General features: G+C 43.5%; 2 protein-coding genes across 2 annotated transcripts; both read right to left on the bottom strand.

Moving 5' to 3' along the window:
• Nucleotides 1–17,030: 17,030 nt before the first annotated feature.
• LOC149454895 (uncharacterized) lies at nt 17,031–91,303 on the bottom strand. Its single transcript, XM_089687055.1, has 18 exons — nt 91,234–91,303; nt 79,157–79,324; nt 73,311–73,617; nt 63,627–63,754; nt 56,937–56,986; nt 51,636–51,797; nt 51,472–51,557; nt 46,517–46,640; nt 44,504–44,589; nt 43,754–43,793; nt 42,239–42,318; nt 41,746–41,785; nt 38,282–38,352; nt 37,030–37,069; nt 35,705–35,742; nt 25,246–25,273; nt 22,811–22,978; nt 17,031–22,717 (listed from the first exon to the last, which is right to left on the bottom strand). The coding sequence occupies exons 2-18, from the start codon at nt 79,297–79,299 to the stop codon at nt 22,332–22,334; spliced, it is 1,977 nt and encodes a 658-aa protein (XP_089543181.1). The 5' UTR covers nt 79,300–79,324; nt 91,234–91,303; the 3' UTR covers nt 17,031–22,331.
• Nucleotides 91,304–114,729: 23,426 nt separating this feature from the next.
• Nucleotides 114,730–262,655, bottom strand: NFATC4 (nuclear factor of activated T cells 4). The gene is made up of 10 exons (XM_089687054.1): nt 262,171–262,655; nt 167,442–168,534; nt 152,924–153,086; nt 146,051–146,250; nt 143,060–143,232; nt 130,574–130,714; nt 127,293–127,348; nt 124,164–124,290; nt 119,016–120,182; nt 114,730–117,600 (listed from the first exon to the last, which is right to left on the bottom strand). Exons 1-10 carry the CDS (start codon nt 262,271–262,273, stop codon nt 117,545–117,547), a joined length of 3,279 nt encoding a protein of 1,092 aa, XP_089543180.1. The 5' UTR covers nt 262,274–262,655; the 3' UTR covers nt 114,730–117,544.
• Between the last annotated feature and the right edge of the window lie 25,703 nt (nt 262,656–288,358).

Genomic DNA, 288,358 nt, shown 5'->3' with positions numbered 1-288,358 from the left:
ACATAGGTGGTTTTTATAGTACTTTATTTTGGCCTCCCTCTCAGCAGGTGTGAAAAAGGCCACCATTTTTGAACGGTAGCGAGGGTCCAACAAGGTGGACAGCCAAAAGTCATCCCTCTGTCTGATGGTTATTATTCGGCTGTCGCTACGCAAGCAACCGAGCATGCTATGGGCCATTTGTGCCAAGGAATGCGAGGGACTCCCTGCCTCCATCTCCACAGCATACTGCCATGGTGCGTATGGGTCCTCTGTCTCCTCCTCCTCCTCTACCAGATGCTCCTGCTCCTCCACTCCTGTCCGCTGAGTGGAAAAACCACCCATTTCACTCAATAATTCCTGAGCACCAATGTCCTCCTCTACCTCCTCCTCTTCTTCCTGTCCTGCCCCCACAGGGGTCATGTGGCATTGAGATCTGTGCGCCACGTCTACCGCACCCTGACCAGCCATTGTTAACAGCATTTGTTCCAGGACGTGCAACAGAGGAATGACGTCGTTCATCCCATAGTCCTGCCGACTCACGAATAGCGTGGCCTCCTCAAAGGGCCTGAGCAAGCGGCAGGTGTCACGCATGAGCTGCCAATGGCTGACATCTAAGTTACACAGGGGAGTACCTTTATCCGCTTGTAACATCAGGAAATCTGTGATGGCCTTTCGCTGTTCGTAAAGGCGGTCTAACATATGTAGGGTTGAATTCCACCTTGTTGCAATATCACAGCATGAGGAGTCGGTACGGGGGCCCATGGCAGATTACGGGCCTGGCAGCAGCAATGGGAGGCCCGTAATCTGCCAGCACCCTATGACAAAAAATGGAACACACCAGCAGTGTGAGGAGACCTGAAAGTGGCACATGGCAGAGTGTGGCGATGGAGACAGCAGCAATGGGAGGCCGTACAGGGACCCATGAGAGACTCTGGACCTGGCAGCAGCATGAGGAGGCGGTACTGGGGCCCATGGCAGATTACAGGCCTGGCAGCAGCAATGGGAGGCCCGTAATCTGCCAGCACCCTATGACAAAAAATGGAACACACCAGCAGTGTGAGGAGACCTGAAAGTGGCACATGGCAGAGTGTGGCGATGGAGACAGCAGCAATGGGAGGCCGTACAGGGACCCATGAGAGACTCTGGACCTGGAAGCAGCATGAGGAGGCGGTACTGGGGCCCATGGCAGATTACAGGCCTGGCAGCAGCAATGGGAGGCCCGTAATCTGCCAGCACCCTATGACAAAAAATGGAACACACCAGCAGTGTGAGGAGACCTGAAAGTGGCACATGGCAGAGTGTGGCGATGGAGACAGCAGCAATGGGAGGCCGTACAGGGACCCATGAGACACTCTGGACCTGGCAGCAGCATGAAGAGGCGGTACAGGGGCTCATGGCAGATTACAGGCCTGGCAGCAGCAATGGGAGGCCCGTAATCTGCCAGCACCCTATGACAAAAAATGGAACACACCAGCAGTGTGAGGAGACCTGAAAGTGGCACATGGCAGAGTGTGGCGATGGAGACAGCAGCAATGGGAGGCCGTACAGGGACCCATGAGACACTCTGGACCTGGCAGCAGCATGAAGAGGCGGTACAGGGGCCCATGGCAGATTACAGGCCTGGCAGCAGCAATGGGAGGCCCGTAATCTGCCAGCACCCTATGACAACAAATGGAACACACCAGCAGTGTGAGGAGACCTGAAAGTGGCACATGGCAGAGTGTGGCGATGGAGACAGCAGCAATGGGAGGCCGTACAGGGACCCATGAGAGACTCTGGACCTGGCAGCAGCATGAGGAGGCGGTACTGGGGCCCATGGCAGATTACGGGCCTGGCAGCAGCAATGGGAGGCCCGTAATCTGCCAGCACCCTATGACAAAAAATGGAACACACCACCACTGTGAGGAGACATGAAAGTGGCACATGGCAGAGTGTGGCGATGGAGACAGCAGCAATGGGAGGCCGTACAGGGACCCATGAGAGACTCTGGACCTGGCAGCAGCATGAGGAGGCGGTACGGGGGCCCATGGCAGATTACGGGCCTGGCAGCAGCAATGGGAGGCCCGTAATCTGCCAGCACCCTATGACAAAAAATGGAACACACCAGCAGTGTGAGGAGACCTGAAAGTGGCACATGGCAGAGTGTGGCGATGGAGACAGCAGCAATGGGAGGCCGTACAGGGACCCATGAGAGACTCTGGACCTGGCAGCAGCATGAGGAGGTGGTACTGGGGCCCATGGCAGATTACGGGCCTGGCAGGAGCAATGGGAGGCCCGTAATCTGCCAGCACCCTATGACAAAAAATGGAACACACCAGCAGTGTGAGGAGACCTGAAAGTGGCACATGGCAGAGTGTGGCGATGGAGACAGCAGCAATGGGAGGCCGTACAGGGACCCATGAGACACTCTGGACCTGGCAGCAGCATGAAGAGGCGGTACGGGGGCCCATGACAGATTACGGGTCTGGCAGCAGCAATGGGAGGCCCGTAATCTGCCAGCACCCTATGACAAAAAATGGAACACACCAGCAGTGTGAGGAGACCTGAAAGTGGCACATGGCAGAGTGTGGCGATGGAGACAGCAGCAATGGGAGGCCGTACAGGGACCCATGAGAGACTCTGGACCTGGCAGCAGCATGAGGAGGCGGTACTGGGGCCCATGGCAGATTACGGGCCTGGCAGCAGCAATGGGAGGCCCGTAATCTGCCAGCACCCTATGACAAAAAATGGAACACACCAGCAGTGTGAGGAGACCTGAAAGTGGCACATGTTTGGGGCATGATTCATGGCGGATTTAGTCAGTTGTGTCAGGAACTGGTGGTTTGAAATCCAGACTAATCCACGCCTGATTCATTTTCACAAACGTGAGTCTCTCCACACTTTGGGTGGACAGTCGTATCCTCCGCGGAGTTACAATACCTCCTGCCGCACTAAACACGCGCTCCGATGCCACGCTACTGGCCGGGCATGACAGCCTTTCAAGGGCAAATTCAGCTAGTTGGGGCCAAAGGTCAAGTTTCGTTGCCCAGTAGTCAAGGGGATTGTCTACCTCGGTTGGCAGGGTGCTGTCCAAGTAGGCCCAAGCCTGTTGTTTGAGGTCCTGCTCCAGGTCCACCTGATGCTGCTGCTGCTGCGGCTGGTTAGTAGTTTCCTCACTGCGCTGGTGAAGAAAGCTACTCATCATCGACTGCAGACTGAGGCAGCCGCTGCTGGTGGAGCTGCCACTGCTCCTACCACCCCACCCCTCCCCTGCTGCCATGGCAGCGGAACGCGAGCGCACAGGGCCCACAGTGTCTGAGGATGGACGTTGGCGCAGAAAGGCAGAGACCAACTGACTACATAGGTGGTTTTTATAGTACGTTATTTTGGCCTCCCTCTCAGCAGGTGTGAAAAAGGCCACCATTTTTGAACGGTAGCGAGGGTCCAACAAGGTGGACAGCCAAAAGTCATCCCTCTGTCTGATGGTTATTATTCGGCTGTCGCTACGCAAGCAACCGAGCATGCTATGGACAATTTGTGCCAAGGAATGCGAGGGACTCCCTGCCTCCATCTCCACAGCATACTGCCACGGTGCGTCTGGGTCCTCTGTCTCCTCCTCCTCCTCCTCTACCAGATGCTCCTGCTCCTCCACTCCTGTCCGCTGAGTGGAAAAACCACCCATTTCACTCAATAATTCCTGAGCACAAATGTCCTCCTCTACCTCCTCCTCTTCTTCCTGTCCTGCCCCCACAGGGGTCATGTGGCGTTGAGATCTGTGCGCCACGTCTACCGCACCCTGACCAGCCATTGTTAACAGCATTTGTTCCAGGACGTGCAACAGAGGAATGACGTCGTTCATCCCATAGTCCTGCCGACTCACGAATAGCGTGGCCTCCTCAAAGGGCCTGAGCAAGCGGCAGGTGTCACGCATGAGCTGCCAATGGCTGACATCGAAGTTACACAGGGGAGTACCTTTATCCGCTTGTAACATCAGGAAATCGGTGATGGCCTTTTGCTGTTCGTAAAGGCGGTCTAACATGTGTAGGGTTGAATTCCACCTTGTTGCAACGTCGCAGATCAGGCGATGCTGTGGAATTCCGTTCTGCCGCTGCAGCTCAAGGAGGGTGTGCTTTGCGGTGTAGGAATGGCTGAAATGCATGCAAAGTTTACGTGACATTTTAAGGATGTCTTGCAGTGGGATGGTGGATTTTAGGAACCGCTTGACAACCAGATTGAACACGTGAGCCATGCATGGCGCATGGCACAACCTTCCTTGACGCAGAGCAGACACCATGTTCTTTCCGTTGTCGGTCAATATGGTTCCGATTTTCAGTTTGCGCGGAGACAGCCATCTGTCGATTTCTCTGTTCATTACACTCAGAAGTTCCTCCCCTGTGTGACTACGTTTGCCAAGGCATACCAGGTGCAGCACAGCGTGACACCGTTGCTCCCTGCACATGTGATATGCCGGTCGGGTAATGGGACTTGGCACGGGGGTGGCGGCTGAGGACACGAAGGAAGAAGAGGTGGTAGAGGCGGACATCTTTTGTGGACCAAGGACGTGCAAACGTGGAGGCAAAAGCGGCGTGACCTGTCCAAGTTGCTGGTGCGGCTGTGCCGGCACCACGTTCACCCAGTGGGCCGTAAATGACATGTACTGTCCCTGACCGTAGTTACAGCTCCACACGTCGGCGCTGCCGTGCACTTTGGCAGAGACCGACATGCTCAAAGACTGGCCCATCATCTCTTCTACATGTGAATGCAGGGCTGGCACTGCCTTTTTGGCGAAGAAATGCCGGTTTGGCACTCTCCACCGCGGTGCGGCACAAGTCATCATTTCTCGGAAAGGTGCTTAGTCCACCACTTGGAAAGGGAGGGACTGCAGCACCAGCGTCTTGGACAGGAGGACGTTCAGCTTTTGCACCGTCGGGTGCGTGCTCGCAAACTGTTGTCTCTTGGAAACGGATTCCAAGAAAGACTGCTGACGGAATCCGTGAAGAGGAGTAGCAGGAGAAGGAGCATCTGAACGAGCGGAAGTTGCCAACGAGCAACAACTCCCCTCAGCAGAGGTGTTGGAGCCTTGACTGGCTGATAGAGGGCGATTGACGTCGGGTGACGGAGCAAGTAACGGAGCGGGTGATGGAGCGGGGGCTGGGGCAGGCAGAACCGCCGTATCTTTATCACGGTTTTCCCAGGCCACCGAATGGCGACGCTGCATATGCTGACGCAACGCTGTAGTTCCAACATGGGCCCCCTGGCCACGCTTGACTTTCTGGCCACATAGTCGACATACGGCTACGTTTACTTCCTCGGGCGGCTTGATGAAAAATTGCCACACCGCCGAGTAGGAAACTTTGCCCCCAATACTCCTCACTGGCTGACTGCTACTTCCTCCGTGCACACCGGCACCACTACTGGCCGTGGTGGTAGGCTGCAGTGGAGCTGGTGCTCTACTCCGTGGCCATTTGCCTCCACTGACACTGCTGCGACCCTGCTGCCTCCTGGGCAACCCACCGACTGTTTTGCTCGCTGCCAAGCTGCCACCCTCTTCTCCTGATGATGCGGAAGCAATAGCCTGATGACGACGAGGCTGCCAAGTGCGATCAGCCTCATCATCATCAATTAGGGTCTCCGCCTCACTACTAGCCCCCTCGGCTGCGTGTGGGTCAGGAGACAGACCTGTCTCTAGACCGGCTACCGAGCCACTCTCCTCGCCAGTACTTCTTCGCCTGGCTGCTGAAGAGGCGGATGTCTCCCCCGTTCCTGACCGCCCTCTGTTAGCTCTTCCTCACTGTACAGTGGGGCTGAGCCCACAGCATGCGATACTTCGCTTGGTGAGGGAACACCAAAGGACAGGGGCAGGTAGTGGACACGTGATTTCAGTGGGCTTGCTCCCGGGCCATGCCAACTAACGGTTGTGTCTGACGTACCCACCGACCGTTGGCTGTAGGTGTCAGAGGTGACCTGGGAAGAGGAAGACGACCGAGCCAACCAATCGATGACGGCAGGGTTGTCGGTGGAGACACGACCGCTGGATGACACCAGGAGCACTGGCCTCTGGCTGCGACTAGTGCTGCCTCGACCCCTTCCTCTGCTGCCACGTCTGCTTGCTCCTAAAACATTGCCTCCTCTGCCACTCCTCTGCATGTTGTCTGACATACTCTTTAATTCAACGATTCTGTGTCCCTGAGTAACAATTCTGTGTCCCTGAGTAACAATTCTGTGTCTGTCCCTGAGTAACAATTCTGTGTCCCTGAGTAACAATTCTGTGTCCCTCAGTAACAATTCTGTGTCCCTCAGTAACAATTCTGTGTCCCTGAGTAACAATTCTGTGTCTGTCCCTGAGTAACAATTCTGTGTCTGTCCCTGAGTAACAATTCTGTGTCCCTCAGTAACAATTCTGTGTCCCTCAGTAACAATTCTGTGTCTGTCCCTGAGTAACAATTCTGTGTCTGTCCCTGAGTAACAATTCTGTGTCCCTCAGTAACAATTCTGTGTCCCTCAGTAACAATTCTGTGTCTGTCCCTGAGTAACAATTCTGTGTCTGTCCCTGAGTAACAATTCTGTGTCTGTCCCTGAGTAACAATTCTGTGTCTGTCCCTGAGTAACAATTCTGTGTCCCTCAGTAACAATTCTGTGTCCCTCAGTAACAATTCTGTGGCCCTGAGTAACAATTCTGTGTCCCTCAGTAACAATTCTGTGTCCCTCAGTAACAATTCTGTGTCTGTCCCTGAGTAACAATTCTGTGTCTGTCCCTGAGTAACAATTCTGTGTCTGTCCCTGAGTAACAATTCTGTGTCTTTCCCTGAGTAACAATTCTGTGTCCCTCAGTAACAATTCTGTGTCCCTCAGTAACAATTCTGTGCCTGTCCCTGAGTAACAATTCTGTGTCTGTCCCTGAGTAACAATTCTGTGTCTGTCCCTGAGTAACAATTCTGTGTCCCTCAGTAACAATTCTGTGGCCCTCAGTAACAATTCTGTGTCCCTCAGTAACAATTCTGTGTCTGTCCCTGAGTAACAATTCTGTGGCCCTAAGTAACGGTTCTGTGGCCCTAAGTAACGTTTCTGTGTCCCTAAGTAACGGTTCTGTGGCCCTAAGTAACGTTTCTGTGGCCCTAAGTAACGGTTCTGTGTCTCTAAGTAACGATTCTGTGGCCCTAAGTAACGGTTCTGTGGCCCTAAGTAACGTTTCTGTGGCCCTAAGTAACGTTTCTGTGTCCCTAAGTAACGTTTCTGTGGCCCTAAGTAACGGTTCTGTGTCCCTAAGTAACGTTTCTGTGGCCCTAAGTAACGGTTCTGTGTCCCTAAGTAACGATTCTGTGGCCCTAAGTAACGGTTCTGTGTCCCTAAGTAACGTTTCTGTGGCCCTAAGTAACGGTTCTGTGTCCCTAAGTAACGATTCTGTGGCCCTAAGTAACGGTTCTGTGGCCCTAAGTAACGTTTCTGTGTCCCTAAGTAACGTTTCTGTGTCCCTAAGTAACGTTTCTGTGTCCCTAACTCTCTCCCTCAATACAGCCAGGTCTGCCTCTCTTGAATGACTGGAGGCAAATGGAGAATTCTAAAATGGCCGCAATTTATAGCTCGACCATTACACAGTGCTGGCTGGCTGGCTGCTGATTGGCTAATGCGATCACATGTCATGAATGAATGCATTATGGGTCAGCGCGCCTTGTCTGCGCGCTTTCCCAGAGATCCCCGCTCCGTCGCCGCACATGTCGCCGCCATTTTTGGAAAAATTTCGATTCGCGCATCCGAAGTCTGCTAATTTTCCTAATATTCGAAACGAATTCCACTTCGCCAAGTTCGATTCGCTCATCTCTAGTGACCACCTCATATAAGCAACAGTACTTGAAAGATGAAAAATACCCTTGAATGTTGAAAGAGGGAGATATTTTTTTCCCAATGCTTTAATTGTATATTTTAATTAGCCATCTGTGTATTTCTAACAAATTTTGTTTCCTTTTACATATTATAAAATATTATAAATGATATAATGATATTATAAATAATAAAAAGGAAAAAACACAGGTTTTTACCTTCATGCATTCTATGCGTGAAGTTAAACACCTGCTGCCTGCAGCTCCCCCCTCATCACCCCCCCCCCCAGTTCCCTCTTATACTTTCCTGAGTCTGATCTCAATCCAGCAGTGTGCACAATTGTCTCTCACTGCTGTCAATCACAGCCAGTAAAGAAGGAGCTGAGGCGAGCTGAGCTCTGTGTCCACAATAGGAAGTGGCTTCCTATGGTGGCACACTAAGAAGAGGAGGAGTCAGGAGCCCCAGCGTGGGTATCACGTACCTGGTGATGGAGGCCAATGGAGAGAGGGCTTCCCTTGCGGCTAAGTTCCGGACTCTCCTGAGAGTGGGACAACGGGAGTCAGGCCCAAAGTTGCACAGTGAAAAAGGAACTGAGGCGAGCTGAGCTCTGTGTCCACAATAGGAAGTGGCTTTCTATGGTGGCACACCAAGAAGAGGAGGAGTCAGGAGCCCCAGCGTGGGTATCACGTATCTGGTGATGGAGGCCAATGGAGAGAGGGCTTCCCTTGCGGCTAAGTTCCGGACTCCCCTGAGAGTGGGACAGCGGGAGTCAGGCCCAAAGTTGCACAGGTCGCCTGTAGGAGTGCTGGTTGATGGTCCACTCAGAAGCACAGCTGGTGCACGGGGATAGGTCTGCAGACTGGAGGCGCCTGTGCATGGTATGCAAGCCTTCCGGGATTTGGATGTTTGCGGGTAAGTCAGTCTGAGCCAAGGTCAGGTACCGGGTGGGAAACAGAACAGACATGGTCAGGTGGCATAGCCAAGGTCATACACGGAGGAGCGAGAGAAAGAGTATCCTTTAGCCAAGCTGAGATCAGATCAGGGGGTCAGTAGAGCAGACAGGTCCAAGTACAAACTGGGTCGGAATCAGGAAGTCACAGGTAACAGGAAACAGGAAGCAGGAACAAACCACAGGGAGCTAGAGATCATCCAGCAACCAGAGGAAGTGATGAGCCTCCGTATAAAGGCCGTCTGGCACCAGACTGAGGCTGATGTGTCCTTCTGCGGCCATGTAGAGTATTAGCAGAAACGCCAGAACTTCTGCTGTGGACAGGACCCTGACAGTGGGACCCAAGAAGAGGAGGATCAGGGATGCTCCATGCAAAACATTTGCACAGAGCAGGTAAATATGACATGCTTGTTATTTTAAAAAACATTAAGGTTTACAATAATACCCAATATGTTTTTAAAACTCTTAATTGTATATTTTGATGTGACCTCTTTTTTTGCACTTTGTCTGTTTAGGACTGTAACAGAGATAGTGAATCTGGTCATGGCTTTTGGAACGCAGGCAGTGAATCTGGCCAGAGATTTAACTTTGTTCCTATAACCCCCCTTGCATACAGGTCTTTGTCCCTGAATACATAGAGCCTTAAACACAGGTACCACTTGGTACAGCATTGAGCCCAGTCCAACCACTGCATGCCATAGACTTTGACAGTTTGCCTGCAGCGGGACTGGACACTGCACCTGTCCCAGGCACACTAAAACTCCAGGAAGGACATACTGCTTCTAGATGGTCCTGTCTGCAAAAGGCCTAATAACCAAATGTGATAAATCATCGCTTTACGCTTTGCTTCAGGCTGATATATGCAACTTGACAATTTTACTGCATTTACCACCCAACCCAAGTTTTTCTCTCACAAAAGGTTTTTTGAGAAATACCAGAACAAAGTATAGAGGATCATTAGTATTTTAACAATTTGCAGATCAGAATGTTTGACAGGTAAACTAAAGATGGCATTTAGTAATGTGGTAGAAGTGGCCCCCGTGGAAGCAGCACCTCAGGCATTCAAATGGATTTAGAGATCTATCAAAAACTGGAGGATATGAGTAAGATATCTAGGGTTGCCATATATTGGGAATTATTTTCATGAGTGTCAGTCAAAATTGTTATAATTTTTTTGTTGATCATGATACTATTAAATCTATTTTTGACTGATTTGAAGCTTTGGGAATCTTCAGCTACAAAACATGTAGTAGGAGTGCTTGTTCTGTACAGGACAGAGTAGGGATACGTTTGCAGAGCAGTGCTTCACAGGGGCTTTTGTGAAGATTTGTGTGAAGACGGTAATAAATCCATGTGCAAACTCTCCATGCTACTTGGCAATACCACCAGAACTTTGCCATTTTACTAGGAGGGGCAACTGAGGAAACATTGGGGGTTGTGTAGGTTGGAATGAATCTAGCTAATTGGGCTGGGGTATAGTCGCAACTATATAGGACTTTGTAAGAGCTTTCCATGATTAGGACATCTCTGGAGCATTTAGCAGTAATTTGATCATACAGTATGCCCTACATAGTCAATCCGTTGGGATCTGGTTCTCTATTTATTGAATGCAAAGCAAGAATTATTTTTTTTCCATGTAAAGGTGTTTTGGATTATTTTTCCATAAGGGATTCAAAAACATATCATAATGTGGCTGTGGATGTGTACTGTTCATACCAGGCCTTGAATTAAACCATGAACTACGTGATTTTATGCAGGTTAAAGCACAAGATGCTTGTAGGAATGATTATCTTTAAGGACTAGGTGGGAATTTCTGCAGAACAGGAGAGTGCCAGCCTGACCATTAAAAAGAAGGGGGACATAGTGGTAATTAGGCCATGGGTGGACGTATGTTTGCATCTGGGTTGTTACTGTCTAATGCCTAGCACCATATTTGTTTTAACAGGTGCAAATGTTTGTATTTCTGCTTTTCTATAAAACTGCAATAAAAGCAATTTACCAAAAAAAAAGTGCGTGTGTGTGTGTGTTCAGTCTCTCCAATCTAAGCATTGATAGTGTGATCTTTGTAACTTACAATTGTGATGAGATAGCGATAACTTCAACCTCAGTTGGATACCACAGTCTGTGACTCAATCGATAAGACATCTTGTAGATCTTGTGAAGTTTATTCCATAAACTGAGAGAATCTTACAACAATGAACATTCGATAGGTCAAAAGATCATAATGTTTCCTGCTCCATGACATGAGGCTAGAGCTGCAATGCATTTCTGGGAAAGGGGGAGGGCTATCTATACAGCATTAACTAAACCAAAGAAAGGGAGGAGCAGAAACAAAATATAGAAACACTTAAAGGCATATGACAGTCAATATGACAGTCATGTGAAACATGACACTCCCCGTCGAAATTTATGATTTCTATTATAATAAACTTTAGTTCAAGTCCAATATCAATAATGAAGATTCTTTCCAGGAACATCTGCAAAACAAGAAGGAAAGGAAGAACAAAGGAAAACAATGCAAACATTTAGCATAATACTTGCAGATGTTGGTCTCAAAAGTCCAGGCTGAGACATGGAAATCCATATTCAGAGGGGAAGGCAGCAACATGCACATTCCTTCTTACCTCCCTTTAATTCAGGTTGATGACTTGTCTTCCTCTTTGGGCAAAAGAAGTACTACAGTAGTTCCTTTATAGGCCTGAAGTAGAGGTGTGCAGAACCTTCTTTCATGGTGGATATAGCCAAGATATGTCCCAAAATGCAGTAGTAGGTACTGCACGACTGCCACAGTCAGCAGGGTTGAGGCTTGTGGGAACATAGTGCCATTGTTCAGGCGTAGAGAAGACATGAATCTCTCTTCTGGTAGTATTCTTTAAGGATGCTTGGGTGTAAGAGCGTGGTATCTGGAGTTGTTCTAATGCTTTTAGAGACTATTTCCAGGATTCCCACCTTTGTTGTTTCTCCTTGGGCAAGGGGATATCCCAGTCTGAGCTTTCAGAAGTAAGTTGTCTCAGCAGTATCTTACCCTGAATGGTGAGAGGTGTAATGAAACCTAAGGGATCATAAATGCTTTTCACTGTAGACAATACTCCTCGCTTTGTGAAGGGCTTGTCACAGGCTGTTGCTCGAAACGTGAATGTGTCTTGTTTAACAATTCCAAAGCAATCCAAGACTGCGTTGTGTAACAGAAAGGTCAAATCCTAGTTGGAATGTCTCCACACTGACAGCCTGGTCATCAGAAGGAAAGGCTATTATGACCTTGTTGCTGTTAGAAATGATTTTGTGAAGTCTGAGGTTTGCAGTGGCAAGCATGTTCTGGGTTCTAGTAAGAAGGTCAATAGCTTCTTCTTCATTGGGCAGAGATTTGAGTCTGTCGTCTACATAGAAATTCCTTTTGATGAACTGTCTTGCATCAGATCCAAATTCTTTCTCGCCCTCTTGAGCTGTTTTCCTCAGTCGATAAATTGCTACTGCAGGGGAAGGACTGTTACCAAAAGCATGTACCTTCATTCGATAGTCTATGACTTCATCATTGACATCATTATTGTGGTACCATCGGAACCTGAGGACGTTTCTGTAATCTTCGTGGACGATGAAACAGTGGAACATCTTCTGAATGTCAGCCATAACAGCAATTGCCTCTTGTCTGAAGCAAAGTAAAACTCCTATGAGATTGTGTCAAGGTCCTACCTTTCCTCAGACCTTGTGCTGTTCCATGTGCTGGCATCCATCTTAGGTGTCTGCAAAGTATTGTGGGATCCTTTATGCTTTCAGCCCTCTGCGGCTCCTCCCCCAGGAGGTGGCGGCTTATCACATATAATTCTGCTGTTTGTGGCTGTCCATTGCATTCGTGTCCTGTCTTTTGCACAACAACAAGCTCCTGTTTAGCTACTCATTGCTTTCCTGGATACCGACTTGGCTTAGGCTAAGACTACTCCTGGCTTCTGACCCCGGCTCTGGCGACCATTCTTCCTGGCTCCTGATCCCGGCTCTGGCGACAATTCTTCCTGGCTCCTGATCCCAGCTCTGGCGACGATTCTTCCTGGCTCCTGATCCTGGCTCTGGCGACGATTCTTCCTGGCTCTTGCCCCCGGCTTTGGCTACGATTTCCGCTGTTGGACTTGCATAGACTCTTGTCTTATTTTTATATTAATAAACCTACCTTTAATTGCACCTCCTTGTGTGTCTGGCTCCTCGCTCCCTGACAGATTGTTGTTCTGATTAGGCCCAGTGAGAAGATTGTCATTGAGGGAGACGCTTTCATGACGAGCACTTGAGTCAAAGACCACCCTAATTTGATCAGGCTTGCGAGGATGGTAGACACCAAAGCATGGTAAGTACCAACATTCTTCTTCCATAAGAGGGGGTGCAGGCTCAGCATGATCTCTCTCAAACACCTTCTGCATAAAGTCCACAAAGTGTTTTTTCATCTCAGGCTTCTGGTTCAAACTACGATTTAAAGAAACAAGCCGAGATTCTGCATGTACCCTGTTGGTTGGTAGTCTCTTTCTTTTGGTACGAAATGGTAGAGGTGATACCCAACTGTTGGAATCATCTTGGTAGAACTCTACTCATGGTTTTCAAGAATTCTTTGTCTTCTATGGTAGCTGCCAACTCATTGTCTTTAGTGGTTACCTCGAACAATGTTTTGCTGATGTTGTCATCCCAGAGATTAAGAGCTTTCTTAATGTCTTGTATGATGTGCCGTTCTGCACCTTTTTTCAAACAGTCTTTCTCTCACAATATATTTATGTGGTCATTGTGCAGAACAAGTTGTTCGTCCATTTGACAGGAAATGTGTTTTAAAGGAAGAGACTGAGTAGGACCTCCTGTCCTTGTCTAGGCAGACATTTCCTAGGATGACCCATCCTAGATCCAGACGCTGAGCATATGGTGCATTGTGTGGAACGTTGATTTGATGACGAACTTTGTGCACCCTTAGGATGTCTCGACCAAGTAACAGCAGGATATCGGCACTTTCATCGAGGGCTGGTATTTGGTTGGATATGTGCTTTAAGTGAAAATGGTGAAAAGCAGCTTCAGGAGTAGGGATCTCCTCTTTGATGCTTGGAATCTGGTTGCACTCAGTGATAATAGGCAAAGATATTTCCACATTGTCATTCAGAGGAGCAACTACAAGACCACTGGCTCTCCTACCTAAGACTTCCGTAGTGCCGGAACAAGTGCTTAGAGTATAAGGCAGAGCATCTCCAGTTATGTTCAAAAAACTGTGTTCTTGCAAGAGATCTGTTACTCTGATCATCCAGAATAGTATACAGTCTTATGGCCTTTTCAGGTTGACCTTTGGGGTATACACGGACTAAGCATATCTTTGCACAGGATTTGTCGCAGAATCCTTCTCCACAGACCTCTGTACATGAGGAGAACACTGGGGTGGTAGGTGCTGCTTGATCTGGGTGCTCCCCACCTTACTTTGCCTTAGGAAGATTGTGAGCGTAGTAGAGTTGTGCGAATATTAAGAGCTTGCACATGGTCATCACTGTCACACTCTATACGTTTGATGATCGCTTTACTGTCCTTGCAAAGTGTTCTGTGGAGGCACAGCAAACCCCAAATTTCCTCAAAAGTTCCTTATGTTCTTGGAGGGTTTTCTTTCTGAAGCTGATACATTTCTTAAGTGGATGTGGTTTGTTATGTATTGGACACTGGCGATTTGGGTCCTCAATTCTCTTGTTTTGATCAGTCTTTTCAAGAACTGTAGCAGGTGTAGGTAGAACATTAGTCCTTTTCACTAACGCTGGACCTCTATGGTCTTTGTGCGACATAAGTGTGTTCGTAGGTCTTGGAGAGAGTGTACTAAGAAGGTTACAGTCCCCATATGAGAAACTTGGGTCATTCTTAGTGTCTGCAATTCTTTGGATGAACTCACAGAAGTAGGAAAAGGGAGAAACGGCAACTCTATGTTCTACCTTATACTTTGATCCAAGCGCTGCCCATCTTTCTTGAATTCCATATGGTAGCTTGAGAACAATAGATTTGATGCCATGAGAGGTGTCAAGGTAACTGAGACCAGATAAGTTGATGTCAGCCTTAGCAAGTTGAAGCTCTAATAGAACATCGCTGAATTCTTGAAACGTTAGATTGTCGCTAGCAGAAATCCTTGGGAAGCTTTGCAACCTTTTGAATAAAGCATCTTCAATGGCCTCTGGGCTGCCAAAGGTATGTTCAAGTCTGCCCCAAGCAGCATTAAGGCCTGCAGCAGGGTTGTCAATATGAACTGCTTTGAGCCTACTGATGCGTTCAGTAGACTGGGGACCTAGCCATCTGTTAAGCAGATCTAATTCCTCTGTGGCACTGATGTCTAGTTCACTCATTGTGGCCTTAAAAGTGGGTTTCCAGCCTCTGTAATTTTCAGGCTTTTCATCAAACTTGGTGAGGCCTGTCTTAACAAGCTCTCTGCGGAGCATGTATTTAGCAAACTGTGACATGTCCGTGTTTTCATATTTTGAGTGCATGACTGCACGTGGAACAGAGTTGGTTGTGACGGTTGGTGGACTTACGTGGAGTGACTTGGGAACAGATGTTGCTGCTAAGGCATTCAATGCCGGAGTTGGCTTAAAGTCCATTGGCATGTTAGTTTGTAGAGTAGTGCGTTTTCTAGAAGGTATTCTGTTGGTGCCAAAGTATGATGGACGGTCTATTAAATACACACCAGTGTCTGTGGCTAGCTGAGATGCTGCAGTCTGATGTATTAGAGGATATAAGGGCAAATCATCTTGAGGTACAGTAGGTGCAGAGAAGAGACTTTGATTGAGTACTTTGGCTGCTGTGACAGGGAGTCGACGTTCTGGAGAGGTGTGTGAAGAATCTGAGACATAAGATACAACTGAGTGTCTGGAACTGTTGTCTCTTTCGTTTTCACTAGCGGCTTGTTCTAAGACCCTTAATCTTGCCATGGCTGTGGCATGCTCACATTGTTTTTCCAAACCTTCAATTTCTGCCTTTTGACGCGTGGCTTCAGCTTCTTTTTCTGCTTTCTGATGTGCGGTCTGAGCCTCCATTTCTGCTTTATCTGCGGCCTAGGCCTCCATTTCTGCTTTCTGATGTGCGGCCTGAGCCTCCATTTCTGCGTTCTTATGTGCGGCCTGAGCCTCCATTTCTGTGTTCTTATGTGCGGCCTGAGCCTCCATTTCTGCGATCTTATATGAGGCCTGAGCCTCTATTTCTGCTTTCTTTTGGCGAAAGCTGCCTGAATTTTAGAAGCTTCAGCATCAGCACGGGCTTTTATTAGTTGTTGATTGAGTGTAGAAGACCTTGATTGTAGGGATTTTGAAGATCTTGAGGAGCGTCTAGTAGATGCAGAGCGATATGATCTGGATTCATGGAGTTGTGTTATTCTCACTTCTGCCTTTGTCTTTGTTCGCACCACTAAATTGCCTCTTTCAAGATTGAGATCCTCAAAACTCATTAATTCTTCCAATGACCTTTGAGTGTTATACCGCTTTAACAGAACAATATATTTAACACACAATCTTTGATAATTCTCATAAGCAACTTTCAATTGCTGGATAGTGCCCTCTAGTTGTATTGGCTCATGAGATTGTTGGGAGAGAGCAGGCATGCATTTAACAGTATTAGACCATAAGTCATTAATATTAAATAGCAATTCTTCCTTGTAAGCATTAAGATTTTCTTGCACTTTCCAGGTTGGATTTCTTAATCATTTTTCTCTTTTATCTAAATCCTGCTCTGGATGAAGCTCTGATTGTGGTTGTGTATTAGTTTCCCCAGACTGCATATTACTTTCCTGAAACATCATGTTAGCAAGGAGAGGAGTTGATAGAAAGTTTACAGAGAAATGTATCACTTTTTCTGTGACTGAGTTCAGGTTTCCTAGGCAATGATTGCAGGAAGGTTTTCTTTTTCTTTCTTATAAGTTCACAGGCAAGCTATGTGGCAATGCATACAGATACAGTGAATAAACTTGCAGTTGTAAAACATTCACATCAATAATTTGTCCTGACACTGATGAGTGTTATGCTGGGATATACTTGGAGACATGTACAGATTTGTGTAGAGGTGACTGCACTGTCTATAGCTGTTATATCCAGTAACCATGTAACATCTCACTGTGTATTCTAGCTAGCAAGGATTCTTATGAAGACATTTCACTGATCCTTTGACTTGCAGGATCCTTTGAAGCATTCCACTGATCTTTTGACTGTTCTGTCTCTCCAATCTAAGCATTGATAGTGTGATCTCTGTAACTTACAATTGTGATGAGATAGCGATAACTTCAACCTCAGCTGGATACCACAGTCAGTGACTCAATCGATAAGACATCTTGTAGATCTTGTGAAGTTTATTCCATACACTGAGAGAATCTTACAACAATGAACATTCAATAGGTCAAAAGATCATAATGTTTCCTGCTCCACGACATGAGGCTAGAGCTGCAATGCATTTCTAGGAAAGGGGGAGGGCTATCTATACAGCATTAACTAAACCAGAGGAAAGGGAGGAGCAGAAACAAAATATAGAAACACTTAAAGGCATATGACAGTCAATATGAAACATGACAGTGTGTGTGTGTGTGGGGGGGGGCTGAGATAGGGGAAGGGATGGGGAAAAAGAGACTGGAGACGAAAGGAGGAAACAGTGAATGCAGGATGATGTGGTGTGCTGCTCTGGTGGGTGCAAATAAGGCCTGGTCAGCAGTGAATGCAAAAACATATTATTGTTATTATTATTATTATACAGGAACTATAAAGAGCTAACAGTTTGCACAGCACTTTACAAAATAAAGAGCAAAAGTACAGCTACAATAAATTTCAATACAGGAAAGATAGGGGCACCCTGCTTGTGAGAGCTTACAATCTAAAGGGAAGGGCAAGTGATACAAAGGGAATTAGTTGTCAGGGATGAGCTCATGGAGAAAGTAAAAGTGCAGTTTTTAGGTGAAGGCATAGTGGGCTTCCTTGAAGAAACTTCTTTTTAGAAACCTTCTTTTTCAGATAGGCGTGTTCTTGTCACACTATCATATTGTTTAGTAGGCTTCCTTGAAGAAATTACTTTTTAAAGATCGCCTAAAGGCAGACATATTGGGGTAGTAAGTTTCAGAACAAGAGTTAGCCTCTGAAAAAGTCCTGGAGGTAATGTAAAAGTTGTAAGCAGGTAGTAGTACCCCTTTTAAAGAGACCACTGCCCTTATGCTAGTGGGTCGAGTACTGTGCCCTCTATATTCTGGCATGGGTAGAGCCCTGAGTAGAAGACTGATGAGAACTGACTACCTCCGATTTACAGCATGTAGGTCTGAAGCCTGAGGAGCAGTATCCCTTCCACGTGAGGACACATTGCTGGTGGACTCAGAGCATTTGGGAAGATGGATGGACTTTAGGAGTTCGTATTGGTGGCACTGGGGTATTCTGCACTGTGCTTGAGAAAAGGTGAAGATGTGAAGCTGTTGTGCCAAGTTTGCTCATGTTCTTCAGTAAATAATTGAAAAGCATCCTGTGTAGACATTCTTTATTACAGAAGGTGGGCATTGGTCCTGAGAAATGTGAGTGCTGCGAGAAAGTTGGGACTCGAGCCTTGAGTAGGTGGAACACAAAATGGTGGACTTTCTCCTAAAGACAGGTGTATGCGTATCCTATCTGAAGAAGAAATGGGGCAGAACCCTTGGCTAGCTTAGGGGAAACAGCAGCTAATCTGGGTCCCTTACAGAGGTTGTGGAAGGGGTAAAAAGGATGGTTTAGGTGCAGGGGTGGACTGACCATTCGAACACTCGGGCACTGCCTGAGGGCCCAGGGTCAGTAGGGGGCCCCATGAGATGCCCCTGGTACCTTTCATTGGCTTTTTCATAGGCTTTTTTGGGTGTTGATGAGGACACAGGGGCCCCATGATCCCCTATTGCCCGGGCGCCCCTGTTTAGGTGACATTTTAAGATGAGGTTGGTGACGTAGCTTGGGGCAGAGATGTGAATGGTTTTTTATAATATTGTTAGCATTTTGAATTTTATTAGTTGAGTGATTGGAAGCCAGTGGAGTGACTGGCAGAAAGTAGCATTGGCCTCTAAACTGCAGGTAGGGTGAATAATTCTGGAAGCAACATTCATGACAGAACAAAGGCTAATAGCCTTTGTAAATGTAGGTTAACAAGGAGTAAGTTGCCAGTGAAGTGAGAGATAACAAGGGAGAGAATTAGAAGCATTCTGGTGTTATTTGTAAAAAAAGGATACATTTTGGAAATGTTGAGGAGGTTAAGCAGGAAAGATTTGGACAGTGATTGGATGTGGGACTGAAAGGAGAGGTCAAGATTACACCTAGCACCCTGGCTGTTGATGGGGACCGGGGTAGGAATATTATGAGCTCAGTTTTGGACATATTGAGTTTGAGGAAGTGGTCTGACATCCATGCTGATATGTCAGTAAGTAAATTATTGATGCATGAGGAGACAGAAGGGGTGATGTTAGGAGTAGAGAGTTAGATTTGGGTGCATAGAGATGGTATTGGAAGCAGTGGGAAGGTTTACTGACCCAGGGAGGTGGTGCAATGGAGACTATACGGGACATGAGGATTGCGTTTTTGGGGACCCCTATGGGAAGAGGAAGAGGAGAGCAGGAGATAGGAGTTGTAGGTAACAATGAATGCCTGCTGAAATAGGAGAACCATAAAATAGCAACATCAGTCCAAGTCAGTGCAGTTTCATTAGGAGGAGTGGGTGATCAACTGCATCAAGGCAGCAGAAAGGTCTAAGCCTATGAATATTGAGTAGTGACCATTGGTTTTACCAATAGGTAATTTCAGTTTCTATGGAGTGTTGCAGATGAAAGCCAGAATGAAAGGAGTCAAGAAGGTCATTATCAGCGAGGTGGTGGCTCATACGATTTTAGACTAGGCTTTCTGGAATTTTGGAGGTAAATGGGAGCAAGTAGATGGGAAATAAGTTGTTCAGGAAGTGATTTTAAAGTATGGGCATGACCAGTGCATGTTTTAGAGAGGTGTAAAAGATGCTGGTAGAGAGGGAGAGATTAGAGATGTAAGAGAGTGTAGAATAGAGCAAGAAACTGACCTAAGTAGTTGTGAGGGAATGGGGACCAGGGGGTGGTTAGGTGGGTGTCGTACAAAAGTATAGCTACTCCTCAATGGTAAAAGGGTCAAAAGACAAAAGTAGTGAATGTTTAACCGGCAGCTTATGGATTGAGGACTGCATGGGCTTCCCTACCCTTTGTTTTTGTACTTTGTAAACTGTCCACAGAGTGGGCTGGAACGGCTGTATGTGTGATTGATCCCCCCTGCTGGTATACTGTTGGAGTGGTTATGTGTAAACAGAGCAGAAGTGACAGATGCAGCTGCGGGTTGTGAGTTTCTGCCCACTTTATCCCCCTCACTCCTGCTCCCCCTCCCTCCTGGCAGCAGCAAGACTAATCATCAGCAAGGGGGAGAAGACTTGGACTTTCTGCAATGGACACTGGGGGATGTAGTCCCCAAGGGGCGATGTACATTACAAATGGATGGACTCTGAACCATAATACCTATGATTCATTGCACACTGAGGAGGGGAGTCCAGAACTTTTACTGTGCAAATCTGCAGAGATCAGGGCAGACCAGCCTGGAGAACAGGACAGTGCAGACCTATTGCTGGAGTCTGTACACTGCGTCAGAGAGGACACAGCATGTACAGGGTTTGAGTGCTTTTGCTGTGTCCATGGTAGTCTGAGGACTGTGCTGCAGAGAGCTGAGAGATTGAGTCGTATCAGGACCTGATTGTGAGACTTCTGGGACAACTGATTGCCAAGTGTACTGGATCTTTGCTGCAGTATATCTGGAGTGGTGAGTGGAACTACCTAGTTTACCTACTTGCTGCCCACAATTAATGCTAACTGAGGCCGCCCTTACTTAACAGCCCACCAGCCACCCCTCAGTGGCTGTGCAGTGTACAGCTTTAAAGAGACAGATACATATGCATCACCTTACAGAAGGGCCCCAACAACAATGGGCTAACATTGATAATTAGGCACCAGGTACTTTATACACCACCAGGAGTACACCTTTGCCAGAAATGCATACACCCACCCATTATTGGAGCTGTATGCATAGAGTGCACCCAGAAATATTGTTTGAGTAGCTATTGCTAAGAATTACAGTGAGGCTTCCTTTTATGCCATTCATGCTTTCATGGTTAATGCTATTCTTACTGATACTGTGTGGATTAGTGGAACGGGGCTTAGCCTTATTGTTGTGTAAGTTAATGGCCATAGGGGAGGCTATCCCACCGGTCAGGTAATCTAATATATTCTGTTGTTATATACATTGTATTCACTTACCTTTCCATCATGCACTCATCTTATTGATTTTCAAGTTGCCTGTGACCTATTTTCGGTGTACTGTTGTAGAGTGGTAATCTACTAATGCTTAAGTTACACAGGTGTGAGTGTCCTTCAGTCTATAACCAGGTGTGTCAGTGGGGACAGAGCCATTTAAGGAGTCATGGCAGAACAGAGGACCCATCAAACTAAATGGCTACTGAGGGTGATAGCATTACAAATGTAATGTTAGACCTGTTATGTTAGGTGTGGGAGATATCTGGATAGCGGAAACTTCTTCCCGAATTGCGTCAGTCTTGTGTGAATAATTGGCGATCTCTTGGGTAGTTAATAAGTTAGTAGGTAGAGATGGTGATGGATGAAGCAGAATGTTAAGGGTTGAAAAAAAATCTGATGATGACTGAATGAGAGGGTGTTAATGAGTGTGATGATCTGGTCTGTTTGGCAGCGCAAGCACAGAAACTGTATTTTTGCAGGGCAGATTTAGATGGGGTAAAGTCTGGCAGGGATTAGGTTTAGATTTATGCCACAGTTGCTTAAAAGCACGACTATGTCTTTTCAGACTTCTGGTGTCTTCTGTTTGCCAAGACTGTAGTGGCCAGGGCCAAATTCAGTGTGAGGTGACAGTGGCAACTGTCACAGAGGACAAAACGAGCTGTTGTTGAGGGAAGTGACAAGATCATGGCAGAAAAGGGGTGAGACGTCATTGTAAAGGTAGTCTGTTGTGTTGAGTACAAAAGAGAAGGTTTAAAGTGTCAAAGCCACATTTCAGCAAAATAAATGAGATGAAGACAAAGGTATGGATACTCATCAATATGAATGTGTTTGAAAACTTTGCACCTGTAGTTGACAGAGTTATTGAGAACTGTGGCTGGTGAAGACGGGGTTCTTGGGGGTGTAAGTAGTGGAGGAGTTGAGGATGGTATAGCTGCTTTTCTGGGAGGAGAATGATGAGATGAGGTTACTGTGGAAGGTTTTTCAAAACCTATTTCTTGGAAGCACTTATGCATATCCACAGGTAAGAATGTTTGAAACTGGCAATCCCAGTGGTTAAAAAAACTGTTTCAATGGAAAGCCCCATCGGTATTTAATGTTAAGCAGTACAAATTGTAGGTATGGTTTCAGATTTCTACACTTAATTCTGGAACGGCTATATCCACAAGCTGTAAACTGAAGTTCTGCAAGATAAGGTTCTGTTTTCATGGGGTGTCTGGAGTAAGCAGACTTTGGTGCGGTAGCCAACCTTTTTTTTTTTTTATCCAGATATGCACCACGTTTTTCACAGACTTTAACAAGCATTTCTATAGTTAATGCCAGGAATTATTGCTTAGAGTTGTTCTGTTCTCCTGAAGAGCTGCTTGAAATTATATTATCCTTTCCTTGTAATGAATTGCTCACAGTGATATCCTGTGTAGTTGCTCTTTCTAGTGGTTGATAAGTTTGTCTTTCAGTCTCTTGTGTAGGCTGAGCTGCATCAGAAAAAGCTTCTCCTTCCTTTGTAGGGAGACGCACTTGTGAAGAGAGGGATGGTTGTGAGCTATGCACACTTTTTGTTGGTGTGAGAGAGCTTATACGTGCAGTTTGGCCAGGTTGTGGAGTGATAGGTTTAGTGTCTGATCTATATTGACTTGAGCCCCTAACAAACATTGTATTGTTGTCTCCAATTTGTATTGCACCCGTGTTGTCACTGATTTGAATATTCACAGCTGAAATGACATGTATAAAGTTTATCATTTACTTTATTTTTTGAACATGGCTGCAGTATAAAATATTGAAAATTTTTATTTATAAATGCTTACTCTGAGGTGGTGCATGGTAACTGGTAGGACTGTACCAGCGAGTATTCTGAGTCCTTGGGTTATCAAATCTTTGATGATGAAGTCCAGTCACCCCATAAGACATTTGATTATTATCACCAATTTGACATGGTCCCTCATTGTTAGTAAGTGATATATTTTTAGTATTAGCTGAAATGAGAAAAGCATAATGCATTTATTTACTTTTTCAATATGTCATTGAAGATTTATTTGGTCTTAAGAAACAATGCCACAATGTTCTTATTTTCTAATTTACATTTCAATGTATTCTTTTCCTTTCACTCCATTATAATCCTGACTAGATTACCCAAAGAGAGACATTTTGTCTAGCATGTATAGGTTCTTATTATGCAATCTGAACTGCTTTATGGGTATTGATTTGTTTAGTCTCCTCAGTGTGTTTTATGTAGAAGATATCTGTTCGAAACCTAAACAAAACATTCCCAAAAAGAAGAAATAGGTTTGTGGCTTGCCCTGTAGGTTTTGCTGCCTCCTTTACAGTGTTACAAAATGCTTCTTCTCACAATGCAAGTCTATGATTTGGCCAACTCTTTTAAAACAAGGCACTTGCTATGCAGCTGATACCTTAACAGTCCATAAAACTGAAATTTATTCTGCCTATATTTCACCTTCACTTTTTTCAATGCCCCTCACCAACATGCTCGTGAAAAATTTAAATAAACCCTGTTTTCATTATTTAATACATATACTTTATTTTAATCCCAGTGTGGTTTATGTGCTTCTTGATGCAATGCAGGCAGATCATGGATGGTGGGAGTGGCTGGCAGAGTGCTGTACATAACTTCCTAAAAACTGCACAACATTCTGTCTCAGTAGCTTCCATGATTGCAAGAACTGAAATCCAATGAATGAAAGGGGTGGGCCAGGGACAGTAAGGCTGATGAGGAAAGGGCTCGATTATGTCAGATGTCCTCCAGCCAGGAAACGATGTAGGCTCTGCCTGAACTGCTATAGATTCTAATACACACTGTGAGCAGCCTTTTTTGCCTGTGTTGCTGTTCCAGCAAACTGAAATCTGCTTGGCTATTATACTGTAGCTAGTGAGTGAAATTATTGATTACATCAATGTGTATATGGTCATTAAACTCTAACCTGCATTGATAGCCAAACATTTTATAGATCATACCCCAGTTACTCATCCTAAGACCTCTTTCAGATGGGGCGGACCCACCAGTGGATCCGTTTGCTCAGCATGGGATCTCTCCGCTGATCCCCGCTGAGCAAGCAGATGACAGGTCTGTGACTGCTCCACTGCTGCAGAATAAACACAGACACGGCATGCTTTTTCCTATAGGGTGGTCTGATGGAAACAGACTGCCTGTCTGGTTCCACCCAACTGACATCCAATCCAATCTGCCAGATTGGATGGCGTATCTGATCAGATGCCGGTGGATGTCAGCGGACCATAGAGGTCTATGGATGGTCCAATGTGAAAGGGGCCTAAATGTGATTTATATTGGAAGAATCCAATAAATTACCTTTAAAAAATTGGATAAGAACAGCTAGTTGAAGTCCATAGAGGTACAGAGGTTTGCATCTTTGTATTAGAAAAGGAGGCAGCTTTAGTTTTTCTTTTTGTGAATTATGCAGTCTGGTGACCTGATATAAAAGTAGCTAAAGACATTAGATTATTGTCATGTTATGCTTTCTTAAAGAAGTAGTAAAGTGTTTTTTTTTATTTTATTATATGGGCCCTCTAGTGGGTTATTCCGTAACGTGCTAGTATGCACCACGTTAGCGCATTATGGTGTTCTTAGTTGTTAAAATGTGCCCCCCAATGCTGTGCTGTCACAATTCCCGTCGGTCCCAGGTGCTTCAATAAGCGCTCGGTCTTCTATTTGGCTTCCGGCTGTTCAGCTGTTTGAATGGCTGCAATTATGTCACTCCTACACATGCTCACAGGACTCACATCATTGCGATACAGATCAGATGCTGTACATGTCTGCTGAACTGTACATGCACAGCTCAGTGTACATGACACCTGACAGGTGGGAGGAAGTATTTATGACAGAAGAGACATGGTCTCTTTTATCCTAAAGAGACAGGGTCTCTTTTATCCTAAAAACCCTGCCTATCAACAAATTTTAAAAAAGGACTTTAATACCACTATAAAGAGTATACTGCTTCAAATTTCCTTTAGTGCTGGCCACATACAGTATATGATTGACTAGTGAGGATCAAAGTTCAGATAGCCAGATCCTCCCTGATGTGGCTAGCATGGCAACAAATCCTGTTGCCATATATTCTTCACTTGCACATATTACCTCTCTTTTACTCTTTATGTATTACGTTTTTCAATTCTGACAACACTGTTATTATAGCATTATGTTACATTATCATTTGAGTATAGGTCCAAATTGATGCAGCTGTTTGATTTATGCGATCAAAGCACTTGCCTGTTGGAGGTGGTAAAGGGACATTAAACTGGAAAAATGAAAAAAGATAAAACAAATTAATTGACAGCCCATTGTCTGACCTCATGAGTAAATGTTATTTTAGTTGCTTAACAATTTATAATTTCAGAAAAGATGCGAGCACTGGACAAATAAAATATCACATCCATTTCTACCTGGTCTTTAGGGAATTGTTTTAATAACATGCTGGAGCCTATGCAAGCTTAATATGTTTATAATAACATTAGTAGGAGAGTTATGTCTGATGAATTTATATGCTGTGGATATAGAGTATGCCTAGTTTTGAACAAAGAAGGGAATTTACACTATGACATTTTTATCAGCAGGAATCTTTAACTGTTACAGCTCAAGTTTATTTTGTAACAATTGCAATGGCATTGTTTCTATTGTTACATTGTTTTTCTTTTTACATAGGCACTATGTCTTCCTGCTCTCTCATCTTTACCACCAAGTAGTGTTAAGCCCTAGTTCACACTGACGCAATGAGGAATTTGCAGCGGTTTCTGTGCGAATTCCGCACTGCATCAGAATCGCACCCAATTCATGCGAACGGCTGCAGGTGTGCATGTTAAGTTAACAACACCCTGAAAGCGGTCTGCAAAACGTGGTGCAATGTGCAGAATCGGATTGCATAGGTGTTAATACCCATGTGATCCGATTCTAGTGCGGACCAAAAAAAGGGTCCTGCACATTTTTAGTGCGGGCGCAGTGCAAATAGAGCCATACACAATGTATGGCTCCAATCGCACCGCACATAAATCGCACATGATTTGCACAGGAATGCAGTGCAGTTCCTGTGCAAATCACATGCGATGTACCGCACCTCATGTATGTGAACCCAGGCTAAACCCTCAACATTTTTTAGTGTAAAGTAATACTAAAGCCTTGTTTTAAAAAAAAATACAAAAAACAAACATGTTATACTTACCTGCTCTGTGCAGTGGTCTTGCACAGAGCAACCTCAATCCTCTGCAGAGAAGTTCTTTTATCTTCATGGACAGAATGCATGATGGCAAAAAAGCCTTTAGAACCACTTTAACACATTGAGCACAACATAAATATTCCCCAGTAACTAATTTGTGAAAAATCTTACCCCAGCACTTAGTTTACAACTTTTAAAGCTGCCAGCTCCTGCTGTCTTAGTGCTACCTCCCTGAACTTCCAGTCTTTACAGGAATGTTGTCAACAGTGTACATAGGCAGAGCCACACTCTGAGTGAAGTTCGCCGTACTGAGTTCACTTTGACTTGCAGCTTGTGTTTGCAGCTGGAGCCAGTCGCTTTGCTTATCTATGCGAATACCTCCTTAGTGTCGGGCATGACACATGGCAATGTGAGTGTACCTATGACGGTTTTTAATAATCCAAAATAGATAGTCCTACATTTTCTGTTTTTTGACATGTTGGCAAATGGTCTGGAACTGTGAGACCCTTGCAAGCCCTTTAATGAAGAGAATGGATTTATGAACCCATCGTTGGCTGTTAAAGATTGCATAGTCCTCTAACAGGATTGCATTGTGTATGATACATTTTAAAGGAATTAATTTTAACTTTGTATTTTATGTTGTGTTGAAAGAGGTGAGCCATTTACTTGAAGAGCTGAGGAACACTGGGTGCTTTGACACCACACCTTTATGCAAAGAGAATTTTTGTACAAATTGATTTCACTATATATTGTTTGCACATATTGCACTTGATTGTGGGCAATAAGCACTTTGTTTTTGTTTATTTGGATTTAGGAATACTTATTATGCCCACATTGTTTGTGAACTGAGCTGCACAATATTTTGAAAGTGAATATTTTGTTGATACATTTTGTATAGTATTATTTTAACAGTTTTTCTTGTTTTAGGTAGTTTACCGCTTGTTATTTTGAGTGCGGTCATACACATATTTGTTTCAGTGGACAGTGCAGTCCCCATCAGTTTGTTAGCTTGGAGAGGGGAGGAAGGTCAGGGGAGTGCTTTGCCATCTTAGGCTATGAGGCTGTGTTTCCTTTGATGCACACAGTGTAAAGAGACATAACTAGTCCCTGCATGCAATAAATAGGATGCTACAAAGAAAAGCAGCCAGCCTGAACAGGAAACCTGGGGCAGCGGTGGTGCCAACTCACAATATCACAGGAGCATTGGCAAGGATTAAAAGATAAAGAAGCTGCATACTAACTAAATGCTCATATCAGAGGCTGAAAGTGCTTAAAAAACTGAGTGTTTAATATCACTTTAATCTTCATGTGGTGTTACAGTCTTTCTGAGTTTTTGATCATGCTTATAACACTTAAAGTGGAAGTTCAGCCAAAACCTAACTAAGGCTAAACCTACTCCAACCCCGATTCTAAGGCTATCCTATCTAACTAAAACAAATGAAAGTGTTAAACTGCTAGCATAAATCAATACATGTAAATATACAAACAAAAACGTGACTGATTGTTCCAAAAAGATAATGAAACAAAAAATAAATGCAATTCTTGAAAAAAATCCAAATAAGTGAAAAATCTTCCTGCTCGTGATTGCACCCAAAATCCCAGTGCTGTAAATCTTCAATACTTGTGAATCACCACAGTGAATATAGACTTCCAGGTGGACTCTGACCTGTGTCCACATGCAGGTCCATGCAAAAAGGTGAAACAAAGCATCTCCCCTACAGGGGCGGACTGACCATTTGGAAACTCAGGCACTGCCCGAGGGCCTGGGGTCAGTAGGGGGCCCCATGAGATGCCCCTGGTACCTTTTTTCATAGGCATTTTTGAGTTTGGGCAAGGACACAGGGGCCCCAGGATCCCCTATTGCCCGGGGGCCCCATGAGTTGTCAGTCCGCCCCTGCTCCCCTATTAGTGGGGGTAACACATAACTTGCTCCTCTGTGGACAATCTTCCCCTTATGAATCACCACTGGACCTTCACAAATGGCACCCGATTTCAGTACAGCCAACTCTGTGGATAAAGCTCAACAACCACAAAGTAGACCATAGTGCAGCAGGCTTCTTTAAAAGGCCTATAGTATTAAAACATATGAATTCACATGATAACAATATTAAAAACGTATGAAACAGCGGTCAGAATCAAACAATGTAGAGCAAGACCCTGCCTGTCGGAAAGATGTAGGAGCGCTAACGTCTAGCTCTGATGAAGTCACTTGGCATGTGACGATACACGTGAGGGAGAAGTCAGGTGACGTCAGCGCTCCTACATCGTTCCGACAGGCAGGGTCTTGCTCTCCATTGTTTGATTCTGACCGCTGTTTCATGCGTTTTTAACACTATTATCATGTGAGTTCATATGCTTTAATAAATATATGCCTTTTGAAGAAGCCTACTGCACTTTGTGGTTGTTGAGCTTTATCCACAGAGTTGGCTGTACTGAAATCGGGTGCCATTTGTGAAGGTGCAGTGGTGATTCATAAGGGGAAGAGTGCACAGAGGAGCAAGTTATGTGTTACCCCACTAATAGGGGACATGCTTTGTTTGACCTGTGTCCACATACAGGTCCATGCAAGAAGGTGAGAGTCCACCTAAAAGTCTATGTTCACTGTGGTGATTCACATTTACAGCCCTGGGATTTTGGATGAAAATCACCAGCAGAAAGATTTTTCACTTATTTGGATTTTTTTGAAGAATTACATTTATTTTTTGTTTCATCATCTCTTTGGGACTATCAGTCACGTTTTTGTTTGTATATTTACATGTATTGATTTATGCTAGCAGCGCGACACTTTCATTTGTTTTAGTTTGTTTTTTATGTTTACACACATAACACGTGTTTGCTGCAGCTCATCTATTATTATTTTCATTATTTGGCAGCGCACAATTTTCTTTTGCCTTTATTATTCTATCTAACTGTTTAAAGAGGAGATCTGTATACATGCCTATTCTGAAGCAGCTCTGGTGTGGTCCAAGGATCAGCTGTCATCGGTGGCTTCTGTGTAAAGGAGGAGCAGCAAAGGATGCCCCATAGTATGTCTAATCACTGTCAACGATCTTTCCTGTACACAGAAGCCACTGCTGGAGACCGGATTGGAGTGGCTTCAGAATACGTAAGTATACAGGTCTTTAGATGGAATAGCCTTAGAACGGGGGTGGGAGCAGGTGTAGCCTGAATTTCCACTTTAATGATATCAGCTCTCACTTGGAAGGCCTCATACATTCAACATTGTTTCATCTTACTTTGTAAGCACTAGCCTGAAGCACACTGGATTCTGAAAGTATTTATAAAGCTTTAACAAGCTTCAAGCAAATTTCCTGAAATCCTAAAGTGGAAGTCCATACTCTAACTGAGCTTAAAATGGATCCCACCCCTCTCTGATCTCCAATTCTAAATACCCTGAAGAATGAAGATACTTGAAAGATGCTTATACCTACCCATTCTCAGGCGCTCCAGTCCGGTCATTTGATCAGCTCCCAGCAACCAGCTTCAGGGGAGAAGAGGGACAGCTGACAACGGATGCCTCATAGTAAGCTTATGAGTGACATCACTGCCCAGGAATTTCCATCCATTGTTGGTAATCTCTCCTCTTCCCTGAAGCCAGCCTCTGGAGAGATGACATAAGTGGACCAGAGATACTGTAAGTATAAGCATCTGCTTTTTATAGGGTAGTTAGAAAAGGAGTTAGAAGGTGGGTGGGAGCTGCTTTGACTTCGTTAGAGCCTTGATTTCCACATTAAAGTGGTTCCAAAGGCTGAAAACCTTCAGTGTGCAGCTCCCCTCTAATACTTACCTGTGCCCGATCCCTATCCAGTGGCTGAGAGACAGTCATTGGTTCCTGCTGCTGTCAATCACAGTCAGTGAGGAGGGAGTGGGGGCAGTGCCAAGCCATGTTCTGTGTGTCTTATAGACACACCGAGGAAGCTTGTGAGCGAGCGTTCACGAGTGCCCCCAGAGTAAGCAGCAACATTTGGTAGGTCCCAATTAAGATCTGTATTCTACACAGAATAGAGCTAATTGCAACTTGTTAAATGCTTTGTATACACTTACTGAATATGATGCCCTTCAGACTAGTGTTTACAAGCTAATATTAAACTATATATATACACTATGTATGGGGTCTACCTACCTCACTCAGTGCCCACGTGTGTTCTCTCTCATACTACCCATTCTGGCCCTCTCTCTCTCATTTGCAATGGACTGTTAAGGCTACTTTTTGATTATCCCGTAAATCATTCTTAAATATTTTCTTATGATGCTCAATCTTATGCTAAAGAACTTATGAGAGTTTTTTTTACTCAAGCTTTTCTAACCTACTGCCAGATGTGCAGAGTGTAGATCTCTCATTTTTATGATTGCTTGCCTCAACCAAAATGAAGTGGGCCTGAAGAAGGAAGCATAACTTTTCCAGTGCTGGACCTTTCAGCTATGTGTTCACTATGTACTATAAATTCTACATTAAACATCTGAAATCATACAGGCTTCTGTCCTGTTGCTGCTATCCAGAGTTCTTGAACACAAGCACTCTAATTAAGGCTCACAAAGTACAAGTAAATACACATAGTTTTTAGTAAATACACCATTTAGATTTGTCCAGTTTTCCCATTACCTTGCATAAAAGCAGATTAAATCATATTTTCCAGCATCAGTGATTCCCTCTTTATAATATAACAGCTCCAGAACATGTAAAGGATAGTCTGCCTTCCTGATTTGTATGTACCTTTTTTAAATCAGTAGAGTTGATTTACTAAAGAAAATAGGTTGTTCACTTTACAAGGGAATTTTCCCTTTACTCAGTGATAAATAATCAATAACAATAATTAATAAACTTTATTTTATATAGTGCCTTTAAAGCGGCGGTAAAAAAAAAGAAAAAAAAACGGGTCCCTCCACAGGGTAAAGTCATAATGTAGTAGTATGCTTTGTATACTAGCACATTATGACAGACCTGCCTGTGAAACAAATCCCTCCAGCGGCGCCCTGTCACTGCTGACAGGGAATCTATCTTCACCTGATCTTCTTCCAGGTTCTCTGGATAAAGCCACTTGCATGGCACAGCCGTGATGACATCACTCCCGCAGATGGGCGCAGGAGTCACTGTTTACAGCACAGGGCATGCTGTTCCTTCTCGGCATATGCGCCAGTGACGTCACTGGTGACTACACAGGTAAATATCTCCTAAACCAGGGCTTGAAAAAGCCACTCGCCTGTTCACCAAATGCGAGGAGAATTTCCTCTGTGGCGAGCGGCGAGCAGCGAGCACAGACGAAGCATGGAGCGACTGCACCTATGCTCCAAGCCTCATTTGAAGCCAAGTTCCATTTTCCGGCTTCTGCAGCACTGCCACTGAGGGGACAGGTGCAGGAGAGGTCCGCTTTGCTTCGCTGAGAGGAGACACCCTCTCCATCGCCGACTCGGAGGGACTAGGAGTAAGTACTGTATACAACTTGTCATATCACTATAATGGAGTACAGGGGAGCTGGGATATACATTACTGTATACATGTCATATCACTATAATGGAGTACAGGGGAGCTGGGATATACATTACTGTATACATGTCATATCACTATAATGCAGTACAGGGGAGCTGGGATATACATTACTGTATACATGTCATATCACTATAATGGAGTACAGGGGAGCTGGGATATACATTACTGTATATATGTTATATCACTATAATGGAGTACAGGGAAGCTGGGATATACATTACTGTATACATGTCGTATCACTATAATGGAGTACAGGGGAGCTGGGAATTACATTACTGTGTACATGTCATATCACTATAATGGAGTACAGGGGAGCTGGGAATTACATTACTGTATACATGTCATATCACTATAGTGGAGTACAGGGGAGCTGGGATATACATTACTGTATACATGTCATATCACTATAATGGAGTACAGGGGAGCTGGGAATTACATTACTGTATACATGTCATATCACTATAGTGGAGTACAGGGGAGCTGGGATATACATTACTGTATACATGTCATATCACTATAATGGAGTACAGGGGAGCTGGGAATTACATTACTGTATACATGTCATATCACTATAGTGGAGTACAGGGGAGCTGGGATATACATTACTGTATACATGTCATATCACTATAATGGAGTACAGGGGAGCTGGGATATACATTACTGTATACATGTCATATCACTATAATGGAGTACAGGGGAGCTGGGATATACAGTCATGGCCGAAATTGTTGGCACCCTTGATATTTCTCCAGGAAATCATGTATTTCTCACGAAACGTATTGCATTAACACATGTTTTGCTATACACATGTTTATTCCCTTTGTGTGTATTGGGACAAAACAAAAAAAGGGAGGAAAGAAAGCAAATTCGACATAATGTCACACAAACCTCCAAAAATGGGCTGGACAAAAGTATTGGCACCCTTTCACAACTGCGGATAAATAAGAATGTTACAAGCATGTGATGCTCCTGTAAACTCACCTGGGGCAAGTAACAGGTGTGGGCAATATAGAAATCACACCTGAAAGCAGATAAAAAGGAGAGACGTTCACTTAACCTTTGCATTGTGTGTCTGTCTGTGCCACACTAAGCATGGACAACAGAAAGAGGAGACGAGAACTGTCTGAGGACCTGAGAACCAAAATTGTGGCAAAATATCAACAATCTCAAGGTTACAAGTCCATCTCCAGAGAACTAGATTTGCCTTTGTCCACAGTGCGCAACATTATCAAGAAGTTTGCAACCCATGGCACTGTAGCTAATCTCCCTGGTCGTGGACGGATGAGGAAAATTGATGAAAGATTGCAACGCAGAATAGTCCGGATGGTGGATAAGCAGCCCCAAACATGTTCCAAAGACATTCAAGCTGTCCTGCAGGCTCAGGGAGCATCAGTGTCAGCGCGAACTATCCGTCGACATTTAAATGAAATGAAACGCTATGGCAGGAGACCCAGGAGGACCCCACTGCTGACACAGAGACATAAAAAAGCAAGACTACAGTTTGCCAAAATGTACTTGAGTAAGCCAAAAGCCTTCTGGGAAAACGTCTTGTGGACAGATGAGACCAAGATAGAGCTTTTCGGTAAAGCACATCATTCTACTGTTTACCGAAAACGGAATGAGGCCTACAAAGAACAAAACACAGTACCTACGGTAAAATATGGTGGAGGTTCAATGATGTTTTGGGGTTGTTTTGCTGCCTCTGGCACTGGGTGCCTTGACTGTGTGCAAGGCATCATGAAATCTGAGGATTACCAAAGGATTTTGGGTCGCACTGTAGGGCCCAGTGTCAGAAAGCTGGGTTTGCGTCCAAGATCCTGGGTCTTCCAGCAGGACAATGACCCCAAACATACGTCAAAAAGCACTCAGAAATGGATGGCAAAGAAGCGCTGGAGAGTTCTGAAGTGGCCAGCAATGAGCCCAGATCTAAATCCCATTGAACACCTGTGGAGAGATCTTAAAATTGCTGTTGGGAAAAGGTGTCCTTCCAATAAGAGAGACCTGGAGCTGTTTGCAAAGGAAGAGTGGTCCAAAATTCCGGGTGAGAGGTGTCAGAAGCTTATTGATGGTTATAGGAAGCGACTGATTTCAGTTATGTTTTCCAAAGGGTGTGCAACCAAATATTAAGTTAAGGGTGCCAATACTTTTGTCCAGCCCATTTTTGGGGTTTTGTGTGACATTATGTCATATTTGCTTTTCTGCCTCTGTTTTATATTTGTTCCAATACATACAAAGGGAATAAACATGTGTATAGCAAAACATGTGTTAATGCAATACCTTTTTTGTGTGAAATACTTGATTTTCAGGAAAAATATCAAGGGTGCCAACAATTTCGGCCATGACTGTACATTACTGTATACATGTCATATCACTATAATGGAGTACAGGGGAGCTGGGATATACATTACTGTATACATGTCATATCACTATAATGGAGTACAGGGGAGCTGGGATATACATTACTGTATACATGTCATATCACTATAATGGAGTACAGGGGAGCTGGGATATACATTACTGTATACAGTTTTATATTTTGGACCCTTTATTCTAAAGAAAAATGTAATTTCATAAGATTTAAGGGGGCGTGGTTGGGGGCAGGGTTGGGGGCGGACCAGGGCTGGGGTTTGGGGTGGGCTGGGGTGGGGTTGGGGGCGGACCTGAGCAAGATTGGGTGGGGCAACTGGTGGAGAGTAAGTTTTGTGACCGGCTAGTAGGTCTGGACTCGAAATTTTAACCAGTCCAAAACGATGCAAGTTTAGGAGATATTTACAATACCTACAAGTAAGCCTTATTATAGGCTTACCTGTAGGTACAAAGCAAAAAAGGGAGTTTACTGCCACATTAAAGGTAGCTTTTCAAAGCACTTTACAAAGACAAGAGAAACAAAAAAATAAATACACAGGATAAAACAAAAGAAAAAAGGAACAATTACGTGAAAGCTGGTCTAAAGAAAAATGTTTTCAGATTTGATTTGAAAGAATTTAGAGAAGATGACTCTCTGATGTTCTTTAAAAGTGAATTCCAGAGTTTTGGGGCATAGGAGGAGAAGGCTCTGTCTCCCATCGAGTGTAGGTGAGGAGGGGGGGCACACAGAAGACCAGAATTTGAGCAGTGGAGGTTATGGGAAAAGTAGATTGATAAAAGTTCAGACTGATAATGTGATACCAAGCCAAGATCTTAAAATCTATACGAAACCTGACAGGTAGCCAGTGCAAGGACTCCAGGATAGGGGTAATATGGTCACTTGTACCAGACAAAGTCAGGATTCTGGCTGCAGAATTTTGTACATATTGTAGTTGATTAATAGTGGATTTAGGTACACCAGCGAGTAGATCATTGCAGTAGTCAAGTTGGGAGAACACAAACGTCAACCTTTCCACTACAGTGCAGCATAGGACGCAGCCGAGCAATGTTTCTCAAGTAGAAAAAAGATGTTCTGACAACATTTTGTACATGTGGATCAAAAGTGAAACTAGAATCAACTAACACCCCTAGATTTTTCAATCTAAACTGAAGCTCAAGTACAGTGCCATCGATAGATAGGCTATCAGGACTGGCCTTACATAATTGATTGGGGGTGCCAATAAGCATGACTTCAATCTTGTCACAGTTTAATTGAAGGAAATTGTGGGTCATCCATGCTTTATACCACAAATGAGGTGATATAATGATATATCACGAATGAGGTGAAGCTCTGCTGACTTCTATAATCCAATCATATACAAATAAAAAACTGCTTTTTTCATATTTATTTTCCTTGCATGTGATTGGGTATTCCCTGCAAAGTGAGTTTTCACCACATTCACTAAGCTAAATAAAAATTCCTTTGTGAAGCAAACAGCTTATTTGCCTTTAGTAAATCAACATCATTAAGCCGAGTCATACATTGAATTGTTAACCTACAATTTACTGCATTTGGGCTATAAAACCTTCTAACTTGTTCTGATTTGAATATTCCTATTTGTAGGGGTCAGTAGTATCTTTATTACCTGTGTTACAATCAGAAAAACAAATTACCACTAACTTACGTTTTCAGGAAAAGCAATAGGCCACGAATATTGAAAACCTGCAACCAAACAAGAGCCCATAGAAAAAAGATCGTTAAGCACATTTTATAATGGAAGCGCTAAGATATAAAGAAAATAACGTACATATGTTTCATGATTTGTGTACAGTGTGTTTTATCAAGTAACATGCAGGTTCACAAAAACATTACATTTTTAGTGCAGCCCCCAATCTGTAGTTTCTGTGATTGGTCTGTGAAACAGATAACCTGACATGGAAATGGAGGTCAATAAGTTTACTTCCCGTTTAAATTCTTTTACTTAGGTGGGGGTTGGTGGAAAGACCTCCTTCACTCTGCTGGGCACTACTGCATCTGAGGTTTGTTTAGCAAATTTTACAGAGGGAGGGGGTAATTTATGTTGTAGGTGATTTTAGCTCAGGGAGTAGATGTTTGTATTGGCAGTTTTGCTCGTGGGTGGGAGACATGCATTAGTTACTCCTGACCTTTGCACTGTGTGCTACATACTACTGACCTCTGAACTCTATGTTACTAGATCCTGACTCCTGCATTACTTACTACTGACCTCTGAACTCTGCCTTACATACTACTGCTCTCTGAACTCTACGTTACTTACGATTGAATCCCTAAACCTCTTTCTTACTTTTTAATGGGGCCTTGCTATGTTATCTCAATAAAAAAAAACACATTGCCCCCCGGAACTAAGGGGTGGGTTCAATATACAGGCTAAAGTAACTTTTATGTTTAACTAAATTTTAATAGGCAGCCCAATTTGGAAAAGTAAAAATGCAACTCGTCCATATTAAAAGTTCATCTTTTTATAAAAAAAAATAAAATAAACCTAAATAAAGATTTGACAAAATAATGAATTAATGAATTTCACTAAGTCTATCTACACATTAAATTTGTCTCATTTATTTCTGAGCTCTAATATCTGAAAACAATTGCCATAAAGCCTTTAGAGACTTGTGTATAAAAAATTTTGTTAACAAACGATCTTTTTGCTTATAGCAACTACTTTGTTTTATGTTGTACACAGAATTGACAGATGTGGATTGGTTGCTATAGGGAGCAAAATTATTTTTAGCATATTTTTCATACTCAATCATCTTAGTAGCCCTGTCTTAGAAATGGGGTCACTCACAGTGGGAGAATTTTGACATGTGTACCCTAAACAGATTACTGACGCTCCTCTCAGTGAGAAATGAGACTGTGGTGAAGGTATGTGGTTAACCACAGCGGTGGGACATCCCCTTAGGATCCCCTGACTCCAAGAAGTATGGTTAGTTATGTCCAAAATGCAAGAGAAGTGTGAAAATATAAAAATACCTTGTGGGACAAATGATACTGGAAATCTGGGACGTGGGTACTGCAAGATAAATATATATAAAATCAGTTTAATTCATACAAATAAAAGTAAATTGCTTTCAAAACAATTTCTATAGCATTCAAAACTTGTTAATACAAAAGTATTGTAAACTACCCATATTTATAAATTTACAGTGGAAGAAATGCCCAACACTAACTATTCTTAAAATTATTTCCCCCCCTTTCATCCTGCATATTCTGTACAAAAAAGATCTGTGTACCTATTTTTAGCCTGGTCCAATCACATGATCCAGTAGCTCTGGCTTCCCGTGTCAGAGAACGGCTGCTCCAGGGGAGAGGAGGGAGAGCCAACAACGGCTGGGCCATGGGAACCTATGGGTGATGTCACAGCTCCCGGAAATCACAGCACTTGTCGAGTGCTCTCTTACACAAGAGAGCCAGAGTGCCAGGATCACATGACCAGACAATATTTAAAAAAGGTAAATACACAGATCTATGTAGGAGAAGGGGGGATGTTTTCAAGTATAATTAGTGTTAGGATTTTCTTCCCCTTTAAGCCAGAATGCAGAGGAAGGCCATGACAGTTAGGCCTCTTTCACAAGGGTGGACCGATCTGGCCTGGCTGTCAGTTTTTTCAGACCCTCTGTTATCCTCTACGTAGCAGCAGATGTAAACGGTTTACACTTGCCTACATCCGATCTGATCCTATCTGCTAAAAACAGACGTATGGGGATCTGTTCCTCATCTGTCTAACTGATCAGATTGGATGGCAGTTCAGCCACCCATAATGGACAATGACTGTGTCTGTGTCCGCTTTGCACAAGCGGCCATCTGCTTGGTCAGTGGAGATTAGCGGAGAGAGTCCCCGCTGAGCAAGCAGACGCCTGACTGAGTCTGCTCCATGTGGAAGGGGCCTAACTAGTTAGGTACAGCCCAAATTTTGTTAGAATGACATGTGGATTTTTGGCAAAAGCAAAGTATAATGTGTACATAAATTTAAAAGATATAGGTAAGAAGTCAGTGCTTATCTGTGGTAAGATAAGTATATACAAATAGAAGTGTAATTATAGGCCATATCTTTCTATTGCTGCCAGTAGCCTGCTGAAAAAAGTTGGTAAAGCCAAGATATGAGGAAATTTTGAGTAAATCAAGCATGTTGGGGCTGTTCTTTATCTAAGGTCTAGTATATGCCAGTAATGTCAAATTCAGTGTATACATTTGTTGCAGGTATTTTTATTTATTTCTAAATTACCCATTGGGATACTCCAGGTGGGTATGCTGGACTGGACCTTATAAACTGTCCTTGAGGGCTTTCTGCATTCCCTGTGAAGGAAAAACAGTTGGAGACATGGATTTTAAAGTTGAAAATAAAACATTAGTCTGTGTTGCAAGGCTAACAGAGTTTTTCAGAATTAAATGTACATCAGCTTCTATTGAGTCTTGACGAGAAACTAACCTGCCTATGTTACACCCCAAGTACAATTGTAGTATAAATGTGATACCTTCGTGAACATGTGTATAAAAAGAACTTCAAATGCACCAAATAAACAGAACAGTGGGAAGATGCTGAGTGTCTGTTCCCTCCTGCAGTAGTAAGTTGCCTATCTAAAAAATTTCTAGAACAGTCATGTTTTAAGGCCAATCACCCCACAGAAATGTTTTTTATTAAAATGACCCTGCTACCACAAGGTCACATTTAATCAACAGCCCTGCCTATAAAAGAAGCAGGGATATACCTACCTTTCTGGCAGCTTCTGCACTTCTGGGCGTATAAATTTGCTCTACTACTGGTCGCTGTGGTTCCTCCTCCTGTGGCATGTAAGTCACTACAGGACAAACAAACCCAGAAAAGGAAGCACAGCGGCCAACAGAGGGAGTGGAAAAGTGACAGCTTTTCGAAACACAGGCCCCCACAAAGGCATATAAATCCACAAGTTTTTTTTACAGATAAGTTAATGCGTAAAAGTGACCTTGGTAACAGGGTCACTTGAAATATCTATTACTGGTAACAGGGTCATATCTATTAGTCATATTGCAATTTCTTGCCCAAACTATTGTAGGGCTAAGAAGCAGAATTTCATGTCTCATTTCCTTCCTTCTCTGACTGGATTCGACTAGGATCCAATCAGAATGGAGTGGCATAATTTCCTACTATTACACACAGTTCTGCCAGGGCTGGTGCTTCCACTAGGCAAACTAGGCAGCCTCCTAGGGCACACTGCCACCTAGCGGTGCCTTAGTGCAGCACTGGCTGGCACTCGCTCTCTGTGTGGTCTATGGACCTCTTGTATGAATTCTTCATTTCTTTGCAGAGTCCCCCCCTCCTCATACACAGGGAATGATGGTATCTTTACTACTTTGATTATTTAGTACCTTCTTCTACACAGCTGTAGCCAATCAATAGGCGGGGTTGTGCTCTGGTTGCAGGGTTAACCCTATGTGAGTAGGATGAGCAGGGCCTGATGTGTATAGGAGAGGGAGAGGGAAGCAGTGTAGTGCTGGGAGGCCGCCTGTCCTCCCTGAGATCTGCAGCTTGGACTTCACACCCCTGGAGTCAGAGGTGAGCCGAGCCTAGGAGGATGGCAGGTCATGGAGGTGATGGGAAGAGGAGGGGGTGGACAATGGTCAGGGAGAGAGGAGCAAATGCTGATTGATTGTATGGAAGGCCGCCATGTCATGAATGATCCTTCAGCTGAGGGCGGAGCAGCAGAAGGGAGGAAGAAAGGACAGAGGAAGATGACGGGTGTCTGGGACCAGTGTAGCAGCTGAGCTGCTTCTCCTTCCAGTGTTCCTCTCAGACTCAGTACCTTTGTCAGGGATCTCCACGATCCCCACAGCGATGGTCCCGGCGCAGGCGCAGTGCGCCGCCCTGTGCAGGGACACGGGCACTAGGTCCGGGCCGGCCGCGGCGTTCGAGTTCGCGCATGCGCAGTAGAAGCCGCGGCCACCCACTGGGCACCAATGGCAGCGGAGGGCGGGATATTTAAATGGCCCTGAGCTGTCATTCAGTGCCTTCTGGTCTTACCTGCATCCTGTATCCTGCGAACCTGTACCCTGTAAGTTTTTGACCCGGATTGTACCTGACCTTGCTATATTCTCCTGTCCTGACCCTTGCTTTGCCTGACCTCTCTCCTGGATGCCCCCTATTGGATCTGACCTGCCGTTGCTGACCTGGCGTGTGACCCGACTATTCTCTGCCCGCTGCCTTGTACCATACCGTCCTCTCTGTTACCGACCCGGCCTGTCTGACCTTGCTCATCCATCCATCCATCCCTCGCAGTGGGCTCTTCAGACCTCCTCATATCAGACTCTTTCCCGTGGGAGCCCTCGGCGTATACCACTACCACTGACGGACATACCCAGTAGTCACGACCTGGTCTCGGGGTGCTCCAAGTCCATCCCCACCATCAGGGGCCCTGGTGAAAAAGCACTCTGGGACTTAGATTCCGTGCGCTGGGAACGTCTATTCAGTGGAGTGCTAGTGGTACCGCCGGGCGGTCCCTTACAGCCTTACTGTAAGCCAACTGGTGGCTGCTGATCACTGTGAAGTTTTGTAACTCTGTCTCTTTTTTTTTTTAGTTTGTTTCTCTGTCAGATTGATTATATTGGATATATTTTGTCTTTAATATTGGTGCTGGGGGCATCTTATGGCACTTATTTTTGCAAATTCAAAGAAATTTAGCAGTTTCATGTTTTGTTGATTTATTATTTTCTACTATTTATTTATTTAGTCTGGTGGAGGGCACACATAAAAAAATAAAAGTATGAAGCACTATAGGTGGAGGCACCCAGTAGTAATATCTGAAGTGAAAACTGGTCTTATTGCACAAGGAAGATTAGAAGTGGACATTATTACTTATTATTCCACTTTTTAGTATTCTGTATGTTTAAATGCAAGAATTTTTAAAGGTTTTTTTGTATATAATAGTTTTTTTGGCATGATTGTATATATTTTGGATGCTGTAGGAGTAAAAAAACCCTAGTATGTAATGGTTAAAATTTGGCTTTACGTGCAGTTACCTGGAATAACCATTGACAATTATTTTGTACTTGTCCTAATACAAATACACTCTCCATTCTGCTGGAGGAGGGGAAAGCCAGCCATAGATGGGCAGACTGAATGTACCCAAGTTGATTGATGGATCAGCTTGGGTACAACCAGCCTGCTGGATTTTAAATGAGATTATTGCTAGCAGCTATTATAGCAGCTAGCAGTAATCACTGTGCTGTCCAAGAGGGGGTTATTACCCCCACCCCTGGCTCTGCAGGAGGGTTTCCCACATTAACACTGACTGACCCGTGGTTGCAGGAAAGAAAATCACTTTGTCTATGGCCAGCATAAGTCTTTTGTTTTCTTTTATGTAATCCATCCAGCACCTTTGCCTTATGACATTTTCAAGTGTCTTCTATCAGCACTGAGCTCAGGTAGGAGATAGGAGAGCTTCACAGCCTGATACTTTTGCTCTGACAAGGAAATGGTACAAGTAATTATTAAAAATTAAATATTCTCTGAAGGGTAATCCTACAGTAGTATACCAATTCAAGAGTGAGGATTAAATTACTACAAATGAAAATTGGAGATTGATTCTTTTCTATAGATTGTAAAAATCAGAAAGACGTGAAATCTAACATACGTAATATCTGATATTTAGGTTGAGACTTCAATAAAATGTACAGAATACACATACAGTATATATATGAAAGATGAAAGATTACCTGTCCTGTAAACTGAAGAATTTGGTCTATGACTAAATCCCTGGAATGAAAAAAAGAAACAGGATCTATTATTGGAGCTCAGAAATAATTACTGCAATATATAAAAATCCCCACTCATCCCAAACTCATACTGTTACTGCTGTCCCCCTAGGCTGAAAATGCCTAGTATAGCTATAGTCTGATATAAAGGCTATGCTTTTCCATAACAGCAGGTAGTAAAGATTTTGTTTTCTTACTGATTTTAAGTTATAGGATAGAATCAAGTGTACAGTCTAGTGCATACAGACATCAGCAGGAACTGGACAACTTTTGGTCAGTGTGTACTGCTGACTGTTCAACAGAAGCCGGTCCAATGACCTGCTTCTGTTAAATGGTCATGCTGGAAAACCAGCATTTGATCAAGGTTTACAGCCAATGGCTGCTGTTTGAACATAAAAATCTGTGTGTGTATACCCAGCTTTACTCTGCCCTGAATATATGACTGTCCTCTTACCCCTTGCCCTGGTTGGCGTACTTGGTTGGGGTTAAGTGGTCCTCTCTGCTGGATCTGAGGATTTCTTTGAATCTCAGCTCCTGTGGAAGAAAAACCAGGACAATGCACTGAAGAACTCAAAGTTAAAGAGAACAATCTCAACTTCTAAGGGCTCTTACAGTGGTGCCCTGAGCCCATGCAATGTAAATTCTGGCATATTTCCCCACCCAGGAAGCCCCCCATGTGCTACATGCACCCCCATGGACAGGATTGGTTGTTTGCAGCCACATACAGGTACACACTGATACAATTGTAAACACTCAGATGTATTCCAAGAATAGAAAATGGTGCTTACACGAGTACCAGCGTGTACCCAAGTACAGTCGTGCACAGACATTCATGTCTGTGAGCGGCTGTACACAACTTAGAATTTATGTTGCACTGGCTAAAGGTGCCCCTGTGCAAGGGCCCTAATTATAACGGGGCATAACTCATATCAGTTACATTTTTGATGGTCGCTGAGTGCCATACTGATGTAACACTGAAATTATATATCCCTTGGTGTTTAAAGACCTGTAAGTTTTATATAATAATGTTTAGGACATTCAAAAACACCCATATTGTTAAAACCTTTTTCTTATCTATTGAGGATAAGGTGGAGAGTGTGACATCACTGCCCCTGCCTCTCCACCTTGACCAATCAGAGAACACTTTGCATTCATTTAGAAAATGTAAAGCATTCTCTGAATGGTGCCAAGCAGTCAACCTCCTGTATCAATTAAGCAGAGGTGCGGCCATTCGGAATGGGACCCAGAAGCAAGTGAAGATGACTGCAGTAGCGGTGTCTGTTTCAATGATTTTCAGCTTCCAGGGGTTTCAGCCAGATATGGTATATACATAGTCACATTGGTCCAAGCTGGACCAATGTAGCTATATATCAAATACCCATGCCTTTAATAATTACCAAAACCCATACTGAATAGAATAGGGACATGAAAGAAATATGGAGGGCTGCTGCTGGTGGGATCTTCTTATGAAAACCTAATTGAATTGCTGCCACTCTGACCCTCTGGCTGATTTTTGAGTCAATGACTTGGAGCAAGTATGCAGATCAGGAGTTTTGACATTCCTGTCAATGACTCGAAGTATTGAATGCAGAACTATATTTTTAGAAGAAACGTAGAAATAGCTGTCCCCATATTTCTTTCATGACAGGTTCCACTTTAAAGTTTAAAAAAGCCTTAAAATATGGAATATGGAATTCTGGCATTTGGTCTTGTAACGATTTATGTTACAGTTTCAATGTCATTACTAAGTACAAGGCCTCACGTATAAAATCTGAGTTGCAGCTGCTATTTTTGCAGTTGAGGTTGGAGAACACTAGAGGGTCAGTTCACTAAACATTATGTATGCAGTAGTTTCACTTCTGGGTATTATTAGCTAATTTTATGACAAAGTTCCTTTATGTACACTGGTATTTTTAGCTGCAGAATGAATCAGTGCACTGCTGCAGATAGACAAGATATTAAGGGTTACCTGTCATGTAATTTGGAGTACTTGGTCCATGATTAATGACCTAAATTTAAAAAATAAAGTATTAATCAAGCTACATAATTATACAAGATAATAAAATATTTTTTAAAGGTCTTAGATACAGTAACTAAAGGTATCTACTGTATCTACTATTGTTATCTGGGTAAAGTGAAATAGGAAGGGTTAAAATCACTGTAATGTTTTTTTGCTTTGCTGACTGTGTATCATTGAGGACACTTCCCTTTACTTCTCGTCACAAAGACACAACAGGAAGTTACAGGAAACCTCCTAAAGTGAGGGTAATTCCCCTTAGACACCTGTCCCCATTGGAAGATTTCCCAACTCTAAAATGATGAATTTCCCCTTACTTTCTTTCTTGGTGATCGCAGTACAAATAGAGGGACAAATTTCCCCAAAGGGGACGCTGATGCTAATAGATACTTGTCAGAGGATCTAATCTTTCCCCACTCACTAAACTACACTAAAGATCATTACACTTATGGCATCTATAATAGCAGGAATTCATTGATTGTTCTAAGTGCATTTGTACATAGATAGAAAGATTGTGCAGCAAGTGTTCATACCTTAGAGCTCAAACACAGATAGTTCGCCACCGGTGGCCTCAAGAGACATAAGTAGCCCTAGATGGTTTAACTATTTAGCTTCGAATGAACACTATACTAATAATTTTAAGTATAGCAACCCCTTCCTGACCTATCACATACTATGCCAGAGATATGGTTTTTCACATACATTTGTCCTTGGCTGTATTGCTGATTGTAAATGCTGCCCGGAACCTCTTTGAAGACTGCTGCCAGGGTTTCTTGGAGGTACAGCCTCTAAAAGTGAAAATTATTTTAAAATATTGCCATAATCAAAAAGGGTCCAGGTAAATTACAGTATAGTACTGTACTTGTATATGGTTTGTGAGTATATATATCTCTATCTATCTATCTATCTATCTATCTATCTATCTATCTATCTATCTATCTATCTATCTATCTCAGGGATCCAGGTATGACCAGAAATGTGTGGACTGACACAGGGAAGTAGCAGGCTTCAGGAACACAGGCGTAGTCAGGGCTGGAGAGGTGGAATGGTCAGGCAGGCCGTAAGGTACTGTCAGGCACCGCCCGGCGGGATCTCTAGTGACCCACAGAATGGGATTCCCCAGGCCGCGGAGTCTAAGCTCCAGTCTGCCTTTTCACCAGAGCCCCTGATGGTGGGGATGGACTTGGCGCAGGACTGAGACCAGGTCGCGGCCCCTGAGTGCACCCAACTGTGGTAGAGGGGTCCGCCGAGGGTATGTACCGGGGGAAAGCCTGATGTGAAGGGGATGGCAGGTTCGGACAGTAGTGACTGGATCTGTGCGGGATGGATGGATGACAGTATGGAGTGTAGCGTAATCAGACAAGCCGGGTCGGTAACGGTGGAGGCAGATCAGTACAGAGCAGCAGGCAAAGAGTAAACGGGTCACGAGCCAAGGTACAGCAACAGGAGGTCAAACAGCATAGGAGTAGGCAGAAGAATAGTCAGGGATGAGCCAGGAGTCAGAGCAGAAGATGGTCAACAGGAATCAGGATCAGGCAGGGTCGGCAACAAGGTAACTTCTCTCAGGAACAGATGCACAGGGAACAAGATACAGGGGCTCATGGGAAACAATACACCAAGGCACTGATCACAGGCCTGGTCCTGCTTAAATACACCTCCTGCAATCAGCCTCAGGTGATGGCCTGATTGCAGGAGTGAGATTCTGGCTGCTGAGAGCACCCGCTGGCCAGCCTTGGTACTGCAGCCCACAAGGCAGGTGAGTCCCACCACCATTGGCGAGTCCATTCCTGACAGTACCCCCCCTCAAGGAGCGGCCTCAGGATGCTCCAAACAGTCCGTAATGGCCCAAATGTTCCATCGCCTGGGTCCGGCAACTGGCTGGACATCCCACTGCCGAAGTCAAGCGATTGGCTTGGTCTCCTGCTGATAGGCCTATCTTTTTGCAGGAGACCTCAGGAAGGCAGGTTGCTGGACACAGGATTTCCAGAAGCAGGCTGGGCATCAGGGACCGGTACGTCAGGCTGGGAAGCAGGCAGAGGCACGTCAGGCTGGGCAGCAGGCACCGGGCCATCAGGCTGGGCAGTGGGCACCGGGCCATCAGGCTGGGCAGCGGGCCTTCAGGCGAGGCAGCGGGCACAGGACCATCAAGCGAGGCAGCGGTAACGGTGGAGGCAGATCAGTACAGAGCAGCAGGCAAAGAGTAAACAGGTCACAAGCCAAGGTACAGCAACAGGAGGTCAAACAGCATAGGAGTAGGCAGAAGAATAGTCAGGGACGAGCCAGGAGTCAGAGCAGGAGATGGTCAACAGGAATCAGGATCAGGCAGGGTCGGCAACCAGGTAACTTCTCTCAGGACCAGATGCACAGGGAACAAGCTCCAGGGGCTCATGGGCAACAATACACCAAGGCACTGATCACAGGCCTGGTCCTGCTTAAATACACCTCCTGCAATCAGCCTCAGGTGATGGCCTGATTGCAGTAGTGAGATTCTGGCTGCTGAGAGCACCCGCTGGCCAGCCTTGGTACTGCAGCCCACAAGGCAGGTGAGTCCCAGCACCATTGGTGAGTCCATTCCTGACAATATATATATATATATATATATATATATATATATATATAAATAATCATCTGCAATTCAGAATAAAACCAGACAGCACAAAATAACAATCTAAAAAAGAAGGTCTTTTAAATGTACTTTTCATATCACCTTCTTACCCAGCTTGGCAGATGGATGCTCTCTAATGCTGACAGTCTGCATTGACCTAATCAGGTCTGACATATCTTTGGTGTTTGGTGCACTTGCACTTTGTTGGACATCTGTTGTGCTGACAGGAGAATCCTTATATCAAGACATTAAAAACTTTTATCAGTGAACTCTCTCATGATTGTCATTTAATGCTACTGCAAATATATACAACTGAGCAGAGTATGTAACCCAAATAAACATCAGTGCATATACACAAAATTCTCTTATAGTTTTTTTTATTGCAAGCTTTTCTTCAGATGCTTTTCAAACTACAAAAAATTGTAGAAAAATCTTAAGCCTATTTTTTTTTTAAATGATTTTTACTTCCGATAGCAGGGAGATTCAGAAGGTAAAGGTAGGCATAGCCTCCTACAAATAGAGAGAAGCATCAAGGGATCATAATTGAAATAAAAGGGACAGAAAAAAAAATCACTGTTTCCTCTCTCCTCCAATCTCGAAAGGGGCCTCGTTGTAATAACGATGCAGTGTATGTAAAGATGTCCTGATAGTAAAAATAAGCCTAATGATCAGAGTTATTACTTGTATGTGGAAGTGCATTTGAATTCCTCACAATAAAACCATTTTTGGGTCTGCTTGGAGCTTCTGCCTTTGAGGAACGCAGTTAGGTCTTCCATTTCTTGGATGTCGTTCACCCTGGCAAACCATTGTTTTAAGATCGGGGGGGCTAGTATGTTTCCAAGAGCTCAGGATGCATGCCTTTGCAGCATTCAGTAGGTGAATTACTAGTGATTTCCTATATCTCTTCTGGGACATAGAAGTGAGATGGGATAATACTGTTTCTGGTTTATCATGTTAGCTGAAGCCTGTTACCTGCTGAATAATTTCTAGGACCGATTGACAAAAGGGGCGCAACCCAGGGCAATCCTAGAATAGATGCATGAGAGAGCCTGGGTGTTTGCCACAGTACCAGCATAACGGGTTACTGTGTGGGAAAAGTTTGGCACAGATGATAGGTGTCCTGTACCATCTGATTACTAATTTGTAGGACATCTCTTGATATTTTTACAAATTACTGCTTTGTGAGCAAAGAATAGAATCTTAGTTTTTTGTTCTGTCAAGGTAAGTCGAAGGTCCTTTTCCTAATTTTCAAAAAATTTTGGGTCCTCAGTAGCATGTGCATTCACTAGAAGTTTGTAGGAGAGAGGGAGTGGTACATCTCCCCCGTGACCCGACAGATGTCTTCAAATGATGTCAGGTTTTGTAGAAAATGTGTAGGTTTAGGGAGAAAATTAAGAAAATGTGACAGCTGCTGAAGATGCCAGGGGCTTAACTCTGGCACTGTATGGAGCATTGCAAGTTCAGAGAAATTACCCCAAGTGTTGTTCTTGATGAACTGCGATGCCCTCCAGCCCACCAGGATCTGAAAATGTGATCAGATTTTCATGGAGCAAATGCAGGGATCCTTAATAGGAGTCATAGGGGACAGATAACTACAAATCCCCAGAAGGGAGAGGCCCCTGTCAGTCTCTCGTAATGTCAAGCCAATCAGCGGGTGTTTGTGTAAGAAGGCAGGTATCAACTGACCCGCCCATGGAAGACCCTCCAGTGGTACCAGTTAGTAGCTTTGTTCTAATGACACCTAGAGTTTGATTTTGCTGTGTCTACATCAATTAATAACCCCAGACATATGTACAGCCATATAATAATAGGCAGGATCAGGGAGTCCAATCCCACCTATGACCTTTGGTCAATTCAGGATGTCCTTACTGATATGTGGTGCTTGGCCCCGCCATATGAAATGGAAAAATTGCAATCTAATGGTTTATAAAAAGGAGTGAGGTATGTGAATAGGTAGCATTTGAAGTAGATTACACCACCCAAACCACAAAAGAGCAAGTGTGTTCCATCTAGCCAGGTTCTTCTTTCTGGAGGTCAGGAATGGGAAAAAGTTTAGTTTAAAGATTGTGGTCGGGTTGGCTGAGATATTCGTACAAAAGTATCTTATGGATTGGGGAGCCCATTGAAAAGGAAAACTGGGGCAAAGGGACTGCATACTATGCAAACCTAAAGATACATTTAGGGCCTCTGACTTTTGGCGATTAACTTTGAAGTTAGACAAGGAGCGATAGGTCTTGAGCTCACAGTGATGGTAATGAAACACAGGGTTAGTAACATAAAAAAGTAAATCATCCGTATAAGCTGCAAGCTTGTGGTGGTTGTCCTGGGCATGTACATCGGAAATGTCTGGATATGTTGTAAAAGAAGGTTCTAATGTAAGGACAAAAATCAGAAGTGACAATGGGCAGCCTTGCCTGGTTCCATTCCAATGTCAAACATCTCGAGTTCTCGAGTCTTTAGTCCACTGGTATGTACAGTAGCTGAGGGCTTATCATATAAGGCCTTAATCCAAGAGACCATGTGTTCAGAAATTCCAACCTGAGCCAAGGTTAGCAGTGTCCAATCAACCCTATCCAAAGCTTTTTTCTGCATCCGTAGACAGCAGAAGGAAGGAAGGGGGGGCATTTTGACTTTGAAAAGGACATTAATGGTTTGGAGCGCATGATCCCTGGCTTCTCTGGTAGTTATAAAGCTGCTGAAGAACTGGGCTAAATCTATTGGTCAATATCTTCGTATAGAGCTTTAGGTCACAATTCAACAGGGAGATATGCCTGTAACTGGCACATTGGAGGGGATCCTTGTTCGGTTTAGGCATTACAGAAATTTGTTCTCTGTACAAATCAAGTGGAAAAGGGTGACTATCTAGAATTGCATTAAAAGCTTCCACAAAGTGTGGTGAAAGTTGAGAAGGAAAGTTCTTGTAATACAAGATTGTCAGGCTATCCGGTCCCAGTGCCTTATTGTTCGGGGAGGATGAAGCGGCCTTCAGGAGTTTTTCTTCTTATAGGGTCAGCTACAGAGTCACGTTCTTTGTACATGGGGGTAGGTAGATACGCCAGAGTGAGGTAGGAATAGATTTCAGCAACTTTGTGATCTAATTAGGCACCCTGTATTAGGGGGTTTAGGTTGTACAGGGTCTTGTAATAGGTTCAAAAGGTGTCTGCAATCTCCACAGAGGTGTGGACTTTCGAGCCACTGCTAGATGTAATTGCAGGGACAAAGGTTTGGGCTCTACGCATCCTAATAGCGTGTGCAAAGGCCCTCCTGCATTTATCACCATATTCATAAAAAAGTTATGGTTATGCATCAGGAGTCGCTTTGTTTTAAATAAGAAGAGGGAACAAAGCCATTCCTGAAGTTCAGAAATTTCTGTGTTTAGCTGTGTAGACGACATAGCTCCCTTGTGGCGTAGTTGGTAGAAATTATGGATTCGGTCACTTGTGATCGCTATCGTTTGAGCCAATAGCCACGTTTTCTCAGTATGCCTTATATAAAATATTTATGGGAGGCTAAAAGTAAATGTAGGTTGGGTACCGAGTCTTTGTTAAGTTCAAAGAAGTTCTGTGACTCCTTGACTAGGTCAGAGTAGACTTCGAGGTCTTGGAGTAACGTCTGATTGAAGATCTCAATTTAGGAGGTAACAAAGAAGGTTGTAAATGCACAAAGACTGCGTGTGGTCTGAGAGGGTGATCAAGCTGTCTTTTGTTGTTTTACAACAAAGAATACCTAATGCTGTATAATATATAAAAGCAATGTTTTATAGAAACACAATTGTAGCCCTGGAAAGTACAGGGATTCAAAATGGCAGAAAAAAAAGGACAATTATTTAATATAATAAAATATGTTCATCTATACCACTATCAAGATTCCAAGGCCACACACCTATCGTGTTGGCTGCCAAGGAAAAAAAAGGCATTGGAGTATATTTTAGTGTTCTGTCAAGTAGCTCAGGCCGAGAGGCAACAGAAGAAAGGAAGACTATATTATCTATCAGCATTGACTGATGCTTTGTTGTATATTCATTCAGACATGCAGTAAAGAAAAAAGAACACTTGAGTCTCTTGTCTGTATTAAAGGAAGAAGTATAAAATTATAAATGAAAACAAACTTATATATTCTCCTCCATGCTGCAGCATCAGCATGATGCTGCAGCTGTTCCACAAAGGCTCCAAGACTGTGAACTGAGTGATCACATTACCTTCGATCAGTCAGCTCTTGGTTTGCATAGGGCAGAGAACAGTGACTATCAGTCACCGCTCTCCACTCTGCTACTCCAGCACTCACTGAAGGACCAGACTGGGGAGGAAGTGGATGAGGTTGGATCCGACTGGAAACCCAAACTTTTGTCAGGATCCAACAATAGCTGTCTCTGGATCACAGAAGAACAATATTAAATAGCCTCCTGTGACTCTAAAGAGAAGGTTTGGCCATACTTCTCTTTGAAAGGAAAACTTTATTGTGCCATTACCTAGTTTCATAAAAAAGAGGATATACTGGGCTCCTTGCAATTGCTGGCTGCTGCAGCCCCATGAAAGAGCTTTATTTTTGGGTAAGGTGCTTATAGACACACTCACCCTACCTTCCACAATGCAATGCTTTGAGCCAAAGCAACCAACCACAAGACAAACACATTGTTACATGAAGAAGAAGGGGGAGCACAGACACTAATCTTCAGATTTCAAGTATATAGTTGTCTGCAAAGGGTTTTCAGGGGGTTGCAGCAGCAGATGAAGAGGATGTGCAGTGCTAGCATGGTAGGAATAAGCACAGTGCTACTCATTTGTAGGCTGTAGGCATAATATAGGGCCACTTTTCAGCCATTTGACTCTGTGTATGTGAGTCTTGAATCAACATATAAGACAAATTGAACATTTCTGCATAATAAAAAAAAATATTATCTCACATACACACATTAAAAGAATATTGCATCCTATTATAGATATAAGCTGCTGTGTGCACCTTACTCACAAATTGAAACTTGAATCATTCCACTCTAACACAACATTGGGAAGTATTTTGATTTTTCAGTGACAGCTTTGCTTAACCTGGCCATCATGTTACTCACTATCAAGTTTTGTACAGCTTGTACTGCGAGTTTAATCTCCTTATCTTCGTACGCAGATATAAATGTTTCCCATTGGTCACAGCATTCTGTAGAAAGATAACCTTGTTACTCATCCTCTAACTCAGGCATGACTTCTTTCTTGAATAAAAAGGATCTTTACTTGCCTTGAAAAGAAGGTCTTTTTTGCTTGTCTTTATCCCAGCAATGCACAGTAAATGCAATGGCTTTTTTTAGATTCTTCACAGAGTTTATGTTCTTCTCCAAAGACTCAAAATTAGGACGCTGACCATCACATACAGCCATTCTTATCAATGAAGAACACTGAACTGCCAAAATGAAGTAAAACAAGTAAGTGAATATTTTAATTTACCATTGAGCCTTATTCAGTGCTCAGTGAATTGTACTTCACAGGACACAGAAGAGTTAATTCCTAAACTATTAGGTTATGCTCCATCTCCAGGCGATTGGACGCTAGAAAATGGCAAAGCTTGACACTGTACAGCATAACCTTCTCCTACTCCCAGTATTGCCTTATTTTTTGCCAGTGTCCGTAGGTGATGGACCTGTCACTGTCTGCTGAGAGAGCCTTTTCTGCTTTGATGCAGGAAGTTCTTCTTAAACTGACTTTCTCTGTTGAGCCTATTGAGCATAGGTTCTCTAAAGCAGTGCCAGTTGTCCAGATAGGATCTTATGAATGTTTATACCCCAGAAGGAAAGTACCTGTAAAGCCTGTGACCTGTAAGTTTAAGTGGCATGGAATTCTGCACATGGCACTCATTTTTGCAGACAGTTGAATCTGTGAGATAGCTGATGGAGTGCTTTATAGGTCCAGTGTGGTGTACCGCAGTGGCAGAGCTCAGTCCATTGAGACCCTATTGCTTATGCCTATCCTGGAGAAGGTGAAGATTAAGCCTGTTTTTGGCTGTGCTCGAGTAAACTCTCACTGGATACTTGTACCTACAAGTAAGCTTATAATAAAGCTTACCTGTAGGTACAATGTATATGTCCTTAACATGAACCGTTTAGGAGGTATTCAGTGTACCTGCAGCCGGTGACATCACTGGCGCCTGTGCTATGAAGGAACGGCTTTCCTCTGCCGTTCCTTCAGACATCTGTGCCGAGGCTCCTGTACATGCTCAGGAGTGACATAATCATGGCTGGGCCAATCAAGGAGCCAGAGCCCGCGAATCCGGGAAAGAAGACCGGGTGAAGATGGAGGCCCTGTCAGCTTTGACAGCTCGCTGCTGGAGGGCTTCGTTCTAAGGTAAGTCCTTCATAATGTGCTATTATGCGATGAAGGAAACGTTAATGGAATGCGGGTTTCTGGCATCACGTTCTGGTATGAACAAGCCTATCACGTACCTGGTGATGGAGGCCAATGGAGAGAGGGCTAAGTTCCGGACTCCCCTGAGAGTGGGACAGCGGGAGTCAGGCCCAAAGTTGCACAGGTCGCCTTTAGGAGTGCTGGTTGGTGGTCCACTCAGGAGCACAGCTGGTGCACGGGGATAGGTCTGCAGACTGGAGGCGCCTGTGCGTGGTATGCCAGCCTTCCGGGATTTGGATGTTTGCTGGTTAGTCAGTTTGAGCCAAGGTCAGGTACCGGGTGGGAAACAGAACAGACGTGGTCAGGTGGGATAGCCGAGGTCATACACAGAGGAGCGAGAGAGAGAGTATCCTTTAGCCAAGCCGAGGTCAGATCAGGGGGTCAGTAGAGCAGACAGGTCCAAGTACAAGCCGGGTCAGAATCAGGAAGCCACAAGCAACAGGAACAAACCTCAGGGAGCTAGAGATCATCCAGCAACCAGAGGAAGTGATAAGCCTCCTTATAAAGGCCGTCTGGCACCAGACTGAGGCTGATGTGTCCTTCTGCGGCCATGTAGAGTATTGGCAGAAATGCCAGAACTTCTCCTGTGGACAGGACCCTGACAAAGCCCTTAATGGCTATTATTATTATTATTCAGAATTTATATAGTGCCAACAGTTTGCTCTGTGCTTTACAATATAAAGGAGACAATACAGCAACGATACAATTTAATACAAGAGGGCTAGGCGGGTCCTGCTCCTGGGAGTTTTCAACCTAATAGGGAGGGGCTGGTGGAACAAAAGGTAATAACTGTGAGGGATGAAATGATGGGAGAAATAGAAGATTTGGTTATTAGCTAAAGGCAGGCTAGGCTTTCCTGAAGAGACAGGTTTTCACCAGTTGCCTAAAAGTGGACAGAGTAGGAGATAGTCGGGCAGATTGGGATAGAGAGTTCCAGAGGATGAGAGAGGCTCTGGAGAAGTTCTGAAGAGGAGAGAGGAGGAAACAAGGGGGCTAGAGAGCAGGAGGTCTTGGGAGGAGTAGAGAGGATGGTATGGGTGATAATTGGAGACAAGATTGGTGATGTAATTTGGGGCAGACTTATAAATGGCTTTATACATTATTGTTAATGTGTTGAATTTTTTTGTTGGGCAATGGGAAACAAGTGGAGGGATTGGCACAAAAGGGTGGTGGACACGGAACAGTTGGTAAGGTGGATGAGTCTGGCAGCAGCATTCATGATAAACTGAAGAGGTCATAGCCTGCGAGTAGGTAGGCCAATGAGAAGGGAGTTACAATAGTCAAGGCAAGAGATAACAAGGGAGTGAATACATTTCTTAGTGGTTTCAGTGGTTATAAGGGGCATATTTTGGATATGTTATGGAGGTGAAGTCTACAAGATTTAGACGGTGATTGAATTTGGAGCTGAAAGGACATGTCAGAGTCCAGGATTACACCTAGTACCCTGGCTGCGGAGAGGGATGGTTGTATTATTGATCTTGATGGAGAAGTCAGGACTGGAGGGAATATTATGACCAGTTTTAGAAAGACTGAGTTTGAGGAAGTGGTGTGACATCCATGCTGATACGTTAGTTAGTACGTTAGTAATGCAAGAGGAGACTGAAGGGGTGAGGTGAGAAGTAGAAAGATAGATTTGTGTGTCATCAGGATAGAGATGGTACTGGAAGCCATGGAAGTTTATCAAGTGACCAAGGGAGGAGGCGTAGACAGTGGCATCACTAGGGTTGGTGTCACAGGACAGACAACAGGACAGCAGCAGGACAACAGGAGAAAAGAGGGAGGTGGATTTTGGCTAAGCACATTGCGTATTCTACGCAATATGCGTAGTCCAGATTTTGTTTCTTCCTCCTCCCTCCAGGCTCCTCTGGGCCAGGTCTACTGTATAGCCTACCCCAGAGCCTTGCAGTGAAGATGGAGAAGAGAAGCAGGGCTCTGAGCAGGCTAGTAATTTATTTTTAATGGTCACTTCTCCCCCCTAGCTAGCTTTCCACAGTGCTCTGTCCTGCCGCTGCGGAGTGACAGCAGGACAGAGCAGTAGACACTGGGCAGGCTAGCGCATCGGGCTCTCTCCTGTCTAGCCTGCCACATTGCACTGCAGAGCACTGGACGAGCTAGTTTTGGGACAGCCCCTTTATATCACACACATATATATATATATATATACATATAACACACACGCACGTTTATATATATATATATATATATATATATATGCTTTAAACAGGGGAGATCTGCAAAATTATCTCTGTTCTCAGAAAGCCCAGGTCGCCCTCACTTTGCGGGGGGGGGAGGGGGGGAGGTCTAATCACACACTGACCTGCTGCAATGGTGCCGGTTTCTCCCCGGGGCAGAGCACAGGCACACAGGGCAAGGGGTAAAGCCTCGCTGTGTGCAAAGCCATGCAGCTGCCAAAGCCAAAGAAAAGCACAGATCTGTCAAAGGGTCACATAGGGCTCACTCCAGCTCCCGACTGGATGGTAGAAATAGCTGAGCTGTGCCTAGCAGAGCCGAATGTGAGAGGTGAGAGCTGTGCCTGCGTCTGGTAGGACAGAAGAGGGAAGCTGGGCTTGTTTCCTGTAATGCAGCCTCCAAAGGTAAAGGTCTGCGGACATGAGGCCCCACGGTGCTCTATGGCCAGTGCGGGCCTAGTGTCACACCTTTGGCGGGAGTCCGCACCCACTGCACCCCCATAGCGATGCCACTGGGTGTAGATGAAGAAGAGAAGTGGTCCGAGGACAGAACCTTGGGAAACCCCTACAGAAAGAGAAACGGGAGAGGAGGAGACAGAGTTTTAGGTAACACTGAAGGAGCGCTGTGATAGGTAGGAGGAGAACCAGGAGAGAGCAGAGTCTTGAAGACCAAAAGATTGGGGTTTTTTTGAGAAGGAGGGGATGGTCAACAGTATCAAAGGCCGCAGAGAGGTCTAGTAGTAAGAGTATGGAGTAGTGGTCATTGATTTTAGCAGTTAATAAATCATTATTGAGTTTTAGTAAGGCAGTTTCAGTGTTTCAGTGGAGTGTAGTAAGTGAAAGCCAGACTGTAAGGGGTCAAGAAGGTTGTTGTCAGTCAAGTAGGAGCTCAAACGATTGTAGACTAAGCGTTCTAAGAGTTTAGAGGTAAATGGGAGAAGGGAGATGGGTCTTAAGTTGTACACGTTACTGGGGTCCAAGGAGGGCTTTTTAAGTATGAGGGTGATCAGTGTATGTTTTAGAGAGGAGGGGAAGTTGCCAGTAGAGAGGGAGAGATTAAAGATGTGAGTGAGGGAGCATAGGATAGAAAAAGAGGGTGACCATAGTAGTTGTGAGGGAACAGGATGCAGAGGACAGGTGGTAAGGCAGGCTGCTGAGAAAACTTTAGTGACCTCTTTGGTAGTAGCAATGTCAAAAGAGGCAAGTGTTGGGGTGGTTTTGTATAGGGTATGCTAAATGGGATAGATACAGTATCTGCAGTGGGGATGCTGCCACTAGTTTCATCAATCTTTTTTTTTTTAAGTGATTGGTAATATCGTGATCAGTGAGTGAGTTACTGGGTGGAGGTGGTGGTGGAGAAAGTAGAGTTAAAAGTAGAGAAGAGACTTGATGAGGACTGGATGACAAGGTATTAATAAGAGTGACAAAGTAGGCTTGTTTGGGAGCATGAAGGGAGGAATTGTATGTTAAGAAGGCAGATTTATATGTAGGGATTTGGATTTACGCCACAATCACTCCAGAACACAGCTATGTCTCTTAAGATTTCTGGTGTCATCATTCTGCCAAGGTTGTAATGGTCAGGGTCGGATACTTCGTGTAGTTAGAGGAGCAAGTGAGTCCACCAGTGCGGATGAAAGTGAACTGTTGTAGACAGAAGTGGCCAGGGCAGGGCGGGGGATGCAATTCTGTCATAGAGGTGGTCAGTTGCAGAGTAGAAAAGAGAAGGATTAAAGTGGCGAAGGTTATTGAAAATGTGTCTAACTTAGTTATTTTACTATAGATGGCTCTATTCTGTATCTTAAATTTATTGAAGTTAACCAATTTAAACAGCTGAATGTGAGATACAGTATATCACTCTGCGCTTGTAACTGAATCCATGCTATAAATCAAACATTTTACCTAGCAGACCACAAGATATAAAGTAATGCTTGTACACATGTGCATGATCTTACCTTGATAAGGGTCATCACCTTTAAGTACTACAGCTGATAAGATGGCAAAACTAAAAGAAAGAAATAAGTGATTAATATGAGTGATTTTAAGGCTTCATATTTTTTTAATTAAAATACCAAGCATGTCATACTTACCTGCTCTGTGCAATGGTTTTGCATCTGGCAGCACTAGCCCTCCTCTTCTCGGGTCCCCCACTGGGACTCCTAGCTCTTCCTCTTCATCCAGTTCCTCCATAGGAAGCTGCCTCCTATGGGGGTAATGTTGTGGGCTTGCACCCAACCCCCTCTGCCTGAATCCATAGACACAGACATTGGGGCATGGCCCCACCCCCCACTCCCTCATCAAACAATTTGACTGACAGTTGCTATAGATCTGCCCTGTGAGGAGGGACACAGCCTGGAGAGTTGCTGCTCTCATGCACAGCACTGGATTGTCATGGGGCTCAGGAAAGTATAACGGGGCACTGAGGGGGATCCAAGTAACAGAAGGTTCTTTACCTGAATGCATAGTACGCATTAAGGTAAAATAAAAACCTTAAAGGATAAGTTCACTTTTTTTTTCTAAATTCCAGCTCCTCTATGTACCAATTTAGCATTAATGTACTTCTTTTGTAGAAATTGAAAAGTTTTCCATGTTTTCTACCCACGTTTATGTCAGTGTCCAGATGGCTGTCTAAAAATCTTCTCCTTTATTTCTGCCTTATTTCCTGCAGAGACTTTAGGTCATTACACAGGAAGCAGTTGATCATTTGAACCCATTATCACACACCCTGCATCCTCTACCCTCCTACCTCCCACCCACTTCCAGGCGCATGAATATTAAATGAAAAGCAACACTGTTCAACAGGTAAAAAGTTTTGGGCATAAAATTAGCTAATCTTACATAATTTTGGGGTGCTGAAAACGAAAATGACCCTAAAAAATGTTGATTGGCTCTAGTTTCCATGATATATTCACCCATCTAATGACGTAAGCCATTCAAAATTATGATGCAACTTCAGCTGCATATTGCGCAATTGATACTGGTGACCAATAGAAAATTGCATGTATACTGAGATGATGCAATATTAGCCTTTAATTGCATCACTTCACTGCATAAAAGCTGCAGTATCTGTAGCTGATTGTAGTTTGACAGCGTCTTTACATTTCGTTTTATGCTTATATAGGCTACTCAGTAATGCCTCGAACTTGTGTGAATAAAGCAGATAATTTCTGCTATATCTGCGGTGAAATAACTTTTATCTCACAAAAAAGGAGGATAACAGGAATGATTAAGAAAGCCTACAACTTGTATTTTGGCTGCAAAATAGGAGACCAGGACAAGAGCTGGGCACCACATATATGCTGCAATTCTTGTGGGACGGCACTGGAGCAATGGTTGAATGGAAAAAAGGCATCTATGCCTTTCGCTGTGCCAATGATTTGGAGAGAGCCAACAGATCATGTTAGTAATTGTTACTTTTGTATGGTGCCTCCAACAAAAGGGCTAAATAAGAAGAAAAAGTTATCTGTGCACTATCCAAATATTCCATTGGCAATACGTCCAGTTACTCATGGAGAGGGGCTACCAATTCCTAAAGCACCAGAATCCTTCGTGGTTGAGTCAAGTGAGGAAGAACCTGAAGCGTGTAGTCATCAACCGTCAACCTCACATGACCCAGACTTTCTTCCATCCACACCCACTGAACCACACCTCATTACACAAGTGGAATTGAGCGATCTTATCAGAGACCTGGATCTTCCAAAGAACAAGGCAGAGCTTTTGGGGTCAAGACTACAACAGTGGAATCTCCTAGCAAGTGATGTTCGTACGTCTTTCTACCGTCATCGTCAGAAAGATCTGATCCCATTCTTCGTCCAGGAAGATGATATTGCTGTATGTAACAATGTTCATGGTTTAATCTCAGCCATCGGCGTATGCTATGATCCCGATGAGTGGAGGCTGTTCATTGATGCTTCAAAGGCGAGTCTTAAAGCTGTTTTGCTCCATAATGGCAATCAGCTGCCGTCAGTTCCAGTTGCTTACGCAGTTTCAATGAAAGAAACGTATGAAAACTTGAAAGAGCTTTTAAGGTGCATCAACTATGATGAACATCAATGGTCGATTTGTGGTGACCTGAAGGTGATTGCTATCCTACTTGGACTTCAAGGTGGATATACTAAGTACTGCTGCTTCCTCTGTGAGTGGGACAGTCGTGCGAGAGAAATGCACTATGCCAAAAGAGACTGGCCATTACGCCAGTCATTGCAGCCTGGAGAAAAAAATGTTAACTATCCAGCACTTGTAGACAGCAATAAGATCTTATTACCTCCATTACACATCAAGTTGGGATTAATGAAAAACTTTGTTAAGGCAATGGACAAGAATAAAGCAGGTTTCAAGTACCTGATTAGCAAATTTCCAGCACTTAGTGCTGCAAAAATAAATGAAGGAGTCTTTGTTGGGCCACAGATTCGTAAACTTATTCATGATGATGAGTTTCTTTCTCTGTTGCGTGGAAAGGAAAAGGCTACCTGGACAGCATTTGTATCAGTGACATCAAATTTTCTTGGAAACAATAAAACACCAGACTACAAGAAAGTGGTAGAAAAACTCATCCAGACTTACAGAAATCTGGGTTGCAACATGTCTCTAAAAATTCATTTTCTACATTCGCATCTGGATTTTTTCCCACCAAACTGTGGAGCAGTGAGTGATGAACACGGAGAGCGCTTCCATCAAGACATTGCAGCTATGGAAAGAAGATATCAAGGTAAATGGAGCCCATCAATGCTTGCTGACTATTGCTAGACAGTTGTAAGAGATAGCCCTTTCCTCGAATACAAGAGAAAAGCCAAGAGAAGCAAAACCGACACAAACTGAAGACAAAACTAGTGAGAATCCTAAGTATTAAAATGATTCAACTTAGCTTATGGCTATAATTTTTCTTGGTAATCCTATGCAATATATTATGCCATTTAGGCTTTGTTATGTAGTCAATATCACTTGCTTTATATTTGTGGAAAGACATCTATCTATATAATTATTGTGCATTATGTAGTCATTACGCCTATAGTAGAAAACTTTCCGTTTACAGAAAAACTAGAGCCAATTGACAAATTTCATTGTTATATTTGAACTCAGAATGTGAAATTCATTAAGAAATGGATCCTTTTGTTTCCAAAACTGGCAAAAAATAAAAATTTGTTAAACAGTGCAATCAATCAGTGATCACTGTTCTCACTAAATACACAGTCATTGATTTTTATTTTTCTACCTTAACTTACATCTTGCATAGATCATTCATTTGGCATAGTGTGCTGAGTGATCTGACAACAGTCTATGTGTATAGTAGCTGTAGTAGTGAAAACAGGAGGATTGTGTTCTGGGTTCTGTAAAGTTCACCATACACTATACAATCCCCCGTATATTTACCATCAACTATGTAGTGCAAGGGCCTGCCTGACTGGATATAGAGTGATTGGGTAGATAAGTGGGTCCTCCTATTCCAGCAGTCACTAAATGGCAGACCGCAGTCCGCGAATGGCCCCAGCAACGCTGACTGCCAGCCCGCCAGCCTGCAATGACAGATCCGCCGCTGAGCAGGGCAGTCGTCATGGCAACTTGACATCATGTGTGCGCCCTGCCCTTTTCAGCTCGCTGTCTCTCCAGCTCCCTGCCTGTACACAAGCATCCTGGCAAGCTCCTGTCTGCTGATGGTAGGGTGTAGTCTTACAGGGGCACCCTGATGGGCACATTGAATGTTAAGGGGCAATCTGATGGGCACAACATAGAGTGTGGCCATCAGAGTGCCCCTTAACATAACATGTGCCCATCAGCATGCCCTTTATTTTATGTTAAGGGGCACTTTTATGGGCACATTTTATGTTAAGGGACACGCTGATGGGCACATATTATGTTAAGGGACACTCTGACAGGCCCATTTTATGTTAAAGGGCACTCTGATGGGCACAGCATAGAATGTGTCCTTTAGAGTGCCCCTTAACATAAAATGCATCCTTTGGAGTGCCTCCTAATATAAATGTGCCCATCAGAGTGCCCCGTATTTTATGTTAAGGGGCACTCTGATGGGCACATTTTATGTTAAGGGGCACTCTGATGGGCACATTTTATGTTAAGCTGCACTCTGATGGGCACAACATAGAATGTGCCCATCAGAGTGTCCCTTAACATAAAATGTACCCATCAGAGTACCCCTTAACATAAAATGTATCCATCAGAGTGCCCCTTAACATAAAATGTATCCATCAGAGTGCCCCTTAACATAAAATGTATCCATCAGAGTGCCCCTTAGCATAAAATGTATCCATCAGAGTGCCCCTTAACATAAAATGTATCCATCAGAGTGCCCCTTAACATAAAATGTATCCATCAGAGTGTCTCTTAACATAAAATGTATCCATCAGAGTGCCCCTTAACATAAAATGTATCCATCAGAGTGCCCCTTAACATAAAATGTATCCATCAGAGTGCCCCTTAACATAAAATGTATCCATCAGAGTGTCTCTTAACATAAAATGTATCCATCAGAGTGCCCCTTAACATAAAATGTATCCATCAGAGTGCCCCTTAACATAAAATGTATCCATCAGAGTTCCCCTTAACATAAAATGTGCCCATCAGAGTGCCCCTTAACATAAAATGTATCCATCAGAGTGCCCCTTAACATAAAATGTATCCATCAGAGTGCCCCTTAACATAAAATGTGCCCATCAGCATGCCCCTATTTTTTGTTATGTGCTTTCAGGTGAGTGTTTAGGGAGGGGGAATGCAGAGAATGCATTAAAGTAAAACAAAAAAAAAACCTCCTGCTTTTAGAAACACTTTAAATTTGAAAGATGAACACTATGGGAAGTATTTATCATTGACTTAACAAGAAATTAACCCAACATTCACTTTCCACATCCACTGTATTTATGACAGTGGCTTTTCTTTTTATAGGGTGAATTCAAACTTCAAAGAGAGCTGCCACAGTGGTTTTTCGCTGCAACAGGTCTGTTGCTGGCTGTGCTAGGGGGCAGTGTGGTGCATGATTCAGTGCATTACACGGCTCCCCTTCTTTTTTTTAATTAGTAGAAGCTTTATTTGAAGTGTACAAAATGTACAATTCATTCACTGCCTGACATTGCAGTGTGATTCGTGTCGGTGCAGTGCGATAAAATGCAGCATGTCTGTATTTTAGTGCAGATTTTACTGCAGCATGCTGCAGTACAGTGCTGCATTGTGTTGCAGTGTGAATGGGACACATAGGAAACAACTGATCCCTGTATGTCCCTGTGGTGACACACGTTTTGCCATGCAGTAAAACGTCTTTCACCACATGTAATGTAAATTGGCTCAAAAACAAGATTCGCCCAAGAACAAATTTCATCAAACAAGATTCACTCAACATGTGCTCTTCAACGTGAAGGTGCTTTAAGGTAAATATTGGTCGTATTTATCAAACGAATGTAGATTTATTCTAAAATTCACTGAACATTCACCAATTTTTTTTTTACCTTGTACAATGTTCAAACTTTTCCCTGGTTTGGATTGGGAAACTGTTTTTTTAAAAACATGTTCAGCATTACCATAAATATGCATAGTACCCTCCTTCAGACCGAACAACCCAGACATGCAGGGTGGTATCTCCATAGCAAGGGAGCGTGCAATCCCCCCAAAGCATGTTGACACTGGGCTCTGCGGCAAGCCTGGTGCCCAGGAAAGGGTGCCAGCAAGGGATGTAGGAACCTCTAAGGTTGCCTTGGATTACTATTATTATTATTATACAGTATTCATATAGTGCCAAAAGGTTTGCTCAGCGCTGTATATTATAGTGGGGGACAGTACATGAGACAATACAGTAACAATACAATACACGAGGGGTTCGAGGGCCCTGCTCTTTCGAGTTTACAATCTAGGAGGTTTACAGAAGAAAAGGACAGAAGGGGGACATCAGCCACAGCCATTGTGACTTCACTATTGCTAAGTAACTCACCTGGAACAGGCACACAGTAAGTGAAGTCAGATCTCCTGATATGCATGCCTGCTCTAGGTCAAAGCTTTCAAGTATTGATATATTGGATCAGATTGACAGCTAGAGCAGTCCACGCACTAGCTAAAGAAGAGGCTATCCATGCAAGCCTCCATATATCTCTCATCAAATCCCAAAATAGACCAATGCTGATAAAAATAATGCAGTTGACTCCCAATATTTTGCTAGTACCTGTTTATGAACACATTACACCACTGCAATTCGTTTTATCACATGCCCAAAGGAGCCTAGCATACTTTGTATGCCAGGACGCCCCTTTGGTCCCAATCCACACCTTTTATTGCTCCTTACTTATTTCAGTTTAAATTACATTTTAAACTTTAGTACTGACAATAAAGAAGTTTAGTTTTGAGCAAGAAATATCAGAATGTGCTGTTTTTTTGGATTTGTCTGTCCAATATTGACATGACACATACATACAGCTGAAAAATCAGGAATGGCTGACCTCCAATTTGCATACCTTTTCAGGCCAATGGCTCATTCATTAGGCAGTGATTGCAGGATCAAGTCTAGAGACCATTTAGAGCAAATCAGAAATGTCAGCTCCCATACATCTATTACCACAGGTTTACGTTGAAGTAAATTACCCTGCATATGGGGCAGATTTCTTAGGTTTTTTTTTTTTTTTAGTGAACAAAATTAGAACTTTCAGTACCTGTAAACATCAGAGGCCTCACTTGGGCTGTATCCTTCTTGAAATGCTTCAGGAGGCATGTATTCTATAGTTCCCCCATTTGCCTCAATGGAGCTATTTGTATATTTGGACAAACCAAAATCTGTAATCTGAAAGGAAAGACCTGAATTTTTAAAGGCAATTGTTTTAACAATAGCAATTTTGAGTACAGTCCTATAGTCACCAATACCCCAAGCTTAAAAATGACTTTTTGTGCCAGCAGGAATGAACTATTAAATCTTTCAGCGTTGGCTATGTACAGTTCTAATAGCAAACTGTTTAGAAAGCATGTTATCTAACATTGCCTACAGCATATTGTGTACATATCTATAATGTCTCTGATGGGGGCAAAAAAATCTCACTGAGCTAAATAGTTTAACATATCTGGTAATAACGTAACAAGTCATTTGCTTTCTATTGCACCTTGCTAAATTGGCCTGTCTCCTTGATACTCCTGACAAATGCTGAAGGCTGGGCCTGTGAAAGAATTTTAGAAAGAGTGGAGGCAGGTTAGAAAATCTTAAAAGCTTCTAATACTGTCTGTATCCTTGCTAAGGATATATTCTCTTCACATTATGTTCTGTTTGATGCCTGTTACTTGGACAGGAAGTAAGAGGAAAGTGGAGACAAAGACAGCAATTAAAAACAGAGGATCCAAACCTTTACTCCTGTAGATCAAGGAGTAAAGCTATTCCTAACCTCCCTAGCTGCTTGTATTGTTAAGTAATCCATTCACAAAGATCCTCAAAGATTACAAGATACTCTAAAGTCAGGTTTCAGCCATTTTTCCACAAAAGACACCTACTCTGTCTTTACATTAAAAGTCTAGTAGGCTGTCAAAATAACTGAGATTTCAGTATCTGTGCAGTGGACGTTATAGATGAATGTATCTACAATGCCTATAGCTATAAATGTGAATAAGGGCTTGTTTTAAGGTGCTTTTGCTGGTTTTTTAGAATATTTAATCCTTTAGTGTGCAAAGTCTAGGTATAGGTTCACTTTAAAATGAACAGTAAACTCAGATTTGATATAAATACTATCACTTTCAGTGATATACTTACAAAAATCATATTTATAAAACATAGCAATGTACTTTATACGAGGGGCGTTCGAGTCAAAATGGGACTTTTCGTTTTACAGGTTTAAAAAAGGATGCTAGCATGGCAGTACTACATGCGGTAGTAAGTAGCAAGTGTGTCCTATTACTGATAGGCAGCGCACATGTCGCAGGCCAGTCTACAGTCCAATAATCAAGATGGCAGACACCAGTGTTAGTGTGTGCATGAAACAGCGCGTGGTGATAAAGTTTCTTGTGAACGAATGCGTAAAGATCACGGATATCTACAGAAGACTTCAAACACAGTACAGTGATGAGATGCTCAGCCACAGTAAGACATGTGAATGGTGTAAACATTTCAAAGATGGCTGTCTGTCCATCCTTGACTAACCTGGTCGTGGTGGTTCCCAGCCCACAGCAGTCATTCCTGTGAACATTCCGTGATTACAACACCTGATCCTGGATAATCGATGCATAACCTGCCATGAAATTGCACAAGAGACAAATCTTTCTGTGGTAACAGTGAACACAATGATGAGGAAGTGAAGCAGGCTGTCCTAGGATGGTTCAGGCGTACTGAAAAATCTTTCTATGCTGAAGCTTTCCAAGCATTAGTTAAACGCTGGGATAAGTGTATAATTGTAGCAGGGGAGTATGTAGAAAAATAAATGCAGTTTCTACTGCTTGAAATGTGTTCTTTTATTATATAAACTCCAAAATCCTGGTTTGACTTGAACGCCGCTCGTAGTTTTGCTTAGCACTTTGCCAGCTGCAACACTCTACGTAAACCTGATGGAGTGTTCGTAAAATAAATGGGGCTTGTAAGAAAAAAAAAGCTGGGTTGAGAATCTGGTCACATGACTGGAACTCCTCCAACCATGGAACTCTCTCTGCCTCATGAGAGAATATATACGGTATATAAAAAAAGATTTTCGGAAGCATTGGTGGCAAAAGAACGACCGTTTTTTTCGTTTTTCGGCCGCAAATTTGTCCGAAAACAAACCGTCTATGGCCGGCATTAGGTCTTATGAGAGCATTTCATGTCTGCACTTTTTGTTTAAATGGAGAATAACTCCCTAAATATTTTATGCAAATCCTATGAGGATCCTTTTACACAACTACTCAGCATATCTCAAGGCGTGGTAACTCACCATGTGTTGTGGAGCTCTGCACAAGCAAAAAATGCTGCGGGTCCTTTGTGGCATGTTAGGTAGCCTATTCAAATGCCTTAAAGCGGAGCTCTACCCAAAAGGGGACGTTCCGCTTTAAGGACTGCTCCCCCGTTCCCCATTAAGGATTGGCACCTTTGGGGGGAGGGGGGATCTGGTACCCGAATTTGACAGGTACCCGCTCCCACTTCTGGTCCGATCGCCTAGGCCAGTGGTGGGCAACCTTTTTTTTCAACTGAGCCAAATCTCGCCAAAACCACGATTGAAATTTATTTTGAGAGCCACATTTTTAAAACTGAAAATACATCTCCCATATAGTAATTCATCCCCCATAGTAATTCATCCCCCATAGTAATTCATCCCCCATATAGTAATTCATCCCCCATAGTAATTCATCCCCCATATAGTAATTCATCCCCCATAGTAATTCATCCCCCATATAGTAATTCAACCCCCATAGTAATTCATCCCCCATATAGTAATTCATCCCCCATATAGTAATTCATCCCCCATAGTAATTCATCCCCCATATAGTAATTCATCCCCCATATAGTAATTCATCCCCCATATAGTAATTCATCCCCCATAGTAATTCATCCCCCATATAGTAATTCATCCCCCCATAGTAATTCATCCCCCATAGTAATTCATCCCCCATATAGTAATTCATCCCCCATAGTAATTCATCCCCCATATAGTAATTAATCCCCCATATAGTAATTCATCCCCCATATAGTAATTCATCCCCCATGTAGTAATTCATCCCCCATATAGCAAGTCATCCCCCATATAGAAATTCATCCCCCATAGCAATTCATCCCCCATAGTAATTCATCCCCCATAGTAATTCATCCCCCATATAGTAATTCATCCCCCATAGTAATTCATCCCCCATATAGTAATTCATCCCCCATATAGTAATTCATCCCCCATATAGTAATTCATCCCCCCTATAGTAATTCATCCCCCCTATAGTAATTCATTCCCCATATTAATTCATCCCCCATATAGTAATTCATCCCCCCTATAGTAATTCATCCCCCCTATAGTAATTAATTCCCCATATTAATTCATCCCCCATATAGTAATTCATCCCCCATATAGTAATTCGTCCCCCCTATAGTAATTCATTCCCCATATTAATTAATTCCCCATATAGTAATTCATCCCCCATATAGTAATTCATCCCCCATAGTAATTCATCCCCTATAGTAATTCATCCCCCATATAGTAATTCATCCCCCATAGTAATTCATCCCCCATATAGTAATTCATCCCCCATAGTAATTCATCCCCCATATAGTAATTCATCCCCCATAGTAATTCATCCCCCATATAGTAATTCATCCCCCCTATAGTAATTCATCCCCCATATAGTAATTCATCCCCCATATAGTAATTCATCCCCCATAGTAATTCATCCCCCATATAGTAATTAATCCCCCATATAGTAATTCATCCCCCATAGTAATTCATCCCCCATAGTAATTCATCCCCCCTATAGTAATTCATCCCCCATAGCAGTGGTGGGCAACCTTTTTTTTCAATTGAGCCAAATCTCGCCAAAACCACGATTGAAATTTATTTTGAGAGCCACATTTTTAAAACTGAAAATACATCTCCCATATAGTAATTCATCCCCCATAGTAATTCATCCCCCATAGTAATTCATCCCCCATATAGTAATTCATCCCCCATATAGTAATTCATCCCCCATAGTAATTCATCCCCCATATAGTAATTCATCCCCCATAGTAATTCATCCCCCATATAGTAATTCATCCCCCATATAGTAATTCATCCCCCATAGTAATTTATCCCCCATATAGTAATTCATCCCCCATATAGTAATTCATCCCCCATAGTAATTCATCCCCCATATAGTAATTCATCCCCCCCTAGTAATTCATCCCCCATATAGTAATTCATCCCCCATATAGTAATTCAGCCCCCATAGTAATTCATCCCCCATATAGTAATTCATCCCCCATATAGTAATTAATCCCCCATATAGTAATTCATCCCCCATAGTAATTCATCCCCCATAGTAATTCATCCCCCATAGTAATTAATCCCCCATATAGCAAGTCACCCCCCATAGCAATTCATCCCCCATAGTAATTCATCCCCCATAGTAATTCATCCCCCATATAGTAATTCATCCCCCCTATAGTAATTCATCCCCCATAGTAATTCATCCCCCATATAGTAATTCATCCCCCATAGTAATTCATCCCCCATAGTAATTCATCCCCCATATAGTAATTCATCCCCCATATAGTAATTCATCCCCCATAGTAATTCATCCCCCATATAGTAATTCATCCCCCATAGTAATTCATCCCCCATATAGTAATTCATCCCCCATATAGTAATTCATCCCCCATAGTAATTTATCCCCCATATAGTAATTCATCCCCCATATAGTAATTCATCCCCCATAGTAATTCATCCCCCATATAGTAATTCATCCCCCCCTAGTAATTCATCCCCCATATAGTAATTCATCCCCCATATAGTAATTCAGCCCCCATAGTAATTCATCCCCCATATAGTAATTCATCCCCCATATAGTAATTAATCCCCCATATAGTAATTCATCCCCCATAGTAATTCATCCCCCATAGTAATTCATCCCCCATAGTAATTAATCCCCCATATAGCAAGTCACCCCCCATAGCAATTCATCCCCCATAGTAATTCATCCCCCATAGTAATTCATCCCCCATATAGTAATTCATCCCCCCTATAGTAATTCATCCCCCATAGTAATTCATCCCCCATATAGTAATTCATCCCCCATATAGTAATTCATCCCCCCTATAGTAATTCATCCCCCCTATAGTAATTCATTCCTCATATTAATTCATCCCCCCTATAGTAATTCATCCCCCCTATAGTAATTCATTCCCCATATTAATTCATCCCCCATATAGTAATTCATCCCCCATATAGTAATTCATCCCCCCTATAGTAATTCATTCCCCATATTAATTCATTCCCCATATAGTAATTAATCCCCCATATAGTAATTCATCCCCCATAGTAATTCATCCCCCATATAGTAATTCATCCCCCATAGTAATTCATCCCCCATAGTAATTCATCCCCCATATAGTAATTCATTCCCCATATAGTAATTCATCCCCCCTATAGTAATTCATCCCCCTATAGTAATTCATCCCCCATAGTAATTCATCCCCCATAGTAATTCATCCCCCATATAGTAATTCATCCCCCATAGTAATTCATCCCCCATAGTAATTCATCCCCCATATAGTAATTCATCCCCCATAGTAATTCATCCCCCATATAGTAATTCATCCCCCATATAGTAATTCATCCCCCATAGTAATTCATCCCCCATAGTAATTCATCCCCCATATAGTAATTCATCCCCCATAGTAATTCATCCCCCATATAGTAATTCATCCCCTATATAGTAATTCATCCCCCATAGTAATTCATCCCCCATAGTAATTCATCCCCCATATAGTAATTCATCCCCCATATAGTAATTCATCCCCGATAGTAATTCATCCCCCATATAGTAATTCATCCCCCATATAGTAATTAATCCCCCATATAGTAATTCATCCCCCATAGTAATTCATCCCCCATATAGCAAGTCATCCCCCATATAGCAATTCATCCCCCATAGCAATTCATCCCCCATAGTAATTTATCCCCCATAGTAATTCATCCCCCATAGTAATTCATCCCCCATATAGTAATTCATCCCCCATATAGTAATTCATCCCCCATATAGTAATTTATCCCCCATAGTAATTAATCCCCCATATAGTAATTCATCCCCCATAGTAATTCATCCCCCATATAGTAATTCATCCCCCCTATAGTAATTCATCCCCCCTATAGTAATTCATTCCTCATATTAATTCATCCCCCATATAGTAATTCATCCCCCCTATAGTAATTCATCCCCCCCTATAGTAATTCATTCCCCATATTAATTCATTCCCCATATAGTAATTAATCCCCCATATAGTAATTCATCCCCCATAGTAATTCATCCCCCATATAGTAATTCATCCCCCATAGTAATTCATCCCCCATAGTAAATCATCCCCCATATAGTAATTCATCCCCCATATAGTAATTCATCCCCCATAGTAATTCATTCCCCATATAGTAATTCATCCCCCCTATAGTAATTCATCCCCCATATAGTAATTCATCCCCCATAGTAATTCATCCCCCATATAGTAATTCATCCCCCATATAGTAATTCATCCCCCATAGTAATTCATTCCCCATATAGTAATTCATCCCCCCTATAGTAATTCATCCCCCATAGTAATTCATCCCCCATATAGTAATTCATCCCCCATAGTAATTCATCCCTCATAGTAATTCATCCCCCCTATAGTAATTCATCCCCCATATAGTAATTCATCCCCCATAGTAATTCATTCCCCATATAGTAATTCATTCCCCATATAGTAATTCATCCCCCATAGTAATTCATTCCCCATATAGTAATTCATCCCCCATATAGTAATTCATTCCCCATATAGTAATTCATCCCCCATATAGTAAGTCCCCCCTGTGTCAATTCACTTACCTTTGCTCCGCGCGTTCCTCTCGCCGTGTTCCCGCGCCGTTCTGGTCTTCAGGGCGGACTGTGAGAGGAGAGGAGTTCGTCACGCTGCCCCGCCTACATCCTGGCTGCCACGCCTACATCCTGACAGCTGCAGAGTCCTGACTTTTTGGGCGGCCGCCCGAGAGGAGGGAGGGGAGCGGGCGCCCGGCACACAGAAGAGCCGCATTTAAGTTTGTAAAGAGCCGCATGTGGCTCGCGAGCCGCGGCTTGCCGACCACTGGCCTAGGCAATCGAAAGCGGAAGGTGTCCTCCCTCCCTCCCTGTAGTCTTTTTGGACATGTGACAGGTCCCAGAAGACTACAGAAACATTCATGAAGCGCAGTGCTACTCGCGCATGTGCAGTGGGCACCCGGCTGTGAAGCCACAAGCTGTCACAGCTGGATGCCCACACTGAAGATGTTGGCCTCCTGGAATGCAGGGTGGCTGGAGAAACGGGCAGTACCAAGGGACAGGTGAGTGGCTGTTTTTTAAAAGTCAGCAGGTACAGTTTTTGTAGCTGCTGACTTTTATTTTTTGACAGGGCGAGTGGAACTCCGCTTTAACATAACACACATTATTGCATGTGTTATGTGCACTGAAAGTTACTTGTTCAAGAAAATACGCCCATATGTGAGTGCCTGAAAAACAAGTAACGGTGTTTACACACGTATACGCACATACAGCATATTTGGTAAATCACTCCAGTGGCCAGAATCACACAGAAGCTGGGGCATCTGTTTGCCATTAATACAACTGTATTTTATACTGTACGCCCATACACCTGCAAATACATCTGTGTGCATGAGCTCTTATGCAGGCACTAGGTGACACCACTGATTGGCACCAAACTATAGTTACCCAAATCTTGTTTTGAGCTACTGCATGATTCATAAGCTCTGTGCTCCTCTTGATCTTAAAGTGGAACTTCACTCTCTCAATCAGCATGGACTGTTTTTAATCCTCATGCTGCTAACATTAGTAAATAGATAGGAAAGTATATTATATTTACTAATTTAAATTTTTTTCACATTTATTCTGTTACTTCCTGGTTTCCTGCCTGGGGAAATGATGTCATACATCCCAGCAGTCTTTAGGAGGGGAGGGATCTCAGCTCAGCCATTCCCTGGGCTAAGGGCAGATGGATTCCAGGAAGTAAATGCTACATTGATTATCTGCCCTTGCTCAAGATGGCCACTGCCAGAAATGCTAGGGGGTGTGTTCCAAAATAATATTTCAGCAAAATAAAGCATGACATGGAGACATGGATGGATGGGGGAGTTTACTTTGAATATTACCAAAGAATTAAATTTCTTTTTTGGTTTGTGCTGCTCAGATGCAGTTCAGTTCCATTTTAAATAATACATACTGTATACAGTACTGTGTCTGAAGAGATCTTTATTCTTGAAAAAGTATCTGTTGAAAACCAAACTTTTTATTGTGAACATACACAGTAATATTTGCCTAAATAATGACAACCTCACTATGAATAAGGGATATTATTTTTATTATTATTGATATGGTCCCAGCAGGAGCTAAGACACACAACATGTTTAAAATACTTTTAAAACTACTAAACTACTAAACTGACTTGTGTAAATGATAGATATTAAATTTAGTTGTACATTTATGTACCGTATTTTTCGCTCCATAAGACGCACTTTTTTCCCCCAAAAAAAGGGGGGAAAATGTCAGTGCGTCTTATGGAGCGAATATAAAGCGGCCGGTCCGGTATTTCTGCCGCCACCATGTCAGAATACGGGACGGCCGCTCAGCTGTTGTCTCCTGCAGGACCTTACCTGTTCCTCGCTCCAGCGCTGCAGTCTTCCCGCGCTGGCTTCTGTGACAGCCGGGTGCCCACTGCGCATGTGCTGCGCTTCGTGAATGATCCGGTGTCTCCTGGGACACATGAAAGGTCCCAGAAGGCGCCGGGCCATTCACAAAGCGCAGCGCTTCTCGCGCATGCGCAGTGGGCACCCGGCTGTCATAGAAGTAGGCGTGGGAAGAAGAGGGAAAGACAACTCCGCGGAAGTGGGAGCGGGTACCTGTCAAATTCAGGTACCCGCTCCCCCTCCCTCCCCAAAGGTCAGCAGTCTCTGGTCATCCCCTGCACTGTCTGCAGTCTCTGGTCATCCCCTGTACTGTGTCCGCAGTCTCTGGTCATCCCCTGCACTGTCTGCAGTCTCTGGTCATCCCCTGCACTGTATGCAGTCTCTGGTCATCCCCTGCACTGTCTGCAGTCTCTGGTCATTCCCTGCACTGTCTGCAGTCTCTGGTCATCTGTACTCTGCCCCTGGTATTTTCCCTGTACTATGTCCGCAGTCTCTGATCATCTCCTGTACTGTGTCCGCAGTCTCTGATCATCTCCTGTACTGTGTCCGCAGTCTCTGGTCATCTCCTGTACTGTGTCCGCAGTCTCTGGTCATCTCCTGTACTGTATCTGCAGTCTCTGGTCATCTCCTGTACTATGTCCGTAGTCTCTGACTGTCTCCTCTAGTTTGTCTGCAGTCTCTGACCATCCCTGTACTGTGTCCGCAGTCTCTGGTCATCTCCTGTACTGTGTCCGCAGTCTCTGGTCATCCCCTGTACTATGTCTGCAGTCCATTGGTTCAGAATATTTTTTTTTCTTGTTTTTCGCCTCTAAAACCTAGGTGCGTCTTATGGAGCAAAAAATACGGTAATTGTGTTTTATTTTATTTACACATATCTAAGTAACTACTGTATATACAGTATGTACAGTAAACTATACCAGGACACCCACAAAGGCTATTGTATGCTACAACAATCATGATCAGTTCTAATGCTGTGATAACTGCTACTTAACAAAAGATGAATCTCACCCGTATATGGAGTGCATCATTTAATAGAACATTTCTTGGCTTGAGGTCCAGGTGTAATAGAGGAGGGGAAAGGCAATGCAGCCAGTTCATACCTAATGCCACTTCATGGAGAAAGCGATATTTTAAGGCCCATGGAATCTCTTTACCGGTCTCTATTAGTGCCCCTAAGCAGCCACACTCCACCCACTCCATTACAATACAAGGAGGCGCTTCCATTATCCCATGCAATTGGATTACGTAGTAGTTTTCTGAGGCATGTTTTATCTTCCCAGCCTCAGCAAGTAGCTCCTGAAGATGTGGTGTATTCCTGTAAAAGGGTAATAGTAGAGCATAATTAAATACAAACCCCACTAAACACTCTGGGATCTAATTATAAAGCAGCAAATGTGACATTCACCAAACATTATTTGGTTGAGAAACAGCGCTGAACGCTGGATATTGGCCTGGGCAGGAAGGGGGGATAAGTGCCCTGTAGGCTAGTGGTTAAATTGAATGGGCTGTTTTACAAGGTGAGGGTTTACATATTCTTTATACAGTGCACTATATAGACGAATATATTTTGTTTTTGTGTTGCTGGACTGCATATTAGACACAAGCAACTTACAAGGTTAAATGGTAATTTGTTACATTTTAAAGATCATATTTAAATTAGTATTCTGTTCAGATTCAATAACTTAACTAATTTAATTTTGTTCTCAGTATTTACTATCTATATTATCTGTTATATTCATGTTTTTTTCCAACGAACAGGGATACATAAATCTGCTTGCTTTTGCTCTTTTGACAATCTAGCAAAGCCAAACCAGTGATCTGCTTTGATCCAGTACCCAATTCCTTTTAGTATCCTACATTCATTCAGATGAGCATGAGTCCTGTGTCCTAATATGGACTCTACTAAAGTCTAAATAAGGGAACCTACATTGTGATGACATGATGCACACATAAGGTGTTCTGCCTCCAGCAGGGATATTTTTAGGTCCTCTTACTGCAATATTAAATTTGGCCACTAGATGGAGCTGGTAACACATTTACTGTTCTACAGAAATTGGAAACTGTTTACATAGGAGCTAAAAGTTCCCATAATTCTGAGAGAAAGGAAAGAGATGCTTCTTGGAGGCTCAGACTCCCTCTTAGAAACTGTGAAGAGAAGGAACCAGCCATCAGAGCACATGTATGGACTAAGGCTTGCATCTCTTTGCATCCCCTAAAGGGAGCAGCGCTGGTGAGGATGATTTATCTCCATCTATACCCTAACTATTCATTGTGTTTCCTGTACTTTCTTGCATTGATTGTATGTATTTCTCATCTGTTTTTTCTTAATAGTTTCATCCCAACCTGTTTTGTTAACAAAGCTTCCAGATTATATTCAGCCTGGCTTATTGCAGAACAAGAGGGTTTAGCTGCATGTCAAGTTAAACACAAGGAAACGTGTAGTAAGTACAGAACATAAGGGCATGAACTGTGTTAAAATAATACTTGATTGCAACAAAGACCAGCAGTCAGCATGTTGTATAATTTAGTGCATAATTGTTCAAATTACTTTATTACTTTACACATCAGGGTAAAATGAGAATGAGCGTTGAGTGTCTAATCACCAAAAACCGCCTTCACTGAGAATCTGGGTTTAGGTGAACGAATTCATTCATCATTCCCAATAGATTGTCATTGTGCATTTCAATTAGAAGATACAATATTCTAGTTAAGGCAATCCTCAAACTATTTTTTCTTTGTTTAAAAAATAATGTAATCAGATTAATACTGTAGTGATCTGTGCAGCTTACTTAGATTGACCACTGGTTTCTCAGTTTATTATACAAGTTGACCTGCATTTCCACATTTCTGTATAATACTGGTATCGGTAAGAGGCTTCAAACTTAACATCCACTCCCTGAGTATCTCCATTACAGATAATGCTGTCAAGGAAAGCTATTCTAAGGACACGAATACATTTGTGCAATTGTAAATCTACCTTCTGTGCATAAGCTGTATGGTGTATGAACCCTAAGCTCAATGATGGAAAAATCTTTATTCTATATAGGCATACTTCTAATATATTCACATTTAAACAGGTCATACCAAAAGTAGGTCTTGACTATTTGGATGCACAACCTCAGCTAGAAGCCGATGAATGTGTATGTAAAAATATAGATGCATTTGCAAATATGGGTGAATGAGGTAAAATAAAACCCTGACTCAGAAAGAAAAATTGGCTAGTTATAAAATCATATGAAAGGAAAAATGCTATATACACACTGCTAAAAAAAATAAAGGAACACTTTTCAATCAGAGTATAGCATCAAGTCAATTAAACTCCTGGGATATTGATCTGGTCAGTTAAGTAAGAAGGGGTTGTTAACCACTTCCCGACCGGCCGTTGCATATAAACGGCCGGACGGTGGCAGTGCAGGGTCGGGTGGCCGTTTATAAACGGCCTCCCTGCACCCTGCTTGTGCGCGCTCCCTGGGAGCGCGCAGCACCGCGATCTGGTGCCCGCTGTGTCCTCCGGACACAGTGAAACACCGATCGTCGGATGGGACCTCTGTACGAGGTCCCAATCATGGGATCACTGATTGGCCAATCAGTGATCACATGCAAAGTAGTAAGCAAGATGACATCATTGCTTACTAAGTGTGAAATCTGTGAATGATCACAGAGGTCACATGGTACAAGCCTATTCACAACAGGCTTGTACCATGTGACAAGCTGTGACCAATCACAGCTCACTCAGTACTTCTCAATGAGTTTTTGGTTATAAACTAATTTGGATTTTTTTTTTTTTTACTAAAAAGATAACGGAATAAATTTTGGCAAAGATTTATAAGGAAATGTTATTTATTTGCAAAATTTTATAAAAAAAACACTTTTTTTCAAAATTTTTTTACATTTTCATTTACATAGCAAAAAAAATAAAAATCCCAGCGGTGAATAAATACCACCAAAATAAAGCGTTATCTGTCTCAAAAAAATGGTAAAAAATTCATTTGGGTACAGTGTTGCATGACCGCGCAATTGTCATTCAGAGTGTGATAGCGCTGAAAGCTGAAAATTGCCCTGGTCAGGAAGGGGGTAAAAGTGTCCGGTCTGGAAGTGGTTAATCAGTTTCAGCTGCTTTGGTGTTAATTAAATTAACAACAGGTGCACTAGATGGGCAACAATGAGATGATCCCCAAAACAGGAATGGTTTTACAGGTGGAGGCCAATGACATTTTTTTCCCTACTCATCTTTTCTGACTGTTTTTCACTAGTTTTGAATTTGGCTAGGGTCAGTGTCACTACTGGTAGCATGAGGTGATACCTGGACCCTACAGAGGTTACACAGGCAGTCCAACTCCTCCAGGATGGCACATCAATACGTGCCATTGCCAGAAGGTTTGCTGTGTTTCCCAGCACAGTCTCAAGAACATGGAGGAGATTCCAGGAGACAGGCAGTTACTCTAGGAGAGCTGGACAGGGCTGTAGAAGGTCCTTAACCCATCAGCAGGACCAGTATCTGCTCCTTTGTGCAAGGAGGAACAGGATGAGCACTGCCAGAGCCCTACAAAATTACCACTAGTAGGCCACTGGTGTGAATGTCTCTGACCAAACAGTCAGAAACGGACTTCATGAGGGTGACCTAAGGGCCCTCTAATGGGCCCTGTGCTCACTGCCCGGCACCATAAAGCACGATTGGCATTTGCCATTGAACACCAGAATTGGCAGGTCCACCACTGGCGCCCTGTGCTTTTCACAGATGAGAGCAGGTTCACCCTGAGCACATGTGACAGACATGAAAGGGTCTGGAGAAGCCATGGAGAATGTTATGCTGCCTGTAACATTGTTAAGTATGACCGTTTTGGTGGTGGGTCAGTGATGGTCTGGGGAGGCATATCCATGGAGCAATGCACAGACCTCTACAGGCTAGACAATGGCACCCTGACTGCCATAAGGTATCAGGATGAAATTCTTGGACCCATTGTCAGAACCTATGCTGGTGCAGTGGGTCCTGAGTTCCTCCTGGTGCACGACAATGCCCGGCCTCATGTGGTGAGAGTATACAGGCAGTTCCTGGAGGATGAAGGAAATGATGCCATTGAATGGCCCCCACGCTCACCTGATCTAAATCCAATAGAACACCTCTGGTATATCATGTTTCGGTCCATATGACACCACCAGGTTGCACCTTAGACTGTCCAGGAGCTCAGTGATGCCCTGGTCCAGATCTGGCAGGAAATACCCCAGGACACCATCCGTCATCTCATTAGGAGCATGCCCGGACGTTGTCAGGCATGCATACAAGCACGTGGGGGCCATACAAACTACTGAGTACCATTTTGAGTTGCTGCAATAAAATTGCAGCAAAATGGACTAGCCTGCTGCATCATTTTTTCACTTTGATTTTTGGGGTGTCATTGAATTCAGTCCTCTGTAGGTTGATCATTTTCATTTCCATCAAACAATGGGATATCCTTACATTCCTAACACATTGCCCAGTCCATATCAGTATAGATATCCAACATAATATTTTTCCCCATTGAGACCTGATGTGTTTTCAAAGTGCTCCTTTAATTTTTTTGAGCAGTGTGTATATATATATATATATATATATCCAAACATAACGTTTAAAAGCTGGGGTTCCCATTTAACTGCATAAATACAACTAAATATATAGAACAAACTATCTGGTTTCCTTGCTAACTTCTAATCTGTTTAACTAAAAGTACCATTCTATCGTTGTATAATATCTTAGAACACTTTCATAAAAATAAACATATGATTTTGTAATGTGCATCAACCGAATGAAGCATCCTTTAATAATTGGATCATATTGCACTTGGGTCCCTATGGTAAATGTTGAACTACAAAGGTAACATCATACAAAGTCTTGAAAGACGTGTCATATGTTCTTTGGAACATTATAGCAATTTACAAGTTCTGGTAAACTTATTTCATTATTATTTTTATAGTCACTGAAGGTACTAGAGCAGTCAGTATGAGGGATGTATACGTATTGTCTGGCAAACATCCAGCTGACATCATTTGTGTATCAATATATATAGATGAGGAACACCTGTCACTTTATATTATTAGATTTAAATGTTAATCTATTGGTTCCAAGTGCAATTTGATCCCATTATTACCGGATCCTTTATAGGACTGATGGCTATTACAGGATCACATGTTTATGATAAGAGTTGGTCGAATCTATAACAATATACTGGTCCTTGCTTACTTTAGAAGAAAGAAAGTTTGCAGTGATCCAACATGGAATGCTTTATCATTTTGGATGTATCCGTGAAGCTAAATGGGAACTGTATTTTCAAAATTTAATAATGTTTTTAAAAATTAAAATTTGTCTTTATTTATATTCAGCAAATTTTATTTCATACAATTTTGTAACTAGCAACCCATTGAGTCTGGTAGATTGTTTGAAATTGCTAGATATGCAGCAGTCTGGAATAGAAAGCTTTTTTTTAAATTGTTTGTTGGTCATTTGGTAGATTGGATTTTAGAGGAACTTCATACTGCTGATCCTAAATAAAATATAAGAATCCAGCGTTATCCTCTTACTTTCTCCGTTCTACTCCCGTGCTGACATATTGAAATGAGATCTGGCACATGTGCAGACATTCTGTGGGTCTCTGCCATGTCCCATAGACCTAGCAAAGACCCACAGCATGTCTGCACATGTGCGGAATCCGGTACATTGCTTCCTGGAATGTGTGATGTAGGAATTCCATGAAGCAGTGGTGGCCAGATACATCACCCTCACCTAGGTAAGTACTGTAGACTTGAACATGAAAAAAAGGTAAAAAATGAAAATAACCAGCCTGCCAATAAATTGCACTGACCTCATAGGTGATACTTACTCCTTAAGTTTTTTCACTGCTACAGGTATCTTGAGTTCCTTGTACTTTGTTTTGAAAACATCTCCAAAGTGCCCTGTACCAATCAGTTTCCATTCTGAACATGGTCCAAGTGACTCAGGGGTCACAACTTTAATGTTACTCATCTCTCACAGATTCACTCCATTATATCTAAAAAGCAAAAAGCATAATGTGATCTGCACATTTGAAAGAACATAAATATATTCTCTGCATAGTTAGAAAAGTGTACCAAAGGGTTAGTGAGTTTTATAAATACAATTAATCATCTGATGAGTGTCTATAAATTAGAAAGTGTAAAGTGATCAGCAAACTGACCATTTGCCAATTTACAAATATACCCCTATATATAGAATTTAAGATTATCATGTGGCATCACAGTGGTGACAATAACACAAATTATCCTGTACGTGGAGCAAACTATATTATAGCTTGCAAGATCTATGCATAGCAGACTTCTCTTTTGTGTTTTCTTAAGCTAAATTCACATCTCAGCATTTTTTAAGTGGTATATTTACAGTGTGATGCAGTGAAGCTACATTTTACATACATTAGTACTCATCCATATGGATGATGTGGTTTGCTGGAAACTGCACCAAAGATACATATTTTTTACACACTGCCTTAAAATACATATACTGTATATGTGAACACAGCCTACAGCCACATCCAAATGTTTGCATTTTAAAAATGCATGTGTTTTCTACCAGACTCACCAGAATTTGAACAGCCTAGTTGGATGACACATCATTGGCAACAAAGATTCTCCTCAGTGCAACCCACTCATAAGTACAGACTCATGGCCTAGAACAGTAGTCTCCAAACTGTGGCCCGGGGGCCGGATGTGGCCCTTTGCTTGCTTATATGTGGCCCTTGGGGCATTATTTCCCCCCACTGTCACAACAAAGGGGCATAGTTCCTGCCACTGACAATGGGACACTATTCCTACCATTGATACCAATGATGGGGCACTATTCCTCCCACTGACACCAATGATGAGACACTATTCCTCCCAATATCAATGACTGGGCATGATTCCTCCAATTGATACCAATGATGGGGGACTATTACTCCACCTAATACCAATGATGGGGCATTGTTTATTCATGCTGATGCCAGGACATTGACTTCTCCCACTGGCCACAGTCTGGCCCCCCTAAAGTTTGAAGGACAGTAGACAGGCCCTTTGCTTAGAAAGTTTGGAGACCCCTGGTCTAGAATTAGCTGATAATACCCCATACTACTGCATATTGTGAAATTCTCTCTCTCATGACCCATATTTTTTGCTGTGATCAATATACATATTTTAACAATGCTTTTTTGACCATACACCCATTGCTTCTATTCATCCTTGGATATTGGTAAACTCTGCTGCATAGTGCTCAACAGTAGACCAAACATATTCCACACAGAGTACTTATAAACCATGATATTTAGTTAATCTAATGCTTTATTAATGTACAGAGCAAAAAGCAGCATCAAATTAAAGCGCAAAATTCTCCATTAAAAAAGTGCCTTCCAAAACACCAACTGTGCATTTTCAAAAGGTTTCAATTTTTTATGGAGGTTTTTCTACTTAGCTTGTTATTACTTATTTGCTCTGCACTTTATTAAATGTTTTGTGGCCTGTCCTCATGGTTTATAAGTCCTTTGTGTAGATGATTTTTGCTGTACTGAGGCAGTCTTTGCCTAGTCATGCCATTAAGCCCCATACACACGATGAGAATCAGACAAATGATCATCCATTTTTTTTTGCATGCTAGTCTCATACCGATAATGAAAAGATTACTAAACTTACGAAAATTCTAGCAGAACAGGAGAAAAATTTGGAAGTGGTGCCATGTAATGTATTTAGGGATGCACCAATACCGATTTTTGATGGGCGAGTACCGATGCTTTCGATCAAGTACTTGCCGATTACAATTACCGATACTTTGCGGTGCAATCTGCGTTAATGGATTTCTGTCCAAATCAAATGCAGTTTCCCCACTGCTCCTGTGTGAACCCTGGCTCGTCATAGCAGAAGTTCACACAGGATCAGGCTAGATGGCATCTGATTGGTTCGCACAGTCCATGTGACGGTGCTGGGGGTTAGTGGCATTAGTGCCAAGGGGTGATAGGGGATGGCATTGGTGCCAAGTTAATGAAGCATTGGTGTCAAATGGGGGGAGGAGGCAATGTTCTAATTTCTAATGTGAGGGAGAGGGGGGGCATTGAGGATTAGTGGAGGGAGAGGAGGAACATCAGGGATAAGTGGGAAAAGAGGGGGACATTGGGGATAAGTGGTAGAAGAGGGGGACATTGGAGATAAGTTTGGGAAGAGGGGGCATTATGGATAAGTGGGGGGAGATGGGGAACATTAGGGATACGTGGGCAGAAAGAAGGGACATTGGGGATTAGTGGAGGGAGAGGAGGAACATTGGGGATAAGTGGGGGAGAAGGGGACATTTGGGATAAGTGAGGGGGAAAGGGGGACATTTGGAATAAATGGGGGGGGGCGACATTGGGGATAAGTGGGAGAGGAAGGTGGACATTGGGGATAAGTGAGAGGGAGGACATTGGAGGATTAGTGAAGGGAGTGGAGGAACATTGGGGATAAGTGGAGGAGAGGGGGACATTTTAGATAAGTGTGGGTGGGGGGGGAGGGGGACATTGGGAATTAGTGGAGGAAGAGGAAGAACATTGCGGATTAGTGGTAAACCTGCTTAATATATTGATACAGGTTAGCATAAATGGCAGTTTAATCACTTGCTGATCACTATATAACCAAATGATGGCTACAGCATGGTCATCCAGTTCTGGGAGGGCGTCATATAACGTCCTCTCAGAACTGCGCCCCCTTTTGTGCCTTCTGCGAGCGCACCCGGCACTCTGTGATTGCTGTGTCCTATGGGCACAGCTGATCACATGTCACTGTAAAGGACCAATCACAGTGGTCCTTTATCACGTGATCAGCTGTGTCCAATCACAGCTGATCACGATGTAAACACACTTGCGGCTAATCAGCAACACTTTCCTCATGTTGTCACAGTGTGAGTAAAGTACTGCTGATAGCTGGCAGATGTGAAAAGAAACATCTACACTGATAATCAGGGCACTGATTCAGTACAGCCCCAACAGTTTCCATCAATCCAGACAATTAATGGCAATCAGTACCCATCAGTGCTGCAAATAAGTGCCCAGCAGTGCTGACAGTCAGTGCTCATCAGTGCTGACAGTCAGTGCAACCTATCAGTGTCCTTCAGTGCTGCCTATTAGTACCGATCATTGCCGCCTATCAGTGCAGCCTCATCAGTGCCTCCTCCTCAATGCCCACCAGTGCACCTCGTCAGTGCAGCCTATCAGTGCCCATTAGTACTGCCTATCAGTGAAGTCTCATCAGTGCCCATCAGTGCAGCCTCTCAGTTCCCATCAGTGCTGCCTATCAGGGCCCATCAGTGCAGCCTCATCAACGCACATCAGTGAAGTGAAATTTCCTGTTTGCAAAATTTTATAACAAAAACTAATAAAAACTTTTTTTTTTTCAAAATGTATGTTCTTTTTTTGTTTTAGCAAAAAATAAAATACCCAGTGGTGATTAAATACCACCAAAAGAAAGATCTATTTTGTGTGGAAAAAATGATAAAAATTTCACATGCATACAGTGTTGCATGCTCGCGCAATTGTCATTCAAAATGCATCAGCGCTTAGAGCTGAAAATTGACTTGGACAGGATGGGGTAAAAGTGCCCAGTAGGCAAGAGGTTACAAGGGATTGAACACACAGCAGGCAAGTTAGGACACAGGCTACTAAACAGCGTGAAAACTATACTCAAGTAGAAAAGATAGAAATGTGGTTCTATATTAGCCAGAATCAATATATCTATTAGCAAGTGAGCAATAAACAATGTATACGAACTCGAAATGCAGCGAGAATGATTATAACTCTACATTGGTTTTTGAGTGTACTTGAATGAACAAGGGTATGGTACCTCTTTAACTAGGAAATGGGCTAGGGCTCTGGTTAGGGGCAGTCCTTAGTCCTAAATCTTCACCAGCTAAAATGTTGGAGCTCATTGGTGCGCTTTAATGCAGTCAATGAAGCTTGCGGGCAATATTAAAGTTACGGTGTAGCAGACTAGGTAGTTCCTAATGGCTCAGTCCTTAGGGGAGGTAGTAGATAATGGCCTACAGGCTCTCTCACCAGTCCCAATGAAACTGCAGCAATGATCCCCCTGGCTGGACTTTCACTCACTCTGGGTTACCCAGACAACTCCGGTCCGTAGTGCAGCACATTTGTACCCTCACAGTGCTCAGTCTCTTACTCTGGTGGTGCCGGGGAAGCATGACTCTCTCTCCGCTTTCTGGTGCAAAGATTGGCAGAGCAAAGGAGACTTCAGTGGCTATCTGAAGGCGTCCCCCTCACCACAGACTTCAGCCTCCTCTCTCTGGGTAACACACTTTCAGCCAGCTTCTTTCCCAGGCTTCAGGTTCTCTCCTGTCTTGTTTCAGTAGGGCATGCTGGGGGCTGTAGTTTGCTCCCTAGGGCTCCAATGGGGCCGCTAGTCCTTGGGACTACATGTCCCATGATGATGCTCCCCTCTGCCTCTCTGGTTGGTCCCTGCAGCCAGTTGGGGGACAGAGTGGGTAGTGATCCTGTCAATGTGGTGCTAGTAGAAGAGAGGAAAGAGCATTCAGCTGCTCCCACACTGTCCTCCCCTGTAGTCTCCACTGTCCTCTCTGTGGTGGCAGCGTCACAAGCGGGAAAGGGGAAAGGAGAGCCTGCATCCACCCACAATACTCCCCACTGGTGACAGGAGAATGGGGGGAGTGTCCGCTGTCACTGACATGCCATGTGGGGGGGTCAGGCTCGGCAGCACCCGCTACACATGTATGGTTATTTTATGCAGATTGGACCAATGTAACTATGTATATCAAATAGGGAAAAGAAACAGTGAGCGCTAGTCCTGAAAGCGGCTAAGCACTCTAAGCAACCGATATATACTTAAAATAGAATAACATAAAAATAGTGCAGCGCTATGAGTAGTGATAGTAAAACAGATATGAGTCCACTTAAAGTCTTAGTCAATAGAACGTGTCCAGTGACAAGTAAGGATTCAAAGTTGGTGATCCGTGTGGAAACGGCTGAAAAACGCACTCACCAGAAAAAAGACACATAAACGCAATGTGCATCTAGAGCTCATGGATCCTCAATCCAGAAGGGAATAAAGCTGGTCCGGTTACAGGAAAAATGGATCCCTCCTCTATGGATGCAGCAACAGATCCTCCTCTTCCCAGTTAGGTGTAGGATTCCAAGCTCAGGGTTCTGCAAACAAAAAGCTCCTCTGTGATCGGAGATCGGACAGCTCTGGGTGATCCGGGAACAGTCAGTCTAGGCGGAGGGCACAGGCAGTGTGCTGTCAGTGAGCGGACAGGGCTGAATCAGGAAATGCACAGTGATGAAGGAGGCGCACCGCACACAGATCAGTGATGAAGAAGGCACACCGCACACAGATCGGTGATGAAGGGGGCGCACCGCACACAGATCGGTGATGAAGGGGGCGCACCGCACACAGATCGGTGATGAAGGGGGCGCACCGCACACAGATCAGTGATGAAGGAGGCGCACCGCACACGGATCAGTGATGAGGGGGCGCACCGCACACGGATCAGTACCTACTATGTATATACCATACCTGATCGATTCCCCTGGAAGCTTGAAATCACTAAAGTAGAAACTGCTACTTCAGTGATCTCCACATGCTTTCGAGTCTTGTACCATGAAAATGATTTGCATTTTTGGAAGGAATGCAAATTGTTCTCCGACTGGACAGAAGGTGGAGAGTGAGAATTCACCATTCTGCCTCTCCACCTTGTCCGGTCAGAGAACACTTTGCATTCATTCAGGACTGCAGGACTTCTCTAGGACTTCCCCCATCCTCTGGAACTCCCTCTCCCAATCCATCAGACTGTCACCTACCCTCCTCACCTTCAGGCGCACCCTGAAAACCCTCCTCTTCATAGAAGCCTACCCCAACCTCACCTAACACCTGACCTCACCTAACAACTAACCTCCTCCACTTCTCCCACCACTCCATCCCCCACAGCCATTTCCTCCTGTACCACCTTCCCCTCCTTCCTAGATTGTAAGCTCGAAAGAGCAGGGCCCTCGAGCCCCTCGTGTATTGTATTGTTACTGTCTTGTCTCATGTTCTGTCCCCCTTGCTACTGTACAGCGCTGAGCATATCCTTTGGCGCTATATAAATACTGTATAATAATAATAATAATAGCAATTCAGACGATGCAAAGCATTCTCTCAATGGCGCCTGGTTGAGTGTCCAACCTCCTGTGTTCACTAAGCAGCAGGCTGGCCACTCAGCATAGGACCTCTAAGCAAGCAGATCGCTGGAGTACGGGGTGTCAACTTCCATGATTTCCAGCTTCCACAGGGATCAGTCAGATATGGTATATACTCTACATAGTTACATTGGTCCAAGCTGGACCAGTGTAACTAAAAATATACTATACCTGGAATTCCTCTTTAAGAAGGATTTGAGGATTCCTTCCCTTGTATAACTTCTGACTAGGCACGACAACTTCTCTTCACCAAAGGATGGGCACAGGTGCACTGGGGTCACTCAGTGCCACAGAATGCTCAGGGGTCACTGAAATCAAGGGGTGTACGGGGGTCATTGACTGACACAGGATGCTCATGAGTCATTGGAATCAAGGCATGCAGTTGAGTCACCAGCTGATACAGAATGCTCAGGGGACACTGAAGACATGGAGCACACAGGGGTGCACTGGGTCAGCAGAAGATACAGGATACTCATGGATCACTGCACTCTAGGGGCAGTGTGATCACTGGAGGGGCAGTACAGTGACCACTAGAGGACACATAGTACTGGAGACAGGCATGGAGAACAAGTGAGGTTACTGCGGCAGGGGACACTTGAGTAGGGACACATTGCATGAACGCCAGGCCAAGCATTGCTTTGCAATTTAAGCAACAATACGGAGAGCTGTCTCCTGATTGGAGTGCTGCCGTTCAAAATATGACAGGTGGCTGATGTCAAGACAGCTTCTGGTACTTATAATAGCTGTATAGAGAAAATATACACAAAAACGTTCATACACTCCAGCGCTCAGACTGTAATAAATCCAAAGGTATCATAGCTTGTAATGGTTCGCCTGATGCAGCATTCCTCAGACTGGTAAAACTCCATGGAAACTGTAAAAACACACAGGAGGGCGCAAACGCCTAGTGCAATACCACCACCACTGTTTATTGAATCAAAAAGACAAAAACATACAAACGTAAAATGGAACAGGCATATCAAATCACAACTGCAGCTGTATGGTGATATCATCTGGCCATGTCTGCCATAGTTGGTAAACTAAAACGTTTCGGGGGAATTGCCCCTTCTTCAGAGCTTCTTTTTGTTTGTGAGTGTGTTTTTCTCTTTTAGATGCAATAAACAGTGGTGGTGGTAATGCACTAGGCGTTTACGCCCTCCTGTGTGTTTTTACAATAAAAAAAGCAACACACTTATATTAATTATTTTTAAAGCAAAGCACAACTGCATTAGTTGGTGTTTTTTTTTCCACCTTCCTGGAGTTCAACTTGAATGTTCATAGCTACTGGCCTTTTAGAGCCTATTCACACCTTTGTGTGCGTTACCACATTTTCTAATCCTTACCTCTATTATTTTTTTTATATATATATATATTTTTTTTTTTTCTTTTTTTTTTTTTGTAAGGAGAGGGTACCTTTTTCTGGCAGGAACCTGCTCCCACTTCCATGGGTTCCTGACCTCAATGCCCTCCATGGGTCCCAGAAGACTGTGGGTCCATTCACAAAGCGCAACGTGACTCATGTATGTGCAGTGAGGAGCCAGCTATGGAGCCTTAGGAAGTCACAGCTGACTTCCCACATCCAAGATGGAAGCATCAGGGACCCAGAGAACACAAAGAACCAGCCTGAGTGAGGACACTGCTGGATCCCTGGACTGGTAAGTGTGTGTTTAATAAAAGATTCTCTTTAAAAAATGTTGAGTTATTGTTTACAAAAATCAATTTTGTTACCTCACTCTGGTAAACTTCAGGCAGATATAAGAGACACAAATGTAGTTCTGTACTTGCTAACAGATCCTAAGGAGGAACTTTCCCCCCCCCCCTTATTAGCCTCTTAGCTGGTGTTATGTACAATTCACATACTCAACCTGCCAGCGAATCCAGCGTTGTCCTGTTATGATCTGCTGCACCACTGCCTCACTCCTTGTCCTGTGCCATCATATTCATTTCTGACGTTCAGGGGCCGGCTGCCTCTTCCTGGTTCAAGTAGTCCAACCCCATGAGGACACACTGCTGAGTCCATCCTCCTCTGACCACAGTGAATGGAACATGAAGCATAAACAAGTCACATGTCCCATAAGGTTACAAAGTGGAGGAAACACCAAAAGTGAATATGGTGGCTAGGAGGTGGGGCAGTCCAAAAACAAAAGAAAATTCAGATGGGGGGAGAACAATGAAGCCCAGTGCATCCAGTAGGTGAAGATCTGCTTTCAGTGTATTTTTTTACATACAAGCAGTGTAGGTACCTGGCTTTGATTTGGTAAGTACCTGGAGCTACCAGAGGAGGAAGAAACAGTGGAAGGAGCCATTTGGCTGTGGTGAAGTGAAATGAGAATGCTGATAGCAGGAGACGGCAGAATGACAGAGGAAGAAGCTCATCAGTTTTCTGCTTTTCCTTTTGCTGTCACATACTGGGAGCGGGGAGTACACCTGTAAGCATTACCAAACTGCAGCAAAGAAAAATTACGTCTCCTTTACTGCCAGATAAGGTTAGGTTGTGTAGCAGAGATGTGTAAATCTCAGCACTGCATGGACAAAAAAAAGCAAATCTTAGCCGGTTTAACAGTGAGCATTGTGTTCTCCTGGCAGGGAAGGCTTCCAACCAGCAGAACACAAGAGCGCTGTGGGAGGGATTCCCCACAGTCAGTATTGAAGTAATTTTCTTTCTTTACAGAAAACTGTATAATGTATGGCCTGATTAGGGGTGCATGCACACGGGCATAAATAAAATTGCGTTTTCATCAGTTTAGTACGTCTTTTTTTTTTTTTTGTTAACAGAACTATCGTTCTATTGTTTTCTATGGGCTCATGCCCTTGGTGCATAGAGATCAGTAAAACTGTGCTCAGTTCACATCCGTAAAATCTGAAGAGAAAAATTTGCACCTAAAGTCAGTTATTTAGAAGTATACGCAAAAGGGTATGCAGGTATACACGTAAATGAAATCTTAAAAAACATGCACATGTTACATGGCTGTACATGTGAGACTTTATGGACCATACTTGTGTGTTTTTTACACAAGATCTTTCTGCCAGCAATGATCAGTAATTTTATTATAGCCATGTGATGAATTGGAATCTCTGCTGGTTGAGCAGGAACCAGCCGAGATTCGAACCATGTATGGGCAGGCTGAATGTTCTCAAGTTGATCAATCGATCAACTTGTGTACAACCAGCCTGCTGGATTTAACATGCGATTATGGCTAGCGACTGTTACAGCCACTAGCAATAATCACTGTCTTCTCCCAGCAGGGGCAGCTTTCCCTGCAGGGAGAACACAATGGCTTGGCAGGAGGGATTCCCCCATCAGCACAGTCATTGTTTATAGAACGATTTTCTTTCCTGCAACCACTGTATATGGCCTGCCTTAACCATAGGTTCACACCTAAGCATTTCTGCCCCGTTTTGCAGAAACGCAGTACATTCTATTTAACATGATTTCCTATGGGACAGGTTGACATCTCCGCATTTTCACCCGTTGCATTTTTTGGAAAGGGTCAGGGACTTTTTTGAACGCAAAACGTTGCGTTTTTGGTTCTATAGACTTCAATGGGAACGCTGCGGAAAAGCATGTATTGCGTTTTTGCTGCAATTTTTGCTGTGCTTTGCGCTTTAAATCTGCCTAGCAATAAGAAAATAGTAAAAAAAATTAAATTCTGCAAAACGCATCAAAAATGCTGCAAAAACGCAAGTGCAAAAACGCAATGCAGAAACATCTCAAACGCTACCTGCATAGGTGTGAACCTAGACTAAAGTATACGTTCAGCTTTCGTAACATGTTACATGGTACACCCATATTCAGGGTATAACATGTAACACGTTAGGAATAGACCTGCCCCCGCTCCCCCGCTTTGAAAGCTAGTGGGGAATCTTGTCCTCCTGCTAGCTGTCAAAATTTAAAAAAATTAAAAAACTCCTCTGAGGATGAGAAACTACAAGCCCCAACAGCCTTAGTGACTGTCGGCCTGTAGTCCTGAATGAACTATCACAGCACTGTGGAGCACTGTGGTAGTTCATTGAGTCTTCCTGTCAGTATATCTGCTTGCCTGTACATCCCGTACAAGCAAGCAAATATACAGACAGGTCTGCAGGAGACCTGCATGGCACCAGCGATCTACTGATCACTGGTGCAATGCTATTCAGGCTCATTCAAACAAAAATAATAAATGCACATTTTTTTACCTGCAAAAAAAAGCAGGCCATTAGACGGTTCGAATCTCTGTTGGTTCAACAGGAACCGGCCGAGATTCCAACCATGTATGGGCTGGCTGAATGTACTCAAGTTGATTGATCAATGAAATTGGGTACAACCAGCCTGCCAGATTTAACATGCGATTATCGCTAGCGGCTGTTACACTGGTACAATGCTTTTCAGGCTCCTGCCACCAGAAATAATAAATGCACATTTTTTTACCTGCAAATAAAAATGTGCATTTAATATTCTTTTTAGCAAAAGATGAGCTTATCCTTAAAGCGGAGTTCCACTCTGTAAAAAAATAAAAGTCAGTAGCTATAAAAACTGTAGCTGCTGACTTTTAAAAAATAACCACTCACCTGTCCCACGATCCCGCGGTGCCCCCGCCGCAGCCCGTTTCACCGGCCATCCTGGTGCCTACATCTTCAGTGTGAGCACCTGGCTGTGATAGCTTGCGGCTTCAAAGACGGGTGCCCACTGCACATGCGCAAGTAGCGTTGTGCTTCCTGAATGCCCCCTGTAGTCTTCTGGGACCTGTCACGTGTCCCACAGGACGAAAGGAAGGGTGGGTAGGAGGACAACTTCCGCTTCCGATTGCCTATGCGATCGCAGCGGAAGTGGGAGCGGGTACCTGTCGATTTTGGGTACCCGCTTCCTGCCCCGCTCCCCAAAGGTGCCAATCCTTAATGGGGAGCTAGGCACCAATCTTTAAAGCGGAACTTCCTTTTGGGTGGAACTCTGCTTTAAGCCTGGGTTCACATATATGTGGTGCGGTATGTCACATGTGATTGGCACAGAAACCGCACTGCATTCCTGTGCAAATCACATGCGACTTTTTGTATGGCTCTAATCGCGCCACACCCATAGGTGCAGGACCCTTTTTTGGGTCCACACTAGAATCGGATCACATACGTATTCACACCTATACGATCTGATTCTGCACATACGCGGTTTGTGGACCGCTTTTAGGGTGTTGGTAACTTAACATACACACCCGCAGCGGTTCGCATGAACGGGTTGCGATTCTGATGCAGTGTGGAATTCGCACAGAAAACGCTGCAAATTCCGCACCGCATCAGTGTGAACCAGGGCTTAAACAACTCTTATAGGTGTGTTTAATCTGTGTATTTAGCTGTTCGCTTGGAGCTTTACCACAAACTGCAATCTAGGGGGTGGGTTTCTGTTCTATGGCCAGTGTTTGAATACCTACTGCCCCTTATGGGAATAAAAAGCATATGTACAATATATTAACACTGTTCCGAGTTATATTTTGAAGTACGATTGTTAGCACTGACAGTTATCACGTATGGGTGGCTATCTTTCCTTACCGACAGACCAAGGTACAGTCACGGTGACATGCTGACTAACAGGAAGTAATGTATCTCAGAGTTTCTTTCATTTAGTTTTGTCCCCCATAGCTGAGCTTCACAGATCTTAAAAGTTAGAAAGTCATGACTCCTATCTCCCCAATGATCTTTAGATCCCCTCCCCCCACCCCCACCGCTCAGGTATAGTGGTATTAGTGGGGATCACTCACCTAGTCGCCTGTATGACACATATGTATGAACTGGACAGGGACGTCTTACTACAGTGATGCAATCATTTCTCCTCCTAAAAGGCTGGCACTGTGTAAGGGGAAGTCTTACCCCAGCTTGTGAATATGCAGAAGAGTCAGCTGCTTATTTTCATAGTCACTAGTTACAATATGTACAAAATTGCCTTGAGGGGAACACAGAAACAAACCCGATACTGACACCCAATTGTCAGGGCGGTGCACTGCCTACCTACGGCAGGTAAACGCTTTGTGCATTTCTGTTGTTAGATGTGTTACTGAAACTTAAATACATAAATGAAATAAATAAATGGACAACCCTAACAAGAAAATATTTATTTTACTTTCTCTTCATCAAAGGATTTAAAAAAAAAATGTTTTACTTCCTAGAAGGTGGGCTTGATGAATTGCTTTCCTTTACCTTGCAAACAATGCTTGCTGACTTGTGTGTTTGTTTTTGCATTCTTTCAAATGCACCAGAATGCATTCAGGAAGTTTCAAAAGACCCCAGGTACAAGTGTCAGCAAGTGAAAGCATGCTCAGTGAGAAAGGGATGAAATACTGACTTTGTAAACTGCATGTATACTGTTGTAAACATTAACCACTTCTCAACTTCATGCATGCAATGTACAGTACCTTGAAAAAGTATTCATACCCCTTGAAATGTTCCACATTTTGTCATCTTACAACCAAAAACGTAAATGTATTTTATTGGGATTTTATGTGATAGACCAACACAAAGTGGCACATAATTGTGAAGTGGAAGGAAAATGATTAAAGCGGAGTTCCAGCTGAAAAAAAAAATAAAAGTCAGCAGCTACAACAACTGTAGCTGCTGACATTTAAAATACAGTCATTATTATTATTATTATACAGGATTTATATAGCGTCAACAGTTTGCTCAGCGCTTTACAATGTAATACAGCCACTTAGGGCTCATGTACACAGGACATTTGGAAAACTCTTCTGAACGATGGAAACTGACTACTGGAAAACTTAGGTTAAAAAACGCCAGTTTAGCCGCGTTAGCATACTGCGTTTATGTGCATTTGCGTTTAGAAGAGTTTTTAAAAGATATTATTATACAGGATTTATATAGCGCCAACAGTTTGCTCAGCGCTTTACAATATTACGGGAGACAATACAGCAACAATACAGTTTAATACAAGAGGGATTTGAGGGCCCTGCTCCTTGGAGCTTACAATTTAGGAGGGAGGGGCTAGTGGTACAAAAGGTAGTAACTGTGGGGATGGACTGGTTGGAAGAGTAGAAGATTCCATTATTAGCTGAGGGCAGGATAGGCTTCCCTGAAGATATAGGTTTTCAGAGTTCGCCTAAAAGTGAGCAGAGTAGGCAATAGTCTGATAAATTGGGGTAGAGAGTTCCAGAGGATGGGGAAGCTCTGGAGAAGTCCTGGAGACAAGCATGGGAGGAGGAGACAAGGGAGCTAGAGAGCAGGAGGTCATGCGAGGAGCGGAGAGTATGGTTTGGGTGATATTTAGAGACAAGATCGGTGATGTAATTTGGGGCAGAGTTATAAATAGTTTTATACGTTATTGGTAGTGTTTTGAATTTTATTTGTTGGGCAACAGGAAGCCAGTGGAGGGATTGGCAGAGAGGGGTGGCAGATACAGAACGGTTTGTAAGGTGGATGAGTCTGGCAGCAGCATTCATGATAGACTGAAGAGGGGATAGCCTGCGATGAGGTAGGCCAATGAGGAGGGAGTTACAATAGTCAAGGCGAGATATAACAAGGGAGTGAATAAGTTGCTTAGTGGTTTCCGAGGACATTAACAGGTGTATCTTAGAGATGTTGCGGAGGTGAAGTCTACAAAATTTGGACAGCGATTGGATTTGGGGCTGAAAGGACAGATGGGAGTCTAGGATTACACCTAGTACCCTGGCATGAGGGGAAGGAACGGATGATTGTGTTATTGATCTTGATGGAGAAGTCAGGGGAGGGGGCATGGGCTGGGGGGAATACTAAGAGCTCAGTTTTGGAAAAATTGAGTTTGAGGAATTGGAGTGATATCCATGCCGATATGTCACTTAGTAGGTTAGTAATGCGAGTGGAGACTGAAGGGGTGAGGTGAGGGATAGAAAGATAGATTTGTGTGTCATCAGTTTATCAAGGGAGAAGGTGTAGATGGAGAAGAGAAGGGGTCCAAGGACAGAACCTTGAGGGACCCTTACAGAAAGAGGGAGTGAAGAGAAGGAGGAAGCGTTATAGGTAACACTGAAGGAGTACTGCGATAGGTAGGAGGAGAACCAGGAGAGAGCAGAGTCTCTGAGGCCAAGAGAGTGGAGTTTTTTGAGGAGGAGGGGATGGTCGACCGTATCAAAAGCTGCAGAGAGGTCAAGTAGTAAGAGTACGGAGTAGTGGCCATTGGTTTTAGCAGTTAGTAGATCATTAGTGAGTTTTAGTAGGGCTGTTTCAGTGGAGTGTAGAGAGCGAAAGCCAGACTGTAAAGGGTCAAGAAGGTTGTTGTCGGTGAGGTGGGAGCTCAGGCGATTGTAAACTAAGCGTTCTAGGAATTTAGAGGTAAATGGCAGCAGGGAGATGGGTCTTAAGTTGTTCAGGTTGGTGGGGTCCAGGGAGGGCTTGTTAAGTATGGAAGTGATGTGTGCACGCTTTAGAGGGGAGGGGAAGGCACCAGTATAGAGGGAAAGATTGAAGATGTGAGTGAGGGAGCATAGGATGAAAGAAGAGGGTGACCGTAGTAGTTGTGAGGGGACAGGATCCAGGGGGCAGGTAGTGAGACGGGCTTCTGAAAAAACCTTAGTGACCTCTTCGGTAGTAGTGAGGTCAAAAGAGGAAAGTGTTGAGGGAGGTTTAGTATAAGGTATGCTAAGTGGGATGGATGTCTGTGCAGTGGCGATGCCCCTACGAATTGTGTCAATCTTGTTTTTGAAATGATTTGCAATCTCATGAGCAGTGAGTGAGGTACTGGGTGGAGGTAGAGAAAGTAGAGAGTTAAAAGTAGAGAAGAGAGGATGAGGACTGGATGAGAAGGTATTAATAAGAGTGACAAAGTAGGCTTGTTTGGCAGCATGAAGGGAGGAATTGTATGTTAAAGCAGATTTATATCGGGTGAAAGCTTGGTGGGATTTGGTTTTACGCCACAATCGCTCCAGCACACGACTATGTCGTTTAAGATTTCTAGTGTGGTCAGTCTGCCAAGGTCGTAATGGTCGGGGCCTGATGTTTCGTGTTGTTAGAGGAGCAAGCCAGTCTAATGCAGATGAAAGCGAACTGTTGTAGACAGCATTGGCCAGGTCAGGGCAGGACAGGGGAGAGATTCTGTCATAGAGTTGGTCAGTTGCAGAGTGGAAAGGAGCAGGGTTCAAGTTGTGAAGGTTTCTGCGGGTAATTGTTTGCTGCTTGGAGGGATAGGTGTTTGAAGACGAGGAGACTGTGAAGGTGATGAGATTGTGATCAGAGAGAGGAAAGGGAGTGTTTGTGAGGTTGTAGGGAGTGCAAAGATGGGAGAAAAAAAGGTCTAATGTATTCCCATCAGAGTGAGTGGAGGACTGTATACACCGTGCTAATGCAAAAGATGAAGTTATGTTGAAGAGACCTTCCCAAATGCCCAGAATGCACTGAAAAATAGTAAAGAATTAACCATTTTAGACATTTTGGGAGAAATAGAGAGAGCAGAAGTTACAATGACCTGCCTTTTCTGGTTGTATTCACATGGACAGCATATGGACATGGAACAGTTAAAAACCGTAAACACAAATGCTTATAAACGTGGTTAACTATGTTTACAAGCGTTTACACGCATTTATAAGCACTTGGCGTTTGAAACGCTGGTAAAAATCTACTCCTGAACGCAAGTTTGGTACATTCAAAATAACGACTGTAAACTCAACTGCCTGTAAATGACTGTAAACGACTATGTGTACATGGACACATAGGAAAACATTAGGGAGAGTTCAGGGGCTGCTAAAAAAACACTCAACAGCTCCTGAACAACAGTTTAGGAGCTGCAGTGTACATGAGTCCTTACCTGTCCCTCGGTCTAGCGGTGTCCTCACCACCGCTGGTTTCATCGGCCGTCTTCTCTCCTTTGCGCTGGCATCTTCAGTGTGGGCATCCAGCTGTGAAGCCGCAAGCTGTCACAGCCGGATGCCAACACTGAGGGTGCCCACTGCACATGCGTGAGAAGTGCTGCGCTTTGTGAATGGCCCCGTAGTCTTCTGGGAAATGTCACGTGTCCCAGAAGACTACGGGGAAGGGGGGGGTGGAGGACAACTTCTGCTTCCGATCACCTAGGCGATTGCAGCGGAAGTGGGAGCGGGTACCTGTCAAATTTGGGTACCCTCTCCCCAAAGGTGCCAATCCTTAATGGGCAGCGGGGGACAAAGGCTTAAAGCGGAATGTACCCTTTTGGGTGCTCCACTTTAATGATTTTCAAAATGTTTTACAAATAACTATCTGAGAAGTGTAGCGTGCATTGTGCCACTTTGTGTTGGTCTATCACATCACATCCCAATAAAATACATGTACTATTTAGTTGTAACATGTAAAATGTTGAAAATTTGATGGGGTATGAATATTTTTTCAAGGCACTGTATATACAAGTCCACAAGTCATAATTTTAAAGTACCTAGTGCCTACATAGCAAATTGGTAAATAAAAAGCGCGTGTAAAAGTGCTCAGTATCCAAAACATTTTTTCAGAAAGCAATAGCAGAAAACTGTAAAAATCTTCTGCTTTAAATTTTATATGCTGTATATTGCTCCAAGTCTTGTTCCAAACACCAAGTGATCACCTCCACCTTATAATGTGCATTTTTTGCTAGAAATAATTTTAAGCCCCCCAAACAAATATATATTTTCTGAAAGGAAAGACCCATGAGAATAAAATAGTCATTTTGTTTATGTTGCAGGATATCTGTACAGCTTTTTTTGTTTATATTTATATTAGCGTTGCACCAATACTAAGCATTTACGTACAAATGCTCCAATACCTGAAACCCTTTGCGGTACGATTTCAGCCCATACAAAATGAATAGACTCAAATCGCACTCCAAGGAAATCACATGTAACTTGAACTGAAGTCGCACTACTTCAACTGAAGTAGCGGTGTGATTCCTGTCCGAATTGCAAACGGTTTCCCTGCACGTGCGTTGGGATTTGCAGTAAGTATTAATTTTGTATGGCTCAGATCGCACTGTTAATTGAACTACACTGCATGTGATTCAGACAGGAATAACATTGCATTCCTGTTCAAATGCAAATGTATCAGTAATGAGTATCGGCAAGCACTTGAGCACAAGTATCAGTACTGGTACTCGCTGATAAAAGAAACAATATATTTAATTCATATTTTCTTAGAAAAATACAATGAAATGAATTGTAGTGCAAATAAACACAATGTAATGCCCAATTTTTGGTAAAATGTAAACAATAGGTTGCGTTGAGTAGATAGATACCAAACATGTCAAGCCTTAACATTGGGAGTGCCCATGAAATTGAAAAAAACAATGGTACCCAAAATTCTCTATAGGTTACACTTTAGAAGCATTTACAGGTTATCAGTTCAGAGTTAAAGTGGCTCTAAAGGCAGGTTTTGCACCTTAATGCGTTCTCTGAATTAAGGTAAAAAACCTTCTGCATGCAGCTCCTCACCTTTCCCCAGCAATCCATAGTACTTAAAGTGGTTCTAAAGACTTAAGGTTTTTCACCTTACTGCATTCTGGTGAAAAACCTCCTGTGCTGCAGCTCCCCCCCAGCCCCGCCCCACCCTGCCTGTTTTTTTTAACCTGAGCTCGATCCGATCTAGCGATGTGCACGAGAGCAGTGGCTCTAGCTGCTTTCTCCCTCCTCATTTGGTGGATTGATAGCAGCAGGAGCCATTGGCTCCCGCTGCTGTCGATCAAATGCTGTGACTTGGGAGTGGAGGGTGGACACAGACAGGGCAGCTCAGGTGTGAGCCCGCACGGGTGCCTTCATGGAAAGTGGCTTTCCATGGGGGCACAAGCCAAAGAGGAGGGGCCAGGAGTGCTGCAGGGGAACCCAAAAGAGGAGGATTGGTGCTGCTCTGTGCAAAAGCATTGCACAGAGCAGAGAAGTATAGACATGTTTGTTACTTTAATTTAAAAAAAATGGTTGTCCTCCTTGCCCTCATTGCTCCCAAGCTTTGATCCTGTTCATGCCGTACTGCTGAGCCAGCTCAAGCCCAGCCTAAAGGCTGGCCCCCTTAGACCTAGGGGACCCCCTCCAGGCCACCAACAGTCCCCTCAGCACTTCCATCTTCCATATTTTTGGGTTGGTCCACCACTCTACCAGGGCCCAAACCTGGGATTAGTTATACACCCATAAACATGCAGATTAGATCTCCACCTCTTCCGCTCACTGGCTTCTGGAATGTTCCAGTAGTCCTCCAGAACCAGGTGGCAATAGAGTCCCAACCTGTTAAGCCATCCAGCTTGATCTGCAGTAACCCAACCTTAATCACAGACTCACGCAGTTACCATGAGTCATACACAATAGATTTGCGTACACTATTCTAGTAGCACACTAAAGGGTGCTACACTCACCCTCCCTACAAGGGGAAAAGGGTATGAACTTGGAAGGGGGATATGTACATATAAATAATCAATATAAAAAATAGATAGGTGTACACAAACAGTGTGTAGACACTCTTACTACAGGTTCCAGTAGCCAGCAAAGTTGTTAAACCAGGAACATATACACAGCCTAACCGCAGCAACTGAATGCATTTAGGCATGTAGACGTGGTGAAGACAACTTGCTGGAGTTCAAACTGAGCATCACAATGGGGAAAAAAGGGGATTAAAGTTACTTTCAACGTGGCATGGTTATAGGTGCCAGATGGGCTGGTCTGAGTATTTTAAAAACTGCTGATCTACTGAGATTTTCACACACAACCATCTCTAGGCAAATCTAGACTCATCAGATCAGATTTTTCCAGTGTTCTATTGTCCAATTTTGGTGAGGCTGTTCAAATTGTAGCCTCCATTTCCTGTTCTTAGCTGACAGGAGTGGCACCTGGTGTCGTCTTCTGCTGCTGTAGCCTATCTGCTTTAAGGTTCGATGTGTTGTGCATTCAGAGATGGTATTCTGCATACCTTGGTTGTAACAAGTGGTTATTTGAGTTACTGTTGCCTTTCTTTCATCTCAAACCAATCTGCCCATTCCCCTCTGACCTCTGACATCAACAAGTCATTTTCATTCACACAACTGATGCCCACAGGATATTTTCTCTTTTTCGGACCATTCTCTTGAAACCCTAGAAATGGTTGTGCGTGAAAATCTGCATTTTTTTAAATACTCAGACCAGCCCATCTGGCACCAGCAACCATGCCACATTCAAAGTCACCTAAATCCCTTTTCTTCCCAATTCTGTTAGGTTTGAACTTCAGCACGTCATCTTCACCACGTTTAGATGCTTAAATGCAATGAGTTGCTGCCATGTGATTGTCTGATTAGCAATTTGTGTTATCAAGCCATTGTACAGATGACTGGTGAGTGTATATACTGTAAATATAAATATACATCCTAAGCTCCCTTCAGCTAGCAAAGTTGTTAGGGCTGAAACATATCTAAAGGCAATTTATAAATCATAAATGTGCACATTTTTCAAATGCAGTACCTCCCCCTAAACCAAAGCCCTTCCAGCAAACTGTAAAAAAATTCACAAAGTCCCATATTTAAAAAGAAGGACAGTCGTCCATGAGGAACTTGCAGAAAGACAAGAGGAAACACAACACAACGTTGCTGGGCGCAACGGCCATGTAGGTTGCTATAGGAATATCCTGAACCCAAAATGTAGCACTACCCTCTTGAGAGCCACTGTGTTTCTAGGTACCATAAGCTCTGCAAAGCCAGGCAACACACACTTTCCACACTTGTATCCACAGTCAGTGAACAGTCCATGAGCTTGTTTTTTTATTAGGGGAAAATAACAGATCCTGAACTGTTATTTCCCTTGAAAGCCGTCAGTCTTTGCAGATCAGTAGCAACAGCCCCTTACAGGTGAGGGACTCATGTTCCACATTAAAATCAGCTTAACTTGTAAACTACATACAGAGATGTCTCTTCTCCCCTGTAGAACTGCTCCCAGCTCCACAGCCTGCAGACATTACCAGCCCTTCTGGCTGCTCTGAAGATCTCCCAGGACAAAGATAAAGGATTAAGCACAGTACTCTCCTTTGAAAGCTTGCTACATGTGACAGTCTCCCCCCTTTTGAATCCTTGGGTGTGCTTACTCTGTCCTCCTTGCTCCCACTGTTCCCAGGCCTTGCCATACTGCTGAATGGACCCTCCTGAGCCAGCCCAAGCCCAGCCTAGAGGCTGGCCCCCTAGACCTGGGAACCCTTTCCCAGGCCACCGACTGTCTCCTCAGCACTCTATCTTCCACCCGACTCCCCTAGCCGGCCTGACTCTCCCATATTTATGGGTTGCTCCACAACTCTACCAGGACCTTCAAACCTGGGATTGGTTAAACTCCCATAAACATGCAGATTAGGTCTCCACCTCTTTTGTCAACTGGCTTCTGGAATGTTCCAATGGTGCTCCCGAACCAGGTGGAGGCGATAGAGTCCCAACCTGTTAAGCCATCCAGCTTGACCTGCAGTAACCCAACCTTAATCACAGACTCACACAGTTATCATGAGTCATACACAATAGATTTGCCTACACTATTCTAGCAACACACTAGAGGGTGCTGCATAAGCTTCTGTGGGAGTGTCAAAAAATATGGTTTGTATTGTCATTACAAAGTTGATGTTACCATAGATTTCCTTTAACCCTTTTGCTGCCAGGCCCTGCACTCTACTTTTAAACTTAGGTGGCCAAACCATTTTTTGCAATTTTTCCATTGTTTTTTTATTTATCCCTACAGCTTTTGGAGTATGTAAAAGACCCCACCAAACCATACATTTTCTGAAAGCATAGGACCAGTAGAATAAAATGCATATGCTACTGATTTTTGTAGGCTCTGTGATATTTGCTAAAATGTATATCAAAACAATAATTTTGCTAAAAATACACTAAAATCATTATTTGTAGACACAAACACAGCAAAACTTACAAAATTATTGATAAATGCCTACTAAATATAAAAGCTGAAACAGTTTTGAGTTAATAAATAACAGATATTTGTAAATTTTAAATTGCGCCTTGTTGTGAAATGGTGAAAACTGATGGTGCGCAAAACTGTAAATAAAAACAATGTACTCTAACTATCTGGGGTTATAATTTTATAAAAGACCCCCAAAATTATGCATATGTTGAAAACACATGACCTGTAGAATAAAAAAAGCACTACTGATGGCCCCACAACAGTTGTGTAAATGTTTGTCAAATCACTGTTTTCACTAAAAATACACTAAAATCATTAATAGCAAACAAAAACATAACAACATCAATGAGACGGAACCCCTGTGCATCCCCGTGCAGGTAAACATGGCCTCAAAGGGGCGTACGCTGTAGTAAGCCCTGTGCGAACAAGGCCTTGATATGTTTTTTTAATTTAAATTAAAAAAAAATTTAACAATGTTATTGTTAATATTTTATACTTTTTTCTACAGGGGGGCGAGGGGGATGCCCCCTCTCGCTTGTTCCTCTGCAGAGTCTCTGTGTTCAGCAGAGTCTGCTGAACATCTCTGCTATAAGCTCATAGTCACTGAAGTGACCACAAGCTTCGAGCAGAAGGAGGAAAGTCAGGTCTGTACGTTAGTGTTGTAGGTCAGTACACCGTACAGATCTGGCAGTGAAAGGGTTAAAGCACCAGTCAGGTTTTTTATTGTTGTCTCTACCCCCATCGAGATGATTTCCCTGCACTTACCTTCCTCAAAGACACAAGAGGAAGTAAGTGCAAATCTCTCCAAAATTATGGGAAATCCCTCTCACTTTTATTCACAGTGACAATGGGCTTCAGAAGAAGCAGTGACATTAGGTCTCCTAACTGTGGACACTGACTGCAATGAAAACCTGCCAGTTTTTTTTAACTCTTCCACATGACCAAAACATTTTTTGGCTGCTGTCATCCATTATAAATGTTAAAAATGAAATGTTATCTCTACAAGCATGAAAATGTCTACACTTACTTTTACCTCTCTGATTTAGTTTCTCTTTGTTACTGGGGCTTGACTGTAATGTCTGTGTTAAGTCCTGCTGAATGTCCATTCAACTTTCCAGTATGAACAATTCAGTGAACATTAAGGGCGCTCTTATTGGACAAGCAGGTGGAAACCTGGCAGAGTCTTAAGCGACCCAAACAAAAAAATACATTTGGCCAAAAATGTCTCCATACAAATGAAAATGTACCGCTCCTACTCGTGTCTATGCACTCACAGGCAGGGGTTGGGTCAGAGGTAATAGAATTTTTGTACTCATCATAAAATTTTCTTGGAGTCTATTCAGGGGCACAGGAAGTCATACACTGTAAAGGTATACTACTGCCTACAGGGGAGTTAGACACTGGCAAACATAAAACTGTAGGCAAGCCCATGAAAACCCTCACCACTACCATCATGTCTCAGTTTTTCTACAAAGCAGTACCAAGAGCATGATTATAAATCTAGAGAGGCTGTGTGATGTGTACCCTTCAATGAACTCCAATTTGCTGTGAGTACAAAAATACTATTTTCTTTCTCATCAATTGAGGGACACAGGAAATCTTGCTTCTCCAGGATGTCCAAAACAGTCCAACTGAAGGGTGGACAAAACAGAAAACAAACACAAGCCCAAGAAGACAACATAAACATTAGGGGTTTCCTGCAGAGCCACCTGAACTTGAAGCTGGTTTAAGATGAGAACTGCTCCTGATGAGTATCCACCTTGTAGAACTAAGAGAATGGGTGAAAAGAGGACCAGATGACAGCCTTCCAAATCTTGAAAACAGTTGCCCAATGCCAAAAAGTCCTCATGAATCAAGTAGAGTGTACCTTGACAATAACAAAGAACTTAATCCTTAAGACCATAAGCTTGGATAGTGGTATGCCCAAGCTACCTAGAAATGACAGGGTCTCGCCAGGATCACAAAAAAGAAATCAGGCTTCTTAAAGGAAGAGGTGGCTGAGAGATATACTCTCATGGTTTGAGCCAGATCCAGAAAATGGAATGAAATTTCCATGGAGTGAACTGGAGGAGGACAGAAGAACATAAGAATCATCTACTGGCTAGGTTAAAAGCAAAGTCTACTTTGAGTAAGAAAGCAGTCCTAGGTCTTAACACCACTTTTCCCATGTACAGTATATATATACAACCGAAAAAGCTCTTACAGGATAAGGCTGTTAGTTCTGACCCTCACCTTGCAGAGGTGATGACTACAAGGAAAACCACCTTGTGAGTGAGTGTAGATAGAGAGAGGGATGTCTCTGAGTGTTCAATTTGAGGTTTTAAAAGTGCAGAGAGACCCAGCTTTAGATCCACAGGGGAATGCACAGGGGGTAAGAGGCCAACATTCTCTGGAACAAAATAGCAATACAGAAACCTGACTGTGGATAGTGCTTGGAGTCAAAAACTGGTTCAAAACTAAGCTGTGAGGAGAGGATTTGATCAAAGAAGAATTACCTAGGGTGGAAGCCATGAAAATCACACAAATTGAAGTATGCCTCCCACATCTGATTATAGATTTATTTTGAGGAATTACTGATTCTAGGATGTCTCTGTTGCCCAGGAAGGCAAATTGGTCCCTAAAGACAGAAGATCCAATCTAGTAGAGCACACGGGGTGTCTGCTAGCAGACAAACCAGCTTGGAGTACCACATCAGCCAAGCCAATCTGGAGCAGCGGGGATCACTGGAATACCCTCTATCTCAATCCTGCAAAGCATAAAAGAAAGAAGTTTCTAAAGAGGAAGAGCATAGATCAGGCTGTACTGATCCTAGTGAGCCACCAGAGCATCCATTGCTTCTCCTGGAGGATACTTGTACCTAGAGAGTCCTGCTTAATGTCTGTTGTTGTTTGTTGTTGAATCTGGAGGCCAGCAGGTCCACTTGCAGTGACCCCCACCGGTTGTGACATAGGTCTTGGAATATCTCCTGTTATAGGGACAATTACCCTGGGTCCCGATGCTGCTAGATGAAGATGTCTGTTTTCCAGTTGTCCACATATGGGATGTGAATGGCAGACAAGGCTGGAATGTGAAGTTCTACCCTGGACAAAAGCTGTTCTACTTCTCTTGCTGTGGCAAGACTACTGCTTCCTTCCTGATTGTTAATGTATGCAACTGTCATGGCTTTGTTCAACTGAATCTAGATCAGATGACTCTCTAGGATGGTCCATTGCTGCGAACATAGCCACACTGTTGATGAGGAGAGTATTCCATCAACCAAGTCCCCTGCACTGACAGGGTGCTGAGGATGTCTGTCCAGCCCAAGAGGCTGGCATCCATATTTTAGAACTTTCAGAAGACAGGAAAAAAATGCTTCCCTGATTCCAGAGCCAGATTTCTGAGCCACCAATCCAGGGACAACATGGTTTTCTGTACCAAACAAACTGGTCCTGGGACTGGACTGACTTGTCCAATAATGACAGAATGTTGAGTTAAAAGGGTCTGGGTTAAAACTAACCAATTGGAATCCCTTGAAGGAGACTACAATCAGACCCAGGACACTAATGCAAAAAGTCAGAAATATGAACCAAGGATGGGAGAGTTTGAAGTTTCTCCCAAGGGAGAACACTTTGACCTGAGCTGTGTCTAGGGCTAGACATACTACAGTGAGTTGATTCCGGCAACTATTTCTGAATGTTCAGAATTCACCCAAACATTTGTATTGATAAGACAAAGTCACATTGTCTGACAGAGCCTGTGGCGACTGTTCCCTCATCAGGAGGTTGTCTAAATATCCCACAGTCAGCATGCCACAAGCAGGGCTAGTATTAGGGACCAGCACCTTGATAAACACCTACTGTAGATGCAGACCAGAGGCCAACTGACAGGGCCATGAACTAAAAGCAGGAGCCCCACAGCAAAGAGCAGGGAATTCTGATACACTGGGAAGATGGGGAGATGATATCCAGAGAATCCAGAATGTCTCCTTAATGAAGGGAAGTGATGACAAACCCTACGGAATCCTTGCAAAATTTCTGAGCTCAAACAAAAACATTCAGTGCTTTAAGATCCTAGATGTGGTGGATTACTCCTTTAGATTTGGTTACTGTGAACAGGTTGGAATAGAACCCCCTGAAACTGTTATGTTACAGGAACTGGGGCAATGACACTCTGATCCAGAAGGCTTGATTTGCACCACTGAATTGCACAGCAATATATTTTAGGCATGTTGGTGCACTGCAATGCCATTCACTCTGAGCTGGGGCAATAACTCCTTGATCCAGAAGACCTGATGCATACAGTTGCATTGCAATTCATGCATGTTGGTGGGCTGCAGTGTCATTCACTTTGAATGGCACCCTAACACAGCTTTTCAAATGTTTCAGGTCCTTTGTCAAGTTTATGTAGTGCTACTCCCATATTAGCTTCAGGAATACTGTCCAGGTCTTCTCCAAAAGCTTTGCACCGCAGCCAGGCACATAGGCTCATTCACACATTTCTTCAATGACCAGTCTACGGGTGTTCTTGTTGTTTCTATTTTTGGAAAACTTGGATAGGGGTGGGGAAATTATGTGGGATACTCCAAAAACAAGAACTACAGTACAGTTGAGGACTTTAGGTATTCTTTCAGATAAGCTATGATGAAGTCCATGCTTGAAACAAACGGTAGACTTCAGCTCTAATGCAGCAGTAGTAGTAGTAAACCAGAGCAGAGTCCCTTTAGGTAGGAGATTAAAGTGTTACTAAACCCACAACAGTAAAATCAGTCTGCATATGCAGTAAAGCATGCTTGTTATACTCACTGTGGAACCTAAGGGGCTAGTCCTCTGCATTGTGTAAAAACACAGTTTGATCCTGACTTCTCTGATCCTCCTCTTCTTTCAGTGTCCCCCTCTTATCTCCTGTTAAGACATATCGTGTGGAGTCACTCTGCACATACTGAATTTGGTGTGCATTGCTAGAGAGGTTTTTTTTTTCTTGGGAGAACTGATAGAAGTCACAAGGCTGCTCTAACTGCTGATGAGAAAAGGTATTTAGCAGTTTATATTTACTAAAATTAATTGCATTTCCATGTTCTGTGTACTGTGGGAGACCAGATAGAGTGAATACAGGGTCCTGGATTTAGTAACACTTTAAGTGGACAAAGCTCTTCAGAACACCAGCCAGTCTCCCCTTTAGCTAGACCAGGGGTGGACTGACAACTCATGGAGCCCCAGGGCAATAGGGGATCATGGGGTCCCTGTGTCCTTGCCCAAACTCAAAAAAGCCTATGAAAAAGGTACCAGGGGCATTTCATGGGGTCCCCTACTGACCCCGGGCCCTCGGGCAGTGGCTGAGTTTACAAATGGTCAGTCTGCCCCTGAGCTAGACCCACAGCTGACTCCCTAGCACCAGAGGAGTTTAAGTAGCACACAGTCTCTAAGACCCTTTAGAGGTGTCTCTAAGACCCTTTAGAGGTGTCTCTACTCACAAGGGCCAAGAACAGCTGGCTGTCTTCCTCTGTGATAGAAGACCAGATCTTCAGTAGACGGCCCCTCAGTCATCTTTTGCAGGACCCGCGTCTCAGCATTCAAGCCCTCAGGTCGTCCACCCAAGGCCTCCGGCAGTAGATCCAACAGCATTGCCTGGGAGGGCAGCATGCCCTCTCCAGGATTGAACAATCCTATGCAAGAAAGACCCAGAACTCAGTGTGTTCACTCAATATATACAGTTATCCACCTCTCTCTCTGGGATAGGCCAGGGCTGTATCAATTAGTGATGTTCGAGTCGAACATAAGTTTGATTTGAACATTGGCCTTTTGTGCGTTCTGCGAACACACGAACGGTAAGGGCGTTCATGCACTGCGCTCTGACAGTGCATTGTGATTGGCCAAAGCAATGCACCTGACCGCAGGTTAGCAGAAATGCTCTGGCCAATCACAGCACACTTTGTTTACATCTGACCGGCAAATGCCAGATAGCGGTGAGTGCTCGGTGGGTGCGGATGGGTTGGCGTCCGTCGGTTTCTTAAAAATTTTGTTGAGTTGGCGTAGTCGACTAATTTTTTTTTGCTTTTTTTTAAATAAAAGACTTGTCAAAAACTATTGTGATTTTATTCACATTTTACACTTTTTTGGTGAATGGGTATGGGTACTATGTACCCAATACTCATTCACAAGGAAGGGGGGGACCCCCTTATTAAAGTCATCCCTTAAAGACCCCCACAACCACAGCCCAGGGTTGTGGGGAAGAGGCCCTTGTCCCAATCAACATGGGGACAAGGTGCTTTGGGGGGGCATGTTGCCTGGTACGGTTTGGGCGGGAGTTGCTTGTTTGTAACCCCTTTCCTGGCCTGCCAGGCCTGTGCTTGGATCAAGGGTCTGGTAGGAATTTAGGAGGGACCACACGCTTCCCCTCCCCCATTTTATGGGGGTGGGGTTCCCCTTAAACGTCCTACCAGGTCTAAAGGACCTGGTATGGCTTTTAGGGTGAACCCCACGCACTTAAAAAAAAAAAATTACTGTGGGGTCCCTCCTAACCTTTCTGCCAGACCTAAAGGGACTGGTATGGATTGCTGTGTTTTAAAGATAAAAATTTAATTAAAAAAAAATGTCAGTCCTGCTGCAGCAGGTTCTACACATTGTACAAATATGCAACTTTGCAGGTAGTTTAAGGGAATCCCCAGGAATGATATTTAAAACAGTACTTTTTGATTTTGTTTTTCACTGATTCATGTCCCACAGGGTAGTACCCGAGACCCCATACCCATTTTATGTCCAATAACTTGGATATAAGCCTTTAAAATGGGCCCTTTTGAATTTACAAATTCGAGTCCCATAGACTTACATTATGTTCGATGTTAGCTGTCGAACTTTCATTAGGTTTGAATGTTCAACTGCAAACCGAACAGTGGGGTGTTCGGCCCATCACTAGTATCAATATTCATAATGCCATCTGCAGTTTGACAACTAAATTCACGTATCAAAATACACACTTAATCTTAACTATCTAAACTTAGCACCTATCTAGAAGGGTGCTACATCCACCCCTGCCAAAATTAGGTCATGTTCTCACTGGCCTGAGCCAATGGCTCCTACTAAAAATTTACAAAAATAAGGCAGAGTATCCCACTAACTTGGAGAGGGAAAATGGAAAGTTAACAAATGAAAAGTGACATGTGCCATTCCACATACTGGTGACATACAATAAATTAGCAGTATATATGTACAGTGGGGATCGAAAGTTTGGTCACCCCAGCTAAAAATTTGTATTAATGTGCATAAAGAAGCCAAGGAAAGATGGAAAAATCTCCAAAAGGCATCAAATTACAGATTAGACATTCTTATAATATGTCAACAAAAGTTAGATTTTATTTCCATCATTTACACTTTCAAAATAACAGAAAACAAAAAAATGGTGTCTGCAAAAGTTTTGGCACCCTTCAGAGTTAATATCTTGTACTGCCCCCTTTGGCAAGTATTACAGCTTGTAAATGCTTTTTGTAGCCAGCCAAGAGTCTTTCAATTCTTGTTTGAGGTATCTTTGCCCATTCTTCCTTACAAAAGTCTTCCAGTTCTTTGAGATTTCTGGGCTGTCTGTCACGCACTGCTCTTTTAAGGTCTATCCATAGATTTTCAATTATGTTGAGGTCAGGAGATTGTGAAGGCCATGGCAAAACCTTCAGTTTACGCCTCTTGATGTAATCCCCCGTGGTTTTCGAGGTGTGTTTAGGATCATTATCCATTTGTAGAAGCTATACTCTCTTTAACTTCAGCTTTTTCACAGATGGCATCAAGTTACCATCCAAAATTTGCTGAAATTTTATTGAATCCATTTTTCCTTCTACTCGTGAGATGTTCCCTGTGCCACTGGATGCAACACAACCCCAAAGCATGATTGCTCCAACTCCATGCTTAACAGTTGGACAGAGGTTCTTTTCATTAAATTCTGTGCCCCTTCTTCTCCAAACGTACCTTTGCTCATTCCGGCCAAAAAGTTCAATTTTAACCTCATCGGTCCACAGAACTTGTTTCCGAAATGCATCAGGCTTGTCTATATGTTCATTTGCAAAGTTCAAACGATGATTTTTGTGGTGAGGACGTAGAAGAGGTTTTCTTCTGATGACTCTTCCATGAAGACCATATTTGTACAAGTATCTCTTTATAGTAGAATAGTGTACCACAACTCCAGTGTCTGCCAGATCTTTCTGGAGGGATCGTGCAGTCAAACGTGGGTTTTGAATTGTTTTTCTCACAATCCTGCGAGCTGTTCTGTCTGATATTTTTCTTGGTCTTCCAGATCTTGCTTTAACTTCCACTGTTCCTGATGACTGCCATTTCTTAATTACATTCCAAACAGAGGATATTGACATCTGAAAACGCTTTGCCATCTTCTTATAGCCTTCTCCAGCTTTGTGAGCATCAACTATTTTCAGTTTCAGTTTTCTAGACAACTGCTTAGAAAAACCCATGGTGCTGATTGTTGGGGCAAGGTCAGATGAGTCTGGGCATTTAAAACCTTTGAGATTGACATCACCTGGTCTTCCCAGATGATGATTGAGAACAATCCATGACACTGGCAGGTCTCAGCTTGGCAAAAAGGGCAGTGCATGCTATAAATTCTGCAGGGTGCCCAAACTTTTGCAGACGCCATTTTTTTGTTTTCTGTTATTTTGAAAGTGTAAATGATGGAAATAAAATCTAACTTTTGTTGACATATTATAAGAATGTCTAATCTGTAATTTGATGCCTTTTGGAGATTTTTCCATCTTTCCTTGGCTTCTTTATGCACATTAATACAAATTTTTAGCTGGGGTGCCCAAACTTTCGATCCCCACTGTATATATATCTTTGTATTATATTTACACATATATCACTGGTAGAGCCCTACCTACCTGAGTGCTCTTCCTGCCAAAAATAAGTTAATTGGTGGAGTAACCAAACAAATGTACTTGTTTCCTAACTAATCCCCATCATTAACTATACACACAAATATTTACAGTGGTAGGTTAGTACTGGAGATGAAGTTCAACAGTCTTCGCCTAGAAGAAAGCAGGATTAGTACATCCTATCAGACAAATATGTACAATCTATCTAGCAGAGTAGAGGTTGAAGCACTATCCCCACAGGGATACCCCATCAAAAAGTTCACAATATCATTATATCATAACATGTGGCTTATACCCAGGGTGGTTGTCATCCGAAGCCCTAGCAGTTCAGCTAACTGAACACGCCCACACCAGGGCAACAGAGGTGGTGTAGATGGATCCCCAAATTTTTTTCTAGCAGTAGGATTGGGGATCTGGGCAATCTTTCCATCAGGACCCCAGATGTTGATGGATCACTACTGGTCTCTGCGACCTGCCTTTACATCCAGAACCTTGTCCATGTGTATGGAACTTCCCTAAACTCCAGTTTCTATTAATGGCTTGGAACTGATGCCACATATGGGTGTATGTTTGGTTCTTGGGCATGAACATAATGTCTTAAACTTCATTTTCACACCAGGAGACCCATTTTGCCTCAATTTCTTCCATGACTGTCCCATGGGACATAGGACAAGTCATACCCATACGCCAGAGCCACCTGCCATTGGACTATCCACTGGAAGCATGAAAATTTCGTCAGCTCATCCCTGTCTTCTTTCTCCAGAGGAACGAAGGGGCTTTTCACTTTTTTTTTTGAGGTGGCTGTAGGTCTTATTTTGTGCCCATGCTCAGACCGTAGTACATTGAGGGAATAGATCAAGCCTCTTCTTCACATAGGCCTCGCTTAACCCGAGACTCTTGGCACACTATCCTAACTGAGCAGCATGCTCCCTCTTGTCACTGTCTGGGCCAGAACCCTCTCCTTCCTCGGCCTCACAGTCCCAGTCAGTCTCTGCCACTGACCCCCAGTCCTCTATCCCCTCCCCTATGGACCTGTGGGTATTAGTATTCTACCGAGGGGCTTAGGGTCATATGACCGCCGTGATTGGCTGTCACTGTAATCACATGATCGGAAAGGTCCCGATCACAAGGAGAGATCGGGACCTTTCCATGGGACGCCGACACATGTGCTGGGAGTGCACAGGGTGCGCTCTCTCAGTGCGTTTGTTTACAAATGGTACGCAAATATGCGGCCGCTCGGCATCAAGGCCCAGCCGCTGAGAGACTGCATATTTGCGTACGTTCGGCGTGCAAAGTTTAATGACTGGTTGTTATCTTATTTAAGCAGGGGTCAATCTAAAATTGTATCATTCCAACTAACATGTAACAACTGTGTAGGTGTCTTTTATTGAAGGGCTGCAACTTTCTGGGGGGGGGGGGTTGTGGTAATATAAGGGAACAATAACTGCTGCACCAGTCAGCAATATGGAAAACAGAATTAGGAACAGCACACCTCTCTTCACTGCAGGAAACTAGCAGCAATTTGGCACAGATTGACATGCCAAGCTGGAGGCTGACACACTGCTGATTGCTGTATGTTCTTATGTTTACTCCTGCTGTCTCTATACCCATTGTCTCCATTTTCTGTGTCTTTTACAGCAGATCAGTATAGCTCTGTGCTAGCCATCAAAGAGTTAGGAGTTATTATGACACTGCATATTCACTTGGTAGACCAAAAAAAGCAAACTTTTAAAACTTCCAGTCTATTCAGTTATTTCAGCTTTTCACATACAGGCAGGTTGCTATGGGAAGACTGTGTTAAAATGCACTAAATTGTATTACTGCATAGCCTAAGCTAAAATCCAAATAGCTTTATTTAATTTTGTAAAAAAATTATGTATGTCATTAGAATTACAATAAATGTTAAAAAAAAAAACATAAGGCTTAAGAAAAAATATGTATTTACCACTTAAACAATATGTGCTGCAGCACTGAAAGTGACAGTAAAACTGTTTTTTTTTTAAATAACAAACATGGCTATACTGACCTGCTCTGTGCACTGGTTTTGCACAGAGCAGCCCCGATCCTCTTTTTTTGGGGTCCCTTCCGGCGCTCCTGGCTCCTTCCCGTCGAGCAGTGCCCCCAGGGATAGCCACTCGCATTGGGGGCACCGCTGCATGCTCGTCCCTGAGCCACTGCTGTATGCCTCAATAAAACACATAGCTCTGTGGCTCGGCCCTGCCCCCCCCCCCCCCCACTCTCTTTCATTGGCTCACTGGCTGTCTCAGCCAATGAGGAGGAAAAATCCCCAGACAACAGAGGCTGTCGAGAATGTCGCAGGATCAGAGGGGGCTCAGGTAAGGATTGGGGGGGGGGGGGGGCGCTACGCACAGAAGATTTTTACCTTCATGTATAAAATACATGAAGGTAAAAAACCTTGAGCCTTTACAACCACTTTAATGTTTTTCCTTTGCTTCCATGCAAAGTCTCACAAAAACTTGTCGATCCTACAGCTTGTGATGGTGTGACAACTGCTGCCCTGCTTCTGAGTTAAAGTGGTTGTAGAGGCTGGTAAAAAATCTTCAGTATGCAGCTCCCCCTGCAGGCCCCCAATATTTACCTGAACCCAATCTTGATCCAGTGATGTGCACTAGAGCAGTGGCTCTCCTAGGTCTCTCTCACCTCATTGGCTGAGACACAGCAGCAGGAGCCATTGGCTCCCACTGCTGTCAATCACAGCCATTGAAGAGGGAGGAGGGGGCAGTACTGAGCCACGCTCTTTGTGTTCCATAGACAGAGCTGGTTCAAGAGCTAGTACATATGAGTGCCCCCAGAGCAAGCTGCTTGCTCTGGGGGCACTCGGCAAGGGGGAGGGACCAGAAGCACTGGAAGGGGACCCAAGAAGAGGAACCATTGCACAGAGCAGGTAACTATGATGTGTTTATTATTTTAAAGAAAGAAAATGAGGCTTTAGAACCATTTTAAAATCAGAGTTGCCCCTCTCATATAGGCCATGTCTGTTTTATTACCACAGTGGGATGAAACACATTGTATTGGGTGTGGCTGTCAGCTTGCAGCTTGCCCTCTGCTTTCTGGATTGACAGCACTGCCTCTGTTGCCAAAACCATTCCACTGTGAGCTACAGGCTCTGGGATGGGGAGTTTTTGAGGCACAAATGACAGAGAATTTCGTTCAGTTCAGGAAGTTGAATGAAATTTTTTGTTTCTTTGTGAAACTTGTCCATCACATAATGAGTGGATTTAAGCTGGCTGCACACTGATTGAAATTCATTGATCGGCTTATTAAGAACTGGCTCAGTGTGTGGCTTCAGAGCTAAAGAAAAGGTACTTGAAGAGGATGAGTAAGTACACGGAGGGCAGAGATGTTTCAAATTGATGCATGTGATTATAGATGCATGCTGCTGGGAGTGAGCCCACGCCATGTTGGTGTCTGTTCATCTCAGTGCAGTTATATGGCTTGTCTTGTCTGCATCTTTAGAACTATCCACATAGTACCTAAATGTTGGACCAATGCCACCAGTGATATAGGTTCTACATCTTTGGAACCACTGAGTTAAGCACTAAAAAGTATTACATTACAGCTCCAGCTATTGCTGTAAATTCTCATTGAGGGTTATTTACTAAAACTGGAGAGTGCAAAATCTGGTAAAGTTTTGCATAGAAACTTTCAGGTTTTATTTTCTAAGTGAGCCAGTTTTAGTAAATCTGTAATGATTGTAATGATTTTCAAAGTAGTGCAACAGGATAAATGAGACTTGATGGCTGCGGAGAGCAGAGCCAGGAACTTTTGCTGGGATGTGCTGCCAGTGGAGTCCTTGGGTAACATAGGAAGCTAGAGGGTAATTTGCTCATTTACTCATCTGTTATGCATGCACCACATTTGTGCATTTTAACATTTGTGCATGTTAACAGAAGACATAATGCATGTTAACACACTGCACACATGTAAATGAATCCTTAAAGAAGGGACCACTTTCAAATTACCTAGGGCCCCATCACCCTGTTGGAGTGTAGTAGCACACATATTGCTGAAACAAACTGTAACATACAACAAACACAAACAAAGGGGAGCAAAGGCCTGGTGCATTACCTCACATAAATGTTGTTAAATATCAAATAATACTACATGCATACTCACAAAATGCAACAAACAAAAAAGCAGAGGAAGCCTGAGACGGTTATACTCTGAGGAAGGGGGTCTATCCCTCGAAATCTTTTAACTTACGCGTCTGAGTGATGCCTGGGTTCTGGTGATACACGTCTTCAGCCAGACTACTTTGCGAGTTGGCTTTTTTTACATCACTTTTGTGCTAGATGCATTTTATGAGTATTTTATTTATTACAATTTATTTGAGGTAGTGCACCAGACCTCTGCACCCCCTTGTGTGTTTGTTGTTTATTATTAAGATTCCCCTATCAGAAAAGGGCTGCATTGGTGGAGCATACAAGCTTGTGAATGGTGGAGCATACAAGCTTGGGATGGGAATGAATATTGGGATGTCCCTGTACTGATGTTATACTGGCTGTCACAACATCTTAGCTCTATGGTGTCATGACTGTACATGCATGGTAACACTCACTCATATGATGTGGTGCCATTCATTCATAAAGGCAACCCAAAATACCTTGGCAATGCACCACAGTGCATGCTGACCCATTACTGGACATTCTGGTGAAACAAAATGGTAAACTTCTGATTTTTAGAGTGGTCTGTGTGTTGCTTGCCAGTTCAAATACATATTCCTCCCTAATGCAAAGCATATTATTGCAAGGCCTAACACACACAAATGCAATCCATCATACTGCAACAGTGTGAATGGGACTTATTTGAATCTGTATGGTCCACTGCCGCTTGTTAACGCACATTGTGTTAAGGCAGCCCGTTCATTTGAAGGGGCTGCCCATGCTTCTCAATAAACTAATTAACAGACATTCTGCATTTTTACCAACATTGCAGCACAGCAAAACAAACAGTATGTGAGTTGAGATTTTCTGCCGTGCATTTGCAGCTACTATTAATTAGAATACCATTGACAATGAATGGCACCGCAACACACCGAACATAGAGGTGTGCATTGATGCATGTTACAAAAATAGCATAGGTGACAATGGATATCAAATAAACTGCATGATAGTGTATGACATGTAAAGTTAAAAGTAGTAGTTGGATAAGTAGGGGAAAAGAAGGAAAGAGTAATGTAATTTGTGGATCAAGTCATACTTCCATAGACAAAGCCAACAGGTGTCATTAATTGGCTGCTGTAAAGTGACACCATATTATGTGCAATATCCCTGAATGCTGATAACTCCCTAGATTGCTGAGCAACCCAATTAATTTTTTTTTAGAATATCTAAATACACAGAGTATAACTGTTTTTTTAATATAGGTGTTTTAGTTACAATGTGAATAATTTAATGCAAGGCATAACTGGAATTTCCTTTTTTAAAATCTTGCACTAAATCCCAAATAGGGTTGCAATTTGCAATATTGAACTTTGCATGGGTTTATATAGGTACATAATTCCAACCATTAAATTCTCTCAGAAAAGGTAAAAACATACAAAAATCAATAAAAGACAATACACAAAGGATCAATCTCTTTAATAGACTGATAGCAAAGTACAAACTTACCAATTGCCAGACTGGCATATATAAAAATAATAGATACATAAATATAGATAAATCTTTTGTTGGGGCAGAGATACAGAAGACCTATCTGTAAAACTGAGTGCTACACTTGGAAAGGCACTTGTGGTCATATGCATTACACAAGGGAGAATGGAAGTAGTAGCACAGTGCTGTAATTCCCTGAAGGCCACTATAGGTAAACCTTTGTATCCCAGATACCACTTTTGGCATTTTTTGGTCTCGACAAAGCAAAATTAAACACAAGGTAGTGTTGTTGTTGGCTCTCTTTTTTTCACTTAGTTTACTTTATTTGTACTTGTTTTTTATAAGGATGCTGCATCCATTTCTCCATAAAATTTTAGGAAATCTAGAACTATTTCTATAAAAAAAAAAGAATTGTCTCCATGGTTTTTAATACCCCTTATTGCCATGATTAAACACAAAGGTTAGATTTTCTGTTCTTGTGTGTGACCATTCTTCCTAATCAGCATGTAATAATGCAATGGCAGTTTTACCGGTTTAATCCATAACAAGGTTGCTGTCAATCAGCATGACATTGTATGGTGGAAGGGATAAACCTAGACATGGATGGGGTGGTTTACATAAGGAGTTTGGTATTTACACGTAAGAGATTGTGTGAATATTGACTTGAATCATGCCACCCATACATGGATCAAAATTTGACTGGTTCAGCGAGGACTGGCCATCCATGTATGGGCAGGGTGTTGATCTACCAATCAACGTCTGTACAACCACCCTGTTAGACAATTTCCAATCGGTCAGCGCTGCCAACTATAGCTGGCAGCGCTGACCAGTATATTCACAAGGCAGGGATGTCTCCCCACTGTCAGAATACAAAGACTCAGCAGGGAGGATTCCCCTGTCCACCTCGAATGCGTGGATGGGGGAATCGAGTTATTTTTTTCATTCAACTCAAGAGAAAAAAAAACAATCATCTATGGGCTGCCTTATCCAATCAGGTGAAAGCAAATTTCCATTTACTTTGAATACCTAATCATGTTCAAATAAAATTAGAAAATGGGAAATTGCTTTTCACATGATTGGATAATTGAAGTGAATATTTAATAAGTTTTGTGGAGATCCTCAACTCCTTTAGTAAATTAGCCTTATTATGTGCAAGGACCTACATTTTACCTGACTTTATTAATTATAATGGAATTTTTTTTAACACCCTTATGATGCTTCCCCAGTTTTTGTGTGTTTCCTCTGGATGCTCCAGTTTCCACCCAAACTCCTACTATACTTCATTAGTATATGATTGAATGAGCCCAGTCTATATTTTCCACTCCACCCTGGCATTTCCCAGGATTCAAAAGGGTGAAGAATAGGCACCGAGCTACCAACCTAATCCTGGAAAACACTGATAGCTGCTGTATAAAACAGTACAATGGCTACCTAAAGTGCTTCAGTAGCACAGGAAAGACAAGTCTTGTATAAGTGTATTTTATTGCTGAAGCTATAAAAAATAGCTTAAATGCAATTCTTCTCTTAATGTGGGTATTACAAAGACAAATGGGGGGTTTTCAAGGGTTTCAAATTGGGTGAGACTGCACCGTATATCCCAGTCTCCCGTGTTATGATGAATAACAAATCTAAACAAAGAATAAGCCACCTAAAGACTGTAAAATGCAATCTAAACTAACGAGAACAACACTGGCCCTTTGCAACTGTTACCTGAGAAAAATAATCTGAAATCCAACAATGTGGGTGTGCATAGAAAAGACAGAGAACAGTAAGCCTTTTCATGTCGTCTTATAGGGCCAGCAACTGACCTGTTCTTTGAGTTCCCTGCTGATGGAGCATTGGTCTTCCATAAGGACAGATAACATATGGATTTATGTACAATTGTTAATGGTTATCAACAATGAAGTCACTGTAGTTTGGCTGTAATTCTTCTCTCTCCAATTGCTGATGGGTTTTCTACCAATTAAAAGAGAGGAAGCATTGCAGAAAGCAGTTGATAGAATAAATATTTAATGCACACAAAGACCATGTTGGCCAACATGCTGATGTGTATGGCCTGTTGGATGACCATGCATTAGAATAACAAGGACTTGATAAAAAATACCATTTCTGTGCTCCATGTCAACACAAGTATGGTCAGATGTAAGCTTATGTTGCCAGTGTGTAATAGAAAAATAAAAGTAAGAACATGCTGCTACTACAAACAGAACAATTCTTTCTGCATGCATCTACATGAAAAAGGCCATTGCATAACTAGTTCAGATATTGTGATCTATTCGATTTGACATAGGCATGGAGGTTTTTATGGTTCGGATCCTATGATGATTGGGAGAAAGAGACAGATATTAAAACTTTTGTCAGATCTTAAAATCTGTTACCACTGTGACTTATAATTGGCAAATCTTGATTTCATATAGAAAGACTGGAAAGTAACGTCAAAGCCATGTTTTAAAATGTTAATAGTATTGGAGAGTGGAGGTTCATTGCAGGTACCCTTTTTATATACAAAGACTGTTTGACAGTCACATCATATCAATCACATGAACAAATATAATGCTTTATGCTACAGAAAAGCTGAAAATGTAAGATTCCAAAATAAGGTAGAAAATGTAACATATCCTGCTGGTGAACATCTACTCTCAGTAGCTTGCCTATACTTCTGAAAAATGTAGATGTTTCGCTGCTCCACAATTATCCAAAGCTTGCTCTGGATGAATTTGCTGCTGAAATGAGTCTTTTTTTCTGGGATGGTTAAAGACGGCTGTTATTCTTGATTAGATGCCATGTTTTAATTCTGACGCGGCTCTGGAAAACGGTGTAGGTCTTGACCTATGAATTCACTTACTGCAGTGGAAAGAAAGAAACAAAGTTGCAACATGTAAGTAATTTCTTTTGGCATAGATTACACATACTTGGGTAGCTCTGTCCTCACTGACGCACAGATATACAAAACACTTTATACGGATACATATTCCTGGATTCTAAAAATCTACGTTAGATAATGTGATGATCATACAGTATTTAAAATGAGCAGTGTTCATATTGGCATGGCAGATGCAACTTGTTTTAAATTGATATATTAAATATAGGAAATATATTAAATAAACAGCATATTTAAGTTGAAATTTAATTTCTCTATTAGAATATAAAGGAGAATTAATTTTATAGTTCTGTCCCAATCTCTACAGATTGTATACCTGGCAATATTAAAAGTTCACTTGTGTCTAAACTAAAAGGTCAGCTATAACCCACCCACATTTAATTACACGATTGAATTGGACCTGAACTCAAAAAGCAAACATTAGCTATCTTATAAGGAAAATCTAGAGATTTAAATTTTGCATAAGCAGTACCTTGAAAAAATTGCCCTTTTCCTAAAAAAATAACAGTGCACTTCCTGGAAAGTAAGTTTGCTTAGGCACCCCTGTTCTGTAGCCTCATAGCTACACATCTGCAGTGTAATGTCATCTAAGGTACTGTGCCTTTTACTCACTGACTCTAGCTATTATCAGTAGATTTGGAGTGAGATTTGGTAATATCACTACTGTGGTGTTTACTGTTCTTGCTGGAGAGGAAGTTGTATCTGAGGACCTGCAGTGCAAATATTTTCCTGCCTTTACTTCATTCATTTCATAAATCTGTGCTTCTTCTTTCATCTTTTCTACTGTTTCTTTATCATAGCCCCACTAGTCATCAGTTCACTAGTCATCAGGAGGCAGTACTGACATAAGGAAGCAAGCCCCTGCCTTGCCAAGATAGCCACCTCCACCTTCAATGTAAGTATTCGGGGACATCTGCAGGGCGATCAAAGCAACACAAAAATACCCTTTTAGGTTACACATTAACAGACCTTTAATACTAACATTCTCTAGCAATCGTTACAAAAGTCAAGCAGTGTATTACTAAACTATCAATTGTAGCAATTCACAGACCATTGTAGTTGGTTTTGGATCATGCAGTTTGTGCTAATGCACTGGCCAAAATGTAATTGGTATTTAGATCATAATTAGAAAAACACATTAAAAAATATTTTCTAGTCTATTGGATGTATATTGTTTAGTAGTTTTATGCTTAAGCTTAGCCTCTGGGTCCTACGATAAACAGATATCAAACTGCTGTGTTTCAAAAGGTCTTTGCTGCAGTCATTGGATTATCTAAAATAACTAATTTATTTAGACACTTAAAACCTTGTTTAAAACTATTCATATTTTTTTAATGCTGCATTATATACACCAGTGCATATTTTAAGTTAATTGTACCTTCTTCCAGTGTGATCCCCTGGATTGGAATAGAATGGAAAGGGCTTTCAAACCCTTGGCTTTCCTTTCCTAAATCTCTTCCCTCGTTACTGGAAGATTTAACATATTCTTCAGAATGTTCCTGGTAACAAGTATCTTTCTCAGTCTGATTTGATGACATGCCCAATGAAACGTCAGATAATCCTTTTTGACTAGGAACTGCAGCACTAGGAATGAGTGGGGAAGAAGGTGAAGATAAAGGAGCAGGATGTGTAGAAGGGCAAAGGTTGGTAAGTTGACTGGTGCAGTTGGTCAAGCTTTGGTAAGGAGCAGAAAATGCTTGTTGCACATTATTCTCTTTGGGGACAGCCAAACTGGAAGCTTGCACAGAAAAGTCTGAATGATTTACAGACAAATCTTCTGTTTTTGAGTTTAGTGCTTGTGTTGGATTGATAGCATGACTGGAGATTGTGTTTGCAGTAAAATGTTGATTGGTATTGCATGGTTCTCCTATGCCCACTTCTGGAGATGTGGAAGATAGTTTAGCCTGCATTGTCTCTAAGGACCTACTTTCACCTAATGTGGTGTACGTGGGAGGAGCACAGGCTGGGTATGACTGATAATCTGGGACAAAATTATGTACATTTGTTTCAAAATCTAGACTTGGTAAAACAGGGGAGGAAGGATAGTTCTGATGTGGACCTGTACCTCTCTCCTCCATTTTACTTGGTGAATTTAAATGGGAGAGCAAGGATCCACTAAATGTAGTTGAACATGAAGACTGGGAAGAGCAGGGCTGTGGTGACCAGGGGACTGGACTTGGAGGGAGAGGAGAGCTGGTGTTTGATTGAAAGGGCAAAGTTAATGAAACATCACTATTGTTCTCTTGATAGGGGATGGGGGATTTAAACTCAGGAGCTACTGGGGGATTAAAGTAGCATCCCAAGAAGGAACTACTTCCAATACCGCAATCTGGAGTACCTGGGAATATTTTTTCCTGGTGTGAAGAAGTATAATACGGAGACACCTCCATGGGAGTTTCAGGTAAGTTTGGTGGTAGATGGGGGGCAAATGTTGCAGACAAATCCATCTGCGTTGGATCTAATGGGATATGACAAGGAGGAGGGAGAGAGGCAGAGGGAAACCTATGTAAGGCTATCTCAGGAAGAGGTTCCTCTTTAAATATGACTGCAAAGAAGAAGCATTAAGAGGAAAACAAAAAGTAGATAGAAAAAAAAGGAAAATATTTAAGAGAAAAAGTTATAATCAAATACAATAAAAAAAACTAAAAATGTATGTACAAAAATTAGGTTCTATACATTTTAAATAACAATAATTTATTATGCACATATGTTCTTCTGTCATGGTATTCCTATGCCATCTCCATTTCTTTGCTGAAGTATACAGTTACTACATGAATACCATCTTAAAGTGGTTTTAAAGGTTTTTTTAGAACTTACCTGCTATTTTCTTTGCTACTGAACAGAGCGGCCCCGAAACTCCTCTTCTGGGGTCCACCCCTGGTACTCCAGGCTCCTCCTCTTCTTTGAGTGCCCCCATAGCAAGCCGCTTGTGCAAGCTTGATTTTGAGCTGGGCTGTGTGTGTCTATTGATACACATCACATGGCTTGGCCCCACCCCAGCTCCCTCCTCAATGAATTTGACTGATAGCCGCAGAAGCAAATGGCTCCTGTTGCCAGTCAGTCCCTCAGTGAAGAGAGAGAGAGGAAAGCAGACTGCAGCTGGGCACAGTCTAGGAGTGAGGTAAATGTTTAGAAAGATACAGGGAAACAGCAAGTCCTAAAACATTTTTTAACTTAATGCAGTGAATTCATTAAGGTAAAAAACATTTTAGCTTTAGAACCATTTTAAGGCTCCATGCACACTAGCATAAGCTCAAAAAATGCTAGAAAAAAAGCTGGATGAAAAACCCTGATAAAAAAGTTTTTGTGCTGGCTTGTAGTAGGATTTTAGTAGCATTTAGGAGCATTAGAGTTTTATTAGTGTTTTTACAGTACATGTAGAAAAAACGCTAAAAAAAAGGTCTTAGAAGCGTTTTAGGAGCATTCAGAGTTTTTTCTGCAAAAAAATGGTCCCAAATACTCTACAAAAACATTTTTTTCCCTTTTTTGCCTAAAGTAGTGTACATGGACACATAGGATAACACTATTTAGCTTCTAGGCGCAAAAAAAAAGAATGCTAATAACAGCTTCTAGGAGCTTAAAAAATGCTAGTGTGCATGTTCTATGTACATAAAAGTGCTCCTGCTGATATTTATTCAAATAATATTTAGGATCTATGCTGTGTTATAACATTACACACAATTTTATCTACAGTTTATGTGTAGTATATAATAACACATTGCACATATGGTATGCTTAAATGGAAACCTGTAGATGACGTAGAAGTTGCCACTGCTGGACTTATAAAAATGCTAGCTGCCTGGTTGCTATGCTGATCAGATGGCTTTGTGTCTAAGCATTGCCTGGAGCCAATATGTTGTTTAGGAGTTTTGAATACACTCTGACTTTCAAACTTGCATTATTTTTCATGTCAGACAAAACAGGGACAACCAGGTAACTAGCATTCTCAGAAAGAGGTCAGCAGTGGAAGCTACCATATTTCTCTCGGTAAAGGTTTCCTTTAAAGGACACCAGCAAAGAACCATATAGACTTCTAGTGCTAACCTCTGTCTACTTTCACATTCCTATCCTGTCATAAAGTATCTGGTAGTGTAGCACCCTCCTAGCTAGCTAGGGGGAGCTCTAGTTCAGTTGTTAGGAGGGCTGAGTAGCAGCCTGGGTGTGGTAGCTAGCATGGTCAAATTTGCATCAGAGCTGAGAGGCTCTGTAGACCAGTCCTCTGGGATTTCCCCCTGTTCTAAAACTTTGGAGAAAGATCTAGAAGCAGTGGGTGGATTTGAGGAGTGGCCGGTCTGTACTCTTAGAGGATCCTGGCCAATCTCAACAGGAGGCTTGGCAAGGGGCCAGGACAGCTTTTAAGAGTAACTGAGCCTGCTCAGCTGCAGGGAGTTAAGGTGGAAGATAGACAGAATGTGAGGCTGGAAGCAGGAGCCTATGAGGGGGCCCAAATGGAAAAGGGTTCACCAACAGGTAGAGGACCTTGAAAGGAGGAAAGCTTGGGACTTTACTGGTCCCCTGAGAGAGGACCACCTGTGAGGCAGGCAAGGAGCGGCACATCTAAAAGGCCTGGTAGCAGGCACCAGCAACACAGGAGAAGGACTGAGTGAGTAGAACTGCACCCCCTGGGCCAGAGAGGGGAAGGAGCACTCTGGTGGGAAACCAGATTATCCACCACCCAGGACTGTCTTATTTCTTAAAGTGACAGGCACTGGATCCCCTGTTTGGGGATTCCTCCAGGCAGCCAGAAAGAGGAGCATCTGGGGTATGGGGTAGTACTACAGGAAATGCTGGCTAGCTCTCCACAAAAAGGATTTTTGTGTAAAGAATTGTACATAGTTCAGGAAGTTGTCCTTGGTTTCTCAGTTCTTTTGGGCATACCATACACCCCTTACCGCATCCAAGTTCTAAATCGCCAATAAAACATCAAAACAAGCTCAAGGACTGGTCATTGACTCCCAAATGCAAGTGGATGTCAAAATGTGTGTTGCCTGGCTTTGCAGTGCTATAGGGAGACTCAAAACTTCAGCAACTCCTAAGGGGGTAATGCTACAATAGTATCAAGAAGTTAGATATCAATATGGAATTTTCTTACTTCTTCTTGGTGATAGCTTGGTCAGGGTGGTAATGACACCTTGGTCAATGTGCTGGGAGCATGTAGTGAGCGCATTCTCAGCACACAACCTGCCATGGATGCATATGAATGGTGACTGTTAAAACCCACGTTTCCTGCCAACAAATATACTGCATGAGTTAAGTGGTCTGCAAGAAGTTAAAATGATTTTAGGTGGTGTGCTATGTGCTGAATAGCCTAAGCAACCTGTATAAGTAGATCTCTGTCTGTTGGGTCTATTTAAACAGCAGGGTCACCCACCTCTGTCTTATTAGTTTATAGAACTCAAATGGAATTTTATCAAAATAAAATAAAAAAAGTGAGCAGGAAATGTGAGACTCTTATAAGATAACTCAGCGTGGTCTGCAGACTAAGCATCCTGAACTCATCCTGTATTAACCCCCTTGGCGGTATTCCCGAGTGTAGCTCAGGGCAAAGTTTCAGTACGACAAGTGGTAACCCCGAGCTACACTCGGGCTTACCATACAGCGCTGCTCCGGGATCCCTCGGTCACTTACCTTGTCCTGCGCTCCCGCGATGTCCCTCCTGCAGTGTCCCCTGTAATGCACTCCGACGGATGCCGGCATCTGTCATCTGGGCTCAGTCCCCTGCGAGCGTCGGGATGTACGGGGGGGACGGAACAGCGGGAAATTTGAAAATGACATATTGTGACATTCACTCAATACACTAAAATCACATAGTAAAACATTACTGTATCAAACCATTTCACATACATTTTGGTCTCTAGTGCTTTGTCCTGTGCCCTGCCTGCATTTTTACTGTTCTTTCTACCTGGAAACTGAGAAACGTCCATGGCGTCCAAAAAGCGTCCCTTTACGTCAAAACCGGTTTTACACCAGCTAGAGAACAGCAATAGTAAATTAGAACCACTTGCAGAATTGAGTGATAATGATTCGTGGGGAAATTCGTCACCAGACACTGAAAACGATTTTGCGACTTTGCTCAGTGATGTGCGAACTTGGCGCTATATTTCAAATTTCAGTGTTTTTGGTTTGATTATATTATTGAAATAAATGTATTATTATTATATTATTATTTTTTATGATTATTTATTAAATTATAATTTATAATTTCGTGTTTTAAATTTTAACATACCCGGGATGTTTACTAGACTCTTGTTCGGACAGATTTCAGTGAGTTATTCCTAAAAATGACAGGCCTACAATAAAAAAAATACATATTTCCATGCAAAAAAATGTACCGCTTTGAGCACAGAAATATGGACATAATCAGACTGCTAGGGAGGTTAAATGCCTTTTTGCAAAGTAAAAATATAATACCTATAATCGATAATAACCATGAAAACATGATGTTAAAGATCAGTTTGGAAACATATAAAATAAAATTAAACAAAAGCCACAAAAGTTTCCAACTAATGAATTTTGAGGCACTCACTTGGTAGGTAGCGAAAACTTTGCATAGGGCTTCTTTTCCTGCGTCCATTAGAGATATAGAAGTAGACCTGTAGTGGCCGTGTTATCTCCTTATTACAATACTCTGGGACTTGCACAGAGAGCAGAGACTGGAAAATGGAAAGCAAAATCAATACATGTAATATCCCTTTATCATATGTATAAAAACAATAAACATGCAATTATAAAAGCGTATCTCTGAGCAGTAGTGCTTTTTTAACACTAGCTGGCAGCAGAGGAACACATACCGATCACGGTAGACTTCCTCTGACATCTAAATTAAACCTTTCTGAAAATGCTAGCTGCCTGCCTTCTGTGCTGTCCTTCTGGCTTCTGTGATTTTGTGCCACTGACCCCAAACAAGTATAAAGATCAGAAAGATCAAAAAATGTCCAAGGGTCAGCATTACAAATTGGCTGCTAGCATTAGTAGAAGGTTGTCACCCTCTGTGTTTCTCTCATGACAGGTTCTCTTTATGGGAAATCCTGAATAGCAGATGGACAAAAGACTTTTCCTGTTCAATGGAAGAAAAGGAAAGTACGAATGGAGCAATGTGCAATGGACAATAAGCCACAGCACCTAGTCAGAAAACAATTAAACCAAATCTGTGCTGAAAGAAATATGGAAGCTGCCGTTATTGACCTTAAAATTCTAATTGCTTGGCAGTCATGCCAGATCCCCTGAGCTTAGTACTTTCTGATTCACTGACCTGGAACATACATGCAAAAAGTGATGTCACAACCAAATTATAACCTCTTACCTTATTTGCATGTATTTCCTGGGTCACTGAAGTATTAAAGCTAATGGGTCAACGATATATAGTCAGGCAACTAACATTTTCAGAAGGCAAGATTCACAATATCACTTTCTGTCCTGGTGACAATGGTCACCAGTTCAAATAGACAAGGTAGATGTTCCTGCCCTTGGGTACACTTTAAGGCTCACTGCACAATAGCATGTTTTTAAGATCTTAGAAGCTGTTATTAGCATTTTTTCGGCTCCTAGTAGAACCTAATAGTGTTATCCTATGTGTCCAAGGTAGAACGTCACCAGCACACTGAGGATCACCAACATGGGTCCAAATGTTTTAATGAACAACCACATAGTTACAGCAAGGGAACGTTTCGGAGTCTCGCAGGACTACTTCATCAGGCATGTCACATGCTGTAACTATTTGACCCATATTGGTGATCCTCGGTGTGTTGGTGACGTTCTCTCTTGCTGATTCTGTTCGGTTCCAGCCAATGATCGCTGCAGCACCCACTTATACACACAGACATTTTTAACTCAGGAATGTGTGCGTTTGGATTGTACACTTGAATCCTATGTGTCCATGCACACTACTTTAGGCTATTAGCTTTTTTTGAGGTTTGACGTCTAGGAGCAGAAAATAAAAATTTTGTAGAGTTTTTTGGAACAGAAAAAAAAAATGCTCCCAAATGCTGCTAAACGCTACTAAAATGCTCCTAACAACTTTTTTTCTAGCTTTTTGTACCCTCTACATTTACTGCAAAAATGCTAATAAAACGCTAATGCTCTTAAATGTTTCTGAACTTTACTAAAATGCTACTAAAAAAAGCTATTACCTGCGTATTTTATCCAGCATTTTTTCCAGCGTTTTTTTTAGCTTAAAAAACGCTAGTGTGCATGGATCCTTAGCCTGAATATGGTGCGTTTTTCTTTAAAAGTGGAATTAAACCTCTGCATAAAAAAATTAAAGAATGGCTGCCGAGAGCTTTATGCCATAATATTCTAGTATGCACAACATATTAGCACATTATGGCAGACCTTACCTTCTAAGTGATTGATCTCCTCCAGTCCTGTGGTATCACAGGGGCTTCCATCTTCTCCCGATCTTCCTTTTGGGTTTCGGACTCTCTGTGATGACTTCCCTCCCGCACATGTACATGGCAGTCACATCAGCAGAGTGAGGCCGTAAATGTATACTGCAGTGCACATGGGAGTCTCAGTGTACAAAAACGCTGACAGGCAGGGAGGCTTATGAGAGAGGAGACCAATAGGGTCTATTCTGTCATAGAAATTCTACCTGTCAGCATTTTTTTTTTTAGCTTTAATTCCACATAACCATTTGCTTATCACTGGACAGTAAGCAATGCATTCTAAAGTCTTTGGGGTGGATTTACTAAATGCAACTAGACTGTGCACTTTGCAAGGACAGTTACACTAATTTTCCCCAGAACTTAGTAACGCTCTGCTGATTTCCATCATCCAATCATATGTAAGCAAAAATGCTTTTTCACTTTCCTTGAAGCTCCATGCACACCAGCCTTTTTTTTGGTTTTTAAGTTCAAAAACTGCTGGATAAAAAATGATGGTAATAGCATATTTTAGTAGCGTTTTAGGAGCATTTAGCGTTTTGTTTCTGCTGGAAAAGTGCTCCAAAACACTCTACAAAAATATTTTTTTTTCTGCTCCTAGATGCTGAAGCTCAAAAAATGTTAATGGCCTAAAGAAGTGTGCATGGTCACATAGGGGGTTGATTTACTAAAACTGGAGAGTGCAAAATCTGGTGCAGCTCTGCATAGAATCCAATCATCTTTCAGGTTTTATTGCCAAAGCTTAACTGAACAAGCTGAATTTAGAAGCTGATTGGCTACCATGCACAGCTGCACCAGATTCTGAATGCTCCAGTTTTGGTAAATCTACCCCATAGGATAACTCTAGCTTCTAGGAGTAGAGATAAAAATGCTAATAACAGCTTCTAGGAGCTTAAAAAACGCTAGTGTGCATGGAGCCTCAACCTGATTGGGTATTCTTTACAAAGTGCAGCTTTACCACATTTCATTTACTAAGGAACTTGCAAAGTGCACAGTCTATTTGTCTTTAGTAAATCAACTCCTTTGTATCTGTCTGCTTGTTCAGTTATGTGTAAAAACGAATGCGGATCTTACAAATGGTATTCAGATTTTCCCATTTTGGTGTACATTCCAGAAGAGGGGTCAAAGATGTAAAATAAATCTGGCAAATTATGACATATAAGGCAGAAAATGTGGAACCTCCTTACATAAGTCACATTATCAGAAACGTGCTAAGCCCGAGGGTAACTTGAGAAAAAAGAGTTTTATCAAACCTAAAACAGTGCACATTATACCTCATTACTTTTCAATCTGTTTACTTTTGCTTCCTCTTCCCATTGCAGTTTTCCATCTATTGGGAGAAAGGAAACACAGGTTAAGTAATGTCTTGGATATTTTTTTATATCATGCCAACATTTTATGCATGGCTTTGTTGAGAGAATGTTCACTATTCATGTCAGTACATGTTCACATTGGGGCTTACAGTGTTATATCTTGCATATAATCACATATTCGCTTTCATGAAGAAACAATTACCTTACCACCAAGAAGAATTATTAAAGCTTACATTTTTTTTTAACAGCACAAGGGACGGTACATAAATTGAATGCATTGAATGAGAAGTGTCCCTTGCTGGTGGCTGCTTTGTTCACTGAAAACTGAAGTCCTCTGTTTCCCCCCCATACCCTTGCAGCTGCAATCTTCCAGTGCTGAGGGGGTTAATACGAGCTGCTGGACCTGTCACAGGCACTTGTCAGAAGTGCAGATTATTCCCACCCTTACCCTTTTCGCACCTCCTACATTTATAGAAGCTGTACTAAATCTTCCAGTAATTAAAAGACTACTTTGAATGAAGATAGAGCGCTTTTCATTGTGAGAAACTATAGTACAGCCACTATTAATGAAGCAGGGGGGCAAAACACCTTTGATGAGTACCTGTTAAAAGGTCCAGCGGCTCGTATTAACCCTCATAGCATCAGAAAATTACTGCTGCAGGGGATATTGGGGGGTGGGGAGGGGGGATTGAAGGCTTGAATGAATAAATTTATATATATATATATATATATATATATATACACATACACACATACATGCACTCACTGGCCACTTTATTGGGTACACCTGTTCAATTACTTGGTAACACAAATTGTTAATCAGCCAATCACATGGCAGCAACTCAATGCATTTAGGCATCTACACGTAGTCAAGATGACTTGCTGAAGTTCAAACCAAGCATCAGAATGGGGAAGAAAGGGGATAAGTGAATGTATGTATGTATATATATATATATATATATATATATATATATACACACAGCATAAATGAGTACATCTTGACAGATTTGCCAGAAAACCTTTACTTTCCTTTCAGAATCAACATTTTCTATGGGACACTATACTACAAAATACTCCCACAAATGCGAGCCATTCATTGGAAACAAGATTTGTTGATTTGCATACAAAATAAACATTTTCACTTACATTTTAATTCAAGACCATGTTGCAAAAACGAATACACCCCAATGAAAGTCTTAGGAGCAAAGCTAAATTTTAGACAACAAAATCCTAATTAACAAGAATTCAACTACAGGTGAGTCTAATTATTCATTAAACAGGCATCCAGCAGACAGTTGATTATAAAAGGGCGTTACTTAACAAAGAAAACCCCTTCCCATTTCATGCTGTCAGCAAGGGCACCACATGGAAGAGAAATGTCACTGAGAAAGAAAATAATTTCTTTATACAAGAAAGATGAAGGCTACAAGGCTATTAATCAGTCAGAATACTGTAGCAAAAGTGATACAAAAATGTAACAAAGATGGAACTGCAACCATCTCACAGAGACCTCCATGCCTTCCTCGGTAGTTAATACCTCGACAGGAGCATCTTCTGATGAGAAGGGGTGAAGAAAATCGCCATGCAAGTTCACTGCAGTTAGCTAAATAAGTAAAACTCAAACTGGGGTGATTGTTTCCTGTGACACAATATGGCTTACACTGCAGTGGAATGCCATGCATGGGTGTCAACCACGAAGGAAGCCTCTCCTAAAGCTCATGCACAAAAATGCCTGCCTAGAATTTGCCAGGGCCCATGCTGAAAAAGAAGAAGACTACTGGGACTCTGTACTCTGGAGTGATGAGACCAAGATAAATGTTTTTGGAACTGATGGCTTCAAAACTGTATGGTGTTGCACAGGTGAGGAGTACAAAGAAAAATGCATGGTGTCTACAGTGAACATTGATGGTGGCAATGTCCTTCTGTGGGGCTGCATGAGTGCTACTGGTGTTGGGGAGCTGCATTTCATTGACAATATCATAAATTCACAGATGTATGGGTCTATATTGAAAGATATGATGCTGCTATCACTCCATGCCCTTGGTTGTCCTGCACTTTTCCAACATGACTATGATCCAAAACACACATCTAAGACCATTGTTGTATTTCTGAAGAAGAACAGGGTGACAGTTATTCAGTGGCCAAGTACATCTCCTGATCTGAATCCAATCAAACACCTATGGGGAATTATAAAGAGACAAGTTGAGCATCACTCTCCATCCAGCATCCAGGCTCTAAAAGAGGTCGTACCAGATGTTGCAATATGTCGCCAACTTGGTCATTCCATGCCTAGAAGATTTGGTGCTGTCCATACAAATCATGGAGGTCATACAAAATACTAGATGTAGTAGTTTTTGTTGTGGGGTGCATTCATTTTTGCATCAACTAATTTGAGCAAAACTGAAGATTTTGTAATCTAAGTTATATTATTAATCTTACTTTCATGTAATGAGCTAAACAAATGTTCTATAAATCTCAGCTTTGTCAAAATTTTGGAAATTGTTCTTGTGAGATATTGATTAAAATCTTACTTTTCAAAAGGGGTGTACACACACACACACACACACACACATATATATATATATATATATATATATATATATACACACACAGTATATACTAAAGTCTGTGTATACAGAATAATGCAATATATTATGGCATGCTAGTTCTTAGATATGGTATCTGCATTTGTTTTCTTTTCACAGACATTTTTTGTATTTTCACCTGGTGATCCTGTTTTAACACACTTCCTGTCCTGCAGTGACAACATTCATTTACTGTATGTGTGGAGGAGTAGCTTTGTCACCCTATAACAGGACTACATAACAACTCTCCTTATCTCCATAACATGGGTGGGGGGTGCAGTTTTGATTCTCAGAGAGAACTGGAAACAATGTAACTGATCAGACAACCGCATAGTCGAGCATACAGAAAGTTGTGAACTCACAAGATTTCTGGCAGGGTCTAAAGTTCTTTTTTTGCACAGATAATGCTTTTATTGTCATATTTAACAGACCAAAAAGGAACAAATAAAAAAAGTTCATTGCTAGGGTTTACATACACTTTAAAGCCCAACTCTAGCTTCAAGACTTTGGTTTTAACACTAGAACACCCATGTAAACCAGCAAACATGATTGTAGAATCCTGGTTATTTGGATCCAGGGTCCGAGTGCAGGATAGCAGTGGAACTAAAGGTTTCGTTGCTTCTCCCATATTTGGGACAGACTTCATTTATATCTTACCTGGCCCCTTTTCTAAGAAGATCACTTTTGAATCTGAAAGGAAGTTGGAACCACACAGGAGCAACTCCTCCCGTCCATTCACTGAACATGCGCTGAGACTGTAGTTTTCCACTTGAGGGAGCTCTTGAGCTGAACGTTGAGCTGGGTGAAGTGGAGAAAAATGGGTGTGTTTAGAAAGGACTCAATAGAATGTGCTGCTATTTTGGCATCGTTTCTGGTGTAGCATTTTAATCTATATTCTACCTACTTTTTTTTTTCAGCAGTTCAGTTTTTTATCTGAAATCCCCGATTGTCTGTGACTGCACTTTGCTGTGTTTAAATGTGATTTGGTGCAGTGTGTGACTACTGTGTAAAATAGGAAATAGTCTGATTCACAGAAACATTTGGAATCAGTCTACTTTTCTTTTAGGCTACGTTTAGATGTGCAGCAAGATTGCTCCAGTTTTGAAAAGTGATCTGCATTTAGATTGCTTTTCAGAGGCATTTGACAATAAATACAGGGTGGTTATGCCGTGAACCCATTTGCTGTGACATGTGAACACCCCCAATTGCTGCCTTTTCAGTTGGGGGAGGGAGGTAGCCCAAGTCCAAACCAGCCTATATAGCACTTTTCTAGTGGAATAAATGGGAACTTCAGCAAAACCGACCTTGTGTTTTGAATCCTCTCTCAGGACATTTTAGCCGTGGAGTGGCTACAATTCCACAGGTTCTTCAGCCCAAAATCTTGTGCTAGGCATCATTTGATCTCCAAGTCCCCTTTGCAAATATCCCGGGGAATATATGATTTGCTTGCTGTGAACATATGAACATGTGATAGGCCCTGCTGGCTTTGGGGCTTGAGTAGCTGATCATCTGGCAACTTCGCTGTCACTTATAGGACGTACTATAATGGGTATTGTTGTCAACTGTTGATAATATTTTAAGGGAGTCAGTGGAGAATGAAGTGAGGGGAGCCCAATTATGAATTTCCTGGAAGGGGCTTTCCACTTCAGTCCCAAGCCATTTCTGCCACTTTTTGTTTACATTTTCAAACCAGCATTTTTACTAGAAAATGTCTTAGAACCCCCAACTATTATTTTTTTTAAAGCAGAGGCCCTAGAGCATATTTTTTTTTTTTTGGGGGGGGGATACACGTTTTAAAATTTTATTGCAAAAAAACACAATACATAACTCATCTCATGTTTTGTCAAATAAAAAATATGATGTTATACCAAGTAAATAGATACCAAACATGTCACGCTTTAACTGCTTCCCGACTGCCCTATAGCAGAAATACTGCTACAGGGCAGCACTGGAGCGCAACATCACGTATCTATACGTGATTTTGTATTTCTGGGTAGGGGGTGCCCGCAGTCAATCACTGGGTCCGGGACAGTGATTACTCGCCGGCGCCCGGGGATTTCCGAGGATCTACGACGGGAAGGAGAACTGTTTTGTTTACTAACAGCTCTCCTCCGTGTCAGCTTGGGCACACTGCTTTGGATGGCTGTGCATAGCACAGCCATCCAAAGCAGTGTGTTTACAGTGAAGAACACCGCCTAGTAAAACACTCCCAGCACACAGTTAACCCTTTGATTGCCCCTCATGTTAACCGCCTTCCTGCCCAGTGCCATTAGTACAGTGTCAGTGCTTTTTTTTTTTAGCACTGATCACTGTATTTGTGTCACTGGGGATGTGAGTGACACCAAGTCAGTTCCCCCCAGTGTCAGAATGTCCACCGCAGTCCCGCTATAAGTTGCTGATCACCACCATTACTAGTAAAAAAAAAAAAAAATCCCAGTTTATATACCACCATTTGTAAACGCTATAACTTTCATGGAAACTGATTAATTTACATGTATTGGGATTTTTTTTAGCAAAGACATTTAGCAGAATACATTTTGGCGTAAATTTATGATGAAATATGATTTTTTAAATTTTTTTACTGGACATGTATAATAACAAAAAAATTTGTTTTTTTCTCAAAATTGTCGGTCTTTTTTTTCATAGCAAAAAAAATAAAAAATGCACAAGCAATCAAATACCACTGAAAGAAAGCTCAATTTGTGGGAGAAAAAGGACGTAAATTTAATTTGGGTGCAGCGTTGCTTGACCCCTCAATTGTCAGTTAAAGTAACGCTGCGCCGTAACGCAAAAAATGGCCTGGTCAGGAAAGGGGGTAAATCCTCTGGAGGGCAAGTGGTTAAACTTGCGCACACCTGTGTACCTGCGACGGAGTACATTTTACTATCCATAGGCAACACTTTAAAAGTCTTTACAGGGTAGCACTTTAGATTTACAGAGGAGGTCTAGTGTTAGAATTACTGCTCATGACAATCACGGCAAGACCTCACATGTGTGGGATGATCGCTGTTTGTGTGCGGGCGGGACTGACGCGGGTGTTCATCTTGTGAGGGGACGGGGGCACTTTCTCTCTTTTTTTTTTTTTAATTATTTATATTTTTATTTTCTTCTATTTTTACGCTGTCACTTTAATTTTTTTAAAATTTTTTTTTTATTGCTGTCACAAGGAATGTAAACTTCCCGTGAAAGCAATAGACACGTAACAGTATTTTTATGGAGGGAGTGATGTCAGGTCATTGCTTCCGGTTTACAATAAAGGAGAATCGATCAAAGCCGATTCCGGTTTTGTTCGACTGTCCGGCCAGCCGGCAGAAGTGCTGGATGGTCTCTCAGGACTCCTGGTGGAACAGGAGATCCCGAGAGAGCGGCAGGAGGCAGTGGGGGGTATCCCCTGCCACTGCTTATACAAGCAATTGAGCGGCTAGTAGTCGCCCCAATTGTTTGCACAAGAGAGCCAACCACCAGCTGTAAAAAGACAGTACCGGGGTGATGCCTGCAGCTGCCGAAAGTCCAGAAGTGGTTAAATTAACTGTTTGTGTGTCCAGTTAACGGGCCCCAGTATAGGGCATTGAATGTTTATTGTTTAATAGAGTGGAGCAGATTACATTTTGCAGGACTATCTCCAGCCAGGTAATGAGGTGGGCTCTTTCTGACTTGCTGCGGCCTCTAATGCACACTAAGAGAAGCTTAGAATAAGCAATTTTAGTACCGAAAAGGAGCCTGAAGGACTGAAGGGAAGACTTAAGTTCAACTTTAAAATGTTATATTTTGCTGACAGCCACCACAATGCTGCTCTTGACAGTTGGGGCCACAGGAAGGAGATGACTTTTTTCATTTCTCCTTTCTGCTATTTCTGTAAGACTTAGTTTTAATGATTTTTAAAGCAAAATTTCACCCATAACAGTGTGAAAACAATTCATGTTCTTTAACAAAAGAACTTGCATTCCACATTAAAAATTATACTACCAAAATTGTCAACCTCCTAACACTTGACATTTCTTGAATGAAAAATTGAAGGAAACAAGCAAAAAAATGATTGCTGAACAATGGCTGCATCCATTCAGCTGTAGCCGCTTTTCTGTCAAAATGCAATAGTCTCAGCAAGAGATCTGTCCATCTCCACTCTGTAGTGTGGTTGGAGGAATCTGTTAGATTTTTTTCTGTTCAGTCTGTAAAAAAATCTATATGTGTATGTGGGTTAGGTGCACCATGGTGCAGTGCCAGTAATCAAACTGAGGCCCGGAATGCAGAAACTAGTGTATGGAAGAACTTGCAAAACAGTACAGCAGCCCGATGGGGAGGTCATCCGTCCGGGAACTCAAAGTCAATGCAACAGAGAGTCAGCGGTAGTAGGCCTGAACTGAAGACAGCGCTTGCCAAGGGAGGTGGAATGTGGTGTGGCCAAGAGAGAGCTAGCAGAAGTGTATACACAGGCCCTGCTCTTTCCCTACTCCTACAAAATCTCTCCCTACAGCTAGTGCTCTCCCTGACAGGCGGATATGCTTTCCCTATCCTAGACACTTTGCAAAATGTGCACCAAAACCTGGGGGCAGGGATTTAAAAAAAGACTCTGCTTGACCCAAGATGGCCACCAGGGTCACCCGGATGCAACGTTGCCAACCGGAACTCTGCTTCAGGAGACCGAGGAAACTATAGAGAAACCAAGTTTCTCTTGACTTCCTCTCCAGCTGCAGCACTGCTCCTGTTGAGTGCCACCTGTGCCGGCTGCACCTATCTGCACTCCTCCCCCCTTTGACAGATGCTGTACTCTGCTTCAAATAAAACAGAAGAATGTAAAACAGTAAAAATGCAAATATCAATACCAGAAAATGTTAAACAACATAATCAGAATACTTTGCAGGTAATTATCCTCGATTAGACATATTCGGTCGGAGACCCCCACCGTCTTCTGTGGGGGAATAGTAAAAGTCCTCATCTTTTACAGGGGCGTCTGTGCCCTCATAGGATTGTGGGTCAACAGAGCCAGCTGCATTCCCTCCCTCTGGGCAAGAGACTGGAATGTCGGCTGAGTCCTTGGGTTCACCGGAACATGCATCCTGTGGGGCCACAATTTCTGAACTGTCCATAAGTTGAGGGCTGGGGCCAACATCTTCCGGGCTCACAGGGAGCGGGGGCTACAACTCAAGGGGCAGCAGGTACCACTCATCAGGGACTGGCCTGTCAGAGCAATCTACACCCAGCACCCATGATCCAACCAGAATGCTGCTCCAGAGAACCGAGGAAACCATATAGCAGGCATGTCCAAAGTCCGGCCCGCGGGCCATTTACGGCCCGGGGGTCGGTTTAATACGGCCCTCCAACAGCCCTCCCTGCTCTGTGTAATGTGGCCCTACCACGGCCCTCCCTTCTATGGCAGACAGTCTTCTGCTTGAGAGCAGAGGGCAGTGCGCATGCCTGACTGCGGCGCGTTCTCCCTGGTCTGTGTAAATGCGGCTGTCGCACGGCCCTCCCTTCTGTGGCAGACAGTCTTCTGCTTGAGATCAGTGCGCATGGGTGACTGCGCCGCACTGGGAGCGACAGAGGGTGGTGACGTCAGGGCCGGGCTTCCAGCGTGAAGTGTGTTTCTCTTCCCCTCCCGGCTGCCGAGCAGAGACTTCAGCTCCAGCTACCTTTTTCACCCTTCACATTAGTGCAGGTAAGTTTTTTTAAAATTTATTTTCAATACATTGTGAAAACTCAGCTGTTAGTTGATCTTAATGTTATGAAATGAAAAGTATGTAGTTTGCAATTAACTTGGCATAAAATAATTTATTTGCATTTAATTGTAATGGTTCAAAGAATGTTCGGAAAAATGTTCGGCCCTCCACCATGTTTACTTCATCCAATCTGGCCCTCTTTGAAAAAAGTTTGGACACCCCTGCCATATAGAAACCAAGTTTCTCTTGACTTACTCTCCAGCTGCAGTACCGCTTCAGTCGAGCGTCACCCGCAGTGGAGAAAACAGACTGCACCTGCCTACATGTATGGCCAGCTTTACTCTATGCAAAAAGGTTTGGCTTCCGTTTACTTTAAAATCGCTTTAAAAGCGATTTTATTAATTATGTTTTGTAATTACATATACAAACAAGGACAGCCTAGAATCCCTGTAGTTACCTGGTATCCATAGTCAGGACCGCTGATAAGGGGGTACAACCGGGCCTCCTGTAGGGGGCCCAGGCCCCATCACTTAACAGGGGGGGCCTGGCCAGCTGGCAGCTTCATGTTTCAATGACACGTTCCTGTCTGAGGGCCCAGGGCCAGTACAGGGTGCCATGAGAAGCTCCGTCACTGCACCTCTACTTGTTGCAGAACCGATCATACGCCATCAAACTTGCCTGCAAAGCAGTCTCTGTTTGTGGTGCTCTCCTCAGCAGTTCAATTTCCTATTAGTCCTGTTTCCTAGATCGGTGACATGTGATCGGTCCCCCCATCCACCCTGCAGACAGACATCCCCTTACATGAGGACAGGACGGAGACAGCAGAGAGCCTGGTGTCAGGCCACAGAACAAGGAGCACCACCTCTGGGAGAGCCATGCATGACAAGCCCCACCCGTACTCTGCAGCCCGGCCAGCGGCCACTCAACGGCTGCCAGGATCACTGTCCCAGCTCTGCAGCTCTGTTCTCCCATTTATTTTGCTGTGTTCCAGGCTGGGAAGACCTGGAGATGATCCTGTGCGTGGATGGAAGATGAAAGGGGCTATGAAGGTGGCAGATTTTAATATACAGCATTCAGAAGCATCTCAAGATCTTGGCTGCCTGAGCCTGCAGTATAGCAGCCTAGAGCCATAATTGTGAGTAGCATACATACTGACCCCCTCACCCCCTTCTCTCTCACCTTGCACCTCACTCACCCCCCCCCCCCACTCCCCTGACCTCCTCCCCTCACTCTCTCTCTCATCATCCTCTCTCTGCCTCATCTTCCCCCACCTCCCTCTCTCCCTTTATTTTTCACCTCCCCCCAAACCCCTCCCTCTCACCCCTTCTCTCTCTCACCCCCCTTCTCTACTCACCTCATTCCCCCATCCCCCTCTTTCTTCCCCTCTTTCTCACCCCCCTCAGCTCTTCTTTCTCTCACCCCCTCTGTAGGATGTCTTGCTCGCTTCTATGCAGGAGCACCTGCACATCCAGCATGCTCTGTCAGACCTCAGATTAGAGTGGCAGTGCAGAGCTAAGGGAACTCCTAGGTTCCTCCTTGGCTCTAAAGAGTCATATAACACAGCAAAGGGGAACCATCAAAAGCATTTCCCTCACTCTGACAAGCACTGCTGAATCTGAGGTCTACATACTCCTGAACCCTGCACTCTGTGCTCTACATACCCCTGACCCCTACACTCTGTGCATTACATACTTCTGATGTTGGTACATTCTGTCCTGCCAATGGTCATTCATGGCATTCTCTTCTCCCACTAGCCAAAAATTGCAGGATTTTTTTTCCAATGATACCATGGCATATTTTCTACCTACTGACACGGGGACACTTTTAACTCCCACTGAGTTAAAAATGCCGGGGCATATTTTTCTCCCACTCTCTCTTTTTTCTTGCCACTGATATCAGGGTATTTTTTACTTGACTGCTGATCTCCATATACTAATTTGTACATTGCACACTCCTAACCACTACACTGTATATGCTTTGTACTATGATACAGCATGTTCATCCATTAAGTTTGCATGCCTGTGAGACTGTCACCCATAGCACAGTATTTAAGAAGTATGTTTTAAATGTAAGGACTGCTTACAGTATATACTACATGTAGGCTTAGAATTTATTAAACCATGCCCCTTTTGGCCATGCTTAATATTTAGTGCAAAGTTGCCACACACAGCCTTTCTTCCCTTTTTGAAGTTTTGATGCTGGGATTTATTGTCACATTTTTTAGGCCCTACTGTCACTAGCCTTACCCCACTGTGACTAGTTAGCATCCAACATAGACATGACCACAGTCATTCCTCCAGCTGCCCAGCAGCAGAGGTTGTACTATACCTGTACTGTAGGTGGAAACAGATGCTGAGCAGCTGTCTTACATGCAGTAGGTGCACTGTCAGTCTGCAGAGTAGTAAACTATTTCCTGTTTTATACTGCTGATGTGTTCTCTGGAGTGGAGTGACGAATCACGCTTCTCTGTCTGGCAATCCCATGAACATGTCTGGGTTTGGCGACTCCCAGAAGAACAGTACTGGCCTGACTGCATTGTCCCAAGTGTAAAGTTTGGTGGAGGGGGGATTATGGTGTTGGGTTGCTTTTCAGGGGCTGGGCTTGGCCCCTTAGTTCCAGTGAAGGGAACGCTTAAAGCATCAGCATAGCAAGACATTATAGACAATTTCATGCTCCCAACTTTGTGGGAACAGTTTGAGGATGGCCTCTTCCTATTCCAACATGACTGTGCACCAGTGCACAAAGCGAGGTCCATAAAGACATGGATGAGTGAGTTTGGGGTAGAGGAACTTGACTGGCCTGCACAGAATTCTAATCTCAACCTTTGGGATGAATTAGAGCAGAGACTGAGCCAGGCCTTCTCGTTCGACATCAATATAGCACACTCCCAAACCATCCCACTCAGGCATCAACAGCGAGGCTCTTACTTTCCATTCATCATACATCAGCATCAGAGGTTGGTCATCAGCTCTGAGGAAAGGGATTCGTCCCCGAAACGCGTCAGTCATTTTACCGCACTGACAGTGAGAACACCTTGCCTGCCGTAGTGGCCATTGTCATTTTTCTATGCTTTTTAGATACATGCTTCGGCTGTGAGTATGTTTTTATTATTTCACTCCTACAATAAACCTTGGATAATGCACTAGGTGTGTGCGCCACCTGTTTTCTCTGTATCGTTCAACATCAATGCCTGACGTCACAAATGCGCTTCTGAAAGAATGGTCAAACATTCCCATGGACAAACTCCTAAACCTTGCGGACAGCCTTCCCAGAAGAGTTGAGGCTGTTATACTCAATATTGAACACTATGGACTAAGACTGGAATGCCATTAAAGTTCATGTGCGTGTAAAGGCAGGCATTTCTTTGTGAGTGGGCAAACATTCAAAATCAGCAGGAGATCAAATACTTATTTTCTTCATTGTATATACACATACTAGAGTATGTGTATATACAGTGCCTTGAAAAAGTATTCATACCCCTTGAAATTTTCCACATTTTGTCATGTTACAACCAAAAAAACGTAAATGTATTTTATTGGGATTTTATGTGATAGACCAACACAAACTGCCACATAATTGTGCAGTGGAAGGAAAATGATAAATACTTTTCAAACTTTTTTACAAATAAATATTTTAAAAGTGTGGTGTGCATTTCTATTCAGCCCCTTTTACTCTGATACTCCTAACTAAAATCTAGTGGAACCAATTGCCTTCAGAACTCACCTAATTAGTAAAGTCCACCTGTGTGTAATTTAATCTCAGTATAAATACAGCTGTTCTGTGAAGCCCTAAGAGGTTTGTTAGAGAACATTAGTGAACAAACTGCATCATGAAGGCAAAGGTCGGGCAAAGGTCATTAATCAGAGAAGCAGCCAAGAGGCCCATGGTATCTCTGGAGGAGCTGCAGAGATCCACAGCTCAGGTGGGAAAATCTGTCCACAGGACAACTATTAGTCGTGCACAAATCTGGCCTTTATGGAAGAGTGGCAAGGAGAAAGCCATTGTTGAATGAAAGCCATAAGAAGTCCCGTCTGCAGTTTGAAAAAAGCCATGTGGGGGACACAGTAAACATGTGGAAGAAGGTGCTCTGGTCAGATGAGACTAAAATCAAAATGTTTGGCCTAAAAGCAAAACGCTATGTGTGACGGAAAACTGACACTGCACATCACCCTGAACACACCATCCCCACCATGAAGCATGGTTGTAGCAGCATCATGTTGTGGGGATGCTTTTCTTCAGCAGGGACAGGGAAGCTGGTCAGAGTTGATGGGAAGATGGATGGAGCCAGATACAGGGCAATCTTAAAAGAAAACCTGTTAGAGTCTGCAAAAGACTTGAGACTGGGGTGGAGATTCACCTTCCAGCAGGACAATGACCCTAAACATACAACCAGAGCTACAATGGAATGATATCAATCAAAGCATATTCATGTGTTAGAATGGCCCAGTCAAAGTCCAGACCAGGGGCAGACTGACCATTAGAGCACTCGGGCACTGCCCGAGGGCCCAGGGTCAGTAGGGGGCCCCATGAAATGCCCCGGGTACCTTTTATAGGCTTTTTTGGGTGTGCTTTGAGTGTGGTCAAGGACACGGGGGCCCCATGATCCCCTATTGCCCGGGGGCCCCATGAGTTGTCAGTCCTCCCCTGGTCCAGACATAAATCAAATTGAGAATCTGTGGCAAGGCTTGAAAATTGCTGTTCACAGACGCTCTCAATCCAATCTGACAGAGCTTGAGCTATTTTGCAATGAAGAATGGGCAAAAATTTCACTCTCTAGATGTGCAAAGCTGATAGAAAGATAACCAAAATGACTTGCAGCTGTAATTGCAGCGAAAGGTGTTGCTACAAAATATTGACTGAGGGGGGCTGAATACAAATGCACCCCACACTTTTCAGATATTTATTTGTAAAAAATTCTGAAAACCATTTATCATTTTCCTTCCACTTCACAATTATGTGCTATTTCGTGTTGGTCTATCACATAAAATCCCAATAAAATACATTTAGGTTTCTGGTTGTAACATGACAAAATGTGGAAAATTGGGTATGAATACTTTTTCAAGGCAATGTATATATATATATATATATATATATATATATATATATATATTTATATATAAATAAAAGGAAGTCAGCAACTGAAGCCTATTCATTTATTTTAGTATAGATTTCCTATACTTAATGTACTGTCTGGAGGAAGGAAGGGAAAGGGGAGGCGAAATTGAAACCTTTAAACACATCAAGGAGGTGAATAAGGTTCAGGAGGGCAGTATTTTCAATGTAAAACCAAGAACAAGAGCAGGGGGATATGACCTCTAACTGGAGGAAAGTTCAAAACTAATCTTAGAAAGTATTATTTTACTGAAAGGGTAGTTGATGCTTGGAAAAGACTTCCAGGAAAGGTGATGTGTCAGTCAACAGTAAGTTGATTCAGACATGCTTGTGACAAACACAGATCAATACTGAGACAGAGAAGTTAATAAAAAAAATTAACAAAAAACAAACAAAGATATACAAAACATGGTATAAATTTTAAAAAAGGGAAGACTCGTTGGATCACTTGGTCTTTTTTCTGCCATCACTTTTCTATGTTTTTATGTTTAAAATAAATTTAATTGCTACATATGGAAGCTGTCTCCAAATTGCTGCTAACCACCAGCAAGGTTAAAGTGGTTGTAAACCCTTACATATTTCCACATTAAAGAAATCCTCCTCCATAACTTGTACCTGTCTGTCTGCAGTCTTCTCTTCTCTACATCCAATCAAAGTGCTGAATTTATAAAGCTTGTCTGAGGGTTCAGAAGAAAAAGAGTTGAAATTACATTCTGTAGAGCTCTGGGAGTTGATTGGAGGGAAGAGACACCCCCCCCCCCCTCCACACAGCACACAGGAAAAAGTGTAGTGCTTTTATTTGAGACAAGTACACACTATAGAGGGATATGCTTTGTTCATATTTCATGTCAGGTTTACAACAACTTTAAGGGATAAAAATCTGACTGCTTGTTGTTAACAACTGTGCTTTTTTGTGTCAGTTTTTCTTCCTTCAGTTTTTATGTATTAGCCTCATAGTGCTACATACATCAACAAGATCCTATATATAAAAAACCCAGACATTCTGGACAAAGTTCTACAATAACTATAACACAGTGAAAGGAATATGGAGCATAACCAACAAGATAAAAAGAGATATTTGGGATGTTCTGAGTTCTCCCAACCATGTAGCAGAAAATTTGATTATTGAGTGTAAAATGTACAAATACAAGTTCAGATTAGACGTTCACATATACTGCACAGTCTCCATTCCGTCTATGCTCTCTTCCATAGTTGCTTTTACAGTATAATTATTATCATATGAGATTTATATAGTGCCAACAGCTGTACATTATAAATGGAAACTGTACAAGGGGATTAGGTGAGCCCTGTTCGTGGGGTGGGAGCTTTTAATCTAAAAGGGAGGGGCAGGCAGTACAAAAGGTAATGACTGTGAGGAATGAGCTGATGGGGAAGGTAGGAGGAAAGTAAGGGATAAGGGATCCCTAAAAAGTGGACAGAGAAGGGTTGGGAGCAGGGGCGGACTGACTATTTGGAAACTCGGGCACTGCCCGAGGGCCCAGGGTCAGTAGGGGGCCCCATGAGATGCCCCTGGTACCTTTTTCATAGGCTTTTTTGAGTTTGGGCAAAGACACAGGGGCCCCATGATCCCCTATTGCCCGGGGGCCCCACAGGTTGTCAGTCCGCCCCTGGTTGGGAGTTCAGGATCATAGGAGAAGATTTGGAGATATCTTGGAGATGAGCATCGGAGGAGGAGGTGGTGAGGGAGCTATAGAGCAGGAGGTCTTGGGAGGAGCAGGTGGACAGTTTTGGTGATATTTTAAGATGAGGTTGGTAAAATAGCAGTTGTGGATGACTTTGTAAGTTATTGTTCTTAGTATTAGAAATATTTTTAAAATATCAGCTTTATAGTGCTCCACAAATCAAAAAATGCCCTTATCTAGAAAACCAAGCCAATCTGGACCAGTTTATACTATAACTATAATGTAGTACATAACATCGTAAACATGGTCTAAGGCAGCAGTGTTTGCGGATGCAGGGCTTGTAGTATACGATGTAGCATAATTGTCGCAGTTGCCTTCCTCCCTCCAACCATGTTCTAAATCTACTTCCTTCTAGATTTCCCTTGCTACTCTCTCCCACTATTAATACCTGACCAACATTATGGACTCTTCATCCTCTCTATAGATAGCAGTATTTAACTATGGGGTTAATTGGACACATGTTAAGTACATATGTAATCATTTGTGTTTGTTCCACAAAATAAGTCTGTTCACAAACACCAATAATCATACTTGTAGAACCCTATTTCTTATAAATGTTTCTTTGTTGTACAGGATATATTCATGGACCTACTTTGAAGCTGGTATGGTTATGGATTTTATAATTATCGGCAAATATGGACTTGTAATGGGATTCCTTTAGTTATACTTACAGCACTCTATAGGTATAGAAGCCGCTTGTAGAGAGACACCTTTCCCACCGCCCTGTGGAATGTGCACACGAAACACAAGTCGAACACGTGTGTTCTTTCGGCCAATGTCTGTCTCGCCCTTCCGGAGCTCAATGTCTGAATTTCGAAGCTTTAAAATTCCAGCGCAGTCTATACTGAAACATAGACATTTTGATCAGACATTTACTGCATCACTTCAAGACACAAATTTATAGAAGTATCTGAAAAAAGTTGATTTAAAAACATTTCTAATCCTCTCAGCAACCACTCATGTTATTTATTGGTTGCTTTATGTATCACAAGCAGTTCCTCTAGCTCAGGAGTGTCAAACTGGTGGCCCTACAGCAGCTGCAAAACTACAAGTCCCATCATGCCTCTACCTTTGGGAGTCATGCTTGTAACTGTCAATCTTGCAATGCCTCTTGGGACTTGTAGTTTGGCAACAGCTGCAGGGCCGCCAGTTTGACACCTGTGCTCTAGCTGATATTGTCATACATGTGTGGTCATTATGGTCATGACTGCAGAGAAGCATAGGCATAAGAATCTACACATTTGTAGTCCTCAAAATTGCTGTATTGGCTTTCCCCAACAAATTACAACACTAATCTGAGCACTGGAAGAACAAGGTCACAGCTTTATTGGTAAAACTGCAACTTTTATTGCAGTATACAAGCAAGCCAACAATGCTACAACGATTATAGTATATCTAAAACCAAAACTTTAATTTTCATTTTTGAGTAGGAAAGGGTTAAAATCCTGTCTGTTTTTTTTCTGAGTCCCATTCTAGAGATTTTCTATCACTTCCTGTCCTGCAGACAGTAGGAGGAAATCTCTACAAACTGATGTTTGTCTCTTCTTAGGCAGTTGTCACTAGAAGTGTCTCTAATGGAAGATTTCCCCTCTATTCCTGTTCTGGTAGCAACTCCAAATTTTGGATTTTCCTTTATTTTTAGTCCCAGTGACAGTAGTTACCAGGACAAATAAAGAGGGTGAATTTCCTTAACGGGGATACATAAAAAAAATAAACATGGGTGTTCTAACCGCTCACTGCTCTATCCAAAACTAAAGAAAAACCTTTAGATGCACTTTAAAAGGAACTCTGTGTCCGATGAACTGTGAGCTCCAAATTATGAGCAATTAAGTGCCTGTCTAAGGCAGGCCATAGATGATGTGATTTTCTTTCCTGCAAGCTGTGGTTGCAGGAAAGAAAATCTCTTGATTCCCCCATCAACACTGACTCGGAGAGGAGACATATCTGCATGTAGTTTGCAACAAGCTAAGCTAACTTTCAGAGGGGCTGCGAGTCCCTTGCCCATAAGGGGCTGTTGCTATCGATCCGCAAAGACTGATCGCTTTCACGGAAAAGAACAGTCTAGGATCTGTGTCTGTAAATAGGAAGGAAGTTGTCCCCATGCATTGATTCAGTCAAGTTAGGCATCCCATAATCCCTATGGCCCTATCCAAGTTATTTCCCCTAATAAAATAACAAAAACCAAGTTCAAGGACTATTTGCTGACTGTGGATCCAAGTGTGGAAAATGCATGTTGCCTAGCTGTGTGGAGCTTAGGGGGACATAGTAGCCATCAAGAGGATAGCACTACACATAGTTATGCTAGTCCAGCTTGGACAAATGTAACTATGCAAATACCATACCTGCCTGATGCCCCTGGAAGGTGAAGTAGACAGGGCCACTCCAGTGATCTTCACTTGCTTATAGGTACCACAATGTGCAGCTGCCCAGCTGCATTCTGAAGACAGAAGTTTAGCTGCACTGCATGGTGCCATTCAGAATAAATGCAAAGTCCTCTGTGATTGGACAAGATGGAGAGGTGGAATGGTGATGTCACACTCTCCACTTCATCCAATCAGGGAAGGCTTTGCACTCATTCAGAGAATGCAAAGCATTCTTGAAATAGCGATGTAATGAATGGCTAACCTCTTGTCTTCAGAATGCAGCAGGGCAGCCACTTTGCACAGGACTTGGAAGCAAGTGAAGATCACTGGAGTAGCAATATCTACTTCACTGATTTCCAGCTTACAGGGACATTGACCAGGTATGGTATATACTGTACATAGTTACACTGGTCCAAGCTGGATCAGTGTTACTATGTATAACATATCTATACCTAGAAAACTTCTTTAAACTCTGGAAAGGTAAAATTCTCCATTAAAGTTGGGAAGGCAAGCGAGACAGTGAAATATCTAGTGGCTAGTGCAGCTTCAGTATAGTATCCCCTACCCCTTAGTGAAATATAGCTGCAATCCCCATCTGAACAGGGAGCACAGCCATTATTACACATTAAAGTGATATTAAAGGCAATTAAAAAAAAACAACAACAACAACAAACATGTCACACTTACCTGCTCTGAGAAATGGTTTTGCACTGAACAGCCCCAATCCTCCTCTTCTTGGGTCCCCCGCTGGCGCTCCTGGCCCCTTCTTCCTGCCAACAGCCCCCAGAGCATGCAGCTTACTATGTGGGCACCAAAACAGGCTCACTCCGAAGCTGCTACTCGGTGTGTCCATTCACACACACAGTTCCCACCCCCCCTCTCTCCTCATTGGCTCACTGGCTGTGATTCAGTGATGGGAGCCAATGGCTGTGTCAACCAATAAGGAGTTCCCAGAGAGCTGAGGCTCATGTGCACAGATGCTCTCGTACACATCACTGAATCATGATAGGGATCAGGTAAGTATTAGGGGGGTGGGGGCTGCACACAGAAAGTTTTTTTTACCTTCATATATAAAAAAAACCTTGAGCCTTTACAACCACTTAAATTATGCAGTGCATTATTGTTGCATAATTACTCAAATGAGAACAGGTGTGAGGGGTCCATTTTAGGTAGGACCACCCATCACCTTGCCTTGCTTCCAGTAGTTCTCCATGGATCAAGGAACCATCATTAGGGTTATTCAACCAATAGATGTGTTTTACAAATGCAGTTTCTATTGTATGTTGCCATGCATCTTACTTGGCACACATGTTGTTTTCAGGCAGAAGAGACATCTCCAGAACTTTGGTGCTTGCTACAAGAGCTTCATAGCTGGGTGTAGCCACCATTTTTCCTGTTATGCGATGAACTTGGTAAAAGGCGTGAGGTCTCAGGTTACGCTCATCTGCTGTTCCGATAAACATCTGGAGGGTCAGTGGCTTCTCATTGTATCCTACCAGCTGCAGAGGACCAAATAGGACAACATAAATTTCCATGTGTAGGCAAAATTAATAACTATAGCATCTTAAAGTACCTTAAACATATCCCTTTGGTAGCTTATATTTCCTGTAAAATTTGAATTTTAGAGGCACAGATGTTAATTTCTGCTTAGTTTCCTAACTGCTGCGCAAAGTGGAAATACAACCCTGTTTTCTTGAGAGATTTCATATGTAGACCAAAAAAAAGCAAGAACTTGGTCATCTCATAAAAAAGTGGTAGAAAAGATCCCATCAGCTAATCTTTCCTAGTGGTTAGCATTGATGTCTTAGAGAAGTGGAGCTTTGTGATTGATTCCAACCAGGCTGCTGTCTGTGTGGACTTTGTATATGTTCCATGTGTTCATGTGGGTTTCCTCTGGGTGCTTTGGTTTCCTCCAACTATCCAAAACATGCCAGTAGGTTATTGGGCTTCTCACCAAATTGGCCTTAAAGTGTGTGTTTTTCTGTCTGTGGCAGGAAAATTGGATGGCAAACTCCACTGAGATGGAGGCAGATGTGAATAAACATTCTCAAGTTTTGTTTTCAGCGTTGCATAATAGTAGTGCAATAAAACGTTATTAAAACAGAACTCTAGACAAAAAAAGTATAAAGTGGAAATATCTGTCAGAAGATGTCAAATTAGAAAATGTGATGTCATTTGCTTGGCTATGCATTATGGCAGGGGTGTGTGAAAATCAAAGATTTACAGATCATATATAAAAGTTCACCCATACAGTATGTATTTTAATTGTGTCTTCTACTGTCTGCCAAACTGATCTTAAGCAAGGAGCTGAATGTGTATTCTTAAAACTGAACTCCAGCCTTACCTCCAGTCTTCCACACTTTCACAGACTCCTCTCCTGTACTGAAAGTGCTTACTTCAATTTCACTGCACACCAGGGGCGGACTGACCATTTGGGAATTCGGGCAGTGCCCGAGGGCCCAGGGTCAGTAGGGGGCCCCATGAGATGCCCCTGGTGCCTTTCATAGGCTTTTTTGGGTGTTGTTTGAGTGTGGACGAGGACGCAGGGGCCCCATGATCCCCTATTGCCCGAGGGCCCCATGAGTTGTCAGTCCGCCCCTGCTGCACACTTCAAACTTCTCACATTGTGCATTAAAAGCTGCAGCAAGTCAGATAGAGCCTGCCTTAATTCCTGATTGGAAGATATTCAGCATCATCCAGCTCTTTCCTCCCAAGGTTTTCTGTCCGTGACCTACCCCTTTCAGTCATTGTATTTCATTTTTCTCAGTTTTGGATACTCAGCATCACAAATGGAGCCCTCTGATGTGTCATGCAACCTCAAACCAGGGAAATTGGGGATTTGGGGAGCGGTAAAACCCTATTATTCATTGTGGCTTGTGATCAGTTTCGAAATCACGTAAGTGGCCCTCTTCAAAAGTTTAGGTAAGGCCCCTTTCAGACGGGGCGGATTCCGTCAAGCCTATCCACCTGCTCAGCGGGGGATCTCTCTGCTGATCCCTGGTGAGCAGGCAGATGACAGGTCATCGGATGACACCCGCCACTCCATAGACAGCTATGTATGGTTTGATCAGGTCGGTCTGAAAAACTGACAGGTGGACCCAATCGGACCATCAGTGTGAAAGAGGCCTAACCCTGGTAGGGCAATCTCAATGCAAATACGGTCTGCCTAGAAACACCTACCCCTCCAGACCAACATCCACCCATCAACACATTTTAATATTTGCAAGCCCACTGCTTGCATCAGGGTGGAAGGTTTTTGAAAGGAGTACTAAGGCAAGGTGCTCTGATGCTGTGATGCTTCCAGAAAGCTATGTACAGCACCTTGCCAGCCACCCACCAGCCACAATCTGCCTGCATTACATACAGAAGCACAGAGACCCAGGAATAAAGGGCTTATATTTGACCACCTACTTAAAATATAACTAAAGGCAAAACTTTTTTCATCTTGGATCTAGTGGAGAGGTCAGATTTTTATAGCAGTCTGTGACCCTAGAGAGAGGGAGCTCTCTCTTTGTCCTGTTTACCTTTATCTCTGAATATGAAAGACAATCTCAAATTTTGAACAGGAATGGGGAAATCTTCCAAAGGGCACATTGGCTACAACCAGTAATTTCCTCACTTTGGATGATTTTTCTCTCACTTCCGGTTTTGGCCATGAGACAGGAAGTGAAGGGAAATTTCCCCAATGGGACACTGAGGACAGAAAAATCTAACAGGGATTTTAATTTTTCCGTACTTTATCCAAAATAAAAAAAAAAGTTTTGGTTCTACTTTAGGGGGGTCTATTTATCTAATATTCATTCAATGTTAGAAGCATTCATGCAAGCTGAACGCAATATTCCGTAATTTTTATAAGAGATGAATTCCTGTATCGTCAGTCCCATCTAGTGGCCAAAATGTAGTATAGTTTTCTGAGATACCGCAATGAGAAATCTATACTACATTTTTCCTACTAGATGGAGCTGACGATACAGGCATTAATCTCTTACAAAATGCGGGCATTTTGTTCAACTTGCATGAATGCTTATGACATTCGTGACATTCGTGCAACAAATGTTTTATACATGTTTTATAAATAGACCCCTAAGAGTCAGAGCTAAAAGGCCTCCTGAGGAATGCATTGCTAACCTGCCAAGCTTGTGCTGAAAACTCCCAATGTCTTTCAGCTCTTCAGTATGTACATGATAAAAGTGTTACCCTCAACAAGATAAGCAGAGCTAAATAGGAGGAAATGCAAATATTTCTTTTTTTATTTATTATTATCAATTTGCGCAGAGCTTTACATAACAATGGTGCATTCACATCAGTCCCTAACCCTCAAGGGGCGTACAATCTAAGGATTTAGACAGGAGCCAATTAACCTACCAGCATGTCTTTGGAGTGTGGGAGGAAACTGGGGTACATGGAGGAAACCCACGCAGGCACAGGGAGAACATGCAAACTATCTTTTTTTAGGTAAGGCTCTAATGATAAAAAACAAGTGCACCTTTCATTGAAAAGTATTTTTTCTAATTCACCGATTGACATCAGCAAGCACATAGGTTAAAGTGAACCTCTGTGTTACCGTGGCAGAGCAAAGCAACAGGTTTACTTTAATGCCAGCTCCCACAGCTGCTTATTTTTACCTCCCTTTTACTCCTCTGCTGGTCTATTCTTTTGAAAGTGTAATCTTCAAGTTCTGATTTGGGCAGAGGACTCTCTCCAACCTTTTTTTGACAGCACTGGGGCTTGAGCTGCAAATCACTAATGGCCGGCACTGTCATGGGAGGATAGGCTGCAAGTCAGATGTCCCTCCATATTACAATGTACCAGGTATGTCACTTCTCTTTTTTGGATGAATAGAACAAAGGGTAGGCAAGTGTAAGTAGCTGCATTCAGCAGCATTAGGGTTCGTTCACACTTGACTTTATTTCTAACTCTTGCCAAACGCCCATATAGCTTTGACAGGCGTTAAACAGGCGTTTGGGAAGCATTTTTAAAGCTCCCCAAACGCCCTATGCGCGGTTTTGACGTTTGGCAAACGTTAAAACAGCACCACAATTGCCTATAATGAAGTTAATCGTATTAATGCTCCGCAACCGCCTTGCAATCGCATTGCAAACGCCTGCCAGGTGTTTGAGGAGTGGCACCATAGACTTACATGGGAGGCTTCAACTCCTCCTGACTCCACAAGAGGCATCAGTTTTGCCAGGACGATATCGCTTCAGTGTGAACAGCACTGTGTGCTGCCATGTGCAGAATTTTCATAGGCATTTGAGAAGCGTTAAAAACGCTTCCCAAATGCCTGTTTGACGCCTGCTGACAAACTAGTGTGAACTGAGCCTTAAAACAGATGGAGACAGTCAAGAAGCAAGCATTTTCCAAAGTAGTTTAGTAATGGTGGCCTTCATAATTCTCTCAGTACAGACTACTTTTACATTTATGCTGTATTCTTCGCTCCTCACAAGACCTCCTACTCTCTAGCTCCCTGGTCTCCTCCTCCAATGCCCGACTCCAGGACTTCTCCAGGGCTTCCCCCATCCTCTAGAACTCACTACCCCAATCCATCAGACTGTCACCTACCCTCCTCACCTTTAGGCACACCCTGAAAACCCATCTCTTCAGGGAAGCCTACCCCGCCCTCACCTAACTGCTGATCTCCTCCACTCATCCTACCACTCCATTGCCCACAGCCATTTCCTCCTGTACCACTATCCTATCCCTCCTAGATTGTAAGCTCCAAGGAGCAGGGCCCTCGAACCCCTCGTGTATTGTTTTGTTACTTTATTGTCTCATGTACTGTCCCCCACTCTAATGTACAGCACTGAGCAAACTTTTTGGCGCTATATAAATACTGTATAATAATAATAATAATAATAATATTCATTGACTTGGTATTTAATGAATTGGATGGCAGAATTGCACAAGGCTGCATAGAATCTGATAAGATCTGTCCAGAGGGCTCAACACTTCTCTGTGCCTGGATACTATAAGTAACTCTTATGTATAGTAGAGTCTTTTGTATTACACTGTAATATTTGGACACTGATGTCAACTTACAGATATTTTGATGATGGCACATTCCATAAATAGGCAGCTTATGATTTACAAAAAGAGTCATATTAGATTCTGGTTTCTTTTCAGTTTCAGGCAAATGTTCTGTATTTTAAAAGTTTCTTTAACCCGATTGGGAATTTGAAGTAAATGCAGACTAGGGTGAAATGACTCTTTTAGTAAACCCTCGTGATATGTACAGATACAGGAAGACAGAACATCAGTGAGAGATCCTTTAGCCTAAGGAAGACAGCCAGCGTGGGAAAGCTGAGAAGACAGGAAAACAGCTGGGAAACATCTAGTCATTCAATGAGCTGAACAGAGCTACAGCCTGTCCCCTAACCACAGTACTAGCTGGGCCTTCTGGATATGTGACACGAGTTTACTTCTATGGTTTTACCATACTGCAAACTATTCGCAGTTACTGAAAGGGAATATATCATTTTTGTGTATATTTTCATTATCTTTATCACCAGAACTAGAAAGTATATTTTTATTTTGTGTTTATGTTTTTTTAATCAGGCAAATATAAAATATTCCATTTGAATTTTGTGTGATCCATTCTCCAGCGATTGGTTGGAGATTTAGGATCTTTTCACATGTTTTTCTGGGTCTCCTTTTTTGTAAGAAGCCTGCTATTTACAGAGCTCAGTAGCTCAAGCTACAATGCATACACACAAGTGGTTCTTCTTCATGCTCAGGTACCAGGTAAGAAGTTGGTAGAATTGTTAGCCAGTGGGGATTTATCTGCCTCCATAGACATGAGACTTAGAAACATGAGACCCAGGTTCATTTGGCTTCATTTTTCCACTCTAAAATCACTGCTGCATTCTGTGGGGATGAAACCACATGGCGCATGGCAGGCGACACAGGCTGCCAGCACTTCTGGAAGACCCTGATAGAGGTTTCAGTGCTGGAACAGGTAGGAGGCTCGGGCCAGTGGAAAGGTCTGTATACAATCTCTTCTATTGCAGGAAAAAAAGCCTATGAAAAAGATACCAGGGGCATCTCATGGGGACCCCTACTGACCCCGGGCCCTCGGGCAGTGCCCGAGTTTCCAAATGGTCAGTCCGCCCCTGACACTGTATTAAAGTGTTGCTAAACCCACAACAGTAAAATCAGCCTGTATATACAGTAAAGCATGCTTGGCATACTCACTGTGGAACCTAAGGGGTTAATCTTCCGCTTTGTGTAAAAAGGCTGTTTGATCCTGTCTTCTCTGATCCTCCCCTTCTTCTACTGTCCCCAATCAATCTGCTGATAGTAAAGAGCTCTAGGAGTCACTCTGCACATGCTCAGTTTTGTGTATATGGCTGGAGAGGTTTTTTTTCTTTGAGATGGTGCATGTGATCAGCACAGGGAAAATCAGCACTGTCCAGACAGAGGGTCAGGGGTTATGCAACCAGTCAGAGCAGAATGAAAACTTCTCCTATAAGCTTTTACCAGTGCTCAGCTGGACACTGATAGAAGTCACAAGACTGCTATATACTGCTGATGAGAAAAGGTATTTAGCAATTTATATTTACTAAAATAATTGTTTTTCCATGTTCTGTGTACTGTGGGAGACCAGATATAGTGAATGCAGGGTTCTGGGTTTAGTAACACTTTAAATAAATGTAATATTTTTTTCTATTAGGCATCAAGCAGTATGGATTGTATTTCTTTTATTTAATTTTTTTCATCTTCTGGATTACTTGATAGGTAAAGTATTGTTTGGATGAATGCTGTTTGCAAAATATCATTGCTGTTTGTTTTTTTACTTAAATACTGTTAGTCCAACACCGTCCTGAATTTGAAATTGCATTTTACACTTATTTTCTTTTATTTTGATGCATTGTGCCTGTTTTATCTGTCTCATTCTTTAGTGTCTATTCTACAATATGCACTCCAAATGAGGAAGATTGGAGGAAATGGTTTCAATATTTCATGTGCCATCAAGCATGACACAGCACTATTACACAACATATAGTAAACGCATTCTTTCAAAAGCACAGACTTTTAAAGTTCTCATAGCTTTGCATAATATGAATACGCAGACATATTCCTGACAATGTATGCAATTAAAAGACAGCTTTATTATTTATATATTCAATCAAAGTTAAAAGAAATAGTAAATAGCTTGTATTATGTAGCTCTTACCTTGACAACCGGATGCCCCCCTGGTGAAGCTTTCACTGCCCCTCTGCTCCCTTCTGTTTCATAATGGGCTCGGTGATGGGTTCTTGGTTGTACTTCTATTCTCAATTCCAAACCTTCAAATTGGCTGGGCAGTGGCCAGTCCAGAGGTGGAAGAGAGGATGACCTGAATAAAAAACATGATCATGCACTGGTATTTATATGCCATGAAATTAAAAAGTTCAAACGCTATGCATATAAAGGAGTGCCAACAATTTACTCCACATCCAATACAGGATACAAATATTGTTGAAGATAATGGAACGTTGTTGAAAGGAGTGGCAACCCCTAAAGTGTATGTGTAGGCATTTTTTCTTTATTTGTTTTGGATAGAATGGGACAGGGTTAACCACTTGCCTTCCTGAGGATTTACCCCCCTTCCTGACCAGGCCATTTTTTGTGTTACGGCACTGCGTTATTTTAACTGACAATTGCGTGGTCATGCAACGCTGCACCCAAATGAAATTGACATCCTTTTTTCACACAAATAGAGCTTTCTTTTAGTGGTATTTGATCTCCTGTGCGTTTTTAATTTTTTGTACTATAAAAAAAAAAGACCAACAATTTTGAGAAAAAAAACAATATTTTTTACTTTTTGCTATTAAAAATGTCCAGTGAAAACATTTTAAAAATCAAATTTCGTCATAAATTTAGGCCAAAATGTATTCTGCCCCATGTCTTTCCTAAAAAAAATCCCAATACATGTATATTAATTGTTTTAAGTGAAATTTATAGCATTTACAAGTGGCGGCAAACATAGTGAGATTTTTATTTTTTACTAGTAATGACAGCGATCAGCGACTTATAGCGGGACTGCGGGACTATGGCAGGCATTCTGACACTGGGGGGAACTGACATCCCTAGTGACACCAATACAGTGATCAGTGCTAATAAAAAGCAATGACACTGTACTAATGGCACTGGGCAGGAAGGGGTTAACATCTGGGGTGATCAAAGTGGTAACTGTGTGCTGTTTTACACTGTGTGGCTATGTTTGTGCTTCACTGTAAGCACACTGCTTTGCATGGCTGTGTTCTGCGCAGCCATGCAAAGCAGTGTGCAGGCGCTGACAGGGGAGAGAACTGTTTTGTTTACAAACAGTTCTCTCTCCCATCGTAGATGCTCGGTAATCACCGAGCGCCGACGAGTAATCACCAGCCGGGATCCTGTGATTGAGAGCCACGGTCACGAATAGCAGCGCAGGTAGGGCAGTACTTTTGCTATAGGGTGGATGGGAAGCGGTTAAAACCCCTGTCACAATAATTTTTTGCTGTCTAAGTTGGCCATATATGGATCGAATCTCGGCCGGTTTCTGCTGAACAGGCCGAAATTCAGTCCATCTATGGGCAGGCTAGTTGTACTGAAGTCGATCCATCGATCGACTTGGGTACAACCGGCCTGTCAGATGTTTTTATATGCTATTACTATAGGTGGCAGGAGGGATTCCCACATCAACACTGATCATGTTGATGTGGAAATTGAGCAATTTTCTTTCCTGTAAATCTTGGTTGTAGGGAAGAAAATCGAATCATCTATGGCTTGAGTCCCATGTATGCATTTTGCATTTGATGCTTTCTCCGGAGCTTTTTGCAGTTTGTTTTGTGTTTTTTTACATGCGTTTTTACCATGTTTTGCATTTTGTTCAGCTCTTTTTTGTTAAAGTGGAATTGTTTTTGTTGCTGGGCAGAATAAAAACGCGGCAAAACCGCACTACCATGCATTTCAGCAGCTTCTTCATTGAACTCCATTGTAGCAAAAATGCTCTTTGCTTTTAAAAAAGTCCCTGACCAAAAACGAAGCAGCTCACAGAAGCATAGATGTGACATTGTTCCATAGGAAACCATGTTAAATGGACTGTAGTAAGTTTCTGCAAAAAGCACTAAAAACTGCATTGTTATGAACTGAGCCTAGGTCTTGTTGCAGACATTTTCCCTCACATTCTGTTCTGGAGATGCAACTTGCAGTGAGAGGTTAGTTCTTCAAAAGTTATGGAAACAAAACCCTCTTAGACAGTTGTCACCAGAAAAGGTTTTTACATTGAAGATGTCCCCACACTGCTAGTTCTGGTGACAAATCTGGAGTCAGTGGTCACAATGACAAATAGGTCGAATCCCCCCCAGCGGGGACAGAAACTCTACCCAAAAATGTTTTAGTTATACATGTACTTTAACCATTTCAAAACCAGGCCAATTCTGACATTTTTCACATACGTGCTAAAAGTTTATATTTTTGCTAGAAAATTACTCCGAACCAGGGGGGAACTGACCATTTGGGAACTCGGGCACTGCCCGAGGGCCTGGGGTCAGTAGGGGGCCCCATGAGATGCCCCTGGTACCTTTCATAGGCTTTTTTGGGTGTGGTTTGAGTGTGGGTGAGGACACAGAGGCCCCATGATCCCCTATTGCCCGGGGGCCCCATGAGTTGTCAGTCCGCCCCTGCTCAGAACCACCATACATTTTATATTTTTGAAAAAAGAGACACATAAAATGGTTGTTGATGCAATTTTTTATGTTGCACGATATTTGTGCAGTCATTAGTAATATTGTTTTTTAGTAGTGTTTTTGTAGCGTTTCAGAAGCGTTTAGGAGCTGGAAAAACGCTCCAAAAAACTCTACAAAAACAATTTTTTTACCTGCTCCTAAATGCTGTAGTGCGCATGGACACATAGGATAACACTATTTAGCTTCTAGGAGCAGAAAAAAAATGCTAATAACAGCTTCTATGGGCTTAAAAAAAACGCTAATGTACATGGAGCCTAACTGGCAATTGGGTGGTCATGCAACACTGTACCCAAATTACATTTATTTCATTTTTTTCACACAAATAGTGTTTCTTTTGGTGGTAATTGGTCACCACTGGGTTTTTTACTTTTTATTAGATAAAGAAAAAAAGGCCAAAAATTAACACAAAAAAACCCAATATTTTTTGCTATAAAACATATTCAATAAAAAATATCAAATCTCTTCATACATTTAGGCCAAAATGTATTCTGCTACATGTCTATGGAAAATAAAATCAGAATAAGTGTTTATTAATTGGTTTGCTTGAAATTTATAGCATCTACAAACGATAGTCTATATACTGGAATTTTTTTGTTTTTTGTTTTTATACCAGTAATGGCGGCGATCAGCAACTTATAGTGGGACATATAGGGGTTTATTTACTAAAGCTGGAGAGTCCAAAATCAGACTCCCTTCTGCATAGAAACCAATCAGCTTCTAACCTCAGCTTGTTCAATGAATTTGGCAATGAAACCTGGAAGCTGATTGGTTTCTATGCAGAAGTGAGTCTGATTTTGTACTCTCCAGCTTTAGTAAATAAACCCCCATAGTGACACTAATTGACACTTTGTGGAAACTGACTAACCACTGCCACTGACATCTGCCATGACACTAATACAATGACTAGCGCTAATAATATAATAAAAGATATACACTATATCACGCTAGGGTCTGTTCAAGTTCAGTAGGTTAAACCCCACACAAGCGGCTAGCACAATGTTGCAGGTTACAATACATAAACATATAAACATAGAGGGTGCAGTGCTAAAGCAAATTAAAAAAAAAAGATTTTTCCATGTAACAAAAGTCCAATCCAAAGTTTTTATATAAGGAATAAAAAGTCCATCAGCCAAGACCCAACAGATATCCAATAGGTGCCCAGGAAACCACCAAAGGGAGAAATCCTTCACCAACACCAACCACACTATCTCTTACCACATGGTATTGACCCCCAAAGGAAAGGTCAATAAGCACTGTGTGCTTCCTGCAAGTGACCACTGGACTGAATGTATTCCTTAAGGATCCTGATCTTCAATATGAAGCGTACAAAAGATACACCTAATAGTATACACCGTCACTATACTAATGACACTGACTGGGAAGGGGCTAACATACAGGGGCAATCAAGGGGTGGGGCTATTTACTACAAATTGATTTGTTTCTTTTCCCTGCTTTACAGGGAAAAGAAATTAAGTAATTGTTTCCTCTCTTCAGAGTCCTGTGTTGTTTGTCAACACAGGGCTCTGGACTGTTATTCGCCGATCAGCAGGTCCCTGCCATGAATCATTGGCTAGGATCTGCTTACAAACTCCTGCTGTGTCAAATCACAGGGGAGTAAGTAGGTGGAGGTGTGCGCACGCCCGTGTGCCCACCCAAAATCTGGAAACAGGCAGCAATGTACAGGTACTTTGCTGTACCTGTAACAGCCACCCCGCCACAGTAAATGTATTGTGGTGGGTGAGCATGTGGTTAAAATGCTAATTTTTTGGAAAAATACACTTTAATGTAGGGATGCACTGATACCATTTTTTGATTAGTGAGTACGAATACCAATACTTTCGGTCAAGTACTCGCAGGTACAATACAAAATATATGGATGCAAATTGCACCACAAAGAATAGCATGCGATTTGTACAGGAATCGTATGTGGTTTCCCCACTGCTCCTGTGTGAATCCAGGCTTGTCATAGCCTGAGTTCACACAGGAGAGGTGATGGAAACCTCCCTGCACCGATACCATGCTAAGGGGAGAGTGGGAGAGAATGGTGTGCTTTCTCCCACTGCCGCACCACACTGAACTCTGCTCACACGTGTATTGCAGAGAGTGCATGTGTGGGCAAGCTCGGTTGCATATTAAATTTAGATTTTTTTACCACACATACATTTTAACCTCCCTGGCGGTATTCCTGAGTGTAGCTCGGGGTAAAATTTCCGTACCAAGAGCGGTAACCCCAAGATACACTCGGGCTTACCATGCGGCGTTGCTCAGGGATTCCCTGCAGCGCTTACCTTGTCCTTCGCTCCCGCGATGTGTCCCATGCAGCGTCCCCGGCCATCTCCTCCGCCCGATGCCGGCATCCGTGTTCCGGTCCCTGCGAGCGTCGGGACGTACGGGGGCCGGAACCGGCGGCACATTTAAAAATTTTAGAAACTGTCATTTTCTAATAAACAAAAATGACATAGTAAAACATTACTGTTTCAAACCATTTCACATACATTTTGTCCCTACTGCTTTGTCCTGTGCCCTGCCTGCATTTTTACTGTTCTTTCTGCCTGGAAACATAGAAAAGTCCATGGCGTCCAAAAAGGGTCACTTTAGGTCAAAAGCGGTTTTAGACCAGCTAGAATACAGCGATAGTAAATCAGAACCACTTGCAGAATTGAGTGATAATGATTCGTGGGGAAATTCGTCATCAGACACTGAAAACGATTTTGCGACTTTGCTCAGCGATGTGTGAACTTGGCGCTATATTTCAAATTTCAGTGTTTTTGGTTTGATTATATTATTGAATTAAATTTATTATTATTATTTTTTATGATTATTTATTAAATTATAATTTGTGATTTTGTGTTTCAAATTTTATCCTACCCGGAATGTTTACTAGACTCTTGTTCGGACAGATTTCAGTGAGTTATTCCTAAAAATTACAGGCCTACAATATAAAACGCCAAATTTCCATGCAAAATAATGCTACCACTTTCAGCACCAAAAATCTGAAATAATCATACCGCTAGGGAGGTTAAAAAGAAAATAATTTTCCCCCCTTTTTCCATATCTTTATTTTTCATTTTTTTAACCACTTCAATACCGGGAGCTTCCTGCCCAGGTCAATTTTCAGCTTTCAGCGCTGTCACACTTTGAATGACAATTGCGTGGTCATGCAACACTGTACCCATATGAAATTTTTATCATTTTTTTCACACAAATAGAGCTTTCTTTGGGTGGTATTTAATCACCACTGAGGTTTTTTATTTTTTGCTAAATAAAACAAAAATCACCTGAAACTTTTGAAAAAAATGCACTCTTCTTCATTTCTGTTATAAAATTTTGCAAATAAATAACATCTCTTCATTTCTTTGGTGAAAATAATAACAATAATTGAATTTGTATTTTTTTTGCAAATGTTTCTATTATTTTTTTTATTTTTTTATTACATTTTTTATTTTTTTTACTATTTTATTTTTCAGCACACCGTGACCAAAGCAATACAATGTTACCATAGTAACATTAAACTACCCTGGGCAAGTGATCAGGATTTTTTTTTTTTTAACACACTATGATTGCTAATACCAATGTATTTCATTGATATTTGCAATCATTGTTACTGATTTAAACTGATTCATTCAGTCTTTTGTTGTGATTAGCTGTGATTGGGCAAAGCTGATCACATGATACAGATGGGCTGTGATTAGCCCTGTCCATATCATGTGACTGCCTTGACCAGTCACAGCTAACAACATAATTGTATACAATGGATGGCATGACAGGAAAATAATGTGGATAATGAAATGCCCACTTCAATGCAGTGATTTTTTAAGCAAGAGCTGAGAAGCCAATTGTCCCATTACTTTTGGTCCCTTAAGAAGTGGGAGGCACATATGCAAACTGTTGTAATTCCTACACCGTTCACCTGATTTGGATGTAAATACCCTCAAATTAAAGCTGACAGTCTGCAGTTAAAGCACATCTTGTTTGTTTCATTTCAAATCCATTGTGGTGATGTATAGAGCCAAAAATGTTAGAATTGTGTCGATGTCCCAATATTTATGGACCTGACTGTATCTGCTACTTTTCCTCCACACAGTTGTGGACATTGCATTCAGTTAACACTTGTTGCAGCCTACTGTTGAACACACTTTCAGCATAGTCCAATCATCAGAGCTGACCACAGTGCATGCCTTCTGTAGGCCATATCACACCAGTGCTCCCTTAACTATTGGCCTACCCTCTTAAAGGAACGTTGCTATTGGTTACTGTAGCCCAGAGTGGAGTTACCCTTTGCCAACAAGCCCTACTGCCAGTTTTGACACTTTATTTGCCTAAAACTGCCCTTTTTTTCTCAGTGCATGAAAAGGGGACAACATTCAAGCCAAGTGCCACTTAAAGGAAAAGTATCTGTCCTTTCCTCTTCCTCTCCTTGTGGTAATCCTTTAAGGAACTGTCATTTACATCACTTTTTACTTGTGCACCAACTGGGCCCCAATGAGCGTGCAGAAGAACCCTCACTGCATATAAAGGGACATTGACTACCCTGGTCAAAGAGCTCCTTCTATCTCAGATTTAAACCTTGCCAAAAGATGGCTACAGCGCGGTTGTCGAGTTCTGGGAGGGTGCTCATGGAACAGGTTCATTGAGGAGTGACTGAAGCCATATCAACATTGGAAAGCCAGACTAGTTTACTGCAGGTGGCAGGGGATTATCAGTAGGTGGATCACGCATCCGGCACTGTTGTTGATCGCTGCGTCCTACAGACACAGCTAATCACATGACAAGGTAAAAGGCCAATCACAGCGGCCTTTTACCACATGATCAGCTGTGTTCATTTACATGGCAGATCACAAAGTAAATACAGTTGCCAGTTATTGGCAGCACTTTCCTCACACTGTCACAGTGTGAGGAAAGTACTACCGATAACCGACAAATGTGACAGAGGAGATTTGTACTGATAATCAGGGCACTGTTTATTAGTACCCTGATTATCAGTGCCACCCAGCAGTGCCCAGCAGTGCTATGCATTAGTGCTGCCCAGCCGTGCCACCCGTCAGTGCCCAGCAGTGCCGCCAGTCAGTGCCGGGAGTCAGTGCTGCCAGTCAGTGCTGCCCATCAGTGCCACCAATCAGTGCCACGTATCAGTGCCCATCAGTACCGCCTATCAGTGTCACCTATCAGTGCCTATAAGTGCAGCCTTATCAACGCACATCAGTGAAGGAGAAAAATTACCTGTTTGCAACATTTTATAATAGAAACAAAGAAAACTTTTTTTTTTTCAAATTTTTTGCACTTTTTTGTTTATAGTGCAAAAAATAAACACCCAAGTGGTGATTAAATACCACCAAAAGAAAGCTATATTTGTGTGAAGAAAATGCTAAAAATATCATATGGGTACAGTGTAGCATGACCACACAATTGTCATTCAAAGTGCAACAGCACTGAAAGCTGAAAATTGGCCTGGGAAGGAAGGGGGTAAAAGTGCCCGGTAGGCAAGTGGTTAATATAAACCTCATATCAGTTTACTCTAATTTGTATGTGAGTCTACTTTCTGGTAGTAATTTACTCTGGTCAAATGAATCCTGTGGTGTCAGCAGGGGTTGGGCTTTCACAAAGGGGCCCAGATAGGGAGCCTGAAAATAACTCAGCGACTCCTAAGGGGGTATTGCTAAAGATGCACACCCAGGGGGCCAAGAATAACTTGAGTTTGGTAAGCTCTATTAGGGCCAATTCACACCAGAAAAATGTACTCCAGATGCATTCCAGGTATGTTTTTGCTTACAGTTCACACCACTCGCAGTTCCAGTACAGTTTTCCATGTTCCAGTATGGTTCTGTGCAGAAAAAATGCAGCACGTTCTACTCTTTTTTTCCACCGGAAACTGACTGGACTAGTGAGAACCAGGGCCATTGGAATACATGGAAAACACTGCATGCATTTTTGATGCAGCAAAAAAAGCGCACTGAACTGCATCTAGTGTGAACTAGCTCTTAAAAATAGAATTCCAGTACGCCAACACATTTGGGCACTTCCGAACCATTTGTATAAAATCTGCTGGCTCCCCTTGACATCTCAAGCAAACAGGGCTTTCCCTCTTACCCTATTTAAGTCATTTCAGTAGAGTATAATAATTTCAGTAGAGAATAAAAATCTGGGATATTCTCTGTGTGGGAGATAAAGATATAGTTTCAGCCTTTTCCAGGATATGCTGCCAAGACTCTTCGGAAGCGGTCCCAGGTCCTTTTCCCATTCTTTTCTACTATGAATGGTAAAGGCTTCTGGATGACTTCGCAATTGCTGTCACAGATGGTGTCCTACTACTACAACCACATCTTTTTTTTTCTTTTTGTGTGCCAGCACCATAGTTAGATACTACAAGTAGAATGCTATATACAGTGTGTGTATATATATATATATATATATATATATATATTTGTACTGTATGTAGCGTTCACACCCAGAGTGGCCACTGAGAGCAAGCCAGGTCTCCCCCATCTGCTCAGAGGCTGCCAAGTCCAGACACCAGCTCCATGCACACTGACAAACACAGGCTCAGTAGGGAATGACTTTTGTAGATTTGTTGCAGTAACAGAACAGGAGAGAGGTATGAGAGTGCAGGATACTCCAAGAACACCAGCAAGCCCAGCCCATCTTCTATAGGTGATGCCCTCTAGAAAATATCTTTCAGTCCAAATTCTTCCAGGCCCTCAGCTAAGCACATGCTGAGGCCTAACAACAGCCCTTCAGTATACCACCTGCCTCCCTGGGAAAAAGACCCTGCTTAACAAGCTTCCCAAATATTAATCTTCTCCCCAGCCACCTTCTGGGCACCCCCTCCCAGGAATTGGCTGAGGTCAAATAAATACTTATAACTCAGTGGCTAACCCTCCTACTGTATTTATGGAAATTTCTTCTAGAGACAGACATGAGCAATCAGCCACTAAGCTTAAAGCGGAGTTCCACCTAAAAAAAAAAATAAAAGTCAGCAGCTACAAAAACTGTAGCTGCTGACTTTTAAAATATAACCACTTACCTGTCCCTCGGACCACCGCTGGTTTCACCAGCCTTCTTCTGTCCCTGGTGCAGGCATCTTCAATGTGGGCACCTGGCTGTGTCAGCTTGTGGCTTCATAGCCGGGTGCCCACTGCCCATGCGCAAGAGGTGCTGCGCTTTGTGAATGGCCCCATAGTCTTCTGGGACCTGTCACGTGTCCCAGAAGACTACAGGGAGGGAGGACAACTTCATTCGATCGCAGCGGAAGTGGGAGCGGGTATCTGTCAAATTCGGGTACCCGCTCCCCAAAGTTACCAATCCTTAATGGAGAGCAGGGGACAAAGGCTTAAAGTGGAACTTCCCCTTTTGGTAGGAGCTCCGCTTTAAGGAAATCTGGCCAGACCTAGAAAATAGATTGCTGCTCTACTGAGTACAACAGAGTCAAAAGCTAAATGTAGCCTGTCTGTGTATATATATATTGGTAATTGATATTTTGATTGCACCCTATTGCTATTAAGCTATTGCTGTTATGTTCAAATTGACATAATAAAACTATGTTATAATTGCAGTTTTTTATATTTTGGACTCTTTATTCTAAAGAAAAATGTAATTTCATAAGCTTTAAGGGGGCATGGTTGGGGGCAGGGCTGGGGTGGGGGGATGAGTCGGGGTGGGGTTGGAGGCGGACCTGAGCAAGGTTGGGTGGGGCAACTGGTGGAGAGTAAGGTTTGTGCCTGGCTAGTAGGTCTGGACTCGAAATTTTAAGCCCTGATCTATGGTATCACGGCTGGGGACCATGAAGCAACTTTAGCACAGGTAAAGGTAGACTGAAACTGTCTACATACAGGATCACATCTGGGGACCATGAAGTAGTCTGATAACAGGTAAAGGCAGACTGGAACAGCCCACAGGATCATGGCTGGGGATCTTGAAGTAGGTTTAAGAAAAGGTGAAGGTAGACTGGAACAGTCCACAGGTTGATGGCTGGGGACCATAAATTGAGGTGCATCACAGAAAGGAGGCTCTACTCACAGAATCCTGGAACAGGATCAGTCCATAGCTGCACCCTCTTGTAGAGTAGTCCAGCATCCAGTCTAAAGAGGTCCAGGGGCAAGCAGCCCCCCTCCTCTCAGCTCACAGATCCATTCCCTCAGGGTGGAAAAAGACCATCTCCTCAGAGCCCAGCCACCATCTGGGCACATCTCCCCAGGGATTGGCTAGGCCCTGCTCAGTATTCAGTCTAGTAATTTGACTTCTCCCTCCCTAAGTTCCAGAAGCATCTTCTAGAGACAGTGGGAAGCAAACTCTCAGCCTGTGAAGCCCTGAGCAGACCAAACCAGAACAATCACCTCTTCCCTGATCACAGAAGGAGCCAAAAACTAGATTTACCTAGCATACTAACAAGGAGGGTGCTACACTATTTTTAAAGTGGACCTGTACACTTTTCTTAAATTAGAAAGAACCTGTCAGGATAGGAATATTGGAACTACCACTATTGACTTGACTCGCAAAGGCGAGTAAGGCTGGGTAGGTTTAAACAGACCCTTTCACTTTCCCTGAATGTGCCAGTTTACAGGTTCCCTTTAAAGTACACTTCTTAAAGTATGAAATCTTTATCCTTGCTTAATCCTTTCACTGCCAGATCCATACACCATACAGACTTGACAGCAGGGGGTTTTATACACAATCCAGTGGTTGCAGGCATTGGGATTGTGTATAAAATTGACCGGCAAACTCCTGCCTGTCAAGTGGAAGCAGTCAGGCGGCTCCACTGCCGCCAATTGCTTCCACAGCCACCAGTTCTGTTGCCCCCCCCTTCCCCCACGGGCGCACTCACGCCTGGTAACCAGGCCCAGCTTGCCCATCTGCAGGTCCAGGGAGAACCATGGCGGGTGCCAGCAGATGGAGGGAAGAGAAGAGAGTGTCCGCTCCTCTCCCCTTCTTTGTGTGGCCTAGAAGGCAACATCCATGACGTCACTTTCGAGTCACGGCTGTCACTTTCCCGGCTAGAATAGCTGGGGAAAGATGTATTGCAATGCGGGTCTTTTAGACCCTGCATGTCTCAATAAAGAGAGTTTGTCATCTAAAAATCATCACATAAGGGAATTTGTGTCCCCTATGTTATGAAAAAAAAAGTTAAGTTAAAAAAAAAGGTTTTCTTTGTAAAAAAAATAAAGTTACACCCAAGCACATAACATCACCTCCACCCCCCCAAAAAAAATTTGAGCCCCACCCCTAAATATACACATGCACGAACATAAATGCACACATTATTATTATTATTATACAGTATTTATAAAGCGCCAATAGTTCGCTCAGCGCTGTACATTACAGAGGGGAACAGAACATGTGACAGAACAATATCAATACAATGCAAAACATGAGGGGATCGAGGGCCCTGCTCTTTCGAGCTTACAATCTAGGAGGGAGGGGATGGTGGCACAGGAGGAGATAGCTGTGGGGGATGGAGTGGTAGGAAGAGTGGAGGAGGTCGGCAAGTTAGCCACATAGTGGTGCCGATGCGTGAAAACGTAGATTGCGGTAAGTTACATATCGCTGTGCATGCCGGTGTGAAAGCAATAATACTAACACCGGACTTCCTGTGTAATGCCAAATTGATGACCTATAGGGGCTTTTGAAGCGTTGTCTATAGAAAATATAGGTTACTGAAATTTGTCACCATTTCATAGGCGCACACAAATTTAAGGTTTGGCATGTTGGGTATCTATTTACTTGGCACAACCTCGTCTTTTATATTTTACCAAAAAATTGTGTAATTAATTGCCTTTGTTTGCCCTAAAATTCACTTTAGTATGATTTTTACTAAACCTTTGCACTTCCTAGACCTTTGCAAATAATGTTGTGTGACCTTAAAAATTGGAAATACCACTATTTTATTCTCTAGCGTGTTTACTTTCAGAAAATATATAATGTTTGGGGGTTTTGTGTAATCTTCAGGCCTAATATGAATTTTTAAGCATGTGTGCAAAAAATGCAAAAATGGCTGTGGCAGCAAAAGGGTAAAGCAAACCTGTGCCCATATCATGCACATCAGACAGCCTGTGTAAGTGAATGGAAACCCAATGGCTGTATGGACTCACCCACACAGCTGAATTTGACAGGTATGCAGGGATGGTTGCAAACAAGACTGAATGCTGAGAAATGACTTTTCAGCTTGAAAGAAATCCTACTGCTGTATGGCCAGCTTAAACATGTGAATAGCAAAAAAATCCAGCTTGATGATTTTTTGTGAAGTCTGTGCTTTTGTATGGTAATGTCATAAATAAGGTGACGGGTAACTACCACTGATTAACTTCTACAAAATGAATTGACTACTGACCTATGCTAGTTAAATGTATGACAGTCATGTAAAGTAGCACTGAGAGGAGAAACTGCAGAATATTAATTCCAGCTCCAAGCTCTGGACTTCAGCCTATTTTGATTTCAGCTCTGCTCTAGCTTCAACACGGCTCCTGCTCTGCTCCAGCTGAGGGTTTATCTAAAAATATAACCTCTACTCTGCCTGCCCTGATCTGAACTGTAATAACATTCAGTTGTACGGATGAGGTGTTCTTAATGTAGAAAAGATATTCCAGAATCTGAAAGAAAAAGAATTGCAACTCTACTTGCTCTTTTGTAGTCCCCTCTTTTCTGTCCAGCAACAAGGATCACAATAGCAAATAGCCACAGTGCATTTTTCTCATGGGGGGGACACATGCAACAATAAACATCTGACAGAGGCTCTAACCTCCTCTGGTATATAAAACTAGAAGAAAAATCATATAGCCTCTGGCATTGGGGCTTGGTTCACACTGCCACGACATGGGATCTGACTTGTGAGACCCCAGGTTGCATGACATGTGAAATCCTATGTTAATCAATGAGAGCTGTTTTAATTAGCACTACTCCGACTTTAGAAAAGGTTCATGTACTACTACAAGGCAACTTCTATTTGACTTGTGCCCATAGACTTTAATGGAAGTCGCCTCCAAGTCGGATCCTCATCTTTATTGATGTGATTTGGATCCGACATTACAGGAATATTACCCAAGCATTCCCTGAAAGTTATACTGGATGAGGGTGCGTTTCCCTACGCACCATCTGGCCAATTGATGAATCTAAAATATATAACCTTTATTGAAATATATAAAAACGTATGCTCAGCTGCAATTAATAATTTTTTGGAGAGGTCTGTACTGCGTTTTACAGTGCATCATTTGCATTCCTCAAGACAGTGAGGTATTTTTGAGCAGATATGGTGACGTATGGGGCTTATCCATGGGAGGCTGACATTTAAGCCTGTGGATGAGTGTACCTGTATTACATATCTGTAGCAAGATAGATTATACTAATTAGTTTTGTCCATTTCCTTAACAGAGATTATATATTCAAGCTGATAGGTTTATGATCAAACTACAGTGCCTCTTTCACTTCATCTAAAACGGTATGGTATTTGATTTGGTCTGGTGTTATTAACCATTTGGATGCAAGGTAAATAATTGCAATGGTATCCAGTCATATGGTTGTACTCAGTGCATTCCACTCCAGTAGGCATTAATTAAAGCTGAGCATACATTTTTTATATATTTGAACAAAGGTTATATGCTTTAGATTCATCAATTGGTCAGGTGGTGCGTAGGGAAACGCACCCTCGTCTGGTATAGATTTTTTATTTGCCAAAGATGATGATTTACAATTAGGGCTTAGTTCAATAGTTAATTCCTTGAAAGTTGCTTCAGAGTCACTTCAAAGTAGTACTCAAGTTGCTTGGCAAAGTCGCACTGTAAATCGTGCGACTTTCAGGTTGCAGTAATGTGAACCAAGACTAACACATTATTTGTACCCTAAACCCATGTTCATGTTTTATGTTATTTCTTTCTTTTAGAGTGCCAGTTTTATCATCCTATTTTTGTATACAACATAATGTGATGTACATATACATGTAAATACAGACATTCCCATTAACTTCACACTGCAAAACAGATTTATTTAGCCATTACCTGAATATTGGACTTTGTCCTCCAACTCTTGCTTTGGACCAGGCCAAGGCTGAAGGCACAGCTAGATAATCCATCCCCACATTATCTTTTCTGTTTTGCGTGAACATTGCAGTACTCTCATCATTTGCACATACTGATGAGCCTGAAGAAAAGGCTTTACCAGGGCTTGTGGACTCCTCAGGCCTAACAGGTGCCACTGTCTGCTCTGCTGAGGTTCTTCTGGCCTTTTGCGGAATGTTATCGCCTCTCTCCAGAGAAGTTGATGTTGTTTGTTGGTTATGTTCAGTGGGTTTGGGGGAAGCTTCTGTTTCTGATGAGAGGTTCTCATCCCCTAAGCTTCCTCGGCGAGAATGGGATGGGGAAGGGGAGCTGGTTTGGCGAACACCTTCATCATTTGAATTTGAATACCTTCTTTTACCACAGGGAGATGTAGGTCTTGAAACCTGGCCAGAATGGTAGGGTGATAGTAACTCTTCACGGGATGAAAGAGGAGCACCTGAAATGGGACCAGCTGGCCAAAATTCATCATTGTGACCACCCCAAGGTTTTGGTGACCCCCTTGGAGAGCCCAGTGGAGAGGCAAGTGTGAATCGAGAAGCTGCTTCATTAAGCTCTCTTTCAACTTCTTCACACATTTGTCCAAGAGAATCACAAGAAGAAGCCTCAGAGGAAAGAAAACTCCATGAGGAATGGCTGCTTGCTGGACTAGGACTTAGAAATGAGTCCCTATAACCAAATGGATCTGGTGGGAGGAACAGCTGGTCACGGTGAGGTCTCTCATCCCAAATATCATTCCTACTTGACTCTTCTTGTTCTCCATCACTGTTTGAAGGCGAGTCACTTGTAATACGTATACTTGGACATTCAAGGAAACGTGATCCACCAAGAGGAATAAATCGGGATGGTTGGCTGATAAATGTCCCATTTAGATCATTATCTGAAGCTCGTCTTGGAGGAGGTGAATGCATGCCTGCCCTTGTTATACAACCCATTCCATTACTTGCTCCTCCAGTGACACTGGTAGGAGGTGGATTTAGAGTCAATGTGTCTGTGGTCACATCTTTGCTTATAGCAGGATCATCCGCTTCCAGATCTGCAGCGATATGGCAAAAATATGTTAGAGTATTAGATAACACAGACATATACTGTTGATTCACTAAAGATAAAAAAAAATTGCACTAAATGCAAACATTTTGGTCTGAGCTTTAAGTTATCCATGTAGTGCTGTTGTAACTGTTTTTTTTCACATATTAGAAATATGAAAGAAAGCTTTTCTTTAGACTGGGTTATTGCACACTGCCCAGTGTGCATTATAACAATCTCTATCACAAGCTGCTGAAAGTTGTATCCTGATTAAAACTGTTAGGGCATACCACTATTATTTGCACTATTCTGCTAATAAAATGGACCTCACGTTTTTATGTTTTATATATGTTGCTCTTTTAAGTTAACCTTATGGGTTTTGTCACTGTTGGCAATATTGTCCATCACTACCTGTCCCACTGGCCACCACCGCATTGCTCTTTAAAGACCCTTTTACCTTACTATCCCAAAATTGGTACAGATATTTCACCAGGTACCTAGTGTCACTTTTGTCAGCCCAGCCCCTACTAAACTCTCTAACAGATTGCATTGAAAATGTACTCCAAATAGCGTAGACTAAGGCTTGGTGCGGGTGGTGCCCCTGCGGGACCTGCGCAAATAACTGCAGCCGCACCACCCACACAGAAGAATGGAGGACCCACGAGCGGGTGTCATTACTTCTACTGGAATCACAACTGTACTGGGAACCTTGGTTCCTGTGCGGGCTGTGATTTCCAAAGATGTGCAGGGACTTCTTCCCTGCATGTTCCAGGTACGGGAATCCATTCAAATGAATGGGCTCTTGTGTCCACACAAATCGTGGCCTGCACGGCCGCACAAAGGTGAACCTGGCCTTAAAGTCTAGCTCATAGCACTATCCAGGTAGATACTGGGGAAATCAGGACAATAAATACCGTATTTTCCGGAGTATAAGACAACTGGGCGTATAAGATGACCCCCTACTTTTCCTGTTAAAATATAGGGTTTGAGCTATACTCGCCGTATAAGACTACCCCTCTTCCAATGCACACCAAATAAAAATGAAAAAACATCAGATTTGATTTCAATATGGTATGGTATTTCAGTATGGTATTCCAATGATGGGGTGCTATTCCTCCCACTGACACCAATGATGGGGCACTTTTCCTCCCACTGACACTAATGATGGGGCACTATTCCTCCCACTGACACCAATGATGGGGCACTTTTCCTCCCACTGACACTAATGATGGGGCACTATTCCTCCCACTGACACCAATGATGAGGCACTACTCCTCCCACTGACACCAATGATGGGGCACTATTTCATCCACTGACACCAATGATGGGGCACTATTCCTCCCACTGATACCAATGATGGGACACTATTCCTCCCACTGACACCAATGATGGTGCCCCATCATTAGTGTCAGTGTGTGAGGAATAGTGCCCCATCATTAGTCAGTGGAAGGAATAGTGCCCCATCATTGGTGTCTGTGGGAAGAATCGTGCCCCATCATTGGTGTCAGTGGGAGGAATAGTGTCCCATCATTAGTGTCAGTGGGAGGAATAGTGCCCCATCATTGGTATCAGTGGGAGGAATAGTGCCCCATCGTTGGTGTCAGTGGGGGAGGAATAGTGCCCCATCATTGGTGTCAGTGGGGAGAATAGTGCCCCATCATTGGTATCAGTGGGGAGAATAGTGCCCCATCATTGGTTGTCAGTGGGGGAGGAGGAATAGTGCCCCATCATTGGTATCAGTGGGGAGAATAGTGCCCCATCATTGGTGTCAGTGGGGAGGAGGAATAGTGCCCCATCGTTGGTGTCAGTGGGGGAGGAATAGTGCCCCATCATTGGTATCAGTGGGGAGAACAGAGCCTCATCGTTGGTGTCAGTGGGGGAGGAACAGTGCCTCATCGTTGGTGTCAGTGGGGGAGGAACAGTGCCTCATCGTTGGTGTCAGTGGGGGAGGAACAGTGCCTCATCGTTGGTGTCAGTGGGGGAGGAACAGTGCCTCATCGTTGGTGTCAGTGGGAGAGGAACAGTGCCTCATCGTTGGTGTCAGTGTGGAGGAGGAATAGTGCCCCATCGTTAGTGTCAGTGGGGGAGAGGAGCGGCTGCTCCTTCTTCCAGTGCGGCCGCTCGATTTTCGCGGGGCCGCTCGGCTCCGCCTCCTCGCTGGTGATTGGTCGCCTGTGTGCCTTTCCCAATCACCGGTGAGGAGGCGGAGCCGAGCGGCCGCGTGACCATCGAGCGGCCGAACTGAAAGAAGGAGCAGCCGCGCTTCCTGGACCGGATCGTCGTGGGACCGGATCCAGGTAAGGTAAAGCAGCCCCTCTATCCACCCCTGTACTTAGTGTCCGCTGGAGGAGGAGGGGGGGGCGGCGCCACGCCGCCCCTCGAAAAAGTGCCGCCCTGACACCGGCTCGCACCGGCGTATAAGACGACCCCCGACTTTTCAGAAGATTTTCAGGGGTTGAAAAGTCGTCTTATACGCCGGAAAATACGGTATATTCTTTCCTACTTAATTTTTTTGGCTAGAGTACCACTTTAAAAAATTCCCTTTGTCATGATGTCAGAATAAACAGAAACATTTTCAGACACCTTACCCATCTTATTACTGAAACATTGGCTTGTCTTGTTCTTTTCAATCCTGAAGGCTACTATTATATGCAACACAAAGAGGTCTGTGTTCTATAAAAACTGTGATTTATAACACAGGTCTGCGACTAAAAAGCTGTTTGATTATTTTCATCTAATTTCCATGTATTTTGGTGTGCTGAAAACAAATAAAATATTGAAAAAACTCCTAGATGTCATGATTTGCCACAAAATGCAAAATTGTCTTCAAATTTATAAAATTTTTGGTATTTTTTTATATTATGGGTTTTTAACCAAATTTAAAGTCCAAATTACTATTAATTAATTCACATAAGTGCATTTAAGATATAAAATGCCAAAAAAAATCTTAAAGGGGTTGTCCGAGTTATGTAAAAAAAAATATAGCACTGTAAATCTGATTGTCAGCAATATATACATAAGCTAAGCAAGTTTTAGGGAAAAAAATTCTATTTCCTCATTTCCCTAGTTCTCTTCTGGCCCTTTGTTGTTATTTGCAGGTAAACAATCTCTGCCCCCCCCCCTGCAAAGGGGGTGAATACAAGTGCTGCTCTGAGTGACATGTCTGACTACTGGGATACTCAGTAGCATGCTGTTTGTGTAAGCCTCAGCCCTGAGTCTGTGCTTCTAATGGTAGAAGGGGTTAATCTTTCCTGAAGAATCCAGTGGGTGGGATACCAAATACCCTTGTTTTCTGTGTCTATGGGACAGTCAAGACCGACAAAATCACTGGACCAAGAAGAGGTGGCAGCCGAGGGTGCTAACAGTCGGTGAAAAAAAATGTCCTCCGAGAAACTTTGGTACCTTCCCATAAAGTTCTTCTACCACCTCTCCACATAAAATTGGGATTGATGAAGCAATTCGTAAAATCACTTCTAAGAGATGGAGAATGCTTCAAATACTTGGTCACCATGTTTCCAGGCCTGTCGGAGGCAAAATTGAAGGAAGGTGTGTTCGTCGGACCAGACATTAGAAGGCTTATAGTTGATCAAGAGTTTGTCAATACCATGACGGATCCTCAAAAAGAAGGGTGGATTGCATTTAAAGAAGTCGTACCGAAATTTTTAGGCAACAAAGATCCTCACTACAAAAAGATCGTCGGACGAATGCTGAAAGCATTTCAAGCTTTAGGTTGCCTGATGAGTTTGAAAGTGCATTTCCTCCAGTCCCACCTTGACTACTTTCCTGAAAATTTGGGAGCTGTGAGTGAGGAACAAGGTGAACGATTCCACCAAGACATTAAAGAGATTGAAAGGAGATACCAGGGAAAATGGAGCATTACAATTAGAGATGAGCGAATTTCTCAAAAATTCGATTCGGCTGATTCGGCGAATTCCAGTGTGAAATTCGATTCGATGCGAATTTCTTCGCTACGAAGATGACTTATAAAAAGGGTTTCTAGGCTTCAGAGAGCCTTTAAATTAGTGCAGAACACTGTACCTTTAATTTAAATGCCCTTGGAGATGAGGAAAGAGAAGGAGAAGGAGAAGGATGAGAAGAAGGAGAAGGATGAGAAGAAGGAGAAGGAGAAGGATGAGAAGAAGGAGAAGGAGAAGGATGAGAAGAAGGAGAAGGAGAAGGATGAGAAGAAGGAGAAGGATGAGAAGAAGGAGAAGGAGAAGGATGAGAAGAAGGAGAAGGATGAGGAGAAGAAGGATGAGAAGAAGGAGAAGGATGAGAAGAAGGAGAAGGATGAGAAGAAAGAGAAGGATGAGAAGGAGAAGGATGAGAAGAAGGAGAAGGAGAAGGATGAGAAGAAGGAGAAGGAGAAGGATGAGAAGAAGGAGAAAGATGAGAAGAAGGATGAGAAGAAGGAGAAGGATGAGAAGAAGGAGAAGGAGAAGGATGAGAAGAAGGAGAAGGATGAGAAGAAGGATGAGAAGAAGGAGAAGGATGAGAAGAAGGAGAAGGAGAAGGATGAGAAGAAGGAGAAGGATGAGAAGAAGGAGAAGGAGAAGGATGAGAAGAAGGAGAAGGAGAAGGATGAGAAGAAGGAGAAGGATGAGAAGAAGGAGAAGGATGAGAAGAAGGAGAAGGATGAGAAGAAGGAGAAGTATGAGAAGAAGGAGAAGGATGAGAAGGAGAAGGATGAGAAGACGGAGAAGGAGAAGGAGAAGCAGAAGGAGAAGGATGAGAAGAAGGAAAAGGAGAAGGATGAGAAGATGGAGAAGGAGAAGGATGAGAAGAAGGAGAAGGATGAGAAGAAGGAGAAGGAGAAGGATGAGAAGAAGGAGAAGGAGAAGGATGAGAAGAAGGAGAAGGATGAGAAGAAGGATGAGAAGAAGGAGAAGGATGAAAAGAAGAAGGAGAAGGATGAGAAGAAGGAGAAGGATGAGAAGAAGGAGAAGGAGAAGGATGAGAAGAAGGAGAAGGATGAGAAGAAGGAGAAGGATGAGAAGAAGGAGAAGGAGAAGGATGAGAAGAAGGAGAAGGAGAAGGATGAGAAGAAGGAGAAGGAGAAGGATGAGGAGAAGGAGAAGGATGAGAAGAAGGAGAAGGATGAGAAGAAGGAGAAGGAGAAGGATGAGAAGAAGGAGAAGGAGAAGGATGAGGAGAAGGAGAAGGATGAGAAGAAGGAGAAGGATGAGAAGAAGGAGAAGGAGAAGGATGAGAAGAAGGAGAAGGATGAGAAGAAGGAGAAGGATGAGAAGATGGAGAAGGAGAAGGATGAGAAGAAGGAGAAGGAGAAGGATGAGAAGAAGGAGAAGGAGAAGGATGAGAAGAAGGAGAAGGATGAGGAGAAGGAGAAGGATGAGAAGAAGGAGAAGGATGAGAAGAAGGAGAAGGATGAGAAGAAGGAGAAGGAGAAGGATGAGAAGAAGGAGAAGGATGAGAAGAAGGAGAAGGATGAGAAGAAGGAGAAGGAGAAGGAGAAGCAGAAGGAGAAGGATGAGAAGAAGGAAAAGGAGAAGGATGAGAAGATGGAGAAGGAGAAGGATGAGAAGAAGGAGAAGGAGAAGGATGAGAAGAAGGAGAAGGAGAAGGATGAGAAGATGGAGAAGGAGAAGGATGAGAAGAAGGAGAAGGATGAGAAGAAGGAGAAGGAGAAGGATGAGAAGAAGGAGAAGGAGAAGGATGAGAAGAAGGAGAAGGAGAAGGATGAGAAGAAGGAGAAGGATGAGAAGAAGGATGAGAAGAAGGAGAAGGATGAGAAGAAGGAGAAGGAGAAGGATGAGAAGAAGGAGAAGGATGAGAAGAAGGATGAGAAGAAGGATGAGAAGAAGGAGAAGGATGAGAAGAAGGACAGTTCTGTGACAGTTTCTGTCTATTTCTGACAGTTCTGGGACATTCACTCCATACAGCTGTTTCAACCGCTGTATGGAGGGAATGTCATGGAACTGTCAGAGTCCCAGAACTGTCATTAATAGTCTATTTCTGACAGTTCCATGACATTCCCTCCATACAGCGGTTGAAACAGCTGTATGGAGTGAATGTCCCAGAACTGTCAGAAATAGACTATTTATGACAGTTCTGGGACATTCACTCCATACAGCGGTTGAAACATTGTATCTATTTTTTTCCATAAATGACATTCTGCAGATACACTTAGAGGAGCGCTGCAGATACACTTTTTGCCGGCTTGGAATTATTCTTATTTTCATCCTACTTCTTCTTTTTCTTCTTATGAGGATGAGGATGAAGATGAAGAAGAAGAAGTAGGATGAAAATAAGATTAATTCCAAGCCGGCAAAAAGTGTATCTGCAGCGCTCCTCTAAGTGTATTTGCAGAATGTCATTTATGGAAAAAAATAGATACAATGTTTCAACCGCTGTATGGAGTGAATGTCCCAGAACTGCCATAAATAGTCTATTTCTGACAGTTCTGGGACATTCACTCCATACAGCTGTTTCAACCGCTGTATGGAGGGAATGTCATAGAACTGTCAGAAATAGACTATTAATGACAGTTCTGGGACTGTCCTTCCATACAGCGGTTGAAACATTGTATCTATTTGTTTCCATAAATGACATTCTGCAAATACACTTAGAGGAGCGCTGCAGATACACTTTTTGCCAGCTTGGAATTAATCTTATTTTCATCCTACTTCTTCTTCTTCATCCTCATCCTCATAAGAAGAAAAAGAAGAAGTAGGATGAAAATAAGAATAATTCCAAGCCGGCAAAAAGTGTATCTGCAGCGCTCCTCTAAGTGTATCTGCAGAATGTCATTTATGGAAAAAAATAGATACAATGTTTCAACCGCTGTATGGAGTGAATGTCCCAGAACTGTCATAAATAGTCTATTTCTGACAGTTCTGGGACATTCACTCCATACAGCTGTTTCAACCGCTGTATGGAGGGAATGTCATAGAACTGTCAGAAATAGACTATTAATGACAGTTCTGGGACTGTCCTTCCATACAGCGGTTGAAACATTGTATCTATTTGTTTCCATAAATGGATCCATTTATGGAAACAAATAGATACAATGTTTCAACCGCTGTATGGAAGGACAGTCCCAGAACTGTCATTAATAGTCTATTTCTGACAGTTCTATGACATTCCCTCCATACAGCGGTTGAAACAGCTGTATGGAGTGAATGTCCCAGAACTGTCAGAAATAGACTATTTATGACAGTTCTGGGACTGTCCTTCCATACAGCGGTTGAAACATTGTATCTATTTTTTTCCATAAATGACATTCTGCAAATACACTTAGAGGAGCGCTGCAGATACACTTTTTGCCGGCTTGGAATTAATCTTATTTTCATCCTACTTCTTCTTCTTCATCCTCATCCTCATAAGAAGAAAAAGAAGAAGTAGGATGAAAATAAGAATAATTCCAAGCCGGCAAAAAGTGTATCTGCAGCGCTCCTCTAAGTGTATCTGCAGAATGTCATTTATGGAAAAAAATAGATACAATGTTTCAACCGCTGTATGGAGTGAATGTCCCAGAACTGTCATAAATAGTCTATTTCTGACAGTTCTGGGACATTCACTCCATACAGCTGTTTCAACCGCTGTATGGAGGGAATGTCATAGAACTGTCAGAAATAGACTATTAATGACAGTTCTGGGACTGTCCTTCCATACAGCGGTTGAAACATTGTATCTATTTGTTTCCATAAATGGATCCATTTATGGAAACAAATAGATACAATGTTTCAACCGCTGTATGGAAGGACAGTCCCAGAACTGTCATTAATAGTCTATTTCTGACAGTTCTATGACATTCCCTCCATACAGCGGTTGAAACAGCTGTATGGAGTGAATGTCCCAGAACTGTCAGAAATAGACTATTTATGACAGTTCTGGGACATTCCCTCCATACAGCGGTTTCCGGCAAAAAGTGTATGTGCAGAGTTCCTCTATTCTGCAGATACACTTAGAGGAGCTCTGCAGATACACTTAGAGGAGCTCTGCACATACACTTTTTGCCGGCTTGGAATTATTCTTATTTTCATCCTACTTCTTCTTCATCCTCATCCTCTTCTTCTTCTTCTGAGGATGAGGATGAGGATGAAGAAGAAGAAGAAGAAGAAGTAGGATGAAAATAAGATTAATTCCAAGCCGGCAAAAAGTGTATGTGCAGAGCTCCTCTAAGTGTATCTGCAGAGCTCCTCTAAGTGTATCTGCAGAATAGAGGAACTCTGCACATACACTTTTTGCCGGCTTGCAATTATTCTTATTTTCATCCTACTTCTTCTTCTTCTTCTTCTTCTTCTTCTTCTTCTTCTTCTTCCTCTTCTTCTTCTTCTGAGGATGAGGATAAAGAAGAAGAAGAAGAAGAAGAAGAAGTAGGATGAAAATAAGATTAATTCCAAACAGGCAAAAAGTGTATGTGCAGAGCTCCTCTAAGTGTATCTGCAGAATAGAGGAACTCTGCACATACACTTTTTGCTGGCTTGGAATTATTCTTATTTTCATCCTACTGCTTCTTCTTCTTCTTCATCCTCATCCTCATCCTCAGAAGAAGAGGATGAGGATGAGGATGAAGAAGAAGAAGAAGAAGAAGAAGAAGAAGTAGGATGAAAAGAAGAATAATTCCAAGCCGGCAAAAAGTGTATGTGCAGAGTTCCTCTATTTCTGACAGTTCTCTCACAGCTTCTTCACATGTACAGCGGTTGAAACATCTGTATCCTAAATGGAAACTAATAGATACAAATTGTATCTATTAGTTTCCATTTAGGATACAGATGTTTCAACCGCTGTACATGTGAAGAAGCTGTGAGAGAACTGTCAGAAATAGAGGAACTCTGCACATACACTTTTTGCCGGCTTGGAATTATTCTTCTTTTCATCCTACTTCTTCTTCTTCTTCTTCATCCTCATCCTCATCCTCTTCTTCTGAGGATGAAGATGAAGAAGAAGAAGAAGTAGGATGAAAAGAAGAATAATTCCAAGCCGGCAAAAAGTGTATGTGCAGAGTTCCTCTATTTCTGACAGTTCTCTCACAGCTTCTTCACATGTACAGTGGTTGAAACATCTGTATCCTAAATGTAAACTAATAGATACAATGTTTCAACCGCTAAACATGTGTTCCTTCTGTCAGAGAACTGTCAGAAATAGCGGAGCTCACTGCAGGGACACTTTTGCCGGCTGATCGGGAAATGTTCGATTCGCGCACCCGAAGTAGGCAAAATTTCGGTTTCGCCGCGAATCGAATATTTCCTAAAATTCGACTCGAATTCCGGTTCGCCTGGTTCGATTCGCTCATCTCTAATTACAATGATGGCAGACTACTGTTGGATGCTTCAGAGAGACATTCCAGATGCTACTCACAAGCGTAAATGCACCAAGAGGAGCCTCACAGGGAAGAAGAATTGAGTTTAGTGTGTGTAGGTGAGCTCATTTCAGTTCAAAAAAGGATTTTCATGAAAAAATTGTAATAAAACTTTAATTTTATAAGTCTATTTCCATTTATTTTGAGGTATTGCCTTATTTAACATAGTTACCTAAATTGTCAGGAAATGTGATGTCCTATGACAAAATGGAGGTCATTTTCGGATTCAGCACACCAAAAAACATAAAGATTACGTGGAATAACCAAAACAGCTCTTGAAAAAAATTTTTTTGCAGACCTGTGTAATTCGGTCACATATAGTATCACAAGAAACCAAAAATAGTCTGTTAAAGTGTTACTAAACCCAAGACCCTAATTCACTCTGTCTGGTCTCCCACAGTACACAGACCATGGAAGTGCAATTATTTTAGTAAATATGAACTGCTAAATAACTTTTCTCATCAGCAGTTAGAGCAGTCTTGTGACTTCTATCAGTGTTCAACAGAGCACTGGTTAAAGCATGTAGGAGGAGTTTTCTTTCTGCTCTAGGAGGATGAAGAACCCCTGACCTCTGTCTGCACAGTGCTGATTGGCCCTGTGCTGATCACATGCACTGTCCCAAGAAAATAAAAAACCTCTCTATCAATACACACCAAACTGAGCATATGCAGAACAGCTACGGTTCTTAAGACGTGGGCATTTGAACAAGAGGAGCAGAGAAGTCAGGATCAAACAGCCTTTTTACACAATGCAGAGGATTAACCCCTTAGGTTCCACAGTGAGTATAACAAGCATGCTTTACTGCATATACAGACTGATTTTACTATTGTGGGTTTAGTAACACTTTAAGCTTAATTTCATGGAAGCATAAGAACAACTACTGTATACTGTATATCTCAGTTTGATTGTAGAGGGAGTCAAGCTAGCCATACACAGAGAAAATCAATTGACTCCATTATTATTATACAGGATTTATATAGCGCCAACAGTTTGCACACCGCTTTACAACATGAGGGCAAACAGTACTGTTACAATACAATTCAATACATGAGGAATCAGAGTGCATTGCTCATTAGAGCTTACAATCTAAAAGTGAGGGTCAAGTGATACAAAAGGTTATAACTGTAGGGGATGAGCTGATGGTGGAAGTGGAGATACAGTTGTTAGGTGGAGGCAGGATAGGCTTCTCTGGGGCCTTTCAGGGATTGCCTAAATGTTCAGATGAGCAAGAGTGGAAGTACCACTTAATTAAAGATCCCCACATTATTGAAAGAACCCCAACATGTGTCACCCTAGTACAGTCAGGTCCATAATAATTGGGACATTGACACAATTCTAACATTTGTGGCTCTATACTCCACCACAATGGATTTGAAATGAAACGAACAATATGTGCTTTAACTGCAGACTGTCAGCTTTAATTTGAGGGTATTTACATTCAAATCGGGTGAACGGTGTAGGAATTACAACAGTTTGCATATGTGCCTCCCACTTGTTAAGGGACCAAAAGTAATGGGACATTTAGCTTCTCAGCTGTTCCATGGCCAGGTGTGTGTTATTACCTCATTATCCCAATTACAATGAGCAGATAAAAGGTCCAGAGTTAATTTCAAGTGTGCTATTTGCATTTGGAATCTGTTGCTGTCAACTCTCAAGATGAGATCCAAAGAGCTGTCACTATCAGTGAAGCAAGCCATCATTAGGCTGAAAAAACAAAACAAACCCATCAGAGAGATAGCAAAAACATTAGGCGTGGCCAAAACAACTGTTTGGAACATTCTTAAAAAGAAGGAACGCACTGGTGAGCTCAGCAACACCAAAAGACCCGGAAGACCACGGAAAACAGCTGTGGTGGATGACCAAATAATTCTTTCCCTGGTGAAGAAAACACCCTTCACAACAGTTGGCCAGATCAAGAACACTCTCCAGGAGGTAGGTGTATGTGTGTCAAAGTCAACAATCAAGAGAAGACTTCACCAGAGTGAATACAGAGGGTTCACCACAAGATGTAAACCATTGGTGAGCCTCAAAAACAGGAAGGCCAGATTAGAGTTTGCCAAACGACATCTAAAAAAGCCTTCACAGTTCTGGAACAACATCCTATGGACAGATGAGACCAAGATCAACTTGTACCAGAGTGATGGGAAGAGAAGAGTATGGAGAAGGAAAGGAACTGCTCATGATCCTAAGCATACCACCTCGTCAGTGAAGCATGGTGGTGGTAGTGTCATGGCGTGGGCATGTATGGCTGCCAATGGAACTGGTTCTCTTGTATTTATTGATGATGTGACTGCTGACAAAAGCAGCAGGATGAATTCTGAAGTGTTTCGGGCAATATTATCTGCTCATATTCAGCCAAATGCTTCAGAACTCATTGGACGCCGCTTCACAGTGCAGATGGACAATGACCCAAAGCATACTGCAAAAGCAACCAAAGAGTTTTTTAGGGGAAAGAAGTGGAATGTTATGCAATGGCCAAGTCAACCACCTGACCTGAATCCGATTGAGCATGCATTTCACTTGCTGAAGACAAGACTGAAGGGAAAATGCCCCAAGAACAAGCAGGAACTGAAGACAGTTGCAGTAGAGGCCTGGCAGAGCATCACCAGGGATGAAACCCAGCGTCTGGTGATGTCTATGCATTCCAGACCTCAAGCTGTAATTGACTGCAAATGATTTGCAACCAAGTATTAAAAAGTGAAAGTTTGATTTATGATTATTATTCTGTCCCATTACTTTTGGTCCCTTAACAAGTGGGAGGCACATATGCAAACTGTTGTAATTCCTACACCGTTCACCTGATTTGGATGTAAATATCCTCAAATTAAAGCTGACAGTCTGCAGTTAAAGCACATCTTGTTTGTTTCATTTCACATCCATTGTGGGGGTGTATGTTAGAATTGTGTCGATGTCCCAATATTTATGGACCTGACTGTATGTGCCCCCTGTCAATACTAAACTGTGTGGACGGATGAATTTCCAATTCTGGTCACCTAAATACAGTGGCGCTGTAGAACAGTGACTGCAGCTGATTGCAATTACTGTACAGCAGACAATTTTCCAACCAGTTCACATGAGTTTTGAATTGACTATTTGTTGAGCTGGCGTGTGCAAGTAGGGTCATCCATATCTCAGAATCTGAGCCATCTATGGGCAGCTTTAACCACTTGAGCTCCTGAGGATTTACCCCCCTTAATGACCAGGCCTCTTTTTGCACTAATTCAACTGATAATTGTGCGGTCATTAAATGCTGCACCTAAACGAAATTTACGTCCTTTTTTTCACATAAATAGAGCTTTCTTTCAGTGGTATTTGATCACCTGTGCGCTTTTTATTTTTCACGCTATAAACAAAAAAAGACCAAATATTTTGAAGAAAAACGTTATTTTTTACTTTCAGCTGTAAAAAATATATAGTAAACTCAAAGTTAGTTATAAATTTAGGCCAAAATGTATTCTGCTACATGTTTTTGGTAAAAAAAATCCCAATAAGTGTATATTAATTTCTTTGTGTGAAAGTTATAGCATCTACAAACTATGGTATAGATACTGCAATTTACGCCATTTTTTTGCTATACAGCGTTGCGCTAGTTTAACGGACCATTGTGCGGTCATGCAATACGGTACATAAATGAAATTTATGTCCTTTTTTTTAGCACAAATAGAGCATTCTTTTTGTGGTATTTGATCACCTGTGCACTTTTTATTTTTGGCGCTATAACCAGAAAAAGTTTTGAAGAAAAAAAAAAAATTTTTGAAAAAACAATATTTTCTCATTTTGGTCATAAAAAAATATCTAAAAAAATTTAAATGTCATCATAAATTTAGGTCAAAATGTATTCTGCTACATGTTTTTGGTTAAAAAAATCCCAATAAGTGTATATTGATTGCTTTTTGTGAAAGTTACAGTGTCTACAAACTATGGTATAGATAATGGAATTTACATAGCTTTTACTTTCTGACTGCTAAAATACCAGAATAGTACAAACACCCTCAAATGACCCCTTTTCGGAAATTAGACACCCTAAGCTATCTGCTGAGAGGCATATTGAGTCCATGGAAGATTTATTTTTTTTCCACAAGTTTCTGGAAAATGACAAAAACTTTTTATTTTTTTATTTTTTACACGAAGTTGTCATTTAAATTATTTATTTCTCGCACAGGCCATGGGTATATGTGGAATTGCACCCCAAAATACATTCTGCTACTTCTACTGAGTATGGGGATACCACATGTGTGATTTTTGTCATTTTCCAAAAACCTGTGGTAAAAATTCTTCTATTGATTCAACATTCCTCTCAGCAAATAGTTTGGGGTGACTACTTTCCAAAAAGGGGTCGTTTTGGGGGGTGGGGGCGTTTTATGCCCAGCATTAGAAGTTTATGCCACACATCATTCACTCTTCTAACCACCTGAAGACCAAGCTAGGAAATTAATTTTTTTGCTAGGAAATTAATTTAAACCCCCAAACATTATATATTTTTTTAAAGCAGACACCCTAGTGAATAAAAGGGTGGGTACTACAATTTTTTATGGCACATAGTACTCGCGCAGCGATTTTTCAAAAGCAAAGTTGTTAAAAAAAATAAACTTTTTTTACTTTTAATGCACAAAAACACAATATATTGGCCAATTGTTTGGTAAAATATACAAGATAATGGTATGCCGAGCAAATAGATACCAAACATGACATGCTTTAAAACTGCGCATGCCCCGTGCAATGGCGACAAACTGCAAACATTTTTAATATCCATATTCAGCGCTTTAAAAGCCTTTAAAAGCTACCATTTTAGATTTACAGAGGAGGTCTAGTGTTAGAATTACTGCCCTTGATCTGACGTTCACGGCAATACCTCACATGCATGGTGCAACCGCTGTTTACATAACAGCACAGGGTCAAGGCTTGAGCACACAGGTGTGCGCGAATGGGAGGGGCAATTTGTTTTTTTTTTTAGTTATTTTGATTTTTTTTTAGTTATTTTTACATTGTACCTTTCATTTTTTTTATCACTTTTAATGCTATAATAGGGAATGCAAATAACCCCTATAACTTTAATGGGCATTGTCATAGATTCATTTTTGAGAAATCTGGGGTCTATCAGACTCTAGATATCTCCTCTGCCCTTACATTATCTAATCAAACCAAAATAAGTGTGATCAGATGCTTTCCCAATTTACAAATGGCGCTGTTTATATCCTGCAAAACTGAAGTGATGAAATGCTTGTAGCTTCCGAATTCTTAGACTATAGAGATGATTGGCACCATTCTGGTCTCCAATCAGCTCTATGGTCAGCTGGCAGAAACACCGGCTGCATTCTCAGGGGGACATCATCTCCCACTGCTTGTAAAAGCAATCTTGCAGCGAATTAGCCACTAGGATTGCTTTTACATGAAAGTCGATTGCTGGCTGAAAAAAACGATACCAGGATGATGCCTGCAGCTGTAGGCATCATCCTGGTATAACCATTCAAATCCAGTGATGTACCAGTACATCGCTGGTCCTTGTTGGTTATATATGCTATGTTCTTTTTTTTTTGTATGCAGCCTGTGGAATGAATGAAAAAATGAGAAGAAATCTCTGCCAGAAAAAGTGTGTGGTGTGCCCACCATTAGAATATACCGCCCTGCATCCACCCACTTCTAATGGTCGGCACACATTAGGTCACACTTTGCCACAAATGCCAGTTCCAAGAATGAACAAATGTCTAAATAGTGGCACGCTTGAATAAAAATTGCCCACGTATAAGTGGTACCCCATATGGAGAAATGATGACACCAAGTCCCAAACTATCTTGCCACTGCTCCCCATGTAGTCTGGGCATCCGGGGGGCTCCACGTGACTATCTTTTCCCTCGTAAATCCAAAACTTATAAGTATAGCCTGTTGTCCTCTCACAGGTCTTCTACATCTTGACCCCATATCTGGCACGCTTGCTGGGGAGAAATTGTTTGAATGCAAGGCGGCCAGAAAAGTTAATGAGGGACTCCTCAACGCAGATGTTTTGCTGGGGAGTATAGACATCTGCAAATTTTAGGTTAAGGTGATTTGCGAGGGGCTGAATTTTGTGGAGCCGGTCAAATTCAGGGTTACCCCAAGGATGAGAGAGTGTATTGTCGCTGAAATGCATAAAACACATTATACTCTCATCTCTATGCCTGGCCAAGGCAGCAGAGAACACGGCATATGATGAATCGGGTCCGTGAACCAATACAACCGCAATTCATTTCTTTTAGTAATGCCCATGTTGAGGGTTAGGCCCAAAAAAAAATGTAAATTTGAAAACCGTAATGAGTTTCCATACGAATGGTCTGGCAAGGTTTGAATTTGGGTTGGCAGCGATAAATTGTTGTGCATATAAATTGCTTTGATCCACAATCAATGCATACAGATATTCCGTGAAAAACAGCTCCAAAAATCAAGGAGGTATGTGAAAGACCAGGATGTACTAGACCGCTGGTACTCGCCAGTTCACCAAAAGGTAGAGCAGCACTAGTACTGGCACTCTGCTGCATATGAGAGTCATCAAAATTTACCGGCAAGTGCTAACAGAGATCAGGTCTGATTCTGCAAACACTGCGGTTTTGTGTACAATGTATCAAGTGACAGTGACCTACTGACACTGCACTTGCTGGGGGAGAAGGGGGGGGTAAGCTTAGGGGCTAAACGCAGGTGCTGGCAGGTGCCGGGGCTGATCCCGCTAACGCTGCGTTTTTGGGGACGCTATATTAATGTGAACGCTGGTATAGTGCTGACCTGATATTGACCAGTTCAGACGCTATACTAGCAATGGAGGATTATTGTACATGAGCGCGTTCCTGCAATCAAGGGGTTAAATGTGATGACTGGTGTACTGACGGTCAACCTGACGCTATCTGGGAGGGGTGTGAAAAGCACGGGAGCGCGAATCACGTATATATATATGTGATTTTGCGTACCCATGCCGCCCTGTAGCAGTATTTCTGCTGTAGGGTGGTCAGGAAGCGATTACAGAAGAGGTTTGTGTTACGACGCTGCGTTACTTTAACTGACAATTGCGCGGTCATGCAACACTGCACCCAAATTAAATTTACATCCTTTTTTCCCACAAATAGAGCTTTCTTTCGGTGGTATTTGATCGCCTGTGCGTTTTTAATTTTTTGCGCTATAAAAAAAAAGGCTGACAATTTTGAGAAAAAAAAACAATATTGTTGACTTTTTGCTATAAAACATGTCCAGTAAAAAAATTAAAAAATCTAATTTTGTCACAAATTTCGTCCAAAATGCATTCTGCGACATGTCTTAGCTAAAAGAATCCCAATACGTGTAAATTAATTGGTTTACATGAAAGTTATAGCGTTTACAAATGGCGGGAAAGATACTGGGATTTAAAAATTTTTTGATACTAATAATGGCAGCGATCAGCGACATATGGCGGCGATCAGCGACTTATGGCGGCGATCAGCGACTTATGGCTGGACTGTGGGACTGCGGCGGACATTTTGACACTGGGGGGGTACTGACTTGGGGTCACTGACATCCCCAGTGACACCAATACAGTGATCAGTGAAAAAGAAACCCACTGACACTGTACTAATGGCACTGGGGAGGAAGGAGTTAACATTTTTATTCACTGAAAGGGTTAACTGTGTGAGGGGAGTGTTTTACTAGGGGGCGGGGGTGTGTGCTGGATGGGACAGGCTGATCCGGAGAGATAAACTGTTCTCTCCGGTTCAGCTTGTCAGGAGCTGACAGGCAACTGACAGAGAGCAGGGCTGTGTGTAAACAATGCAGCCCTGCTCTCTGTCAGCGATTGCCGCTAATCGCTGGGAAACGGCCGGTAACGACCAGCCGTGACCCGGCAGCTGAGACCCGCTGCTGTCACCCGCGGGACAGATAGGGCGGGTGCGCGCCTTGCGTGCGCCCCGTACCTGTTTTGCAAAACCACGTTTTAAAAAGTGGTTTTGCGCAGCCGTGCCGCCCTGCAAACGTTTTAATGCAGACGCTGGGGCTCAAGTGGTTAAGGACAACACTATCTCATCTGTTTGAAGTGATTCTTATCTTCTAATCATTGTGTTCATGTACCAGAATAGCAAATAAACTGGCTTTTTTCCTTCCAACCCTGAGAGATAAAAAAGGGAGGTTAGAACACAGGAGACAGGAAAGTCAGTTTTTAAACAGCTTCTGTAACTGATCAGAGGGGATGCAATAAATGTTTCATACATATCATTTGCAGATGCAGGAATTAGTGCAGTGTTTATTGGGTGCTGAGAGTTTTAACTTGTATAGTGCAACGTTCTCAAAACTGCAATGCAGTGAGATAATTTATTGCTTTAAAAACAATTGATATACAGTATGTTATTGATATTACTGTATGAAATTGCGTGACCTTTTCTTAAAGGACCACTAATTGATTTTTTTTAATGTAAAGTTTGAGATGGTAATTATTCCTTGGTTTATCTGACTTTACCAGTTTTAAATACATTATATATACTGTATATACAGTATATATTATTATCATTATTATACAGTATTTATATAGCGCCAAAAAGTTTGCTCAGCGCTGTACATTATAGTGGGAGATAGTACATGAGACAATACAGTAACAATACAATACACGAGGGGTTCGAGGGCCCTGCTCCTTGGAGCTTATATATAAATATATATGTAGGACCCACTAGTGTAGATAGTAATTTAGTGTAGCTAGAGGCTTGCTAGAAGCCTGGGTGTGAGTCAGAGAGTTATTTCAGGTCAGGCTGGAGAGCTGTACAGGTCAGCCCTCTGGTACCTCCCCCTGCTCTAGTAGCTTGGAGAAGTCAGTAGGCAGAGGTGAGGAGGAGCTGATCTGCATATTTATGATAGTCTGACCAATCCCCGGCAGGAGGCCTGACAGTGTTGCAGACTGGCCCATAAATATTACAGAGCCTGGCGAGCAGGGGAGTCAGGTGCAAGATGGAGGATTGAAGTGCTGCTGTGTAGCCTGGGAGGGGACCCCAGAGAAGGGGGTTCTGCCTCCAAGCTGGAGGTTGGAGGAAGGAGGAGGCTGAAAAATGTAGTTTCACTGCCCCGCAGTTTACAGGGGGGAAGGACAGCCTGCAAAGTAACCAGCCCAGCGGAAGGCTTGAAAGCGGTTCTATACACAGCTGAAGGACAAGGACAGTGTGAGTACCTCTACACCCCCAGGGCCTATCAGGGAGAAGGCTGCTAGATGCGAATTCTTGGCAAGTCTTAAGGGCACAGTCTCATGCTTACCCAATCCCTTGTCCTAGGATCAGATACCATAGCCAGGTGGGCTGGTATTTTGTTAACAAAGGGGATCCAGAGCTCCTACAAGTTGTCACTTTGCTGAAATTCCACTCAGGGGACACTTAATTCCTAGGAGGGGATTACTTTGCTAAAGACTGTTGTGGTTCCAGCTGGAACATAGTCAAATAGCTGTTAGGCTACGTTCACACTAGCCTTGTGTGCAGGCGGCAGAGAGGCGTTTGGGAAGCGTTTTTACCGCTTCCCAAACGCCTCTGCCAATTCTGCACATTACAGCACATGGTGCTGTTCTAACGGGAGCGTTTGCGTCGCGTTGCGGCAAAACTGACGCCTCTGGTCGAGTCAGGAGGCTTTGAAGCCAGCCGGCGTTTGCGGTGCGGTTGCAACGCGGTTGCGAGGCGTTTGCGGAGCGGTAACACCACTCAAACTGTATTATAGGCGTTTGTGGGGCGTTATTAACGCTCGGCAAACGCCTAGCAACCGCCACTAAACCGTGCATGCAGCGTTTGCGGAGCGTTTGCCGAGCGTTAAAAAACGCTCCGCAAACGCCGGACCAACGCTTGCCAAACGCTATAGGGGCGTTTGGCAAGCGTTGGTAAAACAGCCAAGTGTGAACGAGCCCTAATTTTTGCAGTGTGCTAGACAAGGACACTATCCTCATTCTTGTTATTCTTCAATCAAGCTGGGCATCCCATAACCCCTTTTCCCTACCCAAGTTGAAATCCCTAATAAATACAAAAAAAAACAAACGCATGTACTATTTCTTTGTGTCTGGATACAAGTTGGAAAATGCATGTTGCCTGGCTGTGCAGGAAATAAGGGAGACCCAAAGTCATCACCTCTCAAGGGGGTAGCGCTACATATATATATTTTGCACTTATGTATTTATGTAAGTGTATACCTGGGTAGAATAAAAAAAAATATTCAGTGTATCTATGCAGTACATGCAAATTTCTACATGCTTTATCCCTATAAGCTGCTGCAAATACAGGAAAATAGCTGTTGATCTGCCAGAAATCCAGCGAGCTCCTAACTCTCCATTTGAGCTAATAACACTGCCTCTGCTGCAATGAAATCCCAAGAAGTATTGTCAGCCCTGCCCAGTTATCTTGCACTACATAACACCTCCCCCCTCACCTCCTCTCTGTAAAATAAGCAGCAGCTCAATCCACTTACGTCCTGCAGCCATTCAGCCTCGGTAAACATTGATTAAAATGAGCCTGGACACAGGAAGGGGAAAGTAGCCCAGTTTATTTTCTTGCACACAGGCCCATTGCATGCAGAAAACATTCCTTGGGAGGTGTTTTGTAGTGGCACAAGAAATAACTCAGGCAGGGCTGATAACACTGCTTGGGATTTCAGTGCAGCAGTACCACTGTGTTGCCAGCTCAAACAGGTATCTAGAAGCTCACTGGATAGGAGGATTAACAGGTATTTTCTGTACTTGAAGAGTCTTCAAAGAGACAAAACATGGGAAAAATGCAGACTAGTACTGAGTGTTGTTTTCTCCAGACATAAACTTTAACTCTGTTGGCATTTTAATCTGATTAGAGCCAGGTAAATCAAGGGATAATATACTATATCTTTTAATTTTACATTAAATGTTTTTGAGCCGACATACAAATATAAAGGGTTTTTGTAAAACCAATTAAAAAAGAAATGTATTTTCGGTTTATTTTCCTGTGTTGACCAGAGTGACCATATGTTGAAAGAGCAGGGCTTTTTTTCTCAGACAATAGGTGCAGGGACTCTCCCTTTCCAAGTCACTCCTTGTCTCCGCCCCCTACCAACCTACGAGCACTGTTCCTTGGTTCCACCCCCTCCCAGTACTGCCATTTTAGAGAATACAGAACCAAGTATAATTTTGTGGTGTTAAGTAATTTGTATGGAATTTGTTAATACCAAGAAAAGCAGAAAAATAGATCCTCTGCAGCCAGCAACAATAGATCCCTCTCCAGCAACAATAGATCCCCCCCAGCAACAATGGACCTCCCCTCAGCCAGCATCAATAGACCCTCCAGCAATCAGCAATAATAGACTCCTCTCTCAACAGTAGATCCATCCCATCAACAATTGACCCCCCAACAACAAGAGATCCCCCACCAGCATCAATAGACCTCCCCAGCACAATAGACATCTCCCCGCAACAATAGGTCCCCAGCAGCCAGCATCAATAGACCCTCAAGCACACCCCAGCATCCCTTGCCATTACATACATTCAGTGCTGGAACTGCGTTCCCCCTGCGTTCCCAGCCCTGTGAAAGAGAATCCCTTATATGGCAGAGTTTAGTCTGACCCTAGGTTCACACTGTAGCGGGAGGTTGCGGGTGAGTGAATCACAGCAATTCCCTCACCCACAACCACTCGCAGCCAAAATGCTCTGCTCTGTAGAGACGTGTGGGGCTCTCATTCACCCCAACGCATCTACACCCACAGCGCATTTGCACGTGTGAAAACCAAAAGAGAAAAGGGTGCAAGAACCATTTTTTTGTGGGAAACGTAGGCACAGCCGCCCATTCAAATGAATGGGCTGCCATGTCCGCGCAAAAGTGTGCCGCAAACTCACTACCGTTTGAATCTAGCCTGAGACAATTTATTTTTACTTTTTAAAATCATGCTGATGTTGAAAAATGATCAGAAGTGAAAATTGCCAGCCTTGACACCGTTTCTTTATATACATTTCCAACAATGTGTCATTAATCCAAAGACTGATAGGCCTGGAAGAATAATGCTATTTATTTTAGGGAACATATTTAAGGAACAGAAGGCACACACATTGTGGAAATCAAGTGCATACTGGTGGAGAAACAACTATGGAAACCTGTATACGTCTTTAATTTCTCAAGAATGTTAGTTTATGAAATCTGATTTCAATGTGTACATCAACAATATAAAGGAAGTGAAAGATTATATATTTAGATATATGCTAGCTGTTTGGTTGTGTGGATGAGAAACATGTTTTGGCTTCATAATCTGGGGATGTGGTTTGATGGATGATAAGCCATTAATTACAATCTATGAACATATATTACATGAGTGATTCATAACGAGCCTCTTAACTTGCAAAAATATTGTGCTTTATGAATTACTGAAAAACATTTAGATATTCTGGTCATTGCCTGACAGCATACAAGATCTATATTTTTTTTCATGCAAATCTGCCCACACAAAATGTTGAAGAGCATCTACCGTTAATGAAATCATATTATTTCTTGTTAGGAAGACTCAGCTGTGAAACCAAGATTGACAGGAAAGCAGGAAGTCCCAAACTGATGATGACAGATCACATCTAACTTTAGTAAAGATGTTATAGCATGCTGCAACCCTGCCTAGAACCACCTCTCTAGAGAGGTACAAACCTAGGCAGGAATGCAGTGTGCTTTGTCCATCTTTATTCAAAAATGAATGTAATCTGACATTATTGGCGTACAACTTCCTGCTTTCCTGCTGATTTCAGGAGGCATCATTGGGCTCCATTTGGTTGGTGCCTGGATTTCCAAGGACAAGGACTTTCTCTACATGTTTACTATGAAATTAGGATTGTTAGTAAAGAGGCTGGGGAAGTGTAGTAAGAAGTCAGTAATCTCCTTGGCTATCCAATACTTTAGACTAGCCTTTCTCAACCACGGTTCCTTGGGGCCATAGGGTTCTTTCAAAGATTTCTGGAAGGAAGAAAAAAGCAACCGAATGCCTGAGCTCCTGCGCTGGACAGTGGACTCCACAATGTCAATATCCCCACATGTGTATGAAAGGAATGCAAGCCTTGCTGCCCACAATGGACCAGGGAAATCCAAAGAGAGCTGTATATAAAGAGACAAAAAAGGGGACGCACAGGCCTAGTGCATTACCTTTAAAAATGAGATTTATTTATAAAAAGTTAAATACTCACAAAAGAAATAAAATCAAGTGGAAAGTATGTCACAAGGGATGCAATGTGGTCCAAAACCCCTGAAGGTGGTCTGGCGGGGGACTGTAGACCTCTGGATAGCTGGTGGCTGGCTCTGAGAAAGAGGTACAACCTCAAAATATGTCAGCCACCAGCTATCTAGAGGTCTACAGTCCCCCACCAGACCACCTTCAGGGGTTTTTGGACCACATTGCATCCCTTGTGACATGCTTTCCATTTGATTGTATTTCTCTTGTGAGTATTTTCACTTTTTATAAAAAAAATATCATTTTTAAAGGTAATGCATTAGGCCCATGCGCCCTCTTTTGTGTCTCTTTATATACAGTTCTTTCAAAGATTGCTAAGGGTTCCAAAATTAATAATTTCTGTCTCTTAGATAAGAAACCAAAAACAACATTGCTCTTTTTAGCTATCTCTATTATTCTCAGTTGACCACAAATGTAAAGAACAACCTTCCAAGTGACTATACCACTAACGTAGTATGAGATGTAGATAGAGTAAATATTAGCAAGGGTTTCCTGAGACCAGAAAGTGATTTCAAGGGGTTTTTTACGATAAAAAGATTGCGAAAGGCTGCTTTAGACACACACTGTATTAACATGTCAGTAGTATTAGCTAACCAAGGAGCTTATTTTTATGTATTTTTATATGGACATAGTAGGACTGATTTACTAAAAGAGCAGAGACTATATTAAAAAACAAATTCAACATTTCATGTAGCTTAGTAAATAGGATGTGTTCAGATGTATTATAATCCAGTCATGTGCCAGAAAAATTCAAAAAGCAAAACTCTTACTTCCATGTGATTGAATGCTTGAAGTGATCAGTCCTTGTTTTTTGTAAGTTATCATTCCCTGCTTCTCTCCTTTCTTACTGCAGCTTCTAATGCATATTGTGAGAAGCTCAAAGTGTGAGCTGAAATAAGAATAGGAGCCTGTAAAATTGAGCAAGACTGAAAGTAAATCTGGAGTTATATTTCATGCAACTCTTCTTTTAGGCTTTGTGTGTAGCCCTGGTTGTTGACCCCTTTAGGCCATACAGCCTAGGCATTCCTGCAGCCCTGCCACAGTTTGTGTCCCTGTTTCCTGGTCCATTTGATTGAAAGGCCTGCAGGAAGGAGCAGAAGAAAGGAGGATGCTGGTGGTCAGGTGGCACTCTTGATTTCTTTGGTTTCACATGTCTCTGTACAGCAGACATCACTAGCTTAGGTTGAAATTTAAACAAAAGTGAATGATCACTGTCCCAAGCGAAACACTATGGAAATGCAGTTCAGATATGTTCCGGATGTGTTTCTGCATACGCATTTTTGGCACGTTTCGGTGCGGTTGTGGTGCATTTTTGATGCTTTCCGGTTCATTTTTCTCCTCTCTTTTTCTTGAATTTAAATAGGGACATGTGCTTTTTTAGTGCATTTATGATGCATTTTACTGTGTTCTAGTTCAGTTCTGTGCAGGAGAAATGCAGCCTGTTCTACTTTTTTTTTCTGCAACTGGAACGTTCTGGAACTGCAAGTACTGATGTGAACTATGACATTGACAACCATATAAACTACTTTCTGTGCGTTTTGGATGCAGACAAAAAGCACACTGAAACGCATGTAGTGTGAACTAGCCCTTAATGTTATAGCCTAACTTTGAGCAAGAATCAAACAGTTAAAATTCCACCCCAACCATCTGGTGAAGAGTATGGTGATTATTTTCTAGGGGAAGATCTCTGTGGTCCCACAACCCCCTCTCTAGCTCTGGTTGTGACAATGGACACCTTGAAGAAGCTCTTCTTGCTGTTCACTGACTGATCGTGTTGTCGCCCATCTCACCAGCGTCATCACATACAATGCAGGCCCACCAGCTGCCACTGGTTCTGCATTGTACTTGAGCTCCAGCGCTTATGGAAGAGAAAATGACCCAGCATTGGTGACAGTAGGGGAAATATACCAGAGCAAGCAACAAACGGATACAACTACCAAACAGGCAAGCATTACAAAAGAGCCATTGTTACATCATTACAATATAGAGTACTGACCACTCTGTGCCCCATACCTTGCTGTGCCATGTCTAACCTTTCTATCCCAACTACTGCTACCTTGCTGCAGCTTATTCTGTAACTCTACACCCAGAGTTTGCCATCTTCCCCCACCTCTCAGGCGATATGACCTTTTTTGTCACACAACGCTCTGTGCATTGCCAAGGTATGTTGCCTTATTATGTTGGGGTGCATGCATAATGAATGGCACTGCAATGCAATATTACATGTTACCATGACAAGGTACAGTTCTGCATATTAGGAGCTGCTGTCAGAAGCTGTAAAGCCTGGTACAGACTGGTACGTGCATTGGGCACCAGTATGCTTTTTTAAAACTTGGTACTATACTTGATAAACAACAGTTCATTTAAAGGGTTTGCAATACACAGGCAACAAACAGGCCATGGGAGCAATACAGACAAAAAATATAGGGGCTACCAATGCAGCCAAGTCTGCTTCCCCATATTCTCTTACTCCAGGTCCACTTTCCATTCAAGAGTCCTTCTCCCAGTGGTCATACACATTTTCTCATTGCCTTCTACTGCCTCTCCCGTCTTCAACATCATCACATCCCCACACCAGTCATTGGGCTTGAGCTCTAACAGCAGGACCTATTATTATTATTATTATACAGGATTTATATAGCGCCAACGGTTTGCTCAGTGCTTTGCATTATAGTGGGAGACAATACAGTAACAATACAGTTCGATACAAGAAGGATTTGAGGGCCCTGCTCCTTGGAGCTTACAATCTAGGAGACCTAGAAATCTGGCAGGCTTGGGGTCTGTGCCTGGGCTTTTGTTGGCTTCATGCGGGTTTTGCATTCACATACAAGTCTATGGGTATTCAAATCAGAAGGAGGACGACTGTAAGTCAAATGCATATGTCAATTAATTCTAAATGATCTCAAGCTGATATCAAACTGATGCCATTAACAGAGGCCCAAAGCCTGTTGACACAGTCCCTTACGGAACTGCCCAAATCTATGGATAAAAAGCAGAGGATTTCCAGATATGGTAGCAATAGCAATAGAAGATATTGGAACCACAACCAGGTTTAGAGCTTAACAGCTTTTACATTACTAGCTTTTAGGCTGGCCATACATTATACAATTTTCCTTTAGAGTTACCAAAACCATATAATATGAGGTCAAACCTAAACACTTTCAATTTGTATGCAATCAAGCATGCCCTTGCACTACATAGTTTTAGGTAAATCCTGCAACCTTCAGGGAGCTGTGACATAAGTATCCCAGGGGGCTGCAGGTCCAGAGATATGTTATACTGAACTATTCCAGAATGGCAGCAGCGAGATGGGCCAAAATAAATAGGTACTAAAAACTGCACATGGCATTGGGGGGGGTTAACATGTAACTAACTCCCTTTTGGGAGTTAAATTCGCTTTGACATTGTAAGAGGGCCTTAGATTATATTCTGTAATGGGCCTGCATGACTTGACGTTTTTTTAAAATACTATACACTAATGTGTACATGTCTTTCTGTGCAGGTACAGTGAAGGAAATGAGTATTTGATCCCCTGCTGATTTTGAATGTTTGCCCACAAAGAAATGATCAGTTTAAAAATTGAATGGTAGGTGTATTGTAACACTGAGAGACAGAATAGCAACAAAAAATTCAAAAGAAATGCATGTCTAACAAATGATGCACTGATTTGCATGTTCATGAGGGAAATAAGTATTTGATCCCCTTCACAAAACATGACTTAGTACTTGGTGGCAAATCCCTTGTTGGCAATCACAGACGTCAGACGTTTCCTGTAGTTGGCCACCAGGTTTGCACACATCTCAGGAGGGATTTTGGCCCACTCCTCTTGGCAGATCCTCTCCAAGTCATTAAGGTTTGGTGGTTGACGTTTGGCAACTCGAACTTTCAGCTCCCTCTACAGATTTTCAATCGAATTAAGGTCTGAGGACTGGCTAGGCCACTCCAGGACCTTAATGTGCTTCTTTTTGAGCCACTCCTTTGTTGCCTTGGCTGTGTGTTTTGGGTCATTGTCATGCTGGAACACCCATCCACGGCCCATTTTCAATGCCCTGGTTGAGGGAAGAAGGTTCTCACCCAAGATTTGACGGTACACTGCCCAGTCCATTGTCCCTTTGATGCGGTGCAGTTGTCCTGTCCCCTTATCAGAAAAACACCCCCAAAGCAGAATGTTTCCACCACCATGTTTGACAGTTGGGATGGTGGTATTGGGGTCATAGGCAGCATTCCTCCTCCTCTTCCAAACATGGCGAGTTGAGTTGATGCCAAAGAGCTCGATTTTGGTCTCATCTGACCACAACACTTTCAACTAGTCCTCCTCTGCATCATTCACATGTTCAGTTGCAAACTTCAGACGGGCCTGGACATGTGCTTTCTTGAGCAGAGGGACCTTGCAGCACTGCAGGATTTCAATCCTTGTCAGCGCAGTGTGTTACCAATTGTTTTCTTGGTGACTGTGGTCCCAGCTGCCTGGGGATCATTGACAAGATCCTCACGTGTAGTTCTGGAATGATTTCTCACTGTTCTCATGATCATTGACACTCCACGAGGTGAGATCTTGCATGGTGCACCAGACGTACGGAGACTGACAGTTGTTTTGTGTTTCTTCCATTTGCGAATGATTGCACCAACTCTTGCCACCTTCTCACCAAGCTGCTTGGAGATAGTTTGGTAGCCCAGTCCATCCTTGTGTAGGTCTACAATCTTGTCCCTGACATCCTTGGACAGCTCTTTGGTCTTTACCATGGTGGAGAGTTTAGAATTTGAATGTTTGATTGCTCCTGTGGACAGGCGTCTTTTATACAGGTAACAAAATGAGATTAGCAGCACTCCCTTTAAGAGACTGCTTCTAATCTCAGCTTGTTACCTGTATGAAAGACACCTGGTAGCCAGAAATCCTGCTGAACGATAGGGGATCAAATACTTATTTCCCTCATGGACATGTACAGTGGGGATCAAAAGTTTGGGCACCCCAGCTAAAAATTTGTATTAATGTGCATAAAGAAGCCAAGGAAAGATGGAAAAATCTCCAAAAGGCATCAAATTACAGATTAGACATTCTTATAATATGTCAACAAAAGTTAGATTTTATTTCCATCATTTACACTTTCAAAATAACAGAAAACAAAAAAATGGCGTCTGCAAATGTTTGGGCACCCTGCAGAGTTAATATCTTGTACTGCCCCCTTTGGCAAGTATCACAGCTTGTAAACGCTTTTTGTAGCCAGCCAAGAGTCTTTCAATTCTTGTTTGAGGTATCTTTGCCCATTCTTCCTTACAAAAGTCTTCCAGTTCTTTGAGATTTCTGGGCTGTCTGTCACGCACTGCTCTTTTAAGGTCTATCCATAGATTTTCAATTATGTTGAGGTCAGGAGATTGTGAAGGCCATGGCAAAACCTTCAGTTTACGCCTCTTGATGTAATCCCCCGTGGATTTCGAGGTGTGTTTAGGATCATTATCCATTTGTAGAAGCCATCCTCTCTTTAACTTCAGCTTTTTCACAGATGGCATCAAGTTACCATCCAAAATTTGCTGAAATTTTATTGAATCCATTTTTCCTTCTACTCGTGAGATGTTCCCTGTGCCACTGGCTGCAACACAACCCCAAAGCATGATTGATCCAACCCCATGCTTAACAGTTGGACAGAGGTTCTTTTCATTAAATTCTGTGCCCCTTCTTCTCCAAACGTATCTTTGCTCATTCCGGCCAAAAAGTTCAATTTTAACCTCATCGGTCCACAGAACTTGTTTCCAAAATGCATCAGGCTTGTCTATATGTTCATTTGCAAAGTTCAAACCATGATTTTTGTGGTGAGGACGTAGAAGAGGTTTTCTTCTGATGACTCTTCCATGAAGACCATATTTGTACAAGTATCTCTTTATAGTGGAATAGTGTACCACAACTCCAGTGTCTGCCAGATCTTTCTGGAGGGATCGTGCAGTCAAACGTGGGTTTTGAAATGTTTTTCTCACAATCCTGCGAGCTGTTCTGTCTGATATTTTTCTTGGTCTTCCAGATCTTGCTTTAAGTTACACTGTTCCTGATGACTGCCATTTCTTAATTACATTCCGAACAGAGGATATTGACATCTGAAAACGCTTTGCTATCTTCTTATAGCCTTCTCCAGCTTTGTGAGCATCAACTATTGTCAGTTTCAGTTTTCTAGACAACTGCTTAGAAGAACCCATGGTGCTGATTGTTGGGGCAAGGCCAGATGAGTCTGGGCATTTAAAACCTTTGAGCTTGACATCACCTGGTCTTCCCAGACGATGATTGAGAACAATCCATGACACTGGCAGGTCTCAGCTTGGCAAAGGGGTCAGTGCATGCTATAAATTCTGCAGGGTGCCCAAACTTTTGCAGACGCCATTTTTTTGTTTTCTGTTATTTTGAAAGTGTAAATGATGGAAATAAAATCTAACTTTTGTTGACATATTATAAGAATGTCTAATCTGTAATTTGATGCCTTTTGGAGATTTTTCCATCTTTCCTTGGCTTCTTTATGTACATTAATACAAATTTTTAGCTGGGGTGCCCAAACTTTCGATCCCCACTGTAAATCAGTACATAATTTGTTAGACATGCATTTCTTTTGAATTTTTTGTTGCTATTCTGTCTCCCAGTGTTACAATACACCTACCATTCAATTTTTAGACTGATCATTTCTTTGTGAGTGGGCAAACATTCAAAATCAGCAGGGGATCAAATACTTATTTCCTTCACTGTATGTGCATCATGTATTGCAACTACAGGCCTAGGATGATGATGAAGAACGAGCAGGTTAAGAACAATCCGTGCAAGTAAAGCATTAAGGAAATCTGAAGTACGATCATATGTGAAAGAAGTCTGGAAGACTTTTTTCAATCAAAAACTTTGGGTGTGGTGAAGAACAGTGTTAGATGATCGGTGCTGAAGAGGTGTACTGGATGATAGCGGGGTGAGCAGTGAAAAAAGAACTTGTGGAGGAAATGTGCTTTTAAGCTGACGTTAAATGTGCATTGACCTTTACGGCAGGCAGAAATCTTTCCTCACAGACACTTTGTGGCTCATGGGATCCCTCCCCCTCAGCCCTATAAAGTTATCCAGAAGTTCAGGGACATGTGTACCTAATTACACCCCCCCAACCCAAACTACGCCAGCCGAAATCACCGTCACCACGGCAACGCTCGCCTGCCAAACCTCTGAGGGACTAAATTGTACCACATGTTGGAATATCTAAATAAGAATATTCTAAACAAGAGAGAGGGAAAGGGCGGGCGAGAAGAGGAATAGCCAGACAAATGAAGAGAAGCCCAGATGAAGTAAAGGGAAGAGAGACAAAATAAAAGAGAGAAGTACTACTACTAGAAAGTATATGGAGACTTAAAATGACTCTTTTAGCCAGGAAGTGCAACACAGCTAATCATGTAGAGGAAACATTAGAGACAACAAACAATTTTAAGATGCAATAAAAAAGGAGACAGCAAAGAAAATAGATTTGAAAGGAGAAAAATAAGGAGAAGTAAAATGAGGGGGTGGGTGACTGGGAAGACAGAGATGGTAAACTGTTTACAGTAAAAAAGGAAGAGGTGAGACGGGATTAACTACTTCACTGCAAAGGAAAGGAGACAACTGAGATGAGTACTGGGATTATAAACCTCATATTATTGGTATATATTCCATTTTTCTGATCCTGTAGATAGTGTACATGTATCTGGGACTTGCAGTGCTGCAACAGTTCAGGAGACACAGTCTGCCTAAGCATGTTCAATATAAACGTATGACTTTTCCTCTATAACAGAGGTCTTCAAACTTTTTGGTACAAGAGTCACAATGTATAGTTTACAAATATTCACATGCCGAAAAAAAAAAAGTTTTGTTAAATTAATGTATCAACATTTAAATGAAAAATAAGCCCCCTCCCACCCATCCAGGAGTACCCAGTAGAGTCCCATCTTACATCCAGGAGCACCCAACACAGCCCTCCAACTCGGTAGAATCTCCCCTACATCCATGTGTGCCCAGCAGAATCCACCCTTACTTTTCAGGTGGTAGAGCAGCAGGGCGGAAGTATACTGGCACAGTAACTCTGGATAGAGGAACTCCAGTCCACCTGTAAATGGAGATAGTCGGGCAATCATGTCATCAATTGCTAGGGACCTGGCAGTTCCAACAACTGACCACAGCAGGAGGATGTGTAATCTTCACTGAAGACTGAGGAAACGGTCATGGCTGCTGGCCGTGGTTGTACCAGCCTCTGACTTACAAATCACAACATATCCTATCCCTTTTGTATTGAACTGTATTGCTGCTGTATTGTCTCCCATTATATTGTAAAGTGCTGAGCAAACTGTTGGTGCTATATAAATCCTGTTTAATAATAATAATAATAATAATAATAATATATTACCAGCACACCATGGATCTTAATGATAATGTCCATAGATGTATTAAGATGATCATATCACAGCGGTAAGGTGCAATATATCAGGGCCATGCAGGACCCCTTAGTCAGGCATGCGATGAAGAAAGGGTCTCCATGAAGGGGTCATTATCACATGCTGGACAAAGGAGTCCTGTGTGGCCCCAAAACACTGCACCTTACCACTTTGATATGATCATCTTAATAAATGTTTGGACGTTTTGACTTATGATGTTACCAGTCTCTAGCTGATAGTTGCTACAACACCCGCTTACTAGCCTTTTCCAGGAATGTGTGCAAAGGGAATATTGCACACAGTCTCTCTACTGTGATATTCAGACCAGAGCATTCACTGCCAGCCAACTGTGGTTGCTGTGGGCTGGATAAAACCTTGTAGTGGGTCAGTTTTGGCCCATGATCCATAGTAGGGAGAGCTCTGCTCTATAGCACCTTTCTCAACCAGGGTTCTATTGAACCCTGGGGTTCTTCCAGAGGTTTCTGGGGGTTACTTGAGCAGTGAGCAATTTCTGCCTATTCAATAAGTTACCACTGACACCAATGATCCTATGTGTGGCACAGTACTGTTTTTTTTTTACAGAGGTAGGTACAGTATTTTCAATGACTTAGGACAGTAATTTTCAATAACATGAAAAAAAGAGTGGACGAGTGTTAATGACTATATGTTCATATGTGTCTTACTATGGGAGCACTGGAGTTTGGGAAAGGGATGGGGGAGGGAGAGAAATGGAAATGGGATATACAGAGGAAGGGGGGTCAATGGAGGGGGGGGGGGGGTCTTTGGGTTCAGATGCATTATAATCATGTTAACCATACTTTGCCATATTTAGCATGGCAGCCTCTACTCATGTACATTGGGAGCACATTTTCAATAGCCAAAAGCCAGTCACTAAAGGACTGGGAAGAAGGTAGTTTCCACCAGAGGCGTATGTTCTGTCTAGCATAGTAGGATGAGTTAAACATGCTTTTGAGTGGCAAGACTGTTTTGAATACCCAGTAGAAGTACAAGTGGATTCAATGCCAGAGGTAAGCCCGACACTGTTGCTAATTTAGTTGACACCTGAAGTCAATAGTCAAGGACAATTTGTTGTAAATGGAGGAAAGGGTTGAGTTAATGTGGTGCAATATCTGGGAAGTGTAATATATTCTTTGAAGAAATTTCAACTGGATAAATTGGTCTTTGGCAGAGATGCCAGATAGTAATACTGCACAATGGGTAGGTCCAAACCTGCCCTATTTATAGTGGGTTGTAAGGTCCTGAGTACTCTGCTAAAGGGAACAACCCACACAGATAAAGGCTGACAGTACTGTATCGTATCTAACTTTTGTTCAGATATAATCTGCTAAGGGATCATGACCAGGAATTGTCCAAAAACATAGGTAAACTTAGGTAGGAAGATCAGTTTGATAAAGATTTGCTCTACATACTACCGATAGGGGAAGAGAAGGCAAAGCTTCACATTTCAAGTTGAGTTGAGAAATGATCAGGGTGACATTAAGCTCTAGAAAGCATGTGAGGTTAAATGAGATGTAGATTCCTAGGTATTTAAATTGTGAAACCCTCTGTAGGTGGGTATGATCTGCTTTAGACCAGTTTATCTTAATACCCAAGTAATGCCCACATCTATCAAAGAACCCAGAGTTGTCATCAAGAAAGTGTGTCATTCAAGTATATCAATCCATCATCTGCAAACAATTTGCCCTTCAGTGATCCCATTCTCAGGCCCTGGATATTCAGGCTGGTGTGAATAAGGGTTGCAAGGTGTTCCATTTATGAGGCCTTGGAAGAGAGGATACCCCTTCCTCTTGATTCTCAGCAATGATTCTTTTAGCTATCTGTAAGGAGAGCATTGTTCTAACTGGCCACTAGGTAAACAGCATTAATTCCCAATTGTAACCAGGTGCTTATGGGGTGTCGTATGTATTTATGCTGTTCATTGCATTCATTCAGTGTAGTTTTACAGAGAGTTACAGGATGCCAAGGATGGGAAGGATTTGTAAGTGTCTAGCCTCTTTTTCCAGGCTGATTCCTGACCTCCTCCCGCTGTAAGCCACATAAATACAGGGGGAGGGCTCAGAGCTGGTCTCTCTTCCACATGGGATTTCAGCGGAACCACTGCTGCAGCATGTAAACCTTACTGGAGGATATATTCCCCTTCTGGATCACCTTGCTGGAATTCTCCATGGACTAGGAACCTACAATCACTGGACTCTTGCTGAATGGACTTTGCTTCCCTGGAAGGTATGCCTGGGCAGCCACCTCTATTAGTTGGGGCATGGACTATGTTACGTCAGTTATTTATTCTGCCACGGAGAATTACAGCAAAGTTTGTTAAACTGTTCCAAAGCCTGGTCTGAAGTCATTCAAAGGGGTGTATGATGGTTTTTGGCATATGAAAGAACAGGCCAGTAACGCACATATAGGGTATGAAGCAAGGCCACTATGAAGGAAGAAACTTAACTCACTTAACCTCATCTCTGGGGCTGGGGCACTGCCATAATGCTGATTTTCCCATTAACGTGGCTCCAGCTGGTTCTGGGCATTGATGAGTGTGCATCAAAAGGTACCCACGCGTGCACTGTCATGGTGGCCCCAACCACACACTGAACACCAATGTAAGGGAGTCCTTTCCCCACAGACCATCAATCTAACAGGATCCTTCTCCACTGACCACCAATCTAACAGACTCACTCACCACCAATGGAAAAGGCCTCTTCACTGACCATCAGTGTAAGGGACACTTCTCCATTGAGCACCATTGTGAGGAAGCACTGCAATTTTTACAGCCTGAGTTTCTTTTCTGTTCCCTCTTAAATTTGTTTCATCTCATTCTTATTACTCTAAATATTTGCTGTATAGAGCAGCCCTGAGCGGCAAATACACTAAGTACACTGCATTCTTATTCTTTTACCTATTCTTTTATCCACAAATTACCATTCAAGTTAAAGCCCTGTGGGCTGTAGGTATTATTATTAGCAGGGGTTCTTTGAGACCTAAACATTTCAAGGGTTCCTCACTGTTAAAAAAGTTGAGAAAGGCTGCTCTATATTAATGATTATTATATGCATAGACACAAGCACACACCCCTGCAGACATCCGGAAACAAATTAGTACAAAACCCACACCATGCAGCCCCTTAAATCTGTAATAAAAAAAAAGTGGTGTGATTATATTGTGCATAATCCAGACAAAAAAGAAAGGTTTGTGCAGGTCTAGACTTTAAAAAGACACAACTACTGTATGTGGTATTCAGAGAGGAACATGGTAAAATCTCAGATTAATGTTTAAATAGGTAGCAAGCACAGTGAATAATTTGGTGAGAGCCTGCCAGATAGGACACAGAAAGGCAGTGCTCTTAGGCCCCATTCACACTTGTGAATTGGGCAGTTAACAAATATTACATTACATGTCTGCATCCAGGTCCGATCATTCGCAGGTAATTACTCTACAAGCGATTACATGCGAGTAGCCACAATTTGCTGCAGGAGCTGTCCGCCTTCAATTGCTTTCAATGGGGTGCTAACCTGGCTGGGTCTCCGGCACGTAATCACTAACAGTCTTATTTGCAAGTGAGAATAGGGCCTTATTCATTTCCACAAGAGATGACAGATCTAACCATTTGTGGTTCAGATTGGCAGACCTGTACTAAAACGTTTATCGTCCTTTGGATTTACTCCTACTAGGGGAAAAGGGGAAAGGGAGAAACTCTGTCCAGTACTGTTAAATCTTTGTGACCAAATGTGAGTATGCGACGAAAAGTGAGTTACTGTCACTTTAAATACTAGCTGGTATTTCTAATTATGTTTACATTAGTCAAATTTTAAAGATAAAGCTTTAAACAAAAGGGGGAATATAAAATTTTTCAAATAATATCTCTCCTACTTTCTTATGATGTGACCTTCCTTCCTGTGCTTATGGCAGTGTCCATTGTGGTAGAGAATAAAGTGGTTGTAAACCTCAGACATGAAATGTGAACAAAGCATATCCCTCATTAGTCTGTACTTGTCTCAATCCAATGGAATAAGTGTAATTTCTGTCTGCTTCTTCGTTCTTCTGCTATCAGCAGGAGCCAATTCTGACAAGTTTTCCTGACACCAAGAGAAAAAAGGTGATGGGAGGGATCTCCAGCAGATTGAAAGCCTCAGCTCTGTTTCTGTGTGCTGTGTGGAGGGGGGTGTACCTTCCCTCCAGTCAGGTCTCAGAACCCTCCACTGAGCTCTTTAGAGTGTAATTTCAGCTCTCTGCCGCCTGCTATTCAGTGCTAAGAAATCCTGTGTAAACTCTCGACTTTGAATAGATGTTGACAAGAGAAAACTACAGATAAACAGGTACAACTTATGTAGACGGATTTGTTTAATCTCTGTGTATCACCTGAGGCCAGTCACTTCACTGGGTATCTGGAAGGGTTTACAACCACTTTAAGTCATCCAGCCCAACCAGTACTCCTTGACTGACACACTAATAGTTTCAGGTCCAGTACTTCACTTCTACTTTTTCTTAGAAATAAAAATCTGACAGTTTTCACCCATCCTATTAAGGAATTCAATGTTTTTATGTAGGTGGGGCTAGTGCAAGGTAAATTTATTTATGACTCACAGTAGTGAGAGAACCTGCATTTCTGTGGGTTCAGTTTGAGGTCAGGCTGGGTGACTCATCGTAGTGGGACGCTATCGACACCACCTGGTTCTGGAGGTCCTAGCAAGCTTCCAGAAGCCAGTGAGTGGAAGGGTGGAAACCTCAATCTGCATATCCATGGGCAGTCCCAGGCTAAGAGGCACTGGTAGTGTGGTAGACTAGTCCATACATAGAAAGAGCCATGCTAGTAGGGGAGTCGGGTGGAAGATGGATTGCTGAAAGGTGTTGCAGTGTAGCCTGGGAGGGAGCCCCAGAGGAGGAGGATTCTGCTTCCAGGCTGAAAGCTGAGGAGAAGCTGAAAGAGGGAGCTCCACTTCCCTACAGTCCACCAGGGAAGGACAGCTTGCAAAGCTTGGAGAGGAACCAGCCCAGCTGGAAGGCCTGAAAGCAGTTTTATCCACAGCTGAAAGACAAGGACAGTGTGAGTACCTCTACATCCTCAGGGCCTTGAAGGGAGAAGTCTGCTGGATGTAAGTTCTGGCAAATCTTCAGGGGACAGTTCATAGCTTACCCAATCCCTTGTCCTGGGATTGTATACCATAGCCAGGTGAGCTGGTATTCTGTGCACTAAGGGGACCAAGAGTCCCTACACGTTGGCACGTTGCTAAAAATTCACTCAGGGGACACCAAGTTCCTAGATAGGGATTATTCTACTAAGGACTGTGATGGCTCTGGCTGGAACACAGTCAAATGTTTGTCATTTTTTTTTAAAGTGTGATAGAACAAGAAACGTCCTAATTCTGCTGTTTCTTCAATCAAATTGGGCATCCAAGAACCCCTTTATCCCATCCAAGTTGTTAACTCCTAATAAAACAACAAAAACCAAGCTCATGGACTGTTTACTGAATGTGGATGAAAGTGTGGAAAATGCGCGTTGCCTGGCAGGGCAGAGCTTAGGGGGACCCAAAAAACTACATTTATTTTTGCCTGTGTTGCTGTTGAAGATTTCCCTTGACTTCCCTTCTGGTAAAACGCTGTCAGCTGGACAGGAAGTGAGGGTAAATCTTTCTAATATAGCCTGGGATGGCAATAGAAACAAAAGTGTTACTGGTTATACATTTTAAAAATAAGTGTATTACAGTACTAAAGCTGATGTTTAGTATATTTAAAGCAGAGGCCCTAGAGAATAAATTGGTGGTTTTTGCTGTTTTTTATTTTACATGTTTTTTGTGCAGCATTTTTTTTTATGCAAATTTTTGGAAAACACACTTTTTTGAATTTTATTGCACAAAACACAATACGTAATGCAATCTTTTTGTAAAATATAAAAGATGATGTTAAGCCAAGTAAATAGATACCAAACATATCACGCTTTAAAATTGCAGCAACAAACTGCGTACCTTTTACTATTCATAGGCAACACTTTAAAAGCCTTTACAAGTTATCACTTTAGATTTACAGAGGAGGTTTAGTGCTAGAATTACTGCCCATAATTTGATTATTGCGGCAATACCTCACATGTGTGCGATGATCGCTGTTTACATGCGTGAGGGACCAGTGCGTGTGTTCCCAAATCCCTCCTCTGCACTTGAAAGCATTCAAAACTCCAAGATCAGTGTTTTGGAATGCTTTCAGATTTTTAAAAATGGCGGCGAAAGTTTCCAAGTAAACCGGAAGTGATGTCAGGTCATCACGTTTGGTTGACAATAAAGGAGAGCTGATCAAAGCCGATTCCAGTTTTGTTTTGCTGTCCGGCCAGCCGGCGGACGCGCCAGCTGGTCGCTTGGGACTCCCGATGGGACGGGAGATCCCGGGAGAGAGTCGGGGGGCAGCTGCTCTGATTGCTTGTACAAGAAAGGTGACCACCGGTTCTAAAAAAGGTACTGGGGTGGTTCCTGCAGTTGCAGCCATCAATCCGGTACAACCATGGAAAGTCCAGCGGCACACAGGTACGTTGCTGGTCCAGAAGTTGTAATAGTGTGTATTCCATTACCTGCAGATGGCTGCTCTTCTTCCCACTTAGTGCCTTTTCACAGTTGGCAGATACTATCCCCAGCAGCTGCTTTCTGGCATTGTAAGAGTTATCTGCAGACTCTGCTACAGAGTAAAAGTGTGCCGCTTTCCCGCACCATTCTGTCCTCTTCTCCATTCCCACAATGCATTCTGTTCTGTGAATGACAGCATTGAAAGACAGCCGCTGAGGACAGTATCCGGTGGCTGTGCTGGGGCACTGAGAAGATTTTTAGCAGAAGCAGTCACCTGCAGGTAATGGGATACACACAATTACACATAACCAGCGTGTATGGCACTGTATGCAAAACAAAATATATACTAAACTTCAGCTATGGTGTTAGAAAATATTTTCTGAGATATTAATTTACAAAAATAAATGTAGGATTCGGACAGAAAAATCCAGGTCATCATTCAATGAAAACTATTGGAAAATGCGTTAGCAAAGCACTGACATGCCTGGCTTATAAGGACTGTTGCCAATGTGCCATTTCACTGCATTTCACTTGTCCCGCTTTTATACTCATACTTATTTTAAGAAAATAGTTTAAGTACTTTTTTCTCATTGATTTTGCTTTTGCTACACAGAAACCAAATGCCAAAATACAACCTTTCACTGCCTGTGTAAAGAAGCAGCATATTAAAGCGGAGTTGCAGTTGCACTGCAAAAAAATAAAAATCAGCAGCTACAAAAACTGTAGCTGCAGGCTTTTAAAAAACAGCCTCTCACCTGTCCCATGATCCCGCGGTGTCCTCCCCGAAGCCCATTTCACCAGCCGTCAGGTGTTCCAGGCGCCGACATCTTCAGTGTGGGCAGCCGGCTGTGACAACTTGCAGCTTCACAGCCGGTGCCCACTGCACATGCACGAGTAGCGCTGTGCTTCCCGAAAGACCCCATAGTCTTCTGGGACCTGTCACATGTCCCAGAAGGCTACGGGGAGGGAGGGTAGGAGGACAACTTCCGTTTCTGATCACCTAGGTGATCGCAGCAGAAGTGGGAGCGGGTACCTGTCAATTTTGGGTACCCGCTCCCCTCCTGCTCCCCAAAGGTGCCAATCCTTAATGGAGAGTGGGGGACCAGTCTTTAAAGTGGAACTTCCCCTTTTGGGTGGAGCTCCGCTTTAAGTTGTCTTGCCATTGCCATTGGAGAGATTTACCTTCACTTCCTGTCCCATAGCCAAACAGGAAGTGAGAGGGAAATCCCTGCAAATAAGGACAATTCCTTGGGGCCCCCAGTTCACCAGAACAAGTGTCCCAATTGGAAGATTTCCCCTCTATTACTTTTCTGGGAATAACCCAACATTTTAAATTTTCTTTTACTTTCACTTTGAATGATAATGGTAAACAGGATGAATAGTGAGGGTTCATCTCCATAACGGGGGGCACAGACAGCAATAAAAACTGACTGGTGTTCTAATCCCTCTCCACTCTATCCAAAACTTTAAAAAAAAAAGGTTTGCCTTTAGTTATGCTTTAAATAGACTTTTTCTTAAACCATTATAACATTTGGCTCAATACTTCCCCAAAACTGAGTTGAATTGCGTATTTGCAACAGCATTTGCTGAGATTTACCATTTGTTTGTGCAGTACATCCTTTTAGAATAGTAATTAAAAAATGTTTTTTTAATGCGAAAATCAAACACTCTTATATTATACCAGAAATTAGGTAATATTACAAAACTCAGATTGATTTGATGTGCCCGACATGTTGAAATTAAGAAGTGCGGTAAGGAATGACCTACAACAGTGGTCTCCAAATTCCGGCTCGGATGCGGCCCTTTGCTTGCATAATCTGGACTTTGGGGCACTTTTTCTCCCACTGATTCTGCCAACTGACATCAACAGGAGTACCATTTCTCCCACTGACACCAACAGTGGGGCACTATTCCTCCCAATGATACCAACAATGAGGCAGTATTTCCCCCAATGATACCAATGATAGGACACTATTCTTTCCCCTAATACCAAATGAAGCAATGTTTACTCCTACTAATGCCAGGAAAATTTCCACTACCGCTGGCCACAGTCCACTCCCCCCCTAAAGTCTGAATGACAATAAACTGGCCCTTTGTTAAGAAAGTTTGTAGTCCCCTTACCTACAGTATAGAAGAACTTTACAATGTATCTAAACCCAAGAACTGAAACGTACCGTATATTTTCTTTTTTCATACTAATTTTCACTTGGTGAATCTGCCAGTAGTACACTTCCTGTCCTTGGTGACTGCTCACTCACTGTATGGAATCTAGGAAGGAGTACCATTGTGACCCTAGGACAGGGATTTTTTTATAAACTAGAGAACACTTTCCTCTCTCCTATTCTCCAAAACATTGGCGAGAGGTTAAAGGAGAAGAACAGCCAAACCTGTTGTCAGGGACCACGGCTCCAGGGTCCGCGATCGCGGCTCCGTCCCTCGCGCATGCGCGGTGGCGGCGGCTCGCGCCGGGACACGGGCACTAGGTCCCGGCGAGCCGCAGATGACAGGACGCCGCGCATGCGCAGTAGGAGCCGCGGGCGCGCCTCAGGCGTCCAATGACAGCCGGGGGCGCGTCCTAGCCGGCCAATGACAGTGCAGGGCGCACTATTTAAAGATGCCCTGCACTGTCACAGATTGCCGCAAGGTCTTCTGTGATCCTGAGTTCCTGCAACTATCCTGTGACCCTGATTGACCCTGACTATTCTGCCTGCTCCTGCGTTTGACCCGGATTGTCCTGACTACTCTGCCTGTTCCTGCGTTTTGACCCGGATTGTCCTGACTATTCTGCCTGCTCCTGCGTTTGACCCGGATTACCCTGACCATTCTACGATTTGACTTCCCTGCTGACCCTGCGTGTGACCCGACTACTCTCGCCTACCGATTCTGTACCCCGCTTACCCCCACGGGTCCACAATCCGTTACTACCCTGCTGGGGCCGCCATCCTCTTCATATCTGGCTCTCCCGGTACCTGTCCCCACGGGTCTCCTTAGCCACTGGCGGGCCTGCTCGGAGGTCGTGACCTGGCCCGGGACTGTTTCAAGTCCATCCCCACCATCAGGGGCTCTGGTGAAAGCACAGCCCGGGCTTAGACCCCACGCTCTGAGTAGGTCTGTCAGTTGGCAGCCTGAGGCACCACCTGGCGGATCATAACAGTACCTTGCGGCCATGACAGAGCCAGGAAGTGGACCGGCGTCCCTAGAGGATATTTGTCAGCACCTGGCCACCTTGACCCAGGCTTTTCAGAACTTCCACAGTCGCTGCGCCCGACTGGAGGACCGCATGGAGTCAATAGCCCCCCTGACTCCCCCTGCTCAGAGTCCTCCACCTGCAGGACCTCCCGCTAACCCGGTATCCGGAGCGGTTGCCACATCCCCAGCTCCTGAACCCCGCGTTCCTCTGCCGGAACGATTCCGTGGTGATCGAAGCCGCTTCCGGGCCTTCCGGAACGCCTGCACCCTATACTTTGACTTACAACCCCGCACGTTCACCACTGAGACCGTCAAGGTGGGGTTTATAGTCTCCCTCCTTCAGGATGAGCCCCAGGATTGGGCTCACCGTCTGATGGAGAAGCACGACCCCCATCTTGAATCCGTGACCGAATTCTTTCGGGCCATGGCCGTCTTGTATGACGACCCTCAGCGAGCTGCTTCCGCTGAAGCGACTCTATACTCCCTGCGGCAGGGCCGCCGGACAGCCGAAGAATACGCGTCCGATTTTAGGCGTTGCATGGGCGACACCAGATGGAACGATGCGGCCTTATGCCACCAGTTCCGCATCGGGCTATCTGAGCCTCTCAAGGACGAACTAGCGCGAGTAGGCCTACCTGAATCCCTGGAAAAACTGATTGAGTTGGCCATTCAAATCGACCGTAGACTAAGGGAACGTCGGCTGGAAAGGAGCAGTCAGGGTCAAAGGGTGGCATGGATTCCTTCCAGGGATACAGCTCCAACCCCAGGGAACCATCCGCGAAGCACGGAAACAGGGGACAACCCGGAACCCATGCAGCTGGGATTGGCCCGTTCTCACTTATCGGTCGAGGAACGTCAAAGGAGACTGTCACAGAACCTATGTCTGTACTGCGGGGAAGCTGGTCATCAGGTGCGCTCCTGTCCTGCTAAAATGAGTAAGTCCACGCCCGTTTCTTTTTCTCTACCCGCAGGAAGGGATGATCTGTCGAGTTACCTGGCCATTCCTGTGTCTTTACAGCTCCCCGGAGGAACATTGTCGGTGACCGCAATCGTTGACTCAGGAGCCTGTAGTTGCTTCATCGATCTGACTTTTGCCCTCCGGCAAAAAATCCCTCTCCAGACCAAAGAAAGGGGGTTCAACATCTTCTTGGCAGATGGGTCTCGTATAAAATCAGGGGTGGTGGACCAGGAGACACCACCCATTTTCACCACAATGGCAGACCATCACCAGGAGTTCCTCCGTTTGGATGCCATCGCATTCCCCCTTTTTCCAGTCATTCTGGGCCTCCCTTGGCTTAGGGCCCATAACCCCCAGATTGACTGGGAAAAGGGAACAGTAAAATTTTGCTCACCCTACTGTTTAAGCCACTGCCACGTCACAGGATCCGTGGTCCCCCGGTTCCTCCTGTGCTTGGATGGTGACACCGATCTTTCCCAGGTTTATCCCCCGGCCTACCATGACTTCTTAGACGTCTTTAGTAAGCGAGGAGCTGACGTTCTCCCTCCGCACCGTTCCTACGACTGCCCCATAGACCTCCTACCCGGATCTGAAATCTCTTTCGGCCGTATCTTTCCCTTGTCCGAAGCAGAATCAGGAGTACTGAGGGAATACATTGATGAGAACCTTCGGAAGGGATTTATTCGTCCATCCACATCCCCAGCCGGGGCCGGGTTATTCTTCGTAGAGAAGAAGGACAAGTCGTTACGGCCCTGCATAGACTACCGTGACCTGAACAAAATAACGGTAAAGAATCGTTATCCTTTACCCCTAGTCCCCGAGCTCCTCCAGAGATTGAGATCGGCTACGATATTCACTAAATTAGACCTGCGGGGGGCCTATAACCTTGTCCGTATCAGGGAGGGGGATGAGTGGAAGACGGCGTTCCGTACGAGATTCGGTCACTACGAGTACTTGGTGATGCCGTTCGGGCTCTGTAATGCACCGGCGACCTTTCAGCACTTTATCAATGATGTTTTTCGTGACCTTCTTGATATTTTTGTGGTGGTTTATTTGGATGACATCTTAATTTTTTCCCCTTCACTGGAAGTTCATCGGGGTCATGTGATACGGGTATTAGAACGGTTGCGTCAACACGGGCTATACGCAAAGGCAGAGAAATGCTGTTTCGAACAGCACGAAACCACATTCTTGGGACTGGTTCTCTCTTCCGCGGGGGTCGCGATGGATCCCCAGAAAGTCACGGCGATCTTAGATTGGCCAATACCCGCCGACAAAAAGGGGGTACAGCGTTTCATCGGTTTCTCCAATTTTTACAGGAAGTTTATTAGGAACTTCTCCGGTCTGGTCTCCCCGATCACGCAACTGACGAAACAAGGGGTCCGCTTTAAGTGGACCCCCGAAGCGCAGGCAGCCTTCGAAAAGCTCAAAGAATTGTTCACCTCTGCTCCCATTCTCTGCCATCCAGATGCTTCTCTCCCATATGTGTTGGAAGTGGATGCCTCCGAAAATGCTGTAGGGGCGGTTTTGTCCCAAAGGAATGGTACCAAGGAACTTCTGCACCCTGTGGCGTTCTTCTCCAGGAAGTTGACTCCAGCGGAACGCAACTACGACATTGGAGATCGGGAGCTCCTGGCTATTAAAACCGCTCTAGAAGAATGGATGTATTTACTGGAAGGAGCCACACACCCAATCCTAATATTCACAGATCACAAAAACCTCGAATATTTGAGAACGGCAAAACGACTGAGACCTCGCCAAGCGAGATGGGCGCTTTTCTTCTCTCGATTCTCATTCCATATAACGTACCGACCCGGTACTAAGAACACTAAGCCAGACGCTCTGTCCCGCATGTTTGAGGACCCCGACGACGCTGTGCCACCCGACACCATCTTACCTTCTGGGAGTTTCCTCGCTCTACAAACGGAACTTCGCTCTCGACTTCTTGATGCTTCTGTAGGACTACCAGTTCCGTCAGAATCACCCCTCCAGAGCCATGGTGGGCTAATTTGGAAGGAAGACCGGATCATGGTCCCAGAAGAAGTGCGAACCCTGGTCCTAGGGCACTGCCACGACCATCCTATGGCGGGCCACTTCGGGGTAACGAAGACGCTGGATCTGCTACGGCGCTCATTCTGGTGGCCAGACATGATCAAGGACTGTGAGCAGTACGTCCGAACGTGTTCCACCTGTCAAAGGAACAAACCCTCCAGGAGCAGGGCATGGGGATTGTTACGTCCTTTACCCATACCCGCTTCTCAAAGATGGCACATTTCGTGCCCCTGGAGAAGACCCCATCAGCACCGGAAACGGCACGGATCTTCATCAAGGAAGTGGTTAGGCTTCATGGTGTTCCCGAAGATATAGTATCAGATCGGGGGGTCCAATTCACCTCCAGGTTCTGGAACGCCTTGTGTAAATCGCTGGGAATCAAGCTGTCGCTTTCATCCGCCTACCACCCACAGACCAACGGCCAAACTGAAAGAACAAACCAGACGCTGGAACAGTACTTACGGTGCTACACATCCTACCTTCAGGACGACTGGCTGTCATTGCTGCCTTCCGCGGAATTCGCGTACAACAACTCGAGTCACTCAGCCACGGGTCAATCCCCGTTCTTTTCCAATTATGGGTATCATCCCACATTCCTCCCTGATCTGATGCCTGAGAATCCGGTACCAGCTTCTCAAGACATCTTGAACTTCTTTTCTGTCAATAACAAGACAATTCAGGAAGCCATCGCTAAAGCCCAAGAGGACAGTAAGAGGGCATTCGACAGAAAGAGAAGAGGAGAATTACTGCTTCAACCAGGGGATCAGGTTTGGCTGGCAACGACCAACTTGAAGATGCTATGTCCTTCAAGGAAGCTGGGACCCAAGTTCATCGGCCCCTTTCCGGTAAAACGAGTGGTTAACGAGGTGGCCTACGAGCTCGAGCTTCCGCAGACCTTCAAAATACATCCTGTCTTCCATGTATCTCTCCTGAAACCTTCCAGACCAGATCCCTTCCCGGACCGTGAATCCAGACCTCCCGAGGCAGTCACTATAGGTGACCAGGAGGAATTTGAAGTGGAGACTATCCTCAGTTGCCGAAGGAGAGGGGGCCAGACACAGTTCCTGATAAAATGGAAGGGGTATGGCCCTGAGGAGAACTCATGGGAACCCGCCCAGAACGTCCACGCACCCAGGCTCATCCGGGAGTTTTTTCGTGCTCACCCGCGGTGGAGAGATCAGTGGGGCTCCCGGAGGGTGCCCATTGGGGGGGGGCAATGTCAGGGACCACGGCTCCAGGGTCCGCGATCGCGGCTCCGTCCCTCGCGCATGCGCGGTGGCGGCGGCTCGCGCCGGGACACGGGCACTAGGTCCCGGCGAGCCGCAGATGACAGGACGCCGCGCATGCGCAGTAGGAGCCGCGGGCGCGCCTCAGGCGTCCAATGACAGCCGGGGGCGCGTCCTAGCCGGCCAATGACAGTGCAGGGCGCACTATTTAAAGATGCCCTGCACTGTCACAGATTGCCGCAAGGTCTTCTGTGATCCTGAGTTCCTGCAACTATCCTGTGACCCTGATTGACCCTGACTATTCTGCCTGCTCCTGCGTTTGACCCGGATTGTCCTGACTACTCTGCCTGTTCCTGCGTTTTGACCCGGATTGTCCTGACTATTCTGCCTGCTCCTGCGTTTGACCCGGATTACCCTGACCATTCTACGATTTGACTTCCCTGCTGACCCTGCGTGTGACCCGACTACTCTCGCCTACCGATTCTGTACCCCGCTTACCCCCACGGGTCCACAATCCGTTACTACCCTGCTGGGGCCGCCATCCTCTTCATATCTGGCTCTCCCGGTACCTGTCCCCACGGGTCTCCTTAGCCACTGGCGGGCCTGCTCGGAGGTCGTGACCTGGCCCGGGACTGTTTCAAGTCCATCCCCACCATCAGGGGCTCTGGTGAAAGCACAGCCCGGGCTTAGACCCCACGCTCTGAGTAGGTCTGTCAGTTGGCAGCCTGAGGCACCACCTGGCGGATCATAACACCTGTACTTCTCCTGTGGACTACAGGAGTGCAGTTCGATCTGAACTCCTGTGTGCAGTTCGATCTGAACTCCTGTGATCCATTTTCAGCTGAAGTCCGCTGTCGGCTGACGTCATCAGCCACTCCAGGCTGGGAAAAGATGATGACTTTAAAGTCGGGATCCATCTCAAATTCTGGAGCGGTACCTGGCTCAACCCCTCAGTAAGCTGCTAAGAACCTGAGCCAGCTGCTTCCTCCCCTTCCACAGCCCCGCTCCAGTGAGCGCTGGGCGGGGGGGCAGAGCAGATAGCAGTGACAGTCACTGCTTTCTGCTCAGATTGGCTGAGTGGCTGTGATCAGTGGTCATGTGATCGCTGAGTTCTCACACTTAGAGCCTGCGGGGGACAGATGCAGCATCGGAATGATGCTGCAATCATATAGGTAAGTATATCTGGGGAATAAAAGCCCTATTTCTCTTTTAACTATAGTCCACAGAGAGAACTGGGAACAAAACAAACAGCACAGCAGAAAGTCAGAGTACACTGGAAGTCACCAGTACACAAATTGTCTAGCAGGATTAACAGGTATTATCTTGCACTTATCAATATAACAAAAAGCATATTTAATAGACCCAAAGGGAGCAAATAAGAGAAGTTTATTGTTAGAGTTTAAAATACTTTAACCTAACCCAATGCTTTCAATACATTTTTACTTATACCAATTATGGACATTGGATTGTGTGAGTTTACTCGTTTTCATTCTGAGATAGTGACTCACAAAGTGGTAAACCCAAAGACATCTGGGTAACTATCATTTTCAAAAGGTAGTAACAGTAGTCATATAGAGAACCCTGAAAATTAACATAAAATCAGTTTCACTTGCCACTACTGTATTTGAAAAAATGTAGGCAAGGTAATCGTTATAACAATAAGCACCCTTGGCTGGATTCCATATTACTCACTTGCTCTGCATAGCCTATATATTGAATATAGTGGAACTGTTCAACAAACTCCCATTTCTCTCTTACAAGATGTTATATTGGTGCTGAGTTAGGCATGTGGGACTAGATTGTCCTTTCTGTGCATTGTGAAGAAAAGGAGGAACAGATATATGCTGGCTGTAAATACAGATGTGGCAAAATGCCATGCAAAACACTATTATGCTGCCAATATCACCCTAAGTAGTGTCTGTGTTTCCTTAAGTGCACAACGTGTTACCTTATATGCAGTTGTATTTTGTCAGTATGTTGTTACTGTCACCCTGCAGAGGTGTAAATGCGTGCATCTTCTCTGCCTTTTGGCTAAGCTCAAATTTAGTTTACTGCCTTGTTTCACTGCTAAAGAGGACTCTGGGTGTCCCATCACTTAGCCTTCCATTTTTGCTGATTAAACTCAGCTTCAGCCAGTTGCTGCTATTGAGTGATGATCATAACCCAAAGTATTTGGCCATACAAGAGAGAGACCGTTAAGAAGAGAAAGGGGCCAGGTGAAACAAGTGCGGAGGGCTGGGACATCCGGCTAGAAACTGTACCTACGAATGTGACCAAGTGTCAGATCAGGACTTATTTAATTGGGTCAAGAGATTCTGGGGCCTGAACTGATCATATTGAATCCCATCCATTCATCAGGCAGAACTGACCATTAACACCCTAAGAAAGCAAGAAAGGTAACCCTGCATCTCCCAGAAAAGGACCAAGATTCCTTGACAAGATTGATAACTACTTAGAAGAGGTGTGTGACCAAGTGGTAACATTGGGAGACCTTAGTCATCTTAATCACTTAAGCATCAGAAAAGCAGAGAGCAGGAAATATGCTCTGTAATATGCACTGGAACTGCAAGACAAAGATACAGTGAAGGAAATACGTATTTGATCTCCTGTTGGTTTTGAATGTTTGCCCACTCACAAAGAAATGATCAGTCTAAAAATCGAATGGTAGGTGTATTGTAACACTTGAGAGACAGAATAGCAACACAAAATTCAAAAGAAATGCATGTCTAACAAATTATGCACTGATTTACATGTTCATGAGGGAAATAAGTATTTGATCCCCTATCCTTCAGCAGGATTTCTGGCTACCAGGTGTCTTTCATACAGGTAACAAGCTGTAATTAGAAGCAGTCTCTTAAAGGGAGTGCTGCTAATCTCATTTTGTTATCTGTATAAAAGACACCTGTCCACAGGAGCAATCAAAGAATCAGATTCCAAACTCTCCACCATGGCAAAGACCATGGCAAAGAGCTGTCCAAGGATGTCAGGGACAAGATTGTAGACCTACACAAGGCTGAACTGGGCTACAAAACTATCGCCAAGCAACTTTGTGAGAAGGTGACAAGAGTTTGTACAATCATTCACAAATGGAAGAAGCACAAAACAACTGTCAGCCTCCCTAGGTCTGGTGCACCATGCAAGATCTCACCTCGTGGAGTGTCAATGATCATGAGAACAGTGAGGAATCATCCCAGAACTACACATGAAGATCTTGTCAATGATCTCCAGGCAGCTGGGACCACAGTCACCAAGAAAACAATTGGTAACACACTACACAGCAAGGATTGAAATCCTGCAGTGCCCACAAGGTTCCTCTGCTCAAGAAAGCACATGTCCAGGCCCGTCTGAAGTTTGCCACTGAACATCTGAATGATGCAGAGGAGGACTGGTTGAAAGTGTTGTGGTCAGATGAGACCAATATCGAGCTCTTTGGCATCAACTCAACTCACCATGTTTGGAGGAGGAGGAATGCTGCCTTTGACCCCAAGAACACCATCCCAACTGTCAAACGTGCTGAAAACATTCTGCTTTGGGGGTGTTTTTCTGATAAGGGGACAGGACAACTGCACCGCATCAAAGGGACGATGGATGGGGTAATGTACCATCAAATCTTGGGTGAGAACCTTCTTCCCTCAGCCAGGGCATTGAAAATGGGTTGTGAATGGGTGTTCCAGCATGACAATAACCCAAAACACACGGCCAAGGCAACAAAGGAGTGGCTCAAAAAGATTCACATTAAGGTCCTGGAGTGGCCTAGCCAGTCTCCAGACCTTAATCCGATTGAAAATCTGTGGAGGGAGCTGCAAGTTCGAGTTGCCAAACGTCAGCCACCAAACCTTAATGATTTGGAGAGGATCTGCGAAGTGGAGTGGGACAAAATCCCTCCTGAGAGGTGTGCAAACCTGGTGGCCAACTACAGGAAACGTTTGACCTTTGTGATTGCCATCAAGGGATTTGCCACCAAGTACTAAGTCATATTTTGTGAAGGGGATCAAATACTTATTTCCCTCATGAACATGCAAATCAGTGCATCATTTGTTAGACATGCATTTCTTTTGAATTGTTTGTTGCTATTCTCTCAGTGTTACAATACACCTACCATTCGATTTTTAGACTGATCATTTCTTTGTGAGTGGGCAAATATTCAAAATCAGCAGGGGTTAATTACTTATTTCCTTCACTGTATAGGCCATATAGAAAGAGGCAAAGAGGGACAATGTAGCTGGGGTGATGTGGACAGATGGCTGAAGGAACAAGTTGTAAATGGACTGCTGCCCAACAAGGTTAGAGTAACCTTGTAGGAGAAAGATAGAAGCAACCCCAATTTGAAGTACCGTAAAATGTTAGAATTGGCCATAGTGTGTATACATAGCAGAGATGTGCAGAGATTGGCCCTAGCAGAGATGTGCAGGCTTGGACGTATACATGGCCATTGTAGCCAAGAAAGTGATATAGCCACCTGCTACCAAATAGACTCTTCTTGGAGGTGAACAACTGAAAACTGACAGAAGGGATATGCTTTTCCAGACAGCATTATCTGCATCTTCGTGGAGAATGCAAGCACCTTCATAGAGGTGCCAAGGCAAACAAGGTCACTATCACCATGCTGGGGCTTTCCATTTGGGTCATCTTCAGAGAGACTACTACAACCATACACAGAGGAAGCCGTTAAGCTTCAACACCCCTCTGCCAGGAGGGAAGTGACTCCTCATCCAAGAACCAAAGATGTGGATGAAGAAACTGAAGAGATAAAAGTACCTGATTTGACTGGAGAAAGGCCTAAGAATAGCTGTCAGGTGAACCTCATCCATGTAGAATAAGAGTATAAGTAGGCAAAGACACTAAGAGGAGAGCCAGTGGTTGCCACCTAATAGAGGTGATACCAGGGGCGGATGACAACTCATGGGGCTCCGGGAAATAGGGGATCATGGGGCCCCTGTGTCCTTGCCCACACTCAAAAAAGCCTATAAAAAAGGTACCAGGGGCATTTCATGTGGCTCCCTACTGACCACGGGTCCTCGGGCAGTGCCCGAGTGCTCAAATGGTCAGTCCGCCCCTGGGTGATACAGTTATGGCGTTGGCCCAGTCCCTGAGAAAGATCAAAGCTGCTACCAGAAACCATCAAACTGCTGAGTGTCTGGTTATGTCTCATCCTGAGGGATGGTATACTGTACCACAGAGTATTGTTATCTTATTGCCAAGGGCCCAGGCCCTCTCTGTGGCAGAGAAACTCCATGTGGGAGCAGGACACCGGAGTGTCCACAAAACATTTACCTGATTCAATAGACAAACCATGTGTATGGGTCTGTCCCATTTGGTTGAACTTAACCTTGAGGTACTCCCTGAGATATGACTTGGGGAGATCCCCTGTATTTTGTACAGTATGAATTTAAATGGTCAGGAAACTTGCCAGGGACTAGCCATGCTACAATGCAGAAGCAGTCCCCTATTTCCCACAACTCACTGGGTTGCTGGAAACACCCAGGCAAGTGAAGTTCCTCTGCTTCCCTCTCTCAGCAGGTCAGAGATGCTACATCTCATGAGGCAGAAGTCACTGGGCAAGCAATCTTCAGCCAGGTGAGCAGCCCTCTACTTTCAGAACCATTGGGCGAGCAGGTCAGGACCCAGGTGCTGTGGGGAACACTTCCCCGATTGCTACCAGAGTAATCAGTTCCAATAGGGTGTCACTTTGTCCATGGTTCTTGGATCCCTCCAGCTGTTTGCCTTTGTTACCAGAGCTACCCAGAACTTCACTGAGAGGATGCCTTTAATGAGGATAAGGGAGGTAAGGTAGCTATTTGTGTTGTGTATTGTTTTAAAGAAGTAGTAATTCCCAGTTAGACTATGCTCTGTAGTAGAGATGAGCGAATCGAACATGACGAAGTGGAATTCGTTCCGAAGATTTGGAAAAATTCTATTCGCGACGAATCCGAAGATTAGCAAACTTTGGATGCACGAATCAAATTTTCCCAAAAATGGCGGCGACATGTGTGGCGACGGAGAAAATGGACAGAGAAGATGGGGCGGGGATCCCTGGGAAGGCGCGCAGACAAGGCGCGCTGACCCATAATGCATTCATGACATGTGATCGCATTAGCCAATCAGCAGCCAGCCAGCACTGTGTAATGGTGGAGCTATAAATCGCGGCCATCTTAGAATTCTCCATTAGCCTCCGGTCATTCAAGAGAGACAGACCTGTGTGTATTAAGGGACAGAGTTAGGGCCACAGAGACTTTAGGGCCACAGAATCGTTACTCAGGGACACAGAATCGTTACTCAGGGACACAGAATCGTTACTCAGGGACACAGAATCGTTACTCAGGGCCACAGCTATCAAAGAATCGAAAATTTAAAGTGACATACTCCCTTTTTTTTCTTGGTGGCTGTCGTGCACAGTTGGTGCTGCAGTTTGCCGATTGTGCAAAACAAACTGACTTTCTGCTTCACAACCACTATTGTACGTTCAAAGAGTTAAATCCATTTACACGCCGGCTGGCGGTAATATTTTTTGGGTGATTAGTGCATTCCAGTGACACAAACGTACAGTTTCCAGCCAACGGCAAGCTGCAATTGACCGATTGTGTACAATAAACTGACTTTCTGCTTCACAACCACTATTGTACGTTCAAAGAGTTAGATCCATTTACACGCCGGGTGGCGGTAATATTTTTTGGGTGATTAGTGCATTCCAGTGACATAAACGTACAGTTTCCAGCCAACGGCAAGCTGCAATTGACCGATTGTGCTAAATAAACTGACTTTCTGCTTCACAACCACTATTGTACGTTCAAAGAGTTAGATCCATTTACACGCCGGGTGGCGGTAATATTTTTTGGGTGATTAGTGCATTCCAGTGACATAAACGTACAGTTTCCAGCCAACGGCAAGCTGCAATTGACCGATTGTGCTAAATAAACTGACTTTCTGCTTCACAACCACTATTGTACGTTCAAAGAGTTAAATCCATTTACACGCCGGCTGGCGGTAATATTTTTTGGGTGATTAGTGCATTCCAGTGACATAAACGTACAGTTTCCAGCCAACGGCAAGCTGCAATTGACCGATTGTGTACAATAAACTGACTTTCTGCTTCACAACCACTATTGTACGTTCAAAGAGTTAGATCCATTTACACGCCGGGTGGCGGTAATATTTTTTGGGTGATTAGTGCATTACAGTGACATAAACGTACAGTTTCCAGCCAATGGCAAGCTGCAATTGACCGATTGTGCTAAATAAACTGACTTTCTGCTTCACAACCACTATTGTACGTTCAAAGAGTTAGATCCATTTACACGCCGGGTGGCGGTAATATTTTTTGGGTGATTAGTGCATTCCAGTGACATAAACGTACAGTTTGCAGCCAACGGCAAGCTGCAATTGACCGATTGTGCTAAATAAACTGACTTTCTGCTTCACAACCACTATTGTACGTTCAAAGAGTTAGATCCATTTACACGCCGGGTGGCGGTAATATTTTTTGGGTGATTAGTGCATTCCAGTGACATAAACGTACAGTTTCCAGTCAACGGCAAGCTGCAATTGACCGATTGTGCTAAATAAACTGACTTTCTGCTTCACAACCACTATTGTACGTTCAAAGAGTTAAATCCATTTACACGCCGGCTGGCGGTAATATTTTTTGGGTGATTAGTGCATTCCAGTGACAGAAACGTACAGTTTCCAGCCAACGGCAAGCTGCAATTGACCGATTGTGTACAATAAACTGACTTTCTGCTTCACAACCACTATTGTACGTTCAAAGAGTTAGATCCATTTACACGCCGGGTGGCGGTAATATTTTTTGGGTGATTAGTGCATTACAGTGACATAAACGTACAGTTTCCAGCCAACGGCAAGCTGCAATTGACCGATTGTGCTAAATAAACTGACTTTCTGCTTCACAACCACTATTGTACATTCAAAGAGTTAAATCCATATACACGCCGGGTGGCGGTAATATTTTTTGGGTGATTAGTGCATTCCAGTGACATAAACGTACAGTTTGCAGCCAACGGCAAGCTGCAATTGACCGATTGTGCTAAATAAACTGACTTTCTGCTTCACAACCACTATTGTACGTTCAAAGAGTTAGATCCATTTACACGCCGGGTGGCGGTAATATTTTTTGGGTGATTAGTGCATTCCAGTGACATAAACGTACAGTTTCCAGCCAACGGCAAGCTGCAATTGACCGATTGTGCTAAATAAACTGACTTTCTGCTTCACAACCACTATTGTACGTTAAAAGAGTTAAATCCATTTACACGCCGGCTGGCGGTAATATTTTTTGGGTAATTAGTGCATTCCAGTGACAGAAACGTACAGTTTCCAGCCAACGGCAAGCTGCAATTGACCGATTGTGTACAATAAACTGACTTTCTGCTTCACAACCACTATTGTACGTTCAAAGAGTTAGATCCATTTACACGCCGGGTGGCGGTAATATTTTTTGGGTGATTAGTGCATTCCAGTGACATAAACGTACAGTTTCCAGCCAACGGCAAGCTGCAATTGACCGATTGTGCTAAATAAACTGACTTTCTGCTTCACAACCACTATTGTACGTTCAAAGAGTTAAATCCATATACACGCCGGGTGGCGGTAATATTTTTTGGGTGATTAGTGCATTCCAGTGACATAAACGTACAGTTTCCAGCCAACGGCAAGCTGCAATTGACCGATTGTGCTAAATAAACTGACTTTCTGCTTCACAACCACTATTGTACGTTCAAAGAGTTAAATCCATATACACGCCGGGTGGCGGTAATATTTTTTGGGTGATTAGTGCATTCCAGTGACATAAACGTACAGTTTCCAGCCAACGGCAAGCTGCAATTGACCGATTGTGCTAAATAAACTGACTTTCTGCTTCACAACCACTATTGTACGTTCAAAGAGTTAGATCCATTTACACGCCGGGTGGCGGTAATATTTTTTGGGTGATTAGTGCATTCCAGTGACATAAACGTACAGTTTGCAGCCAACGGCAAGCTGCAATTGACCGATTGTGCTAATCAAACTGACTTTCTGCTTCACAACCACTATTGTACGTTCAAAGAGTTAAATCCATTTACACGCCGGCTGGCGGTAATATTTTTTGGGTGATTAGTGCATTCCAGTGACATAAACGTACAGTTTTCAGCCAACGGCAAGCTGCAATTGACCGATTGTGCTAAATAAACTGACTTTCTGCTTCACAACCACTATTGTACGTTCAAAGAGTTAGATCCATTTACACGCCGGCTGGCGGTAATATTTTTTGGGTGATTAGTGCATTCCAGTGACATAAACGTACAGTTTACAGCCAACGGCAAGCTGCAATTGACCGATTGTGTACAATAAACTGACTTTCTGCTTCACAACCACTATTGTACGTTCAAAGAGTTAAATCCATTTACACGCCGGCTGGCGGTAATATTTTTTGGGTGATTAGTGCATTCCAGTGACCTAAACGTACAGTTTCCAGCCAACGGCAAGCTGCAATTGACCGATTGTGTACAATAAACTGACTTTCTGCTTCACAACCACTATTGTACGTTCAAAGAGTTAAATCCATATACACGCCGGGTGGCGGTAATATTTTTTGGGTGATTAGTGCATTCCAGTGACATAAACGTACAGTTTCCAGCCAACGGCAAGCTGCAATTGACCGATTGTGCTAAATAAACTGACTTTCTGCTTCACAACCACTATTGTACGTTCAAAGAGTTAAATACGGTTTTATTTTTGGGGTGCTTATTGAATTAAAGAGTATGTCAGACAACACGCAGAGGAGTGGCAGAGGAGGCAATGTTTCAGGAGCGAGCAGACGTGGCAGCAGAGGAAGGGGTCGAGGCAGCACTAGTCGCAGCCAGAGGCCAGTGCTCCCGGTGTCATCCAGCGGTCGTGTCTCCACCGACAACCCTGCCGTCATCGATTGGTTGACTCGGTCATCTTCCTCTTCCCAGGTCACCTCTGACACCTACAGCCAACGGTCGGTGGGTACGTCAGACACAACCGTTAGTTGGCATGGCCCGGGAGCAAGCCCACTGAAATCACGTGTCCTCGACCTGCCCCTGTCCTTTGGTGTTCCCTCACCAAGCGAAGTATCGCATGCTGTGGGCTCAGCCCCACTGTACAGTGAGGAAGAGCTAACAGAGGGCGGTCAGGAACGGGGGGAGACATCCGCCTCTTTAGCAGCCAGGCGAAGAAGTACTGGCGAGGAGAGTGGCTCGGTAGCCGGTCTAGAGACAGGTCTGTCTCTTGACCCACACGCAGCCGAGGGGGCTAGTAGTGACGCGGAGACCCTAATTGATGATGATGAGGCTGATCGCACTTGGCAGCCTCGTCGTCATCAGGCTATTGCTTCCGCATCATCAGGAGAAGAGGGTGCCAGCTTGCCAGCGAGCAAAACAGTTGGTGGGTTGCCCAGGAGGCAGCAGGGTCGCAGCAGTCAATCAAAAAGCTCCTATACAGCCACAAAACACTACTTCCTCCCTAGGAAGTGAATAAACTATTAAATGTACTTTTTGTGATAAACTTCCCAATCAGCCCAATCTATCTCAAAAATTCAATAAACCAACATATTCCAAAAGGTGATGATCAAATCTAAACTAAAATAATAATAAACCACCCCTCTAATATATATTCCAAAATCATCAAATATAAATGATAAAATAACATAAATAAAATAAAATATAATAAATTAAAATATATATAAAAGTGTCCAAATCTCCAAAAAATAATAATAATAAGTGTCCAAATCTCCAAAAAAGTATGTAATATAAACAAATAAATGTCCAAAAAATCCCAAGAAAAACAAAAACAAAAACGTTCTTTATGTGTTCAGTGAAGCAAAACGATTCTCCAAAAATGCCTTGTTATCCTCAAAAGTAAAAAGAAAAATATATCATAGTGTAATATCCTCAAACATATATATATGCTTCACACTGTGCAAAACTCAAATCACACCAAAAATAGTGAAAAATCAATAAATAAAAATAAACGTGAGAACTCGTGATCACTCCAATCTCAAGTGAAAAGTGATACTAGGTACCAATATCCTATATACTCCAGCCAAAGTAGATGCTAAATACCATTACCCTCTTATGGTATATTCAGGCATATACTGTTAGATAGGAAAGGCATTCCTCCATCACTCTTATCCCGGGGTATTCCTCATATGGACAAAGAGAAGGCTCAATCAGGCAGATTTCATAAAAAGATATAAATTTATTCCACACTTACATGTAAAAACACTTTATCCAGCTCTCTGTACTGCACATTTCAGTCTCTGGTTGAAAAAACGATCGTTTCCAACCGACAAAGTGGCCGCGGCGACACCCCCGGTCAGCACGCGCGCGTAATGACGCCACTCCCCCAACGCGCCCCGTCACCCCCGGACCTCATCTGAAGGGATCCCAAAGTGTGGAGAGACTCACGTTTGTGAAAATGAATCAGGCGTGGATTAGTCTGGATTTCAAACCACCAGTTCCTGACACAACTGACTAAATCCGCCAAACATGTTATTAGGGACAAATGGAAGACCTCCACCTGATCCGTACATTTGTATATATATTTTATTGAGAGGCTTCTGGTCGGCCGACTCATGTTTTGCACATTTTTAATGACTTATACTCTGCAGGTCGGGCCCCTCATGAATTGGGGTTTTTAAATTATTTATACGTCGCTGGACGACTGTCACATGATTTTAAACTTTTTAATTATTTATAGTCGACCAGTTCCAGACCGATGGAATAGCAATTTTTTAAAATATTTATTTGACACGTGTTGTCCATCTCATCAATGAGGTGGACTGTTTATTTATTGGCCACGGTTTGGCCCCCTCCTGTTTCTTACATTGTTAACTTGTTGTATCGGTCACGGTTTGGCCACATGTTTGGTTGTCTTGTTAAGATTTTCTGTAATGTACACAGTTACGCTTGACTTGTCGACTTTCCACAATCTACTAAGGTATAGCATCGCATCAAAGTTTTTTTTTTTTTTTTTTCGTCTAAACCATTTCTTATAATGTCAATTTGTAGGATACGCCGCTGTAAGGCGACCTACTTTTTTGTCACTGTGTAGACATCTATTTATAGGCCGATGTTTGGCCAGAAAGATATATTTAGTAATAACCTAGCCGTTCAAGCCGCTCACTGAACACCTCGGGAATTGCTTTGTATATCTGTCGCCTTAGGGGCCGCTGTCTGGCGACATATTTTTTTGTCACTGTGTAGACATCTATTTATAGGCCGATGTTTGGCCACAAAAATATATTTAGTAATAACCTAGCCGTTCAGGCCGCTCCCTGAACACCTCGGGAATTGCTTTGTATATCTGTCGCCTTAGAGGCCGCTGTCTGAACAGCTCATGAATTGCTTTCTATATGTGTCGCCTTTGAGGCCGCTGGCTGGACAGCTGATGAATTGATTTGTATATATGTACTTATTGTCCGCTGTCCGGACAGCTCATGAATTACTTTTTGTATATAGCCTTCCAAACCACTCTCAGAATAAGTCATGATATTCATGCTGTGTATAGCCCTATAGGCCAATGGTCAATCAAGTCATGATTGTTATAGTGTGTATAGCCTTATAGGCCGCTGTCTTTACAACTTTATAATTCCATGCAGTATATAGCCCTATCGGCCACTTTCTGGCATCCAGTTGCTGTAGCCCCCATCACCACACTGTGCCACGGGCCCCTGTACCGCCTTCTCATACTGCTGCCAGATCCATCCTCTGCCATGTGCGTCTTTGTCGTCTGCTCACGCTGCTGGGTTCCAGTTTTAAACCTAGGCCTGTGTATGGCTTCCGAATACTGCTGCCTCCACCGCCACCCTGCGCCATGTGCCTCTGTCGTCTGCTCACGCTGCTGACGGCTTCCGCTTTTTAACCGAGGCCTGTGTATGGCTTCCGAATACTGCTGCCTCCACCGCCACCCTGCGCCATGTGCCTCTGTCGTCTGCTCACGCTGCTGACGGCTTCCGCTTTTTAAACTAGTCCTGTGTATGTCTTCCGAATACTGCTGCCTCCACCGCCACCCTGCGCCATGTGCCACTTTCGGGTCTCCTCACACTGCTGCCAGGTCCATACTGATTCATGGCCCCCTGTACCGGCTCCTCATGAACGTGGTTCAGCGGGTTTGCATCACTTAACGGCAAATCGTTGACAAATGCTGGGACGTTCAGTGTTGTGCGCATTAAGCCAGACACCAAAGGGCAGCACAGACCTGTTATTACTCGCTCAAGCATGGCTGAACAAAACCAGTCTCTACCACAAATTGGACCCAGACCTGCCCAGGGTCTCGTAACTAGATTGCACGGAGGAGTAGAGTCCGTTATCGGAATTAAATAGACAAAACGCCACACCAAAAAGAGTGGCCATTTCCAACACTTATTCCAGAAAGAGGAACAACCCGTTTCATATACGGCCCGAGACGTTTCACGTCTGCCACATTCAGTCGATTTAAGACGCAAGCTCCACTTCCTGTGGTCTCTGACCGTCGATATACCTTTAAGTGTCAGCTTTGAAGCTATATTCCCTCCGGAGCACTGACACTGGTGCCCTTCCGTCAACATGCCTTTAAGTTTCAGTTTTCAACCATATTCCCCACAGAAGCCAAACTCTTGGGTATCCCAGAAGCTGCTCAGCGGGTCAGGGCAATAAAGCTCCCGGTTCGCAGGTTGTTCCGTCTTATGGATGGAAGTACGACGGTATATGATCTTCTTCGCACCCACGGCATTACCTCATAAAATTTCTGCATTGCATCTGCAATCACAACGCTGACTTCCCGGATCGCCACTCAGCCATTGGACTCTTGATAGTCGTCTCCCCACACTGCTGCTGGGGGGACTTTTTAACCTAGGCCTGTGTATGGCCTTCAATTGAAGCTGCTTCCGCTCCGCCACTCTGCCATTGGACTCTTGATAGTCGTCTCCCCACGCTGCTGCTGGGGGGACTTTTTAACATAGGCCTCTGTATGGCCTTTAATTGAAGCTGCTTACGCTCCGCCACTCTGCCATGGGCCTCTTGGGTATCCCAGAAGCTGCTCAGCGGGTCAGGGCAATAAAGCTCCCGGTTCGCAGGTTGTTCCGTCTTATGGATGGAAGTACGACGGTATATGATCTTCTTCGCACCCACGGCATCACCTCATAGAATCTCTGCATTGCATCTGCAATCACAACGCTGACTTCCCGGATCGCCACTCAGCCATTGGACTCTTGATAGTCGTCTTCCCACACTGCTGCTGGGGGGACTTTTTAACCTAGGCCTGTGTATGGCTTTCAATTGAAGCTGCTTCCGCTCCGCCACTCTGCCATTGGACTCTTGATAGTCGTCTCCCCACGCTGCTGCTGGGGGGACTTTTTAACCTAGGCCTGTGTATGGCCTTCAATTGAAGCTGCTTCTGCTCCGCCACTCTGCCATTGGACTCTTGATAGTCGTCTCCCCACACTGCTGCTGGGGGGACTTTTTAACATAGGCCTCTGTATGGCCTTCAATTTAAGCTGCTTACGCTTCGCCACTCTGCCATGGGCCCCTGTACCGCCTCCTCTTGCTGCTACCAGGTCCAGAGTGTGTCATGGGTCCCTGTACGGCCTCCCATTGCTGCTGACTTCATCGCCAGACTCTGCCATGTGCCACTTTCAGGTCTCCTTACACTGTTGGTGGGTTCCGTTTTGTGATAGGGTGCTGTATGGCCTTCCATTGCTGCTGCCTCCACCGCCACCCTGCGCCATGTGCCTCTGTCGTCTGCTCACGCTGCTGACGGCTTCCGCTTTTTAACCGAGGCCTGTGTTTGGCTTCCGAATACTGCTGCATCCACCGCCACCCTGCGCCATGTGTCTCTGTCGTCTGCTCACGCTGCTGACGGCTTCCGCTTTTTAACCTAGGCCTGTGTATGGCTTCAGAATAATGCTGCCTACACCGCCACCCTGCTCCATGTGCCTCTGTCGTCTGCTCACGCTGCTGCCAGGTCCATACTGATTCATGGCCCCCTGTACCGGCTCCTCATGAACGTGGTTCAGCGGGTTTGCATCACTTAACGGCAAATCGTTGACAAACGCTGGGACGTTCAGTGTTGTGCGCATTAAGCCAGACACCAAAGGGCAGCACAGACCTGTTATTACTCGCTCAAGCATGGCTGAACAAAACCGGTCTCTACCACAAATTGGACCCAGACCTGCCCAGGGTCTCGTAAGTAGATTGCACGGAGGAGTAGAGTTCGTTATTGGAATTAACTGTGAGGGACTTTTAAACCTAGGCCTGTGTATGGCCTTCAATTGAAGCTGCTTCTGCTCCGCCACTCTGCCATTGGACTCTTGATAGTCGTCTCCCCACACTGCTGCTGGGGGGACTTTTTAACATAGGCCTCTGTATGGCCTTCAATTTTAGCTGCTTACGCTCCGCCACTCTGCCATGGGCCCCTGTACCGCCTCCTCATGCTGCTGCCAGGCCCGTAATCTGCCATGGGCCCCCGTACCGACTCCTCATGCTGCTGCCAGGCCCGTAATCTCACATGGGCCCCTGTACCGCCTCCTCATGCTGCTGCCAGGTCCAGAGTGTGTCATGGGTCCCTGTACGGCCTCCCATTGCTGCTGTCTCCATCGCCACACTCTGCCATGTGCCACTTTCAGGTCTCCTCACACTACTGGTGTGTTCCATTTTGTCATAGGGTGCTGTATGGCCTCCCATTGCTGCTGCCTCCACCGCCACACTGTGGCTCCACAGTGTGGCGGTGGAGGCAGCAGCAATGGGAGGCCCCGTGACTGCCCAAATGAGTGAAGTGTGCGGTGATTCTAAGATCGACGGCACTCATCTGCATGTCATACTGACTGACAGTATTATTTCTCTTCCCCAGCAGACTCCAAGGGCATTTAAATTAAAGGTACAGTGTTCTGCACTAATATAAAGGCTCTCTGAAGCCTAGAAACACCCTTTTTATAAGTTAAATTCGCAGCGAATATATTCGGCTCGAAGCGAATTTATTCAACGAATTCGGCGAATCAGCCGAACCGAATTTTTGAATAATTCGCTCATCTCTACTCTGTAGTCTGATATTACCCTAACTTAGCCACAGAGGCATTGGTATGAAAAGTTTGTGTCTGTGCAGTTTTCATAATCTGTTTTGTAATATTCTACAGAGTATGCATGTTCTTTGCCATCCTGAACATTATTGCTTATAACGTCACACCTGTTTAGTAAACTGTAAATTACAATTATTCCCTGTTTCATCATTTGGTTGATTACTTATTCTGTTAAACTAATCTATCTAAAGAGAGAGGTCAGAGCTTGCTGATATTATCCCTGGACTTTGAATGGGCTTTTGGTCAAGCCTCACGAGTTCCTTTCTAGGTTTTAGAAAAAAATATGTCTGTGCCTGATGCTCTATTAAGTCGCATAAAGTAATTTCATCAGTCTGGTTTTAACCATAGAGATGTTTTTAAAATCTGGAGTAAAGACAGGGTGTCCTCCCTCCCGAATGCTTTTTATATACGATATAGGAACTGGGTAAAGGTGTTGTATTACATGGAAAATGCCACTATTTTATGTAACACATCTTATTCTGCAAAAAAAAACTGTTTTATACAAATTTCCCTTGTGAGGCTTTCGGTTTTAAACTGAACACTCATAAATACAACTATTTTAATAGTGGGGCCTGGAACACTTCTCATATTCCAGAAAAAAGAGTTAGAGTGCAGGTATTAAGATTTTGGATATTATGTTTAATGTAGGAACTAATGGAAATATTATTTGGGATTTGGTACAAAGTAATATCAAGAAGAAAATTCATAACCTGACTAAGGAAGGAAAGTTTTTAGCAATACAATTGGTTGTGCCGCCAATCATGCTATATGTAGTCATTTTTTTCCTCCCTCAGATCTCTGTATTAAAGTGTTACTAAACTCACAACATTAAAATCAGTCTGTATATAGAGTAAAGCATGCCTGTTATACTCACTGTGGAACCTAAAGGGTTAATCTTCTGCTTTGTGTAAAAAAGCTGTTTGATCCTGTCTTCTCTGATCATCCCCTTCTTCCACTGTCCCCAATTGCTAGAGAGTATATTGCTAGAGAGTTTTTTTTCTTGAGAGAGTGCAAGTGATCAGCACAGGGCCAATCAACGCTGTCCAGGAAGAGGGTCGGGGTCCTGCAGCCTCATAGTACAACCAGGGGAGAATGAAAACTCCTCCTACATGCTTTAACCAGTGCTCTGCTGGACACTGATAGAAGTCACAAGACTGCTCTAACTGCTGATGAGAAAACGTATTTAGCAGTTTATATTTACTAAAATAATTTCATTTTCAGAAAATTCAAGGTCAGAAAATGGTTTATAGGTCTCAACAAGGTGTAAATAAGTCTGGTGGACTGAGTATGGAAAGGCTCCTGTGGATTTACCCAAAAACCTTGTCTGGGCTATAGTGCTCTAGTGCCCCTCCTCAATAGAGATCTGGCACCACAGAGGATTGATGTTGGGAGCCACATTCTCTTGAGAATTGTGCACCAATGATGAGACTGTATTTACTGTATCTATTTTGGAACTGTCCATTTGCACTGGAGGTTTGGAGAATTGCATGTAAACAGGACTAGACTGTTTAGCCCATTCACAGCCCCAGTACCCAATGCAGACCCACAATGTGTATGAGTACACATGGTGGGATGAAAACCCCACACTGTCACCCCATGTTTCACCATAGTACTGACCCCTCAGTTAATTTGGGAACCACTTAATTCTCAGGACCCTGAATTCTTCTTGTGGCTCCAAGGTAATGGGGGCTCAGGTTGCCTGACAAGTGTTTCGCTGAGGAGGCCTCTTTTCGCTGCCAGGAAGGCAACCTTTTCCTGTAACCACCATAGATAACACACTTTCTAAGCAATTCAGGTTTCTATTTAAATCCATATACCTTCATCTTCTGGCATCATCTTTGAGTTACCATTCTCTTCAGGTCAGCAAATAGTATCAGGTACTGTAAACCCACTCCGGGGAACCAAGGACACAGTTCCACTACTCCACTCCACATCGTATTGCTCTGCAGTAGCGTTTTTTTTTTCATTAGGCCCCACCCACCCTATATATGTAATACAAGTGGCTCTGATGAAAACAACAGTGATAATAATGTCACTTCCTGCAAGGTGGGGCCCAAATTAAAGGGAAATTAACTAACCCTTTTCTACAAGGAGGCCTGCTATTAAAGTGGGTTTGTGGTCTTAACAATTTTAGCTATGAATAGGTCTTTTATGAATATGGCCCTTTCAAATGCTCCAGCTCATGCCAGCAAGCTGTTTATTGGATGATTATTGACTGTATAATGAATACCATTTGGAAAGTCAAAAACATTTTATTATTCAAGCATGATTTTTTTGATGCTGTTACTGTTTAAAATTTGCAAAGAGCGAGATATACTTTTTACAGGTTTTATGGCCCAACGGAGTGTGTTCATGTAAGGTTTTATCTGTCATTGTATTGTTTTATCCTGTTACCATGCTGTTTTTATGTACATTTTGTCCTCGCTCTTTTATAGGAGGTATTTTAGCTCAATAAAGCTTTTTCTGAAACCTTGATGTGTCCATGTGCTGTATCACCCTTTGAAGTATTTGCCAATGTCTAATCAGTGCACACCATGCATTGTAAAAAAATCTATATGCAGTCCCTATTACCCCATGTAGCTGTGATGTACCAATATGCAGTGTCAAGCTGTGCTGTGTACAAACACCATACAGGGTACAAAATATGTACAAGCACACCCATACATAAACTTATACTCAAACCCAAAAAAACATGGAGGGTGAAGAGAGAGCTAACAACTAGAAGCAGCTGAACACACTCAAAAGGTAAACCATATACCTTCAATGCAATTAAAAAAATAATATTGGTGCAGTGCTAAAACAGTAGTATAAATATAAATAGATGCAAAAATTTTTTTTAAAATAAATAAAATGCACGAATAACAGAAACGCACATACTGTAGGTAATAAATGCGTCTTGTTCATATGGAATACTCGCACAGTGATTCTAAGTGCGTTATGGTCTGACACATATATAAATAAATGAAGATGCAAATGTCCATAATAAACGCTTAGCTAAAAATGCGTTAGGATCATAAAGTCATTAAAATCTTAGAAACCGATCTCCAGGTGACTTCAATCAAATACCAGTGTGCTTTATACTTCTTAGGTGGGTGTGCCAATAAATATATAAAATGCGCACTCACCAGATGCGCTAATAAAAAGCGCGTTGTATCATATAATATCGATCAGTCACGGGTCCGGGATGTAGCCTGGGGGTTGATGGCCTTCCTTAGGAACCACGATAAAATAGCCAATATAGATAGTTCAGCCTCTTCCAGGCACTGGGACTTTCACTGGGGATCGCTAGGGGATTAAAGTGCTCGATAACAGAGCAAGAATAGGGGATAATCCCATAGTGTAGTAATTTGATGGTACTTTATTCGTAGTAATATAAAAAAATTAAATCCAAGAACATACAACACTGCAGTAATATAGTAGAAGTAATATAATGACAATCGCATTCAAAGCAAACTGACCAGCTGGTATCATTAGGTGGCCGCCGGACCTCCGTGATCCGACGGCTTGACGTCAACGGCTTGCAGGGGCTCCTCCTTAACGCGTTTCGAACTAAGCATTCATCCTCAAAAGGGGTATGCCTATATGCAGCCTGACGTCTAAAACATGCTATTTATATCCTCTGGTAATTTAAAAAAAAGCGCTGAAAATTATCGGGCACCATCTTGCCAAAGCCTGGCCAAAGTGCGCATGCGCGAAACCGCGGGTGCCATTTTCCGATGGTCATAAAAGTGATAGGAATGCACAGCCGAATATCGGCATTGTACTGTGCAGGTGTAGGTGCCATTTTCCCTTAGTTCTGTTTGTATTTATACTCAAACCCAGTTCACAAAAGACTCATTAACACGTGTGTCAATACCCTGTGTTTGAGCAGCATTTATGCAGCATTCCTAACTGCCCTTCAGGGCCTGCCATGAATATAATGGGCACCACACAGTGCAGTACACACATGAGCAGAAGCAGTATGTTACTTTCATGAGGCTTTCATCGATGCTTCTCAGCCACCTCCGTTATTTCAATGGTAACATACAGTACCATAACTGCACCGTAATAGTTCCTATAGCATTTAGTCCTGGTTCACACCAGTGCGACTTGTCATTTGACTTGAAAGTTCAAACTTGCATGACAAGTTGCACCCCATTAGCAGCAATGGAACCGTTCAAATCATTGTAACTCATGTCACAGCAACTTTTAAAAAGTTTCCTGCACTATTTTTGTATGACCCCATTGCCACTTTTCTTGACAGCTGTTAAATGAAGACGCACGGACTGTCAGAAAACCGCAATGAAGTAGTGCAACTTCAAAGCCGCACTAGTGTGAACCAGGGCATAAGGAGGTTAGTGAAGCATTTATAAAGTGTTAGCTTGGTGCTGGGGGAGAGGCAATGAAGGTTCCAAGTATATTTTTTTCATTCAGCCACTAGAGCATTGGATTCCTCCAACCACGAAAGTTAGGTGGATGGATGACCCCCCCCCTCCAACCCACCCACTTACCATAGGGGCAATGTATTCTTACAGTTGCACTTGTGAGACAAGTCTAGTCTGGTGAATGAAGATACCATTCAGTAGAGAGGATGATACCGAGGCTGCTTAAAGCCTAACAAAACTTCCCCCTGTAGTGGGCACGCCACTTGCTTCAGGCACTGCAGTGATTAACTGTCCGTTAAAGAGGAGTTCCGGCCCTCCCCTCCCCTCCCAAAGAATTAAAAGTCAGTAGCTACAAATACTGTAGCTGCTGACTTTTACTATTAGGGCACTTAACTGTCCAGGGATCCAGCCATGTCCTCACCACGAGCTGATTCTTCAGTTGGCTGTCGGGTGCTGGCGCTGCCATCTTGACTAAGGGAAACCGGCAGTGATGCCTTGCAGCTTTACAGCCAGTTTCCTACTGCACATGCACACTTCGCATTGCACTTTGTGAATGGGCCACAGTCCTCTGGGACCTGTGAAATGTCCCAGGAGGTCCGCAGGGGGAAGGAGCGGGGCGAACGTCTGACGCAGCAAACTGAGCTGGAGGTGGGAACAGGTGCCTGTCAAAACCAGGTACCTACCCCCTCTCCCCCAAATGGTGCCAAATGTGGCAACGGAGGGGGGGGAGGAGGCAGATAAGTGGAGCTTCCACTTTTTGAACTCCACTTTAAGTCTAGGGTTGCAGAAATAAGGAGTAATACTTACCTATTCCTCTTATTCCTGCATTGTGTGTGATAATCCTTAGGGAGCTTTCACAGCCTGGAATATGCAGGAAGAAGAGTTCCAGAGTCTGCTGGAGCAAAGGATAGGGTGTGTACATCTAACGCTTGCAATGTGGGGGTCTACTGCAAGGGTAGATTTTGTGTAATTCCTGGAGTTGGCTTTTAGGCCTCATAAACATGGGTGCTGAGGCCCGTACACCATGGATGCAATGACTGCAAGCTAGAGATGCATAAACAATGATCATGTTCATGGCATATGGGCCTCAGCACCTGTGTGAACGTGACTTTAAGAAAAAAATATGTAGAACTGCACAATAAAAAATAGGACCTGAAAGATGTATGTATTTGTTGTTATGATAAGTAGCCCCTACATGGGCAAAACACTGTTACTAAATACACTGCTCAAAAAAATGAAAGGAACACTTTTTAATCAGAGTATAGCATCAAGTCAATTAAACTCCTGGGATAGTGATCTAGTTAGTTAAGTAGCAGAGGGGGTTGTCAATCAGTTTCAGCTGCTTTGGTGTTAATGAAATTAACAACAGGTGCACTAGATGGGAAACAATGAGACAACCCCCAAAACAGGAATGGTTTTACAGGTGGAGGCCACTGACATTTTTTTCCCTACTCATCTTTTCTGACTGTTTTTCACTAGATTTGCATTTGGTTAGGGTCAGTGTCACTACTGGTAGCATGAGGACCTGGACCCTACAGAGGTTGCACAGGCAGTCCAACTCCTCCAGGATGGCACATCAATATGTGCCATTGCCAGAAGGTTTGCTATGTCTCCCAGCAGTCTCAAGAGCATGGAGGAGATTCCAGGAGATAGGCAGTTACTCTAGGAGAGCTGGACAGGAGAGCCAGAGCCCTACAAAATGACCTCCAGCAGGCCACTGGTGTAAATGTCTGACCAATCAGAAACAGACTTCATGGAGGGTGGCCTGAGGGCCCTCTAGTGGGCATTGTGCTCACTGCCCAGTACCATAAAGCACAATTGACATCTGCCATTGAACACTAGAATTGGCAGGTCCACCACTGGTGCCCTGTGCTTTTCACCCTGAGCACACATGACAGACATGAAAGGGTCTGGAGAAGCCATGAAGAACGTTATGCTGCCTGTAACATCGTTCACTATTACCGTTTTGGTGGTGGGTCAGTGATGGTCTGGGAAGGCATATCCATGGAGGGACACACAGACCTCTACAGGCTAGACAATGGCACCGTGATGGCAATTAGGTATCGGGATGAAATCCTTGGACCCATTGTCAGACCCTACACTGGTGCAGTGGGTCCGGGGTTCCTCCTGGTGCCCAGCCTCATGTGGCAAGAGTATGCAGGCAGTTCCTGGAGGATGAAGGAATTGATACCATGGAATGGCCTCCACGCTCGCCTGACCTAAATCCAATAGAACACCTCTGGGATATCATGTTTCAGTCCATCCGACGCTGCCAGGTTGCACCTCAGACTGTCTAGGAGATCAGTGATGCCCTGGTCCAGATCTGGGATGAAATACCCCAGGACACCATCAGTCGTTTTATTAGGAGCATGCCCCGAAGTTGTCAGGCATGCATACAAGCACTTGGGGGCCATACAAACTGAGGACCATTTTGAGTTGCTGCAATGAAATTTCAGCAAAATGGACTAGCCTGCTGCATCACTGTATTTTTTCACTTTGATTTTCGGGGTGTCTTTGAATTCAGTCCTCTGTAGGTTGATCACTTTCATTTCCATCAAACGATGGGGCATCCTTACATTCCTAACACATTACCCAGTCCATATCATTATAGATATCCAGCATGATATTTTTCCCCATTGAGATCTGATGTGTTTTCAAAGTGTTCCTTTAATTTTTTTGAGCAGCGTATAAGCTGGTAACAGAAACAGAAGAGGAAAATAGAAAAAAGTTATCTTTATCCCACACATCTGCAATATGCAAAGCATTTGGCCATTCGTGATCTGCAGCATCAGCACATCAGCTCCGTATAAAAGCCAGAAGTGGTAGTTGATAATGTCTAACCGGTGAAGTTAGGTAAAGATGAATAGGCATTCAATGCTGTAGCACCCAGGGGCGGACTGACCATTTGAAAACTCGGGCACTGCCCGAGGGCCTGGGGTCAGTAGGGGGCCCCATGAGATGCCCCTGGTACCTTTTTCATAGGCTTTTTTGAGTTTGGGCAAGGACACAGGGGCCCCATGATCCCCTATTGCCCGGGGGCCCCATGAGTTGTCAGTCCGCCCCTGGTAGCACCCCAAGTAGGTATAACTAGTTCCACCTGGTTGTTAAAACTCAGTGGCATATTTATAAAGATGTGACATTCAGCAAATATTCACTGCAGGTGAATCTTCCTAGAGCATGTTTTAAATTTGAGTTAACTACCTGTAATGAATATTTGGTGAATGCCATATTCACTGCTTTAAAAATATGCCTATAAAACAGAGACCTTCTTGGGGAATCTACTAATATAAAAAAGTCCACAATCTCATCAGACAGTGTAAACTTGTCTAGGAGAAAAGAAAACAAACTTTATTTAGCACCCAAAAGTCACTAGAGTCAATGCGCTCTTCCATCCCTGTCTCTTAGGGAACACATGGCAAATGTAAAGAACAAAGGCCAGATGTCCCCTTTGATGCCTGTGTGTAGGGGTTTCAGTCTACCAACCATTAGGCTGGATTTAGACATGCATCTAAACCCACCGCTCCTCTGAAGAGAGCTCTGTGTTTGGATCACTTTTTAGAGGTTACTGACAGGCGGTGAGGAGGTGATGTGATGCTTTTTTACACCTGTTATAACCCAATTTTTTCCGACAAGCACACAGCAGCCACTTGCAAAGGGGCAGTTGTCCTGCCGATGTGCTTGACTGGCTTGCTGCCTGCCGATTGCCAAATGTTGGATAGTTTTTGGCGTGGGTGCAAAGAAAGGCATTGCAATCACAGCATACAAAACACTCCCATCCGCTGCCATTGCAGCTTAGAGTGAATGATTTAAAAAAAAAACAAAAAAAAACAAACGACATACTTGCCTACTCTGTGCAATGATTGTGCACAGAGAAGCCCTGATGCTCCTCTTCTTGAGTTCAGCCTGCCCCCCCCCCCGCCCCCCCAAGAGCTCCTGGCCTCTCCCTCCTGCCTAATGCCCTCAGATACAGAGTGCAGCTCAGCCCCGCCTCCACTCTCTCCTCATTGGCTCACTGGCTGTGATTGACAGTAGCAGGAGCCAATAGCTGCCACTGCTGTTTTAGCCAATGAGGAAGGAGAAACCCAGGAGAGCTGAGGCTCTAGTGCACATGGATCAGGATGGGGCTCAGGTAAGTTTAAGAGGGAGCTGGGGGGGGGGCTTGATGCACACAGAAGGTTTTTTTTTATCTTCATGCATACAGTGCATGAAGGTAAAAAACCTTAAGCCTTTACAACCACATTAATGCAGAGGGTGCATGAAGGTAAAAAACATGAAGCCTTTACAACCACTTTAAAGTGGAATTAAAGCTCTGCTTTAACAAACTGTAAGCAAGCAGAAGAGACAAGCAATGTCTTTTCTATACTGAAACATACCTGCCTGCCTGCTGTCTTCTCCGGCATGTAAACTGAGTTGCGCATGTGTAGCTCAGCTTTCATTGCTGGAAGAGTCTCTGTGTGCCTGGAGGACTGATTCCTGCTCATGCGCAGGAGTGACGTCACCCCACACCTGTCAATGAAGACTGCTGAAGACCAACACCCAGCAGAAAATGCCAGCACCAGTGAGGGATGGGGACTGCTGAAGGATGGTTAATTTTAGCTCCACTTTAAGGGGGGGAGGGGCAGTCAGGGGGCACTAAAAACTAGACTCAACCGTGCATTTTTACTGCCTCCCCAACCGCACACCTCTAAGCTTCGCCTTAATATCTGCACTGAAGACATATCTATACTGCAGTCACCAAACAAACACCTACCGGTATACACTTAGGGCTCATGTACATGGGGCTTTTGGAAAACTCTTCTGAACGATGGAAACTGCTGGAAAACGTAGGTTAAAAAAGACAGTTTAGCCACGTTTACATACCGCATTTATGTGCGTTTTAAAAGCTAACCTCAGGAGACCTTCCCAAATGCCCAGAATGCACTGAAAAATAGTAAATAATGAACTATTTCAGACATTTTGAGAGGAATAGAGAGAGCAGAAGCAGAGAGAGCAGTATGTGTTGAGATGACCTGTCTTTTCTGGTTGTATTCACTATGGATCCCATCATGAGCACAATGGAGCACATTCTACTATTTTTCCCTTCACGCGAACCGTGAAACTGACTGCGCTGGTGTACTAGGTCCATTTGAATACATGGAAAACGCTTTGCATGCATTTCTGATGATGAAAAAAGGCTCTGGACAGCATCTGGACATGGAAAAGTTAAACATTTCTAAACGCAAATGCTGATAAATGCCAGTAAAATCTACTGCTCAACGCAAGTTTGGTGCATTCAATAAAATGTCTGTAAACCCAACTGCCTGTAAACGACATGGACACATAGGAAAACATTAGGGAGAGTTCAGGGGCTACTGAAAAAAATGCTGAACAGCTCTTGAACATCAGTTTAGGAGTGTGTACATGAGCCCTTGTAATATTTGCAGCTTTAATCTTGGAAATGCAGATGAGGAAATTAGACATATGTGATTAGACATCACATCTGTGCTGATCAGAAAGGAAGGTAACAGAAACTCCAGTCATTATTATACAGGATTTATATAGCGCCAACAGTTTGCTCAGCGCTTTACAATATAACGGGAGACAATACAGCAACAATACAGTTCAATACAAGAGGGATAGGAGGGCCCTGCTCCTTGGAGCTTACAATCTAGGAATCAACTTCATGTACATTTCCTTTTCATAGGGAAAGCTGGCAAACTGCATAGTAAGAGATTGAGTTCAGTTAGGGTCAGTCACTCGACATTCTGTATATTTGCTGTTTGGGCAATCAACCTCTTTGCTGCCTTCTTTTTATGTTCATATTACTGGAGGCGTTTCTGTCTTTCATTTTATTTTATGGTTTATTCAAGGTCATTTTACCTGTTGTCCCATTCATAGCAAAATTGTTTTGCTGCAAAGCTTCCCTTTTAAAAGAGGGCTTTTGTTTCTTGGATTGGTATTTTTTTTTTACTTATTTTGGGGGAATATTATTATTTATTTATTTCTGGTACTGATATAGCGCCATCAATTTACGCAGCACTTTACATAGATATTGTTCATTCACATCCGTCCCTAACCCTCAAGAGGCGTACAGTCTAAGGAATATTGCTTTTTATTTTGCTAAGGCTTTTTTTTAGGTTAACCTGCAAGGCCTTCTGTGTTTTTTTATTTCTATTTGATATATTGATAAAGTCCCTTTTTATGTTTAGGGTACTCAGACAGGAGCACTCCCTTGTTACTGACAATCTTGTTTTTGGGACTGTACTTTGTTTCCAACACACCACTATATTATTTGAAAGAAATAGAGAAACTAGGTGCAAAAACAGTGTGCTCCTTACACGTTAAATATCCCTCACATTTAATGCAACCCCATTATTTCCGTAGATATCTAAAAGTTTAGTTGAGTTCACACAGGAGCAATGCAGTAAAACCCCCCTGAAGGCATCCCATGCTGAGCAGAGAGTGGATGTGTGGGGATGTATACTATGGTGGCAGCTGCTCCTTATTCTCAGCAGTAGGAGAGAAGAGAAAGCAGCTAGGATTTGAAATCCGCTTTCTCTTCTCTCCTCTGAAATCCCCGTGGCTTTCTCTCCTCTCCTCTGAAATCCCCGTGGCTTGCTCTCCTCTCCTCTGAAATCCCTGTGGCTTTCTCTCCTCTCCTTGCAGGGATGACTGTTTGGGCTAGAGGGCTGTTGGTTGATCACATGGACGGTGCTGACCAATCAGATGCCGTCTAGACCGTACTGTCATCGCTGCAAGGAGAGGAGAGAGAGCCACATGGATTTAAATTCCCCAGACCCGTGCAGCGGCTTTCACTCCTCTCCTTGTAGGGATGACAGTACAGGCTAGACAGCATCTGATTGATCAGCACCATCCATATGACGGTGATGACCAATCAATAATCATCTAGCTCTAACTTTCATCCCTGCAAGGAGAGGACATAAAGCGGCAGGAATTTCAAATCCTCTCTCTCTCCTACCACTGAAAATATAGACCATCTGTCACCATAGTATACATCTCTACATGCCCACGCGCCACTCTCCATAGCGGGAAACCTCCCTGCACCGCTCCTGTGTGAGCTCAGGCTTTGACAGCCTGAGTTCACACAGGAGAAGTGGGGAAACCACATATGATTTGGACAGGAATCACATTCCTGTTCAAATCACATTCTATTCTTTACAGTGCCTCTTGCATCCATACATTTTGTATTGACGCAAATCACACCACAAAGTATCAGTAATCAGTAGCGGCGAGTACTTGACCAAAAGTATCAGTACTCGCCAATAAAAAAAGTATTGGTGCATACCTACCTCCCAGCCATCCATGTAACAGCAGCAATGCCTGCTGGACCGAGCAAATGCCGGCAGACATCTCCACTACACATAAACTTGGCCTTAGCCTTTCTTGTTAAAATTGTCCTGTTACTGTCCAATTTTATACTTCTGTGTCATCTGCGGTCTCATAGAGTGGTTACAAACCCTAGATATTGTCCCATTTTTTTTAAGATAGGGCACACCATTACTGGTTTGTCTACAGAGCAAACAATTTACATACATTTTTTTAGATCTTTATTGTGTATGTCATGTGACATTCAGCTCAGTGCAGCCAAGGTTGGGACTGGACTAAGCTCGGCACATTTGCTCTGCCCCACAGGCATTGCTGCTCTGACTTGTGTAGCTGGGAAGTTTAAACCAACATGTGTAGACATAGTTTACTTTTGAGGGAAGCGGGAACGTGCACAGTGTGGTGGTAATTCTACAGATGCTCTATTATCCAGCATGACATGCCACCAAGGAAAAGGAAGTACTGCTAACTGGCGGGATCAACAGCTAATTTCTGTGTAAGGAAGGTATCCTTAGACAAATAAGGATCACAAAACTTTTAAAAATTATTGGGGAGCAATTATTGTTTTTTTGTTTATTTCATGTAGTAAAACATCTGGCTCTACTATTTGTCTCATTTAGGCCACTCCTTCCTAAATAAAAATGTCCTGCTGCTAGGACAAGGGACTTATGTATTTTCAATGTTGACTTCAAAGCAGCATAAAAAGACCTTCTCTGCACTGTTTGTCAAGCTTTCCATACCTTTCTGACAGTAGTTTGCAAATTACTAGAAATGGCCAGAATTTACCCTCAAGAGTAACCCCCTGTAGACGTCAATTTGAATAAGAATCTCACTTTAATCATAAATAGAAAAATTGGCTGTTGATGCACAGTTGGACACTGGAGCATGATGGCTCATGCATTTGGGTTGCAAGGGGACTGTATAGCATGAATGAGCGTCCAGAACCTCCCAAAATTTTTCCAGGACCCACAGCTGCTGCATACAGCTGCCCATCGATAACAATTACAAGATGTGGATGCATGCAGGTGAAACACTCATGCAAAACCTCATTTATGGGACTTTTAGACAAACATGATAATCATACATTTCAATAAAAGGCTAGTATGCCAAGTTTATTACAAAAGATCCACAGAGTATGCAATTACATTACATGCACAAAATACTGTGTCAATTTTGTCACATAAACATGGCTAAAAGGTATTAAAACCCCACATGTCCATAATATATAATAAATTATAATATGCCTGTCATGGCTTAGACTGTAGTAGATACATCAAGACCAAACCCAAGGTGTTTTGGAAAAACACAGATGGTATTCCATACTGGCTGACATCAAGGTGAGATTGGGTGGCTGCTCTGTCTTACACATGCCAGTGGATGTGTGTTGGCACCTGAGATGTATCCACATTAGGGTCTGGGTGGACGAGCATTGTGTTGGCAGTACTATTTCTGCAACCATCAGTATTCAACTATTTGTATGTTGTTGTTGTTGTATCTGTAATACATGGCATACCATATCCTTAAGAGAAGGAGTTTTTCCAAAACGTGTTAGGTTTTCTCCTGATGTCTCTACTTAAAATCTAAGCCATGACAGGCATATTACAATGTTTTATATATTATGGACACATGGGGTTTTAATACCTTTTAGCCGTGTTTATGTAATGTAGCATCCTCCTAGGTAGCTAGTGGGAGCTAGATTAGGTTATTAGTTAGAAAGACTAAATAGCAGAATCAGAGGGTAGGGGCTGAGATGCTCTGCAGGTCAGTTCCCTGATACCTCCCCTGCTCTAGAACCTTGGGGAAGATTCTAGAAGCAGTGGACGGGGTGAGGAGTGGCTGGCCTGCACGATTAGGGGATCCTGGATAACCCCCAGACAGGAGGCTTAGTATGGGGTCAGGGCAGCCTTTAAGTGTGCTAGAGCCTGTTCAGCACCAGAAGAGATCGGGTGGAAGATGGAGTGCGCAGGCGAGGAGCCTGGGAGAGGGCCCAGGAGAGGGGCCTACCTGCAGGCAGAGGAGTTGGGAGGATTTCTCAGCCTCAACCATCCCCTGAGAGAGGACAGTCTGGGAAGCAGGGAAAGAGCCAGCCCAGCATAAGGCCTGAATGCAGTCGTCAACCCACAAGCTTGCAGGAGAGAATTGAGTGAGTAATCCCGCACACTCTAGGTGGGATAAGGGAAGAGGGCATTCTGGTGGGAAACTTGACTAGCTGGGACTGTTGATATAAAAATGGCAGATTCTGGGTCCTCTTGCTCAGCGATTCCCTCAGGCAGATGGGTGAAGAGGAGAATTCATCTGGAGTCTGAGGTGGTACACCAGGAGGGCTGGAGAGAATCTTTGTCTGTGGACTTGTACATAGTTGCTAAGGAGTTCTCATGCTGCAGTTTCCTTGGACATCCCATACACCCCTCAACCCTATCCAAGTTCAAAACCCTGTAACAAAATTACAACAAAAACAAGCTCAAGGACTGTCTAATGTCTCCAGTGTGCAAGTGTTGAAGAAAATATGTGTTCCCTGGCTGTGCAGGACTATAGGGGGACCCAAAACTCAGCAACTCCTAAGGGGGTAGTGCTACATATATATGATTGTCATATCTGCCTAAAAGTTCCATAAATGGGGTTTTGTACGATTGTTTCAGTTAAGTTAGGGATATTGGCAGTAAGAAATATCACCCACCCATTTTTTTTCTTTGATTGTATGCAGGTATGCACCGGTACATGGGTAAACACATAACATATTGACATATTTACATGCACACATTGACATATGGTCCAAATATTGTTTTCATTCAGGGCAAATGTCAGTGATTTATGCAAGTATAGGCACATACCCATGTACAGCTATTTTCCTTCTGTCTGTGTTACTCTTGGAGAGTTTTTTTTACTTCCTCTCTGGTTAAACTGTGTCACCAGAACAGGAAGTGAAGGGAAATCTCTCTTAACAGAGCCTTAGGTAGCAGAAAAATCTGACAGGGGTTCTGATCTTTCCCCATTCTATCCAAAACTAGAATAAAAATTGGCTACAGATACACTGTAAGGCATTGTCAGCAGGAGTACTGTGATCACTTTTACACATTAATCACCTGTAAGTGTTCTGCTTACACATTACTTTGCGTATGTTACATTGTAATATGGTGCAAGGTCCACTTGATGTAAGTACCTAGAATGGATATTCAATAGCTACTTGCATTATATAAAATGGGTATCATTGTACTTTTCATTCCTATAAAACATGTAATCCATTACAATACAGCTGTTTTGTCATTTCCTTTGTTACTTACACTGCATACAGGTATATGTTTGCATCTTTTGTTAAATGTAATTTTACTCACTGCTGTCTGATAATTGGAATTTTAATATGTTTTTTTTTTTACAATTTTGTAGACTGTAGACTATACAAACAGAAGGAAGCAAAGCCAGTCTGGGGTCAAGGGTCCTGTTATGTTACTGTGTCATGGATGGAAACACCTGTTCAATAGACTGACGGCCTGATACATATCTACACTCAGTGTTTACTGGATGTGTGATTTATAGAGTCGTTTATTTACCCTTTAGTGACAGGCAGTAATCTTTTTTATTTATGTGACAATTATTCTTAGTGAGTACTTTCTCCCTGTTATGTTCAATGGTAGAGGTTGCTATATGGGAGATTGAAACACAATTTGCTGTTAAAGCTAACACATACTGAAGAATTAATGATTTCAAGGAAATACCCATGTCAGCAATTTCAATTCATAATGAGTATATATATATATATATATATGTACACATACATACACACACATACACACACATACACTGCTCCAAAAAATTAAAGGAACACTTTGAAAACACATCAGATCTCAATGGGGAAATTTATCATGCTGGATATTTATACTGATATGGACTGGGTAATGTGTTAAGAACGTAAGGATGCCCCATCGTTTGATGGAAATGAAGATTATCAACCTACAGGGGACTGAATTTAAAGACACCCCAAAAATCAAAATGAAAAAATGATGCAGCAGGCTAGTCCATTTTGCAGAAATCTCATTGCAGCAACTCAAGATGGTCCTCAGTAGTTTGTATGGCCCCACATGCTTGTATGCATGCCTGACAACGTTGGGGCATACTCCTAATAAGATGACAGATGGTGTCCTGGGGAATTTCCTCCCCGATCTGGAGCAGGGCATCACTGAGCTCCTGGACAGTTTGAGGTGCAACCTGGCGTCGTCGGAGGAACCAAAATATATTATCCCAGAGGTGTTCTATTGGAGTTAGGTCAGGCAAGTGTGGGGGCCATTCAATGGTATCAATTCCTTCATCCTCCAGGAACTGCCTGCATACTCTTGCCACATGAGGCCGGCCATTGTGCACCAGGAGAAACCCAGGGCCCACTGCACCAGTGTAGGGTCTGACATGGTTCCAAGGATTTCATCCGAATACCTAATGGCAGTCAGGGTGCCATTGTCTAGCCCGTAGAGGTCTGTGCGTCCCTCCATGGATATGCCTCCCCAGACCATCACTGACCCACCACCAAAACGGTCATGCTGAATGATGTTACAGGCAGCATAACATTCTCCATGGCTTCTCCAGACCCTTTCATGTCTGTCACATGTGCTCAGGGGGAACCTGCTCTCATCTGTGAAAAGCACAGGGCACCAGTAGTGGACCTGCCAACTCTGGTGTTCAATGGCAAATGCCAATCAAGCTCTATGGTGCCGGACAGTGAGCACAGGGCCCATTAGAGGATGTCAGGCCCTCAGGCCACCCTCATGAAGTCAGTTTCTGATTGTTTGGTCAGAGACATTCACACCATTGGCCTGCTGAAGGTCATTTTGTAGGGCTCTGGCAGTGCTCATCCTGTTCCTCGCACAAAGGAGCAGATACGGCCCTTTCCAGCTTTTTTAGAGTAACTGCCTGTCTCCTGGAATCTTCTCCATGCTCTTGAGACTGTGCCGGGAGACACAGCAAACCTTCTGGCAATGGCACGTATTGATGTGCCATCCTGGAGGAGTTGGACTGCCTGTGCAACCTCTGTAGGGCCAGGTATCGTCTCATGCTACCAGTAGTGACACTGACTCTAGCCAAATGCAAACCTAGTGAAAAGCAGTCAGAGAAGATGAGTAGGGAAAAAAATGTCAGTGGCCTCCAACTGTAAAACCATTCCTGTTTTGGGGGTCACCTCATTGTTTCCCATCTAGTGCACCTGTTGTTAATTTCAATAACACCAAAGCAGCTGAAACATCAAGCAGCATAATTGGCTTGATGTTATACTCTAATTATATAGTACATATTGGCTACTAAACACAGGAGATACATGGAGATGGCACTAGGAGTCAATCTGGTGGTCTACACGCACAAAGACTGACTTGCAGGCAGGAGGAAAAAGCCGGGAGCTTGAGCTAATTAGTCTGCCGCTACCCCATTGTAGTCCCAATCATGGACTTGAGGCAGGGAGGTGACCTACCTTTGACTTGGAATCTGCTTCTTGCCGTTCCTTTACAGCAGAGCTTAGACTTGGGGGGGGGGTTGAAGCAGCACAGGGAGAAAATGGTGCTGCAGTAAAAAGAGCATAGATAGGAAAGAGCGAAGTTATGGGATGGAACACCTTTTTTCCCCCCACAAATTCTTATTTCCTGCATATCAGATACAGTGGGGATCGAAAGTTTGGGCACCCCAGCTAAAAATTTGTATTAATGTGCATAAAGAAGCCAAGGAAAGATGGAAAAATCTCCAAAAGGCATCAAATTACAGATTAGACATTCTTATAATATGTCAACAAAAGTTAGATTTTATTTCCTGGGAAGACCAGGTGATGTCAATATCAAAGGTTTTAAATGCCCAGACTCATCTGACCTTGCCCCAACAATCAGCACCATGGGTTCTTCTAAGTAGTTGTCTAGAAAACTGAAACTGAAAATAGTTGAAGCTCACAAAGCTGGAGAAGGCTATAAGAAGATAGCAAAGCATTTTCAGATGTCAATATCCTCTGTTTGGAATGTAATTAAGAAATGGCAGTCATCAGGAACAGTGGAAGTTAAAGCAAGATCTGGAAGACCAAGAAAAATATCAGACAGAACAGCTCGCAGGATTGTGAGAAAAACAATTCAAAACCCACGTTTGACTGCACGATCCCTCCAGAAAGATCTGGCAGACACTGGAGTTGTGGTACACTATTCCACTATAAAGAGATACTTGTACAAATATGGTCTTCATGGAAGAGTCATCAGAAGAAAACCTCTTCTACGTCCTCACCACAAAAATCATCGTTTGAACTTTGCAAATGAACATATAGACAATCCTGATGCATTTTGGAAACAAGTTCTGTGGACCGATGAGGTTAAAATGGAACTTTTTGGCCGGAATGAGCAAAGGTACGTTTGGAGAAGAAGGGGCACAGAATTTAATGAAAAGAACCTCTGTCCAACTGTTAAGCATGGGGTTGGATCAATCATGCTTTGGGGTTGTGTTGCAGCCAGTGGCACAGGGAACATCTCACCAGTAGAAGGAAAAATGGATTCAATAAAATGTCAGCAAATTTTGGATGGTAACTTGATGCCATCTGTGAAAAAGCTGAAGTTAAAGAGAGGATGGCTTCTACAAATGGAGAATGATCCTAAACACACCTCGAAATCCACGGGGGATTACATCAAGAGGCGTAAACTGAAGGTTTTGCCATGGCCTTCACAATCTCCTGACCTCAACATAATTGAAAATCTATGGATAGACCTTAAAAGAGCAGTGCGTGACAGACAGCCCAGAAATCTCAAAGAACTGGAAGACTTTTGTAAGGAAGAATGGGCAAAGATACCTCAAACAAGAATTGAAAGACTCTTGACTTGCTACAAAAAGAGTTTACAAGCTGTGATACTTGCCAAAGGGGGCACTACAAGATATTAACTCTGCAGGGTGCCCAAACTTTTGCAGACGCCATTTTTTTGTTTTCTGTTATTTTGAAAGTGTAAATGATGGAAATAAAATCTAACTTTTGTTGACATATTATAAGAATGTCTAATCTGTAATTTGATCTATAAGGTAAGACGTCTGGTGGATGGCTGGGGGGAAACAAAACTGCAGCTCAGCTGCCTGTTTTTGTCACCCCTTTCCACATTTGACGGTGTGGAAAAGCCCTTATAGAATGGATTTTCCCAACTGATTGTTATTCCCAAAAATATAGCCTATGGTGACTGTTCGGTGCATAAAAATGTACTCTTCCCTGAAACAAGCATTCATGCTTATGCAATGGTCACTAACAAACACCAGTGCTCACACAAATTACCTATACCAGGATTGCATAGCACTAATGCTTGATCACATATAAGCTAGACAATTTTTTTTTTTAAGTGGAACTCCAGCCAAAACATTTTCAAAAACTTACAATGGGGACAGGAGTATTGCTAAGATCATAAAAAGAACAGAAGTACCTCTGAGCAAATAGACAGAAATGTTGTGAGGCTTGTACCACGACATACTGTATATAAAAGTAATTAAGAAATGGCAGTCATCAGGAACAGTGGAAGTTAAAGCAAGATCTGGAAGACCAAGAAAAATATCAGACAGAACAGCTCGCAGGATTGTGAGAAAAACAATTCAAAACCCACGTTTGACTGCACGATCCCTCCAGAAAGATCTGGCAGACACTGGAGTTGTGGTACACTATTCCACTATAAAGAGATACTTGTACAAATATGGTCTTCATGGAAGAGTCATCAGAAGAAAACCTCTTCTACGTCCTCACCACAAAAATCATCGTTTGAACTTTGCAAATTAACATATAGACAATCCTGATGCATTTTGGAAACAAGTTCTGTGGACCGATGAGGTTAAAATGGAACTTTTTGGCCGGAATGAGCAAAGGTACGTTTGGAGAAGAAGGGGCACAGAATTTAATGAAAAGAACCTCTGTCCAACTGTTAAGCATGGGGTTGGATCAATCATGCTTTGGGGTTGTGTTGCAGCCAGTGGCACAGGGAACATCTCACCAGTAGAAGGAAAAATGGATTCAATAAAATGTCAGCAAATTTTGGATGGTAACTTGATGCCATCTGTGAAAAAGCTGAAGTTAAAGAGAGGATGGCTTCTACAAATGGAGAATGATCCTAAACACACCTCGAAATCCACGGGGGATTACATCAAGAGGCGTAAACTGAAGGTTTTGCCATGGCCTTCACAATCTCCTGACCTCAACATAATTGAAAATCTATGGATAGACCTTAAAAGAGCAGTGCGTGACAGACAGCCCAGAAATCTCAAAGAACTGGAAGACTTTTGTAAGGAAGAATGGGCAAAGATACCTCAAACAAGAATTGAAAGACTCTTGACTTGCTACAAAAAGAGTTTACAAGCTGTGATACTTGCCAAAGGGGGCACTACAAGATATTAACTCTGCAGGGTGCCCAAACTTTTGCAGACGCCATTTTTTTGTTTTCTGTTATTTTGAAAGTGTAAATGATGGAAATAAAATCTAACTTTTGTTGACATATTATAAGAATGTCTAATCTGTAATTTGATGCCTTTTGGAGATTTTTCCATCTTTCCTTGGCTTCTTTATGCACATTAATACACATTTTTAGCTAGGGTGCCCAAACTTTCGATCCCCACTGTATGTATATCTGACTGCTTGTGCAACAGCAATGAACTGCATGCCAAACATTTACATTTTTAAATCACAAGACATCTCTTTGGTGTACATCATGGAATAAACAAAGTACCTATCAATTATTAACCAAAGATGAAAGGACATGCATTATATCATCTTTGTAGAAAACATCTAGACTACCATGAAAGTGCTGAAGATTAAAATAATGGTTTTCGGTATTCATAAATGCTTTTAGAAAAGCAAATTGCATCTCCTGACATGTTCTGAAACATGTGGTCATCTCTTACAACACTTGACTGTGGTATAAAGTGGAAGATCAGCGTTGTCGCCCTAGGACAGGAAGTGTTTTGGAACTACAGAACACCCTCATCAGATCTCTATACCATGTGGGTAGATGTTCTGTAGTTCACAGAGAGACAATAGCTAGCACAGGCAGAAAGCACAGAAAATTATTAGCTCACCAGATTTCTGTCAAGAAATTAGGATTTACAATTTTTGTACTTATCAAACAATGGCATATTTAACAGAACAAAAGGGAGAAAAGAAGCGAGGTTCATTGTTAGAGATGCATACATTTTAACCACTTGCCTACTGGGCACTTTTATCCCCTTCCTGCCCAGGCCAATTTTCAGCTTTCAGCGCTGTCACACTGTGAATGACAATTGTGCGGTCATGCAACACTACGCAAACTACATTTTTTTAAGACAAATAGAGCTTTCTTTTGGCCATATTCAGTCACCACTAGGTGTTTATTTTTTGCTAAACAAACAAAAAAAAGACCAAACATTTTGAAAACAAGATTTTCTTAGTTTCTGTTGTAAAGTTTTTTAAATAACTGATTTTTCTGATGAGGCTACACTGATAGGCACTGATGAGGAGGCACTGATGAGGCTGCACTGATGGGCACTGATAGGTGGCACTGACAGGCATCACTAATGGGCACTGACTGGCATCACTGAGGAGGCACTGATAGCCAGCACAGATGCACACTGATAGCCAGGACAGATGGGCACTGATAGGCAGCACAGATGAGCACTGATAGGCAGCACAGATGGGCATTATTGGCTGCACAGATGGGCACTCATGGGGCTACACTGATCATCAGGGCACAGATGATCAGTGCCCAGATGATCAGTGCAGATTTCCCCCTGAGAAATGCTGTCAGCATGAGGAGAGGACTGCCGATAACCGATATTTCCTATTTACACTGTGATCAGCTGTTATTGGACACAGCTGGTCACATGGTAAAAGGCGACTTTGATTGGCCCTTTACTTGGACACGTGACCGTGACACGTGATCCTTCGGACACAGTGATAACAGAAAGTGCACAGGGCTGTGGTTCCCGGAAGATGTGCATGGACGCCCTCCCAGAACTAGCTGACTGCTGTTTCTGTCTTTTGGTTATAGTGGTGTCAGAAGTGGGTAAGAACCATGTATAGTGTAGGCCCTCATATTTAAGCCTTTTATGCTGTTAGTGCAAGTTATTTTAAGCACTATTATAGATGAGTAGTCAATCTGGTTGATTATGGTTGGAATGGGAAACAATTGTATGTTTTGGGCAGTGTGCGACCTCCAAATAATGCAAATGATCTTAGGAAAATACAGTCTTTGGGCTCTTTCAGAATTGTGGTAATGCCAACCACCCTCTGTAAAGCGATCAATAGTACACCGCTTTTCAGTGGGGGGATTAGCAGAGGCTGGCAGGCATTCAGGGGGCACTACTGTAGCCTCCTGACGCCTGTATTTTTTTACACTTTTTTAAATTGTCAAATGATAATTTCACATTGTGGGACCACACGGCAATTGCGAGGCAAGCATTTGGCTCGCGATTGTAGTGCAGCGCTATTTATCTCAAAGGCCGAGTTTGATATTTAGTGTCACCTGTCAAACTCTGCAGCCCAAGTTAAACAGTCCTGTCAATCTATAAGGTAAGACGTCTGGTGGATGGCTGGGGGGAAACAAAACTGCAGCTCAGCTGCCTGTTTTTGTCACCCCTTTCCACATTTGACGGTGTGGAAAAGCCCTTATAGAATGGATTTTCCCAACTGATTGTTATTCCCAAAAATATAGCCTATGGTGACTGTTCGGTGCATAAAAATGTACTCTTCCCTGAAACAAGCATTCATGCTTATGCAATGGTCACTAACAAACACCAGTGCTCACACAAATTACCTATACCAGGATTGCATAGCACTAATGCTTGATCACATATAAGCTAGACAATTTTTTTTTTTAAGTGGAACTCCAGCCAAAACATTTTCAAAAACTTACAATGGGGACAGGAGTATTGCTAAGATCATAAAAAGAACAGAAGTACCTCTGAGCAAATAGACAGAAATGTTGTGAGGCTTGTACCACGACATACTGTATATAAAAGTGGGGGCCCCTGATGATGTCATTTTGTGACAAAATGCACCGCATGGAGCTTGTAAACACTGCTATTGTTATGTCACTACACTAAACTGCAGGTTCACAGGCATGTAAATTGGTGAACAGTGTACTTTTTATGATTTTTGGCATTTTTATGTCATTTATTTAAAGTGTAAATTTATTTCAACCCACAACAGTAAAATTAGTCTGTATATGCAGTAAAGCATGCTTGTTATACTCACTGTGGAACCTAAGGGGTTAATCCGCTGCATTGTGTAAAAAGGCTGTTTGATCCTGACTTCTCTACTCCTCTGTTTGTTCAAATGTCCATTTCTTATCTCCTGATAAGACACACTGAACCTGTAGCCATTCTGCACATGCTCAGTTTAGTGTGTATTGCTAGAGAGGGTTTTTTTTTTTTCTTGAGAGAGTGTATGTGATCAGCACAGGGCCAATCAGCACTGTCCAGACAGAGGTCAGGGATTCTGCATCCTCCTAGAGCAGAAAAAGAACTCCTCCTACAAGCTTTAATCAGTGCTCTGCTGAACACTGATAGAAGTCACAAGACTACTCTAACTGCTGATGAGAAAAGGTATTTAGCAGTTTACATTTACTAAAATAATTGCACTTCCATGTTGTGAGTACTGTGGGAGACCAGATATAGTGAATGCAGGGTCCTCGGTTTAGTAACACATTAATTGTTGCTATTGTAAAACGTTTCCAATAAACCACACCATTTGAGCTTTTTTTTTGGGGGGGGGGGGGGTTAATCTGAATTTTAAGTGATGTATAATCAGAAAAATTGTAGTACAGGTGACTATCTAGTAAGCTTATTTTTGCTGTACTATATGGTGTTGTGTTTTTCTCAGTATTACCGATCCATTTTTTTGGATCCTGTTCTCTCATATATGCGGTGGAATTCATAGATTGCAAGAAGAGACATTAAATTCATTTTTTTCATGGGACTGGCATTTTTTCACTGGACAAAAATTATTTCTTCACAATGTAACTTGGTAAAATAAAATTGTGTTTTTACATTTTTATGTTATTTTTAGAGCTGCAGTGGTCATACATTTACAGTATATTAGCATAAAGGACTTTATATACAAATCTATTCTGTCAGCTGCTTTCATTTTTTTTTTTTACTGGGTGTGTTGCAGCAGCGTGGATTAATAGTGGTTTAAGTTTCAGGTGAAAGAATGTGTACAAGATACCATAAAAAAATCTCAAAGTTAAAAATTCGGGAAAGATTGAAATATATCTATAGCATTATTCCAAAAATAAAACCTAACAAAAACTCCAAATTTCTGGCTGGAGGTTAATGTTCTTTGTATACATTCATTTGTATTAATGTTTTCAATCTCCAGCCCTACTCCAGGTTCTCGTTCTCTTAATTTTGGCCTTTCGGGGGGTGGGGATGTTGGGGTTTTTAAATTTACTACTAAGGACTTTAATAATAATACCACAAACATTTTGGGTTATTATTGCTTCCACTGACATCAATACTGGGGCTATTACTGCATCCACTGACACCAATATTGGGGTTTATTATTGCATCCACTGACATCAATGCCAGGAATTGTTACTGCATCCACTGACAACAATGCTGGGGGTTGTTATTGTGCCCACTGACAACAATGTCAGGGATTGTTACTGCATCCACTGACACCAATGCTGGGGGTTATTATTGTGCCCACTGACACCGATGCCAGGGGTTGTTATTGTGTCAATTGAAATCAACGCTGGATGGTGTTATTGCATTCATCTGTGTTGGAAATATATTACTGCATCCACTGACACTAATGCTGGGGATTTTATTGCTGAAACTGACACCAATGCTGGGGGTTGTTATTGTGTCCACTGACACCAAATTTGGGATTATTATTACATCTACTGATAACAATGCTGGGGGATATTATTCCTGCCACTAATAATAATACTGAAGGTAATTATTGCAGTCACTGACACAAATGCTAGAGGCTATTTTGCATTTATTGACACCAATGTTGGGGGCCATTATTGCAGTCACAGACCCCAATGTTGGGGGTTATTATTGCAGTCACTGACACCAATGTTGAGGGTTATTATTACAGATACTGACACCAGTGTTGGGGGTTATTGTTGCAGTCACTGTCATCAATGCTGAGGGTAATTATTTCAGTCACTTCATGAATGCTGAGGGTTATTATTGCATCCACTGACACCAAAATCAGGGGTGGTATTGTGTTCACTTGAGACCTGTGTTGGGGATTAATACTGCATCCACTGACAGTAATGCTGGGGGTTGTTATTGCTGCCACTGACACCAATGCTGGGGGTATTATCTCAGTCACTGACACCAATGTTACTATTGTAGCCACTGACACCAATGCTGGGGGTTATTGTGTCCACTAACACCAATGTTGGGGGCATCCACTGACACCATTGTTGAGGTTTATTTTACTACCACTTTTTCTTTAGTATAACCACATTCCCAATTTTGTAAACATAGCAACCTGTGCATACACTATGAAGCAACATCCATTTTATTGACCACACACCCACAAATGTGCAACTCACATTTTTTGGATCTATTTAATGTGTTCTTCATAGTTCATTTTAAATGTTTACTACTAAGTATATAGTAAAGTCAGAATCAAGATGAAAGCTAATAACTTACACAATGTTTTTTTCCCTATATACATTATAGCATAGGTGGCTAGTTAAAGTATTACTAAACCCACAACAGTAAAATCAGTCTGTATATGCAGTAAAGCATGCTTGTTATACTCACTGTGGAACCTAAGGGGTTAATCCTCTGTATTGTATAAACATGCTGTTTGATCATTTCTTCTCTGCCCCTCCTCTTGTTGAAATGACCACCTGATACAGATTGAGCTGTGGTCACATGCACATGCTCAGTTTGGTGTATATTGCTAGAGAGGTTTTATTTTTTCTTGGGAGGGTGCATGTGATCAGCACAGGGCCAATCAGCACTGTCCAAACAGGGGGGCAGGCGTTACACATCCTCCTAGAGCAGAAAGAAAACTCCTCCTACAAGCTTTAACCAGTGCTCTGCTAAAGTCACAAGACTGCTCTAACTGCTGATGAGAAAAAGGGATTTAGCAGTTTATATTTACTAAAATAATTGCATTTCCACGTTGTGTGTACTGTGGGAGACCAGATATAGTGAATGCAGGGTCCTGGGTTTAGTAACACTTTAATAATATCACGTGGGCAAAAGATGAGTGTTGCTGGAGGTTTTAGTCTGCGATGCCCTGATCCAGAAATACTAATGGCATTCTTGAAGGTTACGTCTCAGTCCATAGTAAAATCATTAGCCCCCAAAGCAGCTAGTGCAGTGATAAATAAAATGAAGGGCCCAATTATATCTTCATGTTGTGTTTATCTGGGGTAAAATGCACATTTCAAGCATGTCACCACAACTTGTGTTAACCCATTTTAGTGCAGTTCATTTTTAATGTCACTATTCCAGTAGCAGGCAATGCACCTACAGTGCACAGCACTCTAATGCACTCCGTCACTTCAGTAGCTGTAGGAGGCAGGTCTGTTCCTGGAAGGCCACATGTGCTCTTATGAACCTCATGGCTGGGTACATGAAGAAGAAATTCAGGGTCTAAAAGTAGCAGCTAAAACTTACTGTTGCTAAAACACATGAATATGCTTCTGTTCTATACTGAGCACAACAAATGGCCTTTTTAAAGTGCATGTGTGCTTTATTGCAAAGCTAGGCCGATGTTTAGGCTGCTAGGATTCCAGGTCTTTATGCTCTAGCATTGAAAAAGCCTTTGTGTGGACAATGTTAGAACATGTGTTCTATATCTGACTAAGCCACATGTAAATGTGAAACAGTGCCCTATAATGTCTCCTTGTTATTAAAAATACCTATCACACAGTAAGGCTAGGTTCACACCAGGGGTGGACTGACCATATGGAAACTCAGGCACTGCCCGAGGGCCCCGGGTCAGTAGGGGGCCACATGAGATGCCCCTGGTACCTTTTTCATAGGCTTTTTTGAGTTTGGGCAAGGACACAGGGGCCCCATGATCCCCTATTGCCCGGGGGCCCCATGAGTTGTCAGTCCGCCCCTGGTTCACACCTATGAAGTTTGCGTTTGATCTGTTTCCGAAGTGCTTTTCACGGTGCGTTTTGCATTTTTGCACATGTGTTTTTGACGCGTTCTGCAGGGTTTTTTTGCCAACTTGTTGCTGGGCAGATTGAATTGCAAAACGCATCAAAAATGCAGTACATGCATTTCTGCAGCATCTCCATTGAAAGTCTATTGAAACAAAACAAAACATTTTGCATTTAAAAAAGTCCCTGACCCTTTCCAAAAAACACAGTGGGTGAAAACGCGGAGATGTGAACCTGTCCCATAGGAAATCATGTTAAATGGAATGTAGTGCATTAGGTGTGAACCTAGACTAAATGCACATTATAATCACAATATATATAAGTCTACATATAATTGGCACAGTTAGGGCCAAAAAATTATTTCTTGATCAGGGCCCTTAGAACCCAATTTCAATGTTTACTGGTACTTGGTACCCATGATACTATTCCACTGTACCAGATTTCCCCAAAAATAAGAAACTGTCTTATATTTTTTTTGGCTCAAATAAAACACACTAGGTCTTATTTTCAGGGTAGGTCTTATTTTTTTAATGTACAGGTGTGGACAGGGGGTGCAGAGGTGATCTGCAGGCAGTTGTGGACCAGGGTTACTATAGAGGGATCTGGCTGACGGTAGTTGTGAGCTGCAGTCAAGTGTTGCAGAAGGTGAATTGACAGGTGAGTTTCACACACGGTGCAGAGATGTGCCACAGAGATGAGTTGTGGACTGGGGGGTGCAGAAGCAAGCTGTGGCCACGGGGTGCAGAGCTGAGCTGTGGCCAGGGGGTGCAGAGGTGGGTTGCAACTTAGCTCACCTCTGCACCCCCCCCCCCAGCCGCAGCTCACCTATGCACCCTGTCTGCAACTCACCTGCCAATTTACCTCTGCAACACCTGACTGCAGCTCACCTTTGCACATCCCCCCTCCCCCTCCACTGCCCTCATATGGTTAGCTATCTTTGCAAAACACAGCTGTCAGCAGCCGGCCCCTCTCTATAGTAACCCCTGGTTCACATATCCGCGTTCCTGCGGGCCGCGGGCCCCGGGATACGCAGGGAAGAAGTCCCTGTACTTCTTCTGAAAACGCAGCCCACACGGGCACCTCGGTTCCCAGTACGGTTGCGATTTCCAGTGCGGGCGGCGTGGGTGGTGCGGCTTCACGGATTTTTGTGCGGATCCGCAGGGGCATATGTGAACCTAGCCTAACTCCCATTTCGGGTCCATTTTGGGGGATCGGCTTGCATGCATTAGGCTGCAGAATGAGATAGCTCGCCCCGCCCCTGAACACACTGCACACTGCGCCCGCAGATATCTGTTCCTTCCCTCTCCCACAGTGAGTACATAGGTAGGGAGGTTCTGTGGGAGCGGATGGTGCTGTCACTTAGAAGAGGGATTGTCACTTGCAAACATAAAAGCTGCGCTTCTGTGTTTATAAGAGACAGTAATTATTGGTGTGCACAGGGCCAGTGCCGGAGGTGGCGGAGCGGTGTTCCGCCACGTTCCAGCTGAAAGAAAAGCCCTAGTCACAACTAGTTTTTATTTTCAGGGTAGATCTTATACTTTAGCAATTCCCAAAAATAGTGCTAGGTCTGATTTTCGGGGTAGGGCTTATACTTTGGCAATTCCCAAAAATAGTACTAGGTCTCATTTTTGGGTTAGGTCGTACTTTCAGGAAACAGGGTATTAATGTGTTTATAGCTTAATTATGTAAATATGTTTAAAGGAAAACTGTAGTGAGAAATTATAGAAGCCGCAAATGCTTGAACCCTTCCTGTGCCAATCCAAGGTACTATCAAGTATCCTAATCAGGTAGCCTGTCATCCTTACATGCAGATCTAAAACCGGAATTAAACCCATCAATTTAACAATTTCAAAAACCAGTTACATTCCCGGCATGTGTCTGGACTGCTGTCACATTGGCTTGTGCTCTCAACCAAACTATCAAACTATCAAATGACTGGTGTCATAACTGATCATATGTGCAGCCTCATGGCCATTGAAGATCAAACAGAGGCTAAGATGGCAGCCTCCTTGGCTAAAAAAGATAGGAGGATTTAGTTCTGCTTTAATGCCTTCTCTCCTGTCCTGGAGCTCCCTGCTGGCTGCTGACACCTTCAGCCGATCTGCCTCTGGGTATCGATCTCCAGCTATTTTCATTGGCTAGGCCAAGAAGACATGACTAGTGCACCCGAGATAGGTTCATCCAGACCCCACTACACCACCATTACCCTTCCATACCAATCCCCTTTACTTACTATACTTACAGAAAACACAACACCAATTTTGGAGTAAATGGCCAGCACGGCCTTTTATTAACCAATCAAGTTTAAACACATCAACCATTCCTTATACCAGAAAACATAAAGAGTTGTCGTTGGTCTTTGAAGGCACCACCAAAAACGATCCGAAATGCACCTGCGGACAACCATATTCCACTAGGCCTCCAGCCGCAACCAACCAGCTCGGAGACAACCATACCGTCCGCAGTGCAGCACCACCACCTTCCAGTTAAACCTCGGTTAACTGGGAATGTTCCCGGGCACACCATACCAACGATGGGTCCCACACCATTTTGTACCTCCAAGATAAGAACCGCCTCCAAAGACCAACTAACGCCCAGGAACCAAAATCACCCCCCCCCCAGGAGGAACACAACATTCCCCAAACAGGGCGGGCGGGAGGGAAGCTCTCTTTCCCACGTCCAGCTCCCAACTGACGCCCCTCCCCAGAACACCCCACCCTAAAGTGCAGGAGACCCCACCTACACTCTCCTCTACCAACCAGATCCCCCCAGCTATCCTTTACCAACCCTAATACTAACATTAACCCTTACACATCTTCCTTCCCACTCTGGGCCTAGTCATGCCTGCCCTGCGCTAATTCTTTTCTTCTTTTATCGCTGCGGGCATTTCTTCACTCCTACTTATGCACGGGAGTTTATTCATCTCAGCATTGCTGAAACTGCACACTGAGCTGTGCATGAGCAGCTCAGTGTAAAGTGCAAACAGACATTATACAACGTATGTCTCTTCTGCATTAAAAATCCTGTCTGTTCGCAATTTTGTTTTTGGACAAAGTTTCACTTAAGCTGGTCATACTTATCAAAATTCATCCAGTCCAACAATGACTAATAAGTGTGTGGCCCCCTGTTCAACAGAAAATAATCATTTAATCGGCTTTTGTTTAAGAGAAGTATTGGAAAATGTTTTGATGATTAGTGGCTACAGACCAATCAGCTGCAGCCACGTATTCTTGTATTCTGGCAGTGACAGGTGCACCTTTCTGAATGCAATGTCTAGGTGGGGCAATTCTTCCATCAAAAGAATTGTGTATGGTCAGCCTTATTTCTGGTATGCATTGAGACCAGGGACAGCCTGGCAGATGGCATCTTCAGGCAAAGGTCCACAATGGTAGGCCTCAAACGTCAGTGACAAAGCTTAATATCATCTACTGGAAGGTCTATAAACAAAATAGGTGTATTGTCTATATAAAGTGGTCTTTTTGTGTTCCTTTGGGGTGCTTATTTCTCTGTAATACTGCACATCTTGCTTTTATGTATAACATTACATACCGTTGATCAGATAATGGCCTTGTTTTGTCTTTGGGCAATTGAAGTACCAGCTCCTTATCATTTATTATGCTGTCTGACAAAGAGATTTGGTTGCATTGTGATTATATTAGCATTTATCCTAATAGTCTGCACTGCATCTATCTGTTTCCAGACTCTGATTGTATTACAGTTTTTCCCTCGTCATTCAGCCCTGGCAATCCTTTGATCGTCTTTATGTATTTATCTTTATATTATTTTATACTTATTTTATTAATGTATATATTATTATATATTTATTTCTATTATTATTATTATATTGTAAAGCACTGCGCAAACTGTTGGTGCTATATAAATCCTGTATAATAATATTATGTATTTTGCTTAATTGGTTTTAGGCAATACAGCACAACAACTTTCAGTCTTTTTTAAGACTGCTAAAAGCAGTGATGACACATTGATTACAATAACCTCTAGGGTCCAAATGTAATTGTCAGGGCTTTCAGTGGGAACATGGGGGAACACAGTTCTGGCACCTCCAACACTGAATGTATGTAATTGCAAGGGGTGTTGGGGTGTGCTGGAGGGTCTATTGATCCTGGCTGCTGGGGGATCCATTTTCAATGGTGGGGGTATGTTTTTGCATGTGGTCTATTGTTGCTGGGTAGATCTATTGTTTCTGGTGGGGGGTCTATGTTGCTGGGGGGGGTCAATTGTCGCTGTGAGGAATCTACTGTTGGGAGGGTTTATTGTTGCTGGCTGCTTGGAGATCTGTTATTGCTGCCGTGGGGTCTATTGTTGTTGGGGTGGTATTTTGTTGTGGGGATCCATTGTTGCCAGGGGGAGTCTATTGTTGTGTGTGGGGAGGTACTTTGTTGCTGGGGTCTATAGTTGCTCGGGGGGTCTTCTTTTACTGGGGTGGGGCCTATTATTGCTCACTGCAGGGTATCTATTTTACTGTCTTTCTTGTTATCATGAACAAATTCCATACAAATTACTTAGTAGCACAAAATGATACTTGGTTCTGTGTGCTCTAAAAGGGGCGGTACTAAGAGGTGGGCAGGGGGTGGAACCAAGGGATAGTGCTCGGAGGAGGGTAGGGGGTAGAACCAAGGAACAATGCTCAGAGGTGGGCAGGGGGCGGAACTAAGGGACAGTGCTCAGAGGTAGGTGGGGTTGGAACTAAGGGACGGTGCTCAGAGGTGGGTAGGGGGTGGAACTAAGGGATGGTGCTCAGAGGTGGGTAGGGGGTGGAACTAAGGGGCGGTGTTAAGAGTTGAGTAGGGGGAGGAACTAAGGGACGGTGCTCAGAGATTGGTAGGGGGTGAAACCAAGGGACAGTGCTCAGAGATGGGTTGGGGGTGGAACTAAGGGATGGTGCTCAGAGATGGGTAGGGGGTGAAACCAAGGGACAGTGCTCAGAGATGGGTTGGGGGTAGATCCAAGGGACGGTGTTCAGAGGTGGGTAAGGTGACTTAGAAGGGGGGAGTTCCTATACCTATTCTCTGAGACAAAAGCCTTAGTAATTGTTATTTTTATTACAGTAAGATCAGCGAAGGGTGAATTAAAATGGCTGCTATGAGTTAATAAATAATTCAAGATTATCATTTTTATACTCAATACTTGCATTTCGAGGAAACCTGGACTGAAAGAAAAATGGGGACTGCCATTTCAGACGTTCTTTTGAACATGCTAGCTGCACGTATGTCATGCTGAATCTCTGGCTTCCAGTGTTTTTCTGGTGACTGGGCTGAAAAAAAGCAAGCAGCCAGGGTAAACCAAATGAGTTAGAATGCTTGATCTGCCTATTTGCTCCAAATCAATGATTAATAACGTTTTGGAACCAGAGAGTCAGCATAACAGCCAGGCAACTAGCATCATCAGAAGTAGAGGTCAGCGATGGCAGCTGCAATGTTTCTCAGCACAGATTGCCTTTAAGCAAACAAAGAACACAAAGTGACATTGATATAACCCAGTCCTCTAAAGTGACAAAAGAGCTGACCGTAAGACTAAAGCTCACCTCACACATTACAGTCTGATTCTACAATCTCCTTTAGATACACCAAAAAACCAAGTAGTGCAAAGGCCTGCCTGATGACATTGATTAGTTTAGGTAGAACCTCATATTCCATAGTTTTTGTAAATCTAAAGATCATCGTACAAAAATTGGTCAGATTGTAATGTGTATGGTGACCTTTAAAAGGATCGTAGTACTTGTGATGTTGTACACTCCTGATTTTGATCACAAAATGAGTACAGAAGGGATACAGATGCTAAGGTACGTACACTGTAAAAGTAAAAATATTTTACAACACCGATGGGAAAAATATCTAGTCCATACTTTACTTTATATGCATTTCCAGTATCATTCTTTTACTCACCAGTTGTATGCATAGTACTTCTGGGTGATGCAGTATCTGAGTCTTCCTCGCCAAAAATCAGCCGAAAATCCAGCTCCCCATCTTGACAAATAGCTGCCCCCATTTGGAAAACTGAGGGATGTGGTCAGAAGACAGAAAAAAAGTCGAAGGATAACCCTGCCAAGGCTGCAGCAAATAGGAAAAGTGAATAAAGTGTAGAAAGGAAAACTGATAAAAAAGACAAAACAGAAAAGCAAAGGAATACTTAGATAAGTTAAAAAAAAGTTACATAAAAATCAGCAAGTCAGGAGATATTAGCAGGAGCTATCTCTGCAAGGCGGAGGACGTGTGAAAGCAGGATACAAGGACAGATACAAAGGGAGATAAATGGAAGCACGTTACTGTATAGAGAGGAGGTATATATAAATACAGAGACGCAGACAGAGGGGGGGAATCCTGCAGATCCCAGTATCCCCAGCTCCCCTCCTGCTCTTCTCCTCCCCACTGCTCTATCCTTAGCATTCCTTCACTCCTAGATTTTTTTCCCTCTGTTTTTTTTTTTTAATGGGAAACTTATTATAGACTTTTTTTTTTGTTCCAGGGCAGGGAAAACCCAAAAAGAAGAAAGGAACTTTTCCAGTACCTCCCCTTGACATTTTCAATTGGCTGGAGCTTGTACTGACATCATTCCAATCTTTTTTTTTTTTTCCAAGTTCTGGCCTCTGCTCTCTCTAAAAATACAGTATGTCACTGGAAGGGATGTTTGTTTTAAAAGATCCAGGCTTTTGACAGGATGGCCCTTGGTTGGCCAGGAAGGCTCCTGCCTCTTTTTGTGATTGGGTGTCTAAGCTGTCTTTTTGGCTAGTAGGGTGCTGAGGAGAGAGGCCATGTCTCTTTATGATCAGACGAGAGAAAAAGTGCTACAGCTGTATACAACGCAGGACAGCAGTAGGATCTCTGTATTAAGAGTTGCTAATAACTCTTCATTCCAGTTACATGTTATCACCCTTCATCTGATTTCTCTTTTATCAGTATCAGAACGTGATTTTGTTTATTTATTATTAATATTATTATTATTTCCTGCTTTGGAAACATTTGCATCCTTGTGGAAACACTTTATTCCCCTTTGTGTGTCTCGCTCTCTCTTTGCCTCTCCTTCACTTTGCTGGCTTCTTCCTCCTGTCTTCTCTCCCGCCTGCAGTCTGCATGCTGATGTGTCCAGTCACTGGAAGCAAAGAGGCCTGGATGTCATTACTGTAATGAATCTTTGGCTTGCTGCTATCACATACGATTGGTTCTCGTGTATGTAAACAAGAAAAAAAGACCAGAGACATCTGCTCGATCCCACTACTTGCGCACAGACAGACTAAAGTAAAGATTCATATCTGGGACTAGAATGCTGAAATTCATTTGTACTTTCAAACCACATATCTTTTTTTAAAATCTGATCCCTGGACAGATACCTTCTTTTTAAAGTCGTAGCATTTTCTGTGTCATTTACCTTTCTGGGGATTGTTCTATAGTTTATTGCTTCATATACAACAATTATTTATTAGGATTGCTATTTTACAGGATTGATCTAGTGCCAACAGTTTGCGCAGCGCTTTACAAAATGAAAGTATTGCCAAAGGCAAACGTTTTAAAGTTTTGGATAGAGTGGAGAGGGATTAGAACACCTGTCATTTTTTTTTATTATTGTCTGTGCTCCCGTTAGTGAGATTTATCCTCTCTATTTGTTCTGTTTACCGTTATCATGTGAAAAAAAAATCACAAATCTTGGGTGGGCACCAGAACAGGAATAGAAGGGAAATCTTCCAATGGGGACACTAGTAGGGACACTAGTTCTGGAGATAACATGGGATTCCCTCACTTTGGAGGGATTTTCTCTCACTTCCTGTTTTTGTTATGGGGCAGGAAGGGAAGGAAAATCTCCCCAATGGTACAGAGATGGTAAAAATAACTGACAGGGGTAATAAACCTCACTTACTCTATCCAGAAAAAAGTTTTGCCTTTAGTTTTGCTTTTAACTGTCATTAACACCCCAGACACAACAAGCCTGACTTTGAAATCGTGAGACTTCACTTTAGAGTCGGGGGACATGCCAATAAAGTGCGATTTGTAAGATATCTGATACAGATGTGTATGTAAATTGCACGAAAAGCAGTCCATGTACTACTTTAGAAATCGGTGCGGCTCAGAACCGCACCAATTTGACCGCTGTAATTGCGGACAATGGGGTGCGACTTGGCATACGATTTGCAAGTTGCATGGCATGCAGATCACATGCCAAGTTGCACCTGGGTGTAAACCCAAATCATCAAAAACTATCAATTCATGCTACCTGTATATTACATTGTGTTCATACTCACTCATCCACTATCACTCCCTCTTTGTCTGTGTCCCAGCCAGGGGCGGACTGACAGCACATGGGGCCCCCCAGGCAATAGGGGATCATGGGGCCCCTGTGTCCTTGCCCAAACTCAAAAAAGCCTATAAAAAAGGTACCAGGGGCATCTCATGGGGCCCCCTACTGACCCCGGGCCCTCAGGCAGTGCCCGAGTTTCCAAATGGTCAGTCCACCCCTGGTCCCAGCTGCAACCTAAGATTTTGTACACCAGCCATTGTCACATCTACTGAGAATGCTCCAGTTTCAGTTCTCTTCTAAGATATTCACTTACTTTTTTTCTTATCTGTGCACTGTACATGACTAAAGAGTCACACATGTGGGTGTATAAAAAGTGGTAAATGACACTGCCCCTCCTTGCCTCCTCCTCCATGTCCTCATATTGCTAAACACTATGGGGGTGGGATATAAGATGATGATTGATGGAGGTTTCACCTCTCTGTTAGTTCCAGCTCATACACAACATAGACACGGACTAGAGGGGCTTGACATAGTCTGTGATTGGTAGAACCTCTTCCAGATATTTTTACAGTGTAAACAAACTAAAAGCTATTGTCAGTCAACGTAACCGCTTCCACACCGCCCTATAGCAGAAATACTGTATATATACGTGATTTTGCAGGTCCAGGTAGGGGGTTCTCCGCGCCGCCATTTGCGGACTCGACTGTCAATCACCGGGTCCCAGCTGGCACCCACCGGCACCCAGCGATCTCCGAGAATTACCAAAGGAGGAGAGACCTGTGTATAAACAACACAGATCTCTCCCTTGTCAGCTCCTGCACACTGCTTTGTATGGCTCTGCATAGCAGAGCCATACAAAGCAGTGTGCTTACAGTGGAAAACACACACAGTACACAGTGAAACAGCACACAGTTAACCCTTTGATCGCCCCACTTGTTAACCCCTTCCTGCCCAGTGCCATTAGTAGTGTCAGTGCTTTTTATTAGCACTGATTACTGTATTGGTGGGGATGTCAGTGACACCAAGTCAGTTCCTTTGGACCAGCGCAGATTCTGATGCTACCTTACAGTTCTCCCCAGTGTCAGAATGCCCGCCGCAATCCTGCTATAAGTCGCTGATCGCCGCCATTACTAGTAAAAAAAAATCCCAGTATATATACCACCAATTGTAAACGCTATAACTTTCACGTAAACCAATTAATTTACACGTGTTGGTATTTTTTTTAGCAAAGACATGTAGCAGAATAGATTTTGGCCTAAATTTGTGATGAAATTAGATTTTTTTTATTTTTTTACTGGACATGTTTAAACTCTGCCTACACCATGTTATTGCAAACAATAATAAACATTTACTTTGAAATATAGATTTGTTTGAAGCTTTAAAACACTTTGTTGCTATTATTTATTTTAATTCTCTGAAAGCCTTTTTTTTTATGTCATGTGACTGGCAAAGCTCCAATCAATGCTGTGCAGACCCAGATTAATACATCAGCGGAGTACTAGACACTCTTCCCTCAGAACTTTCCATGAGGACGGGAAAGACCTGGGAAGCTACATGTGACCTCTGTACAGCTATGACTAAATACGGTACTCAGATGATGTTTTATATTAAATGAAATACAGTGGTATGATTTTTATACATGAATAGATTTTAGGGGATACAATAAGATCCAATACAGAAGCTGACAATCTAAAACAGTGGTTTTCAACCTTCCTAATGCCGCAACCCTTTAATACAGTTCCTCATGTTGTGGTGACCCCCAACCATAAAATTATTACTTCTTAACTGTAATTTTTTAGTGGGAGGAGTAGTGCCACATCATTGGTGTCAATGGGAGGAGTAGTGCCACATCACTGATGTCAGTGGGAGGAATAGTGTCCCATCGTTGGTATCAGTGGGAGGAATAGTGCCCCATCATTGGTGTCAGTGGGAGGAATCGTGCCACATCATTGGTGTCAGTGGGAGGAATAGTGTCCCATCACTGGTATCAGTGGGAGGAATAGTGCCACATCGTTGGTGTCAGTGGGAGGAATAGTGCCCCATCATTGCTGTCAGTGGGAGGAATAGTGCCACATCATTGGTGTCAGTGGGAGGAATAGTGCCCCATCATTGCTGTCAGTGGGAGGAATAGTGCCACATCATTGGTGTCAATGGGAGGAGTAGTGCCACATCACTGATGTCAGTGGGAGGAATAGTGTCCCATCGTTGGTATCAGTGGGAGGAATAGTGTCCTATCACTGGTATCAGTGGGAGGAATAGTGCCACATCGTTGGTGTCAGTGGGAGGAATAGTGCCCCATCGTTGGTGTCAGTGGGAGGAATAGTGCCCCATCATTGGTGTCAGTGGGGGGTGGAATAGTGCCTCATCATTGATGTCAGTGTGGGGGGGGGGATAGTGCCCCATCATTGGTGTCAGTGGGGGGGGGGAATAGTGCCCCATCGTTGGTGTCAGTGGGGGGAGGAATAGTGCCCCATCATTGGTGTCAGTGGGGGGGGGAAATAGTGCCCCATCATTGGTGTCAGTGGGAGGAATAGTGCCCCATCATTGGTATTAGTGACACCAATGATGGGGCACTATTCCTCCCACTGACACAAATGATACTTACCTTGCTGACCCCTGCTCCAGCCTGGGCTCGCTCCCTCCCTCTCCCATCTACAGCCAGCATACCTGGCTGCAGCAGCACCATTTGCACGGTACAGACACTTATCGGTCAGCTGTTTTCCTTCTCCGCCAGCTCCCTCACTCGATGTTCTTTGAACTTCGCGCTACTGCTCGGCTCCTCCTCTCCAAGCTCCACCTCCTTGTCAGTGATTGGCCGCCTGTGTGCCTCTCCTGAGCTACAGTTTCGGCGGCCAAACACCTGCGAGGAGGCGGAGCTGTTGATTGATCCTGGGGGTGTGTCCAGATGACGGGCGGCATGTCATCCCGCCCACACATCGCGGTCCAGGGAAATGTGGGCGTATCTGCATGTGAGCGGACCCGCCTGGAGACGGATAGAGGAGCGGTGTCTCGGTTCCTAAGACCATCAGAAATATGTGTTTTCCGATGGTCTTAGGCAACCCCTGTGAAAGGGTTGTTCGACCCCCAAAGGGGTCGCGACCCACAGGTTGAGAACCTCTGATCTAAAAGTAAAGGCAAGTGATACAAAAGGTAATGATTGGGGGTGAATGAGTTGATGGAGAAAGTAAAACTCCAGTTGTTGGGTAGAGGGAGAATAGACATCCCTAAAGAGATGAGTTTTCAATGATTGCTTGCACACAAATAGAGTAGGAGATGGTTGAGGTAGGGAGTTTCAAAGATAGGAATTAGCTCTGGAGAAGTCCTGGAGGTAACCATGGGAAGAGTTGATGAGGGGGCTAGAAAGCAGTAGGTCATGGGGGGAGTGAAGAAGATGGTTTTGGGTGATCTACTAAAAGGAGGTTGGTGATATAGCCTGGGACAGACTTGTGTCGAAATCTATGATTTCTATTATATTAAACTTTAGTTCAAGTCCAATATAAATAATGAAGACTCTTTCTAGGAACATCTGCAAAACAAGAGGGAAGGGAAGAACAAAGGAAAACAATGCAAACATTTAGCATAATACTTGCAGATGTTGGTCTTAAAAGTTCAGGCTGAGACATGGAAATCCATACTCAGAGGGGAAGGCAGCAACATGCACGATTCCTTCTTACCTCCCTTTAAATCAGGTTGATGACTTGTCTTCCTCTTTGTGCAAAAGAAGTACTAGTTCCTTAATAGGCCTGAAGTAAAGGTGTGCAGAACCTTCTTTCATGGTGCATATAGGCAAGATGTGTCCCGAAATGCAGTAGTAGGTACTGCACGACTGCCACAGTCAGCAGGGTTGAGGCTAGTGGGAACATAGTGACATTGTTCAGGCGTAGAGAACTTCCTTATGCATTCCACTCTGTTTCCAACATACACGTAGAACTGTCTTGTTCGATTGTATATATATCCTAGCACTATTTTGCTGTCTGTATAAAAGTCAAAGGAGTCTATTTCAACATATGTTTCAAGTTCTATAAGCTCAGCAATTTCCACAGCTAACACAGCTGCACAAAGTTCAAGCCTTGGAATAGTATGTGCAGGTTTTGGTGTGAGCTTGGTCTTGCCCATGATAAATCCTACACCCACATCTGCTGGGATCCGTAGCTCGAAGATAAGCCACCGCAGCAATGGCTTTGTTGGAAGCATTGGAGAAGACATGAATCTCTCTTCTGGCGGCATTCTTTAAGGATGCTTGGGTGAAAGAGCATGGTATCTGGAGTTGTTCTAATGCTTTTAGAGACTGTTTCCAGGATTCCCACCTTTGTTGTTTCTCCTTGGGTAAGGGGGTATCCCAGTCTGAGCTTTCAGAAGTAAGTTGTCTCAGCAGTATCTTACCCTGAATGATGAGAGGTGTAATGAAACCTAACGGATCATAAATGCTGTTCACTGTAGACAATACTCCTCGCTTTGTGAAGGTTTGTCACAGGCTGATGCTTGAAATGTGAATGTGTCTTGTTTAACATTCCAAAGCAATCCAAGACTGCATTGTGTATCAGAAAGGTCAGATCCTAGTTGGAATTTCTTCACACTGACAGCATGGTCAACAGAAGGAAGGCTATCGTGACCTTGTTGCTGTTAGAGATGATTTTGTGAAGTCTGAGGTTTGCAGTGGCAAGCATGTTTTGGGTTCTAGTAAGAAGGTCAATAGCTTCTTCTTCATTGGGCAGAGATTTGAGTCCGTCGTCTACATAGAAATTCCTTTCGACAAACTGTCTTGCATCAGATCCATATTCTCTCTCACCCTCTTGAGCTGTTTTCCTCAGTCCATAAATTGCTACTGCAGGAGAAGGACTGTTACTGAAAACATGTAACTTCATAGTCTATGACTTCATCGTTGACATCATTATTGTGGTACCATCGGATCTGAGGAAGTTTCTGTAGTCTTCACAGACGATGAAACAGTGGAACATCTGCTGAATGTCAGCCATAACAGCAATTGGCTCTTGTCTGAAGCAAAGTAAAACTCCTATGAGATTGTTGTTCAGATTAGGCCCAGTGAGAAGATTGTCATTGAGGGAGACACCTTCATGACGGGCACTTGAGTCAAAGACCACCCTAATCAGATCAGGCTTGTGAGGATGGTAGATACCAAAGCATGGTAGATACCAACATTCTTCTCCTTCCATAAGAGGAGGTGCAGGTGCAGCATGATCTCTCTCCAACACCTTCTGCATAAAGTACACAAAGTGCCTTTTCATCTCAGACTTCTGGTTCAAACTGCGATTTAAAGAAACAAACCATGATTCTGCATGTACCCTGTTGTTTGGTAGTCTCTTTCTTTGGGTACGAAATGGTAGGAGGTGCTACCCAACTGTTGGAATCATCTTGGTAGAACTCTTTACTCATGGTTTTCAAGAATTCTTTGTCTTCTATGGTAGCTGCCAACTCATTGTCTTTAGTGGTTACCTCAAACACTGTGTTTCCTATGTTGTCATCCCTGAGATTAAGAGCTTTCTTATTGTCTTGTATGATGTGCTGTTGTGCACCTTTTTAAACAGTCTTTCTTTCACAATATATTTATGTGGTTGTTGTGCAGAACAAGTTGTTCGTCCATTTGACAGAAAATGTGTTTTAAAGGAAGAGACTGAGTAGGACCTCCTGTCCTTGTCTAGGCAGACATTGCCTATGATGACCCATCCTAGATCCAAACGATGAGCATATGGTGCAATGTGTGGACCATTGATTTAATGACGAACTTTGTGCACCCTTAGGATGTCTCGACCAAGTAACAGCAGGATATTGGCACTTTCATTGAGGGCTGGTATTTGGTTGGTTTTGTGCTTTAAGTGAGAATGGTGAAAAGCAGCTTCAGGAGTAGGAATCTCCTCTTTGATGCTTGGAATCTGGTTGCACTCAGTGATAGTGGGCAAAGATATTTCCACATTGTCATTCAGATGAGCAACTACAAGACCACTGGCTCTCCTACCTAAGACTACTGTAGTGCCGGAACAAGTCCTTAGAGTATAAGGCAGAGCATCTCCAGTTATGTTCAACAGTTCAAAAAACTGTGTTCTTGCAAGAGATCTGTTACTCTGATCATCCAGAATAGTATACAGTCCTATTGCCTTTTCAGGTTGACCTTTGGGGTATACACGGACCAAGCATATGTTTGCACAGGATTTGTCGCAGAATCCTTCTCCACAGACCTCTGTACATGTAGGGAACACTGGGGTGGTAGGTGCTGCTTGATCTGGGCGCTCCACGTCTTGCTTTGCCTGAGGCAGATTGTTTGTGAGCATAGTAGAGTTGTGAGAATATTGATGAAGAGCTTGCACATGGTCATCACTGTCACACTCTATACATTTGATGATCGCTTTAAAGTCCTTTGCAAAGTGTTCTGTGGAGGCACAGCATTTGTAGCAAACCCCAAATTTCTTCAAAAGTTCCTTACATTCTTGGAGGGTTTTCTTTCTGAAGCCGATACATTTCTTAAGTGGATGTGGTTTGTTATGTATTGGACACTGGCGATTTGGGTCCTCAGTTCTCTTGTTTTGATCAGTCTTTTCAAGAACTGTAGCAGGTGCAGGTAGAACATTAGTCCTTTTCACTAACGCTGGACCTCTTCGGTCTCTGTGCGACATACGTGTGTTCGTAGGTCTTGGAGAGAGTGTACTGAGAAGGTTACAGTCCCCATATGAGAAACTTGGGTCATTCTTAGTGTCTGCAATTCTTTTGATGAACTCGCAGAACTTTGATCCAAGCTCTGCCCATCTTTCTTGAATTCCATATGGTAGCTTAAGAACAATAGATTTGATGCCATGAGAGGTGTCAAGGTAACTGAGACCAGATAAGTTGATGTCAGCGTTAGCAAGTTGAATCTCTAATAGAACATCGCTGAGTTCTTGAAACTTTAGATTGTCGCTAGCAGAAATCCTTGGGAAGCTTTGCAACCTTTTGAATAAAGGATCTTCAATGGCCTCTGGGCTGCCAAAGGTATGTTCAAGTCTGCCCCAAGCAGCATTAAGGCCTGCATCAGGGTTGTCAATATGAACTGCTTTGAGCCTCTTGATGCGTTCAGTAGACTGGGGACCTAGCCATCTGATGAGCAGATCTAATTCCTCTGTGGCATTGATGTCTAGGTCTCTCATTGTGGCCTTAAAAGTGGATTTCCAGCCTCTGTAATTTTCAGGCTTGTCATCAAACTTAGTGAGGCCTGTCTTAACAAGCTCTCTGCCGAGCATGTCCGTGTTTTCAGATTTTGGGTGCATGACTGCAGGAGGAACAGAGTTGGTTGTGACGGTTGGTGGACTTACGTGGAGTGACTTGGAAACATATGTTGCTGCTAAGGCATTCAATGTCGGAGCTGGCTTAAAGTCCATTGGCTTGTTGGTTTGTAGAGTAGTGCATTTGCTAGGAGGTACTCTGTTGGTGCCAAAGTATGATGGACGATCTATTAAATACACAACAGTGTCTGCGGCTAGCTGAGATGCTGCAGTCTGATGTATTGGAGGATATAAGGGCAAATGGTCTTGAGGTACAGTAGGTGCAGAGAAGAGACTTTGATTGAGTACTTTGGCTGTTGTGACAGGGAGTTGACGTTCTGGAGAGATGTGTGAAGAATCTGAGACATAAGATACAACTGAGTGTCTGGAACTGTTGTCTCTTTCGTTTTCACTAGCGGCTTGTTCTAAGACCCTTAAGCTTGCCATGGCTGTGACATGCTCACATTGTTTTTACAAAATTTCAATTTCTGCCTTTTGACGTGTGGCTTCAGCTTCTTTCTCTGCTTTCTGATGTGCAGCCTGAGCCTCCATTTCTGCTTTCTTATATGCGGCCTGAGCCTCTATTTCTGCGGCCTGAGCCTCTCTTTTTGCTTTCTGATGTGCGGCCTGAGCCTCCATTTGTGCGGCCTGAGCCTCCATTTCTGCTTTCTTATATGTGGCCTGAGCCTCTAATTCTGCTTTCTTATATGTGGCCTGAGCCTCTATTTCTGCGGCCTGAGCCTCTCTTTCTGCTTTCTGATGTGTGGCCTGAGCCTCCATTTGTGCAGCTTGAGCCTCCATTTCTGCTTTCTTATGTGCGGCTCAAGCCTCCATTTCTGCGGCCTGAGCCTCCAATTCTGCTTTCTTTTGGGCGAAAGCTGCCTGAATTTTAGAAGCTTCAGCATCAGCACGGGCTTTTATTAGTTGTTGACTGAGTGTAGAAGACCTTGATTGTATAGATTTGGAAGATCTTGAGGACCATCTAGTAGATGCAGAGCAATAAGATCTGGATTCATGGAGCTGTGTTATTCTCACTTCTGCCTTTGTCCGCACCACTCAATTGTCTCTTCCAAGATTGAGCTGTTAAAAACTCATTAATTCTTCCAATGACCTTTGAGTGTTGTACCGCTTTAACAGAGCAATATATTTAACACACAGTCTTTGATAATTCCCATAAGCAACATTCAATTGCTGGATAGCGCCTTCTAGTTGTATTGGCTCATGAGATTGTTGAGAGAGAGCAGGCATGCATTTAACATTATTAGACTATAAGTCATTAATATTAGACAGCAATTCTTCCTTGTCAGCATTAAGATTTTCTTGCACTTTCCAAGTTGGATTTCTTAAGCGTTTTTCTCTTTTATCATAGTCCTGCTCTGGATGAAGCTCTGATTGTGGTTGTGTATTAGTTTCCCCAGACTGTATATTACTTTCCTGAAACATCATGTTAGCAAGGAGAGGGGTTGATTGAAAGTTTACAGAGAAATATATCACTTTTTGTGTGTGTGAGTTCAGGTTTCCTAGGCAATGATTGCAGAAAGGTTTTCTCTTTCTTATAAGTTCACAGACAAGCCACGTGGTAATGCATACAGATGCAGTGAATAAACTTGTAAACCAGTTGTAAAACATTCACATCAATAACTTGTCCTGACACTGATGAGTGTTGTGCTGGGATATACTTGGAGACATGTACAGACTTGTGTAGAGGTGGCTGCACTCTCTATAGCTGTTATATCCAGTATCAATATAACATCTCACTGTGTATTCTAGCTAGCAAGGATTCTTATGAAGACATTTCACTGATCTTTTGACTATCCAGGATCCTATGAAGCATTCCAAAGATCTTTTGACTATCCAGGATCCTATGAAGTATTTAAATGATCTTTTGACTAGCCAGGATCCTATGAAGCATTCCACAGATCTTTTGACTAGCCAAGATCCTACAAAGCATTCCACTGATCTTTTGAATGTTCTGTCTCTCTAATCTAAGCATTGATAGTGTGATCTCTGTAACTTACAGTTGTGATGAGATAGCAATAACTTCAACCTCAGTTGGATACCACACTCAGTGACTCAATCGATAAGACATCTTGTAGATCTTGTGAAGTTTATTCCATAAACTGAGAGAATCTTACAACAATGAACATTCAATAGGTCAAAAGATCATAATGTGATCTACTTCATGACATGAGGCTAGAGCTGCAATGCATTTCTGGGAAAGGGGGAGGGCTATTTATACAGCATTAACTAAACCAAAGGAAAGGGAGGAGCAGAAACAAAATATAGAAACACTTAAAGGCATATGACAGTCAATATGACAGTCATGTGAAACATGACACCCCTTCTCCCATCCAAGTTTCCCAACAATAAAACACCAAAAACAACAACCCCTAGACTGACCATTGAGGACAATAAACAAGAGTGTGTGTACCTGGCTGTGAAACTACCTGGTGCCAGGCTGTGAGACACAAAGAGGGAAGACCTGGAAAGTATTACAGTGGCTCCTATGGGGGTAGCGCTACATTAGCAAACCAATGTACTAGTTTATGTAGCGAAGGGGAAGTTCTGCTTTAAGGCTTCATCCCCCGCTCCCCGTTAAGGATTGGCACCTTTGCAGAGCGGTACCCGAGTTTGACAGTTACCCACTTCCGCTGTGAATGCCTAGGCAATCGGAAGCGGAAGTTGTCCCTCCCCCGTAGTTTTCTGGGACTTAGACAGGTCCCAGAAAACTATGGAAGCCGCAAGCTTTCACAGTCAGGTGTCCACACTGAAGATACTGGCACCAGGGACACAGGAGGGCCTGTGAACCTGCCCGGTGTGAGGAAACCACGGAATCAAAGGACAGCTTAGTGTCTGTTTTTTAAATGTCAGCAGCTACAGTTTTTTAGCTGCTGATTTTTATTTTATTTTTGACTGGACCTCTGCTTTAAGTTCTGGTGTTCCTAGAACATGATAGTCCAAAGACTGAAAAGGACCAACATAATTACAATTTCCCAATACTTACCACAAAAGCTTTTCAAATGTGTACTTGGTTCTCTCACTGTCTGGAAAAAAAAGCAGAGAAAGAATAAGGTACACTTCGAAACCTTAAACTGGTGATGCTGCACTTCTATGTATTTGCTCTTACAGCAATTTTTTAGCATTTATTATTAGAGATGAGCGAATCGAACATGACGAAGTGGAATTCGTTCCGAAGATTTGGAAAAATTCTATTCGCAACGAATCCGAAGATTAGCAAACTTCAGATGCACGAATCGAATTTTCCCAAAAATGGCGGCGACGTGTGGCGATGGAGAAAATGGACAGAGAAGATGGGGCGGGGATCTCTGGGAAGGCGCGCAGACAAGGCGCGCTGACCCATAATGCATTCATGACATGTGATCGCATTAGCCAATCAGCAACCAGCCAGCACTGTGTAATGGTGGAGCTATAAATCGCGGCCATCTTAGAATTCTCCATTAGCCTCCGGTCATTCAAGAGAGACAGACCTGTGTGTATTAAGGGACAGAGTTAGGGCCACAGAGACTTTAGGGCCACAGAATCGTTACTCAGGGACACAGAATCGTTACTCAGGGACACAGAATCGTTACTCAGGGACACAGAATCGTTACTTAGGGCCACAGCTATCAAAGAATCGAAAATTTAAAGTGACATACACCCTTTTTTTTTTTGGTGGTTGTCGTGCACAGTTGGTGCTGCAGTTTGCCGATTGTGCAAAATAAACTGACTTTCTGCTTCACAACCACTATTGTACGTTCAAAGAGTTAAATCCATTTACACGCCGGCTGGCGGTAATATTTTTTGGGTGATTAGTGCATTCCAGTGACACAAACGTACAGTTTCCAGCCAACGGCAAGCTGCAATTGACCGATTGTGTACAATAAACTGACTTTCTGCTTCACAACCACTATTGTACGTTCAAAGAGTTAGATCCATTTACACGCTGGGTGGCGGTAATATTTTTTGGGTGATTAGTGCATTCCAGTGACATAAACGTACAGTTTCCAGCCAACGGCAAGCTGCAATTGACCGATTGTGCTAAATAAACTGACTTTCTGCTTCACAACCACTATTGTACGTTCAAAGAGTTAAATCCATTTACACGCCGGCTGGCGGTAATATTTTTTGGGTGATTAGTGCATTCCAGTGACAGAAACGTACAGTTTCCAGCCAACGGCAAGCTGCAATTGACCGATTGTGTACAATAAACTGACTTTCTGCTTCACAACCACTATTGTACATTCAAAGAGTTAGATCCATTTACACGCCGGGTGGCGGTAATATTTTTTGGGTGATTAGTGCATTCCAGTGACATAAACGTACAGTTTCCAGCCAACGGCAAGCTGCAATTGACCGATTGTGCTAAATAAACTGACTTTCTGCTTCACAACCACTATTGTACGTTCAAAGAGTTAAATCCATATACACGCCGGGTGGCGGTAATATTTTTTGGGTGATTAGTGCATTCCAGTGACATAAACGTACAGTTTCCAGCCAACGGCAAGCTGCAATTGACCGATTGTGCTAAATAAACTGACTTTCTGCTTCACAACCACTATTGTACGTTCAAAGAGTTAGATCCATTTACACGCCGGGTGGCGGTAATATTTTTTGGGTGATTAGTGCATTCCAGTGACATAAACGTACAGTTTCCAGCCAACGGCAAGCTGCAATTGACCAATTGTGCTAAATAAACTGACTTTCTGCTTCACAACCACTATTGTACGTTCAAAGAGTTAAATCCATTTACACGCCGGCTGGCGGTAATATTTTTTGGGTGATTAGTGCATTCCAGTGACAGAAACGTACAGTTTCCAGCCAACGGCAAGCTGCAATTGACCGATTGTGTACAATAAACTGACTTTCTGCTTCACAACCACTATTGTACGTTCAAAGAGTTAGATCTATTTACACGCCGGGTGGCGGTAATATTTTTTGGGTGATTAGTGCATTCCAGTGACATAAACGTACAGTTTCCAGCCAACGGCAAGGTGCAATTGACCGATTGTGCTAACTAAACTGACTTTCTGCTTCACAACCACTATTGTACGTTCAAAGAGTTAAATCCATATACACGCCGGGTGGCGGTAATATTTTTTGGGTGATTAGTGCATTCCAGTGACATAAACGTACAGTTTCCAGCCAACGGCAAGCTGCAATTGACCGATTGTGCTAAATAAACTGACTTTCTGCTTCACAACCACTATTGTACGTTCAAAGAGTTAGATCCATTTACACGCCGGGTGGCGGTAATATTTTTTGGGTGATTAGTGCATTCCAGTGACATAAACGTACAGTTTCCAGCCAACGGCAAGCTGCAATTGACCGATTGTGCTAAATAAACTGACTTTCTGCTTCACAACCACTATTGTACGTTCAAAGAGTTAAATCCATTTACACGCCGGGTGGCGGTAATATTTTTTGGGTGATTAGTGCATTCCAGTGACAGAAACGTACAGTTTCCAGCCAACGGCAAGCTGCAATTGACCGATTGTGTACAATAAACTGACTTTCTGCTTCACAACCACTATTGTACGTTCAAAGAGTTAAATCCATTTACACGCCGGGTGGCGGTAATATTTTTTGGGTGATTAGTGCATTCCAGTGACCTAAACGTACAGTTTCCAGCCAACGGCAAGGTGCAATTGACCGATTGTGTACAATAAACTGACTTTCTGCTTCACAACCACTATTGTACGTTCAAAGAGTTAAATCCGGTTTTATTTTTGGGGTGCTTATTGAATTAAAGAGTATGTCAGACAACACGCAGAGGAGTGGCAGAGGAGGCAATGTTTCAGGAGCGAGCAGACGTGGCAGCAGAGGAAGGGGTCGAGGCAGCACTAGTCGCAGCCAGAGGCCAGTGCTCCCGGTGTCATCCAGTGGTCGTGTCTCCACCGACAACCCTGCCGTCATCGATTGGTTGACTCGGTCGTCTTCCTCTTCCCAGGTCACCTCTGACACCTACAGCCAACGGTCGGTGGGTACGTCAGACACAACCGTTAGTTGGCATGGCCCGGGAGCAAGCCCACTGAAATCACGTTTCCTCGACCTGCCCCTGTCCTTTGGTGTTCCCTCACCAAGCGAAGTATCGCATGCTGTGGGCTCAGCCCCACTGTACAGTGAGGAAGAGCTAACAGAGGGCGGTCAGGAACGGGGGGAGACATCCGCCTCTTCAGCAGCCAGGCGAAGAAGTACTGGCGAGGAGAGTGGCTCGGTAGCCGGTCTAGAGACAGGTCTGTCTCCTGACCCACACGCAGCCGAGGGGGCTAGTAGTGACGCGGAGACCCTAATTGATGATGATGAGGCTGATCGCACTTGGCAGCTTCGTCGTCATCAGGCTATTGCTTCCGCATCATCAGGAGAAGAGGGTGCCAGCTTGCCAGCGAGCAAAACAGTCGGTGGGTTGCCCAGGAGGCAGCAGGGTCGCAGCAGTGTCAGTGGAGCCAAACGGCCACGGAGTAGAGCACCAGCTCCACTGCAGCCTACCACCACGGCCAGTAGTGGTGCCGGTGTGCACGGAGGAAGTAGCAGTCAGCCAGTGAGGAGTAGCGGGGGCAAAGTTTCCTACTCGGCGGTGTGGCAATTTTTCGTCAAGCCGCCCGAGGAAGTAAACGTAGCCGTATGTCGACTATGTGGCCAGAAAGTCAAGCGTGGCCAGGGGGCCAATGTTGGGACTACAGCGTTGCGTCAGCATATGCAGCGTCGCCATTCGGTGGCCTGGGAAAACCGTGATAAAGATACGGCGGTTCTGCCTGCCCCAGCCCCCGCTCCATCACCCGCTCCGTTACTTGCTGCGTCACCCGACGTCAATCGCCCTCTATCAGCCAGTCAAGGCTCCAACACTCTGCTGAGGGGAGTTGTCGCTCGTTGGCATCTTCCGCTCGTTCAGATGCTCCTTCTCCTGCTACTCCTCTTCACGGATTCCGTCAGCAGTCTTTCTTGGAATCCGTTTCCAAGAGACAACAGTTTGCGAGCACGCACCCGACGGTGCAGAAGCTGAACGTCCTCCTGTCCAAGTTGCTGGTGCTGCAGTCCCTCCCTTTCCAAGTGGTGGACTCAGCACCTTTCTGAGAAATGATGGCTTGTGCCGAGCCGCGGTGGAGAGTGCCAAGCCGGCATTTCTTCGCCAAAAAGGCAGTGCCAGCCCTGCATTCACATGTAGAAGAGATGGTGGGCCAGTCTTTGAGCATGTCGGTCTCTGCCAAAGTGCACGGCAGCGCCGACGTGTGGAGCTGTAACTACGGTCAGGGACAGTACATGTCATTTACGGCCCACTGGGTGAACGTGGTGCCAGACAGCCGCACCAGCAACTTGGACAGGTCACGCCGCTTTTGCCTCCACGTTTGCACATCCTTGGTCCAGCAAAGATGTCTGCCTCTACCACCTCTTCTTCCGCCGTGTCCTCAGCCGCCACCCCCGTGCCAAGTCCCATTACCCGACCGGCATATCACATGTGCAGGGCGCAACGGTGTCACGCTGTGCTGCACCTGGTATGCCTTGGCGAACGTAGTCACACAGGGGAGGAACTTCTGAGTGTAATGAACAGAGAAATCGACAGATGGCTGTCTCCGCGCAAACTGAAAATCGGAACCATGTTGACCGACAACGGAAAGAACATGGTGTCTGCTCTGCGTCAAGGAAGGTTGTGCCATGCGCCATGCATGGCTCATGTGTTCAATCTGGTTGTCAAGCGGTTCCTAAAATCCACCATCCCACTGCAAGACATCCTTAAAATGTCACGTAAACTTTGCATGCATTTCAGCCATTCCTACACCGCAAAGCACACCCTCCTTGAGCTGCAGCGGCAGAACGGAATTCCACAGCATCGCCTGATCTGCGACGTTGCAACAAGGTGGAATTCAACCCTACATATGTTAGACCGCCTTTACGAACAGCGAAAGGCCATCACCGATTTCCTGATGTTACAAGCGGATAAAGGTACTCCCCTGTGTAACTTAGATGTCAGCCATTGGCAGCTCATGCGTGACACCTGCCGCTTGCTCAGGCCCTTTGAGGAGGCCACGCTATTCGTGAGTCGGCAGGACTATGGGATGAACGACGTCATTCCTCTGTTGCACGTCCTGGAACAAATGCTGTTAACAATGGCTGGTCAGGGTGCGGTAGACGTGGCGCACAGAGACTTTTTAACCTAGGCCTGTGTATGGCCTTCAATTGAAGCTGCTTCCGCTCTGCCACTCTGCCATTGGACTCTTGATAGTCGTCTCCCCACGCTGCTGCTGGGGGGGACTTTTTAACATAGGCCTCTGTATGGCCTTTAATTGAAGCTGCTTACGCTCCGCCACTCTGCCATGGGCCTCTTGGGTATCCCAGAAGCTGCTCAGCGGGTCAGGGCAATAAAGCTCCCGGTTCACAGGTTGTTCCGTCTTATGGATGGAAGTACGACGGTATATGATCTTCTTCGCACCCACGGCATCACCTCATAGAATCTCTGCATTGCATCTGCAATCACAACGCTGACTTCCCGGATCGCCACTCAGCCATTGGACTCTTGATAGTCGTCTCCCCACACTGCTGCTGGGGGGACTTTTTAACCTAGGCCTGTGTATGGCCTTCAATTGAAGCTGCTTCCGCTCCGCCACTCTGCCATTGGACTCTTGATAGTCGTCTCCCCACGCTGCTGCTGGGGGGACTTTTTAACATAGGCCTCTGTATGGCCTTTAATTGAAGCTGCTTACGCTCCGCCACTCTGCCATGGGCCTCTTGGGTATCCCAGAAGCTGCTCAGCGGGTCAGGGCAATAAAGCTCCCGGTTCGCAGGTTGTTCCGTCTTATGGATGGAAGTACGACGGTATATGATCTTCTTCGCACCCACGGCATTACTTCGTAGAATTTCTGCATTGCATCTGCAATCACAACGCTGACTTCCCGGATCGCCACTCAGCCATTGGACTCTTGATAGTCGTCTCCCCACACTGCTGCTGGGGGGACTTTTTAACCTAGGCCTGTGTATGGCCTTCAATTGAAGCTGCTTCCGCTCTGCCACTCTGCCATTGGACTCTTGATAGTCGTCTCCCCACGCTGCTGCTGGGGGGACTTTTTAACCTAGGCCTGTGTATGGCCTTCAATTGAAGCTGCTTCTGCTCCGCCACTCTGCCATTGGACTCTTGATAGTCGTCTCCCCACACTGCTGCTGGGGGGACTTTTTAACATAGGCCTCTGTATGGCCTTCAATTTAAGCTGCTTACGCTTCGCCACTCTGCCATGGGCCCCTGTACCGCCTCCTCTTGCTGCTGCCAGGTCCAGAGTGTGTCATGGGTCCCTGTACGGCCTCCCATTGCTGCTGACTTCATCGCCAGACTCTGCCATGTGCCACTTTCAGGTCTCCTTACACTGTTGGTGGGTTCCATTTTGTGATAGGGTGCTGTATGGCCTTCCATTGCTGCTGCCTCCACCGCCACCCTGCGCCATGTGCCTCTGTCGTCTGCTCACGCTGCTGACGGCTTCCGCTTTTTAACCGAGGCCTGTGTTTGGCTTCCGAATACTGCTGCATCCACCGCCACCCTGCGCCATGTGTCTCTGTCGTCTGCTCACGCTGCTGACGGCTTCCGCTTTTTAACCTAGGCCTGTGTATGGCTTCAGAATAATGCTGCCTACACCGCCACCCTGCGCCATGTGCCTCTGTCGTCTGCTCACGCTGCTGCCAGGTCCATACTGATTCATGGCCCCCTGTACCGGCTCCTCATGAACGTGGTTCAGCGGGTTTGCATCACTTAACGGCAAATCGTTGACAAACGCTGGGACGTTCAGTGTTGTGCGCATTAAGCCAGACACCAAAGGGCAGCACAGACCTGTTATTACTCGCTCAAGCATGGCTGAACAAAACCAGTCTCTACCACAAATTGGACCCAGACCTGCCCAGGGTCTCGTAAGTAGATTGCATGGAGGAGTAGAGTTCGTTATTGGAATTAACTGTGAGGGACTTTTAAACCTAGGCCTGTGTATGGCCTTCAATTGAAGCTGCTTCTGCTCCGCCGCTCTGCCATTGGACTCTTGATAGTCGTCTCCCCACGCTGCTGCTGGGGGGACTTTTTAACATAGGCCTCTGTATGGCCTTCAATTTTAGCTGCTTACGCTCCGCCACTCTGCCATGGGCCCCTGTACCGCCTCCTCATGCTGCTGCCAGGCCCGTAATCTGCCATGGGCCCCCGTACCGACTCCTCATGCTGCTGCCAGGCCCGTAATCTGTCATGGGCCCCTGTACCGCCTCCTCATGCTGCTGCCAGGTCCAGAGTGTGTCATGGGTCCCTGTACGGCCTCCCATTGCTGCTGTCTCCATCGCCACACTCTGCCATGTGCCACTTTCAGGTCTCCTCACACTGCTGGTGGGTTCCATTTTGTCATAGGGTGCTGTATGGCCTCCCATTGCTGCTGCCTCCACCGCCACACTGTGGCTCCACACTCTGGTTTTGGCCCCGTGACTGCCCAAATGAGTGAAGTGTGCGGTGATTCTAAGATCGACGGCACTCATCTGCATGTCATACTGACTGACAGTATTATTTCTCTTCCCCAGCAGACTCCAAGGGCATTTAAATTAAAGGTACAGTGTTCTGCACTAATATAAAGGCTCTCTGAAGCCTAGAAACACCCTTTTTATAAGTTAAATTCGCAGCGAATATATTCGGCTCGAAGCAAATTTTTTCGGCGAATTCGGCGAATCAGCCGAACCGAATTTTTGAATAATTCGCTCATCTCTATTTATTATGATTTGAGTTGGTCCTGGTACGGCACGGTTGTGGCCCACAAATTAGAAGGCAGTACAATTATATTATTTATCTTCTTCAATTCATACCTAGGAGAGTGGTGGTGTTGGCCTCTCTTCAGTCTGGGCAGCACTGCTACCTACTGGCACAGAACTGAGTGAAGGATGTGGGAATCCCATACACATTCTTCAGTGAGTGATGAGGTGACAATCCTCTAATGGAAGGGAGTGTACTTTTAGGGAATTGGCGTAGTGTAACAAGACAAATCTCAGACATTGGTATGCAAGTGTTCTTAACCCTGTTGCTGCATAGAATACAATGTTATTCAGAATTACTATATGTCATATTGATTTGTACCACGTTATACTTTGGACAAGAGGTCGATGGTCAAAGCCTTTAGTACATATTTTCCATAAGCCTATAGTGGGTATCGGGGAAAATCCCAACACTCAGGAAATGAAGATGTTAATAAAAATAGTTGGGAAATTTAGCTGGTGGTGTTTGTATAATGTGTTGAAAGGGGAAACTAAAGGGCATGAGGCAGAGGAATGTAAACAGCTGCTGTTACCCCTCTGCCCTGCCCCTCACCTCCTTTCCTCTCTGGGGACCTTTGTCATTTCCTTCAGCAACCAGCACATGATCTGGGGTAACTGGACTTTCCATGGATGGAACGGAGAGGAAAAAGGAACTAGCTATTGGCAGACTAAACACATCTCCACTGGCACAGATATCATAACAAGCATGAACACAGGCCACTTGTCATACAAAAGGACATATTGTTAATTACTTGCTCTTTGAGTGTGGTTTTTGCCAATGTAAAAAGATACATTAGAACAGCAGCAGAAAACGAGATTCTTAGTGTGTCATATACAACATTTGACACCTTTAAGGCCCACATTTTATAAATAAAATGTGTTTGTGGTTAAGGCAGAAATAAACTATTGTCACTAGTAATCACCCTATTCTGCCTAGAAGTGTTCATGTCTTGTCTGATTATAAAGCATATTTTGTGGTTTCAGAACAAGTGTGAAAACGGTTTGGTGTCCTCATGCACACTGGATGTTTTTACAGCTACTGTTTTTTGCTTTTGAGGTTTTTTTCTACAGCCAGTAAACTCCCCCAGCATGTTATCCTATGTGTTCATTCACACATAGATTGTAATCAACATTTTTTGTGTTCTGTTTCTCCAATCTAAGCATTGAAAGTGTGACCTCTGTAACTTATAGTTGTGCTGAGATAGCGATAACCCCAATCTCTGTAATCAACGTTTTTTGTCAGGGATGTTTTTTGGCTGGAAAAACCCCCAGAACTAGTGGGTTTCAAAGGGAGTTTGTTAGCTGTAAAAATGGTCTAACGCTGAAAAACGCAGCAAAACGTGGTAAAACATGGTAAATCTCGGTAAATCGCAGCAAACCAGAGTTTTTGGATGTTTTTTGACCCCCCCCCCAATGTTTTTTAGTAAAAAAACCGCCAAAAAACGCAAACGCTAAAAACACGGAAAAACGCCTCTATATGCTAATGCAAAAACGCTGAAAAACTCACATTTGTAACATGACTTTACACAGCTAACGTTACCAGTGTTATTAAAACATCCAGTGTGCATGGAGCCTTAGAGTTGCTTTAAAACCTGTGATACACAGCTGCCTATTATTATTGTCATCATGAAAGAAAATACAGTAAAAACAATTATACTGCTATCTAGTACCTAAAGGATATCTATAGCCACAGCATACATTTTAATTTTATAACATAAACATTACAATAGCATTACAAACCATAGTTATTTTTTTCAATTATTATATTGTAATTATACAGGATTTATATAGCACCAATTGTGACGATCGCGGCGTCAGACCCCAGCCCTTCTCACCAAACTCGTGACCGAAGGACTAGCCAATCTAAAACCGCGCTTTTACGTGCGTAACAATGCCACACCCAGCTGCACCCTGCACAAAGATTTTTCAGCTAATGGACCACAATCTGTGTGTCAGGGATGCGGGTGTGACCAGAAGTGTGTGGACTGACACAGGGAAACGTAGGCTTCAGATATAGTAAATAATATAATTTATTGAGACTAACAATACAAATATAAACGCAGTGCACCAAACCCCAAGCTAACACAAATACATACACATATAGAGCACAACGTAGTCAGGCAGGCCGGGTTGATAACTATCGGGCAGGTAGGTACAGGAGGAGCAGGCGGAGAGAATGGTCAGGGTCACAAGCCAGGGATCAAACAGGAGAAGTCAGCAGAGGTCAGGATCAGGCAGGGTCGGCAACAAGTCAGGCAGAAACAGGAACAGGAATGCAGGTTACAAGATACAGGGGCCCATGGAAAAACACACACCAAGGCCCTGACTGTGAGTCTGGCCATTCCTTAAATACAACCCCTGCAATCAGCTTCAGGTGTTTTGGCTGACTGCAGGGGTGAGTCTCTGATTGCTGAGAGCACCCGCTGGCCAGCCCTGGTACTGCAGCCCGCAAGGCAGGTGAGTCCCACCGTTATTGGCAAGTCCATTCCTGACAGTACCCCCCCCTCAAGGAGCGGCCTCAGGACGCTCCAAACAGCCCTAGCTGGATAAAATGTTCCACCGCCCGGGTCCGGATATCAAAGACTGGCACATTGAGCTGGGCACCGGACAGAGGCCCATCGGACTGGGCACCGGACAGAGGCCCATCGGGCTGGGCACCAGACAGAGGCACATCGGGCTGGGCACCGGACGGAGGCACATCGGTCTGGGCATCGGATGGAGGCACATCGGGCTGGGCACCGGACAGAGGCACATCGAGCTGGGCACCGGACGGAAGCACATCGGGCTGGACACCAGACGGAGGCACTTCGGGCTGGACACCAGACGGAGGCACTTCGGGCTGGACACCGGACGGAGGCACTTCGGGCTGGACACCGGACGGAGGCACTTCGGGCTGGACACCGGACGGAGGCACGTCGTGCTGGGCACCGGATGGAGGCACATCAGGCTGGACGCCGGATCACCAGGCGGAGCAGCGGGCACCGGGCCACCAGGCAGGACAGTGGGCACCGGGCCACCAGGCAGGGCGGCGGGCACCGGGCCACCAGGCAGGGCGGCGGGCACTGGGTCCCCAGGCCGGGCGGCAGGCACCGGGCCCCCAGACGGAGCGGCGGGCACCGGGTCATCTGGCAAGGCAGTGGGCACCGAGTCACCAGGCATGACAGCTGGCTCTGAGTCAACTGGCACGACAGCGGGCATCAGGTCACCAGGTATGACAGCGGGCACTGGGTCATCAGGCATTGGATCGTCTGGCTCGACAGCGGGCATCGAGTCATCAGGCACGACAGCGGGCATCGGGTCACCAGGCATGACAGTGGGCACTGGGTCATCAGGCATTGGATTGTCTGGCAAGACTGCGGGCACCGAGTCATCTGGCAAGACCGCGGGCACCGAGTCATCTGGCAAGACTGCGGGCACCAAGTCATCTGGCAAGACCGCGGGCACCAAGTCATCTGGCAAGACCGCGGGCTCCAAGTCATCTGGCAAGACCGCGGGCCCCGAGTCACCAGGCACAACAGCGGGCTCTGAGTCAACCGGCGCGACAGCGGGCTCCGAGTCAACTGGCAAGACAGCTGGCACCAAGTCATCTGGCGGAACAGCGGACATTGAGTCGTCTGGCAAGACTGCGGGCACCAAGTCATCTGGCAAGACAGCGGGCACCGAGTCACCTGGCATAATAGGATCATCAGGCTGGATCAGTTCATCAGGCTGGGTAGAGACATCAGGCTGGGTAGAGACATCAGGCTGAATTGTGGGTGCCGAGGCACCAGGCTGAACCACGGAAGGCGGGTTCTCAGACGGCAGGCTGACCGGTTTGGATACTGGCAGGATGGTACTGGTTGGAAAGAATTTTCGCTTTTTTCTGGTTTTAGTTACTGGAGCACTGTAAGTAAACGCAGTTCTGTAAACGAATGGAGCAGCTGAAGACAGAGAAGAGCTGGAGGATGGAACAGAGGAGGGAGCAGTTGCTACAGAGGACTTCTTTACAGGGTTAAAGAAAGGATAGGTGCAGCGAGTGGGAGCAGGGGACTGGTATGTGGTAGTTAGCAGAGTATACTGGGCCGTCACTGGGGGTGCTGTCGGGGATGCAGGAAGAGTGCCTTGAGCAGAGGAATGATGTTGCAAGCCGACTGAGGCTGGGTGCAACAAGTCTGACCATGTCTGCAGTATGGGTTGAACAAAGCTCCGCTTACACAAAGCCTGTCTGGTCAAAGACTGCACTGCGTTTATACAATCTCTTAGTACCTGTTGTGAACATACAGAATAACGTTCCAGAAAGTAATCCACATCATCCTCTAATAACCATACCAGGGACTCTACCTGGTCGGCACTAAATGGCGGCAAAAATTCATCCCTGCATTCGGGGGTACCAGATGAAACCAACTCAGCACAAACCTGAATCAATGGCTGCACCTCAGAGAATTCTGTGCCCTGATCTACTAGGCAATGAGCGATCATTATACACTCTAGTAGTTGATCCCTGGGATACTCCTTCAGAGTCTGATAAGCATAATCCCTGTCATCAAACACTAGCAGAGATAAATACACCACCTCATCAAGATCCATCCTTCCCAGCAACAATAAGCCAAGATGGCTTCCCTGTGCAGCCACTTCTGGTCAGGATGGCCTTGGTGTAATGTCAGGGATGCGGGTGTGACCAGAAGTGTGTGGACTGACACAGGGAAACGTAGGCTTCAGATATAGTAAATAATATAATTTATTGAGACTAACAATACAAATATAAACGCAGTGCACCAAACCCCAAGCTAACACAAATACATACACATATAGAGCACAACGTAGTCAGGCAGGCCGGGTCGATAACTATCGGGCAGGTAGGTACAGGAGGAGCAGGCGGAGAGAATGGTCAGGGTCACAAGCCAGGGATCAAACAGGAGAAGTCAGCAGAGGTCAGGATCAGGCAGGGTCGGCAAAAAGTCAGGCAGAAACAGGAACAGGAATGCAGGTTACAAGATACAGGGGCCCATGGAAAAACACACACCAAGGCCCTGACTGTGAGTCTGGCCATTCCTTAAATACAACCCCTGCAATCAGCTTCAGGTGTTTTGGCTGACTGCAGGGGTGAGTCTCTGATTGCTGAGAGCACCCGCTGGCCAGCCCTGGTACTGCAGCCCACAAGGCAGGTGAGTCCCACCGTTATTGGCAAGTCCATTCCTGACACTGTGTATCTGCAGCCTGGGAACGATTATTACTGGGTCAGGTTAATTACGCAATTAACCCTTCACACTGCCACCACCTCCTTTTTGTACAGAGAAAGAGGAAACTCTGCAATATCAGCAATAACACTATGGTGTTTCTTCAGAGGCAGGAATTCATAGTTTGCATTAAAGGGCTTTAGAAACAGTTCAACACTTTCAGAAAGCAAGATTTATTACTAAAAGGTCAAAAGGGTGCAATAAAAATATTTACAGAAAAAGATGTAGCCAATATATATATAAATATACAGAGAACAATAGCACAGCAAAGAGATAACAGAAAGAAGTTTAGGTAGATAAAGTACTTGCCAAAAAGCCTTGGGTTAAGCAGCTTCAAGTTTCACGAGCCAAAAGGATTTCTTATCTCCCACTGTCAGTTTCCATGTTAAAAGGAGAATCTTCAACTCATACACTCAGCTCAGCTTAGCTTTTTCTAGCAACTCTACAGGGTGTCTCCCTGGGGCAGTAAACCAATCGCCCCCTTTGGGGAGAGAGGTGTAGGTGGAGACCTAAGTTATGACCAAAAACTCTCCTAGCTTCTATTATGATTCATAACTTATTCTCGGTGCATTTAGCAGCCTGGCCACTAGTAGATTAATACTCAGAATCACCGGCGGAACGAT

This window comes from Staurois parvus, unplaced genomic scaffold (assembly GCF_062004578.1).
Source record: "Staurois parvus isolate SC_StPar_1 unplaced genomic scaffold, SC_StPar_1.0 ptg000415l, whole genome shotgun sequence".
Classification (NCBI taxonomy): Eukaryota; Metazoa; Chordata; class Amphibia; order Anura; family Ranidae; genus Staurois; species Staurois parvus.
This window is presented reverse-complemented; position numbering and strand designations above follow the sequence as displayed.

What these genes read in the sequence shown, in the direction of transcription:
- LOC149454895 (XM_089687055.1), bottom strand. Translation starts at nt 79,299, where the DNA reads ATGAGTAACATTAAAGTTGTGACCCCTGAGTCACTTGGACCATGTTCA. An exon ending in TACGCCAACCAGGGCAAGGG is followed by an intron (nt 41,786 to 42,238) that starts GTAAGAGGACAG and finishes TTTTCATTCCAG; the next exon opens with GGATTTAGTCATAGACCAAA. An exon ending in CTATTGCTTTTCCTGAAAAC is followed by an intron (nt 25,274 to 35,704) that starts GTAAGTTAGTGG and finishes TCATTTTTCCAG; the next exon opens with TTTAATGTCCCTTTACCACC.
- NFATC4 (XM_089687054.1), bottom strand. Translation starts at nt 262,273, where the DNA reads ATGGGGGCAGCTATTTGTCAAGATGGGGAGCTGGATTTTCGGCTGATT. An exon ending in GGACAAAGTCCAATATTCAG is followed by an intron (nt 153,087 to 167,441) that starts GTAATGGCTAAA and finishes TTTTTTATTCAG; the next exon opens with GTCATCCTCTCTTCCACCTC. An exon ending in TTCTATACCTATAGAGTGCT is followed by an intron (nt 130,715 to 143,059) that starts GTAAGTATAACT and finishes CACTTCACCCAG; the next exon opens with CTCAACGTTCAGCTCAAGAG.